This window comes from Anser anser (genome assembly GCF_964211835.1).
Source record: "Anser anser genome assembly, chromosome: 2".
In the NCBI taxonomy this organism is placed as follows: Eukaryota; Metazoa; Chordata; class Aves; order Anseriformes; family Anatidae; genus Anser; species Anser anser.
In genome coordinates this window covers 92,963,228-93,251,585 of record NC_139721.1, presented here as the reverse complement: position 1 = coordinate 93,251,585, position 288,358 = coordinate 92,963,228, and the positions used below count along the sequence as shown (strand labels likewise).

The 288,358-nt window shown below is 40.5% G+C and overlaps 1 protein-coding gene and 1 long non-coding RNA gene across 25 annotated transcripts; one reads left to right on the top strand and one right to left on the bottom strand.

Annotated features, from left to right (window-relative positions):
- Window positions 1–54,632: 54,632 nt before the first annotated feature.
- On the top strand, window positions 54,633–66,272 carry LOC310895849. Its single transcript, XR_014580994.1, has 3 exons — window positions 54,633–54,923; window positions 55,838–55,900; window positions 56,054–66,272. It is a non-coding gene; the product is annotated as an uncharacterized lncRNA (long non-coding RNA).
- An 8,346-nt stretch (window positions 66,273–74,618) lies between these two features.
- ARPP21 (cAMP regulated phosphoprotein 21) lies at window positions 74,619–287,682 on the bottom strand. 24 transcript variants are annotated; one of them, XM_083827529.1, is made up of 25 exons: window positions 214,142–217,829; window positions 196,156–196,255; window positions 179,281–179,449; window positions 177,346–177,551; window positions 176,547–176,579; window positions 175,598–175,687; window positions 171,295–171,439; window positions 169,996–170,074; window positions 168,619–168,678; window positions 167,590–167,730; window positions 149,690–149,798; window positions 147,787–147,888; window positions 141,209–141,246; window positions 139,141–139,200; window positions 136,390–136,622; window positions 128,947–129,177; window positions 124,455–124,624; window positions 122,194–122,298; window positions 119,502–119,765; window positions 111,911–112,037; window positions 82,652–82,699; window positions 81,825–81,902; window positions 77,999–78,166; window positions 76,631–76,782; window positions 74,619–75,429 (listed from the first exon to the last, which is right to left on the bottom strand). In XM_083827529.1, the coding sequence occupies exons 4-25, from the start codon at window positions 177,511–177,513 to the stop codon at window positions 75,172–75,174; spliced, it is 2,859 nt and encodes a 952-aa protein (XP_083683655.1). In that variant the 5' UTR covers window positions 177,514–177,551; window positions 179,281–179,449; window positions 196,156–196,255; window positions 214,142–217,829; the 3' UTR covers window positions 74,619–75,171. The 24 variants fall into 24 exon arrangements, with proteins under 24 accessions (XP_083683655.1, XP_083683637.1, XP_083683656.1 ...); XM_083827511.1 differs by lacking the exons at window positions 196,156–196,255; window positions 214,142–217,829 and adding exons at window positions 213,013–213,063; window positions 213,757–214,129; XM_083827530.1 differs by lacking the exon at window positions 214,142–217,829 and adding an exon at window positions 213,757–214,129.
- Window positions 287,683–288,358: the final 676 nt, after the last annotated feature.

Sequence of the window (288,358 nt, the reverse complement as noted above, 5' to 3'; positions counted from 1 at the left end):
CCACAATTTCTTTTTGTTATTATTATTAGTGTCACTTATCGAATGTAGGTTTTGATAGTTTTGTTTTCTGGGCTTAAAAAAGCCACACCTACCGAAGCAGACAAAAGGTCCCTCAGAGCAGAGAAAAGAACAGCAGGAAAGAAATTGTTGCTGACTGTTCTAGAAATATCCTTCACTCAACTTACTAATTACACACACTGTTGATCACCTATAATTATGATCTGAAAGGAAATTCTACACCCTAGCAATTTAGCTGGTGTTTCTTTCTTAAAGTCAACCATTTTCACTGTAATGAACCTCAGTATGAAGCAGCAAAACGTTGGAGGGAAAGGCTACAGACACGAAAATTAGTGCTTGCTGTCTCATTAACATTTTACTTGCTTGGCTAGCAGTCCTTTTTTTTACAGGAAGCTAAGTGTTTTTATGGCTAACTCTCCTAAGTCTGTAATAATATCCAATATGAATGTGATTTCTGCTTTTAAGCTTAAAACCTCTAAATAATCTCCACTAAAGCTAACGTATCCACAGTCAGTGTGCAGCACTAGCTAAAATACAAGTAATTGCTGACTTGGCCAGCTCAACAGCGCAACACTAAGCTTGACATTTGGCAGCTGTTAGTATTTATATCCGGATGGATCCAACCTGTCAGATACAGACTTCCCAAATGCAAGAGGATGTCTGGAGCTAGTTTTCATTCCAGTCAGTATAAAGTTATCACCAAGCTGAGATGCCCCAACACAGAATAAGCTCCCAGAAGCCATGGCAGAGTTTCCCTGCAGAGGCAGAGCTGAACATACCCATAACTTGCAGGTATTCCTCAAAGAAACCTAAAGCCTTTAAGGTTGTTTAACCCAACCTTGAAAAGAGCCTTAGGGAACCACAAGGAATAGAAGGCAGTAACACCTATGCTTAAGACAATTCTGAGAAATTAATATAGAAGTTATTTAAGTGAAATTTAACAGTGAATAAGTCACTGTTAAGACTCCTGGTGTAGTGGGATCCTTCGTGACTGTAACCAGATAGAACAGCTGCCTCACAGCACCAAAAATAATTCATCATATAAAAACACGTCAGATATGAAAATGAGAATAGAGCTGCCTTGCAATGAATAACTTTGTATGAGAAACACAACTCTCCTGAGCCCTGCTCTCACCTTCTCAGTGGGCAGCAGGTTCCAAACAAAAGTCAGTCAGGTGAGAAAGGCACAAAGTAGGTGAGAAGATAGAGCTGCCAATCAAATTCCACCAACAGCTCCATGGAGCAAAAATGGTCCAGACCTGCTCCTTTCAGCTACTTTCTCATTACAGTCATGAAGGGTGAAAGAAGAGACAGAAGTAAAAGAATAGAAATCAGCAGCAAGGTAAAAGTGGAGAGAACTAAGAAACAAAGATGAGAAGATGAGACTATTCAAACTAGCAATTAACATTTCTAAATAGAACTCCCAATTGCTCTCTTCACCTTCTACAGAAATTGAGGCCATCTTGGCTTTTAAAGGCTCTCTCAGACCTGTGTTATCTACATTCAAAGACAAAAGCAACACGTAACCCAGGCCATCTGATGCAAGAAGCCAGTAATCTAACACTGGTGAGGCATCAGTGCTCTTCAAACACCTGAGGACCAAGGAAATAACCTTCCACTACTCAGGGGAGAGTCCCCTCTGCACAGAAAGCTGCTCTCAGGGAAACTGCCTCCTACTAAGGCCTTGATTTAACCCATCTCTACAGTGGATGCCTTTAGGCCACCTCCTCAGAGGGCAGGGCCAGTCACCTCCCCAGACCTCCTAACCGGGTTGGTGCTCTTCGCTACAGGAACTTCCTAGAAAATTCCATTGCCTTCTGTGATACTGGAAATCAGCTTAGATTAGTTCATTTCTGTACGCTTATTCCCAAGAAAGGAGAAAAAAATGAATTGCAATAGAGATGATTTTCTGTATTAGTTTCTCTCACATTCACCATTTCTTGTATTGCTATCCCTCTGAGATCTTACCTTCTCTTCAGCTCTGTTTGTACTGTGTGGTCTTGAGTCTCTTCTGTTTGAAGATGTGTGGTAGTTTTACCATGCTAGGCAGCTGAACTCCACCACAACTGCACTCTCACTCCCCCTCCTTAGAAGAGAAGGGGAAGAAGTAAAGGAAAGAACAACTCATGCGTTGAGATAAGGATAATTTAATTAAAGGGAAAGAAAAAAATAATTATTAAGGAAATATTATTATTAATTAAACAATTTAATTAAAGGGAAAAAGGGAAAGGGGAAAAGGGAGGGGGAAAGGGAAAGAAAGAAAAAAAAAAAACAAGTGAAGGCTTTGTGGAAGTACAGAGGAAAAAAATTACTCTCTACTTCCCATAAATGAGCGATGCTTGACCACGTCCTTGAAGCAGGGCCTCAACCCACGTAGCCATTGTTAGGGAGGACAGACATTTTCACAACAAGAGCCCACACCCCCAATCTTCTTCCTTTTTCCACCTTTTATTGATGAGTGTGACATCATATGGTATGGAATATCCCTTTGGTTGATTTAGGTCAGCTGCCTCAGTGATGTTCCTTTCTCACTTTTTGCCCACCCCCCAGAAGGGTTAGAGAAAGTCCTGATGCTGTGCCAGCACTGCTCAGCAGCAGACACAACACTGGTGTCATACCACTGCTCTTCTAGCTACAAGTGCAGAGCACAGCACTGTATGGGCTGCTGCAGGGAAAGTTACCATCCCAGCCAGACCCAGCACAAGATGTGAAGTTTTGTGGGGAAAACAAACAACCAAGAACAAAAAAAAAAACCACACACAGAAGACTGCCTGTCATCATGAATTCTTAGCAGCTCAACTCAAACTTTTCTGATGAGCTTCAGGTTGAAGGACACTAAGCACAAAAAAATGTCACTGGAAACTTGTTTTACTTAGTAATTCATTATTCAAAGAACAGAGGTTAGGTGCCAGTTTGGTCCCAGTGTTATCTTTGTATCAATGACACAAGTCAGGCATTTGAAACACTGAGAAACCTGGCATGCATTGGTTCCAACAACAGCTCAGAAAACAAATGGTCTCAGAGGGACCAAAGAGAAGTTTAGCTTGTAGCCTGCTGTTCTGTTTCCAGCCATGGCAAGTTAACAGAGGCTGGGAGAAAGGTTAGAAGACTGGCATGCTTCTTTCTCAAATCAGCTCTATATATGCATTCTGTGGTAGGATTTCTTGAGGCTATAAAGCTCAAAACGGGTGGAAGCTTTAGTATGGAAAGCAAATTTAATTCAGATTTGAATTACTGTCATGGTTTGTTTTGTTTTGTTGGTTGGTTTGTTTTTTGTTAATTTTCAGTTTGCACTTTATAAAAACAGAAAATGAATGAAAGAGATTTTTCAAAATGTGGATTTCATATATGTACGGGATCTTTGGCATCATGCACAAAGTCATGCTGACTCAAAGCTAAAAGTGACTCAAACATCAGCTACTGAGCAGAAACTTTTCTTAAATGAACATCAGCACCTTTTTGCTTGACTAACCTGATCTATGACAAAGTGGCGCGCTTAGTGGATAAGGGAAAGGCTGTGACTGTGGTCTACCTTGACTTCAGTAAGGCTATTGACACCATTTCCCACAGCATTCTCCTCAAGAAACTGGTTGCTCTTGGCTTGGACTGGCACACGCTTCGTTGGGTTAGAAACTGGCTGGGTAGCCAGGCCCAAAGAGTCGTGGTGAATGAAGTTAAATCCAGTTGGAGGCCGGACACTAGTGGAGTCCCCCAGGGCTCAGTACTAGGGCCAGTTCTCTTTAATATCTTTATCAATGATCTGGATGAGGGGATCGAGTGCACCCTCAGTAAGTTTGCAGATGACACCAAGTTAGGTACGTGTGTCGATCTGCTTGAGGGTAGGAAGGCTCTGCAGGAGGATCTGGATAGGCTGGACCGATGGGCTGAGGCCAACTGTATGAAGTTCAACAAGGCCAAGTGCCGGGTCCTGCATCTGGGGTACAACAACCCCAAGCAGCGCTACAGGCTGGGAGATGAGTGGTTGGAAAGCTGCCTGGCCGAGAAGGACCTGGGAGTATTGGTTGATAGTCGGCTGAATATGAGCCAGCAGTGTGCCCAGGTGGCCAAGAAGGCCAACAGCGTCCTGGCCTGTATAAGAAACAGTGTGGCCAGCAGGGCTAGGAAAGTGATTGTGCCCCTGTACTTGGCTCTGGTGAGGCCGCAACTTGAGTACTGTGTTCAGTTTTGGGCCCGTCGCTACAAGGACATGGAGGTGCTCAAGCGAGTCCAGAGAAGGGCAACGAAGCTGGTGAGGGGTCTGGAGAACAAGTCTTACGAGGATCGGCTGGGGGAGCTGGGCTTGTTCAGCCTGGAGAAGAGGAGGCTCAGGGGCGACCTTATCACACTCTACAGGTACCTTAAAGGAGGCTGTAGAGAGGTGGGGGTTGATCTATTCTCCCATGTGCCTGGTGACAGGACGAGGGGGAATGGGCTAAAGTTATGCCAGGGGAGGTTTAGGTTGGATATTAGGAAGAACTTCCTTACTGAAAGGGCTGTTAGGCATTGGAGTAGGCTGCCCAGGGAATTGGTTGAGTCACCATCCCTCGAGGTCTTTAAAAGACGTTTAGATGTAGCCCTTAGTGATATGGTTTAGTGGAGATCTTGTTCGTGTTAGGACAGAGGTTGGACTAGGTGATCTTGGAGGTCTCTTCCAACCTAGATGATTCTGTGATTCTGTGAAATCAGCTTATTGTCAGAGCACTCACAAGGAAAGCTGAAAACTCTAGTTTAAATCCATCCCCAGATTGCAGAGGATTGATAAAGTTAACATGTGCATCGTGATTTTTTTCTCCAAAAACTTGGCCAGTGCTGGTTGGGAAACGTATATTCTGTTTTCTTTTCTCACTGACTGGCCTCTCAACTCTTGAACCATTTTCTGCACCATGGCACAACTTCAGGAACTGGGTAAAGTGTGCTACCCACCACCAGCAACCTCTCAAAGGAGCACTGCAGTTATGGCATTGTCATAGGAAACAATGATCACACTGAACCTCAGTCCTGCACTTCCCTGGCAGATGCACAACCTAGTTGCACACAACACCAACACAAGCTTCCCTGTGATTAACATAGGACACAAAGCTAGGGACTTCCAGCAAACACTCTTAGAGCTTTCACCAGTGACATCCTTGGGACACAGATACGGAGAAGACCACATGCTGTGGATGTTAGTCACACCAAGATATGGGCCAGGCACTCTCCTCCTGCCAAGAGTGAGGCAATTCTAGTCTGCAGTCCTGTGGGGAGCTCTGAAGCCCAGCAGGAAAATAATCTATAGCAGGCTAAGATTAAAGGAGCTAAAGGAGGGTGTTGTGTTCGTTTTTTTGTTTGCCTTTTTTGTTGTTTTTGCTGTTTTTTACTTGCTTTTTGGTTTTAATATGAGATTGCGGTTTCAGATTGAGCGATCTGAATTCTACACACATCTCATATCAGACATTTTAGTAACTGGAGACTTCGTAAGCTGCATGATAAAGTCATTCCTTAACTTTCCTCCTGGATAACTTATATAGACCAATCAAGTTTAATCTGCTTTCCTGTGCTTCATTCTTGCAGCTGTCTGAAAATATTTAAATATACAGATTTATTTATTTTTGAAAACAGGCACGATGTGCCCTGTAAAATACATAGCAACAACATCCTTAGTGGACAGATCAGTGCCCTGAAACTTTTCTTTATATTGAGATATCATAAATACATATTTTTTAATGATAGTTTTCAGAAGGCTGGATGGGGAGATTTTATACATTTTTGGTTGCTTTTTTCTTCCTTCATAGGTGCCTTTTTGTCATATACATAGAAACTATGAAGGAATAGACATCACTTCCTCTAAAAGTATGTGAAAGGAAGAATCTGGTATTTCCCAGCTAAAAAACAAAGGGAAGTCCTTAAATACATCTAGTGGTGAGATTCATTAAGTGCAGTAAGTCCTCTGAAGTATTCTAGCATTAACTTTGTGAAGCTTTGCTGCTTCTATCCTTCTTGTGGCATATGCAAATAAAATGTGATGATCCACAAGAGAAGTTGTGAGAAACTAAGTTGTGTAGAGAACTGATTTTCTGTATGCCAAGGTAGTTGTGTAGTTATAATAAGGAGAAATGCTATGTAGATAAGTGGACAGTAGAAGGTCTCACTGTTCCAAAATATGGTGGAAGCTTGAGAAAACAGGATGAGAAGTGTGGGAACAGTAAAACAAAGACCACAGGTTCTCAGAACATAAGAAAGGGGAAAAAAAAGGGCAGAGGGAGAATTGGCTGCAGTACTCAGCCAGTGAGGAAACAGGGGAGGTGATCAGGTGTCGGGTAATAAGGAATAAAAGGTTATGATTTGTTTACTGTAATGCGCTCCTAATTGGCAGGACGCCCGCCATTGCAATCGCGAATAAAATAACTTCACAGAAGGTCCTGTCTGAAGAAAATTATTTGAGATTCTTCTCACAATCTGGGGGCTCGTCTGGGATCTTGTTGCCTACCGAAGAGTTCTTGCCACCACAGACAGGAAGGTGCACCCTGCTTTCAGCGGTTCCGTCAGGGGTGGTGGGTTTTCTCGGTACGGCCAGCAAAGGACTGAGACTGTTAAGCTGAAGACAAGCTCTGCGAAGCTCTGGGGAGAAGGGAGGCCAGTACTGACATACCACAGACATAGCCCAGACACAGAGACACAGCCCAGACCAGGAACAGGCATGGGGATTATTACTGATAAGCTGGGCCGGGAAGCCGTGCACAGACCGAGGTAAGGGAAACTTTACTGTATACTGCCTTGGGTTGGATTCGGGGAGACTTTTGTGTGGTGTGAATGAGACGCATTTTTAGTGTGAAGCGAGTGTGGAGTCCCAATCCGTGAGGTTCTGTAGTCCTGCGAGGGGACAAACGAAGTCCCCACAGCTGGAGAGGACCAAAGTGAAAGTTAGATGAGTGAAAGAGAGTCTCAGGGGTTTGGGCCCTTAGGTGTACAGTACCCCGAGCATGCTGAAGTGAGGTGCTCGGCAGTACACCCCACCTCTGTCCTAATCCTAGGTGAAGGTGTGTGGTACCCTGTGGGTGGTAAAGTCCACAGCAGCACGTCAGGAAGAGATGGGGATTAAGGGTTCCACGAGTCAGCAGGGTGGAGGTGGAGACCCCGGGATGGTGCCTAAAGATAGTCCTTTGGAGAGAATGATAAGGATTTGGAAAAACAACCCAAAAACTAGGGAAAAAGATTTAAAAAATAAAATTTTAAATGGTTAGATATTGTGTAATTGTCTGGCCTGAAAAGCCAATAAAAGGAACTTCAGTATTTTGGCCAAAATATGGGTCTGATGAAAATTCAGGCTTTAAATTTATATGTAAAAAATAAGACTCCTTTTTCAGAGGAGGAATCAAGTTATGCTCCCTATAGTCCTAGTATTGCACCTAACGTTGAGGCAGCGGCAGCTGCTCCAGGAGGGGAGACAGGGACTGCAATTGATGCTGCCCCTGGAGAAGTCACACTGGGGAGCGGTGGGAGCGGGGGGGGGGGGGGGGGGGGGAGGCCGGTGGAGCCTCAGGGTCGTGCAGAGGCACCGCGGGCCAGTGCTCCCCCCCTTACCAGCAAAGAGGTTAGCAGTTTTAATAAGGAAATAAAGTCTTTAATTGAGGGCCTAGCAGAACAGTCAAATCCGTTTCTAAGGCCTAATTTGTATTTGGGGGGGGGGGGGGAATGTCAATCTTGAGTATGTCATTCACTGGAGAAGAATGTTTAGGGGGGGAATGATTCAGCAGGCAGCTATGCAAGAATGGGAAAGAACTAACTCCCCCCCCCCCCAGACCAAGAGTAATTCCGATAGAGCAGAAATATATGCTCATCTAACTGCAATAACGACTACCAACAACCTAGAAATCATATGAGAGACTCGGGGTCAGAATGAGAAAGTACTTGGGGATGAATCCTGAGGACCCAGTAGCCCAAAGGCTCTTTAAAGTTCATATTTTAATTAAAGCCTGGCCAGATATGCAGATAAAGCTCCAGAAGATGGGAGGATGGAGTGAACAGCGTAGGTAGTATGAAGGTGTATTCTGGGAGGGGAGATGAGAAGGAAAAGCAGAGAGCGAAACTAATGGTATTCACAGAATACTGGGTAGTAAGGTAGAGGGTTGGAGAAAGAGGAAGAAAATCTTCAGGGGGAGGCAGGGCCAGGATGGAAAGGAGAGGAAGAGAGACGAAGGAATGGCAGGCAAGGAAAGCTACCTGTGTTGCAGCCTAAATCCTATCAGGGACAGGCTTTGAGAAGATGTTTTAAGTGTGGCCAGGCCGGCCATTTCAAATAGGAATATCTGGAGCAGAAGAAAGAAGAGAGATTACTGTTACAAATTTAGAACAGGGGAGTCAGGGCTTCTCAGAAAGCCAGTTCCCTGATAAATGAAAAAGTGTACCTCAATGGGGATTACTCTACAATTATCGTTGTGGGCAAAACAGACTTAGCATAGGAAGATTAATAAAATTTATTACCTATTGCTGACAGGCTGGAGCAGTGAGAAACAGAGAAACAAGTAGGGAGCACCTTCCCCCATTCACTCTTTTCCACCTCTACCCTGCCCTGAGTGGCACGGGGGGGCTGGGAGTGGGGGCTACCATCAGTTCCTGGTGCTTCATTTCCCCCGCTCCTTCACAGTTGCTCTCACCCCTGCTCTGGTGTTGGGTCCCTCTCGTGGGGTGCCAACCTTCCTGGGCTGGTCCTGTGTGGGTTTCTCCACAGGCAGTGAAAAACAGGTTCTTTGGTGTGGGTCTGTGCTGCAGGGTCTATTTGTCAGGAGCAGGTTGGTCTGGCTTTGAGACTTGCTGTGGTCCACACCCCCCGATCACCTGCTCCTGAATGGGCTCCTCTCCACAGGCTGCAGCACAGAGATCTGCTCTGCTGTGGTACACCATGGGCTGTGGGGGTCTGCCTTCCCCACCTGTGGGAAAGGAATTTGCAGGTGGCTTTATGCTGTTTCACACGTTGCTGAATTAGAGATAATAAGGAAATAAGTGGTAGAAACAAAAACTTGAGCAAGGTTGAGATAAATTAACTTGGCTACAGTGTTAAAGATGAGCTTTGGGCAGTGGCGAATTGCTGGCTGGCTCAAGGTGCATCTGAGGGTCTCTAACCAGTTGTATGACCGATTTGGGTGCGTGGACAGCGCATGGGGTTACGAGAAAAGTATATGTAGTGGAGAAAAACAGCAATAAAGGTCTTCTGTTCAAGAGCCATCAGGAGTCCGTGTCTTTCATCCCTTCACCCACCAGGGGCCTCTCTGTGGGCCGCGGAGGGGCTTCGGCTCCAGCACCTGGAGCACCTCTGCACTGCACTCCCCCGCCTTTGCACTGACCTTGGTGCCTGCAGGGAGATTTCTCACTCCTCGCTCTCCCAGTTGCTGTTGTGCAGAAATTTTCTTTTCCTTTTCTTGGATGTGCTCTCACAGAGGCACAAACTGCATTGCTCATGGCTTGGCTCTGGGCAGCAGTGGGCCCCTTTGGAGCCAGCTGAAACTGGCTCTGAACTGCCATGGGGTAGCTGCTGGATTCTTCTCACAGGGGCTACCACTGCAGCCCCCCCACCCCCCAGAAACTTGCCATGTGAACCCAATACACTGGAGGCAGCTAGGTCATTACTGGCCTGTAAAGTATCAGGGCTTAAATTAACTAATGAAACCCTAAATGTGATGGGGGTAGAAGGGGCTGGGATAACAGTGCCACTTTTTGGGGACACCAAGCTGAGACTAGGGATAGAATGATCACTGGGCAATTACTGTATGTACCCAAGGCAGGGACTAACTTGTTGGGAAAGGATTCGATAATGAAATTAGGCATTCAAATAGTAAATTATTAGGCTGGAATAACAGTGCTATTAATGGGATGCTCTCAGACCCTGGGAGTAAAGATCGAGATTGCCTTTGAGTGGAAAGACCCTGAAATGGAGCAGAAGCAGCAATACAGATGGACAATTTTACCTCAGGGTTTCACAGAGCCACCGATTTATTTGGGCAAGTTCTAGAAGAAATTTTGGATCAGTTCCAACCTCCTGAGGAGGTGTTACTGTTACAATGTGTGAATGATCTTTCATTGTCAGGACAGGAGAAAACAGTTGTGAAAGAAGCCACTAACAAGCTATTCGATTTTCTGGGAAAACAGGGCTTGAAAGTATTGGAAAATAAAGTAAAATTCGTAGAAAGAGAAGTCAAGTATTTAGGGCATCTAGTGTCTGAGGGGAAATGAAGCATAAATCCAGAGAGGATTCAAGGCTACCTGAGTTGAGCTACCCCTAACCAAAACTAAAAAGAAGTAAAAAGTTTTAAGAGAAAGAGGTTGTTAAGGAATTATGAGTCACAAAGTCCAAAGGAAAATAGATACTCCCTGATGGGAGAGAAATGCTGAATAGCACCAATGAGGCAAATATTAACTGTTTTGCATCAAGAGGGTCATTGGGGAATTCAAGCAATGTGTGATGCTGTGCTATGGAAATATATATGTGTAGGAATATATATACTCTGGCTAAACAAGTATGCAGGAGTTGTGTAGTATGTCAAAAGGTAAACAGAAAAATTATCCGCAGTCAGCCCAAAGGGGGTGAGAACCAGGAATTCAACACTTCCAAAATGTACAGGTAGATTTTATAGAACTCCTTAGAGTAGGTAGATTTAAATACCTATTAGTCTTCGTAGATCATTTGTCAGGGTGGGTGTAGGCTTTCCCTTCAGTATCTGCTACTGTGAACATAGTAACTAAAGTAATTCTAGAACAAATAACTCCCGGGTATGGAATTGTTGAAAATATTAACTCTGATCAAGGAAATAACTTTATGTCAGAAATATTGCAAGGGCTAATGTGGACTCTAGAAATCGAGTGGAAATTTCACACTCCTTGGCATCCTTCCTCTTCTGGAAGGGTGGAGCGGATCAGGCAGTAAAGAAGCAATTGACTAAGTTCTGGAAACTCAGCTTCCCCAAACGAAGTGCTTACCTTTGGCACTTCTCCGAATTCAAACTGCACCAAGAAAAGATGTGGGAGTTTCACCATATCAAATACTATTTGGATTGCTGTACATGGACAAAGGGAATGAATTACCTCAATTTGAGAAAAAAGATGTTTTTCTTAAGAACTATATACTCGGGCTGCCATCCTCTTTGTCATCTCTCAGGACCTGTGGATCATTAGCTCAAACCCCACCCTTGGAAGTCCTGATCCATCCATTCCGAGCAGGAGACTGTGTTTTGATGTGAACGTGGAGAGAAATGAAATTGCAACATGAGTGGGACAGACTGTTCCAAGTGCTCCTGACTACTGAGATGGCACTAAGAACAGCTGAGAAAGGGTGGACTCATTATACTTGGGTAAAAGCATCAGTTAACCCTGATACATGAGAGACTGTTTTAACAAGGACTTTTAAGATCTAGACTGTGTGGAAAAAAAAAAAAAGAAAAAAACACTATTGTAAACCTTTAATTTCTCCTTAGAATTAATAGGTGAAAGGTATTAGGTTACATAGAATTAAAAGTTGTCTGGGGAACAAGAAAAAAAAAGAAAATGGGGGGAGGTATTTTAATCCTCTTTAGAAACTTTAGTGTGTGATCTTTTATTATCTATCTTAATTATTTTTCCTTTTAATAAGGCATATGTAGAAATGATGTATTTTAAGTTTATTTTAGTAATACCTGTTCCTAATAGATTAGTGATAGGATGGGGGGGAAATCAACATTTCCAATTAATTCAGAATCTCTTGAGTTCTCTATCAGAATAATTGTTGGATTTGCTCCCAAATGCCTAAAAACACTGAGAAGGCCTTGTCCCTAATTGCTATTCCATTACCAGCAACAACTGTATCTGGATTCTCCAGTTTTCCAAACACAGTGAATTATACTCAGTCCCGAGAAGGAATAGATTTTGAGGTTGAGCTCCCTTCGCATAGTCCTGGCTACAATATTACGTGTTAAAAACAATTATTACAATAATTACAACATTACGTGTTATCAAAGATGCTTCTTAGACAACATTGGTATAAACTCAGGGGGCAATAGTACTGACCCTGGATGCAGAGGTATTATCCACAAAGTAAGGAATTATCCATACTGTACTGAATATGGTAGCTATGGGAATGCGAACCTTTATAATGCACACCAGTTATATCGTGAGAATCCTGTAACTGGATGGCCTGCCCCGAATGGCAAGGGTTGGTACTGGCTATGTGGTAATAAAGCTAGGAAAGTGTTGCTCCTGGGATGGAAGGGAGCTTGCACCCTGGGGGCAATAATTCCAAATGTAACTATTGTTGAAGATCCACAGAGCCAAAGCCCTCCTGACATCCCACGCAGAGTTAAAAGATATCCAGAAAAATCCTCTAGTAAAAAGAAACAAGGGATTTCACCGTTTTGTGAGGTGGTTTCTACCATGGTTAGGGGTGAGTGAAATAGAAAAAGCTATTGTAAATATTTCAGCTATAATTGAAGAACTAGAAAACCACACTCTGGATGCTGTCCAAGCATTACAAGAAGAGATAACAAGCTTTTCAAAGGTAGTACTCCAAAATCGAATGGCATTAGATTTATTACTAACTTCACAAGGAGGAGTGTGCACCATAATTAATACTAGTTGCTGCATGTACGTAGACCAAAGGGGGACAAATTGACTGATCTCAAAAATATTGGGAAAAAAACTAAAATCCTACATAAGATTTCTGAAGAAGACACTTCCCGGGGAGTTAAGAGACATTTGGGAGAAACTAACTTTGTGATTACCTAACTGGAATTGGCTTAAGCAACTGCTTGTTGGTATAATAATAATAATAATGGTATTGTGTGTTTTATTTTTTTTGCTTATTCCTTGTATTAATTCCTGCATAGCATCTTTTGCAAATTGGAGCTTTGAATGGAAACAATTATCCCCCAATGCATTTGAAGAGAAGTATTGCACCCTAGTGCTAAAGAGACTCAAAAGCTAAGAATATGAGGAAGTGCAAAAACAACAATAGAAGTAAGAAAAGAAGAGGGGGGGAATTGTGAGAAACTAAGTTGTGTTTTTGCAGTAGAGAACTAATTTTCTGTATGCCAAGGTAGTTGTGTAGTCATAATAAGGAGAAATGCTATGCAGATAAGTGGACAGTAGAAGGCCTCACTGTTCCAAAATAAGGTGGAAGCTTGAGAAAAACAGGATGAGCAGTGTGGGAACAGTAAAACAAAGACCACAGGTTCTCAGAACATAAGAAAGGGGAAAAAAAAGGGCAGAGGGAGAATTGGCTGCAGTACTCAGCCAGTGAGGAAACAGGGGAGGTGATCAGGTGTCGGGTAATATGGAATAAAAGGTTATGATTTGTTTACTATAATGTGCTCCTAATTGGCGGGATGCCTGCCATTGCAATCGGGAATAAAACAACTTCACAGAAGGTCCTGTCTGAAGAAAATTGAGATTTTTCTCACAAAGTCAAGCCTACTTTCTGCTAAGAAAATGAACTTAATGAATAATTAGTATGAGTATTAGTAACATTAATGCTTAATGAGTTGAATATTCTTTGCATATCCTCTAGTTACCACAGCTTCCTAAATAAAAGTTTATTTATTGTCTTAAATTAAAGGACGTTTCTGAAATGAGATATAACAAAATTGCAAAGAATGAAAAGCTAATCAAGATAATTAAAATGAAAAATTGTTAGAATAATTCACATTCACCTGCAGTTGCAGTATAGTTGAACCAAGAGTTTCCAATTAAACAAGAAAGTATGCGAAGTGCAGTTCAGCTGATGTGCATTTATGGAACTGGAAGAAAATATTACCTTATTAAAGTAAGTTTCAGAGGAAATGTCACAGCACAGAGGTTGGCCTGACTTGACTTTCTAGTAGATTATGCAGTCATTTATAAATTTGACTGCTTCAGAGAGCCAGCTCCTCTGCAGCTCTAAATCAGCATGGTCTCACTAAAGTTAATGAAGCCACATAAGTTTATACCAGGTAAGCATCTGCCCACTAACTATTTCAATGTATATATTGCTGCACAGAGCAAAATTCAACCACACCTGCCATTATGCACGCCTTAGAAGATGCCTATGAAAGACAACATAATGCTGCTGTGCCCAGATAATCAATTTATCCCTATTCCACTGTCAGAACAAGAGCTGTAGTAGTGTCTGCCTCTGTTGATTCATTCCTGCAGCTATGTACAAGAAAGTGGCCCGGGTGATATTTGCAGGCCTTATTTTTGTGAAGTCCAGCATACAAATATCCTTATTGTTAGCCCTGTACACAGTACTTGTTAAAACTGCTACATTTACCCCAATCCACAGAAGATCCGACTCTGAGTTGACCTTGTACATTCAGAGCTTGGAAAAGGAGAGGGCACTGCCTGGTGTGATACACAATCTCCCTTCTTGGTTGAGCCTTTTCTTTCTCACCTGTACTCCCATCAATGAGAGTAACACAATGTGGTTATAGTAAAAGCAGGCAAACCAAGCCCTCTGTCACTGATGGGAAACAGCCTATAACTGTATAAACACAGAGTAGCTGATGGCTGGTCCTGCACTATTCATTCTAGATACAATATAATTATGAGGGTATTCAAGGTACTTTATTCAGATTAATCTAAGATGACTCCTGAATCTTAAACTCCTGAGGCAGGAAGAAAAGGGTCTTCTGAGATGCAAAAAATGTATTTCATCTCACAAATGTAGTAAAAGAGATCTTTAACTATGGGTATGTTCTGCAACATCACAATTATGTCTAGATTATACACTTGTAATATTTGGCATTGGCTGTTTACTGTTTCTTGAATAGAAAACTGGAATTCAGTCTACTGAAGAAGCAAGTGTTATTACAGCTCTTTTATCCTTATATTTTGTGCAAAAGAAGTTATCCATTTCTACCATGTTCTTAAAGCTTTTTCTAGGCAAACCACTGAAGAATTCTGTGGTCAAGGACCCAGCTGACAAATCTGTGTTACATCAGAGATGATGACCTGCTGGTGGACATAATGACACTGCAGCAGAAGAGAAGCTTCAGCAAGAGAAGGCTTATTTCCAGCACTGCTTCATTTATTCAAGCTACAGGCCTAAATTAACCTTGCAAAACCATCATGAAGACGTATCAGGCCAAGCATAAAATTTACACTACAACTCTCTACCATAACAGTGGTGACAAAAAAAATTAATGACATTCAGTTCACCTGTCAAGTTGATTGCTCAGCCCAGATAAAGAGCAACAGTTTTGTGAAGCAGTTTCAACTGACAAGCTCCAAATCACAGCCATATTACAATATCCAGGCGGTGCAGTCACACTAATTAGGGACTGCTCAGCCTGCTCTTCTCAGCTGCCATGGGTAAGTAGATAGCTAAAAGGCCCAGATTGGCCTTGCTGTTAAATACAGATTGTGTCCTTAGGTCAAAGAGCCTTCTGGCCCTGTTTCATTTAAAGTGCATTAGGCTGTTTTGTTTAATTTGTATTTTAAATCATTTCAGTTTAACATTAACTATGGAATTATATATGCGTTTGAGAAACCCATTTTATAGTGATAAGGCAACTTAGTTTCTGCGCATGCAAGAGCCTATATTTATGTTGATTTTCTGTGCTACATACCAGAGGAACTCTTCTAAATACTTTGGGCAACTTTTGTCAAGATTAAAAATATTCAACAGCAGCAAACGACTGAGTTGCAAGTAACCTATAGCCATTATCACAGCAATGGTATATTAAAGAGAGGAAGGCTGTTAAACTCTTGAGACAGGACAGAAAAAACACCCCCAAAAATATGAGTATGAAGCACATGTATGTCTTCTATCTGGCCAGCTATGTCATTATCATTTGACAGCACTGTCAGAGCATGAAGAAGAGAAAAGGTGGACAAACAAGGAGAAGTGAGGAAAGGGAAAAGACGACTTTGTAACTGGGCTCCTGTATAGCTTTTGACTTTTTTTCAGGCTCTCATGGCACTACACAGGTTGCAGCTGATGCAGGCCAGCACATCAGAACATGGAAATCATTACAGGATCAGTACAGGACAGTTGTTGAGTCCTTTTTGGTGTGATAATGCCCAGGTGCTGGCAGGGGGCTGCAGAGGAAACCTCTGTGAAATGCGGCCAGGGTTGCCCCATGCCAGCCACAGCCTGTCCCCAGCCAGCTCCAATGGCCCCACCACAGGGCACAGCTGGGCCTAGTAGCTAAGATGAGGACACCTGAGGGAAACTTAGCTGAGAAAGGACAAAATGCTGTATGGTAAAGTGAGGAAAAGTGGGTGGGAAACATCCCTGTGAGCACCAGGGTCAGGAAGAGGAGGTGCTTCAGGCACCCCAGCAGAGAGTCCCCTGCAGCTTGTGGCCAGACCAGGCCATGGCAGGCCCCTGACAGGAACAGAGGCCCGTGGAGGGCCCAGGGTGGAGCAGGTTTATCCTGAAGGACTGCAAGCCTGTGGAAAGGCCCATGATGGAGCAGGGGAAAAGTGTGAGGAGGAAGGAATAGCAGAGACTAGCTGTTAGGGACAGTCCACAGCCCCACCCATTTAGCATGGGCCATATGAAAAAATGCCCAAAACATCTACCACAGCAGAAAGGAAGGAGTTGGGCTGTTATTTGGTTTTCAAGTTTGTTTCATCTAACACTGGCTTGCTGTGGTTCTCTAAAGAGCCTTCTGATGGCTTGTCACCTATTACAGCCAATACAGGCGTGAACACACAGAAGTCACAACAAGAAGTCTCCAGGGACTGCAATGTGTGCCTGAAGATAAAGGGCATGCAAAATACTTGTGGCCTAGTCCATGACAAAATTCTTAATCAAGCACGCATAATCATCATCATTAATATTATTATTTTAAAAGTTCATCGATTTTCAGAGGTAGCCACTAATTTGTGGTGCTAAGTATTTGGACAGCATCTTTATATTCATCATCATCATCTACCAAAGTCAGATGGATTCATTGATATTGCCATCTCAGATAAATAATATAGTAAATAAAAGGAAAACCAGCACACCTGAGGTACATGAACTTCTTGGTACTCTTAAAAAAATCAGATACTATCCCAAAATGAGAACCTTTTAAACCTAGAAAGCTCACTAGTTGCTATTACTATAAATTGGGATGTATACAGTGAAATAAAACCATAAGAACAGGAAGATACTGAAGAAGATGCCTGCAAGAAAAAGAGAGGGTAAATAACGAAGTCTTATATACAGAAAAGCAGGTACAGCTTGAAAGAGGAAAGCTTCTAAAAAACAATGCATCATCCTTCTTCGCTCTCAAATAAGATATAGGAAGGACCTTGAGGTCCTTTCTAGCATCATTCACTATGAAGCAAAGTATGATTCCATGAAAATCTACATTACTTGGTGGGATGCTTATTCAGGCTTTCTTATGTTGATTATGTGTGGCCTTGGAGAGTAGGAAGGCATACAGAAAAGTCAAGATTTCCTGATTCAGCCCATACCTTTTCATCACACAACCTTCCAGAGTTATCCTTTTTTTTTTTTTTTGTAATTAGCACGCTGCAACAAGATTTCCAAGTTTGTCCTATGCATCTTTTATTTTATTTTTGAACAGAGGAGGAACCAGACATTACTTGATGTTTTGACACCTTTCTAGATCCTAGAATGTTCTGTAAGCCTGTAAACTCTGCAGCTTAAGGAAGCCTCCAGGATCTAACAACCCCTAAAGCATACAAGAGCCCCTAATGACAGCAACAATGTTAGTGCTGAAGCCACAGCTGACACATTTATTACTTAAGTGATAAATTCATAGAACCTTTGCTTCAGTAACCTTTTATGTCTGGATGATGCACATACTTCCAATTTGAAGATACTAGTATTCAAGGTTATTTAATGAATTATGTGAGCATATTTCAGCGTGTTAGGTGTTTCTGCCACTGCATTTGCGATGAGATTTTAATTGCTGAAGAGGTCAAAAGGTTGCATTGTACTGATTCAATTTCCTGATTAAAGCACTCAAGCCAACAGGGCCAGCATAATACTGCTGCTTCAATATCATGTCCCATTGGCCTAGACGGTTGTGATACTTTACCCACAGACATTACTGATGACAAAATTCACTATGGAGAAACAGAAATCAAATACATGAAGAGGAAAGTTATAGAGAGTACTTTTTCCGCCAGTATATGATCACAGACAGACTTTTCAGAGTTTCCCAGAAGTGTTGATAGATTTGATATATAGGAAGAACAAAATTTTTAAAATAGCTGGAAATTAAAAGAAAAATTTAAAAATCACAAGTCTACACCAATTAAAATGTCAGATGAAGACGATTTTGACTTTTTCTACCTCTCTTGTTGCAATATTTTGCCCTGGCATCATGTCTGTATCACTGCTCTAAGAGCTGGACAACCAGAGTGATGTGTAAAAGATGTAGATTTTCATTCTTCCCTCCCTGCTCCCCAGATAGTCCAGTTTTGTAGCTGTATTTACAATAAGACCCCAGTGCAGATAAGAGAGCAGAGAACCGTCATGTAAGGGCTTAGATTTTGCAATAGCCCACATTATGCCACACCCTGAGTTTTGCAACACCTACCCCCACCCTCCCCCACCAAATCTTTCCGTCTGACACCCTTATTCACATGGAATACACCTTACTGCAGGCTGTAATATTGTTTTTAGTATAAACAGAGTACAAAAGCTTTTAAATAAATGCTAGGAATATGTAACCTATCTACCTCAACATTCCAGACAGCCAGACCAATACAGCATTATCCCTGATAAGGAAATTACAAACACGTTATCAAAGTCAAGTTTTATCTAGACATTGTCATGATGTTTTTTAAACCACATCTCTATTTTATAACCACATCTCTTTCTGACAGGAAGCTATTTCTAATGTACAGTCTGGAAGTTCTCTTAATAGCATCCCCCTGTGTTTGTAATTAATGCACATTACTTGCTTTCTCATTCCTTCGTAGATTTAAAATCACATCTGTTCTTTTTTTTTTTCCTGCTGAAACTAAACGTGAGTAGCCAATGCACAAAAGAGCAGAGATACCACACTGTCAACAAAACCTGTCCCTAGCTGAAAGGTGCATGTAAGAGTAGAACCTTCAAAGGCATTATATTGAAACTTTAGAAGTTGGAAGAAGAGTAAGATATTTTTCCTATTTAAATTCAAATATTGCCTTCATTGCTATTGTGCTTAGAAGACAGGACAAAAAAAAAATCAATGGGTGCATAATGCTGAACAACTAAAATGAGAATCTGATTCCTCTGGAACAGAAAGGAAATTCAGTGTACTCCATTCATATTTGTATACACCGCATGGAAAAAAAAAAAGAACGTGGTTAGGAGAACAACATAAGAGAACAGCCAAGTGCAGGTATTTAATTGCTGCAGTATTCTATTGATTTATGTAGTCCTGACACTAAGTAATTCACTGCAGATTGCCTTAAACTTGCATTTAGGATTAAACTATATCCAACACAGAATTAGAAGTTAACTAAATCTGAAAAAGTAACTTACAGTTCTAGAATACAGCTTGCTTCATGCTTTAGGAGAATTAAAAAAAACAAACAAACAAAAAAATACCACGAGCTTCACAGCTGTAAATTCAGCCCCCATTTTAACATGATGGGCTTTCAGTAGAGTGATTAAGAGATTGCTATAATATGTTGTGATCATCATTTATTATAGAAGCACCCAAAAGGCCAAGGGGATATACGTTGATGTGCATACCTCATCCCTCTTCCATCTCCTCCATTTCACAGCAGGCCACACAGAAGTGCAATATAGGTTTTAAAAGAGCCCTGCTGCTCTGTGAAACCAGTGCAACTTCCTGGAAACCAGTAGAATCACGGATAGATGAATAAGTAGATATGATCAAATGGTTGAAGCAGTACACCTTGTCAAGTGCTGACAAACCTTTTAATCATTGTCCAGCTTTAACCATTGGAAGTCCAGCTTCAGTTTAAAGCACCAGGCTTCAAATAACTTCTTAAAACATTTTGTTTCACTTTGCACCTCCTTCAGGCTTTCAAGGGTCTTTGTCCTTGGAAAGGAGAGCAGTTCTCACCGAAGACTAGGTTAGGCATATCTAAGTGTTGGGGAGATGTATCACAATTGGAGTTACATGTTCAAGGACAAATAGCTATATGAGTTATTTTTCTCCCTGCGATATGTATTCCAGCTGCATCAGCTCATTTCCTAAGCTCATAATCCTATTGAAAAATCTCACCAATTATTTAAAGCATGCATTTAAAGCATGCAATCATTTAAAAGTTTATATTTTAACAACATATCCAGCAACAGACTAGCACAAAAGCAAGGAAATAAAGTTTTACTCCCAAGAGGAAGAGAAGAGGAAAGTCATCATAATCACTCTATGAAGTCAATACAACAATACTGCCACTGGATGAAAGTACAAGAACGCAGATAAATTAGCAAACAAAGAAAACAAAGTGAGTTGTCTTGAAAAAAAAAGTGTGGAATTCAGAAGGTTTCTGCTCTGATTAGCCAGGGGTGCTAGATATTCCCTTGTTTTTGGGTTGACTTCTGGGAAGTATCAGCCGGATGGCAGCTAAGAGTAGACTAGCTTAACAGGTTAATTATTTCTTCAGGACCCCAAGTGAAAAAAATTAAGATGCTGGCAACACCAAGAGAAAACCTGTTAGCTACTGTTATAGAATATTAAAAAAATATATTAGTTCTTACATAACTTGGTCACCAGCTCTGTACTCAGGAGTACATTAGCTTTAAAAAAAAAAAAAAAAGTACTGTTCTCAAGAACCACAGGAGTTTAGTTAAAACAGCCTGATACTTCTCCAGAGATAAGAAACCTGTAGAAACAATATGGAGGTACAATGCAAGTTAAAGGTGAGTTGGAAAAGGTCAGGAATTAAGACACATATCTTGCTAAGCTGCAGATTTGTAGGGACGTTTTATGCTGCAAATACCAAGTTCTGAGGAAAAGTCCTTTGCAGACCCAAGCTGGGAGGGAGCAGGCAGCTTAGAGGCAGTTCATCACTACCCCAGTACCTAATGCTATCATATTGCTCTGGGTGTGGAAAGAAACCCACCAGTTCAAGTTACGCTGCAAACATTTAAAATAAAAGATCATCTGTCCTCAAACCAAACGTTATTACTCATATGATGTCTAAGATCACAGGTAGTGATGCATTATGGAGGCCTGACAGTAGAGCTAGTGATTCACCTTCTTAAATAAAAAGTTTGTCCAGTTGAACAAGATCATTTACATTCACCTAAGGGAACCACTTCTATATTGGATTATACTCCATGTGACAGCAGACCTACCAGACAAATAATGTGAGCCCTACATGACCTTATAACCTAGTAAATTCCATAGACTTCAGTAAAGTAATTTTGGCAAGGGAGATGAAGTCAAATATCTATTGAGGTGGTATTATCAACTGAAAGTGCAGGGAAACATAATTAGCCAGGCTTTTCATGGCAGTGTTTTATTGCCTTTATAGATAATGTTTCATTTTAATTCTGACTACCAACACAACAAATCTTATGGGACAACCCTGTTTTGGTTACTGTCTGAGCACACTGATTTCATACCAGCAATATTGCTTAAATGTTATAGTTCTGAAGGACACTAAGCAACGACAAAACAAATCAAGACAGTTATTACAGTGGCAGTGGAATTTATTTATTTCCGCCTGCTCCAATAAAGATAACAGATCCTTATTGTTTCAGACCAGTTTAACTGCAGATGTTAAGTCATTATATATGCACATGTATTAATTCCCTTTCTTTACACCAATGTAAATGCAGAATAAAAGCCTTTTGTTATAAATTCAGACCGCAAACAAAACGTGTTCATGGCATAAGAAGGGTCATATGTGACAAGAAATGCTAGATAACTGATGTTTGACTTAAGTTCCAATTTTCTGAACAAGCAAAAAGCTGTTACCATACGCCATGATATGCAGCAAGCAAAAGTACAGGACAACTGAATAGAACAAGGGTCAATCTTGAGGGAAAAGAACTTGGTTAATTCTCAGGTTTTTAAATATCCAGATGGATCCTATAAAGTCATCCTATTTAATAATTCAGTTGGCTTCAAGGCGCCTACAACACATACACGTGCACACCAGCTCTAGTATACATCTCTAAATATATATATAGTAAATTACTCCAAAAAACATTTCTGGGAATGAGTGCATTTCTTCATCACTGGAGTTGATGAAAATACATTGGGGAAGTCTTAAATGTTTCATAATCTGTAAATTTTCCAAATGAAAGAGTTCTTCAGCAGTCTCTCAGGGATGTGGAGATGTACCATCAGATGAACCATATAAATCAATGAAAGTTTAAGGTCTAAAACCATGGAAATAAAATACAGTTCAAGCTGTAAGAAGTGGCAGGACATTTTTCAAATACCAATACATTGTGTCTCAATTGTACTGAAGAACGATAATAAATAATGGGGCAGAAGTAACGTAATTCATTAGCACCAATGCACAGTAGTAGGTAATAAAATTATTCAGAACTGCAGAATCATTGATCTATTGATCTATGCCAAGTGACACAAATGAAACGGAACGTCTGAAGACAATATTGCAGGAAAAAACTAAATGGAGAGCACATCAAGGAATCTGAGCTGCTTGTGAAGAACATTGTTTGTCTCAAATAGGTAGCATCATGGTTTTAATCATGGCATATTGTAGGTTTCTGGAGCCCATTTTAGCAAGTCAGGTGATTTCCCCCTCTAGCTTCTTTCCACTTGAATTCCCTGCAAGGACGGAAGGTACAACAATGGTCAGATGACTGGGGAAGAAAAGGCCACCTCTCTCAGGTGTACTGATACAATATTTGGAGCTACAGTGGGTTGCGAGCAAAATGTACTGCTGGTGTCAGCTGGTAGCAAGTACTGAACAAGAGCTTAGAGGGGGGGCAGGGTGGGAGAGCAGGGGTCTAGATTTTGCCATAGAAAAATAGGACCATATAGAAATTTGGGCATATGTAAGGAGACACCAAAACAAGCTGGAAACTGAGAGAAGGTAAGCTGAGGTGGATCCACAGCAATTTACCACAAGAAAAATATATCAGAGGACCAAAAGTGGCAGAAAAACAGCACTGAAAGCAAAAGAACCAGTAAGGTTCAGCTTAAGGTATCCACGGAGGGAAAAGAGCAAGCACAACCTATAATCCGATTGTACAGTGTTGGGACCCAAAAGGGTGAACAAAACTTTTATTTCAACATATTGAAAACTAATCTGCTGGTAGAAGGGATTAGCAGCACAAAAGATAAACATTAGACTGTCATTAGACTTTCGGAATTCATTGCATACATTCAGGCTGTCATACTTAAGCATCCCATTAGAAATCACTGGCATTAAAGGCCATTTCAAAGTGGGACCTTCCTGAAAGTGTTTTAGAGCAGCACTGATCTTTCATGATGATGGGAAAAAAAACTAAATTTGCTTACGAGACTGTTCCTGCTTCAGTTTCTAAATTAATCTGGGACCAAATGCCCAAAGACAGATACATGGTGCTAATGACAGAAGCCTCTTGCTTGTAAGAAACAGCATGTTTTTCTGATTAAAAAGAAACCCAGCACATGATAATAAGCAAGTGGCTGATTACCTAAGAGAGTGGCTCAGTAGCTGGAGTTGTTTTTGTAGTAGCAGCCATGGGATTCCCAGAAGTGGTGCTGCAAAGAACACCAGTTCAGCATTGATTACTGTACACAGAAATGCTGTATTCCATCATCCCTCCCACAAATGGAGGCCTGATTTTATAACCAAGGAGATCTCAGAACAATGATCAGCATTCCTATTTTTACTAAAAGGTGAGAAGCTGAATCCTGTCTTCAAAGAGAGGAGTTTGCTTTAACAGAAGAAAAAAGGATAATTAAAGGCTTCTTCCATCTTGATTCAAAAATGATTGCCCAAAAACACAAACTCAGTGATGGTACAAAACTTACATGTTTTAGGCTTTTCTTCAGTGTTTTAAATACAACAGTACAACACTATTGCGCTGGAAGTTGGAAGACAGCTTTGCTTTGGCACAGAGTATGATCTAGTGGCTTGATGAGTCCATGTGCTTGGATCTTCTGGACCTGGCTGTCCAAAGCTCCTGCCCCCTAAGTGACAGTAGGTCAGTCTTTTGGTAGTGTTTATTCCATAGCAAACAATAAAGTGAGGTAGAGTAAAGGAGCCCTGAATTATGACAAATGTATCAACCTCAGTGCGATTCCATGGAAATACAGAAATCTGGCAAGCATGGAGCTTGCCATAAAGAACAAGATAATTTGAGTCCATACTTGTGTCCAGACACATTAAAAGTGTTGTTTCTTTTACTGTGCTCCAAGTGACAATATCCTTCAGATATCCTTTTAATTGCTCTGCGGTAATCCCAGTTTCACGTTCCTATAACTCTTTCCATTGTGAGGAGGGGGAAAAAAAATCAGACATCGAGACAGAGAGACTCCTCAAAATGTTGATTCAGAGCTGGAGCCTAGTTTAGCTAAACTATGGTGCCTAATTTTGTTAGTTTTGTTAGATGGGATCCCATTAAACCTTTTATTTTATTTTCAAGAAAATGTCATTGCTCACTCCCACATGCTTTATGTGCCTCCTTAGGCACTGCTATTGGTAGGAATTTCACACAGTTCATGAAACTCCAGCCTGTGTACAGAGCCAGAACCCAGACTATGTGTGGCATGAGTTTTGCTTTATGGGCACAAGGAGACTTGCTTGCAGGAAGCCCTCTCTACCTCCCAAGTTGAATTGTTCTCTTCCTCTTCAGCAGCATGAAGATGTTTCCATGTTTTCCACATTCACTTAAACCTTTTAAGTCTATTCACTGAGGCACTGGAGAAGTTGCTGTGAAAGCACACTGGCCTCAGTCCTACATGAAAGGCTTTATTCTCATATTTAACAACACAATCAGTCTTTTAAAATAAAAACTAACATATTAAATACTGTTTCTGCTGAAGTACACTAGGTTAGTTCTCCTGGTAATTATTTGATTGTAATGTCAATAAATAAGTCACCAGGTTAAAATAACAGTTAATATGTTCGAGTATAGGAATTCTGTAGTGGGGACAGAAGAAACACCATCAAAACACCTGTAAGTGTTGGGTCTTGTTTAGTAATGATTGAATTCTTACCTTTGCTTGCTGACCAGCCTCTCCCACTACCAATCAAGATATAAACACGTGGGAGCAAGGATTCCCTCCCTGGGAATAACTGCATGACAGAATACCAAAGAGTTTCAGCTGGTGTAAAATTGGAAGTGACATCTACCACTTTGCAGACAGTCGTGGCCAAGAAAGAGACAGCCCTTCCCCCTCCCCCCCATGTCAGGAACTTGCTGACCTGCAGTTACTGTCTTGATGTAGTGTGGTGAAGACAGAGGAGATACAGCCTTTGAAAAGCAAACAATGTTTTAAGGATGTTACCCTTTTAAACAGGAAACAGTTAACCATCTTACATTTCACAGCAGAACAATGAATTAAGCAGACAACTGCAGACTTTCTTGGTGAAGGAACAAGTGAGTTACAAGAAAATCTCGGGCTCCAGTCAGTACTGAAAGAAAGAACTCAGCTATCCCAAGCTTGCAGCAGAACTCCCTTCTTTTTTTCCCTCCCACATCTGGAGTGCAGTAGGAAATCCTTACCTTGTAATTATAGTCAACACAAAACAAAAGTGCTGATAATGAGATAAAGATGACAGCTACCATCTTTCTAATAAGGGGGAAAAAAAGTAAACACAGACATGGGGTAATCTACCCTGTCCTTTTTTTTTGTAGCTACATCTGGTTTGAAGAAAACCTCAAAAAAAAACAAACACCAACAAGGAGTGGAGGAAAGTCCCTTCACAGAATCCAAGTATCGTTCAGTTCATCTTCAAATGGAGACTTGTAGCTTTTCTTTTAAGAATTATTCACTATACTTTAAATAAGCTGCAAAGAAAGACTTTTCACACATACCCACTTTTATAAAGTGAGCTAGTAGTTCATATTACTAGACTACAGTAGATGCCTCTGCAGTAGCATGCCTCTAGTCCCTTTCTGTGCAGAGCTACACATACAGAGCTTCATTTGACATATGAATATCACGCAGTGAAAGTTCTCCTGCCCAAAACTCCTTGTGGAGATAGGGTCTAAGAGCATCCATCAGACCCCACAAGCCTCTTCTTTTGCCTCAGGAAGTTTGTATAGTTATTTAACTACATCCATAAGTGTGTGCTTTTACAGGTTCACTGATGTCAATCAGATACAAGATGCTCTAAGACCTATGAGGGGTACAGAACAATCTCAAGATTCATTTTCCATTCTGTGCACTAAGAACTTCCTGGGTAATTCTTATGAAGAGAAAAAAAAATCTGTTTCTTACTAGCAACTCTGAGGTTACCTTAACTCTATGAGCCTTGGAAACTGAACAGGCAAAGTGATACAACTCATCTATATACTTTTCCACTGTAAGTCAAACAACAGTAAATTACCTCATATTTACTGCTGATCAGAAGTGCAGCAAATATGAAAGCTGCAGCCCAGTTCTGCCTCATGCTGTACTCACTGAATCTTTAGTTGAATCTTTAGTCCAGCATCCTGCAGTGCTGATGTTATGGACAGTGCAGGGGTGCCCTTGAGCAAGGCCAGTCCCACCTCACAGAGGGTGGCTCCTTTGTCCCTTAGAACTTAATCCATCTCCATGCAATTAAGCTTAAGAAAACCAAGCAACTAGCTTTCTGTCCACAGGAACACATCTGATGTCTTGTTCAGCATTATAAACCATAACTAAATCCTTCGCAAGCAGGAAATAAAATTTTTAAGCCAGTTACATTCATGCTAACAGTAATATTGGCCAACAAGTACATCATCACAAGCCAGCTTAAACTATAGCTGCATTCAGATACTTAAGCATGTTGATTCATTAAAAAGGTATTTATACATTTGAATTTTGTATGGAAGAGCATGCTAGTATATTTCTAAATTTCAGGAAAAAAAACAGGGTGTCGTGTCTTTCAGTGCTTTCAAGGAAAAAATCTCTTCCTTCAACATTCTTATGATGAGCCTTATGAGATTTTTGTCTAGGAATTAGATTTTGTTGTAAACTACCTCTAATTTTATTTATGTAAGTGTGGAATAAGTGAGGATTTCTATCTTATGAACACTCAAGGTAAACATATTATATCAATTCATCATGTTGTAACGTGTTCCATAAACTCCAGGAAATACCATTATCTTAAGTGCATGTTTCATTCAGGCTCCCTGTTCATTTCCAACATAACAAAAAAGACAGAATCATAAAAACTAATAATCAAAGATACTTTTATGAGTCCCAGTGCTCCACACTCTCCAAGTTCTGTAACAACAACAGAAACGCACTTAGAGAATAATGATGTTCTTCATATATTTTTTTCCTGTTTCTGCCACTTACATAGTCCTAAGGGTGCTGTCTGGGAAAATAACAAGACCTGCTACGGAACAGCTTGTTGTCAGCAATGAACATCAGTGTAAGTGAAACAGAGATCAACATGAAGTGCGCTTTACAAAGCCTATCTTTAGACCTCAGTTATATGCTTGATGGCATATCCAACTTCAGACAGCTGGAGATATTGCCACCTTCCTGTTCCTGGGTGCTCATCCCAGCTCCCACACCACTCCTCTGCAAACTGGATTGAGGCAGCAACTATTTAAGCAGGTGCTGTTTCTGAGCAGTTAACACTTTCTCTACCTCTTCCTTTCTGAAATATGGAAGATCCAGAAGTATTTTTAGGGATACCAGGGCTAGAGGAACAAGTGGGCAGTGTGTCTTCTCTGCTAAAGTGCTTCCCAGGTGAATGGCAGATGATCATTATCTTTACACCAAATGAGTCAGACAACTTCAAGTTGCATGAAATATATACAGCATAGAAAGAGCTATTTTGTTAGGTAAGTCATTAAATATCCACCATGTGGCACATGCCATTAGTGGCATGGCATGCTACACTTACTCAGGGGAACCATTCAAGTATCCGCAAGTAGTGGAATTGCACTACTGTAAAAAAATGATACAGCTGAGAGGAGAAAGATTCATTGTAGGCTACAGTATTTGTTAACTACATGTAGTTAACAGTCACTATTTTACATGTGGTATGCTTTTCTCTTCCATGTTCACTGAATGATGTATTTCCTTGTAATGAGCATTACTCCTCAGGTTTCAGGTTTGCAGCTCTTTTGAGAATAGGTGAGAGAAACTGCTTACTATCACCAGGGGTATACTGTGGTGCACAAGCTATTTTGGAATTCAGGAAGTGTTGGAAAAACTGAAGTCATCCCACTGAATCCCACCCCACAGCTATCTCTGCACAGAGGCAGTAAGCTGATGCACGTGCCATAGCCTCTCTGATATTGCCTTCCCTTTTTCATTGCTCTGACACTTCCAGAAACTCTACACTAACCCTCAGAGGTCAGTTCAATTAATTAATGAGTTGGGTAAAACATTTCAGTTTGCTTCCAATTGATGAAATTACAAAAATAATCTTTGTGAATTCATGAGTCCTTCTGTGCTCCTTGTGTGAAATAGGTCATTTATGCTGCACTTACAAATTACAGACTTGTTTAGGTATCTGATTCCTAAAAACCTAAAATAAGCATGGAGGAATAGAGGTGAGTTTATGGACATGAAACAACATTTTTCAGGTCTTCCACTGCCTGTTAAAATACAGCAGTAAGTCAGGAGCCAATATATATATATTTTTTCCATTTGCAGCTTCATACAGAAAAGCAATTAATCCAAGCAAGGTTATGTATGCCAATAATTGGATACTAACTTCAAAGCTCTTCAGTCTGAACAGGAAATCATTTCTAGTCATCATTAGCTTCCAGGGTTCCCCCTACACCACACGCCTCATTGACATGCCTCCAGCAGTGGACTGGGCTGCCCTTTCTGCCTCTGCTCCATGAGGTGAACTCCTTCCCTTCATGGCTGTATATTAAATTCCCATGTAGCTGTCTTATACCACATAGCTTTTCTGGAGTTCGAATAAGTGAAATTAAAACAAGAAGCCAGACCTGAATGGTCCAACAGGGTTTAAACAGCACATTTCTAGAGAATTGTCTTGTTAAAAGGGTCACAGTTGGACATCTGACTTTCAGACAGTGCATTTTCCACAAGATGGAATAAAAAGACAACCTCTCTGAAGGGCAAGACATAACTCCTACTGATTTGTCTCCAGGGGAACTGATACCTCTATTGACTGCAATATTTCCTTCTAAAATTGGTGATTTCACTTTTCATTATCCAAGTGTTAGTTGTTTCCTCAGAGCGGTAAACAATTTTTGTTTGCATCTTCTCTCTTCAAATCTGTCTTTAACTGCTCTTTCTAGTTTAACAGCACATCACTGAAATGCTCTGCTTGTGTGCCAAGCATACACACAGACTTCAGATCAGCTAAAACCCTAAACAGGTACATATCAGATCAACTTCTTCAGCATTTCTACTTGACCAGAGCCAGTCAGCATTTTTTTTTTCCCCTCTGGCACTCAGTATTGTGTAAATTCAGATAAATCTATTTATATTTCCTCCAAGCCTGCTGTGCTTAACTATATCAAGTAGGCTGAATAAATTGTAGCCAACTGCTCCCAGTACACATGGTTCATGATTTTATCAGAAAGTTGGAATGAAAATGCATGTATAGAAATGCAACCCTGGATCTCACTTAAATTATATAAGAGGAGGATCTTAAGAAAAGAGTAACACTTAAAATATATATATATATATATATACACACACAACAAACTGAACAGAATACAACCTCAGTAAACATTGGTTTAAAATTACGTGTTCTAACAGCCTATCAAGTATCTGAGACTCATGCAGCATGAAAATAAGTTTTTCCTAGTGCTGAGGTTATTTTATAAGGCTTGGTATGATTTCCAGACAGATCTGCCTCCAATATGCCAGAACTCCTGCATGCCTAAATTACCAGACCCCCATAGAGAATTCTGTTATGCAGAACCTGCTACCTCAAAGTTGTTGGACCACCATCATACCTACCTTCTATCAAGGAGCATGCCCTTCTCTCATTTTATCTGTACCATACATTCTGTTTACTGCCATGTTACTGCCCAGCCAGTCATAAGGCTGCATTAACAATCACTAAAGAGGTTTTATTTATTTTTTATTGCCTGACCAGAAGATGGCTCTATCCAGCCATGCCGGGAGGACATCAGCATTCTTCTCTTCTCAAAATTAAAAAGGGACAATAAGCATACCTGGGGACAAAGAGTGCAAGACAAAGCAAGTTCCCACACTTACCTTTCCCAGTGCTTTAATTAAATGCAGTCTTCATGAATTACTGACTCTGAAGGCCTCTCCAAGGAGAAGGCAGAGACTTCTCCCCAAACCTGGTTGATGAGAACATCTAAAACAATAATTGAAGTTTTACAAGAGGTATGTATCTTTGCAGGAGACAAGTTTTTAGATGGGTGAAGCTAAAGATAACTTGAAGAATGTTGCTATAAAGCTTACTTTTGTCTCACTTTTTTTTTCCCCTTGTAAACCCAGAAGTTTTGCTGATTTTGCCTTATAGTAAATTAAATCTTGTCTTCATTAGAATCACAATCTATTAAGGTCTTTCAAATGGGCTGTACCAACCACAGGACTTAGACTTCCCTGTTTTTAGGAAGGGCAGTCCATACAGAGACTGAAATTACCATTCTCATGTGGTAGAATCCCCAGAGAAATCCAGGGCACCCCATGACTGATCACTTTCTTTCACCCCACACTGATCAGTTTCTGACCATGTAGCATAAATCTGTGCACTAAGCTGTCTGGAAATTTATGTGGGAGAATGGTGTTAGCCATGTCACTGTTAGTAGCTGCAGGTTATGGCAAGAGTCCTTTAAGCAGCTACACTGAGTTTAGGACCCTTTGAAAATCTTGGCTTCAGACATCAGCTCTGCAAAGTCAGGAAGCTCTAAGGGAGGCACACCTGCAATGTGATCTGGCTAGCACTGTTTTATTTTTTATTTCTTGAAAGTCTGTCAGTTACCATTATGTATACACAGTATTTGAGTAGAGCAAAGCTCAAATCTATGGCACAGGTGCTACACAACACCTAGATGGACTCATTCGCTCCAGCCTTGACACGGTTTCTTCCTTTGGGCTTTCTTATGCATCTGTGGCCCTAAATCAGAATTTCTTATCCCTCCCATTGGGATTTCAGGGTGATAATGTCATGTGTATGGCTTCGTTTCTGAGATGCTTTCAAGAAGTGAATGATGACAAGTATTGCACGTTCATGGGTCTCAGACAAGTACAGCCCACATAACACATCCTTTGCTCTGTACAGGGTGAAATAAATAATTAGCCCATTTGTATTTTGGCAAAAGACAAAATAGGAAGGACATTGCTAGCAGTCTTTAGGATGAGTATCTTTAGCATCCTTGCCCAGATTCCTCTATGGAACTCAGCAAGCACCAGAATGCCCTCAGCCAAAGCACACAAGCACATCTGAACCCTTAACCAATTCCCCTCAAAATTCTGAATTGAAGTTTTCTAGGCAGAAAGCTTGGAAGATTTTGGGAAAGGTGAGTTTAAATGTGAGCTGAACTAAAAAATTGAATGGCAAGATCAGAAGTGTTTTGTTTTTTTTAATATATATATATAATATTGTCCGATAATGCTGTATTCCCTTGTGTCAGACTAGCTTAACAGGATAGTCACTAGCAGTTTCTGAAAAAAAGTTTATATTGAGTAACATCATGCCTCTGCTTTTTATACATAAGAAGTAATACTGATGAAGCTAGAGTTTCCAATGACTTCCTAATATTTAGATTTAGGAAATCTACAGGAACACATTGCCTAGAAGCATTCTGGTTCCAGTTTCCATCATTTTCCTATTCTTTACAAGTTGCTAAAAATTGTATTTTCCAAACTTTTAAAGGCAACATTGATTAAAACAACCAGAAATAGATACAAGGCAGGAATATTCACATATTCTTAAAAGACTGTAAAAAGGGGGAATAAAAAAAACAACCCTTCACCTATATTAAATATGCAGCATATAAAAATTACCAAAGTTGGAAATGTCTGCCAATTACATGGCCAAATTAAATACATGGATAATTGGTACTAAGCTAAACTGCCAGCTAAAGAACTATGAAATTGCAGATGGCAAAAGTGAAATAAGGAGGAGGTGTAAAGTTAGCCCTGATTGTCTTGTTTGACTTGACCATTTAAACAGCTTATCCTTTTCTAACATATCTGTTCTCAGGGATCTCATTTTTTATAAGGCTGAATCAGTTTTTGCCTAATGTTATACGCAGGATGGTTTTGATCTGATCTCCAGCTTGCAGAGTGGCAGAAGGTTGTTTTACTCTTTGCTTCAGATTAATGAATCTTTAGTCACATTGAAGGGGAAAGTTAATAGAAAAAATAATGAAAACACAACATCACTGGCTCCGATGAGTAATGAATAACAATAAGAACAACAGATGCAGTCCGTTTGATGGCCCAGTTTAAAATACTTCATGTCCAATTACAGGCACACTCATTTTCTATAAGGCGGACAGTTGGATAAGGAATAGATTATCATTTTCTGCTTTATGAGTATTGTAGAGAATACCTAAGGTCATAGTATGGAAGATTTAAAGAAAACAATAGTTGTCATAGGACAAACATATGACAAGGAGCCTCATTTTTCACCTGGGAATACTGATTTTATAACCCTGTGTGCAAGTAGTCTTTCTCAGGAAAAACGCCAGAGGTGAGTCTTGTTTTAAGATTTACCACAGCCAGAAAAGTTTGTCCTTGAATTGCATCACCCAGATGCAGTTTTCCAGGCTATGAAGGGAGGTTGGGGTACAGTCATGTCCTGCACAGCTACACATTGCCTCTTCTCCACTCTCTATTCCTTCCTGCAATATCTGTCGCTACTTCACCTTCACTGCTTCTCTTGCACAAGGGAAGTGTCCCCTTAGAGACGGGCCAGGTGAAGGCCCACTGTCCTTCATTTTGGTGACATCCTCTTTTGTATGTTCTAGATGGCTATTCCTCTTTTAACAGGGCAGAAATAACCCTACTTGACACAAGTTATCTCCAGGATCTCCATATTGCTTCTACTACACATCTCCTCTGATTTAAATTATAAAAGAGAAAAAAGCCCAACATAAGGGGAAGAGGTGAACAGGAACAACACCCCTCCCTCATAAATGGTCCAGACCAAACTATGCCAAACTATTCAGTTTAAAATAACAAAGTATTTATTTGTGATTTTAACTTCCTCCACTATAACCCAGAATTTGAAAATCCTGGGATGAATATACATGAAGACAATATTCAAACTGAGTTCTTTACTCTCCTGTTTTCACAGGGTTCTGTTCAGGTTTTGGGAGCTTTTCAGAGTTACACAGTATCACAGATTTCTAGGTTGGAAGAGACCTCAAGATCATCGAGTCCAACCTCCGACCTAACACTAAGTACTCCACTAAACCATATCGCTAAGCTCTACATCTAAATGTCTTTTAAAGACCTCCAGGGATGGTGACTCCACCACCTCCCTGGGCAGCCCGTTCCAATGCTTAATAACCCTTTCGGTAAAGAAGTACTTCCTAACATCCAACCTAAAACTCCCCTGTCGCAACTTTCACCCATTCCCCCTCTTCCTGTCACCAGGCACGTGGGAGAATAGACCAACCCCCACCTCTCTACAGCCTCCTTTAAGGTAACTGTAGAGAGCGATAAGGTCGCCCCTGAGCCTCCTCTTCTCCAGGCTGAACAAGCCCAGCTCCCCCAGCCGATCCTCGTAAGACTTGTTCTCCAGACCCCTCACAAGCTTGGTCGCCCTTCTCTGGACTCGCTCGAGCACCTCCATGTCCTTCCTGTAGCGAGGGGCCCAAAACTGAACACAGTACTCGAGGTGCGGCCTCACCAGAGCCGAGTACAGGGGCACAATCACTTCCCTACACCTGCTGGCCACACTGCTTCTTATACAAGCCAGGATGCTGTTGGCCTTCTTGACCACCTGAGCACACTGCTGGCTCATATTCAGCCGACTATCAACCAATACTCCCAGGTCCTTCTCGGCCAGGCAGCTTTCCAGCCACTCATCTCCCAGCCTGTAGCTCTGCTTGGGGTTGTTGCAGCCCAGGTGCAGGACCCGGCACTTGGCCTTGTTGAACTTCATACAGTTGGCCTCAGCCCATCAGTCCAGCCTATCCAGATCCTCCTGCAGAGCCTTCCTGCCCTCGAGCAGATCGACACACGCACTTAGCTTGGTATCATCTGCAAACTTACTGAGGGTGCACTGGACGCCCTCATCCAGATCATCGATAAAGATATTAAAGAGGACCGGCCCCAGTACCGAGCCCTGGCGGACACCACTAGTGACCGGCCTCCAACCAGATTTGACTCCATTCACCACAACTCTCTGAGCCCGGCTATCCAGCCAGTTTCTAACCCAGCAAAGCGTACGCCAGTCCAAGCCCCGAGCAGCCAGTTTCTTGAGGAGAATGTTGTGGGGAACAGTGTCAAAAGCCTTACTGAGGTCAAGGTAAACCACACCCACAGCCTTTCCCTCATCCACCAAGCACGTCACTTTGTCATAGAAGGAGATCAGGTTCGTCAAGCAGGACCTGCCTTTCATAAACCCATGCTGACTGGGCCTGATCGCCTGCTTGCCCTGCAAGTGCCGCGTGATGACCCTCAAGATAATCTGCTCCATGAGCTTCCCTGGCACTGAGGTCAAACTGACAGGCCTATAGTTCCCCGGGTCTGCCCTGTGGCCCTTCTTATAGATGGGCGTCACATTGGCTAGCCGCCAGTCAACTGGGACCTCCCCCAGTAGCCAGGACTGCTGATAAATGATGGAAAGCGGCTCGGCCAGCTCCTCCGCCAGTTCTTTCAGTACCCTTGGGTGCATCCCATCCGGCCCCATCGACTTGTGCACATCCAAGCTCCGTAGCAGGTCGCCAACCATTTCCTCATGGATAGCGAAGGCCACATCCTGCTCCCCATCCCCTTCCACCAGCTCAGGGTACTGGGTATCCAGAGAACAACCGGTATTGCCGCTAAAGACTGAGGCAAAGGCGGCATTAAGCACCTCAGCCTTTTCCTCATCCTTAGTAACTAGGTTTCCCCTCGCATCCAGTAAAGGATGGAGATTCTCCTTAGTCCTCCGTTTCACGTTGATATATTTGTAAAAGGATTTTTTGTTGTCTTTAACGGCAGTAGCCAGGTTGAGCTCCAGATGAGCTTTGGCCTTTCTAATTTTCTCCCTGCACAGCCTCGCTACATCCTTGTAGTCCTCCTGAGTGGCCCGCCCTTTTTTCCAAAGATTATAAACCCTCTTTTTTCTGCTAAGCACAAGCCGCAACTCTCTGTTAAGCCAGGCCGGTCTTCTTCCACGCCGGCTCGTCTTTGGGCATGTGGGGACGGACCGCTCCTGTGCCATCACTATTTCCTTCTTGAGGAGCGCCCAGCCTTCCTGGACTCCTCTGCCCTTCAGAACCGCCTCCCAAGGGACTCGGCCAACCAGCGTCCTGAGCAGCTCAAAGTCAGCCCTCCGGAAGTCCAATACAGCAGTTTTACTGGTCCCCTTCCTGGCCTCGCCAAGAATAGAGAACTCTACCATTTCGTGGTCACTCTGCCCAAGACAGCTTCCGATCACCACATCTCCCATCAGTCCTTCTCTGTTTGTGAAGAGAAGGTCTAGCGGGGCACCACCCCTGGTAGGTTCGCTGACCAGCTGCGTCAGGAAGCTATCTCCCACGCTCTCCAGAAACCTCCTAGACTGCTTTCTCTGTGCCGTGTTGTGTTTCCAGGATATGTCCGGGAAGTTGAAGTCCCCCACGAGGACAAGCGCCGACGATTTTGCAACTTCTGTCAGTTGCCTATAAAACTCCTCATCCATCTCCTCATCCTGGTTCGGCGGTCTATAACAGACCCCGACCAGGATGCTAGCCTTGCCGGCCTTCCCACGGATCTTAACCCACAGGGATTCAACCTTATCATTCTCAGCCTGGAGTTCCACAACATCAAAAGATTCTCTAATGTAGAGAGCCACGCCACCACCCCCTCTGTGCTGCCTGTCCCTCCTGAAGAGCCGATAGCCAGGCATTGCAGTACTCCAGTCGTGGGAGCGGTCCCACCATGTCTCCATGATGGCAACCAAGTCATAGCCTGCCTGCTGCACAATGGCTTCCAGCTCCTCCTGTTTGTTACCCATGCTGCGTGCATTAGTGTAGATGCACTTCAGCTGGGCCATCACCTTCTTCCCCGGCCTAGCCATTGTTTCCCCCAGCACAGCTCCAACAAGCCTTGTTTGAGCCCCGTCCCCTTCTTACCTAGTTTAAAGCGCTCTCTATGAGCCCCGCCAGCTCCTGGCCTAGGATCCGTTTTCCCCTTGGAGATAGGGACCTGTCTGGGGCCATCAGGCCGGGTGCCGAGTAAAGCTCCCCATGGTGAAAAAACCCAAAATTTCTGTGCTGTCAGTTTATTCACTGTTGGGTTTTGTTTTGGGATTTTTTAGTTTTGTTTCTTTTCAATCTAAAACTTTGTTCAACCTCTGACAAATTGATATTTTTAAATGAGAAAATAGTCTGTTGGGAATTCTCCAACTAGCTGTACTGCAGGCCCTCACATGGCAGAAGCTCAATATTACTTCAGATAACTGGACAAGAACACTGAGAGCTTTAAAGTAAGTCTGCAAAATGACAAAGTTCCCACATATTAGTTTCATCCACTACAAATTTGCGTAAAGGTAACTCCTCAGATTGCTACCGGTAACCATGAGAAAAGTCTTTGAACCCATTGTTAACTGCATCTGCCTGTTCTGTGCACAGGGGCAGAACACCTCAGAGAAACAATTGTTTGAATTATTAAACCCACCTGAATAACACTGAACTGTAAGGTCACTGTTTTAATAGGATCTTGTTTAGACACTCTCCCTTTTATTGATTTGGTTAGAACACAAGGACTAGAAGTGAGGTAGGAAAAAAAGAAAAAGCAATGATTTAAACTAAATTATTTTTGCTTGCTACCCAGGGCAAAAATACAATGAGGTCTGAAATAGGTCAAGTCCTGTTTTATCAGCTGTCACATTAATCAGTCTGGATGCATGAAGCTATTAACCATTCATATGGCTATTTCATCTAAACAAGATATTCTATAATACTGGGAGAATCTTTTTCAGTCATGAGCTCATAAATAATCATTTTTGAAAGTGCCTAGTCAGAAGTAGGGTTTCATATATTTATCACTACGTGACTTACACACAGAAGCAAACACAAATGAAGTCCTGAAATTATATATTAGCAAGAAGGGGTACACATCAAGATTCACATTGCATTATCTCACCTACAACAAAGACCTTACTGCCAGTGAAGCAACAACCTGTTACCTGCAGACACCTAATGAGAAAAAAAGACTGCATTGAATCAGAGCAAAGTCAATCCAGCACCTAATTCTGTCTCTGACTGTGCCCAACAAGAAAAGCTTTAAGAAGAGTATAGGACTGGGAAAACATATCCTCTTCCTTCCCCAGGGTACTCTTCCAGCCTCTCAGCTAAGGCTCAGGGCACTTCTCACACCAGACACAATGTCTTTGTCTAAATATTCCTAAATGGATTTTTCTTCCAGAAATTTGTTTATAAATTCTTGTCATTAACAGCAGCATGTGGAAAAGAATATTACAGTTCTGTTTCACTCTGTATGATTTTTAAAAACTTTCTGAACTACAACAGAAATAAACAAAGAAGGAGCTGTCAAGAATTTTTCCAAGGCATGAAATGGCATACTATACACTATTAGCTTCTCCCTGGAGCTACAAAAGTTCCTGCTATATAAAGAAATTATTAGCTGCAATATTAGAAAGAAAAGATAACACTAACTGAAACATTGCCAGAATACCTCCTGTATATGGTTCTTGATAGTTCAGGTTGCCTGCAAGATATAGCTTGGAGCATGCAGAACTTGCACGATCCATAAATGCATGGCAGCAGAATGGTACAGACCCATGCCACAACAGTATATGCGCAAGAATTAAGTGAATATAGATTTGCAGTCTCAACACTAATCATTTTTGCCATCCAACATACACTGGATAGCAACCAGTTGCCTCAAGCAACATTGTTTCTACTGTTTCTGGATGAGTTGTCATCTCTGAAATCAGTTTTGCACAGCTGTAGTAAAGAGGTTTTTACCTATTAGAAAAATCTGAAATTCTCCAACAAGCAAGGGCACATGAGCTAGCAGAGCTTAGGTGCCAGGATCATACTCAATACACCAAAGAGCACAATTCTTGCAGGGTACTTATCAGTGACAGAAGAAAATGGGACTGGTGACAGGTCCTACCTTCCAGTGAAAGCGAAGTGTTTGGTCATAGGCAATTAAAAACTCAAGACCGAAGACAAGCCAAGAGGATGAGACTAATTTGACCCTGATATACTTTCCAACATTCTCCTATCAGACTTCCCATCACGCGTAGGTCAGACCACTCTGACAGAGCCACTGTGGCACCCATGAAGCACATTAAGCACAACACACATCCCATAATTATCACAACACTCTTCAAGGCAAATGTTCACCATTCTAGCAAGCCCAGTTGTGCATCTCTAGCAAAAGAACAAAAGCCACACACAAAAAAGCACCACAGCAGCACTTTCCCACATTTGAAGGCTTCATTCCCACACTGTTCTCAAGAGAAGCAATGCAACTTCTTAGAAGCCTCACATCCACCTTTTCATTTCTAAAAAACAAGCAATCTACAATATTCCCACCATCAGCTCCAACACGTCAATTAGCTCTAGTCATCCTGAACCATGGAACTTGTTCCTTTTTGATAGGATAGCTGGGATCCTACCAATACTCGTATGATATGGACATGGGATACTGCACCTTCTTCAGTCTATGAAAGGAGCAAGTTTGGAAAATATCACCTTAATCTTAGAACCTGGAGGACAGTTCTGCTACTAGATAGCAGCACTTCTGAGCCTCTTTTCTTTTCAGTAGCATGATGCATCCTAATGAAGAACAAAAATCATGCAGCTTTAGCAAAGCATAGTCATATCTACTATTACTGGTTTAAAAAAGTCAGATTTACAGTTATTTTTATGTCCTTTGCTTATCTCCTCTCTGCTAGCAGCAAGTAAAAATCACAGGAGGAGTCAAAGTTATATACGCATGAAAGTAAAAACTGTGCTTCTACTTTAGCCATTCCTTACAGTCAGTAGCTTAAGATACGCAGCATTCAGAAGGTTTAAAAAATAATAATAATTAAAGTCTTCCATAGCTGTAATAAGAGGACTAAGGAACAAGGAGGCAAAGGCAGGGCATCTACAACTTTGCATAAATGCAGGAAACAGCTCTGGGTTATACAAGAACTTTACTACTGCTTACAGTTTGATCTCTCCAGCATGCATATTACCCCTTTCACAGAATTAACCACATCAATGCTGTACTCCTGCTTACTATGGTAGGAAAAGCCTAGCTCTGTCACACCAACACAGAAACTGGTCTAAAACAATCACAATTTCTCAGACACCAGATGTATAGAAAACAACAGCAACTAGAATTGGCACTTACCAGAAGGTGGCCCTAGCCCTCTGCTCTACTCTGCTCCCCCCTTTTTCTTCCTTCCTTAGAAAGGGCTCCAAGCCCTTAGGAAGATTAATTACACAACTGCCCCATCCCCACCACCTGTGGCTGTAATTCGTCCACAGCTGCTGCCAAACTGATGCGAGTTAACCCCAACTGACAGCTGAGCCCCACTGAGCCACTTGCTCACCCCTCCCCCACAGCACAATGGGGAAGAAAATTGGAGAGGTAAAAGATCTTGGGTTGAGATAAAGGCTGTTTAATAGGTATTGCAAAAGCTGCATGCACAAGCAAAGCAAAGAATCCATTCACTGCCTCCCATCAGTGGGCAGACTGTCAGCCATTTCTAGGAAAGCAGGGCTTCATTGCATGTAACTGTTACTTCGGAAGACAAATGCCAAAACTCTGAACAACCTCCCCTTTTCTCTTTACCTTGGCTTAAATTGCTGAGCTTGACATTATATGGGATGGGATGTCCCTTTGGTCAGTTGGGGTCCTGTTGTGTCCCCTCACAGCTTCTTACTGGTGGGGCAGTGTGAGAAATGGAAAAGGCCTTGGCACTGTGTTAGCACTGCTCAGCAACAACTACATCATCAGTGAGTTACCAGCACTGCTTTGGTCACAGGCCAAAGCATTGCACCATACAGGCTGCTGTGAAGGAAATTAACTCCATCCCAGCCAAAACTAGTACTATAATGAAAGCAGAACTTAATCAGAGAGGATCAAGTCCAAGCCCCTTGAAATAATGGTAAAATTCTTCAGAATGTTGGTGGAATAGAGACTTTGTGCCTAGAGTTCATCTAGGAAGTATGTCTGATCCAAGATTTAGTTCATGAGCAAAAGCATGACAGTAGAATAAGACATCTGCCAAGCTCTTTCTTGTTTTAGAGCATTCCTGGAAGACTGCAGCAGCAGTGCATAGGGATACTGATACATTTGCTGCTAGTTGTTTGCCACTAGAAAAGTCTTTGTTCCCGTCCTCATCCCATAGCAGAAATGCTTGTGGAGCAGGAAATGCTCAGGGAACAGCAGGGTGCTGCTCACAGATTGATCCTCAGCTTAGCAAAGTGGTTGTGGACAAACAAAAATCCATAGCATAAGTACAGACTCTTGGCTTAGCTTTTCTAGCCTGAAAATCCTCAGCTCTGTTACTTAAACAGTGTCCTGGAGATGTCTGAACATCAGGTATGAAACACAGTCAGGAAAAGGGAGATTTGGATTAACACCTGTTGCTGAAGAGGCCTCACCATCCATGTTTAATACCAGCTCAAATCTCTCTGTGCTACAGCAACTTCAGAAAGTCTTGCCAGATGGTTTGCTATCAGGAGGTCTCCAGGCGCTGAATAGGCATGGCTCCAAACTATGCACACAGGGGCAGAGGGACAAAACGTCCATATAGTTTTATAGTCATCCATGGATAAGCACAGCAGGGTGACACAGTGCCTCGGATAGGTTTCAGTGACGCAGAAGGTCTCTTTGAAGATGTTTCTCTATTCTCATGCTTAGGCTCATATTTACATAAAAAACAATAACCTCCATGATGCTTTTGCTTCTGCTTAGCTGCTCCATGTGCTTAAAAGGTGCCCACAAAGGCATTGGCTTTGGTCACAAGCCCCACAGCAACCCTTGATGTGCATGTCTATGCAGGATCATCCTGGAAAGGTGAGACAAATGAGCTATCAACGGGTGCCGTTAGCATACAGGAAATCCTGGTAAGGCCATGCTTACGCTGTGGAGCTACAACAAACTGAGGACACAATTTTCAAATACAGCCTCTGCAGGAGACTTCATGTGCTTTATGTTCTTCAAACCTCGCTTCATCAGGGAAATTTAATTTCACAGTGGGCCTCCTGATACAGGGGTGGGGAGGGAACCTGATTGTTTTCAGCCCTTCTTCAGGTGTGTATGTTCATATCACAGCTTTGTTGGCCCTTCCTTTCCAGAGGACATTCCAGCTGGGCTCACAACATAGAGCCTTATTTTGCTCTGTCTTGCAAGAACCAGTCCAGAAAATGCCCCGTCTTATGGTATACTTATTACAATCTCAGATTATAGGATGGCATAGGTAAAGCAAAAATCCACAACTCAGTTTTCATCTTGTGACTGTCTGCTTTTTTGACACAACTCTAGGAAACCAGGCTGCTGGTGCTGAGATAAGCACTGGGGCACACAGTGAGACGGTTATTGCATGATGGTCTTAGTTCCACCAGCCTTTCTGCTCTCATTCCCCTGCAGCAATGCAAGGGGCATCAAGCCCAGCTTTGGAAATCCATCAGCCGTCTGCCTTCTGTCCATGCTCACCCTTTTTATTTGCCAGGTGAAGGCTGGATCTGACCTTGCTTCCATCCCACATCTTGGCTTACTCTGCAAGGGAGGTTTTCTCAGAGCCTGAGTAAAGTTTAGCCTTTGAGTAGATGAGGCAGCTGCACTGGCTTGAAATGCAGCCACACATCCATCTAGGCAGGGTTTGCTCCTCTGCCAGCGTCAGTATCTACTGCCTCATTGCCCAACATCTGCTGTGCTCTGGCCATACCTGGCCAAAACGCCCAATCTTGCCACTCCAAAGAAATTATCACCAACTGATTTGTAACATAGTTACATTTCCCTACAGGAACATATCTTTCTCTGGCTCTCTTCTGTTCTATGCAAAGGGAGAGGAAATGAGACCACAGTATGTATCAGACAGCATTTAAGCAGAAGCACAAGTCCTCAGGAGGAGAGTCCCTTTCCAATTAAAGACATTTCTGCTCTGCTTCCTGCATTCTGTGTCTCAATTTACTTATTAAACCATATGCAACCCTAATGTATTTGGAATTAGGCATGATTTCATGGGAATCAGGAGACCTGAAATCTCTACCATCAAGCTGTAGCCTTGGTTAAGTCACTTCCCTTCTTTCCTATAATCTTTTTTTTTTTTTTTTTTTAGATTAAAATCCTTTCAGGTTATATACACACCAACTCTGCTGCTGATTTTTTTTTTGTTTTGTTTTGTTTTGTTCAGGGTTGGGGGGAGGGTGTACTGTTTTAGGACTGCTAAAGGCTTGCAAAGGCAAAAGCCTTTGGGAGGAAGGATGAGGGCAGGGGGCAAAGGCAAAAAGTTTGTCCTGCTCCTTGTCCAGCAGCAGCTTGTTAAATGACTGCTCTATCTCACAAGTGGTTTGCAGTGAGAAGCAACCTCCTTCTCTGAGCTGCTCTCAAGATGGAGCACACTGCTAACACGCCTGAACTCTGCTGGGCTTTGAGTTTTCTGCTTTATGCTAACCCTCTGAGAATTAGTCAGAAATATTCCCAAACTAGACACTGTATTGCCTGAAAGAAAAAGCTAAAAATCTGGACATCCAGGAAGTAAGTGCTGTCATAGATGCCTCCATGATGTACTCTTGAAAGAATAAGAGCAAGGAGACTAAGCTGGGTTCAAAGAGCCATGTTCACTAGCACCCTGCAAACACACCTGGACCTGGTACTTTGGTGGTTTACAAAACACAGTCAGCACCTGGAGAAGGCTCATAAGCTGGTGAGGAGCATAACACCCACCCCACCCTCTCTGTTCACTAAAGCACTGTTGAAGAGGGAAGAAAAGGAACAAGTAGAGGGGAAACATGCTTAAAATTGGACAAACCCAGGATGTACCTCAAAGGCTTCACAGTACTGCACTGTTCATATGTATTTAACATCATGTTAATACTCAGACTTACACCCTAATGAGAAGCAGCGTGACATTATTTATTCATTCTAAAGTAATTTACTTCTGTGATGGCAAGACTGAATTACGGCTCCAGAGGAATCTTATTTTTCTCACCAGCTGTAATGAAGTTGGTTTCACAGGAGCACTCTCCCAGTTGTAATGAGCTGCCTGCCTCCTGCCACTACAATCCAGTGAGAGAAATAAGACCAACTGAGAAATACTTTATACTTTGATCTGTCTCAACAAATCAGTTCAAGAGCTCTAAAACAGAAACCCCAGGGAGAGGGAAGGGGAAGAGGAGCAGTTCAGGCAGGGAAGTTTTAAAGCTGTATTTGAGTATTTGATTTGTTTCACCAGAGCTGTAGTAGTTAAAGTGTAAAAAACAAAAACAACAACAAAAAACTGTCCATCTTTTTTTGAGCTTTATCAGCTCTCTTAGGCCCTACTGAACTCCAGACTTCGGACAACTTTATTTCAGTGACAACAAAAAGAACAAGTGTATATATATATATATATAATATATATATATAAACCCATGATATCTTGAAAAGTCAGGTTCTATAAGCTGGCTGAGTTGGATTTCTTTTGTTGCCAATATATCAACAGCCCTTTTAACTACCTCTTAAGAAAAAGAAAACTGAATTGAACTAGAAAGTACAGTAAGGAAAGGCAGAGGTGGAACCACACAAATCTTGCTCCTTTCCTTTGAAGTTAAGCTGCTCTGAATGAACAAGTCATGAATCCTACCTCTGGGATTCATCCTGCACCTTCCTTTGCAACATTGGGGATGCGGAATTCAGTACAGCCTTGAGCATTGCCATGCTGATGTCTCCTGGTTTTAACATCAGCTACATGGAGAAACCTTGTATTTCTCTTTCCCTTCATCTTTTTGTTCTCTTTCTCTCTCTCTCTCCTTTTTTTTAATTTTTTTTTAATTTTTATTTTATTTTATTTTTTTTTATTGGTTGTTGGTTGCTGCCTACTAACTTGCTGCATGATCTTGGTCAAACTCTTTCACCCAAGTCATTCCATCTGCCATCCTAAAGGATGATGAAGCTGACCTCCTTACACAAGGAGTATACTATGAAATACCTGGGGAAAATTATTAGCAAGAATTCGATGCTGTTGAAGAGCATTTTCCTACATGATTTGCAGTTCCCCAGAAAGAAGGTAGAAATGTTAATACTCTCAGATGCAGAAAAGAGGAATTCACAGGAAAAAGATTTCAGTCACGAAACTCCACGTTATCAACTCCCTAAACTATCCTCATTTTCTTGTATATCAATGACACTACTGCTATTTCTAGATACCAGCACACACTAGAAGGTTAATCTGTGCACGTAGAGGGCCACAGGTTTGCAAAGCATTGATGCCTCATGTTCACAGCTCTAGTTCACTTGTATTACATTCCGTGAAACAAGGAATTGCAAGGACTTTGTGAATCTGATCCCCGAGATGGCAGCACTGCTGCTCACCCATGTTTTATAACAGACTGCTCTACTGCACACACTCAACCAGAACACTATTTCAAAGGGACATGCCAATTAAAATCACATTTTGTATCTAGTGTATTTTAACCAAAAGAATATTAGCTAACCCAAGTGTCCAAAACATGTAAGATAACTTAAGAGGAAAATATATTTTCCAATTTATTGGCTATTTTTATACTTTTAATACCACATTCCACTTCCAAGAACATTTTATAGCTGTGAAGATTGTTTTAAAGAACAACAACAACAACAAAGTTTAGGAAATTGTGATTTTAAAGTCTACAAAATTCAGGGGAAAATACAGAGATAGTGACAGTGCTTGAAGAACAACTCTTCCCCTTTCTCCTAATTTGAGTGGTGTTCCATGGGCATTTTAAGAAAAATGCACAGCTGAGAAAGCATATCTGAGAAGAAGAAAATAAGTAAAAATGAATGAATAAATAAAAAGCATTCTCAAGCAAAACTCACTTAGCTAATCATTCCCACTGCCTCTATCTTACATGCATGGATAGCAGAGACATTAGAAAACTGGAACATAACATGATTTTAACTAGCTAGGTTTTCAGGACTTGATGTCAGTCTAATGCAACTTCCATATGTGACCTACCTATTTCTATAGCAGCATGATGGAAATGAAAAGAATGCTGCTACCCTATACAGCAGCATCCAATGCATGACACACGGGTATGACCCAGGGCTGCTCACCCCTCTAGCTTGCAATCTAACATTTCTGAGGAGAGTTACAGTCAGTGCTGCAAGCAGGGGAGCAAGTTGATGTTTCACAGAAAGGCGAGGTGTGACTGGAACCCAGCACCATGCCTGTGAGGAGCCTCTCAAGCTTTCCTGCCACCACTGATCTGGACCCATTGGGACACAGCTCCAGTTGCCAGCAGAGCACACATCATTGGGGAGAAGGCATCTAGCCTGACAAAGACAGGAAAAATAACACTGGCAAAGTTGTTTTGGCCATTCCCTAGAGGGACCTGCTTGTCTACAAGCCAAGCATGTGCGATGCCTATAGGGGTCATGGCAGCTTACTTCTGCCCTGCGCTGTGCCAAGCTGCCATGGGCACAGGCTGGGAGGAGAGCTGCTGCCTGCGCAGTCCAGCTCCAATTCCAGCACTGCAGGCACAGGGCTCTCAATGCCCTGAAGGGCTGCTGCCAGTAAGCAAGGCACAAATGCAGGATTAAGTGTCACAGCAGATTGCAGCAGGACACCTGCTTTATCAGGACCGGGATCTTCGCAGATGCCAGAATGGCTTGGTCCGCATGAGAGACCAGAAGGTCACATCGCTGTGTGTCCAGGGCCATCAGCATGAGGTGCTATGAAGCGTAGATGTGAACCAAAGCTGACTGACAGGAATGTGCATCTGTCGAGGCAGTTGGGCCTGCAGATGACATTCATGGCTAGCTGAAAGCCACTGACAATGTGGGGTCTGCTGTCAGGGTCTCAGCTCCTGCGTAGGCTGGCACGGGACCCAGATTCTCTTGCAAGCTGCCAGCCACTGTTTCACTCAGAAACAGACCCACTGAGATGCCAGGCAAGGACAAATGCCTGCTGAGGAGAAATACAGCAGGCTGCAAAGCAGAATGGGCCCAATCCTTGGTTTTCTGCTGTCCATAATAGGCACAGAGGACAGGCAGCCAGGCTATGACTCTGCTTGCAAGACACATTGCTCTCAGGTCCCTCACTGCATGCACATGCACAGGCTCCTGGCTTACCCAGTGGCTGCAGAGACTTTGCCACACTCTTCTCTGGGGGCTCAGCACACCCGCCCTGAGCACAGAGCAGCATGTTGCCTTCTCCAGACTGCCTCACAGGCTCCCAAAAAGCAGGCACCATCACATCCTTCTCGCTGAGTCTGCAAGCCATTCATCTTGTGTGCACGACCTCTCTGAGACCTTTTAACTGCAGCTGTCAGGTTACTTTCATGGAACAAAGCTGGGCAACACAAAGAGGAAAGCAGGGAAATTTCTCTTTTAGCCACTCATTCCTGTCTTACAGCATACAGACATCATCACAGCAGAGCTGAACTGAAAGACCTTGCCACTGCAGCTTGCTCTCAAATATTTCTACTACTTTTGAATGCTGAAGAAATTCTCAGTTTCTCACAAAAAGATGTATTCCCTTGCATATGGTTTAAAACAGCCACTGAAATATTCTTAGTTAAATCCCACCTGCTGGTTTTTTGTTTTTTTAAAAAAAAAATTCATGCTTTATTGATGACGAGGGTGGTCATAAATTACAGTTATACCAGAGGTGTCCTGTGCTGGGTGAATGGTTTGAAAAAATTGCAGCTTCCTTTTATGTACTTGTCCTTGGGCAGCGTTAGTTACTCTCACCCACACACATTTATTCTAAAGAGATCTGTTCAGGCAATTAGCTTTCCACTCCATAAATAAATAAATAAATAAATATTATAATTTAATCGAAAAACCAATTATTTCTTAAGCAAGGAGAGGCAATGCTTATCTGTAACACAAAACATTTGCTGTAGCGCAAAGCAGCCTTCTAAAAAATACAGCCCCTGTCCAGGGCAGCACAGAAGCATATGAATAAATGATAGCACAACTCTTAGATCAAGATTTTTCCAGTGCTGTATGAATGCTTCATGTCCAGGGTTCATTCTACTGTTGTGTGATAGCTCTGATGTTTGCAACATCTTTATTTGCACATTGGCAGTAACTCCTTCCACCACATGCCAGCTACATATAATCTTCCAGCGGACTAGGGAGATAAAAATGTTTTCAAGAAATACTTAAAACAGACCATTTTTTTTTCCCTTCTCCCCATCCCTAGACCCAGGAAGCCTCCAGATGTATCCAAATGTCCAGATATACCCCGGTGTCTTCCATATAATTTGGACCACTTCGTGGTTTCGGAAGCATGCACTGATAATTTCAGCCTAGCAGAAGAGGGCAGCAAGCCCTGCAGCATGTGGTTTTCCGATATCCATGCCAATAAAGGAGGCATCAAGCTGTGCATAGCCTGTAGCCACAGGGATGTGTTGCCCAACAGGCTTACGCGACTGGTAGGAAGAAGGACAGTGGACGCCTGAGGCAGTGCTGAGTTACAGCACACTGTGTGGCTCCAGTTTTCATCTGTGCAGATGAAAAAAAATGAAAGTGACCATTAACATGCATAGGAGCTTTGTTCATGTGCCACATGTGAGCTTTGTGCGAACACATTCCTGCTTGCTCTGCAGAAGAGAAACCTCAGCTCGAGCCTAAGTGCAGGCAGCAGCTGAACCTGGATGGAGGTTTGGGGCAAGGAGGTACTGAACTCCAGATCTGGGGTGCTATCTGGGCTCCACTTATTGTTACTGCAGTTAACTGAGCTGGTATGTGTGAATTGCTCTAAACTCTGTTATTTATAAGTTTACAGATATGCAGCACCTCGCTTTAAGGTCTGATCTCCTGGTCTTTTCAATGTGTGGCATAGTCTGCAGTGCTGAAATTTATTTTTGATTCCTATAGAAATCTTCACTAATGTATTTGAGAATTTTTTATCTCAGAAGCAGAATTTGTCAAAATTTACCAATTAAGATTTGATCTCAATGTCGATTTTTCCCCTCCCTGATTCTTATATGAGATAATTTGATGTCCAAGTAACTGCATGGAATTTTGCACATCACAAGGTTATATTGTGACCACAGATCTCCTGACACCATGTCCCATTACTAAATCATGCCCTCAGTGGATCAGCAATGTTGAGCTTAGACAACAGAAGCACAGTTCACAAAGGATTTTGTAAAAGCCTTGGCTTTTATTTGAAAGGTGTTAGGGAAAGAAAAAAAAATCCTTTTTCTACTTAGTGAAAATTTTTACTCACAAACACACTGTCCTGGTTCCAGTTAGGACAGAGTTAATTTTTCCTCGTAGTAGCTGGTAGGGTGCTATGTTTTGGATTAGGATGAGAAGAGCGCTGATAACATGCTGATGTTTTAATTGTTGCAGAGCAGTGTTTACACCAGGCCAAGGACTTTTCAGCTTCTCGCTCTGTCCTGCCAGCGAGCAGGCTGGGGGTGCAGCAGGAGCTGGGAGGGGACAGACCCAGGACAGCTGACCCAAACTGGCCAAAGGGGTATTCCATACCATCTGGCGTCATGCTAAACAATATATAGGGGTGGCTAGCCGGGGTGGGGGGGCCGGCTGCTCGGGAATAGGCTGGGCATCGGTCAGCGGGTGGTGAGCAATTGCATTGTTCATCACTTGTTTCTTACACATTATTATTATTAATACTATTATCATTATCACTATTACTATTATTATTGTTATTATTATATTCCTGTCTTAATAAACTGTCTTTATCTCAACTCACCGGCTTCACTTTCCCGTTTCTCTCCCCCATCCCAGAGAGGGAGGGGGGAGGGTGAGCGAACGGCTGTGTGGTGTTTAGCTGCCAGCCGGGTTAAACCACAACAGTCCTTTTGGCGCCCAATGTGGGGCTCGAAGGGTTGAGATATCGACAAATTTGACCAGAGTGTGTTAAACTAAAATTGGTATAAGTATTGGACCTGCTTAATAGTTGCTAGTCACGATGTTGATTGCCTTAATCTCCAGTCTGCTGTGCCTGTTTTCCAAATTGAGTTTTATAGCGCGTTCTGTATGTGCTCCCTGTTGCACTGTTTATCCTTTCCGGGCCCTGGTTTAAGATTGTTATGCTACTGTGCGGTGTAACAATGGCTTATGAAATGATGAAATATCTGGTCACGACTCTAACCTGGTATTTGTACTCAGCACTGACGTCGACTCTATACTTTGGAAACCATATCTCGGAAACTATTAGCAATTACACCTATTGCCTGTTTTCGTTAGGGAGCCAATCTGTGAAGGGGACAGGGGAAGACATGTTTCCCTACCTGTTCACTCTCCCTTTCTCCTTCACCACCCTCTTATCCCCCGAGCTAGTTACGGTGGTTCTCTGAGATGTTGAATATCCTTGGGATACTCAGACCAGCTTGCTCTTGTTGTTATGTCTCCTGAATGCGCTTCAGGTTTTGTTGAGGGTTAAACAACTACTTAGGAATCTCATCCGGAGATCTGTCTTGAGGCGGGATAGTTGCGAGTGGCAGGGAGTGTGGGAGGATATGGGCAGGTTTCTAGAGCAGTGGTCACCTCCAGTGTTTTGGACATTCACCTCTGAACAACTGCAAAATCCTAAAAAGCTGGCAGAATGCTTGAAAAAAAGGTGTCATGACTCTGGCAGTTCCAAAGTGACACAAATCACTGTAGCGTGCTGGGGTCTGGCTTGTGCCTATCGAGCTGCAATTGATGCTACTATCAACCTAGCTCCAGCTCCTGCAGCCGCTCCAGCTCCTGCAGCTGCTCCAGCTCCTGCAGCCGCTCCAGCTCCAGCTCCCGCAGCCACTCCAGCCCCTGCAGCAGCTCCGGCTCCTGCAGCTGCTCCCACTCCTGTGTCTAGGTCAGAGAAATGAGCTGTAGCAGTGCAAGTTGACCCCGCAGAGGGTATTCCAACCCCTGTGGCAGACCCTGTGGCTGGGTCAGAGAAACGAGCTGTAGCAGTGCAAGTTGCCCCTGTAGACAAGGTGAAAAAATGGTATAGAGACTCAGGTCGTTTAGAACGCAGACAGTCTTCTGCTAAGTCTGGGCATAGTGAAGACGAGGCTGGGCCATCAAAGGTGCAGGAGACTGAAGATGAGGATGGGGATGTTGAAAAATCAACAGTAACTACCCGGACTCTATACCAGCGTGAGCTACGAGATGTGCGAAAAGATTTTGGTCGCTGTATAGGTGAGCAGCTTGTCACCTGGCTGCTCCGGTGCTGGGACACCGGAGCCAATTGTGTGGAATTAGAGGGCAAGGAAGCCAGGCGGCTGGGATCCCTTGCTAGGGACGCATGTATTGACAAAGCAATTGGAGATGGAACACGATCTCGCAGCCTCTGGAGGCGTCTCCTGTCAGCTGTGCAGGAAAGGTATCCCTTCAAGGAAGAACTTGGATGTCTACCAGGCAAATGGACCACCATGGAGAAGGGAATTCAGTACCTGAGGGAATTGGCCGTATGGGAAGTAATTTATAAGGACCTAGATGACGCACAAACATCCACAGATCCAGATGAAGTCCGGTGTACACAACCCATGTGGCGGAAGTTTGTACGGAGTGCACCATCATCATATGCCAGCTCATTGGCAATACTAACCTGGAAAGAGGAGGAGAATCCCACAGTGAATGAAGTGATTAAAATACTCCGGCAGTACGAAGGAAATCTCTCCTCTTCCCTACAGGCCTGTGTCTCGGCTGTGGAGAAACTCTCTGAAGAGGTCCACCAACTTAAAGAGAATTTATCTTCCCCTCCACCTGAATGAACCAGTGTCCACCAGCTAAAAGAGAATACTTTGGAGAAACTTTCTGAAAAGATCCACCAACTTGAAGAGAGATTATTTTCCTCCCCACCTGTACAAACCAGTGTCTCAGCTATTAGGGGTAAACGTTCATCTATGCAAGGAAGACAATATGGTGGGCACACACACCGCGCCACCCTGTGGTTTTACCTACGTGACCACGGAGAGGACATGAGAAAATGGGATGGAAAATCTACTGCGACCCTAGAGGCACGGGTACGTGAATTGCAAAAGAAAACAATTGGGAAAAAGGGGTTCTCTGAAAAGTTTGCTGCTCCAACTTCCAGCAGGCAGTCCTTTAAACACAGAAACGAAGACTTTGACCAGGACTAGAGGGGCCCTGCCTCCAGCCAGGGGGAGGAAAGGGACAATCGAGTTTATTGGACTGTGTGGATTCGATGGCCTGGCACGTCAGACGCACAGAAGTATAAGGCTTTAGTAGACACCGGTGCACAATGTACTCTAATGCCATCAAGCTATAAAGGGCCAGAGCCCATCTGTATTTACGGTGTGATGGGGGGATCCCAGCAGTTAACTGTATTGGAGGCTGAAGTGAGTCTAACCGGTAATGAGTGGCAAAAGCACCGTATTGTGACTGGCCCGGATGCTCTGTGCATCCTTGGCATAGACTATCTTAGAAGAGGATATTTCAAGGACCTAAAAGGGTTCCGCTGGGCTTTTGGCATAGCTGCCTTGGAGACAGAGGACATTAAACAGTTGTCTACCTTGCCTGGTCTCTCAGAGGACCCTTCTGTTGTGGGGTTACTGAGGGTTGAAGAACAGCAAGTGCCGATCGCTACCACAACTGTGCACCGGCGGCAATATCGCACCAACCGAGACTCCCTGATTCCCATCCATAAGCTAATTTGTCAACTGGAGAGCCAAGGAGTGATCAGCAAGACTCATTCACCTTTTAATAGTCCCATACGGCCAGTGCGAAAGTCTAATGGTGAGTGGAGACTAACAGTGGACTATCGTGGCCTGAACGAAGTCACGCCACCACTGAGTGCTGCAGTGCCGGACATGCTAGAATTCCAGTATGAACTGGAATCAAAGGCAGCCAAGTGGTATGCCACAATTGATATCGCTAATGCATTTTTCTCCATCCCTCTAGCAGCACAGTGCAGGCCACAGTTTGCTTTCACTTGGAGGGGAGTCCAATATACTTGGAATCGGCTGCCCCAGGGGTGGAAACACAGCCCTACCATTTGCCATGGACTGATCCAGTCTGCACTGGAGCAGGGGGAAGCTCCTGAACACCTGCAGTACATCGATGACATCATTGTGTGGGGTGACACTGCAGAAGAAGTTTTTGAGAAAGGGAAGAAAATAGTCTAAATCCTTCTGAAGGCCAGTTTTGCCATAAAACAGAATAAAGTTAAAGGACCTGCACGAGAGATCCAGTTTTTAGGAATAAAATGGCAAGATGGACGTCGTCAAATCCCAATGGATGTGATCAACAAAATAACAGCTATGTCTCCACCAACTAGCAAAAAAGAAACACAAACTTTCCTAGGTGTCGTGGGGTTTTGGAGAATGCATATTCCAAATTACAGTCTGATTGTAAACCCGCTCTACCAAGTAACCCGTAAGAAGAATGCTTTTGAATGGGGCCCTGAGCAACGGCAAGCCTTTGAACAAATTAAGCAGGAAATAGTTCATGCAGTAGCCCTTGGGCCAGTCCGAATAGGACCAGATGTAAAGAATGTGCTCTACACCGCAGCCAGGGAGAATGGTCCCACCTGGAGCCTCTGGCAGAAAGAACCTGGGGAAACTCGAGGTCGACCCCTGGGGTTTTGGAGTCGGGGATACAGAGGATCTGAGGCCCGCTATACTCCAACTGAAAAGGAGATATTGGCAGCATATGAAGGAGTTCGATCTGCTTCGGAAGTGGTCGGTACTGAAGCGCAGCTCCTCCTGGCACCCCAACTGCCGGTACTAGGCTGGATGTTCAAAGGAAGGGTCCCCTCTACACATCATGCAACTGATGCTACACGGAGCAAGTGGGTTGCACTGATTACTCAGCGGGCTCGAATAGGAAACACCAGTCGCCCAGGAATCTTGGAGGTGATTATGGACTGGCCAGAAGGCAAATACTTTGGGATATCATCAGAGGAGGAGGTGGTCCATGCTGAAGAAGCCCCACTGTACAACAAGCTACCGGAAAATGAGAAGAAATATGCCTCGTTCACTGATGGGTTCTGTGGTAATTTGGGAAAGCATCGGAGATGGAAAGCTGCTGTATGGAGTCCTACACGACGAGTTGCAGAAGCTGCTGAGGGAGAAGGTGAATTGAGTCAGTTTGCAGAAGTGAAAGCCATTCAGCTGGCTTTAGATATTGCTGAACGAGAAAAGTGGCCAGTTCTCTATCTCTATACTGATTCATGGATGGTAGCAAATGCCCTGTGGGGGTGGTTACAGCAATGGAAGCAGAACAACTGGCAGCGCAGGGGCAAGCTCATCTGGGCTGCGGCATTGTGGCAAGATATTGCTGCCCGGGTAGAGAACCTGGTTGTAAAGGTATGCCATGTAGATGCTCATGTGCCCAAGAATCGGGCTACTGAAGAACATCAAAACAACCAGCAGGTGGATCAGGCTGCTAAGATTGAAGTGGCTCAGGTGGACCTGGACTGGCAACATAAAGGTGAATTATTTATAGCCCGATGGGCCCATGACACCTCAGGCCATCAAGGTAGAGATGCAACATACAGATGGGCTCGTGATCGAGGGGTGGACCTGACCATGGACACTATTATGGCACAGGTTATTCATGATTGTGAAACATGTGCTGCAATCAAGCAAGCCAAACGGTCAAAGCCTCTTTGGTATGGAGGACGATGGCTGAAATATAAATATGGAGAGGCCTGGCAGATTGATTACATCACACTCCCTCAAACCCGCAACAGCAAGCACCACGTACTTACAATGGTGGAAGCAACCACCGGATGGCTGGAAACATATCCTGTGCCCCATGCCACCGCCCGGAACACTATCCTGGGCCTTGAAAAGCAAGTCCTATGGCAACATGGCACCCCAGAGAGAATTGAGTCAGACAACGGGACTCATTTCCGAAACAACCTTATAGACACTTGGGCCAAAGAACATGGTATTGAGTGGGTGTATCACATCCCCTATCATGCACCAGCCTCTGGAAAAGTTGAACGATACAATGGACTGTTGAAGACTACACTGAAAGCAATGGGTGCTGGGACATTCAAAAACTGGGATACACATTTGGCAAAGGCCACCTGGTTAGTCAATACTAGGGGATCTGCCAACCGAGCTGGACCTGCCCACTCAAACCTGTTACGCACTGTAGAAGGGGATAAAGTTCCTGTAGTGCACGTAAGAAACATGCTGGGTAAAACAGTCTGGGCTACTCCTGCCTCAGGAAAAGGCAAACCCATTCGTGGAATTGCTTTTGCTCAGGGACCTGGATGCACTTGGTGGGTAATGCAAAAGAATGGGGAGGTCCGGTGTGTACCTCAAGGGGATTTGATACTGGGTGAGAATAGCCCATGAGTTGAATTGTAGTATGTTAATTATTATATAATACTGTATGTCATCACTACCATGATTGCTATATATCATAGATGAAAATGGTGATTAATTACAAGGTATTGGAAAGAGTGTAACCTGAGCATGACATAAATGGTATGGAATAAGGGGTGGATATCTGTCCTGGTTCCAGTTAGGACAGAGTTAAGTAGCTCATAGTAGCTGGTAGGGTGCTATGTTTTGGATTAGGATGAGAAGAGCGCTGATAACATGCTGATGTTTTAATTGTTGCAGAGCAGTGCTTACACCAGGCCAAGGACTTTTCGGCTTCTCACTCTGTCCTGCCAGCGAGCAGGCTAGGGGTGCAGCAGGAGCTGGGAGGGGACAGACCCAGGACAGCTGACCCAAACTGGCCAAAGGGGTATTCCATACCATCTGACGTCATGCTAAACAATATATAGGGGTGGCTAGCCGGGGTGGGGGGGCCGGCTGCTCGGGGATAGGCTGGGCATCGGTCAGCGGGTGGTGAGCAATTGCATTGTGCATCACTTGTTTCTTACACATTATTATTATTAATACTATTATCATTATCACTATTACTATTATTATTGTTATTATTATATTCCTGTCTTAATAAACTGTCTTTATCTCAACTCACCGGCTTCACTTTCCCGTTTCTCTCCCCCATCCCAGAGAGGGAGGGGAGAGGGTGAGCGAATGGCTGTGTGGTGTTTAGCTGCCAGCCGGGTTAAACCACAACACACACACACGGAAGCTCTTTTCTCCCACCAGCTCTAATCCCAGTGGGATCAAAATTAATGGGAGCGAAGTACAAAATTTCCAGTCTCCTCTACTATCAATACACTTGGTCTTGCTATCATACTGAGTGGCCCCATGGCCACTACCTACAGGAAAACTGCCAAAGATTTCATGTCCACCTGTTTTCCATGCAGATAAAAGTAGTTTTTCATGATGGTGGAGGTTATCTAGTGTAGATTTGCAAGCTAAACCTGGCTACTGAAAGTGCCTTGATTCATACCCATATGATTCACCCTTACAGTTCAAAAAAAAAACACACGCCTATATAGGCTTGGGAACTGTGAAGTCTGCTTTTTATCTCAAAATACACAGTGCTCTTTGAGGGCATTCTTTTAAAGCATTCCTCTAGAGATTTGTTTAGTAGAGTTCAATGGAGATAATTTCTCCACTGGGTAGCATTTATCTTTGCTGTAGCATTGTCCTCCACTTACATTTCCGTTTTATAACTCTCTTTTATAAAACTGCACCCATAACATGAAAGGCAAAGTTTTTTGACTTTCTTTCTTAAATCTGCAGCCCCCAAAACTATTCCTCAGAAACACAAGGATGAGCTGAGATGGAGTGCTTCATTAAACACAGGTAGGTTTGCACCTGATCTCTTCCAATGAAAACCAGGTGTCCTGGTTTCAGTTAGGACAGAGTCAGTTTTCCTCATAGTAGCTGGTAGGGTGCTATGTTTTGGATTAGGATGAGAAGAGCGCTGATAACATGCTGATGTTTTAATTGTTGCAGAGCAGTGCTTACACCAAGCCAAGGACTTTTCAGCTTCTCACTCTGTCCTGCCAACAAGCAGGCTAGGGGTGCAGCAGGAGCTGGGAGGGGACAGACCCAGGACAGCTGACCCAAACTGGCCAAAGGGGTATTCCATACCATCTGATGTCATGTTAAACAATATATAGGGGTGGCTAGCCAGGGTGGAGGGGCCGGCTGCTTCGGGATAGGCTGGGCATTGGTCAGTGAGTGGTGAGCAATTGTATTGTGCATCACTTGTTTCGTACACATTATTGTTAGTAATACTATTATTATTATTATTATTATTATTGTTATTATTATTTTCCTGTCTTAATAAACTGTATCTCAACTCACAGGCTTCACTTTCCCGTTTCTCTCCCCCATCCCAGAGAGGGAGGGGGGAGGGTGAGCGAACGGCTGTGTGGTGTTTAGCTGCTGGCCGGGTTAAACCACAACAAGCTGAAATCGAAGAGAAAAATCTCATAGCGGACTCTGAGCGGGATAAAAGCTTACAATTGTAAACTAACCTTTTATTTTCACAGGTAACTAATGAGCATGCCTTGTGATTGAGAGAAAGGACAGACCTATAGCAAATTGAAGTGCTCCCAAGGGGTTTTTGTTATAGTAGTAGTGTACCTCTTATTCTTTGTATTGATAATTATTTGGAAACCTAAGGTTTAAAAATAATGACAAGGAAAAATCAGTCATTAATTTTGTTTTTAGTGATTGTAGGCCTCAGAGGAGGCCCTGGTCAATTGGCAACTTGGAAAAGGCATGACCAGATAATAGTAAGATGGGATACCCCGGAGAAATATGGGTGAATGTGACAGAGGGTTATGTACCACAATCTGTCATGTTTGATTCTTGTTAGATGTTAGCTTGTGGAGATTTAAATGCCCAACGACAATCGAGCAGAGAGAACAAATAACTGGGAGAGGCCCAACAGCCAGATTGAGAATAGCTGTATGGAAACGATCCTCTATTGCCATCAGAGAAAGGGAGAAACTCAAGGAGAAAACAGGAGAGAAAACAGGAGACCCACTTTGAAATGCGGCAGTTCAAACATTTGAGATTGAAACAGGGTATGGGGATGTGAATGCCTGGATAGAATGGGTCAAATATACTATCCAGAGTCTCAACCATATCAGTTGCTATGCTTGTGCCTCGGGATGCCCGATTGCCCAGATAGTGCCCTTCCCATTGGGGTGGACCAAGGATTCCCAGGGGATGCGATGTATGATTGCATTGTACCAAGAAAAGACTGCCTGGGGAAATGAGGCTTCTAAGTCTCTCTCTTTGCTGTTCCCTTCCTTGCGTGATAGCAATATCAGGGTTCCCCCTGTATTCTCCACAGCTATAGGTAACCATACAGCTTGCCTCTCACAGCAGGGTGTGAGTGCTACCCGGCATCTGGGAGAATTTGCCTTGTGCACGAGGACCTTGAATGCTACCGAGGACTTGATGGGAAACTGCTCAAGACCTGAGATCCCCAGGGCAGATCTCTGGTGGTACTGTGGAGGGAAGATCTTATGGTCCACCCTGCCTTCTAACTGGGGAGGCACTTGTGCACTTGTTCAATTAGCTATACCCTTCACCCTGGCATTTGAAAGAGAAACATCACAAATACCCAGAAGAAGTAAAAGAAGCTTAGGAGTATCATTTGATGATAGAGCGTACATAGATTCTATTGGGGTGCCTAGAGGAGTTCCCGATGAACAGGAAGCCAGGATTCAAATTGCTGCAGGGTTTGAGTCACTGTTCTGGTGGGTAACAATCAATAAGAATGTGGATTGGATTAATTATTTTTATTATTATCAGCAGAGATTCATAAACTATACAAGAGATGCGATAAGAGGAATCGCTGAACAACTAGATGCCACCAGCAAAATGGCTTGGGAAAACAGAATAGCATTAGATATGATGTTTGCGGAGAAAGGAGGTGTGTGTGTGTGATACTGAGCAACCATTGTTGCACTTTTATACCCAACAATACTACCCCGGATGGCACAGTAACTAGAGCATTGCAAGGGTTTACCACCCTTGCCAGTGAACTGGCAGAAAAATTAGGCATATTTACATCCTTGATCGCAGTAGCAGGAGTTTTGACAGCCGTTGGTTGTTGCATTATCCCCTGTGTAAAAGGACAAGTACAGTGGTTAACTGAAACTGCACTATTGAAACAAATGACCACGAAGCCACCACCTTACTCAGATAAGGTGATGATATTAGAGGAGATGGAAAGCAAAGAAGGTGAAGAAGAAGAAGATATCCACCAAATGACACCTTAGAGAAAAGTTTTGCAAAAATCAACAATTTATAAAGAAAGAAAAGGGGGGAATTGTGGGAATAGAAATGTTGTTTTTGCAGAGTTACATTGTTTAAAGGTAAGGAATGTGGTATTGAGATATGCTTGCAGTGATAAGAAAACTTAGCAGGCGACCTTGTAAAATGCAGACAACCAGACTCCTTAGAGCAATTAGGTGAAAATCACGGTGTCAAGTCAGATAAGTGAAGAAACATTACCACTTCAAACAATAAAAAAAGTCAAAAGAAATTTGAAATTTAACAGGCCAGCAACTGAAGGCCATGCATTGTCTGTGAAGCATCAGATAGATTGTGAACCTGGATTACCCACTCAGTGGGGAAACATGGGAGGGTCCTGTCATCAAAAAGTATATAAACTGTGTTTTGGAACCAGTAGGTGTACTCCTGCTTGTGGGACGCCCGCCATTGCAATCGCAAATAAATTACTACTTCACTGAGATCCTTGCCTGAGCCTAAGTTATTGGCTACGGAGTGTTTCTCACAGGCCTAACCCATTTGGGCTGTAATTTGCTGAATCTGTAGATCCTAACAGAAGCCAGATGCTATTTGCTATTATTTTGCCCTTTGTACTGCCCAACAATTTCCTTCTGAAACTGTATTCCCTTATGTTTCCTTGTAACTCCATTTGAGCAGCTTCTTGTACTGACAGCAGAGTGCATAAATTGCCCTGGCAGCTAGGAATGGAAATGCACCGGGAGGCTGTGGTGTGCCACAAGCATCTCGCTCTGCCCCATTAGCTGCTCTGTAGCATGGTGACCCATCTTGGTATGGCCGCTATGTACTTGAACGCGTTTCTTCCACTGGTGTTCCTGAAAGCAATGCAAAATACTTGCTAATCGGTATCATTTCAGCCCTCGTGTTCATGAGGCTGTTGAGCATGTGTTGCCCCCTGGGGCTAACCACAAGAAACCAGTATCCTCCCTTGATACTCACTGGAAAGCCCCATGGGAAGGGTGATGTCCAGCCAGGGCTGGGAGCTTTCAGCTGCTGTCTACCAGGGCTCCCCTCTGGGCTGGCAAGGAGGAGGGAGACTCATTTTCTCCGCCATCAAGTGTACTCCGCTCATGCTTAGCTCAGAGACTACGCTTTATAAACACTCCCAGCTTCAACCCCTGTTTGGCTCATATCAAAACCCATGTCTCTGGTGTGGGCTGTCACCATGTAGTATCAGGCAGTGGCAATTGTGGTAGGATTTCGATGGAATACTGCTAAAAATACTGCTTTTCAACACATGGCAGTACAGGGAAATCAAACCCCACCTCTCTGGCTCTTTTTACAATATCCCACTGATTGTGGAAGGGGGTGACTCCTCGTTACCTCTCCTGATAGAATGACAAGCAAACAAATAGAATGCTTATTAAAACAGCAATTTCAAAAACAAAAACAAACAAAAGCACATTTTTTTTCCCTCCCTCTTAGAGTATATAGACAACCTATGGCATTGCTGGCTGCAGGATGTTAGGTGTGTTTTCAAATGCAGGTGGACAAGGTCAGAGAAGAAAGCTGTACTGAAGGCTGCTAAATACAGAGAGCCAGTGTCCAACTCACAGAGGCAGAGAACAGCCTAAGGAAATGTTGCCATATACGTGCCCTATGCTCAAACCCTTCTCCAGACACCATTAAAGGTGACTGGCAATGAGCCTCTGGCCTAGATACAATTCTCTAAAGTGATATTCATCACTCAATGTTTAATAAACAAATTAAAGAACATTGGTATCCTCTGACAGAGAGCATCCTGTAGCAAAACCTGTAAGAATCAGAAGGAGGAGGTGAGTCTAACCTCGGGTTAATTTTGTTCAGTGTGCTTAGTGTCGGATGCCCCTGACTGCATGAATAGCTATTCCCAGCCTTACACAGCTGCTGGATCTGCTGCTCAGAGTCAGATGTAGTGCAATGCTGACGATGTAATAAACCTTCATGTGGGAAGTGCCTCATGATAGCTTTTCATCATCTTTAACTTCTTCTTTGTAGCATATAATTGTTCGTTAGTGTTGTAAAGAGTAATTATGCTTGAGCAATGCCTTTGTGCTAAGAATTTTTAACTCTTCAGCAGATAATAATTGAAATACTTTTGAGTGGTGAATTTTTTATATATGTAATCTGTTATTTTATGTCAAAAGTCTTCGCTTTTCTGAGCATCAGCTGTAGTTGCCATTAAGGATGTGTTTTATTCACATTATTTTTTAATTGACTTAACAGAGCTTAATTGATGTACGCATTATATGAATAAACGGCAAGGGAGCACCTGAGATTAGCTTTCAAGCTGAACAATAACAGGTGCTCTGGGTAAACTTATGGAGGATTACTGAAAAGCAGTACTGAATTCTTCTTCCCTGGTGTTGTGGTTTAACCCGGCTGGCAGCTAAACACCACACAGCCATTCGCTCACCCTTCCCCCTCCCTCTCTGGGATGGGGGAGAGAAACAGGAAAGTGAAGCCGGTGAGTTGAGATGAAGACAGTTCATTAAGGCAGGAAAATAATAATAATAATAATAATAATAATAATAATAATAATAGTATTACTAACAATAATGTGTACGAAACAAGTGATGCACAACGCAATTGCTCACCACTCGCTGACCGATGCCCAGCCTATCCCGAAGCAGCCGGCCCCTCCACCCCGGCTAGCCACCCCTATATATTGTTTAGCATGACGTCAGATGGTATGGAATACCCCTTTGGCCAGTTTGGGTCAGCTGTCCTGGGTCTGTCCCCTCCCAGCTCCTGCTGCACCCCTAGCCTGCTCGCTGGCAGGACAGAGTGAGAAGCTGAAAAGTCCTTGGCCTGGTGTAAGCACTGCTCTGCAACAATTAAAACATCAGCATGTTATCAGCGCTCTTCTCATCCTAATCCAAAACATAGCACCCTACCAGCTACTATGAGGAAAATTGACTCTGTCCTAACTGAAACCAGGACACAGCTTCCAACAAGTCTTCTGTAGGAACAGCTTCCCAGGTACTAGGGTTGACGGATGCCTTCACTCGAGTATAGTGAGTCCAAGCTTTTTCTGCAGTCCTTACGGCTGTTTCAGTGGTTAGTAGTACTTGGAAGTATCCTTCCAATTCAGGCCAGAGTTGATTCTTTCCAAGTCTGAATCAGGACCCAATTTCCTGGGTGATGGTGGTGAATGGGAAATTCCAAAGGTGGGGTTTGAGCCAGCAACCCATGGGTCCGTAGAGATGGCAAAGAAGAGGACAACCCCAGAATACAGTTCTTAAGAAAACTCTCGTTTCGAATTGTGGTATCTCATCCCTTCTGCCCAGATAGGGTAATCCGAACAGCATCTCATATGGTGAAATTCCTATATCATTTCTTGGTGCTGCTTGAACCTGTAGGAGTGCTAAAGGTAAGCATTTTACCCAAGGAAGTCGGGTTTCTAACACTAAGTTAGATTCTTTAATGTCTGGTTCATTCGCTTTACCTTCCCAGAAGAGGAGGGGTGCCAGGGGGTATGAAAATGCGACTCAATCCCTAAGGCCTGCATTAACCCTTGCAGTACTTGTGAAGTGAAATGACTTCCTTGATCTGAATCAACGTTTTCAGCTATCCCATATCTAGGGACTATTTGCTCCAGTGATACCTTAGCCACCGTGTTCGCAGTGGCAGATACTGAGGGGAAAGCTTACACACACCCAGTCACGTGTTTGTCATTAGGACAAACAAGTACTTAAGTCTCCCTGCTTTAGGTAACTCAGTAAAGTCTACCTGTATACTTTGGAAAGGTCGAATCCCTGGCTCCCGTCCCCCTCTAGGTGAGTTACGGATGACCTTTTTATTTGCCTTTTGACATATGGTACATCCTCTGCATATTTCCTTCACTAAAGTGTATATTCCTACACAGACATACTTTTTTTAGCAGAACATCACACATTGTTTGCACCTCCGAATGACTCTCTTGATGTAAAACATCATATTTGCCTCATTGGTGCTTTATTCAGCATTTCTCTCCCATCAGGGAGTATCCATTTTCCCTCTGACTTCGTGGCTCCTGATTCCTTAAAGAAATCTCTCTTAAAACTTTTTAGTTCTTTCTTAGTTTTCAACAATTCCCTGAATCCTCTCTGGATTTATTCTCAGTTTTCCCTCAGACATTAGATGCCTTAAATACCTGACTTCTCTTTCTACGTATTGTAATTTATTTTTCAATACTCCCAAGCCCTGCTTTCCCAGAAAGTTGAATAGCTTGTTAGTAGCTTCCTTCACAACTGTTTTCTCCTGTCCTGACAATAAACGATCATCCACATTTTGTAACAGTAATTCCTCCTTGGGAGGTTGGAATTGCTCCAAAATCTGTTCTAGAACTTGCCCAAATAAATTGGTGGCCCTGTAAACCCCTGAGGTAAAACTGTCCATATGTATTGTTGCTTCCGCCCCCACTTCAGAGTCTTTCCAGTCAGAGGTGAATATATCTTTGCTCTCAGGGCCTGAGAGCACTCCATTAATACCACTGTTATTCCAGTCTAACAATTTACTATTTGAATGCCCAGTTTCATCATCAAATCCCTTCCCAACAAGTTAGTCCCTGCCTTGGGTACATACAATAATTGCCCAGTGATCATTTCATCCCCTAGTCTCAGCTTGGTATCCCCCAAAGGTGGCACTGTTATCCCAGCCCCTTCTACCCCCATCACTTTTTAGGGTTTCATTAGTTAATTTAATCCCTGATACTTTACAGGCCAGTAATGACCTAGCTGCCCCAGTGTATTGGGTTCGATGGCAAGGTTCAGGGGGGAGCTGCAGTGGGAGCCCCCACGAGGAGAATCCAGAAACCGCCCCGTGGCAGATGAGGGACAATTTCATCCGGCCCCAAAGGGGCCCACCGCTGCCCAGAGCCAAGCCACGAGCAACACAGTCCGTGCCTCTGTGAGAGCACATCCACGAAAACAAACAAACAAGCAAACAAAAACCTGCTGTTTAACAGCAGCTGGGAGAGCGAGGAGCGAGAAACCTCCCCGCAGACACCAAAGTCAGCTCAGAAGGAGGGGGAGGAGGCGCTCCAGGTGCCGGAGCTGAAGCCCCCCTGCGGCCTATGGAGAGGCCCCTGGTGGAGCAGGCTGCCCCCCCCGTCCCCCCGCCCCCCTATCGATACTTGGGAAACTGACCAAACACCACAGCAAATATACCAAAACTTCTAGACTGTTACTTAGATAATGCCTACATCCTCTTTCCCTGCTCATTCAACTTTCCCAACTCATTCAAAAAACAGCTCTGTCAAACATTACATACCGCACCTTTAACACCTTCAATAACCCTTTTTAACACTTCTTTTTATCTTTCTCCAGCCTGTACTTTCCCATTTTCCTTCTCTCCTCCTATTCCTATTTGAAGTGGCCAGCCTGGCCACACTTCAAAGCCTGTCCCTGAGCTTTCCTTGCCTGCCATTCCTTCATCTCTCTTCCTCTCTTTTCCATCCTGGCCCTGACTCCTCCTGAAAAGTTTCTTCCTCTTTCTCCAGCCCTCTGCCTGACTACCTGCTACACTGTCAATACCATTAGTTTCACTCTCTGCTTTTCCTTCTCATCTCCCCTCCTGACATACACCTCCAGGGCCTCCTGCAAGGGGGTCCCCCCCAGTGACTGTTCACTACATCCCCCCACCTTCTGGAGCTTTTTCTGTGTATCTTGCCAGGCTTTAATCACAAAATGAACTTTCAAGAGCCCCCGGGACACCGGGTCCCCGGGACTCACCGCCGAGCACTCCCCCACCCCGACCCCAAGTCTCCCACATGACCCCTGTGCTGCGCACTATCACCACTCCAGCCAGGATCGGCAAGTGGGCACCCCTGCTCTGCCGGTATTACCCCCAGTCCCGGAGGATGAGCTCCTTCCCATTCTTGTGTAGCAGCTCTCCTCCTGATCATTCTCATTTCTTCCCCTGTAAAAAACATACTTAGTATAGACATCATTTCCCCCCAAGAGTGTACGTGAGGTCTTAGGAACCGGTCTAATTGTTCAGGTAGCCTGATGGGGTCCTCAATTAAAGACTTCATCTCCTCCTTAAAACCCCTAACACCCCTGTGCTGGTAAGGGAGGGAGGGGAGGAGTTCGCCTAAGAGGATACACAGTTAGTGTTAGTACTGTCAGTATCAGGGAAGGCAAAATTCTCAGAATCTCTTCTACCTTGTTCTAATTCTTGCCAGAGCCTAGAGTACGCTCTTCTCTAGGGACAGTGTTAATTGCAGTCCCTGTCTCCCTTCCTGGAGCGACTGCTGCTGCCACCGGTGCAATATTAGGATTATAGGGAGCATAACTTGGCTCCTTCTCCAAAAAAGGATTCTTATTGTTTACATATAAATTTAAAGCCTGAATTTTCATCAGGCCCGTATTTTGGCCACAATACTGCTGTTTCCTTAGTTGGTTCTTTTGTCCAGACTGATACGCAATATTTAACTTTTTTTTTTCTTTTATCATCTCTTCTAATTTTGAGGTTATTTGTCCGATTTCTTATCATTCTTCAGGAAGAACTGTCAGTAGGTACTCCCCCAGGGACATCTCCCTGTCCCCTGGAACTCATATTTCCCATTTTTCCTAGCCCTTGTCAGTGTGCTGCTACAGAAATTTCCCTCCTGAAGGACACCACACACTAACGTTACGATTCTGGAAAATGGGGGTGTACTGCCAAGCACTTCCCCATGCAAGGGGTACCGCACACCTATGAGTTTACCAGATTCCCTGGTGTACTGCCAAGCACTTCCCCGTGCAAGGGTTACCGTATACCAAATTTCCCTGGTGTACTGCCAAGCACTTCCCCGTGCAAGGGTTACCGTACACCAAATTTCCCTGGTGTACTGCCAAGCACTTCCCTGTGCAAGGGCTTACCATACACCAAATTTCCCGAGACTCTTCCTTTCTCTCCCTTATCTCACGCTTCGTCCGTCTCCGGCTGCACCCCTCGCAGAGCTACGGAACCGCGGATCAGGACTCCACACTCGCTCCGTACAAAAGTACGTCTCAATCACACGGCACACAGAGTCTCACCCGACCCCCAAGGCAATACTTAATATTTCTTACCTTGGTCTGTGCACAGGGTTACCGGATCAATTTTTAAACCCGGAGTGCCTACCTTCTTCCCTTCCCCACTACTTCATGGATCCTGCCTCTTTAATCAGTGTCGGGCCCTCTGTCAGCTCTCTGCAGAACCGGCACCGTCGATGCACAAGACCACTGAAATCAACAGGGCATGCCTTCCTGCTGCTGCGGCGGTGGGGCTCCCCAGTAGGTGACTGGATCCCAGACGAGCCCCCAAATTGTGAGAAACACTCCGTAGCCAATAACTTAGGCTCAGGCAAGGATCTCAGTGAAGTAGTAATTTATTTGCGATTGCAGTGGCGGGTGTCCCACAAGCAGGAGCACACCTACTGGTTCCAAAACACAGTTTATATACTTTTTGATGACAGGACCCTCCCCTGTTTCCCCACTGAGTGGGTAATCCAGGTTCACAATCTATCTGATGCTTCACAGACAATGCATGGCCTTCAGTTGCTGGCCTGTTAAATTTCAAATTTCTTTTGACTTTTTTACTGTTTGAAGTGGTAATGTTTCCTCACTTATCTGACTTGAGTTAACACCGTGATTTTCACCTAATTGTTCTAAGGGGTCTGGTTGTCTGCATTTTACAAGGTCGCCTGCTAAGTTTTCTTATCACTGCAAGCATATCTCAATACCCCATTCCTTACCTTTAAACAATGTAACTCTGCAAAAACAACATTTTTATTCCCACAGAGAGAAAGACTTAAAAAGGAATATTATGACATAAAAATAGAGATTAAATTTTGTGGTTAAATTGATATGGAAACAGAATTACTTCATTGTCTTCAGACATGAATTCTTTCAGAGTAGAGCAACTGTGTGCACCACCACATGAGATGTCACTCCCATGTATGTGATATGTGATAAATTAGCGGGTGTTTGTTCATTGTCTTTAAAAGGAATTCAGAGGATCTGCTGAGAAGATAAGGTTTTGCAATTTACGACCTTGTTAAGGGGGAAGACTAAGCAAGTAGATAGTGGGGAGGGGGTGTTGGATAAACATCCTTGGTAAAACAAAGACTCTGTGAAATACTGTTTCCCGCTTCACTACCCTCCCCCTTGAACACGAGCACAACGCATGATCATTGAAAGAAAAACAACGACCCCCAACAACGAACTGCGCAGCTTCAGAAGGTCCAACAAGTCCTGACAAACCGAAACTTGGATGCTATAAAACGGCGACACTGAAAAGGGAAAGTTGCGTGCTGTGGTGGAGCGGAGACTCCCCAGCCGCCCAGCGCTGTTTTGCTTGTGCCTGCTTACTTAATTAATAAAATATTTCTGATAGACCAAGAAATTTGTATGGTCTCACTTATAACAAATTTGGTGCCGTGACTCGGATGAAGGCGGATTGACTGGGAATCCCTCTAGGGGAGGCGCCCCGCCGATTCTGGCGGCCCCGGGAACGGGAAATCCCGCTCGAGCCCTTCACCGACGAACCCCAAATTAGGCACAAGCAAATAAACCCGGTAACCCCAAGCAATCTTTGTGCACGAAGACCGAACGAAGACCCACGGGGTGGGTAAGTATAGGCCGGTGATCCGTTCGGTTGGGGTTGGTGATCCCGGAGTGCGTCTGTGTGAGACGTCCAATTGCGGACGAAGTGAGTGCGGACCCCTCAGTAGTGCGGTTCCCACATCCCGCGAGGGACTGGGCCACGACCAGGGGGAAGCGGCTCTGTGTGTGTGTGAAGGCACTCCGGAAGATGGGACAGAAGAAGAGTAAGCCTTCTGGTCCCATGGGTGGGGTAATGCCTAGTGCTAGGTTACCCCCTATTCCCCCAGATAGTCCACTGGGGTTAATGATTAAGAATTGGAGTGATTCCCCTTTTAGGCGGGGAAAGGATAAAGTAAAAATGATTCATTATTGTGTTGAAGTTTGGGGAGGTAGGCAAATTATTGGCCCATATTCGGGTCGTTTGAAGACTGGGTTTGCCAAGCCTTAAACATTTATGTAAGTGCAAAGGAACCTTTTTGTTTAGAGGAGAGCGAATATGCGAGCCTTTGGATTGGCTCAGAGAATCGAATTAATCTGTACCCTCTGTACCCTTTAAAAGAAAAAGGAGGGGCAAAATTACAAATTGTGGAGCAAGAGATAAAGTACCTGGGTCACCAGTTAAGTAATGGGACTAAGAAGTTAGACCCAGGCAGAATCAGTGGAATATTGGCTTTAGCATCCCCGCGAACTAAAAAGCAGGTACGGCAACTGTTAGGGTTGACCGGATACTGTAGACAATGGATAGAAGATTATAGTGGAAAGGTTAAATTTTTATATAACAAGCTGAATAAGGATGGATTACTCAAATGGACAAAAGAAGATGAGGAACGACTGAACAAGTTAAAGGAGGAACTAGTACGCCCCCCCCAGTGTTAAGCTTACCAGATTTAAGGAGGCTGTTTTGTTTTTTTTTTTTGTGAACAGCGCAGAAGGCACAGCATACGGAGTGCTGGCCCAAGAATGGGCAGGGAGTAAAAAAAAAAAAAAAAAAAAAAAAAAACCTGTGGCCTATTTGTCTAAATTATTGGATCCGGTTAGCCGGGGTTGGCCAAACTGTTTGCAGGTAGTGGTAGCTGCTGCCTTGTTAGTGGAAGAAGCACAGAAGATCACTTTTGGGGGGGAAATCAAAGTAATATCTCTACACAATATATGCGGGGTACTGCAACAGAAGGCAGAGAAATGGATCACTGACGCCAGATTATTAAAATATGAAGGAATTTTGATTTCCTCTCCAAAATTAACCTTAGGAACAACCTCCCTACAGAACCCTGCTCAATTTCTTTATGGGGAACCAAATGAGTCCTTAGGACATGATTGCCTCCGAAATATAGAAGAGCAAACGAAATTGAGACCTGATCTAGAGGAGGTGGAATTACCCATCAGTGAACAGATATATGTGGATGGTTCCTCGAGAGTAGTCGAGGGAAAGCAAAAATCAGGATACGCGTTAGTAAACGAGAAAACATTTGAGATAGTGGAATCTGGACCTTTGAGCCCTAGCCGGTCTGCCCAAGCTTGCGAGCTATATGCCATATTGCAGGCCCTAAAATTGTTGAAAAATAAAAGCGGTACAATATATACAGATTCAAAATATGCTTATGGGGTAGTACATACATTTGGTAAAATATGGAAAGAAAGGGGGCTCATCAATTCACAAGGAAAGGGTTTAATACATCAGGAATTGATTACCCAGGTTTTACAAGCTATCAGAGAGCCCAAAGAAATTGCTGTAGTACATATAAAAGGGCATCAAAAAGGCCTCACCCCTCAGGTTAGGGGTAATAATCTAGCAGATCAGGAGGCAAAAAGGGCAGCATTAATGAGTATAAGAATTATAAGAACGAGGGAAGATTGCCCAGACTGTGGGAAATACTTAATACTTATACTTAATATATAATAATTAATATAATAATAATATAATAATATATAATAATGCTTAATATAATACTTAATACTGTGGGAAAGGCTTAAAGGAATTTCCATGTTATGATTGCTGGAGTGAATGGGGAGTTGATGGGATTGAATGCAATTGTTCAGAGGAAGAAAGCCCGCCTTATAAAAACTGCTACAAGTGCGGGCCGACTAACTCCCTGTGGTCGAATGGACCCATTCCCCTCCCCTTACTCTGTTTCACTAATACAGAAGAAGACAAGATGACACAAATGGGGGTTCAAAAAAAAAAAAAAAAAAAACCGATAAAGGGAAATGGGTACTGCCTGATGGACGGGAAGTGTTACCAAAATCAGTAGCTATGAGGGTGCTACGGAGATTTCATGAACAGACGCACTGGGGTACTCAGGCGTTGGTGGATCAATTTGCCACATATTATATGTGTATAGGGATTTATAATATAGCAAAGAGGATCGTAAATGATTGCATAACTTGTCGGAGGGTAAATGCTCAACACATGAGAAAAAGGGTCCCGGGAGGAGGACGAGAATTGGCACATCGACCTTTTGCAAAGATTCAATTAGATTTTACTGAACTTCCAAAAACGGGGCGATATAGATACTTACTAGTTATTGTAGACCACCTCACAAACTTTGTTGAAGCATTCCCTACGGCAAGGGCCACAGCTCAAACCGTGGTAAAGATATTATTAGAAAGCATCATACCCAGATACGGGGTAATAGAAGCAATTGACTCTGATCGAGGCCCACACTTTGTGTCAAAGGTATCCCGAGACACGATGAAGGCTCTGGGAATTAAATGGGAATATCACACTCCCTGGCATCCTCAGAGTTCGGGAAAGGTAGAACGAATGAATGGTGAAATTAAAAGCAACTAACAAAGCTTATGATAGAGACTAAAACCTCCTGGGTGAAATGTTTACCGCTTGAACTATTGAATATCCGGACATAGCCCCGAGCCGATGTCGGAATCTCACCTTTTGAAAGGCTGTATGGTATGCCTTATGATTTAGAGATGCCATCTGATCACCCCCAGGTACAGGATATCCAATTAAAACCTTATTTAATACAGCTTATGAACCAACGGAGGGAGTTGCAAGCGAAAGGCTTGGTGGCTAGATATAGCAATCCATAGGATACAACCTGGAGATAGGGTTCTAATTAAGACATGGAAAGAAACGTCTTTAACACCACGGTGGGGAGGCCCCTATGTTGTTTTACTTATCACAGAGACGGCTATCCGGACGGCTGAGAAGGGGTGAACGCATGCCAGTCGCGTGAAAGGACCGATCCAGAAAAGCAAATGGGAAGCGGTCACAGGCCCTGATGACTTAAAGCTCACGTTGAAACGAACTCGATAAGTATGGTCTAACTGTCTATGTATCGTAAAAAAAAAAAAGGAGGAAAGGGGACCCTGTTTGATCAGAAAAAGGTCGCAGTTACCTGAGAAACTCCCCTGAAGAACACTGCTGCTGCCAAGAAGAACTTGCACCTTGTAGTTCGCTGCAACCGAACTGACAAGCGAGGCAGAGAGTGAAACGGTGGGGAATTACGTGGCCAGGTAAAGAACTCTGGAAAATGGGCCCTAGCCATTTTTTTTGCGATACATAGTAATGGGTACGATTGTTTACACTGTTCCTGGGTCTGCGCACCCTCACAAACCTTTTAAATGGAGCCTGATTAGATGGGAAGATCACCATGTTGTTCAGCAGATAACTACTGCTGGGGGACTGATAGGGAAGGCATCATCTATATAAAGAAGGAAGAGACTAAGAGTCCCCAACGGGTGGGACCAAATCAGAAACTGTCGGGGAGTGTTTTGAGGATTCAGCCTACACAAGCTTTTAGAATGCTAACTCCTAATAGCCCTAAACCACTGGAGGTTGCTAATAAATCAGTAAACCCGGAGTATGGGATTAGAAATGAAGGGGTGGCCGGGAATAACATATGGAGAATCATGAATGCTAGTTATCAGTTGTTGAATCAACCAAATCCAGACGTGCCTAGACCTTGCTGGTTATGTCTTGATATAAGGCCCTCATATTACGACGCCATTGGGGATCTGGGAGAAACCACCCGTTCAAACGAAACCGATCCCCCACAATGCAATTGGGGAAGGGATGTAGGAATAACGTTAACGGAAGTAACTGGGAATGGCAGGTGCGTAGGCACGGTCCCTGGTGAGAAGTTCCATCTATGCAATATTACAGAAAATGTTACACAATTAGACAAAGAAAAATGGTTAATACCAGCAGATAACACCAGATGGGTATGTTTGTCTCTGGGGGTAACTCCATGCTTATCTTTGAAATTGTTCAACTCGTCTCATGATTTTTGTGTACAGGTAGTAATTATACCTAGGATTCTTTACCATTCTGAGGAGTATATGTACATCCAACATGCTATGGCAAAAAAAAAAAAACACTTAAGGAAGAGAGAGCCTATTACGGCTGTCACTTTAGCCACTCTGATGATTCTGGGGGCTGCAGGAGCCGGAACTGAAATTAACTCTCTGGTAAAACAAAGCCAAGAATTTACCTCTCTACGCATTGCTGTAGATGAGGATTTGGCCCGTATCGAGCAATCTATATCAGCTTTAGAGAAATCTGTGCGACAAAATCGTAGGGGATTAGATCTGATTTTTCTACAACAAGGAGGATTGTGTGCAGCCCTACGAGAGGAGTGTTGCGTATATGCAGATCATACTGGAGTAGTAAGGGATACAATGACTAAATTGAGAGAAGGGCTAGAAAAACAAAAAATAGAAAATGAAGCCCACCAGAATTGGTATGAATCCTGGTTTAATTACTCACTTTGGCTCACTACACTGCTATCAACTATAGCAGGACCTTTGTTGCTGCTCATATTAACACTAACTTTTGTACCATGTATATTCAATCGAATAATCGCGATTGTAAAAAAAAACCGATTAGAGGCAGCTCACCTTATGCTTGTGCGTGCGAAATATGAATCTCTTGAACAGGAGGAGGATGACGCAGAAACTTTAATATTGAGCAAACAAGTGCTTCAAAAATTCATCAATGAACAAAATATGTTAGAAAAAGAAAAAGGAGGGATTGTGATAAATTAGCGGGTGTTTGTTCATTGTCTTTAAAAGGAATTCAGAGGATCTGCTGAGAAGATAAGGTTTTGCAATTTACGACCTTGTTAAGGGGGAAGACTAAGCAAGTAGATAGTGGGGAGGGGGTGTTGGATAAACATCCTTGGTAAAACAAAGACTCTGTGAAATACTGTTTCCCGCTTCACTACCCTCCCCCTTGAACACGAGCACAACGCATGATCATTGAAAGAAAAACAACGACCCCCAACAACGAACTGCGCAGCTTCAGAAGGTCCAACAAGTCCTGACAAACCGAAACTTGGATGCTATAAAACGGCGACACTGAAAAGGGAAAGTTGCGTGCTGTGGTGGAGCGGAGACTCCCCAGCCGCCCAGCGCTGTTTTGCTTGTGCCTGCTTACTTAATTAATAAAATATTTCTGATAGACCAAGAAATTTGTATGGTCTCACTTATAACATGATACCTTCATAATTAGGGCATTCTTTATAGCTGAGGGAGATTATATTTGGTTTTCTTGTATGCCTGAGGAGATTCAAACTCTTTAGAGAGTGAGACAATCAGAGGATGTAGGCCATGTTGGAGCAGGTGGCTGTGACCTCCTCCTGAAACTGCTCGATTTTTCATAGCAAGTTAAAAACTCATTTCAGCAGAAACGTTCATAACGCTGCAAGTAGGTGCTCCTACCACAAGGCTGGGAGAATTCAAACAGTAGGATCCTTGCTGTCCACAGCTATTCACAGGTTTTATGTGAGCTGCTCATTGAACGAGCAGAGACAGGTAAACAATGGGAATTCACAGCCATATTCAATCACGGGACATGCTGTTTGCCAAGGGGACAAGACCAACAGAGTGGCATAAGAGCATGAGGAAATTGTATTTTAAGGGAAGTAAGATTCACAGACTTTGCTTTTTGACTCCCTTGCCTATTGCTACTGAGAGCATCTACAACCCATTGATCTATGATGCTGAGGGGGGGATTTTTTTTATTTTTAACCAGGCAAGTCACCCACAGTTCTCTTGATGAGAATGAAGATCGATCAGGTAAGAGTAACGCTTCAGAAAAGAGAAGAAACAAGACTTGAATGCAGTGATTTACTACAGGGTCTCTTTGCTCCAGACACCACATACACCTCAGTTTGCCCACCCTCCCTGCTACTTCAGTCTGTCCTGCCCAAAGTCACAAGTGGGTCCCTCTGCGGGACCCTGGAGCCCTGACTGGGAAGGACAGCCATTCATTCCAGGTCACTCATTCAGCAGCAGAAAATCCAATTAAGTATAACTATATTAATGCTAAGCGAGAACCCTCAGTAGTATATAAAACATTAAAAAGCAAGTACGCCATATGATGCAGGGTGTCTGAAATGAGAGCTCAGGGTCACAGGCAAAATCCAAATATTGTATATAGATTTAAAAAAGGAAAAAAAACTAATCAATCAGCATGTTCTCCCTAGGCATTTCACCTCTAATTGAAGAGTGAATTATGTTTACTTTCCTGCTCATGTTCTTGATTGTCTCTCAGCAAATGAATTGTGATTACATTACATAAAATAATGTGTAATGTGTAAAGTGTTTGGTTTTCTTTCTATCTCATAGGTCTGGATTCAGTAGAAATTCCACACTTTAACACACATGGAAAAACCACATTGAACATTGAAAAATATGTTTACTGTATAGAAAAGAAAAATATTTGTTTGAAATACAGATTGTAGCATGTGTGATTCCTGCTTCTGCAGCTGAGGCATGTAAAAGAAATACTGTCCTTAAAGGGAAAACCAAAGCCATTTCACATGCAAACTAGCAATGGCCAAGGGCATTGCTGACTACTATCATCTTGAGTATACCTAAAATCATACTAAAACACATGCAGATTTCACACACAAAAGGATCTCAGGCTTTCTCATGATTCTGGGGTGCTCAGCACCTATCTTAAAGGTATTCAAAACTGATCAAAAAGCAGTTTAAGTGAAAGAACAAATTTTTGTCCGGTAAATATATTTGCAACTCAAATGTTGTCAGCACTGAAGCAGAATGAGGAACTTCATACAGCATTTATAAATGAAGAATAATTTATCAAAACAAACTGGGAATTTGAGTGAACATGGATGTAATAATGAGAAACACCACAGGAAAAAAAGGGGTTGGGTTCTAAAACCTATAGATAAACCACTGTTCTGCATGTTTTAAGAGCTAATAAACCCTAATATATCATTCATCCCCACTACTTGAACTTGCTGGACTGTCTTGGGCTGTCACCCTTTTGTTTCAAAATGTCTTTATAGCTGCAGTAGCAATAACTGGGGAGAGCATCTCTCTCCACAGAGCAAAAGAATTACTGGGCACTGTGGCTGCCGCACCAGAAGGAACTGAGCTTCCAGCCAACGGACGAGATTTCACCAGACATGAAGGGGTGTATGACCTCTGAACAAATATAAGTTAGTAGCTGTAGCAAATGATGTTTGTGACATTAGTGGACTTGGGGACTGGAAATGCACAAACTTAGTTTAAGATAATCTGGCACCTCATTCACTGAACTCTTTCTGGGTGTCTATGCTAATATTTCTAAATGGCCTTAGCTATTATGGTATTGCTTGTTAGACATCCAGCCTTTTCCCCAAACACCCACAAGCTCATTGAGCATCATCTCTCCCTTAGCTTCTTCTGAAACAAGACAAGAACCAAAGGGAAGTTCACTCAGAAACAGAGAGGAGGCCAAGCAGGTGGTAGAAACATGACCTTTCTCCATGAGGTCAAATAGCTTTATTGTGATTAAACACTACAATACAGTATATATCCATAAAAAACTCTATAGTGTATATAAATTATTCCTTCCATTCAGTATTTTTTTTTCATTTTATTTTAGTTTTTTTTTTTCATTTCCATTACAGCTTTGGTACAATGTGATTTTATTATATTTTTAAATACTTTTAGCTTCACAAACTCAACACAAAGTACAAAACTATTCCGAATCAAGGATATTACAATCTACACAGTGGTGTTCAGTGGTAGGAAAAAATCTTACCTCAATGAATTCATGTCACTAGCTAAGCTATAAAGGCATACCTAGCAGACATGACAAGAATATGCACCATTAACCAGCAAACATTTTTTTTTCAAAATTTATTTTTTTACAGATTTTTTCCAGCAGCAAATCACTTGGGCATAGTCAGTACTTATGTCCTCAACTGATTATTCTGTTGTGTTCCTCTTCATTTGAAGGCCATGAGTTATTTGTCAAATAACGCACCACTATCCTTGTATATCCACTCTAAGCCAGTGTCAGTACTTTACCTGCCACCCTGCATTGTTAATGCTCGCACAGTTTGTCCTGCAGCTGGCAGAAATAACTGGAACGTTATTGGAGGGGCAGTGTGGGGCAATCAACCGTAGATTGTTCTGTGGGGCAGGAGGTATGACATTACAGTAAACAGGCATTCCAGTGGCTGTAAGTGTTCCTTGACCTGATTGATTAGGTAGCATGACTGGTTGTTGATATGATTGTTGTGGCAATCCTTGAGAACCCTGGGTCATTGGCACCTAGACAGACGTAGAGAAATATGTAGAAAAAATAATTAGTAAATAAATTAAAATAAGTTCAGAGTATTCCTATTTTCCTTCTATCTGAATTCAGGTATATGACATGCTCAGAAAAAAATTGTTATTTTCTGCTGCTCAGAACTATTCTAATGGCTGAGGATCTTTTTTTTGACTAGAGATGTGTTAAAAATAAGTCACTGTGCTCCAGGGACTAGTAAGTGGTTCTGTCATGATCTAGCTGAATGTGAATTTCTAAGATCATATTCTTACATTAATAATAACGCAAAACAAATATTCTTATTATACAGAAGACTCAACCCTGGTATATCTAAGGCCATCTAAAAGGTCTAAGCCTTTAACCTGATCGTTAACTTTAAAACACATTTTCCATATAGTAAATCTGAAGACATGAGGAGAAAATCATGGCCGCAAGCAATTCACCAATTTCCATCCGGGTTACTGTGGTGTTTTCAAAGAAGGCGATGGAAAGGAGGAATGGCTGCTCAATCAGTGTAATCTATTGAAAGGAGTTAATATCACTGTTTCTTAACTTTCCAGAGGGACCACACCAGAAACATAAGCACAGACCACCTCATAGGTGGCCTCAAGCTTTTGTCATATTTCACAGAATCCATGTATCAAGTTGGGAAAATACAGACTTTTGGGTAATTTACAGATCCGGTAAAACACAAGCCACTTCCTTCGCTCTCCCCTAACTCCAGTAAAACAAGTATCCCTCTAGCTACAGTTTGTTTTAGGAGACATGGTGAGATCCTCTCTCTTAGGGCACTGGCAAGAAACTTCATGCATGAGTAATTTTTAACTGGAACAGGAAAAGCCTTCAACTTAATTACAGAAAACGGTATCGAACTGTGAAAAAAAAAGTATCGTTTTTTATTTCTTTAATTCATTTTCTTCACAAGAAGTATAATTCCTTCATGCTTTCTGAAGTTTCTCCTGTACTGTAGGCTGCAATAAGTAGTTCATTTAATGTATTCCCAATTCAGAATGAAAATCGGGAGTAGTAAGAATACATAAACAGGAAGCAGAGAAACCAATTTGACTTAGAATGGTATTTATCAGGAGACCTCCTGTCACATGCTGCCCTAATGAAGTAATAAAGACCATTCTGTGATATGAAAACTTAATTCAATTAAGCACTCTCCAAAGAAGAAAAGCAGTCTTTACAGCTTCTAAGTACCTGATAAGACGACATGGCTGGATACTGCACCATCATGCCTTGCACCTGATTTCCCTGTTGATTATTCATCAGGCTCTGGCTTTGGGGAGGCTGCTGCATTCCCACGAGACCCTGGAATCCTTGCTGCTGGTTCGGCAGGACAGGCTGGTAACCTGCAAGAAGAAAGCCACCTTCAAATATGCTGCCCCTTTTACAGCCAAAATTAAAACTGTTCTCACTAATGGCGAATGATCCCAGTGTTTCTCCCCACATTGGTCAAAAAGGTGTTCTATTTCTATGGAAGCACTGATAGAAATAAAAATCTAAGGGGAACAACCGTGTCGTAGGTTGGCAGCCCTGGCAGGCTGATATGAGCAGGCAGCACACCTTCCTCGTGTCCTTCAACCCTGCAGGAAATACCACCTTGAGGGACATTTGACTTCAGTCCATGATTTAAGGCCCTGAACAAAGGCTTCAAGGTATTTCCAGAGGCAAAACCCCCACCAACTTCAAGGACATCAGTATTTGGCCTCACAATTTAACCCATCACTTTTCTTATCTTCAGAGTTGTGCCTCAGAAAGCACCTCCCTCCCTCTTACCTTTCTTGCAACACACCCCCCTAGCATGATGTAAACAAAGATGGCTTGATTTAATCAAGAACAGTATCTATATACACACTGGCTCCTCCTTGCCAGTTTTTATTTATCTATATATGATTAGAACATATTAAGAGTCACATTCTACCCTACTGTTTCACATTTGGCACAAGAGGAACTTGCAAGTGGCTGCACAAGGATGAAAAGCTGATGCTTTGGCTTCAACCTGTTGTTGGCTCTGTGTTCAAAGTCACCACAACATTGCTGGTTTTCTGGCTCCTCTGGGACTAACTGAGAAATGGGCAAAGTCTGTATTATCTGGAGGGCTAAGCCACTAAAGAAGCAGAAAAGTAGATGGGAAACAAAGTGCTGCTCAGCAGCAACGTGATCTGGCCTGAGAAACAGCCTTACAAGATGGAAGTGGGCTGGCTGGGTGAAGCTAATATTTAGAGATGAAGGATTTTGCAGAAAAAAGTTGAAAAGGAAAGGAAGATGTAGAAAGATCCTGTCCTTGAAAAATGCAGCCAGCCACAGTCATTGCAAATACGTGAATAATTCCTCCTTAAGACATTCTCTGTCCTCTAGCATTCGTATATTTCATATGTAGTTATGCAGTGCACTATTAACTTTGTAGTGATGTTCTCAGAATAAGCATATTTCAGGCAAAGGAGAATTATCAGAAGCAACAATGCTGTGTTATTTTTATATAAAAAACGTATGTCACGTCTGCTCAATTTATATTCATTAATACAGTACAAGGTTCAATATACTTCACGAATTGGAAAACATCACCTGCGTATTTCTTCATTATATAAGTAACCAATGTCTCTGTTTCTGCCAGTCTATCCTGAACTGATAGCTCTCCTTCAAAATCTTTTCTGATGCTAGAGAATAGTTGGGTATATCTGAACACTTTTGACATTAAAGATGCCTTTTCCACAGATATGAGATTAACGTCTCCTGTCAACAGAGCAAAACAAAAAAAAAAATCCATGAGTGATTAACTTGGCTGGGATATAGCAACAAACATCTCCCAAATGCACCAGATTATTATACATTCAAATTTGTTCTTTTCCTATGCACAAACACAGAGTCAGCATATTTTTTAGTCACAAAAATTACCAACATCAGAGTGCTGTAACTGAGTTTACAGAAGGCTTATACAGCAGTAGTAAAATTGCAAGTCCTCTTCTGCTCCTGTATACCAATTATAGGGAGGGTGGGGGGGGAGAAAGGAAGAAGTAAAGAAATGTAACACTACTATTCTGGTATTCACAAGACTGGAAATTTAAGCAGAAAAGAGTCAACTGACAGTGGAAGCTGCAGAAAATAATTCATTTCATATCACTTATGTTTGTCAACTTAAGTCCAGATATAGCAATGAATGAGGGATTGATGGTGGACTGTGGGATCTTCAGTGATGTGAAGCTGGGGAATGCTACCAAATTTTGGATCTGTGCTCACTGTGCTAGATTGTGATGCACTGGCACAGGGCAGCAAATGGTGCTATGCAGAAGCAGACAGTTGACACCATCAGGGTAAACAAGAGAGAAGCCCGGCTGTCATTGCTCAATGTAATTGCATCACCATTATTTTAATCAGGCTACTGCTGATACTCTGCTGTATGTTCAAACGTACAGCTGTCTCTTCGCCTCAGCTTTCTGTTCCATATTCACCAATATGATACATTTATTGTTCAGGGCAGACATAACTATCAAACAGAAACGAGTTATGAAAATGACTGGGTGTCTACCCTTATGCTGAACATGTAGGCATCACCTCATGGGGGCATTACATTGACTTGCACCTCTGCCCTGTCAAAACGTATGGGTGAAATCTTTCTCTGTATCAGCAGGCAAACACTGCTTAGCAGATAGTACAATCATACTGCATTTCAGGTGCAGGACAGCAAAAAGTGTCAAAAAGGTTTAAGTGCTGAGGTTCACTAGGCTATGGATTATTATTTTAACAATCCCATTACTCTTCAAGGACTTTCTTCTGCCCATAAGGCATGTGCACCCCTCACCCCTGTCCTAACATGCAGAGTCCTGCTTACTCCCTGGGCAATTTGAAGACTTCTTTCCCACTCCCTTTGCAAGAACTTTGCAATGCTTTGACCACACAGTGGGACCTCAATACAAGCAGAGAAAGTGCTTCAGATGTATTCTAACACACTTCCAATATGATTAAATAGGAGCAGAGAGATACTAGTGTAAGAATCTGGCTGCATTGTCTCCTGACTCTTCTTTGCCTTTAGGGGAAGTTGTCACGTCTGTGATTCAGAAGAGGCTACTGTAGTCTCTTGACCATTAGCTCCCTTGAACTGTGGGTGGAAACAGGTAAGTTTAAGGTTACTGCTCTCTTGCAAAGATGGTGGCTGTCATCTGTCCCTCATTTAATACCCTCAGACATTTTTTACAATTAGTACCCTATTAGTACCCTAATACAAAGAATTTATGGATGTCAGACCTTGCTGGAGAACCCCAGATGCAGTTGCTCAAAATCCACTTTCCCCTTCAAGGCTCTACAACTCAAATGAAGCCACTTCTCTGACAGCAAAGTCTGACCCTTTATGATGTTAAATATATGAAGAAAGATGCAAGTTCATGTACTGACCATAACCCAATAATGTACAAAGATACACTCCAATAGTGCAGAGTGGTACAGAATAAGAAAAGGTGAATGAATTCCTTTATCCGCAACAAGCTCTACAAGAAGCAAGAGGAAAAAGCTGTCGAAAAAACAACAACAAAAAAAGTTGCCCAAGTCTTTTACGCTAGATGGCTTCTGTTTCAGCACAAAAGCAAGCAGCAAGAACTGGCAGTCTATGTGGCAATCCATTTGTACAAGAATTTGTTAATATCAGAAACCATCTGCTTTGAATTTTCCACCTCCACAGCCAAAACTATGCAACTTTGACTCTGCATGCCACATAACATTTGAAACAGATCCTTCAGTGTTTACTGTATGTTGATGTCTTCATGTTTTTGCACACTGTCCAGGGAAAGAATGAAGATGGGTGAACTGAGACTCCTCATAACTGATAGCCTTGATATATCAAGCTTTCAGCAATGCTTATGAAACTGTATCATTCTAGCAAACTTTTTTTTTCCCTCCAAGGGCACAGACTATCAGAGAGTGCTATTTTCCCAACACTATTTTGTACACACAGCAGTTTCAATCCTGAACTCAGCTCTGCCATGCTTTTGACATGCTATTTATTTTTCAATGAAATGAAAATAATAGTGTTCTCAAAAGGCTTGGGAATTGACTGCAGTGCATACAAAGCCATCCATCACTGGGCAGAGATGGATATTTTGGAGCTACACAGGTGTCAGGAAACAAGTGAAAACAGGAAGTGGCACCATTCTGCAGCAATAGTTTTCTTCATAGTTGCTCTTTGGTTATTAGCTTTCTTACTACATAAAGTGTAATCCTTAAAAGTTTCTTTGTTGTCCCCTGAGAACATACATATTTTCTAATGGCAGTAACACATCAGATGAACCATCCTATTACTGCAAGCTCCAGGGCCTCTTTACTGCAATTATATCATCCTGCTCTATGTTATCTCTGCTACAAAGGAAGATTTTTTTTTTAAATCAGGGCAAACATAAGAGACATTGTTAAACAAGCAGAGGAACAAATTGTGCACAGAATTTCAATGAATGCCTCAGAGGAAAAATGAGCCTTGGATCGCAATCTAAATGGAAGAGGCTGTCATAACATCAAGGTAATTCTCTGAACCTTTATAGTTTGCATTACCATGCTGACAGTCAGCTACCTTAAACATCCCAGAGGGAAAAACACTACATGAAACACCCACAAATGTTTTAATTTCTTAATGAGGCTGTGGAGCTTAAAAGATAAAACACAGTGGTCTTGGGTCCAGTAACGTCACTCAGAGCTGTAACTAAGGCAGGCGCATTGATCTGCTGGCCTCAGCACATGCCCTTCATGAACAGCACATCCATGCTTGCAGGGACTGTTCCATTGCTCATTTTAGATTTGAAGCATATATTAGCAAGATAGCTTTGTAGTAGGCTTTTTACCTGGAGTGCTGACACACAATCAGCACTTGGGATGATGAGAATTTGGTCTGGCACGACTTCCTGAACCACAAATATTACTCTGCCCTCAGCACTTGCATCTAACAGGTTCTTTGCATCTAAGCTCATCCGATGCAATCACATAAATTTACAGAGGTTTTAATGTGAAGTGATTTGAAGGCTAATATTCTCCCTTTAGTGTAGTTCTATGAGAAGCCAAACTGTGGTCACCTGCAAACTTGGGACACGACCAAAATGCACATTTTCACAACACACTGCAGCAGCATGGCAACCTGAGACCAAAAGAAATTCAAAAGACAGACCTCAGCAGGGCTAACGGGGCTGGATGCAATGCTGCACAAATCTGGCTGTACTCCTGCCCGCTCCACAAGTACTGCAGTGCCTTTCTCAACCCAGCACCTCTGCCCTATGTCTCCTACTGTGGCACAGATCCTGCAGAAGGGTAACCCAGTCCCAAGTGCTGCACTTGCCACAGGTGCTCACATCCACAAAAGACTCCCCAAAACTGGGAGAAGAGAGTGAGAAAACTGATCTGAGATCAGAAAGTGCACCTCTTCCTGTGAGACCTGATGAACTCATTCCACTCCATTCATTCAAAAGATGAAAAGGTAGCTGCTGGTAGGTGGTTCCTGAACAGAGTGAAGAAAAAGTTACATAGTTGGAAGATAAACTTAGAATCATCCAGATTAGAAATAAAGTGTAAAGTTTCACCAGAGTCTATAATTAGCAAGGGGGCATTTTACCTAGAGATGAAGAAGCACACTTGCTATCACCTGAAATCTCCAAAATGAGGTTAGACAGCTTGCTAGAAGATATTCATCAGCTTAATAAGAACTTCTGGGAATAAAGGTGTGATCAGAGCGTGCTCTGTGTCCAGTATTATTCAGAACAGTGAATTACATGATCCAGGCTTGAAATACTTATGAAAAATGTTAGACAGTTAGCTCTTAGTAATTTTCTAGTCTTCCAGTGAAAAGCACTAAGTATCCATGTGTGAGAGTGGTTCCTCTTCCCAGTCTCTCCTTCCTTTGATCACGTACTGGCATTGACACCAGGTTGACTCCACCTGCAGAGAACTCAGCTGGTGGCTACCTAAGGGCTATTTCTGGGGTATTTTAGGTTGTTTCACCCCACTGGAGAAACAATCACTAAGTTTTGCAAGCTGCAGAATCTGATTGATATCAACTTCCACAATTTTGCCAGTCTGTTTTCCCTTACTTTTTAAAATAAGGTATGGGTGGGATGTAGTTTTTGCCTTATAATCACAGAAGCTTAGAATACCTGTGAGAAGTTACCTGTCAAAGAAAAAATGTCTTCATAAAACTACAATTCCATCATGCACGCATCAGTAAATTTGGTAAAGTTTTTGGCAACTCACTTATTTGCCAAAAGTTCTGAGTTGGTCCATCCCAAAGTACTTGCAAAGCTGAAAGGAAGAAAAAAATGAAGCAAGCAGTTCGGCAAGATCAAACACTCTGTCTTGGCACAAAGAACCCTTTGATTCTCAAACAGTCCCTAAGAGTTACCTGTAAAATATGAGGGAAGAAGGTCAGGCTGGGGAAGCAGGCTCAGTTCTGCACAGACTTACATTCAGACCAGTTGGCCAAGCCGTGGGAGGTGGATGCTCAAATCCTTTCCCAGCACAAGTGAAAGCTGGAATTTGAGGCAAGGGATTTCTATCAGTCAGAACAAAGCCCCCTGTGCTATGGGGGGGTCTGTCAGTACCTCCTGCTGACACTCTTTGTCTCACATCTGGATTGCAACCAGATGTTTCACCTCCCACACGAACATTGTAATGACCAGCTACAAAATCTCCCCATATGCCGCTGGCTCTAGAGAAGCATTGAGCTCAGGCTGGCTTTTCATGTCTGCACGTTATACATTAGATTTGGGTGGCTGCTGAGGAAGTCTTCCCCCCACCCCAAATTATTCAGTTTGTCATCAGTTGACCAGTTTCACACACACAGTAGACTGGAAGTCTCACTGAAAACACTGCTATAAAATTAAGCTGAATTTGTTTTCAGCCTCACCACCCCTAAGTGTCTGCAGTTTGGAAGACTCCCACAGAAGACATGTTAATTAATTTCTCCCTGCTGGTGTGTTATTTTCTATACAAGTCTGAAGATTTAAACTGCTTCTTGTGCAGCTGGAATCCAAAACACTTTGTAAGCAATTTTGTCGCTCAAGCTTGGATCTGAAACATGCTGTAAACCAAATCTGCTGCAGTTGATCAATCCACCCCTACTGTGTCTGCTTTCTCTCTGCACTACACATAAAAATGTCTTAACTTAGTAAGATATTTGGGCTTTGCTCCCCCTGAAGACATCTCAAATAATTTATGGGTATAAACTGGATACCACATGAGCTGAAAGAACAAATACATAGTAGCTTAATGCTAAAAATCTGTCCTCTTCCCCTGAAAACTTAAGACCATACAATTATTTCATTTTCACACATACACAAAGGAAAAACAAGAACACCTATGCCTGAAATAAAGGAGTCTTAAGCTAACTTGGAGGTGCAAGTTGGCTTAAAACACACAAAAAAGCACCTGTACCAATAACTACAGCAGCACATGCTCCTCTCCCCACACCACCCGCTGCACTCTGCAGGCACAGAGCTTCTGCACCAGCAGAAGCCTTCTCAAGTGAGTGACTTACAGTTTTGGCTGCTCTTGTTTAAGGCAAAAGCACTTCCCACTCCAGCAGCATAGCTTGCAAGGGAAAGCACATGGTATTATGCTAGTTTTGTTTTCAAAATTGAAAACTAATCACATTGATTCTTTCAAGTTGTGCAAGATCAAAACAATTTTTAGCTAATGGCACTCCAGTTACATTCATCGAAAACACAACAGGATAAATATTCCTAATCTGATTAGAATGACAGTGACTTGTATAATTCTCTACAGAGCTAGGGTTATAAAACTGCAGGATTTTGAATTTACTTTCTTAGAATATAATTGCTGCCAGAATTGTAGCTCCCTTGTTCCTAAATTAGCCGTAGCTTTGCTAAGAGTACATTCATGCTTCCTGAAGCTGGTACCAGATTAACACCCACATTGTTGGCAGACCCACAGAGAAAGGACCATATCTAGCTGCATTAGGGAGATTAAAAAGATGTATGCATCAGAGATATAAGACAGCAAGACTTTATTATCACAAGAGAAGGAAGAAAAATAGTGGTGCTAAGACAGCTTGTTCCCCCTGCTCTTCCTCTCTCTGGCTTAAAAAGTTCTCTGTTCTACAAAATCAACAGTGCAAAACAAGATATTTAAACTGTTCCATCTTCAGAAAAAGAAATCAAATTTAGAAATCGGCTGCAATTTTGCATTATTTCAGAACAACCCATTTGTTGGACTTGGTTAAAACTGCAGATGAAAATACCCAGCCACAAAAGAAAATATTTTGTGTGTAATGGCTCTGAAAATCCCCCCTATGCCTAGTCACATCCCACTGCTAGAGCAAGGACTGCCTTATCTAGCTGAACTGTCCATCCTTGAAGAGGATACTCTTCATGTATTCTTCTTCAAAGTCTATTTGAAATCCTGGTTCTACTTGCTTTGGAACCTCAGAACCTGTAAGAAACCCAAAGCACAGAGCATCCAAAGCATGGTTTCATGTGCTACTCTGGACACCACTGCCAAACAGGGGAACTTCCCAGCTGCTAACAAAACCCCAAAATCAGGGGAATAATGCATCCCATAGTTAAGCAAACACTCCCAGTTCAAGCAATTTGCAAGATCAGGGCCTCACAAGTCTATTTTTAACTCTGCTTGACCCATGTAAACTCGAATGTGCTACATTTATACCAAAACTAGGAGAGATTGCTTTGTGCAGAGATTTTTCATCAAGAATAGTAAGGGTATAAAATCAATAGGCCCATCTTAGTGGCAGAAAGCCTCCTGTTATTGCCGTCTGGGTTATATCAATGTGAGATGATGAAAGTTAGCACTGCACATCACATGATATTTAGAGCTTCTTATATGTCAGTACAAAAGAAACGTCCACAACATTTTCTTTTACCCTTTTTCTATGAAACCAAATTCTAACTGCTGGAGACAAGGGAAAGCATCAACTTTTAAAACCTATTTATATGCATGCTCACTGTCCCATGGAGGAAAAAGTGTTTTCACAAAGATCACTGAACTGTTATTTAGACCCTTCTCCTCTCATCATCCAAGCAACTAACGTCAGGGCTAACTTGCAAATCACGGATATAATGAAAGGAGTTTTATGAATCACTTGGAGATGCACAGTTGCCCATCAGTTACTTTTCCACGTCTAAAAAATTTAAAACCCCGTGACCTTGCTACCATGTCATAAAGCCCAGACAAATAAGAGAGAGGATTAAATACTGTCATTATATACCTAATGCAATCACAGACTGTAACATCTTCTGAGACTAAAATTTTAATTAAGGCAGGCTGGCATTTCCACACCCCCACGACCCCCAAATCAGTGTTCCAGGGGAACAGCAGGTAAGGTCAAACAAAAAGCTTATGTGATAAAATTGCTTGAGAGCACTCCTAGGAGACCTGGCATTATTAACAAGAACATCAAGAAGGGCACAGTTGAACAGTTCAAATATAAATGGCTGTATTCATTTTGCTTTTCACGATCAACTGAAGAACCTGAGAGAGCTGTTTTTTGACTAGAAATATATATTAATAGGCATCAAAATGAGCTTGAATAGATATAAATATAGATTTAAGGTTGGGGAAACATGTTAATTCTGTTTAAAATCTGGATCTATTCTTTTGATTCTCTACACAAAGGATTTCTAAATTATAGATCTTTAAGCACAACATGCTACTGCTAAGTGGCTTGATGCGGAAAATAAACCTGTTCTTGCTGAGAACCTAACATCATGTTATTACATGACCCTTTAATCACTTATTTTATTCTCTTTTCAATGTACTTTTCTTTCATGTTTGAAACCCTTTAGCACTGCTCCTGTTTTTTTTTTCAAAAATTATTAAAAAAATATTTTCTCTTCTCCTTGAAGATAAATGAATGTACACCTCTATCAGACATGGTATGTACCTCAAAGCTTCTGTAAGACTCAGAAATTCTATTTTTAAGACAAAATCCTTTTATCTCACTTCAGTAAAAATATAGAGGGAACAGCCAGCTGCAAGCCAAAATAATTGCAACACAATAATGCAGGGCTCCATTACAGCAGCATAATTCCGGTTAATCAGCTGATCCAGGATCTTGGCACTTACCCAGAGCCTGGAGCCTGACCTAAATGCATTAACCCAGACAAAGCATGTGCAGCTGTTTTGGTAATCTGAGGCTTCTGAATTTTATAGGAGACCAAAAAAAAAAAAAAAAAAGTCACTTATCCAGCAAATGACACAGGTGATATATAGAGAGGAGGAAAACATTTTATGCTGTTTAACTAAGCTAATCCACTGAGTCGCATGAACAGACTCAACAGCCTTTGGGAGATGGGCTTTGGAAAGAGCTTTCCTTTGGCCAGCACAATGAGCAAGGGTTTACCCTGGAGCAGCGTAGATGCCCAAAGCCTGCAGGGAGGGAGGTTACTGCAGGACCAGGAAAACATCATTTTGAGAGGTGTGAAGCCAAGCCATTGAAGGAATGTGCTATGGTCTGCTACTCAGTGCTAGTGACATCAAGGAGGTCCTGGAGGGCCCTATGGAAAAGCCAGGTTCAATTCCTCTGCCCTCAGCCCCTGCATGCCAATCCTGCTGACATTAATGAGAGCTAACAGGCTCACGGGCAGGCCAATACATCTTTGTAGAGACTTCCTGGGTTTCTCTTAAGAGCTTTGATGCTTAAAAAACATGCAAGTTTAGTCACAGCCATTACTGTGGCCATAAGTTGCTATACAGATGCAGTCTGTTGCACTTCCTCCTTACAGGATTTTTCAATAGCTAATTTACAACATAAGCGCAATTAAGAGCTAATATACAACTAACACCAATGTAAAAGCCCATTAACATTTAATAGCCACATTTCTTTAATATATGACATGCTGTAAGTCTTAACTCACACTAGAAAGTGTCACCTAGAGAGATGGCCTTGCCAGCAATGCATTACAGAGGGTCTTCATGTAAAATAACTACAGAACACTGTATTCAGGATTTTGCTGAATTCAGAGACACTGATTATAACATTATTAATATAAGTGTTCATATATTCTTGCAGAAAAGCTAAACTTACCTTGAAGCTAAGATTTAAAGTGAACTAGAAGGAAATTAAGTATATAATTAACTATTTTACCATTATTATTTTCTGAAAAAAGAACCAGTACAATAGCTGTGACTAAAAACTGCAAGAAAAAAACTGATCTTTTCTCAACTCTCTACCCAGAAATCTGTATCCTGCAGACTTGCAAAATGTAACCTTTGTTATAAATTTTTCAATTACAATTTTCACATGTGGGTATTTTTCATGTGAAATGGTAACTTCCTTTAGTTCAGGGCAGGAATATAAACACTGTATCTGGTACGACCTTACACTTGGCCCTTATAAAAACATTCAAGCCCTTATAAAAAAACAAACAAACAAAAAAAAACACTGGCACCAACTTAACTCTTGGTATATACATACACATATCTACATACACACATATATTTATCTATTTCCAGCCAAAACCATCTACAGATGTGATTGACAGTGTTCAAGATATAGGAAGATAACAATAAATGTCCGAGTCACAAACCATCAGCTGGGTGAGGGGAATTGCTGCTCTCTGTGCTGTTGCAAACCAAAGCAGGAGGTGTTTAAGCCTCTGCATATACAGCGGGGCTGCAGGCACTATATACAGTCAGTGCAGCTCATGAGATTAACAGTACCCTGTGTAACAAACCCTTTATATATGCGTCTGTCTTTGCCTTCTGATATATAAAGCAGTTCCTGGCCATATTCTAACTACTATTTGCAAATGCCTACCCATTGCTTTTGTTAGTAAACATTAAGAACTTTGTGCAATGGGACATCTAGCCACCCAAACAATGTGAGGTGAGTTCCCAAATACAAAAGCAGCAGGATCAGATTTGAAAAAAGGTCTAATGCATCCATGCAAGCTGTGAGCCCACAGATTCACTGAATTTCAGCAGGTTTATCCCTGCATTACATCAGTTTGATTTTCTGGATTGCCCCCAAATAAGTATCAGTTGGCCTAATCAAACTGTTGATTTTCCATGATCTATAACTTAGCTCTCAGTATTGCTGGAATATCTACACGTATAAGCCCATGGTGAACCTCCACCATGCCAGCCATTGTGCAAACTTCAAGGTATAGCTGTAGTCCCTGCACTGAAGATTGTGCGTTTCTGAATAGACACGACAGATGGAGACTGAAAAATGAATGCCCAGGAGAATAAATTTGCCCAGAGAAAAACTGCAAGCCTCAGGCAGAACTGCATAAAACTCTCCAGGAAAATGCGCAAAAACTAAAAATATCTGTGTGCACTGCATTAGAAAGCATAGCTGCTTAAAGCCGCATCCCAAGCCTGGGCAGGATGCCACTCACCAGTGGTCATGGAGATGAATGTCCATGTCATCGTGTTGCTTCTGCCACTTTGCTTTCACATAGCTTCAGGTACAGACTCCTGCCTACAGCCTGTGTGCTGGAGAAAGTCTGCAGCATACTGGTGATGCACAGCTTACCATACTGTGCTGTGTTTTATTGAGGTCTGACCTGGATGAGGCACTGCTAACACCCTAAATGCTCCCTAAGAGTCTATGCTTTCACCCTCACAAGCTGGGCATTGCAGCTCAACTTCAAGGGAAGCTTTCATAAACCTTTCATATTAGGAGCACTCACCTGTAATATGGTGATTACACTGGCCCCTATACAGCAGAGCCCTTAAACATTTGCTTAACTTGTAAGCATGTGAGCGGATTTCTTGATTTCAGAGCCATGATTTACAGGCTTAAGAACACTTCTGGACTGAGGCCAGGGAACTCAGCTCCTTGAAGGAGGAAACTTCCAATGAGAGAGATACCAAAGTGTTTATTAACATTGTATTAGTAGCATCTTTTAAAAGGCTGCTGAGAAACTTGACCAGGTGGGTAACAATCAAAGGAAAAAGAAGTCCCATTCCAAAAAAATCCGGTTCTACAAGATAAGAAATCAAATAATTTCTCAACTCTCCCTTTGCACAGCCACTACTTAATCCAGAAGCTAAAAGGCAGGGGAAGATGAGACTGAGCCTGTATCCATGTGGCCCTGTGAACATATATGCACATATATGAAAGTGCCATTAGAATAAGCATTAGCTATGTACTAAGAGATATCGGCAAAAAATAAAATAAATTGCATCTAGGGAGGAGTCTACCAGGCATATAGGAACATGCACAGTGATCCCAGTCGTCCATACCTTGCAAGCAAACCCCTCTAGTTTACTAGTAGATCTAAGTCCATTTTTCCTGTTTTTCCTGCTTAATTCAAAAGAGCTCATAAGCAGATTGGGTCAGGGATTTTCTAATAAAGCAAGTGTTATCATTAAGACCCTCCATTTCCATTGTCCTCTTTACCCCTTGAAGTACAAGATAAAGTACATGTGCGTGTCTTCTATCACTCTTCTATGCATCAAGTCAATTCTGTATCACTGTGTAAATGTAAACACCTATTCCAATTCTGCCATATGTACGAAAGCAATACATCGGACATCTGCACTAAAACCAGGCTGTATCTCCCAAATAAACCCTTGTCTTGGAAGGAAACGAACAGCAAAATCTACAGATGTAGTCACCCCAATGCCTAGTTAGCTTCAGCCATGGCCATATTATTCATTTGATGAAGGAGGAGGGAGTAAGTGAATTAAAGCCAAACATGTCTGAAAAAGTAAAAACATTTCTTTTTGACATTCCTAATACAACACTAACAATTTCCAAGACTTCAAAAACTGAGTTTAAAAAAAAAAAAGGAAAAGAAATGAAACAGTTTAATTGTCCACAAGCAATTTAAAGCTGGTCAGGCAGCTAAATCTGCAGAGCATGCTTATCGCCATATCACAGGAAAACATATTGTCAATTTTTGTGTTGGGTGGTCAGAACAACATGAACAATGTTAATAGAAAAAAAGGAGAGAATGCATGGTGTATGTAGACTTGCACCTTTTTCTTCTCTAAAATGGGTTTAGTGGCATTTCTGAAAATGTAAGGATTAACACCTGAAGACAACTTCTATGAATAACTAGGAAAAGAATAGATATGACATTTGTCTCCACCTTTCACTGCAGAGCTCGTTAGTCAGTTGGATAACTCCTGCTATAGGCGGTCCAGCATTACCATTGCAAAAGAATATTTTGGTTAACCCAACAAATGCAACTGCTTGAGAAGGCCAATCTGCCAAGCAAAAATGTTGTGAAACCCACAGGATCAGCTCTGAGCCCATATCTCTCCTCAAGATATCTCCACTTGTGCAATTCTAAAGTATGCAAAATTTACTTTCATTACCAAAAGAAAGCAAGCATAACAGAGTTTAAATGTAGAAAAGTCTCTGGAATATTTCTCCTTTGTCTGCTGTAGACCAATCTGGGGAGATGTCTGCTGTCAAAAATCACTGGGGCAGAGCTGCCATGGAGCATTGGTGAGTTATTTGCAAGGTCTGCAATTGTGATTGATGCTAGATGCTCAGAGCTATGGAAAAAGCGCAAAGACCATAAACATACAGAGCGTTCAGCTCAGCATAAATACTGAAGATAACCTAGCTGTGTGGTCAAGGTGGGCTTCTGAGGCAGTAACAGCACTTTTTCTTGCATATATCATAAATATTGATAGCTTTTTGCTTGTTTAGGATATAATACAACCTGAGTGCATTACTTCTTTCTGTGTATTATCTGTAGAATAAGGTTTTAAGGGAAGAATTCTTCATGAGACATTCTGATGTCCAACAGTGCTGAAAAGTGGTATATACATATTAGATAAAGTCAGTGGAAAAATAACTGATCTCTGATATAACATAATATGGAAAGACCTTTGAGTACTAAATTTGCTAGGAGTTGCATGCAGAACTTTGCAAAATTTTTAGTTGGCTGAAGAACCCTACTTTGGTCCAAAAAAGCGTGTCCCCCAGGAGCACCTGCAAGGGCAGGGATGAATTCCCAGAGCCCAAAGACTGCCAATACTGGCAAGAAGGCAAGGAAGAGTCTACAGTAAGATTCATCTGTCTGAGCACTAGTCTTAGAATAAAGGCCTCTGCAAAATGTTGGGGCCAGCAAACCGATACAAATGTGCATTTTGAAATTAACCTGGAAAGGTTTTTGCAAAGGCTTTCCAATGTTTGCCAAGAGGCAACTGCCAGCTCCTGAGATTTAGCGGACATGGGAGAGAGGTATTCTATGGGAATAGCAGGTATATTAGTACTTTTTAACCAGAATTATTGTTGTACTCCACCCTCAGCTGCCCTGATCCTATGAAATGATCTACAAATATGGGTAGAGATACATATGCGTTCCTGTACATGCAATGACTAAAGTTAATGCAGCACCATCATCGAGGTCTACTTTAGGCTAAAATATTTGTCTCCTGCTTATGTGATCTGAATGGCGTAACTGGTTTCATATACTTCTCACATGGCTGCTCAGTCAAACCACAAAGCAGCTGACAGAAATGTTTCTCCAGCTTAGATTTACAGTATGTATTTCTGAAGTGATAGTTGATGTGCCTAGCCAATCTGCAGAAAATGTCTGTGTAGCAAAAATTTTTGAAAAGAGAAAATCACAGAATCTGTAAACACATCTGCAGAATGTTAAGTAACTAGCTCTCATTCTGAGTGTAAACCTGGAGAATAAACACTAAAGTCTGTAATTGGAAAAGGACAAATGTAAGTCATACTCAGACTACTCCTCACGAGGTATTCAATCTACAGCTACAAAGTTTCCTTACAGTAGCACCACTGTTCAACTTTAAACAATTAGCATAACTTCTTCACACTAAAAAGCAGATTAATATTCACAATTTTCACTAATATATCTGCAGCCAATAAATAACTTTTTAAATTATAAACACTGACTACTTTATAGATCGTGTTTTCATATTCTGAAATGAGCTACCACATCAATTATGAGAAAGCAGAAAGCAACACCCCCCCACCTCCATAGGAGCCACCATGGCAAATTGTTTCATAAAGCTTCACTGGCATTTTAGGCATGTCCATAAAAAGAAGATGTTTGGTTGCTTGTCCTGGAAACATCATACTTAATGCCAGAACATCCTGAGAAAAAAAGAGCTATGGAGATCTTCTTGCTGCAAGGAGCTTCCGAAGAGCAGCAAGGTCCTGCACCAGACACAGGTGACGCTCATATCTACCACTTTGGCAGGAGAAGAAAATGCCAGATGAGCTTGTATCTGTCCAGAGCTTACACTGACATTACCAGAACCTGTGTTGTAGGGAGGCCAAGCAGCTGGATCGGAGCATCCCATCTATCAGCCTGGGACTGGGAGAGCAGGCAGATGGCACAAACACACCTGGTCTTGCCCAGGAGAGCATGTCTGGATGCTGAGGCACAATGTTCCCTCTCTCCAGCCCATGCCTGAGCCAGGGCACCACATCGCAGCTCCAGCAATCCTTCTGCCGCTCACACTCCCTGATGCTTTCTGATTCAAAAAGTTTCCCAGATGAAGGAATTAATGATGCTTTTGGCATAATTAACTACCTGCGACTTCCCCATTTCACTATTCTACAGGGCTCAGGTAGGAAAGCTTATCTGCAACCACTTTCTGGATTCGAGGAAGTTCTTTTTTATTATTTTTAAATCCCAGACAATTGACTAGTATGGTGGGTATTCTGCACAGATAGCAAATAAGCTCCATGAAGCAGGAAGGTTCCTGCACTTCCCCGCTGTTCTACTCACTGCGGAGACCACATCCCTGGATCTCTATGTGGATGTTCTTCCTGCTACATGGCCAAGTGGGAGGAGAAATGTACACAAGCCAAAAAATAAAGCTCTCCCTGCTGCACTGAACTGCATAAAAGAATGAAAATGAACTGAATTAAAAACTGAATTAAAAAGTCTACAAGTGTTCTTAAAGCTAATTAATAATAAAGAGATAATGATCGTAATTAAAAAACTTCCCATAAAAATGCTGTTTTCTTTATAAGGCAATGCAAAGTTTCCATTAAAAAAAAAAAAAAGGAAAGAATTCAGGGCCACTCAAATTCATTTGATAAAATAAGTTATGATGCATTATGCATTACAATTTACACAAAAGTCCAGCATAGTATCAAGACTATGAACTATGAAGATATCATATTGTGCTGGCAAGTGATAGAACTGCTCATAGTGACAGTTGTGATTTATTGAAGCAATTCAAATACACTTTGAAAGTACATTAGCTTCGCCTCTGCCCACAAAGGGTGCATTTTAGCAGGGTAGGCCACACCAGTGATAAATTACATACCAGCAAGAAGTGAAGGCAATTGGCAACATCGGATGCCCAAAGGCCCCTGAATTACTGCGATAACATGGTTTTCATGATAATACCTCACATGCAATGGCATCTAAGCGCCTAGAGAAACATATCAAAGCTGTATTTTTGTTGGCTTTTTGGAAGATAACATTACAACAGTGAGAAAGGCTAGGGCTTCCCAGCTAAAGTTAACATTTACAAATTGGCTCTGGAAAAACATTTGGCACAGTAAGTCACAGTTTAGATGCTACCTTTTACACAGAAGCTGGAAAATAATGTCTTTTGCTTCCAGGCTGTAGACACTGAAACAAGCCACCAGCTCCAGGCCCACAGGCTGCAGTTACCATACCTGCTGCAAGGCTTTGGTAAAGTGTCCCAACTGCTGCCATGATTTAGCTGTGCTGATATCAAGAACAGAATGGGGAACATACAAGATTGTGGTCACCACATACGCGCTGGCACCTGCATCACCATTTCTGTGAAGGAATAAAGTTACTGGGCATACATGTTCCCTGCTCACATAAGTTCAAACCTGCAGCAAGAGCCAGGCTCTCCCCGTGGCTCAGAGTAGCACTGAAAAAGGAGCATGGAGACAGCACAGCGCCAAAGTGTCCTCCCACAGCAAGGTCTTACTACTGTAAAAATGTCAAAAAATATTTTAGTGTGAGACATTCTGGGCTAAATTCTACTTTAGAATTCATTAGAATTCATTAGCATAGGCCAGACCGAGACTGACTTCACAGTCAACCTGGACTTCAGAAGTTATCCTTTCAAAAGTATTATGTTCCTAGATCATGCCATACATAGCCACCCGGCAGACTCTTCTTGTAATATCAGGAAAAGTTTAATTACTTATAGCTGCATCCAGTTGGTACAGTACCCCCATTTTGAAACACTAGGAAACAGACCTCTGTGTATTTACAGCTCCTAAATTAACAGCAACAAAAGAAAATAATGACTTGCTCAAAGTAGTTACATCTTGCTGTAGACCAAAATAAGTTTATCAGCAATTATACAGTGTCGGCTTTTCTCCAAAAGATAAAGCCCATTTAACAAAATTAGTTTCTGCTGGAGGTTTTTTTTTTTGTTGTTGTTGTTTTTTTTAATCTATTCAATCTAAAACATTCCCTTGGTAAATGATAATCAATATTTATTTCTATAATACCCGTTACTGTATAACCTGAGGACCTCAGACATACTGCATATTTATAGAATCAGTTCATGTAACTTAGAGAGTTGGTCATTTCTTGAATTTATACCAGTAAATGCTTGAGAAAATTGTGTTTCTGCACGTAGTCTCCATACGAAAAATGCTCCAGTGACCCTGTTACTGAAATGGTATTAAATGCCTATATACAGATTGATACTTTAAAAGTAAGCTGGGTAAACACTTTCGCTAAAGATGGAGAATGGAAGAAGATGCAAAAGTGGCAGAACCTAGTAGTATTTTCCTATTTTTCCTATATTATATGGGAAAGTTTCCTATATTATATGGGAAAGAAGATCTCAAAACCTTTTTGAACCTGTCCCCTTATCTATTTTTGTAGCTCTGATTTAATGATTAGAGGAAAGAACATTAACATTTTTTCCTTGAATTTAAATTCTTGGTAGTACAGAAATTACAGCACAGTGCAGGTTATTGTTTCCATTTATTTATGGCTCTGAAGCACCATCATTCTTTAGAAACATTTGTAGGAATTGAATTGATTGTATGTTAAGTGTTATTCTTAATAGTTTTTTCATTGCTAGCTAATAGAAATATGGATTCAACATTATTTTAAGCTCAACACAGTGTAAAAGAGTTTACTACACTGTAATTATGATTTTTTTTACACCAGTTTATAGAAGTATAAGGCAGAAATAGAATTCTTCATGCAAGGGAAAAGAAGAGGAGCATTTCTGTTTCTTCAGTAACAGCAGTTTGAATATCAGAAGTTGTAACAAGTCCTTCCTCCTCTTTTTCTTTTCTAAAGACTTCAGATATACATTTGCTAAATAAATAATGGAACCAGTTTGCAGCATCCCTTACCAACAGACCACAAACGTTGTGCCAAGTTTTTACCTCTGAGCAGTGGAAGGATTCTCCCCTCTGTACTGTAAATTGGGCAGGAAGAAGCAGTAACCACCACAGCCTGACTTGGTTGTCAATTACAGAAGAATCAAGAATACACTTCCCTACCCCACAACTTACAGATGCTTGCCATTCTGAAGCAATGAAACAACCCTCAAAGTACTGTAGTAATCTGGGTGGCAAAAGTGACCAGAAAATGTTTATTTTTATGCCTCCCACACCATCTAACAGAGACAGTTTCTGAGGCCTCCAAGACCTCATGGTTACAGAATGCACAGTTCAATATGCAGAAATCAGAAATGGCAATGCAAAAGTAGCCCCTGCAATCTTAATTCCAGCAATATAGGCATACATGAATTAGATGTAGTATTTAATTACATAATCACCATATATACTGCAACAGAATTTGCCCTGCAAATTGCTGAAGTGCTCTCCAGCAGAATTTCTCATCTTCATATTTCCTACATTATGAAAAGCAGGAGGACTTCAAAATGGATTTGAGCTTGACAGCTTACTTCACCTCAGCCCTTACATAATGCTAGACATTCACATGCACAGATAAATCGGTATACATTGCTGGCAACTTTCTCCAGATGGATCCGTTGTGAGCTGGGGGGAAAATCCCATGAGAACTACACTGCGTAGGCAAAGTGTGAATTTCAAAAGATTAAGACTCAATAAAATCTGCATCTGCTTTTGCTGGGACACTTAAAACAGTAGTCTTCACTGAGAGCTATCTTCTTGTCAAATGTTAGCCTACTTTGAGGAGTGCTGGCTCTTGAAGCTGCAAGTTTTCTTTCCTCCTTTTTTAATTATACAAGGAAGAACATACCTGCCCACATGTTCTCATACTCAGAAGTATTTCTTTTGTGGGTCTTTTATTAATCTTATAAAGGATGCTCATCTTAAGAAAGAAATAGGTTGACACAAATCACACTGAAAAACAATAGAACAAAAAAGCTCCACACAAATTTATCTGGTCATGGGGTCATCCCAAAGAACAGATGTTGAAGATTTTAAGAAATTAGCCACTGATTAGTTGGGATCAGAATACATTCTGCTGTCTCTTATGAAGCAGCTGTTGCTCTTCTCTGTTCATGCTCCTGCATCAGATTAGAAAAAACAAACAAACAAACAAACAAAAACTTCTACAGGCAAGCATTTTTAAAAACACGTAAGCGAGTCCTACTGAGCAAGATGGGGCTAACATTCCTGAAATGATTACCTGAACAGGAATGGAGGAATGAATACGAGTATGTACTTCACTGCAGACGAAGAAGGGACAAGTCAATGGAGACAGCTGGCTTTCATGTGAAAGCAGCTGTACTAGGAGGACTATTTCAACAAACCTTGCCTAGTTCACCTTTCTTTCTATTATACAGTGACTGTTTTAAACCTCACAAAATTGTTTTCGGAAAAAAAAATATCTGAAGAACTTTTGAGCTACTGGAAATTAGAAGTTCCCCATGTTCATGCAACAAGGGGCAACTCTTGGGGCCAACAGGATTCTTCTCACAGATGGCAGCAGCCCATGGGCTGCATTTCTAGTATGACAGATACAGTGAGTTGTATAAGAAGCCAGTATTTAGCAAAAAAAGGTTTTAAAAAGGACAGATTCAGTATCTTCTTTCTCATACCATCCTTCTTTAGACACTAGAAAGCAATAGATAATACTGGGATAGCCACCCATTGAGCAAAGGTAAAAATTCAGCTGACAAATTCCCTCCAAATGCTTTTAATATCTTCATTTGCAGGAAGACTAAGGCAGTTCCTTAAGGTGCACTCACACCTGATGAGTGAAACCTCACTCCTTAAGGCACCTCACAGGTGTACTTGACTTGTTTCTCTTTTCAGCATCCAGGAAATCCTACCCTCTCTAACCTGCAAGCTGTATGGACTTTGGACTAAACAATGGATAGCTGGGAGTCCTCCTTTAATTTCCATAAATAACTAAATAAAAATCCCAGATCCAAATTGCTGAACACAAAGATGAATGAGGTACTATTGAATTTACTGAAGTTGAGTCAGAAATTAACCGCTAGCATATCTTCCAGCATCCCTCCTGTTCCACCACCAGCATAGTGTGTATGGTGAAGTCCTACCTCTCAGTGCAACTGGTCTGTCACCAACACAATACATATGAAAACCAGGCTAGATCACATTTTTAATGACAAAACCTTACTGAGATTTTCAAATTACTACAGTGTTATAAAAACAGGGTTATCACTTCTTTTACCTCCAGATTAAATATCTCCAGACCAAACATCTCCAGAGCTAAAGATTTTGAAAACATTAACAAAAAAGTTAATGCTCCTGTAAAATGGATATCCAACATAAGGTTCCGACTTTCACTTTTGTGCTTTGTAAACTAACACCACATCACTACTGAAAGGAAGAAAAGAGAGAGAATATGCAAAATCATTTAAAGTGCTATCAGAACTGTTTTGGTTTTCCGGTCCATTTTTTGTGCCATTTTTTATTCTTCCTTCATCTCAGCCTTCTTTTATGGCACTCAATAGCTACCACTGGTGTATTAAAACTTCAACAATCCTACAAAAAATATGAAATATGGGATTTCTTTTCAAAGCCCATGACACTCTCACTCAGTAAAGCATCCCAATGGGATTGCTACACAGCAATACAACCACTTGCCTCACTGGAGACTCAGACCTTTTCTCTCTCATTTTCTATTTGACGGATGTACTGGGTCTGTTCATTTACAGGAGAAAACTCAGGAAAAGAGTTCTTGCTGATTAATTATGGCCTGCTCAGAAATGGCATTTTGCTAGTCAATTAGAAACAACCCTGTAAGGCAAATCATTTCCATGTGCCCACACCTGTTTCTCCAATAAATCATATCACTCTATATTTACACAATAGGCCATATTATTGCACAAATGAGCTGTCTAATGCATTCCAAATGCCACTGCAAACTCATATAACATTAATCAGGACTGAGCAGAAGGAGCAGACAAATCATCAGACTAATTGTGCCCTCCTCCAGGCTTCAAATTGGACAGAAAACTGATTTTGTTTTGAGGACTGAAAAGACTCAGCCCTACCACACACTGCTAACCTGACTACAACTCTTAATAGAAATGAATAGCTCTGTACTTCCATTTTCTCCCTTATAACATGGCAAGTAAATACTCCAAGAAGGGGGAAAAAAGGGGTGAGGGGGAAATACCATTTGTACAAGCTACAGTTTGTTTTATTAAGTTCTGTCAAATTGATGCATACCCTGTCAGCTTTTTTAGCAATTTGATTAGCCTCAAATTTGCAGAGAGGAAACAAGGAGTGTATGTGCAATTATGCATTACATTTATATTTTACATTTTATGAAACTAAAAAATCTCCTCAGTTTAGTTTGTAATAGATCTATAGCTTGCTCTGAGCACCTGGACATAATGCATAAAAGCAGTTGAGCTTTTATCACTGCAAAGTTTCTACCATGGAAGTATAAATGATTTACTGCAGACACATGGTGTCTCCATGAAGTTAGTGGAACCAGTATGCAGACTCAACAGGAGTTTGGGCAATGCCCTACAAACCCACAGCTAGTTATGTTTCCCAGGAACATCTGTTGCTCTTTATAATGCAAGACCATATTTCTAGAGACAGAGAAGGGTGATTCAGAGAAAAGCAGAATATTTGTATTATTGCACTTAGGAATCTTTTCTTCCTTGCTGTAACCCTTACAGACTCAAAAAAAAAAAAAAAAAAAGCTGCAAAATTTCACTCTCAGGAAAAATTACTGGCTTATTTGTGGAGTCAGAGAGAAACACGCATATATGCATTTATAAACACAGTGTATTAAGACTGAAAATTGTTAACCTCACTGCTCTCCCAGAACTGTAAGCCGAGAGGTTTGGCTTTTGGTTTAGGCTCTAAGCCTAAAGATGTGAAGAATCCTATTGTGGTAGCACTTTTCTTTAAACAATGATAAGTATATATCCTGAAGCATCTCACATGAAGCACATCTGTGTGCTATGGAAACAAGAAGTATTGTTATTACCGCTGACTGAAGGTCAGTAAGATCATAGCAGGCACAAAAATGGCAACTACAGCATGAGGGTTCAGTTTTTCTTTTTCAACACAAGAATTAAGGGACTGCAAATGAAGTCTATCAGAGAGTAGCTCCAAGGAAAATAACCCTAAAGGATGGAATTCTTTAGACAGAATGCAGCTAAGCTATAAAATGTCTTCCCATGAAGTACTGTGGATACTAGAAAACGTACAAAGGCTCAAAAAAGCAACTGGGCAAATTCACAGGAAAATATCTACTGAGGGCTACTAAGTATGGAGACAAGAAGTACTTCAGCAGCAAACTGCTCATAACTGGGAAGGTTTCTAAAGAAATGTGACCATGTGCTTGATAGTTCTGCTATTCTGCAAAACTGCTGCTATTTCTGTCACTGTTGAAGAAAAAAGTATTAGGCCTTTTCCCCTCATCTGTTATGGCTGTTCTTGTTTTTCATTCAACAACAGTTGCTTTTCCTTCCTTCATATTATTTAGGAAGTAGTCACAGCAAGTCAAAAACTACACCTGGCATCCACTAACAAGCTACACGAGGCACTGTGACGTGGACACACTCAGTATCTGCTAGCAGCAGAGCCCTCCCAATAGCATGCACAAGTGCTGCTCCACTTGGTATTGAGGTTATCCAGTTCCCGGCTTGGAACTCGTGGGCGTGAGATATGAGCATCTACTGAGGAGTGCAACGCTAAAGATGCTGCAGAGTGCAATGCTGGGATGTCTATCAATGCTACCTTAACATCAGTGAAAGACAGAAACAAACACTAAAGACTGCAATCTGGGGGCTTGGGGTGGGGGTGGAGGATGCTTAGGGATTTTTTGTAAACAAAGCACTTTGCAGGGTGTTTTCTTGAGCAAGGACAACAGACAAGCACTATTTTTGATAACGATCAAACAGAAACAGTACAGCCTGTGGAAGAAACTGTTAGGAAGTTTCTTGTGGCTTCACATTTTTATGGAGCTAACCAAGAGCTTGAACAGATCTTGTCCAGTGTGCCAGTAAGTAGAAACACAGTTGGAGTAGAAAAGAGATCTTTTACTTCCTTTTCCATTTTTTTCCCCCCACATCCTTTGCCTCTACTTATCAAAGCACCCTTGACATAGCTCCATGACAAACTGGTGACCTATGGCATATATGCTTCATCGATACTTTTGTTGCCCAACTTTCATTGAGTTGGTAGAAAAGCCCCAAGGTGAAGCAAGATTAGCAGTGCTACTTTGAGATGCATAAGGGAGCTGTAAGGAACAGCAGTGTGGTAGCTGCACGGGCAGGAGAGAGGCTGCAAAAAAAAGTATCTCTGACTTGTAATGACAAACCTTCAGTCTCCTTAGCAGCTCACCAGAACAGAGTAAAAACTTCATATAACATGGTATCACTGAAAATTTAATGGAATGCAGCACAGATGATATGGTGCCCTGCGTCAAGAGCAGAAGATTATTTGAAAGGCGTTAGACATGCATACACCTTAGACATCACTTTCTCTCTCCATAACACAAACCCTATCATCACAGGCTCTACATGAGCTATAGTTGAGAGAGCACAATAGCATTTCCCTATGCCAGCACTGCAATACAAATAACATAGTTCACGATTTGGTGATAGGTTGGGTACAGAAGGTGCTTTGTAAAACCCAGTTCCACTCTTTTACACACAAATCAGAGACAAATTCACATTTTGTAGAAAAAAGGACAGCAGGAAACCTAATTCAGATTTCTAATTCCTCTATTACATGATATAATTCTATTTCACCAAATTACTTTTGCTTTGCAATGTAGATGCTTTTATAATTATTTATTGCCCAGCTCAAGGTTAAGTGAAGGAACAGTCTCAACTGAGATCCTGTTTAAGCCCTTATTTTTCACAATGTGCTACAAAAGATTAATTGCTTTGTATTTCTCCAATGAAGACAGAATTAAAATTGCCATTTGATCCAAACTATTAACACAGCAGTCATTTTGAAGTAGCACATTGCTGTTTATAATTTATATATTTCCCCTCTTTCATGTATTCTTTATACTTGGCAACTTTAAAAATTGAATTTGGGGAGGTTCCTTTGTAGGATCTGTAAAAATCCAGTCTTTTGCATTTCTACAGACTCAGTACCTGATGAAAGGTAGCGCCCAACAATAAGCTAACTGGAAATTCAACAATGTTGTGCATATGTTATTGAAGATGTTCTGCTTTTATCAGCAAGCTACTTGGAAGCCCCAAGGACAGTGCTGAAGCATATAAATTGTTTTGATAATACAGGCTGACAAAAAGAGCAAGGATACATAAATATAGCCTAAATATCTGCTTGCTCAGAACAGGTTGCTTTTTTTTTTTTTTTTGAAGTAATGCCACAGGACCAAGATCTTTCAGAGATGCTTTATGTTAACATATTTTGTGTTGTCTGAGTCACTTATAATTGGACATGGGATGAAGATAAATATATATATAGCCTAAATAATTGCTTGCTCAGAAATGGCTGCATTTTTGAAGTAACTTCTTCAGGCTAAGATGTTTCAGTGAGGGACTTAATTTTAACATAATGTGTGTTGCCTAAGTCATGTAAAATTGGATGGGACCAACAGTAAATAATATATTCTTGTGCTTTCTTTACTTAGATTTCTATCACATTTGTGTTATCCAGACATATGGACCATTAAGACTCAGTCCTGCCACACTGATGTGAAAGCTCAGCCTCTTTTTTTTTTTTTTCTTTTCACTAAATAGTCACAGCAAACTGATACAGAAATGACCAGCAACACACAGAAGACCACTGTTATATGCAGGGCAAGTTCACTCACTTACTATGGTTGTGGGTTTCCTACATACATGGAAGGCCATGACTAAAGATGATGAAAAAATTCAAAGACTTGCGAAAAAAAATCTCTTCACATTGATATACATGGTTCTGTGCACAAAAGGCTCTCAACACTAGCTGTAGCCTTGAGTATGATAATTGTTATTGCACAGATTGGCCTCTTTTCCTTTCCTTAAGCACTAGTGTGATGGTAGACAAAAGATTATATTTTATGGAGACAGTAGGATCCTTGGCACTGCACTGAAAATAAAATTTAAATTAAACACAAAAATGGAGAAGGAGAGTCAGGGATAAAATATTTATAATCTTAGCCCCTTTAGATAAACCAGGATAAAAGCTCATTTAACTTCTCATTATTCAGGTAAGGTTGGCTTAGAGATTCGAACTTCTACACTATAGAAATTTCTAGGTTAAAAAGAGCATTTTGTAAAAATGAATTTCATTTCAGCATATTAAGTAATGTACTATTTGTCTCTCCATCCTGAAAATAACGTTTCTGATGAGGATATAGTCACGTCTCACTACCAGCACATAAGCAGAAACAGAGACAGAAGGTCTGAGCAGTATCAACCAACTTCTACTTCGCAAAGGCTGTGTTAGTTCTGGAGTGAATTAACATAAAATGACTTGTATTCATAGCTAGGTCTCAAGACTGGCAGCAAAGGCTGAGTAAAGAATCACCACTTTCCTTTCTCAATCTACATCCTATTAGCCAAGAGGGAATCATCAACAGAGTCTGCAGCAAGAAAATATGAGTTTATCCTTATTGTTCATAATGATAAATGCCAGAGATACCCACTGGAAGTGAAACCTCAGCAGGGACCATGTATCACTAGTAATAACAGAAATAATTAAGCTGTTGTTAGAACCAGACACTCAGACAGCAAATTCAATTTTTTTATTTTGTGTCCAATAACAATGACAGCTACCAGCCATCATGCATTACAATTAGCTCATGCTGCAAGAATGCTCTCTGCTCTGGTGTGTAATGAGCAAACTGCAGAGGAGAACAGGACCTGAGGAAGAGGTGAAGAACTGCTGGGAGAGGCAGCACATATCTTCGCCTGTTGCTAAGGAAACTGGCTCCTGCCTTTGGGAATACTCTGAAGGGCTGCCTCATTCACACAGCCACGGTATGAACCTTATTTCCCATCACTTGCAATTACCACAATCATTTAACAATGCATGCAGTCTATGTATCTAATGGTGGCAAATCAAAATGAACAAGTCCTTACGATCGCAGAGGGCCAATGTTCTTGCAGCCAGCTTATGCAAACAGTAACTGACTGTAACAAAGGTAGAACAAAATTCAGGTAAAGGCACTTTTTATATATCAAGGCTGGTCAGCAAAACACTGCTTCAGTTTCTGGGATATCATTCTTGAGTTCCTCTGGTCCATGACCTTTCTTCCAGGCAGCTCACACTCACACACATCTCCCTCCTCAGTTCTCCCATCTAAAAAAGTATCCTGTTCTGTTAAATTTTACAGCTATAAAATGTTTCAATTTTTTTACAACCTCAATCAATAGCAACCATAAGTCTCCCCTCTCCTCTGCAGTGCAGACCTCTGCTGTACACCTGGAGTATTCCTTCAGTCATTACCTTATACCCCAAAGCCCTGCTACATTTCTCCATCCTGTTGCATGCTTTCATCTGTGGGAAAGTTGCAGAAAATTTGAGCCCCACAGCCTAGAGACCTACCATGGGCAGCATGCCTGAAGCAGAGCTAGAGCTGTCCTCTGCTACCCCAGACAGCCCTTCTAGCATTTCTGTCAGTGGTGGGGCTCCACTTGTTCTAGCAATGGCAAGAGGGTTTCAGAAAATAAAAAAATATATGAAAAGATGAAATTTTCTTTGCACTACAGGGCTACAATATAAACCTCTCAATTACTTGCTGCTGGAAATTTCCATTGCAAGAAGTGGGAGCACTGTGCACTGATCAAACACAGAATTAGAAATAGAGATTATACATGACTTTCCGGCAAAGGAAAGACAGAAATACAAAGATTCTTTGTACACATTGTTGAATACCTCAGAGCATTCCCTACATCTTAACATGGCATCTACAATTTTTACAAGGGATATTTCAATGTCCTATCCACTGCACAATACTACCAGAAATCTTTTCTCTCTGATTGCTCCTGTACATTAACAAGTATGACATTAATACATATTAATTCACTAAAAACTATGTATATCTTAGTCTGAAACTCTAGCAATGTTGTTAGAAATTACTTGGATTTTAATTAGAGCTAAAGAAGTTGAACAAAAGTTGAGAAGCTTTGAAAGAAAACCCCCAAAATGCCTGTCTTAAAATTCTTATGGCTCAAGTCTAACAGAGTTCTCTTCCCTCAGTATTTGCCCTCTTTTGGTGTGAATGCTGAATAAATGAGTCCTTTGAAAAGAAACAAAGTTTTTCAAAAAAAATTATTCTGCCTTTTAATTTCAAAAATCTCATACACTAGAGGGAGTGTAGGTAGTAGTATTAATTCTGCTACTAATTTCAATTATAGTTACTCTGCAAGGCTAAATGTTTCTTGATTATTGGACCAGCATTATTGCTTAATGTCAGAAGGGCAACATGACTTTGTGTTTCTAAGACTAGAAATTTAAACATTTGTAAGCTTCAGTCCTGGTTAAGCCAGTCACCTTATGAAAAAAAAAATGAAATATTTCTTCACAGTCTCCTTCACCTACCTAAAGAAAGTACTGTAAGAAGGACAGAGAATGCCCCTGAATTACAGAGATCCTGGTGATAATTTCCCCATCAGTGAACAATGTGGGTTAAGACCCTCTTGGGCCAACCAAAGCATGTAGGTTTCTCCTGCCAAGGGAATGCCTAAATTTTAAGGTTTGGTTCCAGTTTAAGTTAAAGGAGGAGGTCTCCTTCTTCTCCAGATGTGATTTAAGTGCTCCCTTTCCCTCTTCCCCCTACCCCCCCAAAAACAAACAAACAAACAAAAAAACCCCCACAACAACAGCCAACAACAATAACAAAAACCATAACACAAGCCTGAGCCCCAAGGTTTGCTACAGACACTTTCCACAACACACCTGCCTGAAATAAGTCCTTGTGGCAGCTGGCAGGAGGAGTGCTTAGCTCTGCATCGCAGATGGTCATAGTCTGAGATGCTCACTGGTGTCAACATGTCAACATGGAAGCACTTGTAGGTACAGGCAGAAAGGCAACTCTAACTTAACCATAAAATACTTAGACAAAAACTATCTGTATGGATCACTTCAAGATCACAAGCTTGAGCCTTGTCCTCCTAGAGCAATTGCTGCAAACTCTTCCTTGATCTGGCCCTACCATTTAATAAAATGCTGTGCAATTTCAAAGCCTTACGCCAATGTTACTGGCACAACACTTAAGTGTCTAAAACTGTAGGGCTACGTCCATCCTGTTCCTGTCATGACCCTTAATATGAGAGAGACAACCCCTGGAATGCTTTTCAGGATAAGCAGTATCTGCTGAAAAACAGAGCATTTGCATTTCTGGTTATTAAACACAGATGGACACCTTCAGTACAAATTTGTTTCAATAGTGCAATAAACAATTACTGCTGGAAAAACAATTTCTTTAGATAATTAGATACTTAAATTTGAAGTTGTTTATGTTTATATAAGCACAGAAATTATAGATGGAATTATGCAAACAAATCTATCGTGGACCATGAGCTCCTATCAGGCTGCTAATGAAGGTAGAAAGCTGCAATCCTTCTTTATAAGGTTCTGTAATGACCATGATAACAAACCAATCTTTCTTTTAGTGCTGCGTATTACCCTTCCCCATTTTTTTTTCCTTCTCATTATCGGTTTAGAGTGACATATGCTTTCAGAAGACGAAGAGGATGAAAGAGACTTGAAGATAACACTCTTCAATTACACTGACACCTAAATTATTAAATTAAGCAAAAATTCAGTATTTCATTGTCAATTTGACTCTGATTTGTAGTTAAGCAAATTTATGCATTCTGTTAAGGTACATTTTGTCTTTGCTTAAAATTTGTTTTGGAGATGCATTAGAGAGACAATTACCTCTTTTTCCTTTCTGAAAGCTGTAAAAGCTAGTAATAGAGTCTTCCATCAGAAATATTACTTTTCCTCCATGACAAACGTTTGCTGTTTACATGATATTTATGGCACTTACTAAGAAGGGACTCGGTATCTGGGCAGTATTCAGACACATACTTTCCTCACACATTATCTTCCTTTTGTCAAAGGTGAAATTGAATGAACACAACAAACTACTCTGCTTTTAGGAAAGAGCAGAGATTTCCTGTGCAATCTGAACGTGCCAGTGCTATCTGGACAATGAAACAAGTTATAATGTAAACATTCATTGATTCTCAAACATATGAGAAATCCTAAAACCACTATATTGATTGCAGGAATTATAGACCAGCCAATTATGGTGAAAACAAACTAATTTTCTCTGGATATATGAGTGTAAACCTTTGGCTGGACGATATTTCAACCAAATACTACAGATCTTAGCTTTAATTTCCTCAGAAGATGATCTTCACTACTGATGGAAAACACATGCCACACATTTTTGCCTTACAACTATGCAATAAATCAAGGAAACTGCCTTTTAGAACTATAGTCCAAACAAGAATCTAAACATGATTTTTCCACAAAATTTCTATTGCACTCAGAAATTATCTGGAATGCATGAGACAGGCCTACAATAATGAAGTAGAGTGGGAAAAAATCATGTAATTTGTTGCAGCTTGCTCATTTCTGAACAGCAATAACAGTTATATATCCCAAAGTAATACTCATGTACTTATGCAGCTCATCTTTATGAAGCACTTAAAAGATGAAAAATCCTGTAAGTGCAGAGCACTTACTACAATGAGAGTAAATAGACACACAGACATAAAATAGCCCATTACTGATTTCTTCTACCATAGTAAAATGTAAATCAATACTGTCTTATCAATATCTCTTTAAAAAAAGAAAAAAGAAAAACAGCCATAAAAACTAGGATTGAAAGCTTTCAAAACTACCAACATAGAAATAACTGCTGAAAATGGAAATACTTACTCATGATGTTAGAGGTGTGATTTATAGAGTACAGCGACATGAGAATACAGAGATAGTATATAATTCTGAGTGGTTATAGTACTGTGCATTGCTCAGTATGTTAAGTATCACCTGTTATAACAGGCAGAAATGAGTAACGGCAACATACCCAAATACTCTGAGAAAGGAGCACAATGCTTTTGAGAACAGTCATCTGAGAAAAGCCTAAGAATCCACCTAATGTGTCCTATGCATGCCATGGTGTGACAGATACTGTCTAGAACCCAACCCCAGCTCAGTAACAACACCTGGAAAAACTGTGCAGTGCACAAGACTGGACACAAGAATGGTACAGAAGCAGCACAATGAAGAAGAGCTACAATGGTATGTCTCCAAGTGAAATAAAAGCATTTCTGTTTACAGGCTATGCCACCACATCAAACACCCCATTTTTGTCTGGGTCCTGAAAAGAAACAAATGTAATTCAAATGGAAAAGGTTTCTATAAAATCTTCATGGACAACAGATTTTGTTCCAAGCTTCTGCCAGAAATGTGTCAACTATGTTCTTATACAAACCCCTGCTTGAAAAAGAAAAAAAAAAAGTAAATACACAGAAAAGTTCTCATCCTTCTCTCCAAATGATTTATTGCTGTCAGAGCTCTAAACTAATTTTAGGTGAGCTCATCTTTTTTTCTGCCCTGGAGCCATTTTAACTTAATATTGCTCTCCTTCCAGAACCATGAGAGAATACAGACTCCCTTAGCCACTACAGATGCTGTACTGACATTTTACTTCATCTGCTTGCTGTAAAAGTCATCAATATCACTCTGCTCCTGCAGAGACCTTTTCTAAGAAAAATGAAAACAAATTGCTTGGCATTAGATCAAACTTTGACCTCTGCAACCCAAAGTGGGAAAACCAAAATCTGAACTCCTTGCTGATGCAAGGAGTTGAAAGCTTGCAAGAGCTCCTCTGAGCAGGCAAACTTTATTTTACTAAAATCATTGTCTAAGCTTTTCCAGGCTGATGCTGCCTCCCTGTTCACACCTCCATGGGAGCCGCTGGGCAGGTATGGGCAGCCAGCATGGGCTCCTGTGGGCTTGCCTGCGCTGCAGCTGTCTTCTCTCCACAGCAGCAGCGAGCAGCACCAGGTCTTCAGGGAAACCATTTCTGCACTCATCTTTTCCATCTGCCTCATTCCCAGCTGTTGCCCCTTTCCATCCTCAATATTCTTGACCTGCACTCTCTTTTACAGGCTCTATTCTCCTTAACGTCTCCATTCTCCTGCCCCTAGTTATCTCTGGCACAAGCACAGCCTGCTTTGTGCCATCCTGGAGCACGGTTGGGAAAAAACAGTCTCAAAAACTCTGTGATTGCTGTTTTCCAGTCAAGTACAAGTTTCTAGGAAGGTCTAGAAGTGTTTCTCTTTACTTTTTTTTTTTTCTGTCCTGGTTTCTGAAGGAAAAAATATTTGTGTTTACCCTGCCAGACTTCCTTGAATAACCCTCATAGTAACTGCTGCAGTGCCAAAACACCATCTCCTGCCCAGCAAGAAGTTAGTGGGTGTGAGTGGGAGCTGAGAGTGTGGCATCAAAGGGGTACTGAAAGAGATGAGGATTTTTGCAGGTTGGACTGAGGCCACAAGGCACATGGAGCAAAACGTGTGGGGAGGCTGACAGGATGTGTAATGGGAAGAAAAGTAGATTCTGTGACACTGGGCAGAAAACTACCTGAAATCATCACCAAATCACTCCTTTGGTGTCTCAGTGTTCACAGTGAACATCCTGCAGCAAGTCTGTAGCATAAATAATATGCTTTCCTATAATTTCTTTATTTTTATATAAGTTATACAATGCTTTGGAAAGCTAATTATTTTCCAAATGCCAAGGTATGTAGTGGTACATAAATTCAAAATGATCATTCCACATTCTTCCAAGTGACTGACTATGACCATGAACATTACAACCTAAACAGTCCACAGACCCAAGGTGCTCCTGACATTCTCCAATTCCTGTCCCAGCAACAGTTTTTGACATTGCAATGTTGTATTGGTTCAGCTAAAACATTATTTATACTCAATAACTTCATTGACTCTGGTCAAAATTGCAAGTTAAGTGCTTGCAAACAGAAGGGGGGGGGCAGGGGGAGGGGGAATGGGACTGAACAAAACACCAGAAATGAAGGATGAAATTCACTTTGCTGTAGAAGGTGTAGTTCCTCTTCTTGGAGGTATGGGGCTGTGTTGGGCCCCATCAGCAGCCACAACCTGATGGGACATGGAGAATAACATCTCCATTCTGGTACACCTACTACAAGGTGATCCAACTCAGGAGTCTATCCTCATGACTTCACCCTTGCACCATACCTCAAGAAAGACAACCTGCAGGAACCTCCAAACTGCTTCCTGGCATGCCTATCACATGCTCAGACAAGGGTTATTTGAAAGGATTTATCTGAGTCCAAAGGAATAAAGCAGCTTGAGGAATTTGTTCCCAGTCAAGTCTCAAGATCTGAGAACAGCTAAATGCTTACAATGGCCACAGCAGGGAGTCTAAATCATAGTCACAATGTTTTCATTTTGAAACTAGATAAGAATAATGTTTCCAACCGAGCAGGTAACTGAAAGAACAAATTGCAGGAAAACACCGATGCTCTAGAGATTTTGCAGTCTCCTTGACTAATATTTTCCAAACATATGTGGAAAATGATGCAGTAAACACAGAAACAAAATTAGTATTTGCATCTTTGCACTGTCTGCACTCAAACATAATGGCTACCGTGCTATGTATCTTTAAAATTATGACTTCCTCAAGATTAAATAGCTGAATTGTCTCCAGAACATCACTTAAGTATTTCAGACCATCTTTTTTGCACTTCATTTACCATAATCCCCACTATGCTATCGATGTAGCATTAAACTGATAAATATGCTTTTATAATAACACAGCAGAGCCAAATGTCTTATAAATTGATTTGCACTTAGGTTCAAAGATCCAGTATACCGAGGTAATAAATATGGTGCCAGACTGCAAGGCAGAAGAAGCTAGAAGAGACAGATGACCTTTGTGCAATATCTCACCTCCTTCTCTCTCAGGAATGTAGAAATACAAAGTTATGAAAGCAGATGCTTTTAGCCACCACTGACACTGACCAGACCAACATCAATTTTATTAAAGCACAGATCAGCATTTTTATTTTTTTTAAGTAATCAATTGCTTAGTTATAGCTGTTTGTTGTGTCTTTGCTTTCCTGCCCACCTGAGAGAACATGAACAAAATTGCCAGCAGTTACATTACAAAGACAGGGTGACAGGCTGCATGACCCCATAAGTCTTGTTCCCTTCTTCTGTCTGGGCTCTTGATTTGCATCTTAAAAGGTTTTCCTATCAATGCCTTTGCAGGGAACCTGCTTTGCCATTCAGAAGACTTTCTGTCAAACCCAGACAGAAAGATGAATGCTTTATCCTACCCAGCATGTCTGTAATTGCAAGCCCTACTGGTAAACAACACCCCCTCCTTGGGGTTACTGTTTGAGACACTGTATGATGGAAGGTGTGCTCTAAAGGAATACCCAACCAACGACTTAAACAAAACCCTCCAAAACCAAATGAGCTGTTTATTCACCAGAAATGCAAGGATCCTTTCACAAGCACAGCCCTTACCCTCCCCAACATGCAGCCGCACAACTCTATGCCCCTCTTACTCTGGTGTCATCAGGAGTGGCATGCCACAGCAGGAAAAGAGACCGGTTCACTGTGAGACCTGCTACTCACTCTCTTACAGTGTAACGGCCCCCCTTCCAGCCGCACATCCCTGCGGGTACTGGTCCCTCCAGCCGCCAACCACATGGGCCACCGCACGGCTCCCCAGGCTCAGGTAAAGCAGAAGGGGGTGGAGCACAACAATGACAAAACACAGCACCAGCCCGGTCTACAGTGCTGCAAACCTCTGGCACAGAGCTGAAACATGTCTTGTTTTACAAATGACTGTGGAGTTTGCATGATGAAGGACAAAACTGAATGTAGTTGGCTTGACTGCTCATGTTCTCTGTGTGCCTGTTATGTGGAGCACTGACACTGAGGACATGGCACTGCATGCAGGACAGCAGTGGTGGAGAATGCAATCTCCATTCTTCCACTGCTTGGTACCTCCAAGCAGTTTCCAATCTTCAATTTTCACCGTATTTTCAAAGAAAACAATAACCAGCTTTCTCCTATATCGTTCAAATTCAAAATTAAAACACAACCAATAGGTTTCACCAGTAAAATGTACTGTGAGTAGCTGAAGAAATGAGTAGCAGATATAAATACCTGCTTGCTGTGCAGTCTGCGGGATTTGTTGACTCCGCTGTGCATTGTACTGAACTGAGGCAATGGGTCTGTACTGCTGAGTTGTTGAGGTAGGGTACTGACCAGATGGGTAATAATACACTGGCATCTGCAAAGAGAGAGAGAACAGCAGCTAACTACATACTCAAAAACTCGAAAACTTACAAAACCAAAATGGAAGAGGAGCAAGAGTTAAGGTAAAGCATATTGGTAACAGTAATCAAGAGGAGAGACTTGCTTCATGTCTCCTCAAGCACTGCTGCTTGTTTTCAGCTTTGCTAGGAAAAGGGTTGTTACCAAATTCACTCTCAGATGCTTTGAGAAACAGATAGAAAAAAGTTTTAATTAGAAGAGAAACATACAGAATGCATAAAAAACCCCTACACCCTTATACTAAAGAAATCATAGCAAAGTATCAAATGCTGCAGAAAAATGGATGCAAACAACACCTTCCATTATCAACATAATACGCATAGACAGCATACTGAACCACTAAGTGAACTCTGGAGGAAATGATTAGTACGAAGCAAAGAATGGCCTGGAGTAAAAAATATAGATAGGTGAGAGAGAGAGGGAAAGATAGAATCCATATGGCTGTAATACTTGTATGAAACTATTATTAAATTCCCACTTTTAATAGCTACATCCTTCCTTACGTGAACGTTTCCCCATAAAGCTCCTTTTGCATTTAGTGTGCAAAAACAATCATAGTTTTTTTTCTTGCAGGAGCTAAAGGAAGGCATTGATTCAGCAAGTTCTGCAAGGTGGACTTCTTTTTTCTATTATTATTACTATAGAACAATGCATTCTACATCACCTTATCACGTAGCTGGACGTGAAGTTTGAGGGCAAATGAAGCTAAGGATTTTTTCTGTACGTGCTCTATCACCATTACTGAGAAATCTGTGCTAAACAGTTTTCAACTGACCCTTAGCAAGTTCAGAGCACTCAAAGTTTTTCATTTTCATCCGCAGTTGATTCTGCAGCTAATTTACAAAGTTCAGAAGCTTACGTTACCAACAAACTGCAGAGGAACACAGGCTTGATTGATATTTCTCTCATGACTTCTGCCAAGTCTGTCAACATTTCTTTAAAAATCATTCAATATCTTTCCTTGCACGTATCATTTATCCTACTCAGACACATCCATGAAGTAATACAAAATGCTTTTGTTTTTTTCTTACAAAACTTAGAACTATTTTTTATTTATACATAGAGAATGCTTCTGGAAGAGTTCATTCATTCTGATTACCCATCAAGGAAAGAATTAATTGAATAAAGGTAACTGCATTATTTTGTATACAGAGAGAACATTGTAAAAGAGATCAGAAATTTTCCTAGAGACTTTGTCAGATGAAAAAGAACAAGCACAGATTAAAAAAAAATAGAGAAGAGGGTATGCATGGCTAATTGGGCAAGCAAATGATTAATGAATATGCTTGGTAGAAAAAATATCTGAATCAACATAACTGGACTAGTTGATACTGGTGAAGAGAACACCCCCAAACAGGCTGAAAATCAATATCACCTGTCAGTCAAGAGGTCGAATACCCATTCATTTTGCAAGGTTTATTAATTTTCTCTTGAATCAATGGAAATCACATAGCTCACATAGCTCCCCTCACCCCCACCCCCACCCAATAGTATCAGATAGGTTCAAACCAATATGAAAAAGACAAAAATGTTTCGATTGGAAAATGTTGTTAGCTATCTTCCCTCATGAGGACACCAGGTGAGACCTAATGGCTGTAACCTGTCTTTGAGTCATTGGTTTTCTTAGAGACTAAAGTAAAATCAAAATGCCTTGTAAAATGGACAAAAAAACAAAGCAAAACAAAACAAAACACAATGAATTTGTGTCTGTGCAAAGGAAAGCCAGGAAAGTAGATACAGACATTTAGGGTGCAAATCTACTCTTTAAACATCATAGCAGTGTAAATAATGGATCAGGACAGTTTAGTGCCATAAACTCATCATGTGGAAACCTGACTGCTCTCAGCAAGACTCTACAATAGTAGACTTGACGGAGGTGAGAGGACTCAAGCTAAGTCAAGTCAAGAAATATAGTTGATCCCGCCTTGGAGCAGAGGAACAGATTAGATATCATCTCTTTTATTATTATTATTATTGTTATTGTTATTATTATCTTAATCTCCCTTAAAGAATTTAAATTTATTTGATTTACCCTCCACTTCCTCATTTTCCTTGTGCAGACAAAACTCTAGATATTTGAAAACACACAAGTGTGTGTGAATTCTCTCTTGTGAGAGGAGTCTATAACTATAAACTTTAAAACATAGCCTAAAGAGCAGATTTTGAAGTAGAGTTTTGAGGTTTAGTAGTTGAACATGCTCAGCATCAAAACATGCACTTACACTGAAACATTACAGGTGTATTTGGATTTTACTATTTGTTTCATCACATATTAACTTTTCAGAATTAGTCAAAGGGTTTTCTCTCATCTTCTGAATTCACTGTAATGTAATACATTTGTTATACACCCCATTTAGAAGCTTATCAGAGTGCAATCTATCACCCTGAAAAATGTTAGTAGTAGGAATATTGGGTAAAAAATCATTCAATTTTAAAAGATTAATGGATGAACTTGCTAGTAAATACACACACATCTTGCAAAGAAGAGATCAGACGTTAAAAGAATGGCTTGGTGTAAAATATAGACATGGATAAAATAGGTCTTTGGTGATCGGGGTCTGGAAGGATCCATTTTCATTTATCTTGAGTACATCTATATTTCAGTAGGCGAGACGTTATTTGTCCTTTTTGATATTACTTAGTGAACAGTGAAATTAGAGGGACTGCAAGTAACAAGTACTGCTCACATTGTCCCCTCTGACCCTCCTGAATTTTTCAGTTTCTCATTACATCAGCATTACTAATATCTTGCTTATGTGCTCTCTAACAAAAAACACTATTTCTGTTGAAGCCTACAGAAATACCAAATTACATTTGAACTGCTTTCCTATGTGAATGCACAGTCTAATCCTGGACCTTTAGATGGTATAACATTTACAGAACTGAGAAGTTTTCACTACACTAACAAGCATGCCAACACAACTATTTGATTATCCTAAAAAAACCTGCCCGTCTGAGACCATAACCTAGATGCCACCTTCTTTAGCCTAAAGACATTACTTTATGATTTTAATCACTGACATGATGAAAAATCCCCCCTCTGCACTAATTACCCTGAAAATATTTGACAGATGATCCTTTCTGTCTGGGATATTCTTATTTTGTAGGTGAATCTCCTCTTCGTTTGGAGGCTGACCATTCTAACGTATCTCTATTTTATCTATATTTTTTAATAAATTAAGTTAAACTGCAACAGAACTGGGTACATCACTTTCACTTCAAAGACACTCATTGCATGTACTGCCATTACTTTTTCCTCCTTTTACCGTGCTTTGTCTCTAAGTGATGGGCAAAGAGTCAACGTTGCACTGGCTTTCTACTTTTTTTCTGTCCACATACAGTGAAAATGCATCATCAGCCCAGGTGTCTCTCAGATGCTCTCTAACAGCTTTCATTAAGTTTACACTATTTATTTCTTCATTGTAGGAATACAATTCCACACGTCTTTCAGACTCATTTTTATTTTCCTAGCTTATCTCTCTACTGACTCACAGCTTGATTCTGTCATCACACAGGTATTCTACCTTCTCTTAATAATGCTGACATCTAGTTATGTTTGGATTAACACCTTCATCCAGATGATTAATGATTCTGACTCTATTGCTAATGGCAGCTACAGTTACATAAAATGGTAGCGAAGACAACAGAAACCACAATAATGTACTGAAACGCGAAGGTACATTTCTTCCCGATATCATTACTGACTGTGCTGAGTCTTTCATCAAGGATTTCTCTCTTCCCCTTAACCTTCATGACAATTATAATAGCAGTAACAAAACAACAACGACCTGTGTACGACACCTGCAGGCATATCCTCCAATACCATTGCATCAGATCATCAAGAAAAGACCACCCACATACAGGACTTCTGCCTCCAAATTGACACCCCAACCTTTTTTCATGTCTTCTACAGGAGACATGCTATGAATAAGGATTTTGTCTTATGATACCTATGGATTCTCTAGGAGGGGAGTTCTGCAAAGAGCCATCTCAAAGTAATGACACAGTTAATTCAGGTGAAAAATCCCTCACCATGTATTACTTCTCCCAACCTCTCCAAGAATTCATGCCACCTCATTTCTGGACATCATTTTGCCCTTTCATAAACTTTCATAAAGAGTGAGTCAGAGGCGGAGATAAGTTTTAAATGCCGCCTCCTCATTGTCATAGTACTTGCCGTTTTCCCATTTCTTCATTTGCAGAGGCAGAAACTATAAGCACCAAATGCTGAGCAGTGACAAGCACCAATGAGAGAATGTTGTCAAAAACTGTTGTGGACCTTTACTGACGTGCTTGAGCCCGTAAGTGCTACTGAAGAAATATCAAAAAGAGAAGAAAACTGAGAAAGTGAAGATGTTCCCTATCTATGATACAGAAAGCAAACAAGGGAATTTGCTGCTCAAAGTCCCTTTCAGAAAACCCAAGCAAAGGTGTTTTGTCCTTTTTTCTTCCCAATTAGCTGAACAAAGACAGAACACTATTTTCAGGTTATTAAATCATGACTGTTGTTAAGCTGTGGAATAGCTAAAGTGGCAAAAGAAGCGTAAGAGGTCCTCTCACCACTTCTTAGGCATGCCCTTCCAAACTCAGTCTGTTGCTACTTTGATACATCAACTTGGAGAGCAGCTGTAGAGACATATTTAACTGAATTTTAATACAAAAGCTAATAATTTAATGTAGTACCTTTGGGTTTGAAGGCTTGGAGAGCTTCTCTTACTCCATTTTTCAGCTCCCAAAGGAAAAGTTCATACTGTGTACAGGACTTCTACACAAATTTTCATTGCTCTCCTATCTTCCAACAGCATAGATGGCCCCACAGCCAATCTACTAGAACCTTATCAGCAATGCATTTACGGGAACTAATTAGCCATTAGAGTCTAGCCTCTCTTTCACTGGTGTAAATTCAATAGGAACATTTAAGATATAAAAGTTCTTTTACATTGATTACTTTGCATTGATTAATGCATCACAGTGTTTTGCGGGCATTGCTATCTTTATTGCTTTTCTGGTTTTAAGCCTTCCTCAGACTACCTGCTTTGGCATCTGAAACCAGCCTAGTATCACATCTAAATCCAGAAGAGTAACAGGGGATTCAGATTGGCAGTAACCAGTACCACAGAGAAGTTTTGCCATGGGCAGGGGAGGGCATTTTGGTCTAGCTGCCTTGCCCAGTAAGTTGAACTGGTAAAGCTGGTAGAGGCAGTCAGAACAGAGGAACTACTATTTCCCAAGTCTTCAGTTAGCTTCCTGTAAGAGACATCCCCTATTTGTGCTATGAGAAGCACCAAAACCACCATCCCATATTCTAGATCATAATTTTCCATCTGTGTATGCTGATGCCAAAAAGCTGCTGCCCCATTTCCCTCTCCAGCAGACCAAGGCCACCGTACTTTCACAGTATGTGAACATGGCCAGCGGGGACTGACCCCCCCACACCCTCTTCCACAGACATATTTGAACAAGACAAGGACAAGATTTTTGGGGGAGTGACAACTCGGAAATGAAAGGTGTGAACAGCAGAGGAAGCTGACAGCTCTGAATTTTGCATCTTTCTACCCCTCCCCGAAGAAAAACTGTTCCCTGAGGAAGTAACTAAAGTTGCTGCAAACCCAGAAGATTCTTTTTTTCCACCCCTCAGTAACTCTCCAGTTTATTATGTTGTAAGAGGAAAGCCCCTGTACGTAGCACATTAGTGATATGGACAGAGACACAGCAGCAATTAAGACATACCAGTAGAATATTACTGGTCCTACAGCAACCTATATATGAGAAGTCACCTCCTCTTCACTTGTCCTCTGAAGAAGTTTCTCTGTCTCACCAGGAACAACAGAACAAGTTTAATAACAGAAAACAGCTTCACAAAGTGACGCTAAGCTAGTCGGAGTAAAAAACCCTGCTCCGAGCTACAGATCACAAAGGGGAAGCCCCACCACTCAACCCCCAGATGACCACTGCACAGCCAGCAACTCTGTGACGTAAGCTCAGAAAAGCACCAAAGTCAACTGAAGGGGGTCTAGGTAGACACCCCAGAGTGTCCTACATTTTTGGTCTCGCCTGAGATGGGAGAGGTGGAGGCATGCAGCCCCATAGCAGGGTCCTCAACACACCAGGCAGTGTGATGGTTGCCATCCCCTCAGCTCCTACAGCAAAGCCCCCAGCTTACAGGGCTGTGAAGCGTACCGCTTTGCCCCTGTTGCAGTGGCAGCTTGTAAAATGGAGGTGCTCGCATTGATCTGGTTCACTAGAAGTGTTGTGAGGCTTGCTTAAATGACACTTGAAAACACTGAGGGCAGCAGGGGTTAGATGTGAGGAAAGAATGCTGGACAGCCACTAGCCACAGTCACTTAGAAAACACAATCTGAACAGGGAGAGGGATGCATCATGGGATTCTGCTCAAGTCATTTTTTCCTCCCAAAATTAAAACAAACAAACAGAAAACCCCTACATTTGGTCAACACTGAAACCTTTTATTAGCATTATTTTCCATTTAAAAAATCATAACATTATTTTGAATTTCAGCTCCTTAATATTATTTTTCCATAATCCTTCTCTCAGAAAAAGGGGTGTATAATTTCTAACTTCAGAAACAATGGATGCCACAGTCCTCTATGGGATGTGAGCATCCAGTATTCCTCTGATTTCTTCTATTGTTAATTACCAAGGTGCTGGATCTCCAGCCCACTTAAAACATTATAACAGCATGAATTCTTCATTACTTTGACATTAAAAGAAATGTTGACCTTTTATACTTTATTTTTTAAATACCTTCTTCAAAGGGATAAAATGAAAATAGGATACATAGTATTAGTAGCATTTTAAAATAAAGTTTAAATGAAGTTATCCATAATTGGATAAGAAATTTAGCTTTTTAAAGTGTATGCCCTGAAAATGGGCCAGAAATTCATCTGTGCATTTTACTTCTTGATAGCAATCACTTTCAATATTCTGTAAAGGTACCCAGGAGACAAGTAGAGATGTTTGGTAGTGAACAGTAAAACATAATCAGTCTTCAGGAAGACAGTAAAAATTATTGATCTGTGACATCTCACATGTTCAAGTCAATTAAATATGATTAACTACCTGGGCTGATGCGTATGTTGCTCTTTTGGTATACATACAGGAAAAAGGGACTACGGATATTTACTCACTCTCCTCCTCCATATTCATATGCAGATGTGTCCTGGAGTGTAAACATATGTTCAGAAACTTGTTTGGGGATAGGGAATGAATTGCTGAAAACCCAGGAAATGATAGAAGCTTTGCAAGTTTCCTGTTGCCTAAAAATCTGCTAAACTTTTACCAAGAAAAAAAAAATAAAAAAAAATCAAGAACTTGGAGAATATATTTTATATTCTTTTTCTGATGTTACAAAGAGCATCATGCCAAACTGGCAACAGAGGGAAGCAAAGGTTTTGCCTACCTGAGCAGGTGGTGGTGGCTGTTGCACAAAGCCTTGGGGTGGCGGTGGTGGCTGCAGCACTTGCTGAGACACTGGTGGACCTGAACCTGTAAAGCCTCCTGGGGGAAGCTGTTGAGTTGGGGAAGCCATAATGTAACCTGTCTGCTGCGCAGGCTGCTGTAAGATAGGTGACGGGTAGACAGGGCCAGAAGGTGATTCAGGGTTGTCTCCTGATGATTGACGACTCAAGCTCATCTGGTTAAACTGTGTTGTCATGTCATCTCTCTGCAGGGCAAAAGCCAGTAGAAAATGGTGTAGACATGATATCTGTGGTAGACACTTATGCAAATTAGCAAAACAAAATAGATTCAAACAGAGCATGAAGGGAAAACGAATTGCTCAGCTCAAGTAAGTGCCAAACTTTGCATGAATATCTACAAAAAATGAAGGCAATTAAAATGAAAATGACTATAAATGCTTTGACAAAGACTTCTGGGCTGCAAGGTGATTAGCACAAAAGCCAATTATTTTGGCTTTTACCCTTCCTGCTCCCTTTTTTTCCCCCTAAATGACAGTGAACTTTACAGCATTCAGAAGACGACATTTTCTGTATAAAGGGCACAAGAATAACTTTATGATGAATACCACTTCCCCACAGAATTCCTCAGCCAAAGACATGCTCGTAATTTCACCTGTGTTTCAAAATGATCCCAAGAGGAATTCAGTAGGATTCAGGTGCAGACCTTTTCCTTTTTGGACTGTTTTGAAAAAATCCAAGGTTGCAAACACAGAGAAGGTAAAAAAAAAGCTAAGTCTTCAGTTACTATTTCAAGACTTTTTATTCAGCGTTGAAAAGAAACAAGTATTTTATTTGACTGGAGAGGGGGAAAAATCTATGGTAGGATGAACATACCAATTTAAGTCAATGGACCTAAGTCTCATTACATGCTGGTAATGACACAAGGATTCTAGACAGCATATGTTCAGTCTTGCAAAAATATCCATACAAAATCAACTCTCAAGTTTATTTTATGAAGGTCATAGAATTACAAACGTGGCTCTATGCATCTTCATTTGTGCCCATACTACAAGACTTAAATATCCAACATTAAAATGTATTCTATATAGTAATAAATCCATCATAAAACTAGTGTGTGCTAATATGCAGACTATGGTCCCTTCTTTATTTCCTCCTCAGGAACAGGGAATTAGCAATACAAATATTATTTTTACTTAAAACGCCCAATCTATTTTTAAACGGAGCCTCTTTGATTGTGTTGACATCCTTATGGTGTTTCACTCTCCAAAACCATTCCACACAATATACTTAGGACGGAAAACTTCAAAATAGAAAAAAGGGTCTCTGCGGAGAGTACTGCAACAAGCACTTGCTACACAGAGACTCACCCTTCCAGTCTGCAAGCAGATAACGTGCAAACATTTTAAACGCTCTTAGCCAGAACTTCAGGTGACAAAAGAAAGGATCGCTATTAAATTTAGCGTCACCTTACATTCATGTTCAGGCACATAAGTTGTCTGTTTGAAGTTGTTTCTTTAAAAACTTAGTACACTGACTACCTGGATGGCAAATGATTGCAAACAAATTCAATGAGAAACTTTACTGCACCTGGAATGCCTCTGGATTTGCACAACAGAGACCAAGAGCTTCAAAACTCTACAATTTAACACACTGTATGTACAATGTAATGGATATTAAGGACACTAATTCAGCATTTATGAAAACAATTTCAGAAAGAAGGTGAAATTTCTCTATTAAGTTAGCTGCTAAAACTATCGGCCGAGGTACTACTACCACTTAGAACAAACTGAGATGCCTGCAGGATGCCTGCAGTTTTCACGGGAACTAGCACTGAGATATCCAACTTCCATTCAGCAGTGGTCTTTTTTTTCTTGTCTTTTACTGTTCATCTACCAGGAATTAATAATGCTATTCCAGCTGCAGGGATCTGTTCGGCTTTGTTTCCATCTTATATTATAACTAGGTGACAACTCTGCCTTGGAAAAAATCAGCCTTAAACAATATTACCAGCATGAGAGAGAATAACAGAAAAGAAAAACAAAACAAAAACTTGTAGCACCTCTTAAAATATCAGCTTAATTTTACAACCATGTAAACTTAGTCTTATAAGCACCAAGCCAGATTCAGACTCCAAAAGTGTATTTATTTTTATTATATGTGAGCCATTAGTGCTTTGTCATGATACATGATAGTATCACACCTTTTACAGCTGGCTCACCAATACCCTATTTTCCAAGTGCTCTGGTATGATCAGGGAATAAATCTAGGCAGCAGTTTTAGTATACTGATGTCCTAGAGGTCTCTTCTCCTGTCTTTGTGGACATAAAATATCCAAATCTCAAATACTCAAGTTAGCAATTTAAGCTCCCTTGACAAAGTGGTGAAAGACAGGCTCCTAACACAGGCACAACAGAATATTTTCTGGAGGTTCCACTAACCAGGTAGAGAACCCTTCTCCTAACTTCATTGCCCAGGCTGGATAACGAGAATCAGTGGGTACACTCTTACAAAATGCTTGTCAGTATCAAAAGTGTTAAGGCTAAAAGGGATTGAGATGGGGGTCTCATTTTGGGAAGCCCCTTGCAGTATCAAGCCCTCGAGGCTCTCAAGCACACTCATGCACACACACACACACACAACTTCAAGTAAAGGAAAATACAAAGTCTTTAGTACCACAGAAAACTGCTGCGTTGGAGAGATTGGCAGGAGATGCTGGGGAGGATAAGAAACTGCTGGATATTGGACTGACTGAGAAGATGGCTGCATTGCCTGAACAGGCTGCAAAATAAACACAGCAAAAGACAATAAATACAACCCACTTAGAGAACGGCAACAACAAACTCTGTTACTGATTACAAAGGTCTTTCTCAAACATAGCTCTGAAAATGCAGGTGACTAATCACCAGTACAGTACAAGAGGTCAGGTACTGGGATTTTAGTCCTCGATTTAGCTTTTCACAAACAATTCTTTATTACGAATTTCTGCTTATTTTCTTATATTTGATGGCTGTTAGAGTAAATAAAGCCACAGCTACACTCTCTTATTACTGATGTGAAGCAAAGCCAAAATTATGATTCTACATTTAATTTACTGAGATAAAATAGAAGAGCAACACAGTGTAAGTATACACGTGGATTTTGCCGATAATGACTGATTTAACTCTGAGTGTCCTATAGGCAAAGGAATACTGATTGGAAAGCTGCTTTGGCAGAACACAGTAGCTAGAAAGAGAAAAAACAGGTTGTGAATTAACAAGAGGGAGGTCTGTCAGCTCAAATCACATTTTATCTAAGTAAAAGAACAATTTTCTACAGCATTATTGCCTTGGAATAGCTTTACTATTCCTTTTATTTTAATCTATCATTTAACTTGAATCTTACACAGGTTTGCTACCACCTCCTTCTAAAACCGCTGAGACCAAATCAAGACAAAAACCACAAGCATTAGTCCAAACCCAGTAAAATCGGAGCACTTCACTGAATTTAAACATTGTCTCACAGGATAAGCTGGGATGAAACTGTGCCAAATTATAACACAAAAAGCCCTGTAGGTTTTGGTTGCTCTGGGAGCAAGTAGAATATAGGATTCTTGCTGGAATAGTTCCCTCTTGCAGTTCATGCTGAGGGAGTAGGCACACAATCCACAAAATTAAGTTTGAATCAGACTGAAAGGCTGCTGCCCATGCTTGGCTATGGCTGGCCATGTGCCACAGCCATCCAGGGGCCAAGGAGTTGAAGCACAATGGCACTGTGCCTAAACTATGCTGCTGTTCCCCACTACTGCTGTAGCTCCAGAGTTCCAGCTAGGAGTGGGTTTGTAGCCAGAGAATGGTGCACAGACAGAAGATAGTGGGTCTTCCTGTTGGGGCAGGGGTGCTTGGAGAAAAGGCTACCTACAGCCTAGCCCTGATATAACTTCAAAAGGAAGAGTTTGTAGGGCCCCAAGTTGTTCCTGAATTTTTTAACTCAACCCTACTGCTGCTGAAAGGGACAGGGAAAAGTTTGTGGCAGTTCACATCACATCAGGAGAAATCTGTAGAAGTGTGAATGGCCAGAGCCGCCAAGCATGCACAGAGCTCTCAAGGATCCTTAAAGATCCACAAAGTGGTAAACTTTGAAAAGTTGCTGTTCAAATTCTCCTCCTTCCCCTCTCACGCTATCACTAATGGATTCTAGTTCTGCCCTCAGCTTGACAGACATTGCAGCTAAGAAACAGTGGTCAATACCCTACTTCAGGCATGGTGGTGATGAAAATCTTCATGCCTGTTTGGTCTGTGTAAATATTCTTGTAACCGCTACCTATGTTGCATGCCACAACTCTCTTATCGAGATAGCAGAAATGAATAATGAGAATAGTACTGTAAAATTTTACGCAGTACTGCTAATGGTCTACTAGCATTAGGGAGCAAATTTACCAAGAGTTTTACTATTAATATAGTATAAACCTACACACCAGTAAAAATAGAGAAAATGGGGAGAGTAATTAAACATTACAAAGGAGAAACCATTAATACACACTTTTATTTTCCAAGCCATGGAAAGTTGTCCGGCAAAGAGTCAATATAGATCTGAGCTCCCATAACTTCACTCAATTTCACAATTTGTACAGAACTACAGATTGAACTAGTCTGAAATCGAATGCTTCAACTTTCACGTACATGGCAATTTTTCCAAAATAAATTTAAAGACTATGTAGACATATTCCAACTAGCTTAATGGTCCTTTTCAAAATGAAACCATCCTTTAGATGGAATTTTTAAAGGAATTCTCCTACTCCAGCTGTTTCATCCATGTCGAATACATATATCAAGGGCCCCATTTATCTCAAAAGAAAAGTTATTTTTTCTAGCTGCATCCTTCCCTACCCTAATCTTTCTGTCATTCTTCATATCCTTGAGAGCTTCACTTCTTTTTCCAATGGCCTCCACACCTACCTGTGTGACAAGGTGACTTGCCATTTGCTGCTGTGGCTGTTGAACCTGCTGAGGCTGCTGGGATGAAGGCTGCTGCTGAGACTGTCCCACCATCTGGCTTCTCATTGTCTGCTGGCTGCTGGGAGGATTGTATATTGCAGGCGTCCCATCAGGATTTACAAATGGTTGACCTGAAACAAAACAACACCAAAAAGTGCTGAACACTTTTTAAAATGTTCTATTTTCTGTGTGAAAGTCCAGAAGCTTGTCTAAGTGATTACTAACTGACCTACTACAACAGTAAAGTTCTAGTTACTCTTAATGCCTCATTACAGTATTGGCCATCTTTTTATTTTTATTTTTTTTCAGGCAAGGATAACAGATAACAGATTTTTGTTCAGATAACAGATTTTTGTTTTGGCAGTACTAATTTCCAAAGAGTGAGTAAAAGGTTGCCATGACTATAAGATGATTCAGGTGCTATGATTACTTGAAGTCATTCAATGATGAATCAGTTAATATTAAAACTTAACTCTGGAACAAACACTGGAGCCAGAGGATATTCATGTACATTTTATTGCTGCACAACAGTAGCTAAATGTATACAGCTACTCTTGACACACTGTACTTCATATACATAGAAGTAAAAAAAAGACGTTGTTACTAATTTATTTACACACTGTTATAGCACTGACAACACTGTAACAGTGCTATTCTCTTGAGAGTGGTATCCTAAGTAATTACGGGAGACAGCCCTGGAAGTTATCAGGGAAGAAATACTTAAGATGTCTGTGAAAATCTTTTTACATACATTTCCACTAAGGGCAGAAGTTGGTACATACGTAACGTATAAGTTGCTGAACTCTGCTTCAGATATTTTAGCTGGGGAAAGCAATCCTGCAAAATTAATATCTATAAAAAAAAATTATCAAAGTCATTGCCTTACAGAGGAAAAACATTTCTTTTTGGTTTTCCTCTGTAGGCAACATGTATTTGTGACCTTAGTTTGTCTTCACTTTATAGAAGTGAAGACAAATATATAAATTATAAATTCATAAATCAAAGGAATTATATGTTTACATTAGAAATGATAAATTTAAACCACAAAGCGATTACAATGTAGCTACCTGAAGCAGGAATATTTCAGATAAAATGGGAGGTCTGGAGGAATCTGGTGACTCAGTAATAGTGAAATGACAAACTTCTGGTTTTTATACCACCTCTGGTAGAATTAGTGCCTCTGCCTATTCTGTCTATTCATCAGCCTGTCTTTCGGTTCCTTCCTCTTATTGTGGTCAGAACCATATGAGAAGAACCAGCTAAAGAAACCTTGCCTTCTCTCTCCACATTTGCTGGTTTAAGTCACGCTCACAGTGAGAAAGGTAATGATCAAAGCAAGTAGAAGGTAAGCAGAGGTCAGTTTTGTGCATTAGATGGTTTCTTGCTTGTTGGTATGAAGACCCTGGGTGAAAACAGCATGGAGAGAAACGTCCTGTCCTGTTTTCCTCCCTCTCAGCTTGGAAGTCTCAGGTGGCAGAAGTACTTTAGGAGACCGGGGAAGGCTGCAACGATACTTACGAATAGCATAGATACCTGAAAGGAGGCTGTGGCGAGGTGGGGGTTGGTTTATTCTCCCACGTGCTTGGTGACAGGATGAGGGGGAATGGGCTAACGTTGCGCCAGGGGAGGTTTAGGTTGGATATTAGGAAGAACTTCCTTACTGAAAGGGCTGTTAGGCATTGGAATGGGCTGCCCAGGGAAGTGGTTGAGTCACCATCCCTGGAGGTCTTTAAAAGACGTTTAGATGTAGAGTTTAGTGGTATGGTTTAGTGGAGGACTTGTTAGTGTTAGGTCAGAGGTTGGACTAGATGATCTTGGAGGTCTCTTCCAAACCTAGATGATTCTGTGATTCTGCAACAACACATATTTACTTCCAATTGGTGTCTTCTCATGGGTTTGGGATATTCAAGTCCCACAAAACGAGATAGTGGAAGTTTAGTTAAAGGTTATCTTCTCCTTAAGAATCAGCTGTGACCCTGCTGGTCACATGGTGCAAAGCTGCAAAGAATAAATACCTGTAACCAAAATGCCACAGACTGCTGTCTAAAGGGAAAAACACTGTGGCAGAGGCTCACGGAGAAAATGAGTCCAAAAAGCACTAAGTGGCCTGCTGGAAGCCAGACTAGGTTTGCAGGGTAACAGGCTCCTGAAGCCTGTGCCAGATGCTGAAGGGAAACCATAAAGAACGTTTCACGTGGATCAGCAAATGATGACAGGACTATAAGAGAAAAAGTCCAGCAATCTTTCACAGATGAGAAAAAGACCTTTTAAAAAGAATTTTTGTAACAGAAAATGAAGAGGAGAGATCAGATGGTAACAGGGAAGACATATTTAAGTTATGAACTGTGGCCCTGATAGGACAAAGATTGTTATGTCAATTTGAAGGAGTAAGAATGAAACATAAATGCTCTTAGACTGTCAAAGAGGTCAAGTCAGAGAACATGTCAAGGGGAATCCTTTAAAGAGTAAAACAGACTAGTGAGGCAGGTGAAATGCAAAGTATAAGAACATAGCTGCATTAATGGTCTCTTTCCAAAGCAAGCCAGAACCTTCTCTATCTTGGGAAGAAGAGGGCTAAACTCAAGGAGAGGAGTCGAAGGAAACTGGATATGGAAAAGAAAGCATGGTTGCTAACACCTGACAAGGAGCTGAGCAGTATAATGAGAGAAGGGAGTCTGACAGCATTTCTGGGTGCCATTAGGGGCTTGCACGGTCGGTGTCTATGTAGTGTGAAAGGAAGCAAAGATCTTTAAAGGACACAATGTTAGGATCAAAAGAGAAGATAGGAAGTAACCACTCTCCAAGAGGAGAATAAAGAACTAAAGAATAATATTACATAAAGAAAGAAAATCTGTTCATTACAGGAAACAAAGCTCTTTTTTTCCCTTTTCTTTAAACTGTCTTCTCTTCATCTATGTTTCTGACAGCATCCATCACTTTGATAGTCGAGCACAGCATCCAGCAATCTCTACGTCTCCTCCCTACAGAGCTTCTTTTGTAATGTTACTGTAATAAGATGCAAAGATTTTGAGCCCAAGGAGTGGCAAATTTGCAGCATGTATTTTGCTGCATTTTAAAAACACAGTAGACACTACATTATAGACTGACTTCCAGCACATGTAACAGCATGAAAGCTATACATTGAAGTTGAGAATTTCAGTCCTTAGATGGATTTGTTCCCTCCATTTTCTTCAGTATGCATATATTTACAAATTAACTACAGAAACAAAAGTTACGGTTTGGAAAAAAAAAGACACAAAACACAACAACACACTACTATGTGTGCACAAAACCCACTTACTCTCTGAATATTAAACGTACAACACACGTGGAGCTCTTGGTTATGCCTCTGCAGACAATGAGGCAAACTAAGAGGAAAGACCGGGTACTCTGGTCTAGTGACAGTACTGATGGGTATTATGCAACACCAGATGCTTCTATCTGTCTACGCCTAAGGAAAGCTTGGTTTAACAGTTTTTTGAGAGCGTGTTTTTCTTAAATACTGCAACTTTCAGTTTTTCTTGACTCCACTCTAACTAAAAGAATATTTTTAGTAGTGGACTCACAGATCAGCTTTACACATTTGCATTAAGATCTCATAACAGAGAGGTGTAATATATATAAAATACTGGTTTTAAGTAATAATCCTCAAATAAAAAGCTCCTGAATGCTCTATTAAAGACTTTGAAAAAAAATATTTTGGAGTTGAAATCTCAATTCCCAGCATAATGGAAAATTCAGTGCACTGTATGCTTTGTTATTTTAAACCCAGCATAACTCAGCTAAGGATGACAGCACAGCTAGTCATGGTCACTGAAATAGTGCAAAAACACCGAAGAAGCATCACAGTCTCAACCTCTGTGAACCTTTTTAAGGTTCATCTGGACCAAGAAGGTAACAAATTGCCTTAAACTTTCAACAAGCACTCAGGTTCAAGCTGAGTGGTTTCTAAAGTGCTTAGATGACAGTGAGCATCTTGCTTATGCACTGCAGTTCTGCTAACTACCAGACCAATGCAGAACTGAGGAGAATACAACTTTCTCTTATCACAAAACTTCCAGTTTAAATACAATTGCTAATCACATAGCTTACATAAGAAAATCAACTCCAAAGTGCTAATTCAAAAGCAGCATCTAAGCCTTTTGAAATTCTTCTACTGCTAAATGCAATTTCTAAAACTTTGAGCATCAGACTTCATTCAGTTGCACCATATCTCAGCATGTTCGATATGGAAGAGCATCAACCTCTACTACAGTTAATGGGATCTCAGAGAATTCATAGCCAAGGAGCGCCAGGACTTTACAAGATGAAAATCCTGCCTGGGTCTGCATGAGTATTATGTTTCTATCACTTCTGACCAGAAAATCTCTCTAGAAACACGGAATTTGCTGAGTCCCTAGATGCCATCAGAACCACTGAAGGCCAGTACAAGGCAGGAGAGCATCGGACTGACCTGTGTGTGGGTTGAGCAGGATACTGCCAGGCGGTATCCCTGCAGCTTCAAGTGGAAGAATGATATAGCTGGTGTTGTTGGGTGCCACCTGGCCACTCATCCCATTCTCAGGGTAGGACATGGTGCCTGAAGAGCTGGCCGTCACCCCGGGGACAAGAGGTGCACTTTGGAGAGGCTGATGTGTTCGTGACAGGGATCCTGAGGAGCCAGCGCTGCTGGAAGACTCTGAGCCTAACAGAGAGACACAACCACAGTTATGAGGGACCCAAGTCTCCATCAGACACATCGCATACACAGGTGTAAGGCTTCACATATTGCAAAGGCAAGCACTAGTCTATGCCCAGCTGGTAGAAGTGGAGTTTTCCCTCGCCACTGAGCTCAGTATTCAGATGAACTTAATTCAAAAGATCCCTTTTTCCTCCAGCAAAGCCTGTTCCTCCGTATCTAGTAAACAGTTTTATCAAGCAGAACACAGACTGCTCAGTATGTATTTAGAATGCAAAGGCACTGGTTCATAAAGTATAAAAGCTAAACACAGGGACAGAAATTAAAAATGTTTTCTGCAAGGAAAAAAAACAGCAACTGCTTTCTCAGTCAGAAAACATGGTAGCTGTGCTACATGTGGCATTAACTCACAGCTACCTAACATTTCTGCAACTTTGATTTTTCAGCACCTAGATTATTTAAGCTGATCGATGAAGCTAAATCAAATGTGCTAAAACATATCTGTGCCTGGGAGGATAGGGAGCTGCATTCTTTTAAAACAATGTAATTTCCAAATTTCAGAGATTTTACTTGATCAGATTGCAATTTCTGTCCTGTAAAAATGATAAGAATCTCTGAGAACATAAGGCTCAGATGAATAGCTCCTTCAGATGAATAGCAGGATGTTAAGGCAAATACATAGGAGGTGTGAAAGTAAATGTCTTATACAGATGCTTCTTTCCAGATGGAAAAAAAAATGCAACTTTTTTGTATTTTACTTCTGTGCAACTTAAATTTTTTATAACCTTCTTAGGGTCTTCCTGCAGGTATAAACTAAAAGGAAAGACAGAATTCAGACTTCAGTTTCATCAAACTTCTTACTTCGAGGCTAAAATACAGCATTCATAATGGGGATGCTACAGAAGGACCCAGCAGTCAACTACTTGGATTCAGTTCTCAATCAAATCCATATTGGAATTCATTTCTTTCCTCATAATTAGAGCAAAACAGGTTTCCCCTGAAGAAATCACACCGGCATCCCGTTATCTAAAACATACAGTGTCTTTCCACAGATCATTATTGACTGTTGTTTAAAAGCTAATGTACATTTCAAACTTCACCTCTGTATTGCAGCTATGACAGAGATAATCCTCTTTATGAGCTGTGCACTTCTTGCCATTGGTAGGACACTGAATCTGTTTCTCCAATATCTAATCAAGAAACTCATAGTGATTTCAGATTTTTTTTTATTTCTACAAATACGATTTTTTCAAAAAACATCTTTACAGAAGAAGTTGGTTTAATGTTTTAGTTAATTTTTGCTCTCTGTGTAGACTGAGGCTGGAAACGGAGAGATTATTCCTCCAGGGACAGTCCTATTTATTGGATGATTAAAGATTTCAGCATTTGTACTAATTGCAGAGATACTCTTGGAGGTCATCCCCTCAGCAAGCTACAAGTGATATTTGGCATCTTTCTCCCAGATGTAAATGCAGCTGCTGGAATTTTATTTCCCTCCTATGGCACTTACCAGGTCCTTTCCTGGACCCCTCTGGCAATTCTACATTCATTTCACGTTGCTGGAGTTTTTGCTTTACTTTCTCCTTTTCTCTGTCATCTATTGAATTCCATTGGCTACAAAGCCACCTGGAAATTCAGGATGAGATTCCATAGCCCCCATCACTACCACATCCCTGTTATTATTTCTACACCTATAAGTAGTATCAAACCTAAGTTAAGATTCTTCTCTCCCCATTTTGTGCTATTTGAAGAAATGCTGTTAGGTTAAAAAAAAAAAAAAAAAAAAAAAAACATGAAGCTCTGACATCCAATTTTTTCCCTTCCTTTCAGCTGGTTTTATGGCAGAATCACAGATTGATCTTTACCAGCTTCTGAATGTTAAAAGCCAAAGGACTGTAATGAATTCAGATGTACTCATCAAATGGCAGCCAGGAACAGTAGAACAATCTCTGGAGCTATCACCACACGTTGCCTAAGATGATAGCTTTGAAATGTCTGCCTTAAAAGATCAGAAATCTGCTCTATCATGTAGCAGTAGATCAAGTTGGCAATTTTGAAAGAATGAAAACAAGGCACAAAATTATTTTAGCAATTACCTGAATATTTTTTAAAAATCCCAGATCTTATTACTTCATCACTCTTGCCACCATTTATCCAGTATTACTACAATTTACGTTAAATTTTCCCAACACTACAACTTACTTCTTATCATTTTAAGTCTAGACATATTAAGCCAAATAAATTCCAACATTAATGTTTGGAAATTACCACCAATTAATCTTGTCTTTGTAGCTCTGATTAGCTGTTTTCACAGTTTCTAAACTTGGAATAAGAAATCACCACTTAATGCATTCAGTAGTGTAGCAAATGAAAATGTCAACTATCTAACTTTATTCAGATTCACATTACGAAAGGTCTTACTAAATACTTCTGCAAGAAGTTTCGAGTAATTGAGATTTTTGCCCCCGTTACACAACCCAACCTCTTTTTCCAGTATGCAATGATGGCTACTTCTATTTCTTACTGCTTCACAGCTGACAATCACCTTCATATTCTCATCATTTCCAATTAATATAAATATATTTAAGTGTTCTGACAGATATAGCAGTTCAAAGAGCAGTGAAAGAGAATGAGATAGAAAAATCACCACAAAGTCTTAATAGCTTAATTTTTAGGGGGAAAGAAAGAAGGTTGCATTCATTTTCCAGTATTCAAGCTCTAGTGAGCAATGTGGCATGGCTTGCTCTATTTTCTTTTGGTTAGTATTCAGTATCTGATGAATTTCAGCCTCTTTGCTCAGCCCATCTTGTGAGTCCATGATAAGTTTTTCCTTTCTTATCAACTGGACACAAGTTGTACCCAATATTTGCTCCAGTTGGTCAATTTTTCAGGAGCAGTACAGTGCTGTTTAGAAATATTTGTTTGCTACTTTCATAAGTCACTTGCATTTCTGTATATTATAATATATTTAGGGGGTTTTCCTTTTTTTTTTTTTAAATGATAATCATACGTGCTCACATGAACACAATTTTCTGCAAGCTGTGCTTCTAAAATTAAGATTGATGTTTTAACACAGTCAGTTGGTGGGAAGTGTATGACTGAAACAGTTGGCTCAAGATTTATTGCCCACACAGCAGCACTCCTACAACTTCTCTTGGAGTTATGAGATCTATCAGGCTAATACCTGATTAAAGGAAATCATAAGGAAGCGGAAATAAATTTCCCAAAACCCATATACAAAGTTATAATTTATAGGATATCTCATTAAAAAAAAAAGTTAATGTAATGAAACGCCTGCAGTATAATCGCCTTCGCCTGACAGGAGTAGCAACGAACACCTAACAGGAGAGATTAGACTGGGGCTTCAATTACTTGGAGTCACTCCAAGGAAGTTAATGATTCCTACAGATATCTATCAACACAGCTGATATCCGAAGACAGCCAGCTTTTCATAAAGGGGGGTAAAGAAATATACTCCAACAGATGTGCATTCCACTTAATGGAAAATAATGCATTAAGAGAAGCTAAATAATGCAGTATTGAAAGTAAAGATTGCAGTATGTCTTCCAATAATTAAGTAGATATAAAGATGCACACATTTCTTTTGAACACATCTTGTCTTCCCTCCTAATAATGTGCATTAAAAGCTATTGTAATGTGCCAGAAAACAGCATGGTGGTTTATGAGCTAGATTTTCCCTTCATGGGTGTGGTTAGAGACTGCAGAGATATATCTTTGTTAGCCATAGGGACGTCTATTTCACTTGCACCTACACACATTTAGTCAACCCTGGGAAGTCCACTACTCCTATGGGAAATCTAAACTAACCAAGGTTTTGTAGGATGTCCCTACACTGTAGGAACACGATTCAGTAGTGATTTGTTAAGTTATTAAGTCCCCATTTCAGCACTGAATTGTGACTTAAATAAAACATCTATGTATCTACTAAGCTGCAAAATAATGAAGTAGAAAACTTTATTTCAAATATAAGAACTGTGTTTTTAAGTGGAACAGTGCCTTCTAAACAATCAACAGGTGCATGAAAATAGTACTCAGAACCAGTATAATAGCCACACAATGGATTTCAAACAGACCCTTTTGTGAAGTCTGCAAGAATGAAGTAGCATAATTCCTTTGTTAAACACTTTTATTACCATACAGCTGAATGCAATTAAAATATAAGACTAATAGACACTGCTACACTCTACTGTGGAGAACAGCATGTTCTCTGATCTGTCTTTGCCTAAGAGGAGGCAAACATCCTTCTGTGCTCAGTTCCTCTATTTCTGCTATGTAAAATCAATTACTGATTTGTCAAAGTTAAGGTTAAGGGCAGAACACTTAATTCTGGTGACAATATTAGAAATGATCTGGAAAGACTACACTGCTAATATTGCATCGCAATATATATTCTCAAAGGCTGCTGTTAGCCATCAATGAAAATCCCTTAAAGTCCATGCTCGAGAAACATAATTGACAGTGTTTCTGGATGACTGTCATTGATGTAGAATAACTTTCACATTCAAAATTGTCATTTTCCATCATTTGGCCAATGAAGAACATTCTGAGCCACTGCAGACTTCAGACAGATTTCATGTTTACTATGCTTAAGACAGAAAAGCTTTAAATCCATTACTATGAATCATAAAGCACTTCAAAGAATATACCAGTACTTTCTGTAGATGAAAACTAGGACAGAATTAGCATCTATTTGGCTCTGCCTTACCACAGCAGCGTGCCTTGTGTTTGTAATGATACCTGGGAAATTCCATTTCAATCACTATTGTAAATAAACAAAACCCCCAAACCATGATAAAGCTTTAACTGTGTAATTGTGGACCACTGTTGCCTATCACTGTTGCATATGTCCAGTGTTGCCTATGACTGGATTACAGAGTAATGAAGATCTAATACAGAAACATGCAAAATGAAATGTTGCTTAGTACCTCAAGTACCTCTTGCAAAACATACGCAAATAGCACATGGAGGCTCTGACAGCTGTATGAATGCACTAAGCATCTTTTTTTTCTTTTTAAGTGAAGAGAGAACACTAACAAGACATATTTCCATTATTTTTTGAAAAGTCTTTTGCTTCTGTTTTAATGTCATTTAAAAACATTTCAGAGAGAAGGACAGAAATAGCAGTTCAGATATTATTTCCTCTGACTTTCCACAGGCTGACTGACAGTTTCACTTTGTGTCCTGGCTTCGAAGATGCGTCTTTGTTTTGACATCCAGCCTTGCTCTCCCCCAGGCCCTTTTATTTAATTTCTTTTTTACTCTTTCTATGCCTCATCTAGCTTTCACACTGATCTTTGCTTTAAAAAAGTCAAACTACTTACAATATGTAATTTCTCTGCAAAGAACATGGAATTTTAATATCATTTATGTTTTAAAAATTTATTGTAAGAGCTTTCATTTGAAAGCAATTTTGGGTTTGGTGCCTATAGAGTGCAGATGCATTTACAATTATTGGAATGTTTCAGAGATGTCTCCTTTAATATATCTTCCTAAGTGCACCCTTTAATATGTTTGTTTTTAACACTAAAATGGTTATTTAAAAGTATTAGTCTTTTGCAACTAGATGTCTCAACAATTCAAACTGGATTTCCCTGACACTGTGGTAAATGCTCTGAACTTCTGCAATACTATGCTTCAGAGAAGTACTTTTAACTGCTCTCTGCTGAAGGTGAACTACATGAAAAAGCATACTAGCAACCTCTGCCTCCTCCCTAATTCATGCATAACAAATTAAATTCTGATGCAACGAAAGTTTCATGGGAGGCAAAGAAACCTGGAAGTATAAACATGGTCTACTGCATACTTCAGACTACACTGTGTAGCCTATTCATCCTTTATATGACTAAAAACAAAAACACAGGAGCACATTTTCAAAGCTACGTACACAGTGGTTGTGCTATGTTACATATGCTTATGCTCAGAAACAATCTGGAGGTGTAAAACAAAACAAAACAAAACTATACTGTACCATATTCAAAGACAAATTCATGTCTTAATTCCACAGAATTACACATATACAGAAGTGGAGTAAAACTGAAGGAGAATTTTAAGATCAAAAAAAAAAAAAACATTGTCTAAGGTCTCAAAAAGAAAGGTAAAATAAAAGCATTAAGAAACAAGCAGGCTATTCTGAAAGCTCCCAGCATCTTTATGAGCAGCAGGTTTTGAAAGAGAAGGTTCCTGACTAGTTGGTGACTTTCCATCTGTGAAATGCACCAAAATCCATGACTACGTTTGAGATCTTGAGATCCAGAATGTAGTTACCAAGTCAAAGGTTTGCTTGATTTATTCTGAAAACACCATTCCTGGGCATCCTGAAGCAGAGAAAAGGTATCATACCATTTGGAGAACAGGAGTGAAATCCGACTAATCTAGGTTTGATAAACTGGGTTTAAATTAAGTACCATCCATAAAACACTCTCAAGCTGAAAAAGCACTAAGTGCTAAGTATTGATTACCACTTTCCCTGTACAATATTTATCAAGTGAATCAAATTGATGGAATTATCTGATGGACTCATTATTTATTATGCACTTTTACACTAAAATAAAATAGAATAAAATAAATAAAAATAAAATAAATAAATAAAAATAAAATAAAATAAAGTGGCTTAATGGCATGGCTTAAAATTACTTAGATCCAGACCCTGTGACTCACTCATATGTTAATGCAGCCATGAAGTTAATGCAAATAAATGCAGAATTCCCACCAGGTTCATAGTCCCCTTAAATACGGCTTTCATTTAATTGGAAACAAACGAGAAAATGGAGAGGCTGCAGGACCTCTATGAATCAAGAGCTTCCACCACAGCACATTGGCTCATCGGCCAACAGATAGGGAGAGGCTGTACAGATGGTCTACATTTTAGCACCGACAACAAAATTTTCTTGGATTTCTCATCGGATATACAACATTCTTCCCTATTCACAAAGAGTAAGATTAATAAAAAAGTAAAATATGTGCTGTTAATTTGTTCTGTTCAAAAGGACTACTACCTTTTGAGGCTACAGGAATTGCAGATAGTGTTTGAATAGGTTGTGCAAATGCTCTAATCCAGGAAAAGCCTACTTCACCTAGGGTTTGTAGACCTACTATTGCTACTAGAATATATATAGATAGACACACATATCTGGTATCCTCAGTACAGTCACTTATCACCCATGACAAAGTGTATTGTGAACCCAATACAGTACTAGCTACCTGTTTTAGACAGTTTGCCGGTACTTTTGTTACTCGATGAGCTATCTCCTCTTGTCAGGACGGTTATGCCACCAAAACTTGCTGTCTTTGTTATGGCTGGCTTCAAATTTCGATTTGAACTGTCTGAGTCTGTGCTGCTCCACGGCCTCTGGTGATCTGTCCATTTCAATTCATTCTCCGTACTGCTCTGCCGACTGCCAGATGCCTTCCCCGAGTTATCTCTGTTACCCCTGCAGACATCAAAAAAAGATTTATGCACCAAAAAAAAAAAAAAAGACAACAGGTTAGAGCCTATCTCTGGGTACTCTGCAGTGAGCCTACTGAAGAAAAATAAATACTCTGTATTTACAGAAGCATGCCTGGAAGGGGGAATTTGACCCCAATACTCATCCACCTTCAGCAAATTAACACTGTTGTAGCTCCTGTTGTAGTAGTGTAAGCAGCACTTACTGCTTCTTCCCTTTTGCATATATCCCAAGAGCATTTCACTAGACAGGACTGATGAAGCAATATTACATAGGACTGACATAGCACTTCTATTGCCTGTTGATCATCTCCTCCTGCAGAAAATCCCTCACTCCTTCTCTCTTTGCTGTCCATCAACTGTACAGTTTTCCTCAACAAATTCACCTGCCCTCTGGCCTTGTCTTCACATCCACTCTCTTCAATTTTATTGCAGCTTATTGCCACTCACTGCCTCTTCATCTGCTCTGCAAAGTGATCCAATCCCTTTCCCTAAATGTGTCCTTCTAGCTCCTAGCATGACCCCAAACTCTTCAATGCTAATGATCCATTTAGAGATCCCACCAGTTTTGGCACCACATTCCTCCTCTGTATCCCAACGTTAAATTGCAAAAAGCTCTAGGTAGGGACTACTTGTACTTGAACAGCTGTAAAGCAGCCAGTGCACCGTGCATGGCAATGCAGCAAAGGGAGCAGAGAGCAGAAACCAGAGGAGAATTTGACTTACTTATGATGAATAGCTTACATTGTGCTGCTAAAATGACAAAACCAGCATGCCTACTACAGCTTAGAGCACCACAGCCATTATCCCAAGTGAGGCTAATAACACTGACTTTTGGAAAGCTTTGAGAAGACATTTCCCAACCCTCTGTCTTATTTCACACTCTAATATCTTGCAGGCTCAAGGCACTTTCTACAAATCAAAAGGATGAGACTGTATCTATTCTCCGCCTCCCCAGTCGCCTTCTCCTTGCAAACGTGGCTCTTGCTCTCTACTTGGAGAACCTGCCAAGCTGTGCCCTTGAGGACGTGAAGGAGCAGGGTGTCAAAGACCAGATCAGGTTGACGCGTTCCTTGCCTGTGACCAGAGCCTCACACCAATGTGATTGGCAGTATTTACCTGTTGACCTTTGCTATACCCAGACAATGGGAAAGCACAAAGAGAAACAGCACAGAAGCAACAACATTAAAAAAAAAAAGGAAAAAGGAAAAAGATTTTAAAAAGAAACTATCCTGCAGATTTAATTGGAAATAAAAAGAGGTATATTATTTACAAACTCTTTTGCATTCTTCTGCTTAAAACTTAGTATAAAAAAATCTTATATTTATATTCTAGTGAAAAAGCAGGGAGAGAAAATGAATGCTTCTATATCCCAGTTCTCTATTTCTTATTTGCTCCCCAAACCTGAATACATATTAGTTATTAAAAGCCTCTGCGTGGATATTTTCGATGCCTCCTTACTCCTGCATGCCCAGTCCAAGACCCTCAGATCATCAAGGCTAGCCTAAAGCATGGAGAAGTTTTTCTGCCTGTGGCCATGGGACGCAGCTCCAGCTCTTTTCCTCCTTCAGTGGTCTTCTCATCTCTGCAGCTGCTGTGCAGACATACACAGTTGGCAAACACAAGTACACATCAAATAATCCTGCATCCTTGCACCTCATTGTGAAAAATTATGTGATACAAATGATTCAGACTTAAAGTGACAGACTATCACTGCTACATATGCAAACAACAATGTGTAGATGAGCATAGTGATCACTCTACTTCTACCTAGCTATCCCCATGTTTGGTGAAGGACATGCTTCTGAAAGCATTTGTTACTTCTGCCTGTTCTGATTAAGATTTATCATGGTTTATTGGTTGATTGTGGTGAACTCTGGTTGATTTAAAACTGTGGGTGCTCCTGCTGTGGGAAGAGAGTCTGCCTAAGCCCCTCAGAGATACTCAGGTTGGGTCTTCCACTGCTCCAGCATTCTCCATGAAAATTTGGACTGATTCCTTGGATCATGGGATGTCGTTTGGGATATGGGATACACCTGACTGTTCTCCAGGCAGAGGGAACAAGGGTTTGGATGGGAGGGGGCACAAAACTTTTCAAAACACTTCTGCTCTAAATTAAAAACTTCAATGAGTTTTACGTCAGTATATTTTTATTTGAGCTTTTAATAAAACAATGAAAAGAAAAAAAAGTCGGGCTGGGCACTAGTCTGTGAAACATGCCTGAACCAAAGCAGAATGAACTTCCACCAGTCACAGTCACCACCAAATTGTGTCAGTCCAAGCAGCTGACTGAGCTGATGATCAGTAAAGCCAAAGGAAGTTTTGTTGTGACCTCCCCACTCAGAGAGCACAGGATTGGCAGAGTAATAACTTTGATCTCTGTGCTCCCTTCCAGACAGAAAAATGACATACCCAGACCCGTCAAGGTATCCCTTGGTGAGGACACAGGTAGAATCAGAAGTGAGAGTTACTGGGAAACATTAAATATAGTAAGCCATACAAACCTAAACAGCTGTCTTTTCTTATGGGTATCATTGCATATACTACTGTCTTCCAAGAGCCTACTGAAAAATGAAAAGAAAGATTATGGTAGCACATACAGCAATACAAATTTCTCTTATCTGTAAAATTACATTTAGTTTCGAGCATCTTCCCATTTGCCAGATTAAAAGTTAAAGAACCAAGGCTAAAGTTGCCCCCCCACCCCACCCGCACACTGTCAACAGAACATAAGAAATGTCATCCAGGGAGGCTGAAGGTCATTTATTTCCCATTACCAAGCAAGGTAATTCTCAGAAGCCAAGGAACTATATTTCTATCTCCAAAAGAAAATTAATAAAAATATCACCTAATAAGATAAAAATGCAAGCCAGCAAAATACCACATATAATTTTATGTACTTGCTAAGTCCCTTGGAAGTCTCTGCAGCTCAGATAAATGCTCAAGTTCTCTGATGAAAAGAGGCAAAGCACTTAAACCTATTCATACTTTCAACACAGCAAATCAACAAGATTGCTCATATGCAGAGAGCTAAGTATGAGTTTAAGTGTTTAACCTAGCCAAAGGCTGTAAGGCATGCAGCAAGAAAAAGCAGTGTTCTGATGGATGCAGCAGAGGTCTCTCTCCGGATAATAGTGCTGATGGTAACACAAGTCCAAATTTCACCCTGGCCTTTTACTGATCTCCACCCGAGTGTGTATTCTCACACCAGGAAAGCTGGTAATCCAGCTCACAGGTTCAAACGAAGTGAACCACATGCAGACATCAGAACTGGCCATGTTCACCTGCACACAAGTGTGTGACTTGATGCACAACCAAATGGAGGCCTGGCTATGAAATTCGTCATTTATTCCTCAGAGGTTCCCATCTTACACCTCACAGCACAGGAGCTGAGCTTACTGACTTGGGAACATCTTCTTTTGGCTTTTCAGGGTTCCTTTGTTACAATTTAGATTTATTTTAACAAAACATTATCTCCACAGTCATGATAAAGAAGCAGCAGCTGAGGTAATATACTTGGCTCTCAGAACACAAAGTGGTTAGGTGGCTGTGGCCATTCTTTAAGGGACATCCCTCCTTCCACTTTAAGGACTATTCCATCAGAAAGGCTGGTTTCTACCGTTACTGTGGAGTCATTTACCATGGGAACAGCCTTACCCACAAATGACAAAAATAATGATGGACAAAGATAGAAATATTGTAAAAGATATCTTCCCTTCCTCAAGCCAGTGATGATCAGTTTTAACATCTGCACAGGACAGAGTTGGGCTAGCACTGCTCCAGCACTTGCCAGTGAAATCCCAGCATTTTGATTGAAAGCCTTATTTGCCTTAAAGGCACACAGTTTCTACAATCTTCAACACAGTTATGCTTATTTATGGCTGCTACAAAGCTAACACTTAGTATTCTGTACATCTTCATAATTAACACATAGTTTCTTCTTCCCTTTGCTTTAAGTGGATTTATTATAATGAACATCCATAAGAACCATCACACAGTAATGGCAAAGTAACATTTGGCTCAGATACTATCATTTCATTATTACACTGCAGGAGTAAGGCAGGTGGAATCTGGGGGACTCCTCAGCCATCACAAGCAACAAGTGAAGTCAGTGCTGCCACTCGGCCCCACAGGAAAGCAGGCTGAACACCAGAAGCAGAAATGTGGTGCATAAATACAGTCATCCAGCTGCTGCTAGAGTGGTGTTTAAAGATAAATTAAATTCTGAAGGCATTCCAGAGAGAGATTAGTCACCTGAAATAAAACATTAGAGGGGCTTTTTCCTACACCACCACAGCAACTACTTTTTAAACTGAAAGGCAAAGTGTTGGAAAAGCAGCACTAATACCTTACTTATCTGTTCAAATACAGTTTTGAAAGGCAAACTCTTCCTTACCCATACCCCCGTGCCCCACACCCCTCTTAAAACAGAAAAACACTTCAGATAATATGGATTATGAATCTGCTCAATGCTCTTTGCATTAAGATAAGCAGCTATGGATACACAAAATAAGAGAGAGCAACAGCTAAGCATTATTCTGTTTTTTAAAAAGCAAGCTATTTTTTTTTTACCTGTTTTCCACAAAAAGGTTTTCCTGGGAGCAAACTGACTGAAAAATAAAAAAGGCATTGTATCAGACGTTCTAGATATGCTCTGCTGTTCCAATTCCTTCCTTGATTTTAGAATTTTCTCCCCTGTTCAGGCTTAAGGGGATTTCAATTCATGCACCATTTGCATTTGCAGAAGACAAGAGGGGAAAAAAGGTCAAGAATAAGGTCAGACCAGTAAAATAAATTTCATGCATTACAACACATTGCCAATAAGGGGTCTCAGTTTGGAAACAAACTGAAACTTCTCAGTCCTGGGATCAGAAGAAGGCAGTATGTGCAAAATACTGGAGATTCAAAGGGAAAACACATTTTTCCTACATAATATAAGGTTCCACCAGTCTGCCCTACCACCTAGACATAAGGCTACAGAATAGCACAGAGCTGCAGGTAGGGAGGACAAACAGGAGGAGAGCATGCAAAGTCGACAAAGTTCTTCAAAGAGAGAGAGAATAGTCTGTAGTACCTAGAAATACTAAGTGATTTCACTTGGAGAGGAAACAGCCATACCCACATTGAGATATAAAATGATGATAATAATATTCACAATAATATTAACATCAATAACAAAATCTATTGTAAAAAGGTTCCCTGATGGAAGACATAGATCCCAAGACAGGTGAAGGGCTCAGAAGAAATAAATGCTATTGGCAAGTGTGTAATTCTTTTGGTGCTACTTATTTTTTTTCCTGCAGAGAAATGAAGCTGTGCTCAATTTCCCATGAATAATTCTCCCTCTTTGATTTTTTCGTTTCCCCCCCTATTTCATGTTCTCTACATAAAGTGCCTCATAGCTGTCACATGGATTATATCTCCATGAGGTACAGAAGAAAGGACAGTCAGTACCTGCACAGAATTTAAACAAATGGAAAGCAAAGGGTGGAGGGCACCAGAGATTACGCCCATCCCTTCCACAACAGTGGGACTCAGCTCAAAGAATAATGGAATGGCATCATTAGACATCTCAAATTTTAATTCTATAGGAAACGCATGGATTTGGGATGTTCCTGTTTTGAGACTGGTCAGCTAATTACCTACTCAAAGAGCCCTGGCTAATGCCAGAACCAACACCATACTTGCTCCCAAGGCCTCAGCAAATAGATGGGCAAAGTTTTCCCTTATTATAAACCAGCACCACTGCCAGTGCCATTGTATCAATACACTCAAGGAAAGAATTCAGCCCTGAGAAAGCAGCACAGTTTCTTGTTAGCACTGTAATTTGTCCACCCATCACCCGTGTGGGGGATGCTATCTGCAGCAGACAGCTCTGTGGTGTAGGCTTCCCAGGTAAGCTCCTACCACTCGCTCCAGCTGAAGGTGAGGAATTCCAGAGGAAACATCAACACACAGGGCTCTAGGCTACATTGGTGGCAAATGCATCTCTCATTAGCACAAAACCTCAGCACACCAGGGTCAGTCTCCATTGCCAGGGACCAATTTCCAGCTGCTTACAGCAGACCTGGGGTTTCACCCCAAGCTGAGAGGGGAGACAAACTGTTCCACCCGGTATCTTTTTGCACAACTATAACACAGCATCTTCTCCCATTTTGTGTACCTTACTCACAAGGTTTCATCAACAATGTGACTATGCAGACTTCTGCACAAACTACATACGAGCCTACTGAAATTACCCTATGGGCTTGTACAACCTCAGCTGTGGGACTGTGTCTTCTCTTTGAGGTTCATGACGGGCATTTGTGCAGTAACTTCAGTGCAGTCACACACCCAAAGCAGCCGTACAGCTGCTCTTCCAGATCGAGTGAGTAAAAACCTCAGCTTCAACCAGAGTACTGGTCAGCATCCCCACTAAGTTACAGAAGCAAAGGGGCATGTACCTGCCTGCAAAAGTGCTTATGAGTATTTTTTTATTATTATTATTATCATTTTATCTTTTAGGTTTTTTAATACATGGGCAGAATTCATATGAGATTTTTACACTTCATCAAGCAAGCGGAGAGGTTTGCTCCCTTTACAGTGTCTTGATGGGAACCACTACAAATTACATTATAGACCTAAGGACAGATCCTGTAATTACTTCATTTGTCTTCCTGGCTGAAGATGCTGGCACAGGGCCACCGACCCTTGGAAACTATTTTTCAGTACAGGCATGGGGCTAAGAAGACAGGCTTTTTTTGTTTGTTTGTTTGGTTTTTTTATTATTATGTTATTCTTAGTGTTAAAAAATCACATGGTTAAGCTGCTCTTGATAGCAATTTAGCTACTACAAGGTCAGGACTGGCTTTCCTGATATACAGCATCAATAAGCCTTCCTAGTGCTTTAAACTGAACATTAAGTACACAGCACAGCTGTTGTCAAAAACATTTTTAACATTTGGTTCTCATACACTGATCAAAGATACTGACAACAAATCTACAAAAGGAAAAAAAAAGGATATGCAAGATTATCTACAAATTCACCTCCTTGGGAACCTCTACATGTCAGATTTCCATTGGGGTTCTTATTACGACTAATTGTCATTTATGAAACTAGTCTTTTACTCTTCAATTTCCCAGAACCTTTCCAAGTCTCAACGTGCATCAGCCTTGCCAGTGCACTAGGTATACTGGGGGTTGCTGTTCTTAATTGCATTAGCCAACAAAGATAACTATTAACATGCAGCAATATCCTGCAGTGGATACCATCAGATAATCATCTGCATGTCAGTTAACAAGATGTGATAGGTCTCAGGCTTCCAACTAATGCTTATTGCCTGATCTGCAACAACAAAGGCAGGCTCTGTACAGCAGTCTTAATACCTATTGGCTTATGGTAGCCAACTCAAGGCATGTCTTTGTTTTGGCTTTATTTTAAAAGCTCTTCTTCCTATTAGAAGGATAGGACAGGGTGTAGCCAGCTTTTCATGCTTTATTCTGTGACTCTTGAATCAGAGAGCAAAAATACCCTCAATGTTTTCTTAAGCAAAGGAATCGTGACAATTTATCTAAAGGATCTGGCTCTTCATAATACACTGCTTAGTCAAAAATAGCCATTACAACTAACAAACAAAAATAAAAAGTGTGATTTATTTCCTTTAATAAGTTCCATGTGTACCATGGGCAATTCTAGCATTTGTGTAATTAATAAAGCATCTAAGTTTTTCAGTGAATAAACAATAATTACTAGAGAATGCATTTATGAACAATGGATGGCCCTTATATGATTCTGGCTCATGAAGTTATATATTGCATTAACCTCAAAGAATTAAATTTCTCCTAAGTAATTTGATTGCTAGTCTTTAGAATCAATTTTCTGCATGCTTAAAAGCCAAATGTACTATACCATTTACACACACATTTGAGAGTCTCAGTTAAATCTACAATTTGGATTGATGCATACAGAAAGAACAACATATACTTTTTTATTCTTTTAGATTGTTCAGGGGCGGGGGAGACAATTAGCTTTTCAATGTACTAATAACAACTGAAACAGTTCAGATGAGAAACTTCTTTTCAAGACCCAGATGCTCCAGGTTCTCTGTTCCAGTGTACTTTGTTGTAAAATTCACGAGGTGTTGTAAAGCTAGGTTTCCAATAAAGTAAGTTTTACAAAAGGATGGTTGTAGGCTTTACAATAGAATGACAGAGCTCACACAGTGCTGCTTTGTTGTTAGCAGCCTGAAAAGTTTAGGAGGTACATGTTTTGCAGTTCTTATTTCAGTGAGCTTAAGTGATCAAATGCATTAAATATTTCTTCATCGACCCTTACATTTTGATTTTCATTAATCCTTTATTTACCAATCCTTTCATTAAAATACTTCATTAACATGCTTCTCTCTCAGTCCCTGCCACCTGCTATGACTCTACATGACAGGAGTCATTAAAACCTCCAGCTCTCCTTATCAAAATTTATGATAGCCAACACAGCAGATGGAAAACTTGACAGAGAGTATAATTTAAACTGGCTAATATCAGACTAATCATCATAAGGGCTATCTATCATAATGATGGCATTATTCATGAACGTATTTATTTTGTTAAAACTTCCACTTGGAGATGAAGATATCTGGTGCACTAGAGTGCTGCAAAAATAAAATAATCAAAAGAAGGGCAAGCAAGCTTTCTGTTAACCAACATGTGAGGGCCAGGTTAAAACATTTTTCACAGCACTAGAAACATGCACAGAATTTTTTTCCCCTGTAACTGGGCTGCCTTTTCCTCCTAAATTTTGTTCTAAGTTCTGATTCTTGGGCTGATATGTTGCCCACAGAGTTTGGGACACTTGAGGCATATTTAGAGTAATGCTAGGTGCAAGAAGTTACGGCAGTATTCTTGACCTTCATTGCTGCCCTTTGGAGACTTCTCATGCAAACCTTTTTCATGCATACTCTAATTAGAAGTGAAATATCTGTAAACCATTTTCTGAGGTTCATAAGCAAGGCACTGATAAAGGCTTGACTACAGGAGTGTAAACAGCACACAGATAATAAAAATACTGTATGATTAATCCTTCCCTGTCTCTCTTTCTGTGTCTGTAATTTGCAAGATGACAAGACTTATGTGCTTAGGTACCTACCTCAGAGAAACGTGGGGAAATAACAAATGATCACAAAATGCTTTAAAACTATGAAGTCCTACATGCAGCAAGTGGCTACCTACAATATGAAGCCCCTCTTAAAATTGACCAAAAAATATTGTTCACTACTACAACACTTTGCCATCATCCTAGAAACACCTCATCTGTGAGGAGTGCTCCACACAAAAAAAAGTTCAGCTAAGAAACAAATTCCTGTTCATATTATTAGCACAACTTGCTGAAATTCACTGCAACATGGCTCATTCCTCATTCCTGGCTCACTAGCACCTGCAACAGCAGAGAGAGAGAGAGAAAATGAATGGATATAAGAGAGAGAGGGAGAGATATCTACATTGCTGATCTTTAAAAAAGCTCACTCCCAATCCATTTAAGATGCCTACCACAAACCACACTGTCACTTGCTACTTGGAGATGCTAACCCAAAAGATCACACCAACCTCCAGCTGTGGGCAACTACAAGCTCACCACTTGCCTGCCCTCAAAGTTCACAAGTCTAAAGACAAAAACAGCAGCACATTGGGGAATGAGTTTCAGCACACTTCTCCAGCCACTTCAGTTTCCCAGCCTGGCATTTCTAGCTGCTGCTCATGATATAAATGACATTTTTTTGGCCACAACTTTCCATGTGGTATTTTTCATGATGTTTTGCCTCATTTGCAGTCTGCTTCAACACCCCCCCCCTTTTTTTTTTTTAAATTTATTTTTGGTTTTGCCCAAGCTCCTTTGTTATAAGCCATAAACAGCAACTTTCATATAGGAGACAGGTTGCAAAAAGAGGATCTTGAACGACTCAGCAACTCTACTATATATATTGTGACAATATTTACATCAGACCCACATGCTGAAAGCATAATGTGAACTGAAGGACTTCTGCTTTTACTGGGACTGTCACAGTTAAGAAAGAAAAAGCCAGCCTAAAAAAATTCAGCAAACTACTTATAAACAAGCAAAATTACTTATGACAAATGAGACAACACACCTTAAAACTATAGAATGTATTCTGCTACAGCAAAAATAATTTGGATGTATGAAACTCCAAAACCAGAGCAATATAAAAGGATACCTTAAAGAATAGTATTAGTCCTGCAACATATAAACAGTTTTAATTTAAAAGGACACTGCCAAATAAGATTCAGTAAGTTTTAATTGGTTTTTTTCCCACCTTCCTCTAAGTGAAAGAGCTTCCACTGAGATGAGATAAAACAATAAAATGTTAACTTCCCCCACTTCTTTCTTCTCTCCCCTTTTAGGATCCTTTCATTACTGTAGTACAGCAAATTATGTTTTTCTTTTTTCAGAAACATGAGGTAGAGCTCACAGATGTTTCTAATTTAAATGTTTTCGTGTAGCTTTTTTGTGAAAGTTCTCATTTTTTGGTAAGGCAGGAATTACAATGCCATTTCCTTTTTATTTCTTTCACAGTAAAATCATCAACAACATGACTATTTCTGGTGGCAGAAATAATTGGTCATTAACCAAAAAAAAAGTGCAACTTCACGTTTAACCTCTGTTTTTGCTTTGTTCTTAATGTCCTCAGTCCTACAGCAGTGGTCTAAAGCACATAACCATCGGGAGGCTCTGCAGAATGCTGCTTGAAAAAAAATGATCTAGCTTGAGGCGTATGTGATCCTACTACTTGAAATCGTTGAGAGTGTCCATTTAAATCACTGCTTTTTGGTTGGCAAAAGAGAAGGAAAAAGAAAACCTTGACCACACAAACACAAACATTCAAGGAAACAGGATAAACACTCCTCGGACAACATGCTGGGCCTCATCTCTTGTCTATCCATCTCTCAGCAACTCTTATCATCATCATCTCCTCCTCCTCCAGAAAGCAAGCTCAGCACTTCTCGCGCTCCTCTAAGAGCCTCTTCTCCAGGTGCCTTTCCCTGTCATCTCCAGCTCCACAGTGCAAATCCAGCTGCAGCGTTCACATCGGAGGGGGAGAATACTGTCTGACTACCAGGAAAGGTATGGCACTAAAGGGGCAATGAAAACAACTACTCACATCTTGTGCAAATATTCTCTCCCTCACTCTCTGATACTCCTCTTCTCTCTCTTCAATTGATTTACTTCGTCTGTCATCTCTAAATGGAAGAATTCTGTTTTGCTGAGCAGAAAAAAAACCAGGAGGGTTATATAAGTTGAGCTGTTAAAAACTGCCATTAAGAAACTGTCAGCTGAGAATAATCAATGTTCACTCAAACAAATGAAGCATGAAAACGATAGCTTTCATTCCTACAGTGGTGCACAAAGCACTGTGTGTTGGGCTGGGCACCCGAAGCTTTCCAGGTAGATGCTGCCCGCAGAGTCAAGGGGCTGAAAGGAGGCTTTCTGCCCGACACCTGCGAACCTGTAGTCCTAAATTCAGGTGTTCTCACCCCAAGCCTAAGTGCCATTGCTTTTGACTGCTACCATTTCTCAGCTCTTCTAGTGGCATGAGGAGCAGGGGGGCAGGCAGCGCTGTGCTACCTATGAAATCAAGGAAGAAAAGGCAGAAACCAGGCAATAAGAACTAAGCTACAAGCCCTAAAAGAAACCTACCAAGAGCTGTCTTGACAAGGAGAAGTCCCAAATATTTGGCATAAGACTTTTAACCATTTCCACACCATAAGGAACATTTAACTTCAGTTTTACTGGGAAAATTGTGGCCCCTTTAGCCCCTAAATAAACCACAGTGCAGGAAATGGCTGTGTCCTGAGGGAGGCAGGGAACAGAGGAGGACCCCCAGCAAGAAAGGCTTCGTTTGCAATTAGGTTTCAAGCATTGCTCTTTCTCCACCCACCCAGCACCTTGTGAGATTGGTCATGCTGCTTTCCTTAGGTTGATCCCCATGTTCACCACACCGTGAAAATGTCTGGGTTTTGTTTTTGAAGCCAACTGATATGCAGCATAACTGGCAAAGCTGCTATATACAATGTAAAGACAAGGGAAAAAAAAAAAAGGAAAATCAGTCGTTTACTGAAAACATGAAGGAGAGTGGCAATGAGAGACTCATTGGCAGGTACCTCCAACAAATACAACCTAAGCAAAGAAAACACACACAGTCTACTTACCTGTGAGAATTTTCTCAGAACAGCAATTCACATCAAAACCTGTTTTGATTTTTATTTTTCTCTTTTGTTAATATATTCCACACACACAGCTTGCACGAGATCGAAACAGCACAACACTCACTTGTGAAGGCAGCAAAAATGCACGCGCATCCCTGGCACTCCCCTAGGCACCTGACACACCTACAGCAATGTAGTGTTATGGGACAAGCAACACAGGGGGACACTTCTGCCACGGTACATGCACAACAAGCAAGTAAGTCACACAGACAAGTAAAACATGGTGAGGGCAAAGGAGAAGGGAGGGAACTAAAAGATGAAACTGACTCATTTTTGGTCAAAACTTATTTTAGGATGGTTTAAAAAGCAACCTGGCCTCACCATCACATGTTTGTTTGGGGCTTTTTTTTTCTCCTTTTTGGGCTACACCAGTTTATCATCGGTCCATACTGAAATCCAACTCTGAATGGGTACAACTGAAGGAGAAAGCTGTAGGGAGTGGAACAACTGCCATAGTTACGCAAGACATTTAGAAATACAACTGACACAGCCTTTCCACACAGCCCGGAGCCTCGGCATTCCCCCCCATGGGCATGCAGCAAGTCCTGCGCCAAGCAAACCACCCATGCAGACCCACACACTGCCATGGCTGAAGCTGCCGCGCCAGGGCTCGATGATACCCACAGTATGTACACCAGAGGAGGCTGGGGTGGACGGGATGGGAGTGCAAAAGGAGGAGGAGGAGGAGAAGAAGGAGGAGGAGGAAGAGAGCAACAACAAAAGAACAACAATAACATCAGTCAGCCCACCTTAAAAAAAAAAAAAAAAATTTCAGCAACTCTCGAACCGAGAACCAACCTGATTGTCTTCTTTATCAATACTAGAGTTATCTCGCTTCAAGATAAATCGCTTCTGGGATTCTTCACCTTTTTCATCTTTTAAATGTTCAGAAAACCTTTGCTCTGGTCTGCCAGCAAAGTAAAACATAGCAATAAAAAATCTTTCTTTTGGTTTTGGTTTGATCTTTATTTTCTCAGTGCTCTTTGTTTTCACAGACGCATTCAGTGCAAAACCAGTTAACATTCATGTTCTTGGTGAGATGCTGCCTATAAGCTGTCTGGGGCTGTTGCCTCGGTGTTCAGTGTTATTGCTATGAATAGCTTTTATTGTTGTTGTTACTTAGCAAGGAGCAGGAATTTCAAAGTCTCGGTCGCTGAAATATTTAGACTCCTGTGACTGAAGGACGGGAAAACAAATTAGCGTACTGTATGTTAATTTGTTCCTTCAGTAGCTAGGATCCCTGGCAATGCTGCAGCTTCATGAAGACTGCCCACCTTTACAAGTAAGGAAAAACTGATGGAAATCTTAAGAGTAAAGCCTGGTTTCTCACTCCTAGCAAACAAAAACGTTAACTGGAGGGACTGATGGTATTTTGCTTAAAGTAATTTCTCATCACTGTTAAGTGGGGAAAATTCTCCAGAAGTGTCAGGGAGTATCAATTAGTTCACTGATTGAAACCCATCCAGACATTTATTTTTTAAGAGCTGCCAAACGATACATGTTTAAAGCTTCAAGTTTTCAAGTTCAAAAGCCAGGAGGAGCTGTTTCACATTCTCCCATGTTCACACCTTACATAAAAAGCAAATATTAAGAAGCATCAAATGTCACTGAGCTGGTCACTGCAACCCATTGTAGCTGCTAACAGTGCTCAAGGCTGTGCCATTCCTGGACCCAAACCCTTGACCTGTTAAGTCCAACTGATTTCAATAGGGCAACCAACAGCCTCAAGAAATGAAGAGCTGAAATTCATACACTATCACCCACAGATAAATCACAAACTGGTTTTAAAAAGCAGCAGTACTGCACGTTGTGTCAGAAGGTTTCTACCAGGGAACACAAACATTGCACTCTGCTGAAGGAGCACTTCTGCTTCTAGCAGCAGCACTCAAAGGAGATGCTTGTACCTGAGAGATCTCCACAAACCAGACAAAACTGTTACTGACATTAACAAGCCTGAAGAAATCAAATGTAAAATTTACAGAATTCAGTGACTTCATAAATAACTTCTAAAACTCCTCTACAAACTTTAAAATAAAAATCTCAGCTTTGTTTTATTCCAGAATGAAAAATTAAATCTGATGCCTAAGTCAGCCATCATTTTGTTGTTCTATCACTCAGATTTGCACTTAACTAATTAGCAACGTATTTCTAATCAAAAAACAGCATGTATTCATGCCATAATTACAGTCCGTTACAATTCATTCTCAGATGCACAGGAAGCATTTGTAATGTACTGTTAAAAATTTAGTATTAAGAGACAGCAGCTCTCCTGCCTTGTTTCCTGTACGAATTTGAAGGACTCCCACATCTTTTCACAATTAGCATTTTGGTGACAAAGTGACAAAACATAATGGCCTCATTTCCACATATTTTGAGAATTCAACAACCCTTCATCCATCAGCTGGAGGTGTTAGCACTTTAAGATAATCAGCCCAAGCGTGAAAGCTAGCAGGCTCTCTGAATGCCCTACTGGCCTTAGAATCACAGAACCATCTAGGTTGGAAAGAGCCTTCAAGATCACCAGGTCCAACCATCAACCTGACCTACTGAGTCCCTTTTTTGGCAAACCCAGAGAGGCTTGGCACTCTGCACAGTCGTTATGTCACTAAAGGCAGTGGTGATTGCTCATACCAGAAATACTACAAATCCCAATTAATGGACTGCTTGGTAGCTTTTCTGCCTTTGTTCCCATGAATAAACACTGTACCTGTACAACCAGAAAAGATGTGTTACCTCAGATATTCTGCTTTGAGATCACCAGCAGAAGACTGCTATTTTTCTGGCTTTGTGGCTTAGAACACAAACAAAAATTCTGCAACTGTACCATCAGTGTAAAACTTATAGTTGCAAACTATCTGCTAGGCATCTAACCAATTATAAATCAAGCATAATAAATACTTGGGGTTTTAAAATGTAAAAAAAAAGTTTCAAACTCATCAAAAATTAGAAAAAAGTATGAGAAAACAAATTGAGTGTCTCCTCTGACTACTAGCATCTAAATAACAAGTTTTCATATCTCATATATTACTTTCATGTTTTAATCCAATTTTCATTTCATTAACTGTTTATAAAATGTTTTCACCTGTCAGAAGATGATTAGAAGCATGAGATCAAGCCGTAATCTAATGATCTGGTAATGTTCCTGTTAGTAAAATTGATCTATAAGCCCAGTATGTGATTGATCCCCGGTTGTGAAAAGACATTTGTCTGGGCAGAGAGAGCCTGTGTATGTACAGAGCATTATGGAACACAGCAGGGCTACGTGAGCCCCATAAGATGACCCACCCCTCTCAGTCATCACTGCAAGTCCGGGTCACGGTTACCAATTAGGCTGCAAACAGCATAACTAGCTCGATAAAAAGGGATGCAAAAGCTGAGGGAAGACTATCAAGTGAGAACTAGGACACCACAGCAACAAGCATCTTAGGGCAAACCAACCTGCAGGCCTCCCCGCATAAGTGCTCAATTTCAGAAAAGGACAATCAGTTGAGACAAGCATAAACTAAGGACTATTTCAAATATATCACAGCCCAGCGATATTTACATATAGTTTCTTTGGTCAATACTGTTTACTGCATTTTTTTTTTAAACATCTATTGCAAAATTATAAAACCAGCAGGATATAGACAGCAAAGTTTAAAAACAGTAAGTGGAACCAAATTCTCTAATCACTTGGGCACAGAAGAGGCTGACTTTGCAAAGATGGGGATCTGGTCATCTGATGGAAGCTGGTGCAAGTGCCACATTCAAAGCTTTTAAAATCCCATATAATCATATAATTCATTTGCTAAAAGGAAATAGAGTTATTGTATTTTATTTGGAGAAATCTGCTGCATTAGTTTATGAACTTGCAGGTGAATCAACTGTTGGAAAAAAAAGAATACTTAATTTTGCATAAGGTGCAGCATACTGTCAATATACTAATATAATAAATACAGTATACAGTTACAGTAATACAGCAGATACAGTGAACTCGTCTCATACAAGTCCTAACTGATAAAATATCACATCTACTTTTCTTCTAAGCTTTTTTAGCCCTGACAGTGTCATTAGTAGAGTCTGTACAATACACTAGGTTGTGTTCATGCAGGGAAGGGAGTGAATTTTGGGGAGTGAAGGGAGTACAGGTCTAAATTAAGATCTTACGCCAAAGCATGGCTTACACTCATAATCAAAATATCATGTAGAATCAGGAGTTTGTTCACTATTACTACCATAGCAGTTGCCTTCAAATCCTAAATACACCTCAATTTAAGTGGTAAAAACGGGATTTGCATAGACTTTTGGAGGAGACATTGAATTATCAGTAACTTGAATACTTTAGTTTCCTAGGCATCTTCCACAAAAACAAAACAAACAAAAAAAAACCACCAACCTATATTATCTATCCCATTTTGAGGAGTTGACCCCAGGCAAACCCCATATACTCATTTATTTACAGGCTAATGAAAGTGTGCAAGAAAACAGACTTGCAAATATATGCTTGCAAAGACTGCTGCCCACATGCATGACATTCAGTGTTTCATTTAGTCCCTATACCTGGGATCAGTGGATCACTCGAAAACCTCAAATTCCACTGCTCCAAAAAAGCCTAAGGAGATACCAATTCCCTTAATATCAATGGGATTTTTGTGATATGGAATTGTACTGAGAAAATCTGAATGTATGACAATTATACCTTACAGGCTCAGAAACCAACACACAGGGGAGGAAAAAAATGAACAGGGAATGAAGTTTTTCTTTGGTACAACCTTTTGATCACCCAAATTTATTATTGCTTGACATTATTGGTGGAATAAACTATCTGTGCCCTAAAGCACAACTTCACAAAAACATAAATCACATTAAGAATTCACTTAGCATTTCCTAGAAGTTGTCAGCTAACCCTCAGTATCAGTTAGATACTTGTTTTCCTGGCAACAAGTTTCAGAGCAGAACACTGTGTATTTCTTCCTTCCCAGCAAAGTTTTCACTCAGATAAATTGGTTCTCAGAGGAAATCACTGCTCTTTGCCTTGCATCCTCAGACAGATGCAGAACCCCTTTATCACCCCCCTCAGATCTTCCAAAAAAAAAAAAAAGGTAGGCCTTTTCAGCAGGCAAGACCACCTCTCTTCTCTATCCTGCCTAGCAAATTATTCAGGTCAGTATCAGCAGAATACTTACAGAGAGACAACTTCGGTAGGTTCTGCAGCACCCAAACCTTTTGCCATGCTAAGATTCCCTAAATTTCCCAAGCATCTGCAGACCTCTGCATAGTCTCCTCATGTTGCTCAAAATCTCAGGAAACCTTTTATATTCCATTTCCTTTCACAATGAAGAAAGAATTGATTACAAAATAACTTTTTGGTGAGTGATCAGCTTACCCAATTCCCAGACACAGTATGGAAAAAAGGTCTTGCTACACCTTGGATCAAGTACATTTTTCCCCTGGTTCAGAAGCACTTCTATATATTTTACTGAACTGTCAGGTCCAGGCTTGGGGAAAACCTTCAGGTAAAATCTCAGAGCAATATTGCTCCCCATTTCTAGTGGCTGTGCTCCTTTTCTCATGCAGTCATTTCAACTCTTTAAGGCTCATTTTTGTGTTGGGAGAACATTACAATGGTCACTTCAAGGTATGGGTCAAGTTTCATATTTTTGTGCCCAGAATAATTTCACTGTAGGGATGACCAAGCACTGGCATAGTTTACCCAGAGAGGTTGTGGAGCCTCCCACCGAGAAGATCTTAAAAAGCCATCTGGATAAACAACCAGCTCCAGGCAACCCTGCCTAAGCAGGGGAGTTGCACCAAATGACCTCCAGAAGTCTCTTCCAACCTCAGCCACGCTGTGAAACCCAAGTCTGATATACAGTAACAAATCCTTAGCAGAAACAATCTCCATCACTACCTTTTGTTTGCTTTTTGTCTTGCAAGTTTGCTATTATAATTTTCTATTGGCATTTTATAGTTACTTAAAACACATCTGCAGTCCCTACTTAAACAAGGTCCCAACAATTTTTCTGGATTCATTCCTTACAATGAAGCCTGTACTTTGGAAAGGTTAGAGCTGGAATAAGTAACTAAACATTTCTGTGTATCAAATTAAAAAAAAAAAAAAGTTAAGGTTTGATAGCAACATCCATTATATAACTTTTCCACTATCATTATGGTGATTTTAATGTGACGTAGCCTCATTCTTCCATTGACTTCAGAGTTACTCTCAATTTATGTCAGTATGACAGAAGAGAGTTCTCGGGCATACTTTTTAATGGAATATTTAAGGAAAATTCCCCATTACGTACTCATTTAATGCTTTTCATTCCAAGTCAACCATTGTAAGAAGTAACGTTAAAAAAAAAAAAAGGGCAAAAAATACACACAAAAAAAACCCTACTACCTAAGTGTCTTAACCAGGTATTCAGTACTTAATCAAACAACACATTCTAAAAACATTTTGCCAAGTGGTAACAGACATCAGGATACACACACTAAGTAAGTCATGGGGCATTTTCTTGCATGCATTATGTTTAGAAACATCCTAATGAACTTTCATAAACGTTTATATGGAAGATAATGTGATATATGGAGTAATAATTCGTGTCAAGAAGATGGTTGATGTTAATAAAGAAGGGGGAGATGTGGGAGTGTGGCCATGGGGGTTGACAAGCCCCTAGGTTGGTGATAACATCTTAACAATGAGGCCAGTAGGAATGTAAAGAGTTTAGAGGGAAAAAAGAAGGGTGATTAAGGAGACACCTTGCCTTCTCGGGTTGCTTGTTCTCCCGTCGTTAAAGCATGGAAGTTGCTGGGGGTTTGCTGGTTGAAACTGTTAAAATTTGTTGTTTAACGTTATATGATAATCATATAATTAGTGTGGTTTCAAGGGTTAACGAAACGCGGGAAAAGACGGCCTTGCATGGGTTGGTGTCGAGCACGTTTTGTTGCTTTCGGGAACCTTGTGGAGGGCAGAGTATGCGCAGAAGAAGAGGGAGCTGGTCAAAGCCGCTCCTGCGGTCTGGACGAGATCCAGGTACCCACAGGGTCTGTGCAGGAACAAAAGGTTGCTAGCGGTGATGGGGTGGAACTGTGAGCCTTCATCCCCACGACCCCCAACGACCACCACCAAGAGACACTGCACAGGTGCCAAAAGGAGGAGTTTGTGAAAATATTAATTATAATACGAAGCGGGGATAGGTCATACATATGTATAGGTGTACTCAGGTTTCTTATGAATATGTAAAAGAAATGTTCTATATATTTAGAAAGTTCGACGGTTGTGTGTGGATGTTGGTAGAGTGCAGACTCCCTGCTGCACCCAGCGCTGTTTACTTGCCTTTTATAAATATTACTAAATTCAGATTGAGTTGTATCTCCATTTGTAACAATAAGAAATGGAACTGGGAAAAAAAATCTGCATTCATTTAAAATAAGTTAATTAGTTCTGAAATAACTGGCTAGGAAACAGGAAACACAGATACCACACCAAAAGGACAAATGAAAAAAGACAAGCACAAGCTTTGAATGCTATGCCTCTCAAGACTTAGTCACTGTATTAGCAGAGCACACAAGCAGTCCGGGATTGTCAGGGCTGACTTACACAGTGCATCAATCTTTATTATGTGGCATATGTTTCTGACAGCACCACAGTGCACAGGCTGTTGCAAGATGTCTTTCAAAAGAAGCAACAACCTCACCATGTGTGGAAAAGACAGTTTACCAGTACAGCGCCTGATAAAGTTTAAAATCTAGCAAGTGCTGTAGCGCTTATCATCTGCAAAAACCTCACAGGTAATAGTGAGGCAGCTGTCTGAAGGAATGCAATATTGGAAAGCAAGTTCAAAAGTGAAGATCGCTGTGGTATGCACAAGTCAAAAAAAAAAAAGTGCAGCTTTGCATTTGAATGCAATGCTCATTTAATGCACTTAACGGGGGACAGGATGCTAATAATCCTCTCCCGAATAAGTGGCAACAGAGGGACAGACAGGTAGGGTAATGGGGCTAGGAATGGGCAAAACAGCACCCCTGGGTACCCGCAGGATCATCATCTGGCAAACGAAATGAATAACTGACTCTGTGTTCTTCCATAAGCAGACCATCAGGAGAGTAATGGGACGGCAAGAACAAGCAAGAAGTGCATCTGATGACAGGATGTGGAGAAGTTGTGAAGATTTAGGGCACTGTTATACAGGTGTTTTGATGGTTTAACCGTGTTCTCTTGTTATTTGCACTTGCCTTTAATTAAACCGACTGCTCAGACCAACACCACATTGGCCTCCATTTTGCAGGCATGCTGTGACACGGTATGGTATCCTTTCTTGCTTTGCTAGTTTGTGAATAGCTGTGCTTTTTTTTTTTTTTTTTTTTTATGCTGGAGGCTCTCCTAGGGCTCTACATTACAGCCACAATAAAACTACATAAGCATTACTGTTTCTTTGCTTTACCTTTTGGACCAAAAAGGTCTACTATCTGCAGTAAAATTGACTGCTTTGACCTTGAAGGCATGTGGATTTGTAAATTCTTGAACTTGCAGAACAGAAGTTGGAAGCAAATACCATCATTGTCAAAAGGCACCAACTAAATGATGTAAGGCAGAATTACAGCCCTAGTGCTTAAATTATTTGATTAAATTCTCTCAGAACAATAGTTTCGAGAACGAGGACCCTGTATTCAGGGGCTGATGGATGCTCAAACACACTTTCTAAAAGTCAGAGTGGGAATTTAAATACAGATAATTGTTAAAGTATAGTGCAGTTATATTATCACAACTTAATACTTAAAACCACTCAAGATGGCATTTCAAGCATTTGAAGGTAAATGCCTCATTAACAGATTGCTGCTTTTATAGTATGAGTCACTAAGAACTTCTGTTATGATGATAAAAGCACACTGAAAGCAATCAAAAAAATCTATCCTGTACAAAGTGCTGCCTTCTCTGTAGCGTATGAAAAAAAATAAATACCAAATGCTACATTTTTCCTGGTTAAAGACTGTACATTCTAACATTTTTCAGAACAGCATCTGCATGCTAAACATGTTCTGTATTTATTACTAAACAACAAGGATATTAAAAGTCACAAAAAATTCTGATAGGTATTCTCCTTCTCTATTAGAAATGATCAGAGTTCAGATAAATCTTACAGGATTGAAAAGAACAGAGCTTGTAAAACTACATGGAAGCTAAGACTTTGTTTTTTTCTTGCTGTTGTTCAAGAGGTGTGTGGCATAAGGACCACACAGACACCAGGGTTCTTTTAAGATCAGTGACTGCTACTTCTTTATTGATGACATAACTTCAACTCTTACTTCAACTCCTTTACTGAGGACAGGCTCCCTTCTTATACCATTCGCTCTACAGCAGTACTTTTCCACTAACTATTCATTGGTCAAACAACTTTGCCCATCAACAGCAAACACACAGCAAGTTCCATGTCTTAACGGCCAGAGAACAAGCAGTCCCAGACAGCAAGGCGTCTCTTTAATCACCCTTCCTTGTTCCTTCTAAACGCTTCACATTCCTTTTGGCCTCATCGTTAAGAGTCCGATGTTATCACCAACCATGGGGCTTGTCGACCCCCATGGCCACACTCCCACAGAGGTGAGGTCTGTTTTGTCACCTTCTCCCATTCCTTAGAGCAGGCAGGTAGACTGCCATGTATTAAAAAACAAAAACCCTCACCACTTCAAAATTTTCTGACCTAGTACCCTAGCAGCATGATTTCTGTGGGGCTGTCACTGGTAGCATTTCTCATTATGAAGATAATGGTGAAACTGAAAGCTGCAGGAGAGATAATGTACACTGAATCTCCTCTATGCCAAGTTATTCTGCATGAGGACCAAGCAGAGGGCCAGATACTGGAGTTTTTCAGACTACACAGTATTTAAAGAATTTGATCCAATTTATCATAACACAGCTCATGACACTCACACACCTTCCCAACACTTAATTCCACACTTAATTTCCGTTTTAACCTACAGATTGTGGGAATAAAAATGTTGTTTTTGCAGAGTTACATTGTTTAAAGGTAAGGAATGGGGTATTGAGATATGCTTGCAGTGATAAGAAAACTTAGCAGGCGACCTTGTAAAATGCAGACAACCAGACCCCTTAGAACAATTAGGTGAAAATCACGGTGTTAAGTCAAGTCAGATAAGTGAAGAAACATTACCACTTCAAACAGTAAAAAAGTCAAAAGAAATTTGAAATTTAACAGGCCGGCAACTAAAGGCCATGCATTGTCTGTGAAACATCAGATAGATTGTGAACCTGGATTACCCACTCAGTGGGGAAACAGGGGAGGGTCCTGTCATCAAAAAGTATATAAACTGTGTTTTGGAACTAGTAGGTGAGCTCCTGCTTGTGGGACGCCCGCCATTGCAATCGCGAAAAAATTACTACTTCACTGAGATCCTCGCTTGAGCCTAAGTTATTGGCTACGGAGTGTTTCTCACAAGATGGAAAAACACAGTACATCTTGACTCCCTGAGTACTGAGTTCGCCTGAGTAGACTTCGATATTCTGCCCAGTATTTTGTGTCCAGAATATGGAAACCTGCTCCGAAAGAACCCAGCAGGCCAAGGGTGCACTCAAATACCAGCTCTTCTGCTGCACAGGGCTGAAATGCAAAGCCTTCTCTCAGCCAGGGACTGAGAGCTTCAAAATACTCTCTTGTCCTCCTGTGCTCAAACTAGGATTATTTCTGTACCTCAGGAACCTGCTTCTCCTGCTCCCAATCCCCTGGATTGGATTTAGTTCTTGATATTCAAGATTTCTAGCTAGACTGAACATTTTCCAGAGTGTCAATTTATTTCCCGCTAGTAGAGGCTCTGGAGTGGTAGCATAGCATATTGCGGAATTCATTAATGTTTGATTTTAAGGATGTGGCATACTCTCCAAGTAGCTGAAAACTAGTGTTGCATAACTGCAGAGATCTATTTAAAATTACATTTTCACACCTCAGAAGTTCAAAAATTAACAAGGAAGAGATAAACAAAAGAAAAGCGAGTCAAAGATTTGAAGACTTCCAGTGAAGGCAAGGTGGTTCCCCAAAAGCTGACAAGCTAATGAAGAAACTGCTAGTCCTCTTCAAATACACCATGTATATGAGTAATGCTCTGCTACATCATAAACTCTTCTGCTTACTTCCACTTCAAGCCATAGGCATTTTCTCCTTCTTGAGCAGGAAGACTCATGAATCAGAAGTCATCCCGTGAATGATCACTGGCCTGAAGAAAAGCGTGTTTTTAATAACATGTCCGAGACAGCCTAACAAGTCTATCTTTGGAGAGCAGAAGCAACTGACTTTGCTTGTAAAGACACAAAAATTCTCAAAAATCATGATATTTTTTCATTTCTACTGATCATGTCATGCTTCCTACATTAAACAGGAGGCATGCAACAGAATTGTAAAAGGCAATTACAAAGAACAATTTTGACCACATAAAAAAAAACAAAACACTTACTTGCACATCAGCAGCTCATTTCTGAAAACTACAGCCCAGATTTGAAAACATTATTTCCACTACTTATGGAGTTCACTCTGAGTAAATCACAGATGCCATTTCAGATTTCCAGATCTACCTCAAGTAATTTCAAAGTATAAAAACTGGACAAAAGCAGCTTGATTAACAGGCACTTCTCTGCTACAGTTTGGATGGGCACATAAAGACACTGGTTAATAGTGATAAAATATGCATGGAAGAGCTCTCAATTGAATTACCTCATTGCTGTTCCATAGCACTCTTTTTCTAGGTAAACTCCTCTTTCCCCAATGCAGTCCAGGTGACCATATCCTTCTGCATTTACGAAAACTTAAAACTGCAATCTTGTAGTTGCAAGAATTAAAAAACAAGAAAATACCACAGAAGTCCTCCAATTAATGCCTAACTAATATTTCATTATGCTATACAACAGCTGTAAAGTACATGTCCACCTTAATTATAAACAATTTAGTTTTGATAAATTACATTAGATGAAAATTTAATATTGGAGCTATTAGAACTGGCTCATTTACCCTAACATCTCATTTACAGAGCAAGTCATTTGCATGGGGTCCGGTATACATCTTGCAAAGACAGACATATAAATGAAGACAATATTTAAGAGTCAAATTCAGCTCAACCTCAAGTATACCAACCTTTTTTTTTTTCTTACATGTAAGACAGGCATGTGACTAAAAGGAGAGATTGCTTGTTGAGCAAAAAAAGGCTGTCTAAATTCAAGTATTGTTAAGCTAAAGAAAACAAACAAATTTCAAAAAGAAATAAGAGATATTAAAAAAGCTCACTTTCTTCCAGATGAGCATCAAGTACTGACATGATGAAAGCACAATCTCAGATAAAGCATTCAGAGAAACACTGCAACTTTATGCCTGAAACAAATGCCTGTAGCATAATATTAATATATTGCTAAACCCCTGACACTTAGTTACATACATAGGTAGTTCAGGCCACTTCTGGAGGTGGACATATCCTGAATCTCAATGCGAAATGTGTAAACCCCCTTAATGTTCTTCTGAATTCTTTCTCAGGAAGTTCCCCACTTGTTTTGGGATGTGAAAGCTTTCCCCTGCTTGGTGTGCAGAGATACACTGCCCAGCTCCAGGCTGCAGTGTGAAAGGCCGGCAATAAGCTAAAGACTAAAACCTAAACATCACAGCAATGACTGATGGGAAACAGAGCTCTTGCATCCTAAACACAATTACCACTGCATTGATTTTTTTTTAATCCCTAATACATTCTTAATCTGATCCCAGTTAAAAAAACATTGTATGAAAAGTTGTCCAAGAAATAAAATCTGTGAAAACCATTTGTTACTTCAAACCTGCACGTGTTACTATGTAGCTACAGAATCTTTATAGTTACTAATGTGTGTTTTAATTGTTTTTAAATTTTTACTAAATTCTTGGTTGCTTAATGTTCGTCTTAAACTGGAACAAAATGTCAGCCAATTAAAGTGCTGTTTCTCATTTGTATAGCTTTTCCATATAAGTTGCATGCATCTCCTACACATCCTTACATTCCTCTGTACATTCATAAAACACAACACTGGTATACTGATTAGGCAACACCAATTATAAGCCAGAGAGAAAGTGCAGCTACCCCCAATTCTCGCTTATTTCTTAGTAGTCAAGGAAGACCTATGCTGTAGTGAGCATGTGAAAGAGGTAACTACAATAGGAAACTAAGTAATAGAGCTGGATTAATACTCCCCTGAAAAAAAGGTAACCTCAACGGAAAAAAATAATAAATAAATATAATGGTGTTGACATGCTTTTCTATATCATGTGGCTCATAAAAGCGATTCTGTTCTCATAAGACAATTACCCTGTGCGCATATACGATAATCAAGGGCACCATAAGGTGCTTTAGTGGAGGTGCAACACCATACAGCAAGCCATTTGCCAGAGAACTACTCTGTATTATCCGAGTGTGTGTGGGGAGACAAAACTAAAAAACACTAGAAAACAAAACTGTCTCAAACTCTGGCAAATATTGATTGCTTTGACTGAGACTTAACAATACATATATGCATTCAGATACACAGCTGTAACTACTGTCATATACCTGACTAAAAACAAACTGTTACCAAATGTGTGTAGAAAATGTTCTATATTTCCCATCAGCAAACAACTATTTAAATGAATTAGTCATTTACACTGAGCAACCATGAATACCTTATTCACTCAAGGGGAAAGGCATACTTTCTTGCATGCTCTGTAGGCTGTTACATTTGGCATCTCAAGGAAGTGATCTTGTAACATCAGCCTAGGGGAAAAAAATCTCCTAGGAACTAGTCCTCGTTGAAATTGTCAATATACAGCAAATGCCATTTTACTGACATGTCTGCAGGATCCTGTACCAAAGTCCAGATTCTTATCGTAAAATGGTGAAATTAGCACAGTGCATCTCTACTAGCACAGATGTTATCGACAGAAAGATCACTGTGTATATACAAAAGAAAGCTAATGAGAACTTTTCTTCTGCACTGGTGATTCAAATCACCCTTACATAGAGAAGACAGAACAGTACAGACTGAATAATGTGCAAGACTTCTGTAGTTCTGACATACAAAGTGTGTGTCTCCTGCTTATACAGTTCAGCTCTGAACTATAAGGAACTGCTTAAAACATCTTAGTACTGCCCAGAACTTTTAGATGTATCTATAAGGCAGAAAAAACCTTCCGACTGGGCTAGTGTTATATAAACATTTACATACTAACAGAGCAAGACAGAAAAGAACCAGATATTACAAGGATTATAACTCATGATGATCTTGGAAAAAAAATTAGTCATAACCGAAGATGTGAGTATTGATATAAAGTTCATAATAGGTGTGTTCACCTCAGAATGCATGGAAGTGTATAAATACAACCATTATATATCATAAGCACTCCACCTTCTGAATTCTAATTAACCTTGCCACTCACGCATATATAGAAATGTACATGAACGCGTGGGGGCTGTGGTACAGACATACTTGTCAGATGTGTGATGATCTCAACCAAATGAAAAGCCTTTCCCTTTACCAAGCACGTGAAACGTACTTCCCCTATGTTTCTCCACCTATCACAGATAACGTAATGAATGAATTTGGTTGCACTAATACATATTATAATATGAACAATTTCTGTAAAATGCTCTGAGGTACTTCCAGTTGTCTGATAGGAATTACGAGGAATACACAGAAGGTGACACACATTTTTTGTCTCCAGTTTGGGATGCCCTAACATATTGCCTCTATTCCAAACCTCTGTTTAGATCGTATTTCACTTTCTTAAGTTCCCTATACATCTTAGTATATCTTTAGATAGGTGACAGGTGGACACAGAAGACAGACAAATATACATTACAATGGTCACACAAGAGCAACTTCATATTGAATAAAGTAGACTTCCCATTTTAAGTAGTACTTGGAGCTCTCTGGGTCTAAAAACAATACTAAAAGTCCTCCATTTTCTGTGCAATTTTTAGCATGTATATGGCTGAGAATGAAATTTTTGTTTATTTATTTATTTATTAAGGTTGACAGTTTTGTTTAGGCAGAACTTTTTAAGATGTTACACCAGGAAAAAAAGATATTTCTTTTTTTGAAGTTGTCCTAATTTCAGAAGACATACTGAAATATAATTTGTTTTGAAGACCCACTATTCCATAATGAGAGCTGGAGTACAGGTTTATCTTTTGCAGGTTAACAAGCATTTGGCTAGTTGAGGTCACCTCTGTGCTTTAGAGTTTAATTTCATATAAAAAAAATATCAAACAATATGACTTGTTCACATTTCAATAAAAAATAAAAAAAACACCTTAGACTAAACCCCTCATTATAAGTAGTCCTCAGACTGCAAAAGTGCTCATTAGGGTCTGACTGCATTCTTTAGAGGTTCCATTGAGAGGTGACTAAAGCTCCAAGATTGCAATCCTGGAGAGAATCAAATCATAATGCATTTTTACCACCAATTTCCCCTCTCTATAAAACAGCCTGGTTGACCAGACAAAGTTACAGCCCTCCTTCCAGCCACAGCCTCCTCAATAAGCACATTCTCCAATTCCAACCCCCCTAAAAGGAGGTACTTTTAAATTGGCACAGGTACCCAAAAGCGGACATATGTTGCTCTATCAGATTGCCAACTGAAGAAGGAAATGAAATGCCCTCATCCACTCCATTCATATCCTCCATTTGACAGACCCTACTCCATACTGTGGTGCCTCTAATATAGCCCCATCCACCCAATCTTCCCAACCAGCCCATTCATCTCAAAGCCATTAACTCTTCTGACACTTGTGCTTCCAGGAACCTGTGGACAGTGAGAACAGGAAGTCTCTGGTGAGCAAAGTGAATCCACCTCTTTTCCTGGAGTGAGGAAACAACTCATCGCCTGCAAGTGGGAGCCAAAATGTGACACGAGCCCTCGCCCAACCGCAGAAATAAACCACATGGTGCTTATTCAAGCCCACGCAGTGACTCCGCAGTCATACGCTCTTCTCCAACAGGTGCGCACTCACAGAAGTAACAGGCAGCGCAGAATTTCTAAATTGAAGAACTCAAGCCTCATCAGAGTATGCAGCTTAAGTATTTTGGAAACTATATGGCATAAGGAAATAATTTATTGACAGAACACAAATCTTCAAAATATCTACGGAGCCCCTTGGTAAAGTTGCATTAAACAATCAAGACTCAGGCTTACAGCACAGCATAACCACACTGAACTGCCTTTTGATTGTTCTCCAGATACTCCAGTATCCTGGATATTTTCCAAGTAGTAATTAATAGAGTCAACACATTCCCAGTATTTGGTGCTGACTCTGAACTACATAAAATTGTTTCTCCTGAGAATACTGAAATGAAACACACATGAAATCACACTGGACACTTTCAGATGTGGAAATTGTAGACTATTTGCTATGGATAATAAAATCTCATCAACCCTTATTCATACTGGATAACAATGTCTATTTTCTGTCAGAGCCAGGTACATTTAAAAAGCACGCCGTTTCCTCCAATTATGAAAAAAGAGAGGACCTTTACAAAGCTTTACATTAGAGCAGTACCAAAGTATTGTAGATAACACACTGGAAGCACCATGATGCAATATGAGCTGTATATGATTCAGTTATCTACCCTCAAACACTGCAGAAGGAGTAAAAACCTGCAGTTTATATGGTGCTTACAGAATGGTTGTACTCACAGAAAAAATGAGGGCCAAACCCTGTGTTCATTTCTGGAAGATCTGCACACGAATGGTGTCAGAACCAATTTGTCTGGCTGCATGACTTGCCTCCAGCCTGCATCACCACCTCCAAAGCTGAAAGGGTCATCGGAGCCAGCACGCTCCTGCAGCATCCTGCCCTCAGAATTTGCCCACAGAGATATCAGTTAATGCCTGGTAACCAGACTTGCTTTCTCATTCCCACCACGCAAGAAGCCACAGCTTCACCAGAGTACTCAGTTTCAGCTGTTGAAGAGGTCTAGGACTTTGGTGTCCTCTCCAGAAGCACTGTGAAAGCATTTACATCAGCGCTTCCAATGCTATCAATACGAGATGCACAGCCACGCAGCCATGCAAGGCGTTACCAAATATTAATGTGATGATATCACATTACCAAGTCAGCCAGGAGAAGGCAATGCTGCAAGGGAAGGTCTGCAGCAGTTGTTGCACTACGGAGGTGACAAACACAAATGGAAAAGGGACAACTGTAAAGAGAGGAATGCCTAAAAAGCTTTCAAATATGATTGTGTTTTGTTTAAGAGAGAATTAAGCTTTTTTTTCCTCATTTACAGCTTAGAAATGAACACTAGTTTGCTGTATACACAGCTTTTTCTTATTCATACCAAACATAGCTCTTGCACATGGGCAGGTATTATCAGATCCTAAGTGTCAGCAGTTTGAGTGTCACATTTATCGAGTTGTTGTAATTCTCTCAGCTTTCAAAATCAGACCTCTGGAGCACAATTTATTTAAACCTTTAAAAACATTGATGTCTAAGTGTTATTTTTCAGGTGCCTGAGTATCTCAGGGATAGCCCATGAAAAGAATCTACAAGAAATTTTCCATGATCTTAAATTTACTTCACACATATGGAAGGTTTTTAGAGTTCAGAGAAATAATACCATTGTGCTAGGCTAGAGAGACTACCTGCTTCTGCAAGATCAAAATCTGAGCCTTCTACAATAGAAGACAATAGCATTTAAAAATATACATACATACACACATCCTCAGCAGTTTGAGTCAAAGTAAATCATCTGGATGTGTAAAAGAAATAAAGGATATGGATATCATCTGGATATGTAAAAGAAATAAAGGTTTTTATTTCTCCTACTAATTGAATACAGGAAGTACACAATTTTCAAATGGGGCTTTCCTGTTTCAATACCAGATATCAAAACTGCATTATGCAGTTGTAATTATTTCCTCTTCATTATGTAGTTTATAGGTAAAGAGGGAGAGTAAGACCATTTTTTCCATGATGGTTAAAGAATAAGGACACTCGGCAGAAGAAGTGATGCTGGTAGGCACAGACGTGACTGCATCTTTGTTGAATTAGCCAAAAAGCTTTGTATTGAGCTTTTGCTAGCTTTATACAAGTTCACAGAGGAAAGCATAAAGCATGCCAGCACACATTTAACTTGCCAGAAATTTGAACCAGAATGCATTTGAACCATCAGACGGAGTTTATAACCCATAAGGACTCTGTGGTCTCTATGAGATCTGAAAATGAAATAAACTAGAAACAGGAGGAGAAGGGGGGAATGAACAGTGGCAGGTGGTGGAGGGGAACCAAATGTTAAATAATCAGGTTGGGCAGACAATTAATCTTGAAGCAAGGAGAGCCAGAACAAGGGAAGAGGCAACCTTCCAAGTAAATTTAGATTATTTAGGAGTATACATGTAAAGTAATAAACTCATTTCTGCGCTAAGTGGCACTGGTGGCACTAAGGTGTCTGGAAACATAACATTCCAAGGTACTGGACAAAATTCTTGCAAAGAACGGATTGGGTTGATTTCTCCTTAACTACCTTTAAATCCTTAAACAAGCTGACAATGTTAGCTGTGGAGACATCCCTGTCCTCCTCTCCCACCCTAGAAAGTGATAAACAGTATTCACTCAAAACAAAACGTATATTTATTACATATATAAACTGAAAAAATTACATGTAGTCATGGTACCAACCAGGTCTTGTGAAAGGGAACGAGGAAAACAAAACAGACGCTACTTACATTCTGGTATTGCTGGTCTTGTTGATGATTACAGATTTTCCAGTTTGATCCACATTGTGATCCATTCCAAAGTAAGCTGCCACTCTGTGTACTAGCATCCTCTGATATGATGACATCTGAGGGAACTTTTTATAGTGATTACTGGTAAAAAGAAAGCAAATTGCATTGATAATTACATCTCCCTCTGAGCTATAATTAAATGACAATAGCAACACATTTCATAATTCAGTGGACAATAATCTAACTGAAAATTTCTCCTTTGTGTGTTCGCACATAGATGTTTGCTACAAGAAGGCAGACAAGAGAAAGCAATTGCATTTACAGTTTCTAACAAGCACATTTCTACATGCTACAAAGCTCACACATTATGCTATTGACTGGACATGTTGTACATGGGGAAGAACTCGCTCCCCACATACACACACACCCTGCACAAACAATCCCTCAACAGATTTCTGCTCTTGTCCCAGAGATCAGGCAGAGCGATGCTGGAAGGCACATACTCATTTTTCCTCTCTTTCTGTCAAAACGTTTATTTCCCAAGAGTGTAATTTCTTCCTCTTCTTCTATTCTGACTCTCTACTTTTTAAAGCTGCAGAAACAGTTTATTAAAAAGAGCAGGTGGTAGTAACCCTCCCTCCCTGCCTCCCCAAAGTTTAGTTGTTTTCCAACATGCTAGAATAACATAGCACACACGGAAACCTGCATGATAGCATATTTGATTGAGTATGTCTACTTAGAAATACCTGAGTGGTATCCTCTGCACTCAGAGCTTGACTAGTATTTTTGGACCCAGAAGAGTAGAGTGCCAGTAGAAGCAACTGAAAGATTATGACACGAGGAAAAGCAAAAGGTTCTCATTTACATCCACCGTATTTTAAGCAGACCAAATGTGTCAGGAAATAAAAGCCTGATCTTGCAACGTAACAGGGCTCAAGAGTGCTGGGGTCTATATGAGTATATCACTCACTCAGCTTGCACTTCTACACACACACACGACTTCGTAACCGAGCGTGGAGCTCTACTTACTTGTTGTCACTAATAAAGTCAATAATTTCCTGTTCCATTTTCAAGAGTATCATTCTGTCCCTGTCAAAAATAAATGCAAGGAACTGTAGCATCAACTACCAATAGCCATTTTAGTTGAAAAAAATGAGTATATCAATAATTGTAAGGCAATTCTATGAGCGTGGTCAGCCACCCTGATTAAAAATGAAATGTGCTTTGCCTTGGCACATCTGGAGAAGATTCCAGTCTGCATTGCTGCAACTTCCCTGACACGAGCAACAGAGTTAGCCCTTCCTTGCTCTTAGCATAGTCTGAGAGTGCTTCTAGCCACACAGGGCTGTGATCAGTAGGTTGCAGTCCCTGCAAAGAATAACCCTGACTGCTATGGATAGCTCTGGTGCTTTATCACCATTTTTGATGGAAAATTAGATTTTCGACTAACCTAGTTCTTGCAAGAACAGAGATGCCGTCCACAGAAATTTTCAGCATTTTGTCAGACACATCTTTCCCTAGGCATTGACCATTAAGTGAGAAGAGTGGGCAAGCTAATCTAGTTAGAGGATACAATGGAGAACAATGCCTTTGAACTATGACTCCCAGGAGGCAATGTTGCTCTCACTCCAAATACTGTTTTCAACTGGAAGTTCTCAGATGTTCCTTCTTTTCCTCCTTCTCCTGAAGAAAACACGTAAAATTTTCCCCTGCATAGTCCCACACATACAATTAAGCTTGACAGAGTCCAACACTCCTTAGCGCTTTTGAAGTTTTTAATGTTGTGCAGATAAAACAATTCAAGGACTTTGTTATCTATACAAAAGGTTACACAACCTATTAGGTAACTAATTATTCATAGCTTTCCTTAATTTCAGTATTATATAGTATCTACTTAACAGATGCCATTGAACTAAACATTTAAAGCACAAAGTATAAAAATGTAACAGATTCTTCCTTAGACATTTAGAGGTAAATTTAATTTTGATATGAACTAACTGCTCCAAATAAAAATTGGAAATACCAAAAGCAGAATTCAGCACTATGCACACAATATTAATTGTGTACAGCATTGCCAGAAGAAAGCTACTTTATACTCACATACAAGTCTCCAATTGTAATCACTACACTACTGCTAAAATCATGTAGAGGCTTTATGCAAGAAGCTAAGGACAAATACCAAACGTCAAAAAGTGAAATTAGAAGTGAACTAGAAGGGGAGTATGAATCAGTGACTTCTTATAGCTTTTTGCTCAGCTGAAAACCTACCTCCTTTACATTTTCCCTCATAACCATCTCCAGAACTAATAAAACATGGTGTACAGTTTATGGGATTCAGCTTATGGGATTTCTGAGAATGCCAGCTACAATTTCAAGAGTACCAGCTGTAATGTAGAAAATACCTACCTGGGGTTATTCTTTAATGTATTTATGAGAAACTCATGCAAATCTATGCCTGTTGAGTCTGTATACTCTTGACTGCAATCTGAAAAATAAAAACAAACACCTCACATTCATTTATTTTATTTCAACAGTTATGATTAAGCTATACTGTAAACCAAATTTCATTTTCCAGTGACAATCTGTGAGCATATGTTCTGAAATAATATATTCGTTTGGAGTTCAGGTGAAAAAAAATCTACTCTTGGAAGCATAGGGTGGATGTGCATGATTCCTCTATAGTGTTTCACAGAGAATGCAGAACCAAAACTAGACACTGAAGGAAAGCGTTGGTTATTTGAAAATCATGAGGTATCTTCAATGCCAATCAAGATCCTTCCGTGTTCTTCCTTTAAACTACGAAGTATAAAAATAGTTTTATCCACTGATACGTCTTTGCATCACTTAATATACACTCTACACACAGAAAATGAAGCATCGTGCCAGTGGGAATTTTATTAGCATTAACAGACTGAAAACCCAGTGATGCCTAAGAGTGGGCAGGTAACGGTGATGTGTGACAGCAGTTAGAATTAATTTTTCAGTACTGTCGTACTGCCTGAGTCAAAGGCGTGTGCAGATCCTCAAGCTGATGTGAACTGTGAGTGCTCCATTGAAGCCAACTGACAATTCACACCAGCTGCAGATCCGCATCCAGGTAGGCAACGATTCTTTTTAAGAGATTACATTGCAACTCGGTACCACTGACAAATAAAAATATATATTTTTTAACACTATATTTAGATACAAAAACCAAACAAGTCATAGAAGGTGGTAATAGATGACAGATAACTAATAGTAGATGGCAATACAGGTTAAAGGTCACGGGTGGATTTCCTTACGCTATTTAAGAGAAATTCTCCAAGATAGAGGAGCAATACTGAAGAGGATTACTCTGCTGCCTATATTGTACAAATGACTTGTCAGTGTATTATCATCAACAGGGAAAAGTATTAGTCTTACACTTATATAATCACACCTTTACGTATATATGTTCACGCTACCATGATTACATGTTCAGAAGAACTAATTTTACACACACACACACACAAAAAAATATATATATATATAACATCCACATCAAAACAGTTTGGAAGGTTTCTCACTTTCAAAGCCCAGCATTTGTATGAAAAACACTCATGCATACACATTACATGTTCTGAATTTTCTCAATGCATGAGAATACATTAATATTGTGTATTTACGCACATAAAGAAATACATGCTTGTTAAAGTAATTATATCAATTTAAATATTTCAAGTTCACCTTTTGATAACATTCTGGTCTTGTTTTTTTCACTGTTTTTATCTTTATTTTTATCCTTTTCTTTTTCTTTCTCGGTGTCATCTTTACTAGTTTTGTCTTCTTCTTGCAAACCAGGAAAACTTGAAAGTTGTAGTTGTATTGATTCCTGTTGGGAGGAAGAAAAAAAAAGATAAATTCAGGGCCAGATTCAATACAGTTCCCATGACTTTTAACCTGTAGATATGCAGATATGCATTAAACTGTGCATGGCTAGAAAAGCTAAAGCCAGATACATTTCTTTCCTTTTTTTTTTTTTTTTTCCCCTCCTCTCTCTCCAGGAGAATAATGACATCTTAGAGGCCAAATTCTTATACTAGGTGAATTTCTTTCCTATTGTTTGCAATCTATAAGCTTTTATTCTACCTACGTACGTTAAAGGTACGTTATTCTACACTTTAATAACTCTCCTCCAAGAATTGCTAGAACAGTGAAATGCATTTCATATGAGCTTTAAGTAATTCTAAAATTTAACCTATATTAAATATGTGATATAATGATTTATGGATAGATGCAACTCCCCCCCCCCCCCCCCCCCCCCCCCCCCCCCCAAAAAAAAGAACATTGCAAGTTCACGTGAACTGCTTTGTACAAGAAAATGTAGCATCAGCCAGCCTGAGCTTTTCAGCTCTGACAGAAGAAGCATGCCAGCAAGTGATGAAATCAGCTGTACTCAAGAGGGCTTACTAAGTTATTGGGTACTTTATATTTAAAGACATATGCAAACAGGCCTTTAGCTTAAGGGGTGAATTGTGCACCACCATTTTCTAACAAGTTGTGGTAAGTGAAATTTTCCAAGGCATCACAAATTTTATCCTCAAACTTCAGTATTTCAGAGTCTGAGTCCTTTTGAAAGCATGCCTCAGCTTTAAAAATTAATTAAAACCAAGAATTCAAGCTGTTTCACCTTTTCTGATTTGCTTTAAGAAACTTGTTATTTCCCACTTAACAACATTACTTTACATTGGTTTTGTTTGGACAAAACACAAATTGATACATCTTGAAAAATATAAATAATGCCATGATAACCTCCAAAGAAAACAAGCTGATTGTACAAAACTTAAGGGAGCATACTTCTGTGTTCACATTTTTTGAAGAAAAAATTGGCCAACTATATGCTTTGGTGTAAAAATGCACACTTGCATTAAGCTGTGACAAAACTCCCTGATAATGCAGTATTTAATACATGAGAATCCTGCATGCCCAATAAATTTCTGGTATCACATTAATGAAATCCAAATTTACCCTTAATAGAGAAAATCTGAAATTGTTGAATGCTAGTAAACTCCCTTATGTCACAATTTTTCAAAGAATACCAGCATTCCAAAAATATCAATATGAAACTTTAAAGTAAGGGCTTTTTTTGGGTGGTTTTTATTTTTATTTATTTATTTCTAAAGTAACCAGGTCATTATGAATCCAAGTGATATTTTCAACATATTTTTTAAAAATAAACCTTAGGTTTCTGGATGTGGTTGTTTGGGATTATTTTTTGTCTTTTGTGTGTGTGCGTTTTGTTTGTTTTTAAATGAGAACTAAAATCAGTCACCATAACACATGTAAGACAAAATCCTTACAGAACAAGATATCAGCATAAACATGCCACGGTAAGACAGGAATTGGATAGTTTCTCAGCTTAATCAAATGTGGCACGGAAGACTCAAGATGTAAGGTACCGTAAAAGAGAAACATAGCCCTAGAGCCCAAATTTAACCTGAAATACCATCTTTAATCCCTGCTTCTGTTAGTTCTGGATGACAATATTAGCCAAAATCTGAGTGTACAAAGGGAACAAGGGGGAACTCCTGGCCTTTTGAGATAAGGATAGATAGAAAAATGTTTGCTAACCTGCTCAGTTGCTCTCAGGGGGCTAACGTTATGCCTGCTTTCTTTCACTTCAAATGGCAGTTCAATTTCTCGTTCAAATCACGTTTGGATCAACCACTGCCAAAAGACCCTGAAGGACAGCTCTGATTCCCTGCACTGCCTAGAGCAGAGTGAGTGTGCCATTAGCTTTTCCCAACAGAGGAGAAAAATGTAACTGGCTGTGCCATTCTCAGGACATTAATCTTAAGCTTCACAGTGGCTGTTAAAATGCACTTATTTCATTGGAAAGAAAAAGGACAGACTTTACACATAAGCACACATATGAACACACAATAAATACTGTTTTACATGTAACGTAATACTTACATATTTGATTGCATTAGAAGAAATACACAAAAGAGCTGTAGAGTCGTGAAAGCAAACTACTGTATATTTTGTTATATTTTTATTGATTTTTCTCAATAATAAAATACAATGTTAATAAATACATTGATACAAGGTAAGTATAGTGAACAACAAAATAAATGTTCAAATTGCAATAATACACTTACTGGTCAATAGTATAACATTAAAGGCAACATTCCTTGTAAGTAAGGAAATAGTGAACCATCAGGTAAGCGTTCAAGATCAAGTAATACAGGTAAACAAGTTTTTTTTTCCCTGCACAGGGGAATAAAGGCAAGTATTCAAATATAAATACAAACATCAAGTCTGCAGTATAATCCATACTCTGTAGTTCTGGCAATGTACCATACATTCTCTGGTAATTAATTTCCTGTGCTTTGTAAACCATTAAGATAAAATAATTAAAAAAATAAATAAATCCAAACTGAAAATAAGCTTTTCCTCCTCTAAAGTGAAAGCAAAGCAATTAGGTTGGCACAAAACTTTCTGTACCCTTCAGCCAGTCCAAGGAGGAGACTGTAGGTCCAGCTTTCCATGGCAAAGCTGAGCTGCTTTCATTAGCAAGAGGTCAGCAAGAGCAAAAATGCAATTCCTCCCTCATTAATTACACCCAGCCAACTGCATCTTTACAAAACATATGCTGGGGTCCTGGGAGTCACTTTATCTTCCGTTATTGTGTCAATATGGTCCAGGAAATCCTTGCCATACCTGGTCAGATCAGGTAAGACCAGAGGCTGTGTGGCAGGAACCCCTCCTCTGCCTGGTGTTGGGGCATGACCTGTACAGGAGTTTTACCTCAACGCCTGCCAGTCTCTTGGAGATGTGGTACAGGACCTGTGCAGTACATTATCAGCTACGGCGCCATGCTTCGTACAACTTCTTTATATTTATATTACTCTCCTTTTCATTCTCCGTTAAACAATAGAAAATACAAATGAAAGAACAAAAGCCACGCATCTTGAGCAACACATGTTAAGCTAGAAGCATATAACTACAACAGAACAACTGATAAAATAACCTATCAACTGCATAAGCGTCATTGTAGAGCAGTAGAACATGTAGAAGTCCCCCTGCTAAACAACCTGGTTTTTGGTCTTTCAAGAAAAAAAAAAAAAAGAAAAACCTCTCCATACTTATGAGCTAAGAGGAGAGCTGAATTTGTTTTATTTCAAGTCAGAAGAAACTGTGATAAAGTACACTTAAATGTGATTTTTGTTTTTGTGCTAAGCTCACAAGAAGTTATTTCCTCAAACTCTTTCTATAGCTGATCTCATTTGCACATACAAATTATATGCAGTGCTTGTGATTTTATTTTTTTTCCTTCTCAAGTCTTATTCTTAACAAGCAAACAAATATTTGATTTTTTTTTTTTTTTTTACTTTTGCTTTTGGGGGCGGAGGGGGGTGGTTTGCAGCGAATCTACAAAGACTACCACCAGCATTAGACTCCAAGGTGAAGGGACAGAACTCTACCAGCCGCTGGGAATACAACACTACCAGTACAGATAAACTCAAATATAAGCTTTTTGATACTGGAAACTCTACACCAAGAGTTTAGTAAGCAAATGCCACTCAGTAGGAGGCACCTTTGACTCTATTAAAGTATTTCAGAGAGTGAAGGACCTGTAAATTTGATGTGACTGATATGAACTGGGGTCTCAGAGGAACCAAAAACCAGAGCATAATCATAATTGTAACTGGTGCAGCCTTGAAGGAGATAGCCTTAGAAAAAAGAACATATTTTTTGATTGTTACTTTTTTTTTTCTAAATCTAAATTCTTTTGAATTCTTTTCCATTTGCTGAAATTTTCAGGGGGTCTGGAAAAAAAAGCAAACAACACCCTGTGACATAATGTAAAACTAGTATTTCAAAATAAAGTTCACGCTAAACCAGATAACTTCATAAAAATGTGTTTGTTGTTGGATGTAATCTTTCCCCCAAGAAAGACATTGGTAAATGCCCAGTTAAGTAACATAACCATGCAACAGCACATGGAGTTTAACCATGCAGCTAACAGCAATGATGGTAAATGTACCTGATTATCATGAAGACTTTCTGCTCCTGGGCGAGGGGATGTCTCTTCGCACACAGCAAGACTCCGGACAAGTTTTCCTTTAGCTCCTGACTGAATAAAAGAGAAAGAACACAAGACAGAGAAAACTCCTGCTGACCTCAAGTCGCATAAGCTGCACACATCAGCTATCCCTAAACATCCCAAATAACTGTTACATACCCACCCAGAAAAACCTTATCTGCCTTAGATGTGACAGATTGTAAGCAATGAGCCACTTGCCACATACGGAAGGTGGTAGTTTTCTTTTTGCTTTTAATAATTTCCGCTGCAGTTCACTTACTTCATCTAAGTCCACTAAAAAATTGAAATAGTTATTCCAATCCAAAGCTAATTCAACATAAAGTATAACTCAAAGGTTCTCTGTTTTTTTTCCTTCCAGTAACATTATACCAAAGGAATACAAACAATAAAACCTGCAAGTTTCACAGACTCAGCACTTGAAAAATTGAAAGAAGCTTCCCTCCCACACTCCAGGAAGATTCTTTCCCCATCCCACATCTCCCCAGAGAGATGGTCAGTCTCTGCTCCTTTACAACGAGATTACACCATTAAAATCAAATTCAAACAAAAACGTTAACTTCTAAAGCAAAATCAATGATTTTTTTTCCTTCTCTACTGGTGCACTCAAACACACATGCTGCCTAACACAAGCATACATAAACTCAGCAGCACGAAAGCACGATGGATAAATAAAGGGGAAACTGACATAGTTTAATCTAGAGGAACTCCTCTGCCTTTGTGCAGCAAGATTATGGGGTAAAAGGAAAGACAAAATGAAAAAAGCAAGGAAAAAAAAATACAACCAATTGATGAAAGGCCAACATTTCAACTGCAGACAGACATTTGATTGAATTTCTTTATCCTACCACGACACCTCATCATGCAATTCCAAACAGAGATGGACCATTACCTTGGATCTCTTTTTCTGGTTTGCACCTCGTTTCTGGTTATAGAAAAAAAAAAGTGCAGTAGTTATCATTTCAGGGGAAAATGTGCATGACAAGAGCATTACCAATAAATAAAGAGATCAAACCACTCCTAGAATTCTATTTTAATGAGGTGCTGATTGCAAAAACAACTTCCCCAAACCCAGTCTGGAACAAATGTACAAGTAAAACAAATGTTGCACAGTGATTTGCAATTTTTGCATATAATAAAAGTACAAGAAAAGGCATACTTAAGTAAATGCTCTCCCTCTCCAAATTCCTCTTAAATTATAGTCTCCCCCTTTATTCTATATTCCATTGAGCAAAAAGGATTTAGACCCCCTCATCCCATAGTCTTCTTATTAAATTATCTTCTTAGGCTTTGCATAACAACTTTTTGTTGGCAGTAACACCTACAAACCAAACCACACATTAAGTAATTATTTATTAGTATTACCTGTAAATTCATGAGATCAAGGTAGTTTTCTAAATCCCCAAAGAGGGAAAACAGTCAAATATTTCACCAAGCTTTAACACAGATGTGTAGGAATTAACTTCTCAGAAAAATTAGTAACATGGACAGCAGCCTAAAGAGCTTGAAAGGTATAACAATAATATTTATTTTATAGGGAGATAAAAGGACCAAAATTAAAAATAAAAAAGAGACAGTCTAAAATTATGAGAGAAAAAATAGAAGTATAGGCAATGGAAGAGATCACAGAAGTGGAAAGGCAAGCATAACACATTAATACTTAACACACATATTCACTTTTCGTGTCTTACCTGCAGCTCTGTCTTGGCATCGCTCAGCTTTTCCTCCTTTTCCTCTACTTCTGAGCTTTCAGATTTATTAAGGATACAGTTGTCTGGGGTCGCTTCGGAGAGGGCAGACTCCTGCTCTTTCACAGCTTCCTCTGCTGTCTCCTGGTTCAATTTACCTTGTTCAGACATTCTTCCAGACAGAAATTAAAATAACAAGATTTGGTGACCTGAAAGGTCAAGATACCACAACACAAAAACACATAAAACAAAACACCAGGAGTGAATTTTTATTTTACTTTTTTTTTTTTTCTCTTCCCAAGCAAGTCATTTTATTCCCCTCAATACACAAGCCAAACCAAGCAGCTTGGGATCTGAAAGCTACATATGCCCCAGGTGAAGTGATGTAGTGAATCAGCAATATTGGGTAACAGCAGAATTGAGTTGGGATAAACAAGCAGAACTCCAACCTAAACAGTCTTGGTGGAAAACAGATTTAAGGTATGTCACTGGGACTCCCTGCCCAGCCCCTGGCTGCAGAGGTGCAGGCAGGGATGGTAAGGGACCCTCTGCAATGGAGTTCAGTGACACCAGGCAGGGAAGGACCCATTCTGCCTTCCAGGTCACTAGCATGCTAGTGCTCCCCTCCTCTAGACCTTTCTTTCTTTTAAGAAAAAGAGAACAGTCAAAAATAAAACAAAAAGCAAGCACCAACAATACCGCAGCTTTTCAACATTCAACCATGGCTTTTGCATATGGCAGAAGCCCGTAGCACTCACTATTGGTTAAAAAAAAAATATATATATATAAAAAGTCAGTTGGAGAGGTAATAACTCAACATAAATAAGAAATCTAAATTTGGCAATAAAGCTCTCATGGTCAGCATTTTCAGGCATCAAACTGACAGCTCCATTATTAAAAGTCATAAGCCTCTTCTCAAACCCCATGTCACTCTCGAGCACTGTGAAAATCGTACAGGAAGCCATTGGCAGGTTATTTCTAATGAAGATATCTCAACTGAACTGCATTTACTCTCAGCTCACAATAGGTTGTTGTACAGAAGCTTTAAAGGCTTTTTAAAGTTAAAGCCTGTTATTATTCTCTCTCTCTCTCTCTCTTTTTCCCTCTAGCTCCCTCTCCAAGCCTCCCCCACTTATCAACTGTCAAATGAGACTCATGAATAATTTAATCCCCCCCCAATCCATGTGGCTTAAGATGCATTTTAAGAAAAAAAAAAACTGCAGTAGAGAAGAAGAGTTATTTCAGAAAGTCTTCTGCAATATCTTGCCACTTCGCAACAATGATACAGTGGCAATTAAGCAAAACCACACTTTGCCAAGTTTCTTTTTATGGCTTGTAATCAACACTCAACAGATCCATCATCACTTACCTCCAATTTTTTAGGCTTCTTTAAAGTGAAAAAATCAAACATACTAGTGTTTTAAAACCTTACTGGTTCAAGTTTTTGCTCATTTTTGACATGGTAAGCAAATAAAATCCTTCCTACATGATACATTAAAACACTATTTTATTTTGAGAAGAAATACGGATTTTGCAAGATAGGAAACTACTGGTTCATAAACAAGGCAACTGGAATATTAAGCTTATAAATTAGATCACAGTAAGCCAATTCAAGCCTTGAGTTGGTCTCATTCTCCCCACCCTCCTACCCAGGAAGTGTAATGGCATTGGTTATTCTGCTGCTACATCTGAAACCTGAAGCACTTTGCTAACATTTCAAACCATGATGAACTGCGAGACCAGGAATTGGTCTGTTAAAAGATCTTTGATTTGTTAAGGATTTACAGTCAAGAAATGCGTACAAACAAGTTCTTCATGGGCACGTTATCCTGGTAGCTCATCTGCATACTTACACAACATGGAAAAAAAAACACAACAGCAACAACAAAAAAACAAGTACAGTCATAGTTTATCAGCCACACCAAAGAAACCATTTACCTGAAAAACTGCTATAATTCCCACCGTCTTGCTAGCGTCTTCTGTTGCTCTTCGCTAGTTAAGTCCACACAAATGATCAATGACAACTTGAGTCCCATGTCCCCATTAACAGTTCAGCATGCCAACCTCCATGCTGGTTCTTCAGGGAGTTTGACGGATCATCGTCAACCTGGAAAAGATGAAAATTAAAAAGTAATAACGGTAATGATCATTGTACGGTTAAGGATGCAATAGATAGGACCAGTTTTCAAACACTAATGACCGGCTTAAAGCAAATCACTTTCACAGCTTGATCCAGCTGCACCTGTCTCAAAACTGCCTGCTTCTTCTCTAATGAAGGCTAGAGCCGGCTGTTCAAGTCATAACAGCTCCTACGCAAAGAGATAAAATTAACAATTGCATTATGCACTGAAGATTACTCACTTCAATTTTAACCTTTTTTAGTGAATTCCAGCACTTTTCATTATAAAAAGCATATATACATATTTATATATAAGCTCATCTGTTTGCTTCAACAGAAATCAATGAGGGAATGAGCAAGAAAGACTCGACTGTTTTTAACTACAGCTTGTGCTACAATTAAAATCTCAATATTCAAACAGAATTGAAAAAGCAGCTAGATGCTTTTAGAAAGTGACCCTCTGCCAGGGCGGTAAATTGAGGTACTTGTTTTAATACGCTGAATAAAAGTTGAAATGGTCAAGAATAGGAGGAGGAAGAGAAGAGAAACCCTATCCCTCCAAACACTGCCAAAAATAACTTCCTTTTCAGGCTACGTGTAGGGTACATAGGAGATCTCCAGGTTATCATCGGGGAAATAAACCTGAGGAAAGAGTTGCCTCAGCGGTGTAATATATGCTGCGCATCAGGCCCGTGTTGGCCAGCTGAAGAACTGGTCTGACAAAAAAGGAGCATTTTGGGACAAATCTGATTTACAAGCCATGGCTGCATGCACAAAAACTACAGTAGGAAGAAACCCACAGCACTCTGCTTGGGAAGAAAAAAAAAAAACTGAAGACTGTTTCAAGTCTAATATTAGACGCCTTGTTTCTGAGACACTTGAAATTGCACCTTGTTGCAATTGCCTTGCAGTATGTTACCGTGCACAGGGGCTCACAACATTAAGGTAGCTGAATTTCATGAGACAGAAACAGAATTTACCACTTCACAAAAATCAAGTCCTGCTGCCTCCAGAATCTCAGGTGCACCCAGGAAAAGAGCACACAGCTCTATACACTTCTATAAGCCTACAAACTAACATATACAAAAGTATTTCCTTTCTTCAACATGCTTAATTTGTGCAGAATAATACAGAGTATGTCTTCCCACTTACTTTCTAGTATTTCCAACAGGCTATTTTCAGTAAATTTATCTTACTGAGAAATATACTTTAAGGATCACTATGAGAGTGCCAAAGTAACAATATAGAAAATCATGCCTAAGCAATCAAGCACATGTAAAAACAGACTTCATGGAGCCAATATCCCCCCAAATCAAAACAGACACACAAACAAACAAAAACAGGGAAAAAAAAAGAAACCCAAGGAAATACAGTGCATTACAGTTTCACCTGTAAAACAGCCAACCAGAGGAGATAACATGCAATCAAAAGCTTTCAAAACTAACCCTAGAAATAAGTAATCTGTACCAAAATCAGAAAACAAAAGATTATTTCAGGATCCTTCAGCGTTACAAATTAACTGTTCATAAAGCAAACAGAGCAAAACAAAAACAGGCTACAAACCGAGCAAACAAAGGGTATCAGATCCAGCAAGTGATCTGCCAAGACTTCAATAAATGGCATTTCTGGTCCTGTGCTACAGATGCTCAACATAATCTTATCATGCTTTACCAAAGACACATTTCTTCATAAACTGAATTCCCCGTATTGTTACACTTAAGATCTCTGATGCCAACATAATTTTTCATTGTCAATCTATGAGAAAACCACAGAATCTTAAGTTAAAACAACAACAACAAAAAATCCCATATATTTTCCCAAGAAAAAGTGGGAAAATAAGCTTACAGCATGCAGCTACCATTTTTCAAACCTGCAATGCCCATGTTTGTTCAGATGATTTTAAAAATTCCTTCAGAATTATCTTCTGATTGGGGGGGGGCGGGAAGGCAGGAAGAATTGAGACATATACCAGTCAGAGTCAAGCCTTTGCCTTCCCTTAATATAAATTTCCTCCTCCTTCATTAGGTAACTTACAAGTGATGACTAACCCTTTACATACTACAATACGTAAAATACATTTCTGGTTGTTTGGGTGGGTTTCCAAAGAGACTCAGATTTCTACAAAATGCTTCAGGGAGTATATAAATAGCAAAAAGGCATCAGTCAGGAAATAGCCATTAAGAGTGAGAGGTTTTGATGGAAAATACATTTCTATTTTTCGCATGTTTCCAGGATATCTAGTTATTCAGCGATGAATGCACTTTTTGCTATTATCAGTCCTGCAGTGACAGCACTGCCATGGAGAAACATATTGGATTATTCTCTTTCCTGCACATCAACAGAAATGTCAGTGCTGATTTGACTGTCAAACCTTCAGCACCCAAGTGACGCAAGAGGCTGAGCACATGCACTTGGGGTTTTGATCCTCAGGTAAAAACAGCAAAGCTTGTTGCTAGGCAAAAAGCACCTTCCTCATTTGCAAGTGAGCCAAATGTTATAGGGGTCTTGGGATCTTTGAAGTAGTCTACAGGAGCTTGCGACAAAATTTGAGCCTCTAGTTCCTTAAAGCAATCTGAGCACTACACGCAGCACTGAAAGAGAAAACGCAGGTGCACACCAAGCTTTTTTGTAGACCCTCTTGAACACAAATGATATGATCAGTTAGCAAAGAATTTATGAACACCAGCTGATCAGAATATGCTGCAGGATGAAAATGTTGTTTCTTTTCAAATGGTTTTCTTTATCAATAGGATTTTCACTTCAGAAGCTGAGGACGCTACCAAGCTGGAGCAGATACTGCCAAAGCTCAAAGACAAAAGGACAGAAGAAGGAGCATACGGCCACATATGTTTGTACAACGCATGCCATGCAGATTCCAAAAAAAAAAAAAAAGTCCGTAGGAAGAAATACACTTCATTTCATGCAGGAGTTTAGAAACTATACCCAGAAGATGAGCTGTCATAAAAAGCACAGAATAGAACAATGAGCAAAAGCATTAGAAAGCCCTTCTCAATGAGCATCTGATAGCTGATCATCAACTGAAATTAAACAGAGGCTTCTAACAAAACCCTAAAAGCCCACCATAGGAGAGCAAGCCATTCTTGTATTAAGCACCAGGAAATATTTTCATGGTCTCGAAGGTATTGCATGCTTCAGTTACCAAAAGAGGAATTTTGAGATCCTTATGCTCCGAATAAGTATTGTCATGTCCTAGTTCAGAAGAGAAGATGAGCAGGTTTTAAGCCCAAAGAGTTTACCTAGGAGCAGGCAGCAGCTGCACACTGCCTGAGTGACAGCCAAGTTTCTTCTCCAAATAAAGCTGCTGAGCAGAGTGGTGAAGTCCTTTTCAGCTCCTGCGGCTGAGGTAGGCAGTACCTACATGTCAGGATCCTCCTCATCTCATGGTGGTTCTCCATTCACATGGATGGCTCAGAGGTACAAGCCCATACACTGAAATTATTGGGATGGGAGGATTCAGAGTGCACTTCTGACCTCTGAATCTACAGAGAGAATCCTCTCTGCCACTGGAGACAGATGTCAGATGATTTCCACTACACAACACAGTGACTACAAACTGACTACAGCATTACCTTAAAATCATCTGTACACACAGCCTTCGATGTTGCCAAACTTTTGTGGTTTAAAGCATAAACTTGCTGCTATTTGACCTTTACTTAAAAGTTGCAGTTTCCAGCATCAAGCAATTCTAAGGCAATCTCAGGTTTAAAACTGAAAACAAAAGCTTCAAGTCTTTGTGGTAGCTTCAAAGAAAAGCTTTAGAAAATAAACCCTATTAAAAAAAAAGCAAATAAAACAAATCCTATATTTTTTAATTTTGTACACACTACTACTCAGTTATCAGTCCTAGTCCTCTGAATCTACATCATTAGACCTGCAGTACAGAGTGCTCCTTCCTGTTTTCTCACATGTATGGATTTGTAAGCTGTCTGTTTAACCTTAAAAAAACAAGGACAGAGTATTTATAGTGGAAATGCTTGAAGCCTGATTTCCCACCTCCTCGTTTTCACTTTGTCCCCTCTCCGTCATCACCACAAAAACTGATGTAGTGATTGCCTACATTTTCTGTTCCCACATGCTACAGACCTTTGTGGATAAAAGGTTATTTAGACTTATTTATTGTTGGCATTTTAACACAAACTGTCAGATAGTACAGCTCTTTTTTTTTTTTTTTTTCCAGGACTGGCTGAAACACAAGCATCTCTGTAACAGTGCTGAGGCCACTGACCCACACTAGCCCTCAGTGGCAACAATGGTCAAACTTAACGTAAATGGGATGAACTGAGCTATTTTGGATCAGACTTCAGATCCTGAGACACCCAATTCTCTTTTAGAAAGAAAACAGGAGAAGAGCAGATATGAGGAACAGCATCCCAGCTGAAGCCTCTGTCTTCAGATGAATAAAGACTAGCATTAACTTTCCTCCCAACCTGCACATGAAATCCAGTATTTACAAGTTACAGCAGGATGAGAACAGTCTAATAATCAAAAAAAGAAAGTGATTTTTTTGTGATTTCTACCTGATTCTGTATTTCAAAGAGATCCTCTTGCTCCTAATGGATTTTCACCAATATTTTCCACTTCAATCTCCTGTCAGAAGACCTCACGTCAATCTCACCATCTTCAGCCAAGTAATAAACGACCATGTTCCCCCTAGCTTGTTATATTTCTACAAAGCTAGAAGGTCTGACCAGGAAAATAAATATGGATGGCCTACAGGGAAAACCTGTTTTCATGCATAATAAAAGGCTTCAAAAAAGAAAAAAAATACCCACACTCTTTTTTCTGTCATGATGACCATTTGAAGTTTTCCAGGATCAGCATGAAAAGATGCTTTGATTGAACTGGCTCATAAATGTCAATCACATACGTTTGTCAGAAGCTGAGTAACACAAACTTTTAACAAGATAATCAAATGTATCAATCAGCACCCTTGGAACGAGTTGTATGCTTTAGTCCAGCATTCAACAGAGTCACGCATGTCAAACACATGCCAATTTGTATCTCATTCCCAGACATAATCCTGACAAATTTCCCTAAAACCAAAATCATTCAACTAACTGGTCAGGCTCTCAGTTGGCAGAAAGCAGCACAGCTCTCGTGACTCCAAACACACCTCACTGACTTAGCAGGACACCCTTCTCCACTACCCAGCTGTATACAAATCTTTTGTACGTTTTTCTTCTTGTGCCAATACAGGTTCTTCATTTTAAATTGCTTTTCTGATTTCTTGATATTTTTCTTGTGCTGTGGGAAATAACTGTACATCACCTCATTCACCGCTGTTAGGCTTAAAAAAGCCAACTCCTTTTAATTGACATATAAACAGGTATACACCACTTCCATTATTACCTACACCTAGTGTGACTTCTATCAACTGATAGTCTGCTTCAGCCATTCCTTACACCTCTCTCCTACTCCTCCTCCACCAGGACTGCATTCTGCATTGTGCAGGCAGAACTCCTTCACGCCCTGCAGCATAGCACTGAACGCACTAGAGGAGCTCCTTTTCCACAAACACTAAAAACAGTTTCAGACAGCGATTATCATAAGCAATTGCAGACACGGAATGAATACTTATGGTTTCAATACGAAATGCTGATCAACAGCACAGCAGAAGTTACTGACTTCAGTCAGAGCTACTGCAGAGTCCATGAGTTGTAACAGAGAGACTACAGGTATCCAGCATGTTCTAGGGGAGAAAATTCAAGCTGTTTGTGGTAAACTGGGATTGCTGTTATAATAAAATCTGAAAGAATATATAGCTTAGTTTTATTTTTTTTAAATATATACATTTTAATTTAATGCAGAAGTTCTTAAAACTTGTTTTGGTTCTGCAAGTCAAGCTGTGCTTCTCGTACCTTCAATACTTTATTTTTTTAATCCACGCATTAAATACATTTTGCCTTACACACAGTAACTAAAAGCTCAGCTTTACTTATTCCTTTATTCAATTCTTCCTAAAGCCTAAAGCCAAATGCCTCATTAAGCAAGTTCATTTTGTTAGACACCACTATCCTATCCAAAATCTTGCAAGAGGCATATATTTTAGCAATATTCAATCCAATCTGGAGCTGCACTTCATTTAGAGTTTTGAATCTCCCAATAATTATTGCTTTTCCTTGTCAGATCTGCTCCCCCAAGTTTTATCATTGTTTGAGGTGCTTCTGAAGAAAAAGGAAATTAAGGCAAAACCAACATTAGTTAGCTTACTGTTCCAATAGTACAGGGAAATTATAAACATTTATAATTATATAAAAATACGTGTACATTTTACATAGTTAAAATTTATGTTTTAGTATATGGATATTTATACTTTATACAACTATATTAATCCCACTTTGTTAGTCCCATTTTGGATGGTCTTTGGCAATGCAGTCAAGAAACACCACACATTACAAAAAGAATGTTAAAACATGCCACAGTTTGAATTCAATGCAAACTATACTACCATCGTTTGGGAAAAAAAAAAAAAGGAAAACACCAATTAATACTATAACTTAGAATTTAAACTGGCTAATGATACAATGCATGTTACAAAAGCCAATGAAATAATTGCATTTGCTTCAGCTTATGCTCACTTGTGGAAATAACAAAGATATCAACATTCAGATCTTCTGTTAATTCCACTGTCTCTAAAACAAATGTTCTCAGAGATCCCCAATCTATGTTAGCACACATCTTAAGACAGGTACTGATATACATCACATTTTGTTATTAGCAACACCAGTACAATTAAAAAAAAATTCAACCAAAGCTACAAAAATGAAGCAGAGACAGGTTCAGGTATGCTCTACTGGCACGGGAAGGGTTAGCAAGAGGAAGAAATCCTCTCCAAAAGCAATTATTACAATTGTAACAAGAGAAAAGGCAAAAGCCCTGGTTTACAAAAGCAGCAGTGCCAGTTCCTAGAGTGGATTTGTAGCTTTGGCTGCTGAAAACATCTTGCCAGAAATCCTGTGGTTTCTGCATTATGTTTGACTTTTCCAGTGGGTAATTCCAAACTCCATGTGATACTGTGAACAAAAGAAGAGGCAGAAAAAGCATTTGGATGTCTATTTGTGTTTTTTTTTTCTGGGAAGAAATTATGACATATGTATGACAAAGAGAGCTAATTAGTTTTGTTGAAAATGTATCTGGCCACCCCAAATATACCCAGCCAGAAAGCTTCATGACACATAAACTAGTAAAAGAGCAATGAATACACAGCAGAAATCAAACTTTCAAGCCAACGTCTCCAAGGAATATGTCCTATTAAATTTCAAGTAGAAAAGCATATATTTTATCAAAAAGTACATTCAAAACAAAAATCAGAAAAAGTGAGATTTTTTGAGTACTTTAAATCTTGTTATACAGATTGAAGTCTCCACAAGTTTGAATACAATAATAAAAAAAACTCTATAATATCCAAAATTGTGTTTACCTGCTGTGAGACAATCTATCTTACTTGGCACTAGAAACCACTAACTACATCAGTAATCTAAAAATACTGAGATTTAAGTTACAGAATAGAAGTACAGGACAGAAATTCTACAGTCCATAATATATTCTATTTCCATGGCAGAATGGCTACATCGTCTCTCTACACCCCCCCATGCCCCCCCAGCCCATTGCTGTGCTACGTATCAGAGAGGAACAGCAATCTGATTATAAAGCAGAACACTGAAATGGTAGAGTGGAATATATATTAGTAAAGGTTGAGGAACAAAAACAGAGGTACTGGCTCTGCAACTGATATCTTTCAAAGATAGCTCTGTGCTAGAGGTTCCTTAAGATTTTATTTCCAGGTTTGGGTCTCCGCTAAATGGAACTGTTAAATGGGACCTTCACTTATACGTCTTTGGAAAAACAAAAGACCTTAATAAAAGTTCAAGAAAGTACCCATAAGATTTCTGAATTTAATGAGTACTCTGTAGCTTCAGATGTTCTTAATTCTTTACATAAAATCTCATACTGGCCAGTTATGAACATTTTAGCATGTAAATTGCTTTTCAGAAGCATCTTACAGTCTGTCTTTTATTGGTTAAGCCAAAGGATTTTTGTGACATTTAGGCAAGCTAAGCATGATCTTAAGTGCCTCTGATGCAGACCACTATCATTGGTACAGTTCTGCTGCCCGTTTAATTCAAGGACATATTTCATTCTGAGAGTTTTGAGGTACACATTTTATTCTCTATTTGCAAACAATCCTTTTAATGAACAAAATATGTTTCTTTAAATACCAAGTCGTGCAAGTACTTGGAAGATATGAGACAGAGCAGGTAAAAATTTGGCCCTGGAATTCTCATAAGGAAGGGAAAAATATTGATTCACAGTCTTCTAAATGAGGCAAGCTTGAGATCCTTTCTCTCACTGAAATTTTGAAACTGCTCATAAAATTAGTTAATTTCAATATATAACAATCAGGTGATGCTTTATAAATTTAATTAGTACAGCACCCAATGCCAGATAGAAATCAAAATGCATTACATGCATCCTTCATATACCAACGCAATTAGTAATATTTGTGTTTTCTTTTTCAAAGAAGAAAATGCCAAAGAGAATGTTCCACAAACTAAGTCAATTTGCTGTATGGGAGAGGGATTAAAAATTTGCTGAAGCACTCAACCACGTAATCCAGTGATTTTTTTTCTCCTCTCAACATTAAAAAAAAAAAACAAACACACAACTGTGAATGGAATACTGTTTGCCAATTTAATTGTATTTTGAGTCTAGCCTGACCCTCCCCCTTGCAAGAACTGAAGCCAGAAGACAAGAACTTTTGCAGAAGACAAAAACTGTTTGGCCAATATTTCTTAATATATTATGCTATTCTTTTGAGCCTCAGGATTTATTCTGATATCTTCAAGATATCCAAAGACTGATGAAACATGACACAACTATGAGAAAGGGCAAGTCAGTAACCACTCTGCTGCTGTAAGCCTGGTTCTGAGGAACTGTGATCCTTCTTGCAAATCAGCCTCCTTAATGAAAAAGGCCTTACCCTAAGCATGTTTTATCATCTAAGTGCAATGGCCAGAATTTATGCCCTTGTCTTTTCTCCTGGCATTAAAAATTATCTGCCTGAGAACTTTCTGCAAAAGACAACAAAAGAAGTAAAACTATCATCCTACATGTTTGGCTTTATTTATGACACAGTTTGTAGCAAAACCAATCTTCTGATCGAATATTGCTTTAAAACATGTATCTACTGTACTAGTTCAAACTGTGAAGAGGGAAAGAGGGAAAAATCGCAGTTTCTTACAACAGAATAAAACAAGCAACTATTTCAAATACAGTGTTGTAAGTGCCACAGTATCTCCAAATTCACAAAATATTCTTGAAATTTGGTTTATAACTATTAAACAAAAACAAACAAATAAAATAGTAAATAGGTTCCATTCCAGTATGTGGTTAAAACACCCAGGGAACTGTTAAAGATAGGTGCTGACTATAAGCATGCTTACAGATATTCCACTTTAAGCATATATCTACAGGAGCAAGTGTAAATAATCACAAAGAAGCAACTGTTCTGAAGATTCACTGGACTTACAATAATGCACGACTTTCAGATAAATCTGTATGATTGAATGAAACCTTTCACCCTATTATAGAAATGAAAAAATTGCAGTATAAAACACCAAGCATTTTCTTACTGCAAGAAATATGTCAATAAAATGAGCAACTACCCAACAGTATGAAAATTATGGTAATATCTGAAAACAAACCTAAGGGAGGACTTGAAAAAATAATTTAACAACAAATAGATTTGAAATTAGCTTCAGCTTCCTCTAAAACTTACTTATTTTCCAAAATATTTCCAATAGAAAGAGGTTTAATTATTGAGCAATGTTCTCTAAATTCTCCTTAAAATAGAAAAAAAAAATCAAGCTGACATTTCAAGAATTCTTTTTTGCTGAAAAGGAATGGCAGAGCTGCAATTTTTTTCCTTTTGCTATCACCTAATTTTCTATGTTGTGTATCTGATCAGTCACAGGCTTTAAAAACCAGCATTGACTTTTAAACACATGTGCAATATATACAGAACAACCAGACAAGTGTCTTATTCTTCCCTTAAAGTGCAACAGAAAAAAGAAAAAAAGTTACTTAATAAAACTATTGAATAGCTCAAAAAAAAAAAGGAATATAGCAGCAAGCTCAGTGCTTTAATTTACTTTCAAGTAGGACCATTGCTGCCATGAGTCAGAACACCTGAAGGCACAGTCTAGGATGCCTTCTAAAATAGTTAAGTGACTTACATTTAGGAAACCTCCATGATTTAAGAAGGACCAAGAACAAGCCCACCAGCAACTCATGTAACTGCACCACATAGGCCAACGTACCACAGGCTCAAACAAATACCACAAGCGAAATTTATTTCAAGTTGAGAATCATGCCAGAAAAGCCCTGATCCTCAGAAAGTCGTCCATGAATGGAGATCTGAAGCCACTTCACACCTATGATCTTGGCAAGTGTTATACCTAAGGGATATTTTTGTTGTTGTTGTTTTTGTTCGTTTGTTTTTTTTACATCAGTGGACAACTAAAGAGACAACACGCCAAGGACCAGCCATCTCTCTTCTTTCTACCCGCCTTTTGAATTTTGGTTCTCATGAAGAGAGCTGTTGAATTGCACAACCAGCTCATAGAAATTAAGCATGCAACCTGAGATCTCCCTGCAAGTATATGACCATAAAAACATTTGCTTTTATTGATGACTTTACCTTGGACTATAAGCAAGGAGTCTTGAAGTTGTGGCTGTCATAGCCACTATATCATGATACATTCTTCCAACACCAATTCAAGATTATCAGCAGTTGCAAATACAGCACCTCTAAAACGAAAGGCTGCAGCTGCTTTTCAAGTATTCCAGGCATGATCTTGAAGTCTAATTTGTGATTTTAACATTACAAAATTAAATGGATTGCATCCTTTTTGATGAGGGGAATATTTTTAATCCATGTTTACACAGCATCCTCCATAGCAAATTTTGAAAGGAGCTGCCTAGAGCTACCATAATACAGTAAACAAATCCACCAGCCAGTATGAGACAATAATGCAATACATATGTCTAGGGACAAAACCAAATCTCTTAAAACAGTAACAGTTATATCAACATCCTGTTATCAATGTTAAACATGCATTTCTCAAAATGTAGGATAACAAAGGCTCTTAAGCATTCATTAGTGTCCAAGAAAATTTGGACACCTTAGACCCTTATGAAAATCCCAGCTTCTAGTCAAAGATACAACAAAACAAAATTTCCGCACCTCAATTTCAATTACAGCAAATAGAACAAAATCATTTCAAATAGAATACCCTGCTGATGATTACAAATTGCCATGCTGCTCCATGCAAATTTCTCCCAATTTCAACAGGAGTCCTAGAAAGAGGATGACAGCAGAAAGCATGATGAACAAAGTAACACTGACTGTGTAGCTATCTTCTTCAACTGAGCAGAAATAATCAGACCCTCACAGGACCAGTTTCAGGTCAATCTTCCAGTATGTGTAAGTTACTTCATATGGCTAACTAAAACACTCAAACATCGGAGAGCCAAACTGAACAGGATAAAGGAAAGATGAGAGTGGAAGCAGGCTAAAAGCTGACAGCCTAGGAATCCCACCACTGGACTAGAGGGACCAAGGCTCGCTATGCCGCCAGGGCAAGTTGGTGATGTTAGCTTCAGCAGACACTGTGGGTTTACTTCCTCACTGTTCTAAGTTTCAATAATCTCCTGACATCTACATGGTGAAATCTTGACACAGGAACTGTTAACTGTACTGCAGGACAAGGACCAAAGGTTGACTAGATTGCAAAATGGTCCCATACCTTCTGGTCAACAAAATAAAAATATTATTTAAGTATTCCTTTGCTTATATCCGTAATCCAAGTAAGCAGTATTTCAATCTGGTTTTTCAAAAAAAATAAATATCAGAGATCATTTGGAACTTACTGAGACATAACAGGGTCATAATGGGAGCTTAGAGTTTTAATCTCATTGTATGCATAAATAACTATTTCTTCTTGTATCAGTTTCTATTGCAAAAATGGTAAATGAAGGAGAAGAACTGGTTTCTATGCAGAGTTCACAGGGAGGTCACATCTTAGTAGATGGCATTCGTGACCTGATTTTTATCACCATCAGGCACAAATAAATTTATATGCAAAAAATACAATAATGTTAGATTTCAAGAGAGATTTTAAGCACACAGAAGTCAAGATTTTCAAAGTGATGATCCCCACAGCATGCACAATGTGTTATAAGAAACATTATGCATTGGTATATTCTATGTTTTATGTCTTAATACATATGTGCAGCTTAGCTTAGTTATGATTGTTGGAGGAACCATAAGCAGCCATCCCAAGAATTTCATTCTCAACTAGTACTAATGGAGTTTTGGTACATAATCTCCTTGTCTGTTTCAAAACTACGGGAAGAGAAGAAAGGAAAACTTACAATAGGGCAAGAAAAGGAAGGGCGAATGTTATCACTTCCACGTGTTCTAATTATCTAGGTATACAGTACACTTGATATTTAAAAAAAAAAAGCTAAAAGCACCAAGTATTAGGAATGCCAGTACTTACACTAATACACTTTTAAAATACCTTGCAGGTAAATCTACTATCCCTTTTATACCCTACTTTGCTACTGCAAGTTTAATGTGCTACACCTACACAGTTGTATCCCCTTTGTGTTCTCAGTATGGATGCAGCCAGCCAAGAACAGACCTTGGAATTTAAGTCAACTTAAAGGCCTTCCATTTTCCACTAACAGGTCATAATAAGATCTTCTGTGGCAGAAGAGAAACTTTTCAGTGTGCAATAATATGATACCAGAAATAACACTAAGGGCCAATGAGTTTTGAAGATGGACAAATTCAAGCTAAAGAGAAAAAACATTCCCTCTTTCCTTATCCCCAGGAGTCAGACATGAGGTCTATATCCTAACCCATTCTCACAAACCATATGAAAATGCATTATCATACAAGTCTTACAGCATTCGCTGCTATATGTTGTTTATTCAGTGTGCATGTTTATTACTTTCCCAGCTCCTTTTCATCTTCTCAATATAGACAAAGCCTGTGAGACTGCACAATCAGTTAAATCAGTGGGACCTGACCAACCCTTTAAGTACCATGACAAATGTGAATACGAATTATTATGATTTCCAGCTTTGGAGATTATTCTGTGGGTTGGGGAGAGAAGGAGAGGTGAGGGAGGAATAAAAGACCATCTCTCACTCAAAGAGCTTGGCCTTCATATTTACATTTTGCAGATTTTTTCCCCCCTCATTTCTAACACATTTTCACATACAGAAATTGTGAAAGAGGAAAATTCTAGCCTTCCTTTGACTGTTTTCTCCTCAAAAAAAAAAATAAAATCCAGACACACTATTGCTTTCTGAATCTTCACATTTCAAAACCTCAAACAGCTAGGAAACACCCGATTATTGCCAAGAAGCGTCTTTGAAGAACAAGGGATAGATAAGCAGTTCACTGCACTTTTTCATGTCTTTTCTTCATCTGACTTTTCCTAATCCTTATCCACATTATTCCCATTTTAAATCCAGACAAGTTTTATGATACTTCTAGTCTAATAGGAGATTTAAAAGTGAAGGGTCTGAGACTCATTACATTTGTATATGACTGTGCCCAATGACAGGTGCAAAGGCTGGCAAACAACCACTGGCATGTTCAATTATGCCTAATGTTACATTTTCTGTTACTCAATCAAAGGTTAGAATTTGAAAGGCTAATAGCCTCCTAAAAGGTATCATCTGATAGGACTGTCAGGTTCAACAATGGGTCTTTCGACTGTCTTGTAAACCTTCATTCTGGGAAACATTTACAGACCTCACAAAATCAAAATATCAAGACACTGACAGAGTAGAAAAAACACAAACTAACCAGCCTTCAGCATCCATACTAGTGGCTTGACATCTCAGAAGAAAACGAGGCTGGACATGGGAGTGCCAACTGAATGAAACCTCTTCTCACCATAATAGTATACTAAAACCAGCATCTCTCTCAAATATACTTGCTTTGACCAATAAAACTTCTATTTTCAGAAAACCAATATAAACCCAGAATGTTTACATACCTATTCACAAACATTTACAGAATCAAGTTTCTTTCACTGAAAAGAGCATGTCACCAATTTAAAGAAAAACAAACAAACAAACAAAAAAACCAACAGAGAAACGATAAACATGGCAGAAGGTGGGCACCTGCTTCCTTCCAATGGTGGTTTTAGAAGCAACAGTGAAGGAAAGCCTAGCACTTGCAAGCACGCTGTCTACCGCACATGATCCCAGTCCATGCAGTTTGAAGCTGGTGAGACCAGGGTGCCACAATGAAAAGATTTCAAGCTTATCAGGAGAAGAAAACCTGAAGATTGCCTGTCTACACAACAATCCTGATTCAGTCCATATTACACCTATAATTCATATCACCAACTACTGCCTGGTTCTCGACTATTTCATCTTCTACCAAAACATTGCATCTCTCATGTATTGATTGTGATCAGAGCATGACACAAACATAATTATTCTGGAGGCTCTGCTAATTTTTAATACTTGGCACATCCTAAACAATGAAGCATATAGCATTTCAGTACATTACACATGCTTAAATAGGACACGTTTGTTTACAGCTTAAACAGCTGCATAAATATTATCGTGTTCTAGGATAGATAGAGCTAAGATTATCAGCAATATTGGGCAGCAAGTATACTACGCAAAACTTAAATAATTATTTCAGACTGATTACACTACAAGCTGTAATTTTTTTCGTATTATCCTTTGCTTCAGAGAGGAAAAAGTACAAAAGGAAAGAAAAAGTAAAATAATTTTCAAAAGGTGTCCTTATTCCTGTAACTTTCCCCAAATCACTACTAACTACTTTAGGTTCAACACTATCGTAATAAAGGCATCAGTTTGAAGACATGCAGTCGCTTTCCTGCTCACTGTTCAGAAGAATGTGACTTACCTTAATAAAAATAAAATGCTACAAATGCATCTGCCTCCCATGCTGTTTGGCTACATGAATGTGAATTTCTGCTGCTCTTTCTTCATCTGCCTCCCACCTATGTTTGTTCAATGCAATGGACCCTTTTTTCCAGTGTATGGGACTGAAAAAGGAAGAGTTTAATAGATCTTTGATCTTGGCTGCAAAGTCTAGGCACAACTGTAAAATATAACTCTTTCACATAGTCAATTAGAGAGGCTAGAATCAGTCTTCTAAAACAGTTTAAGGCTTTCCCGCTCCTCAAAGGACTTGTCTACAAAAACTACTGAAGGATAAAGCCTCAGACTGAGCAGACATAATGAAAGCAGGCAGTTTTCATATTTTTGGTGGAAACCACTACTGGCAATATAACAACTAACAGGCTACTGGAGAAGGACAAAACACTTGGCCATTCAAGCATCACTCATGCAGCATTGTGAGATGGGTTGCAAACCACTGGCGATGCACCTACCACTGCTCTAAAAGACCTCCTCTAGAGGCTATCCCTTCCTTTCTTCTCATCATCGGATGCCTTCCTGTTATCCTCTGTGCTATACGAAAGGTCTCTCAAGCCTTTAACTTCTGGATAGTCATTTTCTTTGGGTTGCCAGAGGTTCAGATACAATAGGATTGGAGGAAACTTTTTGAATTTCAGCGGAAGTAATTTTCTCAGTATGTGAACATTTAATATCTTGTAACAATTGATTCAGATATCAGACTGCACTGACTCCTTGCCACAGCAGAATTAGCAGTATTGCAACTGAACTGAAGTTGGGATTGGCAACGCTACTGCTCCAACCTTCCAACACCATAATCACATGTGGCTTCTAGCTGTAATTCCATCCAAGTACTATACTCCCTATTAGGGGCCTCTAGATCAGCTTACCGTCTTCTATACTGAAAATACTCTTTCTTCTACAGAACTCAAAGCTCTTCTCATTTACGTCCAAAGATTAAGAAATCTGTGTGAGCAACCTGACAAACTGTGGATATAACCTAACTAAAAACATGGCAAAGCATTTAAATGACTTTTTCAAATTTTCCAGAAGTAAAAACATTCACATAATTTTCTTTTAAAATCACTTCTTCACTTTTTATAATCTCTTATGAAAAATGTTTGTTGACATAATTTGTTAAATATTTGTATTAATCCAGGTATGTGAACCGGTATCATACAAGAAAGAACTTTGCATACCTAGCTGGAATCTCTGGCAACTCAGACAAGGGTGGTGGGAGAACAAAGAAAAAAAAACACAAAAGAATTACATACTAATATAGAGCCCGAGGTCTGAAGGGATAATTTAAGTACATTAAATTTATTTCTGTTTCAAGAGACACAACATAAAACTTATTTCAATGGTCTTTAGTTTCTCTGCCAAACACTTTGAGAATGGTCCAAACTCAAAATTACCTCCCAGGAGAATACCTCAGGTTGGAGCTTTTTTGCATTGATTCTGGGCTTGCTCCTATACTATAGATTATTGGTTCCAGATGTGAACCAGAGATAGTAAAAAGCTTTACAACTACTACATTTTTGTTTTCTTGGTACCTTCAGTTCCTATAGAATCCCCTGGAGGAATCAGCTGTCTTTTCATCTGTGGACTGTCTCTTGGGAAACATGTTTTTGAAAAAGTCTGATCCCAAGGATGTACCATAAGACTTGCTCTTGTAAGAGCAGTAAGACTCTCACCTGAAATGCTTTCTTGAAAGATTTCATTCTCTTCTTAGTGTCTGTGCTTGGTTAAATCACTGAATATTTATGTGATACTTCAGAGCCTTTGACTGGCCATCTTTAAAAAAAAAAAAAAGAAAAAGAAAATAACCCAAATGGTATTTTTTTTTTTTTTAAGAATAGAATATTAGAGTAACGAAACATTTTTCCCCCGTCACCACATTATACATATATGTAATTGGTTGACGCACGTGATTTTAAGAACCAAAGAGGCCATTAGTTTACTTGCTTAAATTTAGCCTGATCGTTTTTATGCTTTCCCTCTACCTTAGCTCTATTTTACAGCTCACAGCCACAATGAATGCAAAAATTTAGTTGCAGCCTATGATGTATGTTTATATGAAAATAAAACCTGGGCATGAGTAAAACAAGGTGTCACCAAACACTGACTGCAGAGTTATCTGCAATTAAAGGGTTCTGGGGAAACCATAGTCAGCTGAGTGTCAACCTGCTGGGGACAAAAGAGTAGTGACACCCTGTAACCACTGACACACTCCCGTAATTAACACTAGAAGATTCACAGCTGCTTTAGCAGACCATAGGTAAGTTTTCTGCAACATTAAGTCCTAACAAAATATACATGCAAACTAAATAGCGACATACATGAAAGACAATTTAGGCTTCTGCCTCACTCTACATACAAAGTTACCGAATGCAAGTGCCCTACTTGTTCATACAGCGGATATACATTCTCATCAGACACTCAAAAACACAAGGCAACAGTCCGTAACTCAATCCATGCCTCACCACAGTAGGGAAACACCGTCTTTTGGCTCTACCGGCTGATATAAAAGGTTTCCATCTGACCTTTCAAAAAGCTAGTTAATGCTAAATACATTAATGTTTTACTGTTACCCCAGGCTTATTTTATTACTAAATCTGGACTTCACGCCACTAGCCACCTGTTTCGTGCAACATTTAAAATACATTACACATTTTCAGCCATATAAGGAACCATTACAAAACCAAACCAAGGACTCTGCACCAGGGAAGCCACTCTTGTGTGTGGAGGGAAGACAACAGGCATTGGAGTGCTGCTGCCTGATTCACAGCAGTGCGGCACATGGGTAATGCCAGGTATCAAAAAAATCATAAAATTCAAAAGGAATTCAGAGAAACAGGATGTTACTAAAAAAAAAAAAAAGAGAAGACTGGCTGGAGCTAGCTGCAGCAAGTGGGAAACTGTAAGATTTCCAATCATAAGAGAAAACTTGGAGATCAGGAAAGGCACCAGAGCAGCTGGAAAAGAAAAAAGATAACTCCTGTTTCAAATTAAACTCTGCGTTTATGTGAAGAACAAGATGGGAAAAGCAATTAGAACACTTCTCCCACATCCATGGCTGGTACCACCTTGCATAAACAAGAAAACAGGAAAGGTGCAAACAGCCACGATGGAGGGTACCTGGTGCTGCACAGCAGTCAGAACAACTACCCAAGATGAATTTACAGCAGTAATTAAAGATGTTTAAAAAAAAAAAAAGCCCATACCATGCTTAAAATTAGAATCATAGAATATCCCAAGTTGGAAGGGACCCATAAGGATCATCAAGTCCAACTCCTGGCACCGCACAGGTCTACCCAAAATTTTAGACCATGTGACTAAGTGCACAGTCCAATCGCTTCTTAAATTCAGACAGGCTTGGTGCAGTGACTACCTCACTGGGGAGCCTGTTTGAGTGCGCGACCACCCTCTCGGTGAAGAACCTCTTCCTGATGTCCAGCCTAAACTTCCCCTGCCTCAGTTTAACACTGTTCCCATGGATCCTGTCACTGGTGATAACAGAGAATAGGTCACCTGCCTCTCCACTCCCTCTTGCGAGGAAGTTGTAGACTGCAATGAGGTCCCCTGTCAGCCTCCTCTTCTCCAGACTGAACAGGCCCAGTGACCTCAGCCGCTCCTCATACGTCTTCCCCTCTAGGCCTTTCACCACCTTCGTCGCCCTCCTCTGGACATGCTCCAACAGTTTAACATCCTTTTTGTACTGTGGTGCCCAGAACTGCACACAGTACTCGAGGTGAGGCCGCACCAGTGCAGAATAGAGAGGGACAATCACTTCCCTCGACCGACTAGCGATGCCGTGCTTGATGCATCCCAGGATACGGTTGGCCCTCCTGGCTGCCAGGGCACACTGCTGGCTCATATTCAACTTGCTGTCAACCACAACTCCCAGATCCCTCTCTGCAGGGCTGCTCTCCAACGCCTCGTCGCCTAGTCTATACGTACAGCCAGGGTTGCCCCGTCCCACGTAAAGGACCCGGCACTTGCTTTTGTTAAACTTCATGTGGTTGGTGATCACCCAGGTCTCCAATCTGTCCAGATCTCTCTGCAAGGCCCTTCCACCCTCAACAGAGTCCACAACTCCTCCAAGTTTAGTGTCATCAGAAAATTTGCTCAAAACATCTTCTAGTCCTACATCCAAATCATTTATAAAAACATTGAAGAAGACTGGTTCTAAAATGGAGCCTTGGGGGACCCCACTAGTGACCATCAGCTAGCCAGATGTGGCCCCATTTACCACAACCTTTTGAGCCCTGCCCGTCAGCCAATTGCTCACCTATTGTATGATGTTTTTGTTTAGTTGTATGGTGGACATTTTGTCCAGTAGGATCCTATGGGAAACCGTGTCAAAAGCTTTATTGAAGTCCAAAAAGATCACATCAGCTGGTTTCCCTTGATCGACTAGATGGGTGATCTTATCATAAAAGGAAATCAAACTTGTTCAGCAGGACCTACTCCTCATGAACCCATGTTGGCTGGGACCAATGACTGCATTGTCCCCCAGGTGCGCTTCAGTAACTTCAAGGATCATCATCTCCATTATTTTACCAGGCACTGACGTGAGACTGACAGGCCTGTAATTGTTAGGGTCTTCTTTCTTACCCTTCTTGAAAAGTGGCACAACATTTGCCAGCTTCCAGTCTACTGGCATAGAACGGTAATATGAAAATTACTAAGAACTTTAATTAGGACAAAGCAGAAATACATTTTTATCCAGAACCACTGAAAGCTATTTCAGAAGCTGCTGAAATCAGCAGCAAGTCACTAACACAGCAAAGCACTTAAGGTAGCTTAAGGAATCACTTAGGGAAGCTGCAGCAAGTTCCAGGCCATGTCCAAGGACGAAACCGTGATGCCACAAAAGTTGGTGGAAGCTTTCAAGGCAAAAGCCAGAACTTCACGCATATACCGAGCACAGAAAACCAGACAATGTTAAAATGTTTTAAGTTGCCTCTATTTGTCAACCTCTGAGAAAACCCCATTGAATTAGAACTTCGTTTCTCACTCAAAATAAGAGGCTTGATATAGAAATTACAAACCCAAGCAGAGATGTAAGAGGCAACTGAGTTCTTATGTATACCTGCACAATCACTGCAATATCATACATTTTCATGATACAGATTGAAAAGCTGTCTGGTAAAATATTTACACTCTAATAATTAAAAGGATACATAAACAAAGGAGACATTTTAAATAACAGTTATTTTAGAATCACAGCTTTCTAAGGAAAATTAGTATTTTTGAGACACTGAATGGAAACTAGCACAGGGAATTAAAAACAATTATTTTTGTTGTTCTTTTAAATTAAAAGGGGAATGACCTTGCATAAACTCTCTATACAAACTGAAGATTAAAAGGCATGTAAGAGGGGAACTCAAACCTATAATAAAACCGGTGATATCTACTTTGCAACCTTATCAAAAGCTTCCTCCTCAAACCATTTTGTCCATTAAATGCTGTCCTGCAAAACAAAAATCTACCTACTTCAGTGAAAGCTGTGCAACACTTAAAATTGGCATTTGTGAATGCGTTCTATTTATTTGCACGAATCATCAGATTAAAATATACTGTTTAAAAAACTATCCACTATCCTGACCAGGTCTAACGAACTCCTGTTATACATAACCATGTATTTCTAGATATAAAGTATAAAATAAACCAGTTGAAAGAAACCTATCACTTTTAAGCTTTGCTTCAGGTGCTAGAATTCTTAAGTTTTAACATGGCTATGACTGTATTTTTTAAACATATGTAAACTTTGCTTTTCAAATTCTGTACATCTTGCTCAAGTTCTCTGACATTATCCTCCTCTAAAACTACCAGAAACACATTGTAGCTTGCACCGTGGGGAAAAAAAAAAAAAGAGAGAAAGAAAAAACTGACTAAATAAAGGCAATAATACCTGACACCGACAGCAAAGATAACAGCAGCAACTACTTAGCGAACATCTTCACATTTGATTGAAGGACTACACACAAATAGCAACTGTGACCAAGCTAACTTGTGAAAGATACCGTTAACTTGATTGTACCTAATATTAACACAAGAGTGGTCACGCTTATATTCCCGTAGTGCCCCTTTATTATAAAACACTCAAAAATGCCATAGTCTCTAATTAAGAGGGGAAAATACATTCAGGGAACGAGTACCAAAAATGGGCATTTCCTTCAGGATGAGGACACTGAAGAATACAGAGGTTAAATTAGCAGTGAAGTTGGTCAAAACAAGAATTGAAAGGTTAGCAAAATCCCCTTCCCCAGGTACACAGCCTTAATTCTCCAGTAATTTCCATTCTCCAGTGCCCACTTTACACACAGAAATGTTGGTGGAAGAAGTTTATGCACGAACATGTGCATAAAGCTGAAAAGCAGCCACTGACAAAGCTAAGTAAACTTAGAAATATTTTTATGACTGTTCATCAGGAGATAAGGCATATACGAAACCTAAAAGTTCAGCAGTTTTAACAATAGTGATAAGAATCAGAAAACAAATTTACATGCTTCTTTTGTATGACCCTCTGAAGCACACTGCAATTAACTGTAACCTCTGTATCAAACCATTTTAGAAACAAGTAGTACAAGATCATAGGTAAAAGAGTGAAAGACCAATAAAGACATTTATTCATGTAAAATTCTGTCTACAAGATCTGTTTCATTATAAATTTAATTAGACTGAAAGAACACTTACAAGCAATTTATAGTAACGGCTCAGATTTACTTTCTGAGAAAGAGAAATGAACTGAGAAAAAGGCATTATGCAAGACTGCACTGTAGTACTGACAACAAATACAGGGAAAAACAAGTAGTCACATCAGCATCTAAATAGTACTGTGATGATATTTTAGTTATTTACAACAACTGTAGGATTGAAAGCAGAATGGTACTCTTCATATTTCTACTCCCCTGATTAGCAGCACCTACACTTCTGAAAGCAGCCTCTCATCTTTCAGTTTCACAGTAGGACTGCTTCTCTAGGGTATCCTGAAGAGGCATGGGCACAGCAGCTGAATGCTTTATTAAAGGATGCTGTAGAGCACCAGTGCAAACCAAACAAGGCAATCAATCAGTAAGGATGATCAGTTCAATTTCAGTCTATGACTGCTTTCATTACCTGAGTTAGAATTCACTCCCAGCATGTTCCAAAGTCTGAGAATATTCATTTTTACCATAGGTATAAATACCATAGGTTTTATCCTCACTGCCTACCACATAGTACAAACACCTGCGTAACATACGGACATACCTATGGCATACTTTTCATTGTGGAGCGCAAATGATGGTGGAAGTGCATTTTTGTTTGAAAACAATTCCTTTTTTTTTTTTCCTTCCTTTCCTTGCTCCCCAATTTAATTCTTGTTTGAAAAATTTCAGTGATCAAAGATGGTTGGTTGCCTATCTTCCTTCCATGAAGACACCACACTTCTTGAAGCTGAGTGTGAGGAAGGGAAATTCTGCGCAGGAGAATGTTAAGAAGAAAAATATAAAATAAAAATTGATTATGGATTTCTATTGCTAGGGTATCTTTCTCCAAGTTACTGTCTCATGGTAGACCCATTCCCCTCTTGAAACTGTTTCACATTGCTCACTCACAATACACCCAAGAAACATACTCTGCTTTTTGGAAAAATGCTTTTTTCTGGAAAAGCTGTTTTTTTGTTTGTGTATATGACAATATTGATATGGTATATATACAGGTCTCCAACTGGCACTATTCGTAGCTATCCCCACCCTTCGCCGAGCCCCTTGTTAAGACACAAGTATTTAAAAAGCTTCCACAGGAGAAGAATAACCCTGCACGATCCAAATAGCAACCTCAGACAGGCATTTGGAAGCACTGAAGATCTGTCCCTTTCCAGGATAAAAACGTTATGGTGCATCATTGTCTGTACCATAGGATATTTTTTAAAAGGCAGCAGCCCTCTTTTACTGCTATGGACTCAGGGAACATACACTCTCAGTGGAATAGGTAGCCAATTTTAAAAAGGGTCTTCTTCTGTTTCTTGAAGCAAACATGCATTTTATGACTGTAGCTCATGCAGGGCAAAGAAGAACAGGCCTCCACTGACCCATTACCACTGGCAGCCTTCCCCCTGCACTTTACAGCCAGGCATCATTGGAAGCAGCTCTCCTAGAGAGCTACATACTTATTCACAGTATCGGTATTAGCCCAGCATCATCCTCCTCATGTTAAGTTGCTTTGCATCTTGTCAGCCATCTTCTCAACAATTTTCATTCAGGGAACACTAATGAGCCAGAGAATGGGGATAATGAAGACTACATTTTGCATCTGCAGCCATCCTGGTGGGCTGCAATACACAAAGCAATCTTATTTTCATAGCAGCTTCCCTTATCACAAGACAGGGGCTCACCTATTCCATTTTCCAAATTTTCCACAAAGCTGAAAACAAGTGTTTCACCTTTCTCTTTCCAGATGTAGCCTAGTTGTTCTATGTAAATAACACACTCCAATACACTGGCTTGGAAAGGCAATTTAGCAGCAGACTGGTAATCCAGTCATTTGGGAAACATCCCTACTTTAGTTTTACTCAGAAATACAAGTGTTGCATTTTTAACTTGAGAGACCACAAAATACATGGATGCACATTTTGGAAGGAACTTATAGCCATACCTGCTCCCTCCTGCAGAAATACATTTAAGTTGCACATTTCTCCGAGTTGTAGCAACATGGACTAGCATTTGCACACCTTTATTTGCAAGGATTAAAGCTACAGAATTACGTCAGCAAAAGTGAGAGCTTTTCTTCAGCCAACTTAATTGTAGGCTATGTTAAAAAAAATAAATTGTTCCATGTCTTCTGTGCAACAATAGCCGTTTACACATGTGCTTTAAAAAAAAATATCACAAATTATCTCCTCAGGAAACAGCTAAAGTCAATAGTTCAGTTATCATTCAGTACTTTGGCACCATTACCTATGGAATAAACAATTTGTTAATATGACACCCCACTAAAACACAGAGTGACTCCACGGCACAGAATTTCAGGTTTAACTGGTGAGAAAATTCTTCAATTCAATGGTACTGGAGAGATGACTGAATTGACTGGCCCCCAGTCTGAAAATTAACCCACAAAAGAAAATCAGTTCATAACTACTATACATCATCTTTGCATATTACTTGATTACATTTTGGAATACTCCAATTGTTGCTTTCAGAATAAACTCACAGAGTACAGCGGGCAATTAGTGAACTAGACACTAATGTCAGTTACTGAAAAAAAAACAATTAAATCAGTAATTAGCAACTGAATGCAGGCATTTCTCCTGATATATCTCACCAACAACATAGAGAGGTTAAAATGAGAAACAAAATGTATAAAAAAAAGACTGTTTCCAGGAAAAATAATCCTCAACATTCAGATACCAGTAGCAAGTTACATCATTTTTATTTCCCTGTCTTTACAAGGAAAATCTATAAATGCATTAGGTATTTAGCACAGGTCCTCAAATGCAGATAGTTAGATGTCTTACTCTATAACTATCTTTATAGTCAGTCTCCTCTACTTTAAATGTGATACATGGCTACACAATTATAATTAAAATTACAAGAATATAGAGCCTTCAGGCTTTGGTGCAGTTTCCAAGCTTATTCAACAAGTGTACAGATTACATACAAATAAAACTACATCCATTTTTCTTTTTTCATTGCATAATACACTAATACAGTAAACTGCATCCAATGCAACACACGAGGTGCTGTGCTACGTGTGGGGTCTTCTGCCCACACCCCAGACAGCAGTCCATCTGAAAGGTCAAAGAGCCAACACATAAGAAGTCTTTGACAATAAACACAGTCAGAAGCATTTAATTCTGTGTCTTTTCCATTACATTTTATTTTCTGAGCAACTGAAAAACCATGATATTTATTGCAATATTATTAATACAAAAATGATCTCTACATAAATAGATGGCGAGCTCAGGACACAACATTTTCCAGCAGCAAACACACGATCCTACAGAGCTACGGAATTTGAACACAGACCCAAAGGGCCCTAGATACACTGATATGAACTAATACATGAAGAGGTTCAAAAGCATAAGGTCTTCTAGAACCCACCACAAAACCTTGTTTTACAGATGCAGTCAGGACTGTTTTGGTGCTCTTTCCTTAGGAGATACCAGAACAGAGTCCAAGAGACCTGGGAACCACCATAGCTTGAATAATGATAACATACTTTAAAGAACAGGTTTGAGTATAAACTGCCTAAATTCCTACAGAATCATTTTAAAAAGCACACAACTATGCTGAAAAAATCAAAGTTTTCGGTCATTTCAAATACAGGCATGCAACTGATGTGGACAGATGCAAGAAACAAAACCTAAGACATGTAAGCAAACATGGCAAAACAAAGAAAGTCCAGGCAGTTTAACAATGGAAAGCACACACACGGCACTTACAAAAGTGAAGACCCAGTAGGAAGAATGGTCAGATGATATAAGGAACAGAACAATTGTTTCACACATGAAAGGGACCAGGAAAAAGGCAGAGACATAAATGCTAGCGTCGGCTTGAAATAGGAATGTAAAGAAAAAGAAGTTTATATTAGGATAGCAGCGACTTCCTCTAACATTTAACTTCCCTTTCAGTAATTTTTAAGTCAGGGCTGCAGGCTGGTTTTAATGAAGATCCCATGTTTGTGTGTTATACCTAAGGATGCAGTAAGTCATAACTTCAGTGTGCTTTATTTCCCGCTCTACTGTTGCCAGAGGAATATAACATTGGATGCTCTCTGTATTTTTTTTCCCTCCTCCACTTGGGTTGTAAGGCTACTTGAAATTATCTCAATTTTACAACATTTAACTATAGTACCTTAAATTACTGGCCCAGAAATAAACCAGCAGATGTCAAAAACAGAACACTGGAATTCCTTTTATTGAAATCACCTGTCCATCAAATGTCTGCATGTGAGGACCTGTGCTAATTCCTTTTATTGAAATCACCTGTCTGGACAGACATTGAAACCACTTGCATAACACAGCTGATATTCTGAAGAGCACTTGTGCGTTAGGCCACCACATGCCAGCCTCATTCTAACTACTGTATGTAGATAGCAAAGGCTACATTGCAAGGGAACACTTAACTGCACATCAGAAGTACCTGGGTTAGTTGTGCTCTTCCTTTGTTATGATCTTCAGCCAATGTGAATCTAAAAAAACATATTCCCATGCCACAAAATCTGTTCTTAGTACACCATGCAATTTGAATTGTGTAGTCCGTTGTGATTTTACATGCAAGTCAAACAATCAGGTGTTACTGTAATTTCTCTCAAAGGACTGAAGTAACTGGCACTGATTTCGTTTTCCATAGTTTGAAATTGTGCTATTTAATCAATAAAATGTTTTATTAAGGTACCACTGATATTTTCCCCATTTTGTTTTGTGAAACTCTTATATTGAAGCAGTTTTATTATACAAGGATTTAAAATACTTAACAGCATTAATAAAAGATGTGACAGAGGTATATGTTATTAAACAAACTGAAAGAGATGCCAAAGAAGTTTACATTTTGACTTTCATGATCTGGACATGACTGCAATATTACTGCAATAAAGGAAAGAATTAGCAGCAATTCTTTGAACATAGAGCTCTCTAAGAAATCATCTGTAGAGGAAAAATCATAATTAGCCTTAGTGAGTACAAATTATGTTCTCTGTTCTCCTTCAAGGAAAAAAAAAACCCTCAGGAGTAACAAAAACATCAAAGAAATGCATAGGCTTTGAAAGAGGTAGGTGCTTGCCGCATCTTCCTCCGCACTGCAGAAATGATCACAACAAATGAATGAGTGGACAAGGTGTCTGCAGAAACTGCAGCCCAGTGATTACGGCTGTACGGTTACTGGTAGCAAAACCACATACGGCCAAAATGCTGCACCACCATCTGCATCTCACAATCCACTCTTTGCTACCAGTCCTGCTGCCATGAACATAAAAGCCCTTTGACATAAAAGCCCTTTGCAAAAAAAAAAAAAAAAAAAAACATGAATTTATGTAGTCACAGGGCCTTTATGCTATTTCAGTAAATACTAATTTATGAGGCTACTGGCACGTGGGGGCAAGCACTATTAAGGATATACACCAATTTGTTTTCGCAGGCTGCTTGGCTACATGTCAGAGAACCCACCTCCCCAGCACCACCAGGACTTGCCCACCAGCTGTGTGCACTGACATTAAGCCAGGCCAAGAAGCATTGTCCTAGCACACGTTGTTGTGTAGCTGCCCTGCCTCCTCCTTGGTAACAATTTAGTGATCTTCCTTTCTCTTCTGCCAGGTGGCAGAGAGGAGCGATTCAGCAGCAACAAAATACAGAAGAGAGAGAGCATTTACAGTTCTGCAATCTCAGATTTGAAGAGATAAAATGGGATTGCAGTGTAGTACCCACTGTGTCCTGACACCCCATGCAAAGACAGGGCATGGACATCACATGCATAAGGAGATAGATTTATCTTTTATGTATATACACACCCAAAAATCAAGAAAAAAGTCATACTGAAAAGAGGCTACAGCTGTATGTATTTTTCCTCTCCAAATTTCCAGGTACTTAATCTTCAGGGAATATCTCCTGAAAATTCTCCTGCCCTTTGCTGTCCTTCTATTTCTGATGCCCCAATACCCGCTTTCACATTTCAAACAGTACTGCTGCTGCTAATCCTCTGTTAGGTCTCTTACCCCACCACACCCCTATATCAGCCTTCAGTTCTGAGGTAGTTACTTCAAGAAGCAGGTCATTCAAGGACTTCTTTCCGGTGCTGTCATTTTCATCAGTGCACAGGTTAAATAAATAAAAACTACATTATCCATCAGTAATAATTCATTGTCTTTTCAGTATCTAACAGGACTCTTGTGCTGCTTGCTACAGTTCTTGTCACTAGAAACTGCTCCATTTTGCTGCTTACATGCAGAACAGATTGCTGTATTGTAGTAGAAAAGCATATTCAGATACATAAAGCTGGTAGATATAGAGCACTTTCCAAATTAGTTAAACTTGTATGAATTAAAGCTTCCCTATAATCATACCTGAATCAGAAATGGTTATCACTTTCCTTGTGTTAGTGTGTTATGAAATAAGGCACTTAAAGACCCCCTAAGTCACTCGTTATGCTTTTCTTTCAGATCTGTGCTCACAATTTCCTTTTTCATTAGTAGGGGAAAGTTCTGAATTTTCCTTAACAGAACAAAACCCAAAAGCACAGAAGTCAGACCTCCTCGATTCCAATTTCATGGCTTATAAAGTACACAAATTATAGAGCTATCAGACATTTCCCTGGCTTACATTAAAATCTGCAGTGAGCCTCTAGAGTGGACCAATTTATTTGATGCCTTTCTCCTAAAGATTTTATGACATCATAAACATTTCTGACTCCATGACAAATACTTTATAATACATTAAACAAGCTCGTTCAAATGATTCTAAATGTTATGCCTATGGCAATGTACTTAGAAATGGAACGCTTGCTTGCACACAGAGAAACCTTAAAGTTTAGCTTTGACCACCACAATTTATGTTTGTGCAACTGAAGACAAATGCTTTCAGATCACATTCAATAACACAAAAGCCCAAAAAGCACAGAGCAGGCATATTCTCCAGAAGTGCATCGTGCTGTACCTATCACATCACAGCATCAACACTGAAGGCTGCTCCCCAGTAAAACTTCCCACTGAATTCAATCTTAATTAGCATGGAACATTAAACTATACAACAATTTAATTGTATTTATAATATGCTTCTAATCGGTTCAGTTGAATTAAGCTAATATTGTTAAACTGCAAAGCCTTGCCATCCCATCCCTCTTTGCTCAGGAAGACTGTGATAACTTTCTTCAGAGTCAATAAAGCACTGTATCCAAAGAGGCACTGCAGGCACTGTAAGTCACCAAAACTGAGATGCCTGTACTTCCTGCAAAGAAAAGCACCACAAACTGATTCTCTCATTCAAGAGCATAAAGAAAATTTAAAAAATGCTTTCTGGACTGGAGACACAGGGAGACTTCCAGTCACAAGGCAATAAAAATACTGCAACATTATTAATTAATGACAAAATTATTAGCTGTTCAGGAATGTTTTTGATAACTAAATTCAATCCCTAGAATATAAAACTGGCTCAGATGATTTTATGAACCCTGTAAAAATCACTGCTGTGCAACCATCAAAATTGGGATGATACAGAAGCCTGAAAGCATCTGATCAGTATATATTCATGTTTTACTGTAGACTGCAAACAGAAGACAGACTGAAAAATAAAACCTGTATTTAGCAGTGGGGGAATAGGTTTTGTTTTTTTTATTGGCAATTATTCTTGAACTTTCTTCTGCTGACCATTTAAGCCAACTTTTGACTCAACAACTTTAAGGTATCTATTTAGGAACAGACAGCTTGCTCAATTGGAAGATGTTCTAACACAGGTGCTGTGTAAACAGCTCATAAATAAATCATAGTATTGCCTAAGAGTAAATGGGAAATACACTAGAAAGCATTAAAATACAAGAATACTTTTCATATGACTTTTCTTATGGTACCCTTCTTTTTAACTAAGGCTCCTGGCCTGAAAAGATCAAAAGCAGACATCAGATTTGGAGAAAAATAGCAGAAAAGCATCCCAATTTCTCTGTGGATAACATTTTCTTTCAGTTATAGAAATGCACTTCTTACCTTACATACTTCAACAAATGCTACATGAACAAGCTGGCTGCATCCACATAATACCAGTGACCAGAAAATACTCTACACCCCCTGCTTCAGAAAGTCATTGGATATCCAAATCATAAGTTTCAAATTCCCAGCTGTCACTGCCTAGCTGAAATCCAGAATGCATAGTTATGTCATACTGTATGACATTATCACTCTCTCGCACTTCATAGCTTCTTCAGCATTAACAGAAAAACCCACAGCTACTGGACTGTCTAGAATTTTTCATGTTTACCACAACCGCAATTAAATCTAAATAACCCTTATGAACTCACCTCTGTAAAACAGGTTATTTTGTTTATTCCTGGTTTCTCTGTATTTCTCGCCATATTTAGTATGTTTCCTCCCCTCGGTAAAATAGAATTTAGGAGTAAGGGGGGGGAAAATATCATGTGATGTTTGCATATACTAGCTTTTTACTTGGTAATCCAGAACGGTCTAATGTAGTTTAGAAGTTTTACCACAACTGAAGAAGTTATGTATTTTAATGCAAGGACACTTACTCAGCAAGTCCTTTACCCAAGGAACCTTAAAAAAAAAGGTATAACTATAATGAATTACCTGAAACCTAGTTCACCTATTGTATAACCACCATATGTGATAACGTAGAGTTTTAAACTGAAGTTACTTCAGAAATGCAAGAAAACGATGAGCAGTTTAGCTCTGAAGTCCTGTAACCAAGTGGTTTGGGACTTCATTGACAAATGAGAACTTACTTGGCATGAACCCACCACAGATATTATGATTTGTTTCTCGATGAATAACAAGTTCTGTAGTTTTATAATGCTCTTTATTTTTTTTCTAATGAACTGTGTGTATACACACTGGCATACTCACACAAGCTACAGTGGCTATTATTATGGTGGAGTCTAAGTCTCCTTAAATAAGAGCCCCCCAAAAATGTATCTGGTCCATTAACAGTACGCAGTATGTCCACCTGAATTTATAGGCATGCTCAGTAATTCAAAAAGAAACCACAACCAAGCATGAGACAGTCCTTTCACTTGTCCTAAAGGTATTTCCTTGCTAAAAGGGCTTATCACTGAATTATGTAAAAATGTAGTATTTGTATTAAACATAAGCATTTAAATTTATTTACATCTACATGTTTCCTGAAAGTCACCGTTTCATGTACGAGATCCAAAAATTCCCAAGTAAACCCATCAATTAAACAGGAACTCTTATCCACCAGAGATAAGACTGGCATAAGACTAGGGACTGGAAAGGGTCTCATTTACAGGCACTGTAAAAAACTAGATGTGTGACCTCACATGGTCTGCATAATCTCTCTGCAATTCCATTTACCCAGCCTTAAAATGGGCAGAAGTCTACTTACCTGGACTGCAGTTTGTCATCAAAACAGAATGTGCCCTAAAAACGCATGTTTCCATAGAAGTACAAAGACATACACAGCACTTTTAAGTCTTCAGAATCAAATCTTTTCCATTGGAACGTACACAGTCTTTGCCATGTACTCCTTAACTACTCACTTGATGAAGGTTTCAATCTTCTAGAAGAAAAAGTGACCCATTTGCGTGACTTACTACCTGCTGAGAACATTAATACAGAACTTCAAATCTTATAAATGAATGAGCAGGGGACAAATTGATTTTGCAAGTTTATTGCACTGTAGTTACATTACTTCTCAACTGACCAATCTTTAATGATGTTTTTGAAAAAGATATTACTTAACACAAATAGCATTCCCTTTAAATAATCATGTAGGTTACCAATTCTCTTTACAACTAAGCAAATAAATTGAGCTGGAAGCACTCACTGGATCAAGACATTCATTTGTGAGTAGTCCCTGTGAACAAGGATTTGCCAGTCCGCCAAAATCATTTTCCTACTCTCAAATTAACGCCATCAAAATTGATGATACTACTCAATGCCTGTTATGGATCCTGTATGTTATAAGCAGAGAGACATATCATCAGCTGGTGTAAATCTATACTGTTCTTAAATCCAACGGAACTACATCAATTTACAGCTGCTGAAGATTTGTCCCTAGGTCTTTCTTCAGCACTGATAAAACCATTGAACCAAACTCTGGACACACTTCCATATATAAAGCTCCCACCAACTATAGCGAGAGTGATACCTAAAGGAAGAAGAAAAGACTGTAAGCAAGCCGTCCTAGAAATAGCATACTTCCCACCCCATGTTTATTCTAAGTTTAAAGTTAGTTGTTAAAATCATAACCTGTGAGGAAGTCACGGGCACAGTGGATTTTAAGATTTGATTTCTTTTACCTACTCCCAGAAATTCTACTTGGTAACAGTGATCTATTAGGCCAAGCCCAGTTCGCTGTAATCATGGAAAAAACTCCAATAAAGCACACAGGAAATGCGGCACCATCAGGAAAACATTATTTGGCCCAAAGTGTTACCCCAGCTGGATAAAGTTTCAAAGTAGCTGTCCTTACATCTCTCCATGAGCTATCATTACACCTACATTAAAATTCTCACTGTTTCTTGTATCCCTCTCATGCAATTTTTCCTCCAAGGATATGATGTAGTGAACACTCATTTGAACAACCTTCACTTGCACACTTAGCCCCAAGACAGTCAGAAGGGCTGGCAAGCAGTAAGAAGAAATGATTGCCTGAAGAAGGATTTTGCAGGAGGCACAGACCACCATCCTGCAAAACCATAGGCAGTAGAGAGAAAATACAGTTCTTTTGTAGACAGTATCTTTAATCAAGGCAAGTTTCTATATACGATTTCGCAGGCAAGGATTATTGCTAACGGCCAGTAAACATATTTCTGACTACAGATTTGTGAAACTAAACCAGGCAGTTTTTGAGAGCTATCTAAACACATCTTGTGTAATGGCATACACTGTAGTTATCTAGAGGTATTTGCTTTTACACATCTATCACAAGTGGTTTACAGCTGCTTGCATTCAGTGAGCATTACATGCAACAATGAAAACTCTGAACACCTGCTTCAGGAAGCTACCAATAAGAACATACATAGTAACCATTAAAACGGGTTAGCACTGTAATCACAAGAAAAGGAAAAAAAAAATCTTGCAAATGTTCCTTAATGCTACTCTATTGTAAGACATTTCAACATCAAAAAGGAAGTTAAACAGAATTCAACTTATATATACCCCAATACAATCAGATTTATCAACAGCACAAAACAGCAGTCATTTTCTACCTACAGTTTGTTCCATACAGCTTCTTAAAGATGCTAAGATCATTTTAGGCACCACAAAACAGTTTGACTTAAGAGCTAATCGCTTAGCTTTCCACACAACAACATTTTCTTTCATTAAATTTCCATTTTTACCTTCGCATTTTTCCTTTTCCAGTATCCATAACCAATCATCGCTCTGTCCTTCCATTATGCTTGGCATATTGCAGAGTGAGAAGCACCTTCATTAAATAGTATTAAGAATAGAACACACCCGATCTCCCTGCTATAGCATGCTCCAACAGTGCTGATACCTCAGCTCTCAAGGTAACCATGCCCAGCTGGGAACTGAGAGGCAAAGCCCATGCAAGATTAGCAATTTGCAAGCCTAATTGTGCACACAAACTTGCCTCGATCCATGAGGAAGACTGTTAAAACAAAAAGTCAGTGTGCAGTTAAGATTATGTGACTGAAAAGTTACAGGTCACTTTACAGGAATTTTCCCCTCCCTGTAACTCTCAGTTTCAATGCTCTGTACTTGCCTAGAACTTACATATGCCATTTTGGAGAAGGTTAGGAAGGAAACACACCAGACATACATACATCTACCTAATTGCTGTGGTAGAGAAGTCAAACAGGTGAGCCATGAACACCTGTGCTGCTCGCTAATTCCTTTGTTTCATTTCTCAGCACATTTACCTGAATGTCACACAACAGCAGTGGGATGAACTGAAACAAAACTGCACACACCTGGAAGCACAAAGACGGGAGGGTGAGCAGTGGTGCAAAGACACACCTAGCACACAAAAATGATCCCCGAATCTGAGTACGTTTCCCCCCAGGTGGCTGAGACGGTAAATGAATGCAGGAAAATAACAATAATTAAACAAGACTGCGCAATGGCTGTGCTGGATAAGCATGTCTTTAGCTCCACAAGCGATACTGCTGAAATGCACATACAAAGATGTAAAATCACACTAGGCAGAGTAGCGTTATATTTAATGAATACAGACCACTAGGCTGTCTAACAACACGACTGAACCTCTCCTTCACTGCATGCAAGAACAAAAAGATAGATGCCACCGAAGCACCAAGTAAACCCTTTACCCTCAAATCACGACCCGCAAGAACAATGCAAGTTGCTAGTCTCCTTCCTTCCTTCTCGCAAAGGTCTCGGAGCCGATTCCTCGGCGTCGTTCGCAAACCGGCGTGGGAAAGTTTGCCTTTTGTTGCCTTCCCTTTGACGCTTAGACTCGCTTCGACCAAAATACCCCTCTGGAGGCCGGCGATCCCCCTCCTACGGCCGTGTCCCCCCCTTTCACCACTACCCGTCCCCAGCCAGAGGGCGACGGCACCGGCCGAGGCCTGCGTGCCCAAAGCCCGGGAGCAACAGGGGGTCTCCCCTTGACCCCCCTTAGCCCCCCGGGCACCCGCACCACCTACCCCGGCTGAGAAATCCGGCTCCAGATTCGGCCCCGAGTTCATCTTCCCCCGCTATATCACTGAGATGCAGGGTTTTTTAATTAGCGGGGTTTTTCCCCTCCTTCCTCCTCCAGACGCCGCAACTCGGAGCTGGGATGCTGCCCCCCATGCACGCCCGCCCAACTTCCCTGACCTCCACAATTAAAAAAGAGCACGGGGGGGAGGGGGGGGGGGGAACGACTACGACACGGAAGACGAAATGACACGAAACACATGCTACAAGGAAAAATAATAATAAAAATATAATATAAAATCGCAACAACAAAGAACAGCACGCCACACAAATGTCTACAGATTGCTTTGTTTTTTTTTTTTTTTTTTCCTTTTTTTTTTTTCCTTTTGTTACCTTGCCTGAAAACGGACTGTGACCCCAGCGTCTTGGCGGCTCGGGTTATTTGTTTGTTTGTTTGGTATATGGGGCAGCTGCTGGCCGGTTTGTTTATGTGGCGGCGGGCACGCTGCTGCTACAGCACAGCGCCTGTCTTCCTGCAAGACATGGTCTCTGCCTCCGCCTCCGCCGCGGGAGGAGATCCGCCGTGATGCTCCCGCTGGTACTACTGCTGCTGCTGTCCGAGCCAGGCCGACCCGTGCCGGGCTGGCTTGCCTCGCCCTGCCTATCCCTGTCCCCGTCCCGGCTCCCTCCGTGCCTGACTGGAGTCCCTACCGCTCACCCGCTGCTTTGCCTGTCCCCCGTCCTTTATGCGCCGCGCTGCCCCGCCGCACTGCCTGCCTGCGAGTCTCTCCCTCTCCCTTTCTGTCTTTCTCTCTCTCTCTTTCTCTCTCTCCCCGCCCACGCAGCGTGGTGCGCCCCGGCCCGCAGACGGCGGCGCCTCTCGTGTCGCTCCTCGCCGGCTCCTCTCAGCGCTACCACCGCCGCTCCGGCTCGCCCTGGTTCGGCCGCGCCAACGGCCACCTCAGAGCGACCCCGCGCCCCACCGCCATTGCGCCCGCCCGACCTGCCTCGTCCTCTCCCCTCCCTTCCCGCCCCTCTCCTCAGAGGCACCGCGGCCGTCTGTCTGTCCCTGTCTGTTGGGCTGTGCGGCATCCTGCTCCTCCGTCGCACCGCCGCCTGTACCCAGCCCCCATCCCCAGCCGGGAGCAGAGAGACAAAGCAGCCGGCCGACGCTAATGAGGAGGAGGCTCGTTCATATCCTCCGACTCCTCGTTACGCGCTCCCCATCTCCCCCCAACCCAAAAACACGGGGGAAAAAAGGGGTCCCCGATCCCCCGAGAACAGCTTTGGTGAAGGTGTTGGGAGGGTGTTTTTAATTACTATTTTTGCTGGTGAAAGCTGACAGCGTCCGCACTGATGAGCCGAGCTGCTGAAAGGAGGCGGCGGGGGGGGGGGGGGGGGAGGGGAGGAGGGGGTGAAGACTGCAGCAGATTTTGGGTGGGAGCAGATTAGCCACTTAAAATGGGGCACATGAGCCCCCTCTTCCTCCCTTCCCAGCGTGTCTCCATCTAGGACCTGACTTGCTATTTTTCCAAGAGCCTCGCTGCATACCATCGAGGCAGAGGGAAACAGACATTTCACCAGCACACGCATTTCCAACACACAAAACCTCTGCTATCCGTTGTGGAAAAAAAAAAAAAAAAAGCCTCGTTTTACCCAATTGAATACATCCAGGCATTCATCCTGCTCCCAGCCGACAAAAGGGCATTTACCTTTTTGCTAGGTGGCTATTAATACACAGTAAAATTATAGCTGTACAACGCCAAATGTAATTGCCATAGATCATTTAGAGCAGATCCAGCAATTCAGCTGCTGGAAACGCATGCTCTGTGAATAGCCATGCATCTGGTACAATGCCCTCTACTACAATAACCTGAAAGGAGACAAGCGTCTGGTACTAGCTGCAATTAGTAATCCTATAGATGAAAAATAAACAGTCAATAAATATAAAGCAGCAAGGTACTACGAAACATAGTGATTGTTTCTGTCTACAGTGTTACAAATAGCCCAACTCCCACAGACAGACAATTCTTATTTAAAATATACAGTGAAAAATGCACTCTTTTCATTATGTACTTTCAAAAAGTCCTTGTTTCAAAATAGTTTTCCGCAATTAGCGACTGTAGAAGAACTCATATACCAGTCGAATGCAGACATATATACAGAGGGTGGAGGGTTTCCCCTTGTTTGCTTTAGTAGGCATTATCCCGGCACCCCTGGAATCCCTCTTTCCCCTTAGCAGTAAACACCTGCTTTTACTGGGGACCGCTGAATGGAGTCAGACTGGAAGAATACAGCAAGCAATGAACCACACCAGGGTGAGCATTAGCAGAGTCCTGGTGCATGCCTCAAGTGATCAGAGGCATTCAGCCACACACACCAAAACCTGTGCTGCTAATGCACCTCCTGATGTGGCTTCCTCCTATGAGGGTTGCGTGTGGTTCCATCTACTTTTGATTTCGTTATTTAACATATCCCCATGGTATCCACTACAAGTTGCTCCTGAAAGGAAGAAGAGTGGCAGAAAGGCTATATATGGCACTGCACTGAAGTGTGCAAGAGCTGGTGACTGGGGTAGGGTCCATTCTTTGCTTTTGAAGTGGGTTGTGGTTTTTTTTTCTTTTTTTTTTTTTTTCCTGTTTTTGTTTTCCAGCCATCTCCACTGCAGACCTAAGTTTATGGATATCAAAACTGCTTTGAGCATGCATTGAAATGCAGAAGACTTTGCCTGGCTACTGCGCATCATCCCTTACCTCCTAAGCAGGCTACCCAGCTAAGGGGAGGGAGGGACCTCAGGCTGCATCAAGACGGGAAAGGGGTACTCACTCAGTGACTTCACTAGATGGCTCACAACTCACCTGCCTGTAAAGTAGGTGAGTAGGTGTGAGGGGGCTGCTTCAAAACCTTGCCCCGGTCACTAGGTACAATGAACATGTAAAACAGCAACGTGTCAACAGCTTCTCTCTCACAGTTTGGATACTGGGGTGTCCTCAGTGGGAAGCACTGAAGCTGTACGTCAGATCTGGAAGTAGATAAAAATGCATCCAAGCTGTAGTCCTCACAGTTCACTCCACTCTCTCCTGTGTGGCAGGATGTGTTTGGGGTAAGTTACCAAATGCTAAAAGTTGCCAGCTACAGCAACAACAAAGGAAATACGCAAAATAAATAAAAATCCTCATCCTAGCTACTGTTTCAGCTCAGAATGGTGAACAGCATCAAACACAGCATGTGCAAGGAGGTGACATTACCTCCTTTTGTGTAGAAGTCATGTCAGACCATCCAAGAGTTAGATATGAATCTAATGGAGTATGCACCTTGCTTTTTCTGGACTTTTCTTTGCAGAAAAAATAAACACAAAATCACAATCACTGCACAGTCACAATCACAGTATCTGAGAGGTGGGAAACCATGGCAATGGTTTGCTGCTGTCTGTACTGATCTGTAGGCATGCACAGGGATAATTGTCCATTTAAGCCTCGTGGAAGTCAGCAGGAGTTCTGTGTTTAAGCAGAGGCAGAATTTGATAAACTCTTAAGATCCCTGATAACTTCTCCTGTCTGTTACGTAGCCAGATTTGAGGGATAATTGGAAGAAAAAGAAAAAAAAAAAAAAGAAAAAAAAAAGAGACACGAGACCTGGTTCTCCAAGTACTTTTTGCAATAAGCAGACAGTTAACCTGCAGCACATGCTTTCAAGAACTCTGGTCTTGCCAAGTGCCTTTGTGCAACAGGACCCCCATATGACAGTGAGGCATACACACACCATACACGCACAAAATTCCAACAGGCAGCATCAACTTGAGATGTTTTTGAAGCATGACGACAGATTGTATTACTTTTTCAGTGTGGGCACGCTTTGCAACTATGCTCACTCAATTTCACTAAGAAATCAAGAAAACATTAGTGGGCTTATGAAAACAGAATCAGATTGGAAGTATATGATGTTGGGCAAATATACAGAGATTTGTGCAGTTCTACAACCACAGGAGACTCTTGTAATAGAAGGCATGCAGTGTTTCTTAATAAAAGCTTGCACGACTGGTTGCACATTTCTTCCGCCTCTAGTCATTTTTCAGTGAAACAAAGCTAGTATATAGTCTGTTTAGGAGTTACGGAATGATTCAGATTAAGGCATTGCAGTATAATAACCTAACTGTTGATGTATTTTGTCCTCTGCAAAAGAGATCAGTATTAGTAGCTTATATAAATGTTTTTTTTCCCATTTTTGTACTACGTGTTACAAACAAATTAATCATGCATAATTTGCAGATGGACTTAAAAATACTGCACTTATATTTAAAATGGCTCTTTACAATATGTAAATATAGCTAAACTGCTCTAGTCTCAGACACTTTTCAGGAAGAGCTGAAATATTTATTTCAGCTACAACATCACAAGTAAAGGAAAATTAACCAAGTGATTTGTGTACAGCTTGTATAGTAGTTCAGACTGAAGAAGGAGGAGGAAGGAGGGAGGGAGAAAAGAAAAAAGAAAAAAGAAAAAAGAAAAAAGAAAAAAGAAAAAAGAAAAAAGAAAAAAGAAAAAAGAAAAAAGAAAAAAGAAAAAAGAAAAAAGAAAAAAGAAAAAAGAAAAAAGAAAAAAGAAAAAAGAAAAAAGAAAAAAGAAAAAAAGAAAAAAAGAAAAAAAGAAAAAAAGAAAAAAAGAAAAAAAGAAAAAAAGAAAAAAAGAAAAAAGCTTTATGCTCAATGAAGTCAGTGAGAATTTTGCAATGGACTTCATTAGGATTAAGATCAAGTACCTAAATCTAAGACTCTCTCTTTGGAGGAAGATCAATGAACAGCCCTTTAAAAATATAATCTGTTGCTACAGGGGCTGAGGAAGATATTTTTTCCCCCACTAGAAGGAACACACCATTTCTTTGTGTTTGACATTTCAAATCCTCTCCTAGTTTCTTTTAGAAATTGCAAAGTGTTTGATGTACCGTATCTATATATCTTGAAAATGTTATTCCAATGTGGAGTTCCTCACCCCACCAAATAAATAAATAAACAAATGCTGGTCTTCTGATCCCTCCTAAGACCAGAAACTGCAGTCCCTGTTCAGCTGTGACTTGCAAAAGAAAATGAGCAGGAATTTGAACTCTAGCCTCGAGAGCTAGCATTGGTGCAAATGGTCTCTCCTGTATAAGCTTCTTGCTTAATTTATGCTTATAGGCAGAAGGACAGAGGACTTTCAGGTCACAGTGTTGGAGAGACAGTGGATTAAATGGATTTTATGGATTAAAGGGGGGCTGGCAGTTTACAAAGGATATTCAACAGTAATTCAAAGGCCGCACTTTAAGCCAAAGGGCTCAGCCTGGTATCCTTCATACATTCAAAGAGCTTTGACAGGTTAAACAATTCAGGCAGTGGGTAGTTCTCAGTTGCTCTGGGCATAAGCCCATCTCTGATGACTTAGCATCACAGTATTTGTGGGGGTTTGTTTTATTATATGTACATGCGACATGCATGTTAGAGCAAAGAGATGAGATGTGCAGTGGTGAGTGGGCAAAAGCAGTAAGAGGAGAGAGTCAGCCAATGAACGCTTTGGTGTTAGGATGGGCCAGAGAGAAAATGGTGAGAAAAAGAAGAGGAGGAGGAGAGACCCAGGCAGGGAATGCAGTGAGTTGGTTATCTTGCGATCTGTGACTCACTGCAGGGAATGCACACTACCCACGTACATTAGAGTATTGTAGGGTAGAAATCAAGCTGAGGAAATTCCTAAGTCTTTCAATACAATTTATGAGCTTTAATAATCCAATGGCTCAGGGTCACCTAAGAGCCCAGGAACAGTTTGGATCACAAATATGAGTGGATCAAAGGAGACATGACAAACACAGCATCTCCAGGGGAGTACTTACAGTCCTCAGCATAAGAGCCATAAGTATCCCAACTTCTCTAGCACAAAGCAGTTTCCCTTCAAGATTTCACTAAGAAAAGTTGTTATTGCAGCCCTTTGTCTAAAGCTAAGAATAAAAGGAAAGCTTTCCTTCCAGCACACCTAGAAAGCAGACAAGCTTTTTTTTTTTTTTTTTTTTGGTAACGATTTTCAGCTACTATAACAACACATGGACAATAAAAACTTTCAAAAGTACACGGTCTATCTCTCTCTCTGCTGAACCATCATAAAACCTACATCATCTGTCCTTAAACTATCCTGGCAGAAGCCAAGGGACTAGGGGACTTCCTGGGTGAGTAAGTAGATACAGAAACAATAAAGAGGGGGAAAAAAGCAATTTTGAAAAGAATAGCCATTTACCCTCTAGAAATCCTGCCACAGCAATATTAAGTACAGCAGTAAAACACGGTTATGGGATTGTAGGTCTGGTTTAACATTCAAAAGCAACACCAGTATGTTTTAGAGATAAACTTAACAGCCCTAAGTAGACAAAGAACAATCATACAGACTGTGAGGTATTTCTGTTCAGCTATTTATTTCATGTTGTGAGGAGTATGGGTTTTGGTAACATTTACCAGTTTTCTGTTCTGTGTTTTGGTCAGGGCACACAGATGCAACTCAATGTGCTGTCTGTTAAATAAGCAGTAGTAGATAGCGTAGATCAGATACAACAGGAAAACTTGGAGACTGAAGCTAGCAAATTATCTGGAGGTGAAGAAAAGAAGAATCGCTGTGCTGATTGGCCCCTGGAGCCCAGAGTATTCACCAACTACCAATTTCTCAATTTGAAATCCCCGTGAACATGTTGTCCTCTTAACTTCTGCTTCTAGAAACATCTAGTCTTCTCTGAAATGCAACAACTTAAGAAAAGGCTCCCACTGACACTAGGCCCAGGCCTATCTTGCAGAGATTTTCACACATGATTTAATACTAAACCGGCACGTTGATACTCTTCAACTAGATACCATTTTGGGGATTTCCTTTACAATGTTTTATTCTAAGAATAATGTTTAACTTCTCCCATCAGAAACGCTAGAAAGGATCCCATCCCATCTTTGTAAGCTGGATGTGTGTTTTCCTGCAGCCCACTGTACCTCACTGCTGTATTCTCTGAGGCACACACTGGCCAGAAAGCCACATTACAGGCCTCCAATGAGCAGAATATGTATGCATAGTAATCCTGGGACTTCAGGTTTTCCTGCTGACCACAATGCCTCAATGTTGATTTGTATTTGAACTATTATATAGAGCAAGTCAACTGGGAGAGTGCCACTGGTTTTGACTATCATGCACCTGCTCCCACCTCAGACCTCCTTTGGCTGCAGCTGCAAGGTTGGGTTGCTGACTCAAGACCATAAATATGAAATGAAGGAGTCCAGTACTCTTTAAAGAGATGAAAATTGTTGCTCTTATAGGATCCCCAGTTTGAAATCTACTTGTGGAAGAAGGTTCAGCTTTATCTTTGCTAAGGTAACTTCAATTCAAGTTAGTAAAGATATTATTTGGAAAAAAAAAAAAGCATAATGACTTCAAGATGCGGCCACTGGTATTGTGGGTAGTCACATCTTAAACATTATTGTACCAGTAATAATTAAAAGAGAAGTCTACGAGCAATACATCTTATCTAAACAGGGATGAACCTGCTAGATCACAAACTAATTCTCAGAATCCGTACACAAATTAATATAAAGGTTGGAATTGCACATAACATAAGGGGAAAAAGGGCTAGTTCTGCAAAATTATGACTGTCTGCATTTACCCCTCCCTCTCACAGCTTTATTAACCTGCTCAGTTAGAGAAGCAGCAAACAACAGGCAAGGGAGTTCAAATTTTGGTCATGAACTCTGCACAAGAGGAGATGAAGAGACCCTCCACAACAGAGGGAGTTAAGAGTGTGTGCCAAACAACAGAAACGACCTGACATTTAGAAAACAACAAGCAAACAAGTAAAAAGCCCACTCTGTTCTAAATCATGCTTTCCAAAATTAGCACTTCACAAAATATTGGAAACAATGTGAGACAGCTTATTTTTTTATACCTTATGTACCACTACGTTAGTTTTGTTTATGCTTGATAAAAATGACCAAGAAAGGCTCAGATGAAACTATAATGTTCATAGTCGGCAATGACTCTACTTTGGATTGTCATATCCAAAATCTCCAACAGAAGCAGAAGCCCTACAGTAAACAGAAGAATTCCCACTATGTGTCATTTTAACACCCTCTCGAGTTCTGCCAGTGGTGATAAAACCAGCAAAAATGGGGCCTTTTTCACACAACTGGGGACTCTCAGAGGCTTTTCAAGGAGCTCTGGGTTAAAACTGTACTGAGGATTTTTTGAATCCATTTGATAAGGTATGGGAATTGCTACATTGCACTTGCCCAGTGGGCTCTTTATTCCTCGGGCTGACTGCCGTTGCAGCCTTAGCATGAGTCCTGTCCCTGGGAGCAGAGCTTATTGCTTTCCAGCACACCCTCACCTCTCTCTCCAGCTTTGCTCATCCAGGACCACTGCTCATTTCCAAAGAATCTTATAGAATGAGTTTGATTATCATCAATTTAGCAATTTGCAGTGTTTCTCTTGAACACTTTGGAATCAACTTTTACATCAGAAAGCCTGCTGCAGAAAAGAGACAGTAAGGAATGGATGGCTGCTGATGTAAAACTTAGGTCCATTCATTACAAAGCGAGCAGGGGCATTATGAAACCCCATCATGATACACGTCACAGATTGAATGCTAAGACAGACACTTAAGCTTCCACTACTTTGAGGTCTTGGACTGGTGTCTTAAGCATAGTTATTTCTCAGTCATTGAGACTTAAATTAATACAGTTCCCCCAGATTTTCTCCAGCTGCCTTCTCTTTGTTTCGCCTTGCCTTATCCACTAGACATATTTAAATTTTCCATTGTTTGGAACCTACATTTTTTTATACCCTGAAATTATAGCCTTTGCAATGTGCAATACTGTAGAAAGTCCCTTCATTGAAAGAGCAGAACATGGTAAAATTTTAGCATCATATAATTTCCCTTGTAATTGTTAAATCATTTTCTTTCTTTCTTTTCTCTCTTCTTCTTCCTTTTTTTTTTTTTTCTTAACCAAAAGGAAAGAAAGATTCAAAGTGCACATCCAGAGGGAGAGAGGGAGATGGACAGAAAACTTAACAGCATTGTAATACCACGCTACATTGCGCCTTACATTTATTGCAACAACAATCTTGCATCAATGACAGAACTCCCTGTCTATTGCTTCAGTCACTCAGCATTGGGCTCTGTACTCTGCAAGGCACTATTGGTTCACAAACACAAACCTCCTCATGTGTTTGTGACATTGTATTCCCAAATATCACATCATAAAAAATATTAAAATAAAGCTGTTCATAACATTTTCCTGTGCACCATCTGGGCCTTGCAAAAAAGCTGACATTATCTGTCAAACTAAAGATAACCACATTTTCTCTCTTTTGTATCGTTAATGTTTGTCATCACAAATTTCACTTTAATGCTCCAATTACATTATGACATTCTTACAAACTGAATGACACTAATGACTTTCATTATTATTTACACACTTCCTTAATTATAAGGCTCTCCCTCTCATTCACATGTTCTCCCTCATAACACTCACTCTGATATAAAGCTAATGAATTTTAAACTTTCTATTACATAAAAGCTCATGATTAATTACCCAGCTTCCCAGTCTTTTTACGATGCACAATACAGGCCTCTCCTGCAGTGATGTAGTAAAGTGGGAGAAGTATGGAACTTTTATTCTCTCCTCAGTGAAAGAAAAGAGAGAGATAAATAGAGTTGCTTTCTCTTTAAAGTAGCATATGCAAATTTAATTGAAAACAAATATACATCAAACCATTCCTCAGGAGAAATCTAAATCTCTCTATATTAGCGGCATGTAGTAAACAGGATAATAATGCCTATTATTATCATCTTTAATTTTTCATGAGAACAGTTTTTTAATCTACTTCAAGCAAATGAGACGGTAGAAGTAAAAACATATGGCTTTTACATAAGACATCTCAGTGTTATATGCTGTATCATCCAGATCAACTATTTATGTGTTTTTAATTATTCAAAATACCAGACTCCTTCACTGATAAAAAAGCCAAAAAAAAAACAAACAAAAAAAAAAAGGTTGCTCCACACCAGATGAAGGGTAGTTGTGACAAATATAAATTACTTCACTTCAGACTGACAAAAGTAATACAATAAGCCAGAGCCTACAGAAGACACTGTGTGGGCACTGAGTAGGCTAGCAATGAAATTCAGAACTCGATATTTAGACTGAAGCCTGTACCAGAGGCTGCAGAAGCTGTACAAGTCTCAATGCCTGCACTGCCAACAGCAATTGGATTCTTGCAGCCAAATTTAAATTTATTGACAACCATGGGGGAAAGAATGGGTTAAGTAAAGTGTGGCTTCTCTTACTCTATTTGCTACCTAGTAACCTTGATGTTAAGATTATGGGGAACCACATAAGAAAGTTATTTATTGCCAACCCAAGGGGAGTTGCTTTTTATGCCTCTCCCTGTTAGTAAAGCAGGAAGTCAATATCTATGCAAATATACACATAATCCAAATAGGGGTATTATCCCAAAAAGGACTGAAGCACATACAGTCACAACTGAATCTGTCTAGCCAGGTATGAGCGGCATATCATTGAAACCATGCGTGGAAACACCTAGAAACAAGAAGATCAATTTGCCAGAGCCACTTACTTATGCGTTACCTTTATATTTACTTCTACTGCTGACGTAACAGATAAGAAAGCTGCCTTTTTTTTTTCTGAGAAAAGCCAGTTCTCTTTCAGATTCACTTCATTTTCTTTTTAATATTATATGCTTCAATTTTCTAATCACTTTCCAGTTTCATGAAAAAGCCTGGAAGCATATTAAATAATTCCCTGAAAGTTCAGTATAACATAATGAGATAGCATAGCTCTGGCCTTGTAAAGATCCTAACAGATGATACCCTACTTTGGTCTGCTTTCGAACATCCCTTGATGCATATGGCAACTATGTTGGTCCTACAGAGCAAACAACTTAAAAAGAAAATTTCTCAGGGCCTGATCCAAGACCCACAGAGTAAACTGTATGATCATCCTACTGTCTTAAGATCTCATTCCAAGGCTGCTACTCATCAACATTTCAGTTATGTGAATTATGAAACTCCCTAGCATCAGGGAATGTCCTACAGTTTAAAAAATACATAAATAAAAAATTAAAAGAATCAAAGATCCATCCATTTTCTTTAATGTTGTCTTCCATGCTGTTTATTTTACCAAAAGCTATTATGAGTACATTATGAAGTAAAAAGTACAAAATACTTGCATTCTTTTTCTAAATCTGTCTACAAGGCAAGCTTTAGAGGGCAGGCAGGCTCTTGGCAGAAATTTAACAAATAGCAGAGGTGGCAGAAAGAGAGGCAGATGCAGGAAGAGAGTAGTTCTCAGAATAACATTAGTTTCCTGAGTCTAATAAAGTTCTTTTGCTCAGCACTCAAAAAAACTGGCAACTTCTGTGCTATTCCAACTTCAATCAACAGGGGGGAATCTCCGTTTGCCCTTAGATATTGTATAACTGCTCTGTGCACACAGAGAGCTCCCCAAATCTGTTTTTCCTCAAGATTCACCTGCTTTCTGTGGTTGGTGCAATTGTTCAACACTGGACTAACGTATTTAAAAGACACGTCTGTTTGCATTCAAACACTCGCAGCATTTTGGGCAGAGCCTGTCTGTCTTTCATAAGGGGCCAGATTATATTCTGCAGTCACATTTCTGTGCCCATCAAGAAATTTCATATCAATCATGTTTAGAGTCAATTGAATGCACATACACAAAAAACTCATTTGAACAGGGTAAGAGAAATCCTACATACTCTTGAAAGGTTGGACTACCCTTAATTCTGTTTTATTTGTTGATAGTTTATGTGACAGATGATCTTAATTGAAATACATTTGGATAATGAACCACAATTGCCGTTAATCTTGATTGTCTTCATGTAAAATCATTTTTATGCTTAGACACATTAATCTGGAAAGCCTATGCATTTTCCGATATTATCTAGGAATAATTGTAATCTAAAGAAAACTATGGAGTCCTTGGACTTCTTCATGTACTTGACTATTAGTAACAGCACTTACACAGAAGAAATGAGACATCACAGAGCAAGATACAAATGTACTAAAACAGTTGAGCTGATCTTTATACAAAGATATCAAAATGACTAGAGAAGGCCGATAATAATGTCAGAATAGGGAAAATTAGTCACAGATTAGCAAGTGGTACCAGGGTTTGAGGTTACAATTCTATGGCTTACTCCTAATGCAGAGAAAACTTGTGAAATGTCCATATAAAATGACAACTAAAAAAAAACGAATCTTACATGGCATTATCGTAATGCTATGTAGCTTTCAACAATAATTTTGTTTATTGTAATATTTGTGATTGAAAATTCTAGTTGTTTAAGATAATTAAATGTGTTTATATCACAACATTCTCCTGAAAATAAAGTCAGTACAAGACCTCTGAGATTCCTTGTGAAGAAGAAGAAATTTATTAAGCTATTTGAAAGTAAGATAGGCATGGTGAACAGCAGCCTTGTTTCATATCTGTGACTGTATTACAGGGCCACAAGGATAGGGCAGAGAGAAAGGTGAGATGCCATTATGCAAGCAATTAGTGGCAGTGGGGAGTAATCTGCTGAAGCTTGTTCTTACAATTTATTTTGGTATTACATGCTACAAGATCTCCACAGCCCAAGAAAGATGAGCTATGCATCACCTGAGAAAGCTGCATGTGAAGCAATATCATTAAGCAGGAGTCAGGTCTTGACTTCAAGCCTCAAGGCTCTGATCCTCTTTCTACTTTTTATTTAATGGCTAATTTTGAGCTATTCAGTCCACCACCTGATGCCACTGTTTATCTTTCACACCTGTTTCTTCTGATCTTTCCTATGGCTGTTGTAATTCCGGGTAAAGGACTATCCATCAATGTGAGTTTACATAATGGCAGTCTGCAAAAATGTGACATCCTACATCCTACTCTGAAAACAGTCTCATTGAAGATGATGAGATTTTTACATTGATCTCCGCAGCAATCTTGTTTGCCAATAATATCATCTGTATGTATTCTTCTGAAATGTTGGTATTGATTAACACAATTTTTAAAAGCACAAACAATAAATTATTCATTTTGATTTATAAAGTAGTTATAGTGTTTATCACAGGTGGAGCACTTCTACACAAATCAGAATACTTCAGAAAATAAGCCAAAATAAACCAGATCAGATTTTCCCTGCATTATAACTGTAATCACTTTCCTACACACACAAACCAAACTGGGAATCTCTTTCCTGAAATGCCTAAGAAAAGAGATGAGCCTTGCAGATTAAGAAAGCCAGTGAATCCCATTAAAGAAAGTACCTTCAAGGAAAGCATCTTAGTAATAGCTTCCTTGCAATAAAGGCAGTAGTGTCCCTGACTGTTTCTAATACAAGTACATTGGACAAGTGGTACTAAATCCGCAGGAGTAAAATTACAAAGCTCACCAATTTTTGATAGAACTGCGCATCACTTGAGGACCTAGCTGAATTTGATTCAGGACAAATCAAGATAGACACGGATACTTGGAAATACTGCAAATAAGGTGCTTAAGCCACTATACCCTGCTATAGAGAAAAGCGCGCATTAAAGAGATGAATTTTGGGAAAAAAAAAAAAAAAAAAGGTGCTGCACTAAAATCTTAGCTGTACAAGTGATTTCTTCTTGTGTGTACCATTCTTACTACTAGTACAATACTTATATTTTCCATGTCCTGCCTTTCTCCTACCAGGAGCTGGCAGCTTTTAAGATTGACTGCAGGGATGGGGCAGGCACGCAGCCTTGCATACCTGAGCATCACAGCCAAAATCAGTGTGCTCATTTCCAAAACAGCAGCAGGGGAGTCATAACTTGCCCACCAATAAAAGCACCACAAACCCCTAAATAGCTGACCTCTTTCCTTTTAACTGCTGTGCCCAGCAATATTTTTCAAAGGTGAGCATTTCTCCGGTGTCCCCTGTAGGCCTTCTGTGCCCTCCCAGTCATTTTGGTGATGCTCCTCTGCAAACATGATGATAGCTGTTAAAGCCATAGATATCCACATAGCCATTTGAGAAAATGAGCAAAATTAAACAATGTTTCAATGCAAGTCTTTTCTGTGACTTTTATATAACACCTGTAAGGAAGCCAACATCTGCCACGTGTCCATGTCTCTAGAAGATGACCTGCTTAAAAAGCAAGAAAAGTTAGATTTTCCAGTGATGTTGCACTCATGATGGATGAGGGCAGCATACATTGTAGGTCCTCAAGATTCATGTTTTACACTGTCTGCTTCTTCTCCATCATCACCCCCATTACACTTTACATCTCACAAAAAAAAAAAGGAAAGAAGGAAAGAAATTTTTAAAAGCAGCTCTTTCAGATTTTGTTTACCCTTCTGTTCCTCCATGTTCCTGTCCTATGTCCCATACACTCTTTCTCCTTTTCCTTCCTCTCTCTATATTCATGACGGAGGATATATCATGATGAAGTTCTCTCATCAATTGCCTGACTCATTGCCTTATGGCAGAATATTGCCATGGCTAATGACTAATATGACTGCAGGATTTCCAAATGTCATCTTATCAGATCTTACAGATTGCCTATTAACTATTTTTCAGTCTTACCAGGATTAGCAGAGTAGCAAAATAAAACAGTTTAGTTTAGCACAATAAACTCATTTCAGGCAGCTGATTTCTATTTATAGGCATAGGCTAAATAAAACGATATAGGTCATCTTATTTCCAAACTGAAAAATGCTCCATTTGTGAGCAGCTTTTCCTTATGATACTCAAAATGTTCATCTGCACAACGAATAACAAACAAACAAAAAAAAAAACAAGTGGATGAACCTTCCTAATTCTTGAGAGATGGCAATTGATATTTACATCCATACTATGATTCATTATAAAGAAATGTGTGAAACTGCCAAGACAAACAAATACTGTTAGATACATTTTGTTTGTTGATTTTTGTTTATGCATACCAAACATTTTTTTCTTCCACATTACAATTTTTTGTTGACAAAAGGAGTAACACAGCATATTTCCTCTGCAAATCCTCTGTCCCTGTAACTGAAGCTAATATTTGTCCTTTTGGTTAAGTGCAGTTATTTTATGATAACAACCTAGTTTTCTCTTAGGTTGACCTGAAAACGACATACAGATTTTGAATGCTAAGATTTTTTTTGACACTGATAAGGAATTATTACAAAAAGTACTACCAGTGATCGCAAAGAGACCTGTAGATGATTTTAAAATCTGACAGTGTACAGACAATGCTTTGCTGTAATCCTAATGATGTCTAAATATGGCCAGCATTATTGACAGACAGATACATGAGTTCTGTTATGGTTTTCTTGCCATGCTGTGGTGGTTTTACTCGGGTGGACAGCTGAGTTCCACCAAAGCTGCTCTCTCACTCCCCCTCCTCCAAGGGAAGGGGGGAGAAAATACCTTGAAAAAGGCTCAAGGGCTGAGATAAGGACAGGGAGATCGCTCAACAATTATCGTGATGGGCAAAACAGACTCAGAGTAGGGAGACAGTATGATTTATTGCCTATTACTAACAAGCTAGAGAAGTGAGGAACAAAGGAAAGAAACCAAAAACGCCTTCCCCCCTCCTGCCCTCTTCCACCTCCTCCTCCCGGGGGGCACAGGGGAACAGGGGAATGGAGGTTGTGGTGAGTCTATAGCGCTTTGTCTCTGCTGCTCCTTCTCGGTCACTCTCTTCCCCTGTGCCATGGGGCCCATCCCACAGGACACAGTCCTTCCCAAACTGATCTTGCTTGGGCTTCCCATAAGCAGCAGCTCTTCAAGAACTGCTACAAATATGGGTTCGTACCACGAGGTCAATCCCTCAGGAGTAAACTGCTCCAGCACGGGTCCCACACGGGCAGCAGCTCCTGCCAGGTCACCTGCTCCTGCATGGTCTCCTCTCCATGGGCTACAGGTCCAGCCCGGAATCTGCTCCGGCAGGGGTCCTCCACAGGCTGCAGCCTCCTTCAGTGCAGGTCCACCTGCTCCACCATGGTCTCCTCCATGGGCTGCAGCGTGGAACCCTGCTCCACCATGGTACACCACGGGCTGCAGGGGGACAGCCTGCTTCACCATGGTCCTCACCACAGGCCACAGGGGACTTCTGCTCCAGCACCTGGAGCACCACTCCCCCTCCTTCTTCACTGACCTTGGTGCCTGCAAGGCTGTTTCTCACTCCTCTCTCTCTCCCAGCTGTTGTGTGGCAGTGTTTGTTTTTTTTTTTCTTTTTTTTTTCTTCCCTTTCTTAAATATGCTCTCACAGTGGTGCAAACGACATCGCTTATTGGCTCAGCTCTGGTCAGCAGCAGGGCCCTTATCTAATATGGGGCAGCTTCTAGATTCTTCTTGCAGGAGCCACACCTATGGCCCCCTGCTACCAAAACTTTGCCACGTAAACCCACTACACACACTCATTCGTATTGTGTGAAACTGTAGACATTCTGACTCTTGCCTTTTTCCAATTCCTGCACTGTCATGAACAAAGAACTTGCTAATCACAGAATGCTGATACTTCCTCTGGCAATCAACTGTTACATTCCTGCACTTTGACCATTCCTGAAAATGCAATTATATTCTACCAGTTCTCTTGCTCAAAACTAATTCCTGCACTGACAAATTTCCCAGATATCAATTTATAACTACTTACTGATGCCCTCTTGATCAACTCATCCCCCTGCCACTAAAGACAAAATGACATCAATGTGAAACAAACATCCTCAGAGCTGTTGTGAGAGGGGTGAAGTGCTAGGGAGTGTCAGTTTTTTTTACTGCTGAGTGTCAATGAATTAATAAGCAGCATTATCTTGTGTATAAAAGAACAGAGCTTATAGCTAGAGAAGGAGGTATAACATCAAATTGGGAAGTGTACTGTAAAGATTAGTGTGTTAGAAAACTAATGAATAATGTCACAAGACCTTCAACTTGCTAATCTTATTGAGACAGCTTGTTAGATCATCAGATTGCCCAGCTGAGAAATCTGCTTCCATTACTGCTGTGCTTGTGGTGTCAAACCCAATTATTATTTCTGCAGATGAGTTTTCATTCATTGGAGTTGGAAATGCAACTAGCAGGAAAAAAAAAATGCACTGCAACTGGATTTGTTTCCCTTTGACTAGCAGAGTTTTCTCTGTGTTTGGGTATCACAAATAGACAGAACACACACCAAGACCAGTGCTAGTAAATGCCACAGCTCTGCTCCTTCCCCACAGTCCTGCAGCGTTTAGATTCTCTAGTACCTAGCCCCCAGCACAGGAGCAGTAAGGAGCTCCACCATATTAAACTGAAAAATCCAACACAGCAGGAAAATTTCCACCTGTCTACCGAACCAGTGAGAATTTGCTGTCAGCCCTTATCTCAGCCACAATAGGGTATTGCCTCCTTCCATCTGCCAGTTTTTCTAGTTCATTCTGTATTTTTTTTTTTCCCCAAAGCTGGGTACGCAAAGGTTACCATCCTGACTCCATCCTGTTGTTCCATCCTAGCATGTTCTCATCAGCTTGTCTTACCTTACAATAAAGTAGAAATCACTTCATCATCAGTATTTGCTCCAAAGCCAGCAACTTGTAGAAGGCGGCAGAATTTTAGCAGCTGGGGGTGAAATCAGAGCACTGGTGAATTCATGTCACTGATTTCAGCTGAGCCTTAATTTTTAATGGCCATCTTTACAAGGGTGTTATACAACAATGGTTAAGGTTTAAAAATTGCTCATTTCATGGTATGTAATGAAAAACTTCTATCTTAGCCTCATGCAGCGCACCTAATAAACTGCTGTAGAAAACTGCTGAAATATTAAGGTTATTAAGTTGTCTCCATTTTTAAGAGTAAACACTATAGTCATTTTATATTACTTTTTCCTTAACTCAAATGCAAAACTTTCCAGGTGTTGAGTTTGTAGTGAAATTTCCAATATTCCCAAAACATTATGAGAAGAACCTGCGAATTTTAAGTAGCAGCAATCAATAAGAGTTGAGAAATATTATATTAAAACATAAATCTCAAGCCCATGATCCTGACAGAGCTGACACTTAGCACGTACTCAGACATCATCTTATTTATCATTTTTCCTACTATGTGAAAGCACAACTCATCTTGGTTTGACTGTGGACTATCCAAGCATATTATTAAACTCCTCAGTAAGATAAGCAGTTTCTAATGGGATTTAGAACTCTAGGTGCAATGCAGTCAACATCAAACACTGGCATAAATCTCTCGCAGTAAAATTCCTGTCTGCCATCAGAAGGGGGGAAAGGGTTGTTTGTTTGTCTTTAAAGCATCCATAGCTCATGATAGCAAAGGTTCTACATTCAGGAACATGCTGTAAATTAACTTGGGATGCTGTTAAAGAAGCTTACTCCCTCCAGCTGAACTGAAATTCGGTTGATTTCTTCCAGGTTTTTAGCAGCCAGATAATCTGAATGTTCAGTTTCACATCTGTTATACAATCGCTTCTTTATTCTAAGTCATTTGGTAACCTCTAAAAATAGTTCACTCAACTTGAATTAGAAGCACAGTGTTATAGATCATGTAGACAGAAAAGCCTATCTCCTTCCTACTGCATAGCCAATGTGCTACAGGGCTCCAGCATCAGAAAAGTCATTGCAGTGTATCGTAACTTTAACAGATGTTACTGCTGGCCTCTTTGAGAGCTGGAAGGAAAAATAAAAGAAAGAAAGCAATGGATTACAGGCTAAAACAATTGTTCGATTCCAACAGTAAAACACTGTGTGTATGAAGGTGGGCTATGAGGTAAAAACTATTTTTATAGCAGCACACTGCTGGGGCGCAATAACCATTTTTTCAGTTCAGTACTCAGCTGCTTTTATTGCAGCTGGAACAGAAGGTGATGTTGTTTTGAGCAATGGAGGAACTATATGTTTAAAAAAAAAAAAACTAAACTAAAAAACAAACCAAACAGTTACTGATGGAATCAAAAACTTCAATTTCCAGATCTCCCAGTGATGTCCAGCAGACTGAAGTCCCAAGACCAAAGGAATACACTCATTTGTTGTTCTGGAGTACTACTAAACTATTATTTGATACTCAGCAGTAGATGTTTTTCTAGGATTATTCTCTCAGGTAAATTAGCTTCTCTTTTGTTTTGCTTTTTTAGTTATGTGATATGTCTCAAGAGAATTATTTTCCAGTAAAACCATTTGAAATCAGCTCAGCAAGCTGGTGAAATGAGAAACAGCAGCTGGAAAAATTACAAGTCCAAGTGAAAGTATGTTTTAAAACATAATTTAATCAAAGGCAGACAAGATCAGTCATACCGTTAGAAAAGACTTTCAGATGAATGACAAGTCACTGTTAACTAGCCAAGTTTTGCTGAGAAAACAAACCAACTCATGTGATAACAAAGAAGAACAACAACATACTGGAATGTCATGCATACAGTATAAATGCAATCACTGCAATTAATACACCAAAGAAGAAAACAAATTGATATTTTTTCTGTTGTTGCAGTTTGTGGGAAATTCTAGGGTTTTCTATGTAATTCCTTATAAAAAGAAACATTTAGCTACTCTTGTCCCAAGTCTTCCCTTCTCTTATTCTAAGAGGGTCATAATATTCATGAGATGTAATACAGACTGTAACTTATCACTGAGAAGGCAAATGGGTTTATTTTCCTCATCCATCTCAGGCCTTTCTGTAAGTGTTTGTTGCTATTATTTGATAATCTGTTGCCATAGAAATGTTCCCTGACCTTTCATATGCTCATTTTTGCAAACTGACTGCTATGAACTTTCATCTCTTTTTTTTTCTTTTCTTTTCTTTTTTTTTTTTTCTTCTTGTCGAAAGGGACTTCAATAGAAGGAAACATACTCCATTTCTACCAGTAAACTAGGAGAGCCTTTTCTGCTGGGCTGGAAGAAAGGATGACTTTATCCAGACATTCCTCCTTGAGAATGATAAAAAATGGTCAAACCTCTCCTGGCCATTCTGGAATGAGAGAAGCAAAAGCAAGCCTTGCCTGGCTGAAGCAATTCTGGAATGAGTTGCCTTTTCCTACAGGCTGAACAGCAGCAGAGAAGGAGAAAGAGTTGCCCAGACTGAAGCATTGTAAGTCATTACTCACGTTATAATGACAGCTCGGTATGTGAAGCTAAGTTCATTTTTTTACCTATGACTCTATCACACGAGCCAAGCCACAGGGACAGAATTAACACATTATCGGAGGGAAGGCTCACTATCCATTTGCTGCAACCACTGCACTTTCCATAATTTTCCTGACCCTGTTTTCCGAGTAAGTGCACCTGGTGTTTGCTGTTGGCTTTGACAGGACACGTCTGAGCCTATGCCTGCTCCACAGTACATGAACCTATAGTGCACTGAATCTGGGTGGTGAAAGGCTCCACAATTGTCTCAGCAGTTCTTGTGCTCTAGACTCCTTGTGCCATCATGCCACACGCCAGGGCTCACTTCACATACACAGAATCAAGCCATAAGATCATCTCTGGTTAGTTGTAATTTAGCCAAATCATTATTTTAGGTATTTGATGTGATCCCTTCTACCTAAAATAAAAAAAATAAAATAAAATAAAATAAAATAAAATAAAATAAAATAAATAGTACATTCTGCAACAGAGGTGCCATAGAAAGTCTGTAAGGATTTGGACCAAGTTCTGGGTTATATAGATGCCATCAGTTACGCTCACAAGGTCTACCAGCTCAAGAAGATTAAAGGACTGCATAAGTGGAAGAAATTACACTGGTCTTCTTGTTCAGCCTCTTCTATGGCCAGCAAATAACTTCAGTTCCTACAGCATGACTAACTATCTCCTAGTTCCTATAGCATAGCCTAACTACATCCTAGTTTCATGAAAAATTCCAGCTGAGAAATTTCTTCTCCCTTTAGGTAAAATCTTACAAATATTAAAGTGTCTCCTGGGGCGTACTGTGCCAGGGTTAGGGATTTTCCTTTCTTGCTTTTACTGCAGTTATATTTACTGTAAAAGAAGGGACATTTGTGAGTTGCGCACACATACACAGATGTAGAAATCACCATAGTGGATCTGATCCTACCAGAATCTTACCTCTGATCTTGATGTGAACTAAAGTAAATACTCAAATAACTCTTCCCAAGCTCTTTTCTAGCACTAACTTACAATATTTTTCCTATGAATGAAAAAGATCCATGTGCATGAATTTTGCTAATAGTCCATAGCATTTCTTTTCTAATTCTAAGCACCCTCAATTGTATATTCCACCAGCGCTGCTAAACAGAAATTCCTTTACTGTTTGCAACTTTTTATTGCTTTATATACTTCTATATCTCCTCTGAGCCTTATTATTTCTAAAGTAAAGAAGTTTTTCACTTCCTACTAGAGATTTCCTACGCCTTTATTCATTGTTGTCATTCCTTCCCAAAACATCCGCTACTCCCACAGAATCCTCTCTAAAACAGTGACCTGTTCTATACAGGTTATTCCAGGTGAAAGTGTATTTCTGAGCCTATAATGTCATGTCAACATTTACTTTTACTGTTCTCAGTCACACTCCTAATGAACCCTAATTCATCACTTTCCTAATTGATAACCACAAATGCACATTGCCAATATGCCTGCATTTAGATGTCCGTTTTCCCATCTTAATAGTGGTAATAAAAAAATCCTATAAGGGCTGCCTAGTAAGCAAAATACCTTTTTTAAAAGATTGCCAAGATTTCAACAATCCACTTCAAAACAAGGCTCTGAAATATTTCAGGAAGAACTATGAGAGAAAGGGTGCATAAGCCACACACAAACAAAAGCTTGAATGCTCTCTCTACACTCTTCCCAGTCTCCCAGTGACTGTGAAGCCACCAGCAGCTCAGATGTAGATCACAGCCTGAATGAAGGCAAGCCATCGTACTTCCTTCTCTCTCTTCTGTGATAAAGACTAATAGATAGTTGAGATGCAATTTTCTTTTCTCAAGAACAGTTTTAAGACCCTCAGACTTTCTACTACTTCATTATGTGGCTTATATTATAATTTCAGCCCAAATATTTGGAGCCAATGCTTTATTTGTTCATATATCCATATATATGTGTTAATACTGAACATAGGGAAGTTGATAATGCAGTAGGATTTGAATTTAACCTCCATACAAAACAGTTTTAAGAGAAACATTCAAAATGGCCTTTTGTTGAGACAGTTTATTTTGGGCAATTAGAAATCAGTGAAATTCTTAACGTAAAGCCAATACCCTTTCATATAATCTGATTGTATGCTGTGTTCTTCACTTTGTTACTTTTTCACATTACAGTTTTTTATAGTTTTCAATTTTTTTGTTTCATTCTGTGAGACAAAAGATGAAAGGAAAATGAACTCACAGTAAAGACTGAGCTTTAGTGAAGCAGTTGATTAGCTCCTGAGAGAGTTATTGAGAAAACTCTGCTAGCTTTCAATTGTTTCATGAAAACTAATTATTGCTAAATGATATTTTAAAATCTTGTGTGTATAATCATGGTACATGTATTATGCAACCTTCATTTAAGGTGGGAGGAACATGTGAAACAGCTTAGGAAAAAATATTACATGAATCTACACTCATTTATTTTATACCTTTTATGATTTACTAAAACATTTTCTTCACCAAAGGCAGTTAGTAATAATAGTAGCAACTCAGTGGAATGCTTATGGATATATCTGAAGGTTGCAGTCCCCCCTAAAGAGATGTGCAGAGAGTATTTCAAAAAACGTCATGATGTTTTAGATAAAGAAGGCATCTTGTTTACTTTGGGATTGTCAAACCTTTTGGCACAGGGGAGCATTTAAAGGCTTGTGTATACATTCGCATGTGAATATATATACACAAACATATGCAAGCTAGAAATGCCCTCCCCCCCACACACACTTTTCTCACTTAATCATATCATTCCAAGCCTCATGAAATTGTTTAGCATTGTGGCACCGCTGCCTCACTACGTTATCTTTTCCACCCAGAAAGAAGCCCCGGTTCTGTGGGTCCCCGAGCACAGGGAGCGCAGAACGGGGATTACCGTTCATGCCTAGTGCTTCTCGCACATGGCTGTGCAATGTGGTCTCAAAGACAAGAAACGCACCGTGCCTAGTGGGGCTAGCGGGCCGGCAGCAGTCCTCCTAAACTCTTGGTAAATTTTTGCTAATGCTATCAGCTGGAGGTCTCACCACACACATCGCAGAAGTCTGCTCTCCCGGCTCCTGCTGTAAAATTCGTATTTCCTCTTTCAACAGAAAGAAAGCTACAGGCTTAGGCAAGGGAGCAAATGTTGATGTATCAGGCACAAGAAAGAGCATTAGGAGCATGAGTCACTGTTGGGATGCATGCCTCCACCTGATTTTAAATAGCCACCTCTTTTATTATTATTATCTTTCAAAGAAAAAAATTGCCATTTGTCAAAGCTTTACAAGAGCTTTAGCTCTCATCAGTCTAAAGAACTTCAACACATCAGAAATTTTAAAGATAATTATAACAAAATTTCACAGCTTTTACTGTTTTGTCTTTAAACAACCCTTGCTGAAATACATTTCTTGTACTTTTCAGAAATAAAACGTGCTCAGGTATCTGAATTCAAAACATGCAATCTGACTTGAAACTTCTGTTTTTCATGTAATCTGAGATGCATAATAGATAGCTGTATGCATATGTTTGCATTAAATTAAAAGTATATTTTTCTTCTTTATCAAAATTGCGAGAAGCTATAAAATTCACTTTCTACCTAAATCTGCCACAAACAATGGTAGAGCTAAGCGTGTGAGTTGATGAGATTTTCTATCATTTAACTTTCTAACACACTTCACTGGGATATTTCCTGAAAAATGCAGAGAAGCTGGAACTGTGCATCTCAGCTGGGCCTTCTGCCTTCCATTTTGCTTCATGAGAGCAAAACAATATAAAGAAGCTATATTCAAGGAGGCTGCTGAGTTATTGAATTGTTGGTTAACTTCTATAACACACAACCTTAGAAAATAAATCATATCAATGATTTGGCCTGCAGTAGTCAGAATGTAAAGCCAAAGTACATCCAGCATCATACCATAATGACTGATTGATGATTTCTTTAACAACAGAACTGTAGACATCAATACACAGCTAGCCACAGAGATTCACGAAGGATAGACTTTACAAAAACCTGCTGCTGTGTTCTTCAGTTTCTGGTATTGACTGGTTTTAAAATGATATCAGATAACGGCTTAATTATAAATATATAATCGGACACCTGCCCTAATCATCCTCATTATCTTATAAATGACATATTAGAATGTGTAATTGCTGCTGATATCAAGATTTCTCTTAAGGCATTTTATTTAGTGTTGATTTTGTCCACTATTTAGTTCTACTATTTACCTAAGTCCCCTTGAAAAGTTAGCTTTTTTTTTTCTTTTTCCAGCAAGGAAGATTTCTTTCCTGGTGTTTACAATCAACTGCTTTTAGCTGCTCTTTGTTACTATGTATTCTTAGTCACAGAATACATTTTTTTCAATTAACTCCAAATCCCCTTTATATGCCTAAGCGGGATCATTACAATGGTCAAATGCTAAAATATCAACACCCTCCACTGTGAACTCCTACAAAAAATATACAGTTTTTGTAAATCACTATACTGGCATAGTGAAACACAGGTTCAGGGCCCAAAAGTGCACACACACACACACACAAAGATACACACAAACATGAGCAGCAAGACAGTAACTGTACACGAGACAGTAGTCAAGTATTTTGAAGATTTCATGGTATTTTTCAATCACTGATATGCACATTCATCTACCTGCCACCTTTCTAGAAAAAAGATGTTGCATCTAGAAGAGACTATGAAGCAAGATACCAGGAAGAGTTAGGAGCAGAGAGGGGAGCAGTCCCATGAACCCTGCTTTTTGGTAGGTGCTATGTGACGGGGGAGACACTGGAAAGACGATGCTCAGCATTAAGAGGCTGAGGTTGGCATCCTAGGCCATGCAGATGGGATGGGAGGGGGCAATGCATGAAGAACGGGGTGAAATGCTCTGAACAGGGCAATAAGGATCTGCATGGTCAGGAAGGCTTCCGGGCATATCCTAAAGTTGCTGTACCAAAAGAGGAACCCCTCTGTGGGCTTCAGTGTTTGTACCTATGGAGTGAGGAGGAAAGGACTGTGCCACTTTTCTTGGTGTCTTCATTACATGTGAAATGGAGGAGGGACAGCTTGGTTGCCAGAGACAAGGACAGGCAATTAATAGCAGAAACAGGGAGTGACATGCATGTACACCTCAAGTTCTTCCTCAAACTATTTTACTGACTCACTTTCCTAATGCCATTTGCCAAAATACCCAAACTCTTCATCTGATAGTAAAAACATGCTTTTCACCTTTTTGTTGTACCATGAGTAAAAACTGACTTTTCAGAAAATGATCGCTTTTTATTTATTTCTGCTGTGAAATGACACCTCCCACGCACACATACACACACAAAACACAGTCTCTTGCTATTTAGATATAGCATGCCCTAAAACGTTAATTAATAATGTAAAACTGTTTTACCACCCTGAACAACTGAAAAGCATCTTAAGCTGTGCTCCATTTTTTCCTTTTTTGTTTTTACTTTTGAGCATGTGTCTCTACATTTGTGGTTAACTTAAGCCTTCTGCTCTATTACACGATCCTTCCAATTCCAATTAAACTCCTAACTGATGGAGGTGGACCTCAATGCATGACATGCAGGATAAATAAAGTAGAGAGAATACTGTGAACAGCAGTAGTAGTATACAACTGCAGCATTTCACTTCCAGCTTACCTTCTGAGAATATCCAAATATCTCGATTTCCCACCATGGTCTCTTCACTTCCTTTTATTACTATTATTATTTTTTAATTTACTGATTACTACTACACACCATACTGTAGTACAATGACAACAGGAAATTGCACCTGCTACATGAATTATGTATGCTGTTTGCAAAACCCCAAAGAAAAAGACAGGAACAGCAAATGATGTGCCTTGAATGGTGATCTGAAGGTTACTTGATGTGGCTCATGATTCTTGCCAACAGAAGTAAGCTCCAAGGGAAAGGAGCATTGATACCTGATGACAGGAAGCCCTAGTGATGCTCTCTGACAGAACAGCCTCCTTGAACACTGTTCCAGAAGAAAAGAAGACGAAAAAAAGGTCCACTATGCATGAATTTCATTGCCAAATGTCAGAGGGTGCCCAAGATATTTACAGATTATCTAAAATGTGACAAAATAAAGAATGAAAGGTGATTTTGCATACATTCTGGATCTAAAATGGCCCCATGCATTGTGGACCACCACTGACTGCCTAAATAAAATCTGGAACTTCCAAGGAAGCCATACAGAAACTCAATAACATGTATCACAATATTTCTTGTAAACTGGTCACTTCTACTTTTCTCTATGCATTCTTCTTCGGTCTCAAGGTAATTGTATAGTACAGTGAATTCCTAAAACAAAGTTAAATGCAACCATATTAATGAACAATTGTATGGTGGAAAATACTAGACCGTCAGAGAGCACATCAGATAATAAATGACCTTTCATCAGGTCTTATGCAAGATAATAATTTGACGGAATAGGAACTAATGGAATATAAACCAACTTTTTTCAGAAAAATAAAGGTACTTTTTGTTCTACATTCCATGTCAGACCTTTTTTTTCCTCCTAGTTGTTTCTGTTTGTCACCAAATTTCATCGTAAAACTCCAGCTCCTCGTTTCTTCAACTTTGCTTCTCAAACATTCTTCACAGGACCAAAGATGACTTTCTGCATCACCACAAAAGATAGTTATTAGGGGAAAATAAACAAACATCTAGAGGAAACTTTGGTGTAGCAATGATACCCATATACTACCTGCTCTTTCTTGTTGCTTAATTTATTTCTCCCTGTCATCATGAGACCCAGTGGAAGAAAATACCCAGGTGATTCTGACTGGGCATTAACACCAATGCATATCTCACAGTATTACTCAAGGCTAATTATTTTGACTAAAAGGCGTATACCATTATTATTCCTGACATATCAACTGCTTTGCTCGTTTCCCTAAATCACAGATACCACTGTGGTGCTCTTAGCCTTTTTATTAAGTTATCACACAAGCTCACAAAATAAATCAGAGCTGTGTTAAAGAAAGTGAAGGTTCAGAAGCTATGAAAAATGCTGAATATTTCTGTTTGCTGTTTTATATCGTATTTGAATTATTGTCTCCTTGAAAACCAAAAGCTTTAGATTACTTAGTAAATTGAGTAATCTTGACACGTGGTTATAAGAACCCAATATTCTGAGTACCACTATGTTTTCTGTTGCTTAATAGAAGTGGAAGGTTCTTCATAGTTCAAAGGAGCTAAACAAGTTTTGAACTTAGATTGGGAAGCAAGCTTAAGCACTTCATAAATTTATGAATCTTTTCTGCTGTGTTCCAACCAGTAACAAACCATTCAAGACCTTCTTCTTAACTCTGACTTGACACAGGAGGTAAGGGAGAACATCCACATTTGCACTTCTGCTCCTTTTTATACTTTTACTTGATGTCATGAGATTTTCTTTCCCCTAGGGTAACTCAGATTTCTTTTTGTTACCCCACAAACTGAACTCCGAAATCACATGAGCAAACCTGGACAAAACACTTAACTATTTCTAATGATTAGTGCCAGCTGCTCAGCACATCTAAATGACTAAATGTAAGTATATGATGTTTGCAAAAAGTGTGGTTCAGGGAATGAAGAAGTCAGGGAAACAAAAAGATAGGGGTATCAACTGAAGCTTGCAATGCAGCATAAGTATGAAATTGTCTCCTGGCCAGCACTACTTGTAATTAAAAACAGTTTATTACAAATAAGCCTATGGCAGACATGGAGCAGGTCCTTAGAATAAAGGTTAAATTTGGACTACTATTAAAGAAAAAACAAAAACAAACAAATAAAAAAAACAACAGTGAATTTCATTTAGGAAAAAATATTTTGAGTGATGTTGAGAGGAGGCACCTATTAAAAGCTTTTCATAGAGTTGCAATTAGCAACAAACAATAAATGACAGCTCATGGCCATTCTTAGAAAGAAACTTGATCTTACAGAAAAGTTTTCTACAATTACACACAAGTCTGCATGTGCAATGATGACAATCACATGATAAACTGCAGAGAATTATTATTAATAGCATACTCACCTGCACCTTACTGATGTTGTCACTCTCAAGACTCCTCCTAACCTCCTGTTTTCTTAAGCAGCTTCAAAAACCTGTGTAACTCCCTTTGTGAGAATGCACTGGAGTTGTTAATCATATGGCCACATACTACTGTTCTGCAGATTCCTTGCACCATACAACACACTGGATGGATGGTACTCACCTTGTGTGAACCTATTCAATATTTTGTTTCTCATCAATGAGTGTTAATGGTTTGGCTTCATACTTTAACTCCTTGCTCTGAATAAAATGATTTTCTTACAAACTTTTCTTTGGCATGTTATAGCATTCAAGCAATTTTGGAAATATTTATTTTTCTTTTCAAACTCTGTGGGACTAGAAGGTGATTCTAACAATTTTAAATAATGGGAATTGAGCCTCAGAAGCTCAACTTTTTTGTTTTGTTATTTAAAATAAAAAGATGCTAAAAAGGCATTCAACTTTCTTAGAGAGTTGATGTGTACTTAGTATTCAATGGCATCTTTTATATCCAAAGCACATCTCCCACTGATTTCATTTGCTGCTGTGAGTCCTCAAATGCTCATAGAGATGAGCCCCTCGTGTTTCTGTAAAAATGAAGACATTTCACTGCCATCTGATGGGTTTCAGTGAAGTGCTGTTGCTGTTGAATTTGAAAGTCTTTCTGATGTGCCTCTCAACTCCCAGTTACAGGAGTTTACTTGAAAGTTACTATGGGTTCATCTGAGAAAGAGTGGGTGGCTACAGAGGCACTGTGGCTCCTATTCAGTGTCATGTAAAAGACTCACTGGATCCATTTACCAACCAGTGAATCAATAGCACAACTTTCACATGGTCAGTGACTGAATCTCAGTTAAGGGGACATTTTCTGTTCAAAGTGGAACTACTAGAATGGGACTTGTAAAAGCTTCTTTGCCTTTGTCTTATTTTAATTAATATTGCATCAGAAATCAGAAGCAGCAAGAAGAAAAAAAAAGAAAGAAAGAAAGCGTTCAGGAAAGCCTTCAGGAAAGCATTTCACTATGATAATTTTCTTTCTCCATTTTCACTATACAATCCCTAATTTCTGCAACAGATGGGACAGGAGCTCTTTAGATAAAGAGCACCCTTTGCTGCACAGTTTATATTTGTTGCTGTATCAGATCTGTTATTTGAAATGAATGAGGCATGAGTCCAGAGGGAAAAAATTGATCAAGCAGTTAAAGTCTATTTTGCACAGAGTAAATTATTTATGTGCAGTGCAGGGAGGGGCTAATTAAAGTGACACAGGAAAAGCTAATTCTGTAATTTCCTAGTAGAGGTCTAGTAGGTTAGTGTTATTCAGGTGTAACAACACTAAAAAGTAGCACATGCTTTGCCAGGGAATGGGCTTCACAGAAATTTCTACAAGCAAAGCTTCTCTTCAAGGTCCTTGAAGAACCACTTCAGGTTCTAGAAATAGTGCATCTGTATGGATTCTAGTGTGATGCTTTGTTCAAAACCCCTGATTGTGACCTTGACTTGCTTCTCCTCCAGCTTGACTCCTTGTCCCACAATCATTCTCCCTCCATAGCAATCACAGCCTCTAAACCTAAGACTTTTAGCACAGATCCATTCCTCTTCCCTAATAACTTACTCTTCATCAATACCAAATGTAGGGAGTTTATCCTGAAACTCCTTATAGTACACAGACCAGTGTTATTTGTATAGTTATTCCTAGTCTTTTCTGTTTCTCTCCAGATTTCATTTTCAGCTTTTCCTGCAGCCTGCTTTCTAGCACCCAGACTCTACCCCGTTGACTCCCCTTCTTTCACTGCTGGCAATCCAGCAAGTCCCATTCAGCTCCCCTAACACCCTTTTCAGTGGGATGGGGACTGAGCTCCACCTTCCTCATCATCTGAAAAATGCATGCAGGGCAGAGCTCTAGTTAGGACACAGGCCTGTATACACCAAACTCAGTTTTTCTGAGCCAAAAAGAGAATCAAAATGGCTTTTTCTTTGTTAGAGGGATCAAAACAAATGGGTCAAACAAAGTACCAACAGAAGTAAACACAGCTGTTCAGTTGTCAGTGCCTTGACTGATCAACCATTTCAAGTAACTGAAGACCAACAGAAAATCTGTGCACCTAATTAAACATGTTATAGGCAGCAACACATGCTATGGAACTGATAAAACACACATATCATACTTCCTTGAGAAAGCCAGAACTTGTGAAAGACCTTTATGAGAAATGTGGCATATCTGATATGTGCATGTCAGACAGTTTCAAATATTAACCATGTCAGCCAAAACCTCTGTGCAGTGTAGTATGACCCAAAGACTGAAAGGGGCAGAAAATCAATAGTCCACTGTTACTTCTTTAACAGATCCCCAGCAGTGCCAAGACTGGCTGCTTACACTCACTCTATTGCTGCAGCCTTGGACAGTTAAATTATTTAGAGAATTTAGCTTATAAAATGTTGCAGAAGCATGAGGAAAATTAGCTACTAGGGTTTTTTTGTTTTTGTTTTTGTTTCTTTGTTTTTAAATCTCTACTGCACATGTCTGAGCACTAGTTATAAAAGTTGTAATTTTAGTGGATGCTCATGGGAAGAGCAAAAATGCACATCTCCAAAACAACTGCTCTTTTCAAAGGTCTGATTCAGGTCTTTCGGGAAATACGGCTTTTCAGGAAAGTTTTTCAGAGTGGTTCTTTCATTTGCTTGGTTTTAGTAATGGAAAAACATCCAGCTTTTTGCATAGCTTTGCTCTCAGAAGTAGCTAGATGGCAATGCATGAAATTACAATGAAATTTAGCACGAAGCATACGCTTTGGAAAGTACCTATCCAGCGAGTGGAATTAGACATAACTACTGATAAACAAAGAGAAGGTTTTGTTTGTTTGTTCTTAAAAATGGAAGTGTCTGGCTGTGCTACCTACTCCACCAACAGCAGTACCTGAGTGGATATGAGTGGATATGGCAGTGGGTTTCTCATCAGCTTTCAGAATAGTCTTCCTCCTGGTACAAGAAATACAGTTTCTGAAGAAATGCTGTGACTGTTTTAGGCGAGTTTTGAGAGTTGTACTAGAGAAAGTGTTGCAGATGTCACAAGTTTGCTCTCTGCTTTCTTTGCCTGCTAGCCAACAGAGAAAGCTGATGGAGATACAAGGATATGCGTCCTTCCTATTCCATGAATACATGCGTAGACAATCTAGTGTTGGGGCCCAGGGGTACAAACCTTGTTTCCACCCTGCTGTATTCATGATCTGCATCTATATACAGATCCATATCAACCACTGTCTAAAGATAGATTTGTCACCAGAAGTCAGTTAGGTCTGAAGCCTCATATCTCTGCAAACTTCCTGAATTTGCTGAATTAGGAAGTCATTGATCCTTAATACTATATTTAATACCTAATAAACTAGTCTTGCTTTTCAACCTTGAAGGTGTAAGCAGGTGCTTTTAATTTCAGCAGAATGAAGGAATAGCAGCAACCTCCACAACCATTCATTTCCCCTGCCTCCTCAGGGTTGGTGGCTTCTGCATCAGTGGTCACTGCACCAGGGCATGATGTTGGCTCCAGTCAAACTAGGTTCCTCCCCAAAATAATCACTGGATCTAGATACTCTCCTGCAGTTTTGCTAACTGAAATGCAGAACTGGGTACTGGTTCATTTGAGAACTTAGCCTGAATGTCACCTTTTGAAAATTTGGCTCACAATGAATTAGCTCTGTAATATGTCAGAACTGGATAATTATGGTGCTCTTAAATCCCTTATTTTTGTTCCTGCTTGGAGAAACGATAGTAAAATATACAAGATCTGACCATTACATATTAATGAATAAGAACTGCAAAATAATTGCTAAGACCTATCAGGAGCTCCATTTCACTTAAGATGCTGTAACAATGCTGGGTTAACACTTTAGGATGAATGGTGCAGTGATGGCATAAAATCTCCCCAACCAGTTACCTAGGGTCAGCCTTAATGGTACCATAAAATCGCTATATGATTTCTTCAACGTGAGGCAATTTTTGCTTCCTGAGAGCTATGCTGGTTTTCTGTAAGTGCATTTCTACATTAGATTATCTAATAGTAATAAATTAGCAAGAAGTACGTATTTGCCCAAATATAATACAAAGTCTTAAATTACTTTCTAGGCTGATAAAACCCTCTTATTTCAAAGAAACATTTTTGAATAGAGGAATGACTACAAATACAGCACCAGAAAACCCATTTGTATATATTCTTCAAATATATACATATATACATCTCCCCTTGAGAAGTTTGAAGTAGCTTTTGCATTTCAAGCTGGATTTAACTACATTGCCATGTAGGAAGAACACTGCTCAGGCTCCTAATATTGATGCACTTACAGTTTCAGAACATAATCAATATTTCCATGTGTTTACAAGCAAATTGCTTAATCAGTTTTTAAATTAGGATATAATTTAAAATGGACCCTTCAGTAAATTTAGCATGTCACAATAGCCTGCTGCCTCATCCCAAGTGATTTTGATAACATAACAATGAATTGACTTCGTATTTCCTATATAATTAATATTCAGATGCCTTCTGCTATGTCTACCTGGCTAGGATGAAATGATCATTTTCTTTCAATTACTCTTCATTTCTGGAGGTTTATTTTTCAGTATGAGACTACTAAACACCAGACTAACAGTAATTTCACTCTCTCTACTTTGACACAGAAAGCAGGTCATTTTACAATGGGTGTCTTAAGTGAGGATAATGACTGCTTGTTCACAGAGGCCAGTCTGAATAAAAACAGTGGAAGAAAGATGCTGTTATGAGAACATCAGCTTCTCTCAAGCTTCCAGAGGGGGGGAAAAAAAAAAATTAGCCTCTGTGGGAAGATAGATATTCAACCATATATTCAAATGGTTATTATATATTTTGCTGTTAATTCTTAATATTTGTCCTAAAAATAAAACTTATTTACAACAAGATTTTGTGTAGAATTTAGTTACAAAGCCATTAGAGCACTGCACAGCAGTTTAGTGTCCATGAATTAGGACACTAATAGGAGACTTGAATTTCTTACCTATCTCCCTTTTAGCATATCCTTAAATGAACGTCTTTTACCATACACACAGATGGTGCAACAAGGGCATGACTAGAGTTCTGCTTTGATAGAATTGCTTACAGTCACGATTAAAAAAGTAATTGATGTATCAAGTGATCCTAAAGTCTGTAAAAGCTTTTTTTTTTTTTCTCTCTCTCTCTAGGGGTTGCAACAAGAAAAGATCTCAGGAGGAAGAATGGTAGGATTTCACTTTTTAAAACTGTACTGGGTCTGAAACATACACTGAAAACCAGATTAAATGATTACAGCCAACTCTGTAAACAAATGGGTATTAAGACGTTGATTAACCCTTAATGGCTGAACACTGAAGAGATGAGAATGGCCTAAGCTGTAAAAGGCAAGAGGCACCTTCCCAACAGCAGGATGCTTTTATTTGTCACCAAGATGGAGGTATTTCAGCCACCCTGTGTCTTATTGAAGATATTTTCTCACATTCCTATGAAGCTGGGATGTAGCAAAAGCAGGAATTACTGGTATCAGTTTAGGAATCTGTGGTGGAAGGAGACTTTGTATTTACACAGAGAATACTGGAGATGCTAACAAGGTCACACCTGTAGGATTTTCCAGATTTTTAACTATTAGCTCAGTTTCTTTCTTTCTTTCTTTCTTAAAAAAAAAAAAAAAAAAAAAAAAAAAAAAAAAGTTAGGTTCCTCCATTTCTCCCTCCACTGAAAACAAAATTAATAAATTAAATGCCAATTCCCATCACTCATAATTCAGTCACTCATAATTCAGAAAAGGAAGGTTGAGATGAACAGAAGTAGAGTTACAAGCTTACATGAGCAGTTAGGACTTGTGGGCTTTCCAGCTGACATGTAATCCACCTAAATGCCCCAAATACTAAATAGATCTGTTCAGGCTTTGAAGGAGTCAGGCTTGAGCTGAGAGCTCACAACATTTAAACCACAAAGCTGTCTCTGAGACCACAGGTCTGCTGACTCTCCAGCATGCCATAAATTCCATCAAATGAAGTTTCCAACTAGAATTTCTAAGGTTGGATTCTAATAATTCAGAGAGGCCAAGTTCGCCATTCTGGGGATTCTCTTTGTAGCCCTAATCCCTCCAAACCAATCTGAGCTCATTTTCAATTTCATGGGTCCAATTGGCTCATGCAGCTGAGCTTTAGGAAAGCCTGTGAAGTTGAAAATTGCCATTCTGCTGAATGCCTGTAAGTATAATGATGTATGTATATTTCTATCTTTCTATCTTTCTGCAGAGAGATGTTATTCACACATATTCTTTGCATATCAGCCAACCTGTAAACCATAAACAATGAATTTTTTGTGCCAAGGAATTCATACTACTGTTTTTTTTTTTTTAAATACACATTTTATATTGAAATATAACTCCAGCACTTAGGCACAACAATAAATAGAAGCCAATATTCAGTAAGCATAAAATCAAATATGATGCTGAAAACAATACAATTAAATTTTTTATTGCCTATTCATACCCTTCTAGCCCTCAGTTACTACATCTAATAACTTATCCTTATCAGCTGAAGAAAAGTGAAAGATGCTTTCTGCACCTGGTCTTGTTAACATCCTGTCTCCAGAAGCCACCAAACTGCAGGAATTAGGGTTTCTCAATCTAATCCGCCCATGATGACATGTCAGAAAAGTATGGTTGTCAGGCTACATCTCGGTCTCAAAGCAACCTCAAAGGTTCCTGAAAAATAAGCAACCTGCCTTAAAGTATGCATTGGTCTCACCTCAGCATCTCCTACTGCTTTGTGATAGCCCAGGCAAACCTATAGGAGTTGTATCAAGATCACAGTTCTAGCCCAGTCTCAGAAATACCAGTTCTTGAGACAACCCCTGACATAAGCCTGCTAGGATTGCTTTATTATTTATGAACGTGGCAGTCTTATTTTAATTTTCAAACTAGTTCACCTGCAGACAGGCAGTAGACACTTCAAAGCTAACAATTTGGATGCTATCTCCATGTTTACTGAGGAACTACTTATCCTTAGACATATTCCACCACACATTTTATTTTGCTTGACAGTTCCAAAATTAAACTAAATATTCTGGGAACCGGGTCAACATACAATTCATGAGCTAGGATACAACAACTCCAAATTGGTTGAAAAAAATGGGAGCTTAAAATTTAGTTGCAATGGCAATATCTGCAAAAATTAGTCTGAGTAGATGCAAGGCAAAAACAGTGCCCACCATTAAAACAAAACAAAACGAAACAAAACAAAAAAAACTTTTCTTTAAAGTTTTTTTTTTAATCCCAACCAACTAAGACAAAACATAGAAGTGAATTCATTTTAATATTCTTCTTAAATTTCAAAGAAGGGACTCCCTTCCAAATTAGGTCAGAACAGAAGAGAAGGCTGATGCTATACAATTATATTTCCAGTACTTTTTGTGGACCTTTGTGACCTAGGCTAATATAATTGTTTTTCAAAAAAAAGCCTTTTCACCTGACAGTCAAGTTGTTGAAGTTTGAAGGGAAGCCATAAGCTTCCCAGGCTCTGACATCAGCTTCTTATCGTAGGAATATTTCTCATATCACAATGTCAATATTATTATTTTATACAAACTGTCACACAATTGGAAGGAAAAGGTGTTATAAGAGAAGAATCTGAGTTTAAATACTGATGAATAAACTCTAGTAATAGTAAAAAGTTTGAATAAAGGAATGCTGAAGCAGATCTTGAGTATGCTGGCTGCAAGATCAAACTTTCTGATAGACAAGTACAGCTTCTTTATGGTCATCACCTAGAAAGGTCCTACTCTGAAAAGCCAGTGGATTGTTGCATTTTTTCAAGCTTACACCCAGTTTTCAGACATCCCAAGCAGACACCTCAACACCTGGATTCTTTTACTGATAAGAAATACTCTCTCTCTTTGCTTAAGAGAGTTTTATGTTAAAAGAAAATTCTAGGGAATAGGAGCTCAATGATTTTCCTTTTTGAAATTCTGATTTTTTTTACAAGATCCCATGGTTTTGTTCAGAGATGAATTCTAATTATTACCGTGCTGTAATATTACATTATGAGATGATAACAGAAAACTTCGATGTTTATATTTTTAAAGCCCACCACTACTTAGTGCTAATCATAATACTTTATACTCTTTTTCTGTTTCAAAGTATTTTCTGACTGTATAGTAATGAAGCATATTAAAATAAGACAAGGCAACCAATTTGGAACTGCAAAGCAAATTGCTTAAAAATCTTAAAGTAGATTTAATCATGCCACCAGGCTTGGGCATATCAGTAATAAAAATATTATCATAAAATAATGAAAAAAATATCAAATTATGTTTGAAATAACAGTATTATGTGGTAGTAGCACTAAGATGCAAAAATATCAACAATTGCTAACCTTTTCAAATGCTGCTAAGTGGTTGGCTGGATAGAATTCACTAAAAATCAAAACAGGGTGTAATAATCTATAAATTACCACTGTAGCTGTTGTCCTGCATTTGCTGTTAGACATTGATCCATTTATTCTGGATTTGCTGCCCAAACCTCAGACACTTCCCTGTGACAGCCCCAGGTTTGCTGCTCATAAGGAGACGCTAACGTCAAGACATTGCAATCAATATGGGCAAGCTGAATTTTGCTTGTCCCAGCTGCACAATACAGTCGGTAGGAGCTCCATGCTGGACTGTGCTGACTTTATTGTACAGTCAGGCAATAGCCAAACACAGCTAACACCTAAAGTACAACTGGAGTTTCATGGATCTCACTAGATTTTGTGCTCATTTCAGCGTGGTTTGACAAATGTTTTTCTCAGTGGCAATACTCTCACTGCAATGTAGAGCCAGGCTGCTCTCTCCCAATTCACTGCTGATGGCGGGAAGTCAAGGTACCACCATCATAAAGCACCTAGTAACAGTAATTTGCTAACAGCTGGTCAGATCTCCTCTTCCTGTGCTCCACCTCTAAAACATAAACTCTCTTGATGGATTTTATTACATGCTGTAAACTTGCCCAATTTTTATTTTTTCCCCTGTGTTCAGGGTTCTGCAGCATTTCACCTTTCCAGGCGAGGGAGGAAAAGGCAACACAGTATAATGCAGTTTGATTTAAATTATTACCCTGGCGCACTGTTTCTTTGAGATGCTATTTTCCCTGCCTGTTCTAACTGCTGAGCACAATCGCTACAACTCAATTATTAAAGAGATTCTAAAAATAGGGCCGTGCAAAGCTGTCTACAAGGAAAAATCATTTGAACGCTGCAAGAGACATAGCCTGGGCAGTGAGCTTTCTCTGTTATTAGCTTCTTAATTCTTAATTCTTTTTTTTTTTCTTCCTATCTTTTGCTCTCTTCTTTCTGCCTTTCCATTCTTCCCTTCAGCAACAATAAGTGAGAGGGACCTCCAGGACTTTCCCTCCCATACCTTAGAAATCTGTATTACCTTATAAACACATTGAAGCAATAATTATTTCCTGCTTGGTAAACACTAATGTTCACTAACCTCATTTTGAGAGAATGACAAACCTGCAGGCACAGGAGGATTGCCAAAATAAAATAAATAAATAAATACATAAAGGCAAGAACTAGTATTTCTAGCTGTGAATCTTGCCATGCACTCTTCAGTAAAGCTCTAAACAAGGGCATGGTTAACCATCTGGAAGTCCCAGAACCCATGTTTCCCTGCCAGGGATTTTCACAAAGCTGTGATTCACTTGATGGTTCCTATTTGTAAAAGCATTTAAGGCTATCATTAAATCTCTAATTAAGCACAGGTAAGCACTCCCCTCAAGGAAGCCTCTTTTTTTTTTGAATCACTGGGTAGGAGGGGAGGTAGGAGGGAAGGTGATGAGGATATCTGAGAAGGTTTTGCTTATAGTCCGAGGGGTGCATCCTAAAACTTGGCTACTCTTTTAAATGGTATCTTTACAGATAAATGGAGAAATTGAGAGTGATATGAGTGATATGTTAACCTTTTATTGTTTTATTGTTTCCCAAATGACTTCAAAATAAACAATAGTGGTTACATCCAGATGTAGGTTTATAGGTGGGAGGTAAGGAAGTAGAAGAGGGAGAGGCAGAAGAAAAAGGCTAAAGGCTTTCTGGCCCCCACAGCAAAGCCTGGCTGGATACACAGCATGCACACATGTGCCCCTTGGTCCAAGACAGAGGCCACATCACTGTTTCTACCAGCTCCAGCAGAAGTCTTTCAACAAGTATATGAAGTATACTTGTATACTTCATATATAGTATTCAGTATACAAGTATATTGAATATGAGCCAGCAGTGTGCCCTGGCGGCCAGGAGGGCCAACCGTGTCCTGGGGTGCATCAAGCACGGCATCGCTAGTAGGTCAAGGGAGGTGATTGTCCCGCTCTACTCTGCGCTGGTGCGGCCTCACCTCGAGTACTGTGTGCAGTTCTGGGCACCACAGTATAAAAAGGACATGAAACTGTTGGAGAGTGTACAGAGGAGGGCTACGAAGATGGTGAAAGGCCTGGAGGGGAAGACGTACGAGGAACGGCTGAGGTCACTGGGCCTGTTCAGCCTGGAGAAGAGGAGGCTGAGGGGAGACCTCATCACAGTCTACAACTTCCTCGTAAGGGGGTGTCGAGAGGCAGGAGACCTTTTCTCCATTAACACCAGTGACAGGACCCGTGGGAACGGGGTTAAGCTGAGGCAGGGGAAATTTAGGCTCGACATCAGGAGGGGGTTCTTCACAGAGAGGGTGGTTGCACACTGGAACAGGCTCCCCAGGGAAGTGGTCACTGCACCGAGCCTGTCTGAATTTAAGAAGAGATTGGACTGTGCACTTAGTCACATGGTCTGAACTTTTGGGTAGACCTGTGCGGTATCAAGAGTTGGACTTGATGATCCTTAAGGGTCCCTTCCAACTCAGGATATTCTATGATTCTATGATTCTAAGTAGAAGACTGGTGGGCTCACGCCAATTTCACTGGCTAGAGGCATCTCTGGTTGGAAAGAAAAATCTCCTCCCCCTTCCTATCTATACCAATTCCATGTCCCATTAACATTCAGACTAACTCTGCAGCTATAGCCTCTCCATCAGGCTATGCTTTGCAGGAACAGTTCTACCAGTGACGTGAGGGCGCTGAAAGCATCAAGGGACTTAGCCTCAAAATTAAAATCCGGGTGCCAACAGCTAAGAGTTTGCAGAGTATGTGCAGGACATAACAGCAAGGAACAAATATAATTCTTGTAGTACTGACAGCTCTGTACTATTTTCCTCTGCTTTTTGCAGTGAGCTTAGGTGGCCATGTGCCTTTTTCACATGCGCTGTCACATACAAGAAGAGTGTTAACTGCTAACGCCAACAGTGCGAAGCTGTTCAGGATTTTTTCTGCCAGCTTTTGCAGCAATGCAACCTATTTAAGGAGGATATGATCCTCAAGACTGGCTCTTGCTGTCTTTAAAAGTATACAGAAACAGATGAATGGTCATTCACATCTTGTAGGAAATTAATGTCCATGGCCATCTTCAGCTAGATTCTTGCAAACATACATCTCTACAGGACAATACAGAAAAATATAGGCTCTTTGAAAATTGTCCTGCTGTCATCACTGGTCCTTACTAGGTTTTAATACCAATTTCAGCTATCCAGCCTAACAAAAACCATGTGAAGAAAAACCACTTGCTAAAATAAAATATGCCTCACATTCAAACTGGGATATATCATTGTCTTTGCAACAAGTGTCTTAGTTCATCAGGTTTACAAAATCAAGTTTTAAGTGAAACTTTTTTTCTCAGAAATGAAATAAAAAGAACAACTAAAAAATATTTTGTTCAATAATCAATTGCATGTAAGCTGTTTTGATCAGATTATCGCATGACAGTGTCTAAACAGCCAGCTAATAGAAACAGCCACCTATTAGAGGAGAAGTGGATTTAAGCTAAGTTTCTATATAGCTTATATGCTTAACATTCAGCAAGTCACTTACACCACAGAAGAAGCAAAGCATTCAACAAACAAAGCCCAACAACTGAAATTTACTTTCTCTCAGGAGCATTCAAAGTAACTTGACAGGCCCCTGTATGCCTAGATGTGCATCTCCTCACGCGCCATTGGGCTCTGTAGAGCTGACCAGTCTGGTGTCTTATCCTGCCAAGTCTCTTATGAGCTTGATCCTGATGATATGCTTGGAGGATTCCCTGTTTAAGTCCCCACGTAACATGCAGGGAAGACGTTATATGTATCAGCTGTGTATCTCTATTTCCTGTGAGATCACCACTTGCCTGGGACCCTACTTGGAGGATATGTGCAGGGTAGGACTTACTGTGGTTGGAGAAGAGGTGCCCAAGTCAAGGAGAGAGCAGAATTTCAGTTATGTTGCACCCAAACTTTATCTAAATGGTAAATGCACATGGGTAGAGCTAAGTGCTTACTCCAGAGATCAAATGATGTTTCATTTCTCCTGGATTCACGCAATTATTGCAGAGAGATCTGGACAGATAGGAGAGCTGGGCGATCACCAACCACATGAAGTTTAACAAAAGCAAGTGTCAGGTCCTGCACCTGGGACGGGGCAACCCTGGCTATACGTACAGACTGGGCGATGAGACGCTGGAGAGCAGCCCTGCAGAGAGGGATCTGGGGGTTGTGGTTGACAGCAAGTTGAATATGAGCCAGCAGTGTGCCCTGGCAGCCAGGAGGGCCAACCGTATCCTGGGATGCATCAAGCACGGCATCGCTAGTCGGTCGAGGGAAGTGATTGTCCCTCTCTATTCTGCACTGGTGCGGCCTCACCTCGAGTACTGTGTGCGGTTCTGGGCACCACAGTACAAAAAGGATGTTAAACTGTTGGAGCATGTCCAGAGGAGGGCGACGAAGGTGGTGAAAGGCCTGGAGGGGAAGACGTATGAGGAGCGGCTGAGGTCACTGGGCCTGTTCAGCCTGGAGAAGAGGAGGCTGACAGGGGACCTCATTGCAGTCTACAATTTCCTCACGAGACAGAGTGGAGAGGCAGGTGACCTATTCTCTGTTATCACCAGTGACAGGATCCATGGGAACAGTGTTAAACTGAGGCAGGGGAAGTTTAGGCTGGACATCAGGAAGAGGTTCTTCACCGAGAGGGTGGTCACACACTGGAACAGGCTCCCCAGTGAAGTAGTCACTGCACCAAGCCTGTCTGAATTTAAGAAGCAATTGGACTGTGCACTTAGTCACACGGTCTAAAATTTTGGGTAGACCTGTGCGGTGCCAGGAGTTGGACTTGATGATCCTTATGGGTCCCTTCCAACTCGGGATATTCTATGATATTCTATGATTCTATGATTCTAACTTGTACTACACTGCCACAAGCACTGACATTAACAGAGCCTCCCCATAAGGTTGACCATGTCTTAAGATACAGCAAAAATATTTCACCCAAATACTCCACCTTGAAGTGGAAAAATATGCAAAAAAGCACTATGAGTAATTGAAAATTTAACATCTGTCAGGTACCGCTGATTAACAAAAATAATAAAAATCACATATAAAATACAGGATCCCTTTGTTAATTACAGATTGCTCTCTTTAATTAAAACACCATAACAAGTTATGGGTACTTCCTTCAAGAACACAGAGTTTGCCAGGGGCAGAATAAATACTAATAATTCCCTCCACAAACACCAATAATTCATTGCTATTGAGGTTTTCATCCATGAGATCCAACCACAAAGGAAAGTGAGCATTGGGAGCTCCCCTTGGTAAAGCTGACAGCAGGCAGGGGGAGATGACTTTACCAAGGCTGCAAAGAGAGCTGGTGGCAGATCTGGCAGAGAACACAGGCAGGAATGGACAGCTGGGTGGCTGCTAGTCAGCTGCTAATGCTGAGATGACAAGACATTTATACTGGTTGTCACACTGATACACAAAGAGCAAAACACATTTTCAGCCTGAATGGCTTCAATGAGATCAGGCACATGAAAAATACTCAACATGTCTCCACAAAGAGACCACAATGTGCCACAGCCGCAGCCAGTCCGCTCCAGCACTGGCTGCCAATCTCCTTGGAGACGCAGCGAAGCCCCCTTACATCTCAAAGGTGCAGGGCGTGCAGCAGAAGAATGGGGTTCGTGACACCTCCCCTGTATTTACATAGCTAATAAAAGGCTGAATACTACCAGCTTCCCTCTTCTTGCCTGCCACTCACGGAAGCGCAGAATGAACTAAGAGTAGCTAATCTGCAATACTTTTCACATGCCATAATTTAGTATGATTTGTTGAAAGTGGCCTTTTTTGACAGCCTCATTTACTGGGGAGCTGTAATGCCTTTCAAATGTTTATTGTGAGCGATGTATCCACACAGTAACATTGGCCTTTGCTGATTTTATTATTGTGCTGCCAGAGGAAAAGAGATGCATCCTTCAGGTTTTATGAAACTCCCAACATCCTTGTCAATTTAAGGATGAAAGACCTAAAGCAGCGACACTCCACCTGGGTATTTTATACGTGATCTGTTCTTATTTCTTGTACTTCCTTTGGAGACCAAGTCAGAAAATTAGAAAACAAAGCCAGGAATCACTTTCATGGGGAAAAGCTGTCCTATCACCTCCATGCACGTGACATGCAGCCTGATACTCTGCTCCTCTCCCTGCCCTCAGCCATGCCAAACTCCATGTCAAATTCCCAGGGGTGGTCAGATTTTATTTTGGCATTTTGGCTTTTTTACAACTGCCATTAATTCTAAGAGAAAATGAGCTACGGAAAATGGACAGCTTTTTCTTTTTTTTTTTTTTGTTATTATTTGGCAGTGTTGTCACAGCTGCAGCAGGCTGCTTTTGGGAACGTGGAACTTTAGGAGCCAAGTGCAGAGCTCGACGCCTGCACCTGGAAACAGTTTTGCCAAAAAGAAATGGATTCTTGTTCTTCAAGAGAGATCTCAAGCAAGGCACACCTGTGTGGGACCCTGATGGTGGGGCGGATAAACTGTTCCAGCAAGAAACTTCAGGCTGCTGGGACACACGCTTCTCCTGCCAGATATTCAGGAGATTTGTGCCTGCTCTCCAGGCAGCTAGAAGGTGGGAGCATCAGCCTCCAATCCCGCCTCTACTCCGGCTTCACTGCGGTTCTTCTTCATTTGCAGGCTGCTTTGCATACAGGTTGAGTGACACTGCAACATTCCTTCACTAAGCCATAGAGAGAATGATTTCTGGTTTTGTAGCTCAGCTTCCTATTGCAGAGCAATACCCCATTCTCACAGCATGGTTAGCAGAGGAATATCATGGTGTGGGATCACAGACAAAGGAAGTTCAAAAAAAATTATATATTATATATATGTATTTATGTCTGAAAACGTGTCACCATTAGCTAATTGCAATGATAGTATAGACTGAATGAACCACATTGACTGCTCTTGCATACAATACCATAGAAAATACTTCACAACAATGAGGTCACTGAGGACATTTTAGGAAAAAAGAAACACAGCCTATGATGCCTGGCAGTACAATACAACCTGTCTTTTTGCCGGCCTTTGTCAGACCAGGGAATTAAAGGATTTTGTATAGATCTTGGAATAAATACATCCTGGCTGCAACATCGGGGATGAATTACACCTGGATTTTGCACATATTTAGTAAATTGGTGCTTCAAAGTCTCTACTTCTATATAGTATAATGTGGATGTTTTCAATTTCCCAGGCTCTTGATTTTAAAAGGAAAAATAAAATTTTAAAAGCATTCAGGCACTTTGCTGTGTGAATTTGCTGTGCTTTTCCCATTTTCTTTCTTAATAGATAACATCTATTTAAAAATAGTCAGGCCAGAACTATGATCAGCAAATACAATTAAACATTGACTCAGACTGAGGCTCGTGCCAAATGGCAGATTGCCCCATATAAAGGTACTTTTAGTCTCTTTCTATTTCTCTTTCTCTGCTGCAAAGTCTTCGATATTAAAGAGCAATGAGACTTTGGGACAGATGGGTAGCATGCTGGGAAAAAGGAGCAAAAGGTCTGTTGTATTTTCTTGGCACATCCTAGCTACCAACAGGTTTCCTAAAACAGAAGAACAAATGAGCAACTTCAGAAGAAAATAGACAGCTAAAGTCTTATGTAAGGGCCTATTTATGTCTGAAAAAAAAATCAAACTGATGTAAAAACAGCATCTGAAATAAAAAAAAAAAAAGTGAGGGAAATTTAAGACAGAAAATGATTTCCCAATGTTAATACTTATCATGTCAGTCAGAGCAAGTCACTTTTTGGTGGTATTTTACTGCAATATTCCAAGCTATGGAAAAACTGAAGTTTCATTACAATGATTGCCAATTCTTTTCTTTATTACACTACACCTGCCGACCGAGTGCTGGGTAAGCTCAGGTGAGGGCTCTGTGCTTATGAAACAAAATGAGCTTTTAACAAGAAAACTTTTTCCATGAGGTAGTAACTGCCTTATACCTGCTGACCATGGGCACGCAGGCTGTCCTCCTCTCCTATCCCACCACACACATCCTTTCCTCCAAGTTCCAGGGACTACCTCGTTCTGCAGGTGTGGGTGCTTGGTCTCACATGAAGGCATTGGCTGACCTGTACAGATTTCCAGAACGTTACATGCCTTAGGAAAGTAGTTTATATCACTGTCAGGTCATTTGATGCCTCCTTTTTACTGTGGCCTGCAGGCCTTCACATGGGTTTCGCATCTCCTCCATCCTGCAGGTCATCATCAGCTGGACTCCCATGTTGCTTGTGCACCTGCCCTCCTGAGTCAGGTCAACCGATGGAGACTACTGTAAATCTGCTAAAAGCAGAGCTTTTGGTACCATATCCTTTGCTGTCCCTGAAACCAGGGCGTTTGCAAACAACCAGTATTGCACTGCAACTGCAGCTCTTGCATCTTACCGCCAAGCTTCAGCAGATGTGGTGACAGCTCACAACCGCAACACTGCCTCCCGCAGGGCTCTAAATGCCACGTTCGTTACAGTCTGATAAACCACATACGGCTCTTTTTTCTAACCATAGTTTCAACACTGCACAGAAACAACCCTGTGTTCTGTTATGCTGAGAAGAATCCCAACTATTCGTCTCTTTACTCCTCTGTCAGAGAGATTTTGGGTTTTATGCTGTGTTTATTCCCATTGCTATCCAGCAGTGAACACTACTCTTGCCTTTCAGCTGTGATAATCTCCAAATAATCCAAACTATCCTGCAGTTTTATCATCCATCTGCACATGCATGCTAACCCCAGAACGATTCCTTTGCCCATTACAAGATTCTTGTAGCCCAAGCTCTTCCACATTACCTAGTGCTGCTCCAGGCAGCGTCTTGTGTGCCTGTCATTCTCACTCCCCTTTCATCCTTGGGGTCTCACCTGCCAGCCCGCAATACTCATGTACCCCATGATGGATCCCAACATGACTGGACTCAGCATCTCTACTACTTAAAGGAGAAAATGCTTTCTAAGGCTTCTAAACCACAGGTTGCACTTCATCCAGACGGTTCCCCAGGGCCTCCTTCAGACTCTTGAGATCCTTTTACCAAGATCTGCACATGCTGTCCTCACCTCCCCAGCTGTAAATGTGTCTTTGGGGAACCTGTCAAGCTCTTAACACTTCGCCAGTCTCCAGGCTGGTAGATGCCGATGCTCCCAGCTTAGCAGAAAAAGATCAGAAACCTGGAGGCTGGAAGGTAATCCTCAGTTTTCATTCTGACATGCAGTCCCTCTAATTGGGGAAATACTGCACCAGGATATTGAGCAAATGTATTCTTCCTTGCATAGCATGTGCTACCTAAATAAAACAAATAGATAACAACTGCCGTATTGCACACCAACGACATGGTATAGGATGGTGACTCAGGGAGCCAAATGTTTAGAGTAAATATGCCAGTAAACGAGAATATCAATCTGAGCGGAAGGGTAGCTGCTGGCTGCATGATAAAAACAGGCACAGCCCGCTTCTTCAAACTCAGCCTAGTACTTAGTACTTGAATGTTGTGGTGAACTCTCGCCTTCACACAATCAAATCCTAAGCCTGGGTCAGCAAGAAGGGGGCAAGGAGCTGCTGAAGCCTGGGAGGGAGAGAGAGGAAGCGCAGTGCCTTTGAGTACTGCTGGAGTATAAAGACATTAAAGGACCATCAGCAGCTCACCAGCAGAACCCTGCATTTATTACAGCATAGCAAATTTCCAGAGATGAGTTCCTTTCATTTAGGTCTGCAGCTGCTTCTGACACCTCCCAGCTGAAAAGGGCTGAGCATTCTCGCAATATTAAATACTCAGCTTCTTTTCCTCTTGAAACTGCAGAGAAAGGAAGAGCAATAAAAGAGTGAAATAAAATAAATAGTCTGCTGTGTCCTACATGTTTACTCTCAGGCCTAGGAGGACTGTATGAAATCTAACACAGTAAAAAAAAAATGGAGTCAAAAGATTTGTTTTTAGAATTTGTGCTCTCACCCAGTGTATGTAAGCCTTGTAACACTGAATATTTGACTCTGATCTTTATGGCAATGCTGTGAGTCATCCACTAATGGTCAGTCTCCCCCAGCTGGAACTCATTATGTGGCAAGACTCGTTACAAATAAATCCTTTTATCAGAAGAATTTATATTCCCACTGCTTGTTCCAGGTGCCTAAAAAGCCAGGGTCTAATTAACTAATGATGCTGGACAAACTGCAAGAACAATTTGTTTATCAGTTGATGATATCATACATATATGCGACATCCTCTGGCTGCAAGCTGGGCAATATATATAAAAGATCACGGCTTTAAAAGCTCATTTTCCATAGGCAGAGGTCAGAAATGACACAGGCACTACATTTGTCATATAGCCATCTAGTAAATGAGACTGCACTTTAGAGCAACCTATACGTACACACAAAGCATTATTAATGGATCAAAAGATGACTCCTGTTTCTACATCAGGCCACTCTGTTTTCACTGATGTGGGTTTGCTGCTTGGCTCTGCAAGCGCCTCGTTCATCAACACTTGTTGCGTTCACAATCTCAGTGCCACAGAAAGATGAAACTGAAGAAAACAGTAGCACTTTATCACATAGGAACATTAATATTTCTCGACTGGAAACAAATTGCCCAAGGGGTCTGCCTGATGCCTCCAAGCAGAGGAATGCTTTAAATGAAACTACGCAAGGCATATGTCTAAAGAAATGTTTGATGCTGGACTATATGGTCTAACAGAATAATGCCGCGCAAATTGAAATAGAGGCCCTACTTCATTTTTTTTCATACATCCAAATGAATGGTACCTAAATAGACACCTATAGAAAAGATTAAGCTAAGTAGAAAACACTTTCAGCTATAATGTAAAAAAGAAACTCTGTGATCTACAAGCAATGTTAAAATGTGCTAGTCAACACCAAGTAACAGCTGCTCCCAAGGTTTAAAAAAAGAATTTATTAAAATAAGTATTTCAGCTATTGAAAAAATAAAAAAAGAGCAAAACTAGTACTGTGTGTTATTGACATACCAGAGAAGAATACAGAAAATAAATTCAGAACTGAAAAGCCAGTAAAATAGGATGCTAAGTGAATTTTTAGAATTCTGTGCCTTGAGAAAGTCAAGAGCACTTTTGTTCACAATTCAGAATGAAAACAGCACTTCAGCTTTTTTTCTCTGAAAAAAATGCGGAGCTTTTTTCCCCTCAAATTTGATATCTGTGTTAACAAAGGCAAGAAAAACAGAAAGGACCTGCAGAACCAAAGCACTGTCTCTCTTCTCTCCCGCAGCCAGTGGTAGCAGAGTGGGGAAACCTGAAACATTGTGGTCCCTGATTCATCTGAGCTGTGTCTGGGTGACTCCAGACTGGTACCATATCCCCAGTCCTGCCAGTTCCCAGTGGTGGGAAAGGGAAGAAGCTCTGCTGGTGCTTGGCTACTCCCCACGCTGTCTGCGTTTCTTCCCACCACCCCGCTGGCACATGCTGGTCCTAAACTCATCTCTTGCCTCAGCTAGGTGGCATTTGCAGACAGTTTAGTTAGCTCAAGAGCTGCCTGCGCTTTCTGTGAAAGCGGCGTTCGACTACAGTGAAATGGAAGGAAACACTTCTGGTGCTGTTCCCCATGAGCTGGTGTCAGACAGAGCTCGATTCAAGCTTGAGAAATGAGCCTCCTGCAAAGCATGCCCTGAACCAGCAGGCCAGGCACACAAGTGCTGCACTCCCGTTTCCCTGAGGATGAGCAACTGCTTATGGAAACCACTGCAGCTGCATGCCCTTTCACAGTCCTATTTTCATCTGCTCCAGCCATAAACTCATTGTAAGGAGTTCTGCAGATGAAGAGAAAGAGCATCTCAGTCTTTGATGTTGCCCTCTCCTTCAGAGTGAAACCCACTTGGTGTGGAGGTACAAGGGAGGGCAGATGGGCATCCTAAAGGCTGCCTGCCTTCTAGAGGTCAATTCAAATTGTGTTTTATATATACGGATGAAGTGGTTGGGAGGGACATATGGCAAGCGGTAAAACATGCCATAATCTTCCTTGCCCAGCTCCCACCAAAAGGAGACTCTTGATTCACAGAGGCAGATGTACAGACCCATCTCTCTAGTGCTACACTGCAGATACACATTTTTGTTGCAATGAAGCAACAGAAGGCTTGGTTATTTTTGGCCACCTTCATATACTGCTGTTGAGGAGTAGTTTACATTTTTTGAAGAAATGAAAGAGCTTTTTAATTTGTTTTTTAATGAAACTGTCAAACTTTGCAATGGCAGCTTTTCCCTCTCCTCCTTCTCTTAATTGATTAAAGGGAAAATCAGGAAGAAAATCCAAAACTGTTCTCCGGAAAAAAAAAAAAAGGAAAAAAAAACCAACACGTTTTTGTAAAAACATATACAAACAAGAACTTGGTGTGGAGCTTTTTTCTTTGAATAAAGTTGGGGAAAAGACATTTCATTCTAGGTGGAACCTACAGTGCTTGCTTTTGATTTATTTTATTTTATTCTCAGAAAAGAAAACCTAAATTCACCCATCTTTACTGGCATATTATTCAATGTCTAAAATGTTAAAAACAAACAAACAAACAAAAAACAGAACAAAACATAATTTCTCTTGTTAAAAACAATGACTATAAGAATTCTTACTGCCAAAGGCTTTGGAAACTTAGTATACTCACAGCTGCCATTTTTACTCTCCTACCACATAGTAATTTTCAGTATCATTTGTCATGTCAAACAACTATCCTTAATATTTATGAATTATCTGAATGAAATGACAGTTTTTCATGATATGCACTTTGTGTTTTAAGGGCAGAACTCCTACTACTGTAGATAATGTCATGCAGTGAGAAGAGCTAGCTGAAAGCACTCAATGAAGCAATTCTTGAGAGGATTTGGCATTGGTTTTAGGTCATTTTCAGTGAACAGCCCGCATCATTTAAAATGTCTTACAGAAATTCTCTTTTAATTACAAAGGTTCATTTTTCAAATCAAAATGGTTTTCATTTCAAAATGGATGCTAGAGGACAGCAAAAAGGCATGTTACTAGAGTAAAATGAAAAGAAAAAGAATTCCTGACTTGACCTCATGCCTTCCCTCCCCTCTCTCCCCAACCCCCCCCCCACCCCCCGCCAGCTTTTCTAGATTTTACACCCACAAGAACATTCTAGTTGCTCAATCTCAGTAACAAATCAGAGTGGAAATATTTTAATTATAAATATCCATACTGCTTGAATTAATTCACAATTCTTGCAAGCATGGAAACTGTTCTCCTCCCTACTCCACAGACCAGCACTGCCACCCTCTCCCTGGCAGAAGAGGGTGTGCTCGGACATTTGGAAATGTCTTGCTTGTTTGTACCACCCAAGAGCATCCAAGCCCCAGCACTCCTACTTCTGTTTTCGTTTCAGTGACAGATCAAAAACATTCAGTTTTCTCAAACAGATGGCTTAGTTTTAAATTGTGTCCATGTTGTCCACATGTATCCCATACAGCATACAGATTATTCCATACAAGTTCCTGCTGGCAGTGAGCAGCACGTTGTGCCTTTGTTCTGCTCCTTGGCGCTGTCATAAACATCTCCCTTTTGGAGGAGCATGGGTTTTCTGTAGCATCTATGTCCCTGACATGTGTGAAGCCCTGCCATATTTTATATATGCCATATTTATATATGATATAAATATTAAGAAAAGGCAAAGAAAATAGAATAATAAATAAGGACATGCTCTCCCCCTGTTGCTGCTGTTAAGATACTATTTACTTGAAAGTAGGAGCTAGAAAGTTGATCTAAGGGACATAGGTTATAAAATCCTGTTTGTTTTTTGTTTGTTTGTTTGTTTTTTAAGTTTCGCTCAGAACTGGCATCTGTTCTACCAGGTTTGCCAAGCAGATGCACCTGCACCATGGGACACCTGCCCAACCCCTGGGATATCCAGCTGGATTTCCCATCAAGATGCCACCACGAACCAGGTTCTCCACAGTGTCTGAATGGGCACAGTCTTGAGTAGATAAACTGAATGCTTTGTCCAAAGTAATGCTCTTGGTGAGTTATTTTTTGAGCTCTAAACTTGATTTGGGCTAATTGCAAATAGCAGCTCTGGTTCAACTGCAATCTGTTTTCTATTTATCCTTCTGCAGACACTCATGCAATTTAAGCATATTCTGGGGACTCTGTCCAACAAAGGTACTCACCTGCAGGCAGGAATTTGTCCTACGTCTTGAGGAATGTTCCTGCTTGTAGGGTTACAGTCACCAGTTAGGCAACAAAGACAACATCACATCTTAAGTAGACAAGTTTACCTACCTATCTGATAACCCACTGGCAAGAAATTAAGAATGAGCACATTACAAATCAAAAACTTTTGAGGTGATTATTTTGCAAGATGAAAACACAAAGCAGGAATTGTGAGATAAATTGAGTAGTTCAGCCAGCTCCTTTCCCTGGCTCCATAACTATCTTTGGATGAAAATGCTAAGAGTAAGCTATTGGGTGCAGATTGCCACCAGTGTGTCTCAGCCATTTGACCGTGTCCAAATCATATGATCATCCACACAGTATTAAAGCAACTCACCAACCACATGAAGTTTAACAAAAGCAAGTGTCAGGTCCTGCACCTGGGACGGGGCAACCCTGGCTATACGTACAGACTGGGCGATGAGACGCTGGAGAGCAGCCCTGCAGAGAGGGATCTGGGGGTTGTGGTTGACAGCAAGTTGAATATGAGCCAGCAGTGTGCCCTGGCAGCCAGGAGGGCCAACCGTATCCTGGGATGCATCAAGCACAGCATCACTAGTCGGTCGAGGGAAGTGATTGTCCCTCTCTATTCTGCACTGGTGCGGCCTCACCTCGAGTACTGTGTGCAGTTCTGGGCACCACAGTACAAAAAGGATGTTAAACTGTTGGAGCATGTCCAGAGGAGGGCGACGAAGGTGGTGAAAGGCCTAGAGGGGAAGACGTATGAGGAGCGGCTGAGGTCACTGGGCCTGTTCAGTCTGGAAAAGAGGAGGCTGACAGGGGACCTCATTGCAGTCTACAATTTCCTCGCGAGACAGAGTGGAGAGGCAGGTGACCTATTCTCTGTTATCACCAGTGACAGGATCCATGGGAACAGTGTTAAACTGAGGCAGGGGAAGTTTAGGCTGGACATCAGGAAGAGGTTCTTCACCGAGAGGGTGGTCGCGCACTCAAACAGGCTCCCCAGTGAAGTAGTCACTGCACCAAGCCTGTCTGAATTTAAGAAGCAATTGGACTGTGCACTTAGTCACATGGTCTAAACTTTTGGGCAGACCTGTGCGGTGCCAGGAGTTGGACTTGATGATCCTTATGGGTCCCTTCCAACTTGGGATATTCTATGATTCTATGATTTGACCGTGTCCAAATCATATGATCATCCACACAGTACTAAAGCAACTCGGTGCACCAAAATCAGTGAAAGTAGGCTGTTTTACACCAGAGAAAAGTCTTCTTATGCACGCACCAATAATAACTGCTTAAAAACCTTAAGTGGGTTTACTCAGGGGCGAGGGGATAGGGGTGGAAACACTTTCTCAGTAAATCCAAAATCCTGGCCAAGGATCCAGAGGGGGATTACTTACAGTAACCTTCTTACTAGCTGTGCTGAGCTTGTTAGAAAGGTGTTGAACTTTCCACAGCCAAGAGCACTTTGCAATAATCAATTTATGAAAAATTCAGTTTGGCAGCAAATTCTTGGCAGTCTCAAATCAACTGTACCTATTACACCCCAGTCATAAAGAGGATGGGCAAAGGTGGCTCAGCACATCAGTCTATCCTCCCCCTCTTCCATGGCCTTGAAATTTGTTCAGCAGTGCTGGAGGAGGGAGAAAACAGTGTTGTGTAACTAGTTTCCAAAACCCAGACAGCCATTTAGGACAAGGAGGAGGAAATAAAGAAAAAACAGAAGTCAGACAGCTGCAAAGCTTCTGGCAGGAGCTTTCAGGTACAGACTATGTTTGTATGGGCTTCCCAGGGCGAAAGAAACAGCCTGCGCCCTGTCACGACAAAATATTCACCCCAACTGGGAAAAATGTAAATGATGCTGAAGTGATAATGAGCACTCAAGTGGATTTCTTCCTGAAATGAGTCACAGCTGCTGTCAAAGCTCCATCAGTTTGATTGCTATAGCAGGGCGAGGGGAAAGCTCAGGAAGGCCACATGAAAGCCTTTGCTGTGGCAGAGGTGTCCCACCAAGCCCAGGCAGAAGCCCAGCACTGCAGTGGGAGCATCCTCCCCATCCAGCTGGGACCAGGACTTCCACCTGCCTCCTCGAGGGAGGAGAAGCAAAGCAGACCCTCCGAACACACACAGGCCATTACATTAGAGTGCATTGCTCTTGGCCATGTTTGTGTCTTCATGACTAACTTGACTGTTTTTCCACTAGAAGGCATTACAGGGACCAGGGCGAGTAGGCTGGAGAGGAGACAGATGGTATTTTCTCTCTAATTTTGGTGTTTGAGAAACAGAATTTGCACAGTTTGTTCCTCAGTCAACCCTTACTTTCAGGATAAAAACTGTTACCTGCCAGAACGTGAATGGTTCTGAAACATGCGAAAAAAAAAAAAAAGAAAAAAAAAGGAGGGTGGGGGTGAGGAGGGGAGCTTTCATCTTAAAGAGCTACCAAATTTGCATTCCTGAGGTCTGATGCTATGGTTATTAATCAAATGCTTTGGGGATATTAAAGGCTCTCTCTCTCACTAATACTGAATGCAATCGTCCTTTTTTTTTCCTGAAGATTTCCCAACAGATCTTTAAAGTCTTGGAGCTCCTTTCATTCTTAATATGCACCTTGATTATCTTGTATCTGCAGAGTTCTTTATACCTAGACTTTAATATCTTCCTCTTTCCAGCAGATCTCTTCTTCCTTCAGCTGGGGCTCCCTTTCAGGTAACTGTCATTACCTAATTTGCCCCTTTTTATTAATACTTGCCCTCAGAAGATCAGTTATGTTCTCTACTGGCCTGGGGAAGGCCAGGAATTTCAAAAGCCAGCCTGACATCTGCTTTGCCCATGCTCTGATAACTTACAGAGTGTTACCCTGCCATGGGAACCTGCAGTGTAAGTAAAAGCCCGAGCTGCAATTAAATGAAATCTCCTGCTCTAATCAGTGTGACCAAATGACTTTATGTTGCACATTCCCATCTTCCTGCCTGTACTGAGAGATGAACAAGGAGCATGTGAGAGTCATGAGGTGTGTGGGCAACTCATGTGCAGGATGAGACTTTTCAGTTCCTTCCTGGACAGAACAAGCTAATTTCTACATTAGGAACATTTTTAGGAATGAATGCTGCAGGGCAAACATGAAGTAGTACATTGTGTCAAAGTGACAGAAGGATGAATTCCCATAAGACCTGAGAAAGTCACCAACAAACCTTTGGAAATGGTGGACGAGAAGATAAATGTTGCTTTACATATGCAGAACACAGGCTCCTGGCAAATCATTTTTGCTCAAGGAGTGCCTGAAGCTGCAGCTGAATGGAGACAGGAACCCGTGGCCTGCTCGGACCATTTTCCTCTTGCTGTCCCTCATGAGCACACATGCACATACATTGTCTTAATTAAACATCTCCAAAATCAAAACTCAAAGCATTCTTTTCTTTCCCACCCTGCTTCCAGCAACTGCCACTCACTCCGCTTAAGGTGTAAATAGGTCAGGTGTTTCCATGGCCACAGTGAACCAGATAAGCAGTTAGGGTTCAGCAAGCGATGTGGATTTTTTAATTGTTCCAGTGCCAGGTAGCACAAAGTGAGCGGCACCACGCTGACAGTGCCTAACTATCTACTCTTGCTGCAGTGCTGCTCGTCAGCAACTTGATAGCTGGCACTGCCCCTTCCCCCTCAAAACTGTTATCTTCTACAAGCTTCAACAGGCAGCTCCCCTCATGGAGTAGCGCTGATGAAAAGTACTTTTCGCACGGGAAATGTCTCTTCGCATCGCCACTGCAAGTACTAATTGCTGGTTCCAGTGAGGCATTGAACCTATTCGCACAAGGTGTAATTAAATTGTGACTCACTGCCACAGGGTGTTGTAGAGGCCAAAAGTGTAAAATAAACCTAAAAGCATAGGCAAATTCAAGAGGGGCACGTCTAACAAACACGATGGTTGGGATGCCACACCTCTCAGGAAGCTCCTAAACTCCTCAATGCCCAAAGGTGAGGAACTGTAGCATGGAGAGGACTTTTTTGTACATGCCCCATCTCTTTCCCTGAGTCCCGACTGTTTGTCAAGAACCTAAGCTAGATGAATCTCCTCACTCTGCAATAAAAAAAAAAAAAAACGAAAATTTGGGATGAACAGTGGAGCTGATGGCTCTGAATCTGAACTGTGCAGAGATTCTTTTGACCTCAGTTGATGACCTGGAGCAAAACAGGCAGGACCTGTGCTGCACTTGACCAGTTGTAACAAGGCATTTTCTGATTTCTGTTTTTTTGCCACTTGGTGAACCACCTGGTTACTATGGCACCGATCAGTTTTGACTCAGTGAAAAGCACAAGATCTTTCACACATCACAGACTGAGTTATCTGTCAATAAAGTTGGTTATTTAAGACTGATTTTTCTTCCTTTCCAGGGGCCAGATGTGAGGATGTTTACTCTGGCTAGTGTTGCTCATTGAAAGCTCTGGCTGGAAAATTTTGTCTCATAACCTGCCACCAAAACCATCCCTGTCTCTGCTGTGACATTCTGTGAAGCCTCCTTGTAATGCAGAAGATTTTATGAGGAGACAGGGCAAGTCAGAGAGGGAGGGCCCATGTCGAGAGCTCCTCTCTCCTGTAACCAGACACAGCTAGGGAACCAGCCCAAACCCCCACAGAATAAGCCCAAGCTTTCCTGACAGACTTCTGCTATAATCTTCTCCAGATACAAACTCTAAACAAATCACCTTCACTACAATTCCCTGCTTTTGGCAGTCAGGCTCACTGAAGACCATCAGGACACTGACTGTACCACTCGAGCTGTGCTGAAGCCAACAAAACTCTTCATATCTGCTCATTTGCCTTACCAAGCTGGGGCCCGAAACTCTTGGCGCTGTGTGCTGCTGACACCATCATCACAAACAACTGGTGCTAGCCAAAGCAACCGCTCTTGCTCCTACTCACGTCTTCTTCTCCTCACACAGCCAATGGGGCCTTAAATTCAGGGTGTTGGTGAGGGCCTGACACACCGCTGGGAGAGTAATAACCAGCTCTGCCCAATCCCAACTTTCCCCAACTACTTGGCTTGACACTGTTCTTATATCTCTGGTGCCTAGAAGTGTGAAAATGGAAAAAAGATTTTAATTTCATGGCAAAATTATTCAAGCTGAATCGTTACATGAGGCTTTGTATTTAGCCAATCTCTCTCAGAAATCTGATAAATATACGTTCCCAGTTTGAAAATATTGATTTTTTTCCCTCCTTTATAATTTTTTCTTGAGTGAAATTAGAATCGGGAGAGATTTTCTTATTTAACAGCATCAGACCTGGTATATATACAAGTATATGAATAACATACAAGTATACCATGTCACAACAAGTAAGCTTTACTTATTCACTGGCCTTAGCAATGTCTACGCAGCTCTGGGAATAGTGTGGTGTTGTTTCAGCTCATTACTGCGCTGTCAGCAAAAGCAGAGCAGTAGGGTTGAAATTCTACGCCAGATATGTGCGTGCTGTTTGGAGCCTGCAGTGGGGAGCAATATTTTCCTAGTCCCTCCATAATGACCTCCCTTTTGCAGTCACTGATGGGTGGCTGTAAACACAGTTCTTCGAAAAGTCAAAGAGGACGCAGTGTGAGTGACAGCATATCTAATGCTCCCCTCTAAGTTTTTCTCTGATCTCCAACAAAATGCTTCACTGAGGATTACTCATCTATAAAGTAGGAATAACCATATTCACAACCACTTTGTAAAGCATGTAAAATCTACAAATAAAAAGAACAATAGCAGAACAGATCAAACTACTGCTATTAGTTAGCTGTCTTCTAGGGAAAGTTTCTTTACCTCTTAACAGATTCTCAAATTAAGATAAACATGATGTTGGAACTGACATATTACATATGTAATTATCTACTTCTCCAACATACATTTCTTCCAGCCCCTTTTATTCTCCTAAGTAAAAGTTGGTAGGCTTGCTTACCAACCAGACTTAACCCTATTAGAGTTATCTGTAACAAACCAGCTAACTGATCATTAAAAATATGGGGCTTAGGGGCCAACAGATTAATGAAGAAGGAACATAATGCAATAGTATGGAAACTACATTACAGGATTTAACATCATATATGCCAGTAGTTGGAAAATCCTGTATTTTCCAAAATAGGGCTTCCAAAAGCCCTCGCTTTCTAAATGCTGGAACTCAGTAGGTCTGTATAGCAACTGCTGGGCCTTTGCCTAATATCATAAATCAAATCATAGGTCACTACATGCCTATTTCAAAATAATCCTCTGTGCATGCCAAGTCCCAGAAACCCTTAGCATGGCTAAGAAAATAGGATAAATAAAATCAGGAGCACAAGAAAGCAGTGAAATTACAAAGTTTCTAAAATCACAGCTTCTAAAACTCTGATACAAATGTACGATAGCACATGAACTATGTCATTTAACTTCAGTGGTGATTTTATAAATGCTAACTCTCTCAGACAGTCCTATTAGTCCCATTGCACACACTAGCACCCCATCTGGCAGTGGACATGAAATACTCCCCTGGCCCCTCCTTTATGCATTAATACTGGACAGCTGTCATTTCATGGAGTGAGTTAAAAACCCTGCAGAAAATATTTTAAAACACATTGTACTTAAACATTCAAGCTATGCAGATAATTTTAGCAATCTCATTTCCTGACTGCTCACTAACCCTCAGATGTATTTTTTTTAATCACTATGAAATTTCTAAAGCATTGCTTAGGTGTTTATAATGAAAACACAAAGTGGATATTTTTTTCACTTATTTCAGGAGTCTGTTGGTAAGACTTAGCTTCTTTGAAGCTACCTCAAAATGTTAGAAACATAGCCAGTGTATTCTCCCCACTCCTTTTTTTTCTTCTTTTTAAACCAAGAGTTGCTAATTTATTTCTTGAGAAATCTCTTTTAAATTACCAAATCAATTAATAGATTTCTTAATCAAAGTCTTTATTAATTTTGTAACGATGCATCCAGATAATATTTATTTATCTACCAAAAACTAATTTGGAAAGCCTACCCAACTAGCCATTACAGCAATAGCAATAGAGGTCTGTTTACTTGTATTCAAATAAAAATGAGCAGATGAGAAAAAATCATACAAAAATGAAAAAAATATATGGAAAATGATAAACAGGAACACTTGGAAACTTAAGGGCAAAAGTCGAGTCTGTGGCCCTTGATTTATTACCATGTATCATATATAATGAGCCTATGCCTAGGGCAAACTGTCTGATTGTCCCCATCTTCCTGGCAGCTCTGACAGTAACTGCAAGAAAAGAAGGTGTTATAACCACAAATACAACAGAGGGGCCTCAGCCCTAGACGGTGACATTAGACAAGCCGCAAGGGAAGTTGTTTTGTAATCTTAGCTATGACAACTGAGAACGTACAGCTGAAGGAATACTTGACTTGGGTCTGGATCAGCCTTAGATTACACCAACTGCATGCAGCAAACAGTTTTATTCATGCCTGGTTATTACGAGCCTCTGACTCCCTACCTTTTTTCCCTCAGAGAAAGAAAATCAGAAAGCATTTTTGCTGCAGCACTGCCTGGAGAATCTGTAGCAACATGAGCTTATTTATTACCCATCACTTCTAACCAAACATTTTCTACTGTGTCACAGAATCACAGAATCACAGATTCGTCTAGGTTGGAAGAGACCTCCAAGATTATCTAGTCCAACCTCTGACCTAACACTAACAAGTCCTCCACTAAACCATATCACTAAGGGCTACATCTAAACGTCTTTTAAAGACCTCCAGGGATGGTGACTCAACCACTTCCCTGGGCAGCCCATTCCAATGCCTAACAACCCTTTCAGTAACGAAGTTCTTCCTAACATCCAACCTAAACCTCCCCTGGCGCAACTTTAGCCCATTCCCCCTCGTCCTGTCACCAGGCACGTGGGAGAATAGACCAACCCCCACCTCTCTACAGCCTCCTTTAAGGTACCTGTAGAGAGCAATGAGGTCTCCCCTGAGCCTCCTCTTCTCCAGGCTGAACAACCCCAGCTCCCTCAGCCGCTCCTCGTAAGACTTGTTCTCCAGACCCCTCACCAGCTTCGTTGCCCTTCTCTGGACTCTCTCGAGCACCTCCATGTTCTTCTTGTAGCGACGGGCCCAAGACTGAACACAGTACTCAAGATGCAGCCTCACCAGAGCCGAGTACAGGGGGACAATCACTTCCCTAAACCTGATGGCCACACTGCTTCTTATACAGTCCAGGATGCTGTTGGCCTTCTTGGCCACCTGAGCACACTGCTGGCTCATATTCAGCCGACTATCAACCAGTACTCCCAGGTCCTTCTCTGCCAGGCAGCTTTCCAACCACTCATCTCCCAGGCTGTAGCACTGCCTGGGGTTGTTACACCCCAGATGCAGGACCCGGCACTTGGCCTTGTTGAACTTCATGCAGTTGACCTCAGCCCATCGGTCCAGCCTATCCAGATCCTCCCGCAGAGCCTTCCTTCCCTCGAGCAGATCGACACACATACCTAACTTGGTGTCCTCTGCAAACTTACTGAGGGTGCACTCGATCCCCTCATCCAGGTCATCGATAAAGATATTAAAGATATTAAAGATATTAAAGATATTAAAGATATTAAAGAGGACTGGCCCCAGCACTGAGTCAGACCAACCATTTATTATATCATTTCTCTGTGAGCTCTCAACTTCATCCATCACTGGTATTCACCTACCCTGCTCAAGCTCTAGGCTTTTGTACTGCGCGGCGATCTGCAAGCGTGATTGCCAGGGGCCTGCTGCTGTTTTCCATCTCGTCACTCTGCTGTTACCACTTGGCCTGCCTGGAGGTGCATGAGTGTGGTTAAAAGGTTCAAAGGGGCACCTTCCTTATGAGCCTTGCCACCAACATCCCTTTAAGGTAGGAAACATGAACCTGCCTGCTTTGTAAACAAATCACTTTCTCCTTCCTTTAAGAAGAAACGTATGTAACGGATTTTTCCTTCTCTGGTAAGAGCCATGCTACCTTCACGACCTCCTCTCCACACATACCTACTAACACCTTTGGCCTGAGGGGCGGGTTGCATAGATTTTTATCTAACCTTTCTTAACTGCTGTGGGGAAGAGTTGGGAGTGTAAGAAAAGGTGCAGTTGCTACTGTAGCAGCAAGGGAGAGATGTCTGGATTAGCTAGGAAAATAACAAGGAAAGTCCAGCATTAGGTAGATCTGACTGTATTCAAGACAAGCTATTTAAAGGGATAAAGGGAATCAGTCATAGTGAGAGCACGCTATCATTGTCCTAGTTTGCTAGTGAAAGTTGCTCATAACAAGTGAGACAAGAACAGGAGGCACCTAGACAGCAACGGATTCACCTCCAGGTGGGCTCATCCCCCTCAAACCTCCCCAAAGGATGAATTATGTAATCTACTTGAGTGCCTCTACAGCTTCCATTAAGATTGTTCATGCATTCTTATTCCTACGTTTCCAGTAATTTCCCCTCCCTCTTCTGCTTTTTAGGAGGTGTGAGTTTGTAAACAAAACACAACTGTAGCTGCAAATAAACTTGTCTGAAAATTGCCTTCACTCTGGGGAACACCTGGTGGAAAATTTGTCCCAGTCTTCTCTTCCCAGTCTCTCTGCCAAACAGCCTTTTGCTTTTTATCTCTAGACCCTGGTGAGGAGCAGACATCATCAGATTTTCTGTGACAGAAAGGGAAAGAAGTGCTCCTTTACAAATCCACAGAAGCGCAGGACTGTCAACATATGACCAAGGGATACCTTGCTTGCATGCTTGGCTATCATCAGCCTCATCAGCAGTGGTGTTGATCCTCATCATGATCCTAAGAAGGTTGAAGTTAAGAGTAGCCAGCCCATGCTTTTGTATGTTATGCAAGTCACACTCTTAAATGCACACATGTACATACTCCTATGCCCTAGAATATATATATAGATGTTTCTAACAGTTGATGAAGCAAAACGGATCATCTTCCTCAGTACCTCAATGTGCATATTATTATAGTATGTTCTTCTATTTCCTTATCACCAAGTTAAAATAATTTGACCAGGTGATGTGTTTACAGTACCAGAGGGGATTCCTATGCTGCTTAGAAAAGTAATTGGATTTTCTCATAATGTTGCAGTGATATTACAAGCTAAATACCCAAGAAATTACTAGATTATGATGGCAGGGTAAATTATGAGTGTAATGTACTACATAATGTAATACAGGAGCCCATAAACCCATAATGTCAGTTTCCTATGAAACTGATACATAATTTTAATAAAATAATAAAAAAAGAATTGTGCAGATACAGCAATGACTGCATGACCTGCCTGGTTATGAAAGGTCAATTGTAAAACTTATTTGGATATGCCTTCTAACTTCTATCCAAGATCAGCAATGTTTGTGCAAAACAGGAGAAGCATTTTACTCTTCTCAAACTTCTGCAATTCTGATCATTTTTTGTTGTTGTTTTGTTTTGTTTTTAATCATTATGGGAAAAACATAAACAATTAAATGTGCTGCCCTATATCCTGGATTTTCTGATCTACTGTGTCCCCAGCACCACTGGAGATTCACATTACTTACTTGTTCTTTCCTAGCTGGATGCAAGATACTTTGTAAGGCAATAGAGCTGGCTTTCCAGGGACCTAGACTGCTACTATCTTGCAGAAGTTTACTGGCAGTGAAATACACTTGCATCTAAAAAATGGCATCAAATTTGCAAATCGCCTGTCTTTGAGCTGCTTGGAAAGATGCTTTCAAAGTTGCAAGTAAATGACTTTCAAAGGGAGATGGCCATGTATTCTCTCTGTGCCCTTGACAAGCCTCCCATCAGCAATATGCCAGCACTCAGCACTGGCCCAATCCTGCCTAGCAGCTCCTGCATTTCTGAAGCACTAGTTTGGGGTACAACAAATTCTTCTTTGCATATTAAAATATGGGCAACAGAAACCAGGGTGGGTGGGCAGTGGGAAGCAGAGAGGGAGCTGGCGAAAGTCTTGGCTGGAAGCATGAGCCAAGGCATAAGAGATGTATGGGATTACCGTAGTTTACATAGTGTCCTCGTTGCCATACCACCACGTCAAGTCCCCAGCACAGTGCTGGCTGTGGAGAGGTCACGAGCAGCAGGACAGTAATATTATTACAGTAGCACAGTGTCCTCAGTCAGAGGTCGTGGCCCAGGAAGGATCCCACAGACCCCCAAGAAGTCCTTGTGGTTTCTGCAGCAGAGAGCCTCAGGCGGGCTTTCAGACAGGACCCACCACACAATTGTCACAAGCAGCACTGAGGAAAGGCAGTTTCTCTTTGTCTGGTCAAGACAATGCTAAAATTTTAACAACCTCAGACAGAAACCTGTCCTGGAAATAAATTTCCTAGACTGTGCCTAGAGGCACCTGCCACATGTGGAGTTAGTATCTTCCTCATCAGTTCCACACTGTTTCTTTGGCCCAGATAGCACTTATTTAGTTTTCCACAACTTCCCAGCAAATTGTTTCACCACTACCCGTGTATGGAACTGGTGAGGAGAACACTGAACCAGAGCCTTCCAAGTCAAGGGAGAAATTGCCACTGTTTTCAGTGTGTCTTGCATCAATCTAGCTCTCTAGGAACACCGCTGGAGCTGACCTTCTGCTGTTGGCCATGCACCTATTCAGAGCAGAACTCACTGGTTTTCAGAGGTGACTTTCTTAACGCTTTGTGCTTTAATTTAGAAAAAGCAGCAGTATATGACTTCCAGCATGCAGCAGGCTATCACACTGCACACAGAGCCTGCTCAACTCCACGAGCAAATCTGCATCATGCCACACACGACCATGCATTTAGGTGCCATGCAAGTGCATGCACATGTGCAGGCTCATTGGGGAGAGCCACGCAGCGGCACATCGATCTCTTCTGGTCTGCCTGCTGGCCCTGCTTCGCATCACACAGTCAAGAGGAGAGGGTCACACAGAGGCAACAGGTACCAGAAATGGTCCTGTGAAGCACTACAAGCCTTTTGGCTCCCCCCTCTTCTCTAAGTAAATGCCACCTTGACATTGTGCTGTTTTTACCACAAGAAGCTGATGTTACTCTTTCAAAAAGAAAAGAAAACGCCAGGAGACAGTAGACTTGAGACCCTATCCCTGAGCAGGCAGATCTAATACTTTCAGAGCACAGCAGCAGCGCTTCTCCCCTCCCCGCAAGTGCAGTCAGCACATTCGATTTCTTTTTCTATATCTCTCCCATGTTTATTATTAAAACACGTCAGTGCTATCTAATCGCCATTGGAATTGAAAGTAATTTTGCACAGGAGCATTCTAAACTTAGAGAACACCGATTAAAATTAATGCAAAAAACCACAAAGTGCTCATGTTTTGCTGTGTTGGAAAGAAACCAGGGCCAACACATGAGCAAACTCAGCCCATATCTGCTCATCAGCACTGCTGATAGTTGACTTTTTTTTTTTTTTTCCTGTCTCCCTCCTCTGAGAGCAGTTGGAGCTGTGCTAAGGCCTTCTCCTTACCCTGTCCACTGAGCAGCAGCGGTTGCATCCAGACTCTCTGGGCTTTCCCCACCGCAAGGCTGATGGCTCTGCTGCTTCCAGGGTGCCTGCCGCCCCGCTCCACGTCCTGTGGACAGCTGAGGCAGCCGGGGGGGCCGTGGCATGGCGGCAAGGGGACGCGGCCCTTCCTGATATAATGGGAAGGCCAGTGCCAGCGTCGGCACTGGACTGGGCTGGATTCCAGTGCCGCGGCCCTCCTGCACCTGTTGTGGGGCTCAAACCATGACAATCAGCTGTGCAGCTAATATTAGCCGGGGCAGGAGCGCAATCCAACCACAAAGCAGCTCGTGGGGAAATAACTGTCCCTCTCTGCCTTTAATTAAAGGGAAAACACAAATGAGTGAAGTGTGGGCAGTGCCACCAGCCGGGGAATCTGGGTGGAAGCCCAAGAACCCTGAGTGGTCCTTTCCAGTTCATCACCTCAGCCGAATTTTCCCTCCAGCAGTGGTTTTGGCCCTTCCAAAATTGCCAGCCACAGATAGATTTGGGAGCATTCGCATTTGCTGCCTCTCCTATCTCAGCACTGAGATCTCTGGTCCTCAGGACCTGCGGGCAAACCTGGGCCCCACACCATCTTGTTACCTGATGGCAGGCTCTCACAGGGAAAGCACACAGACACACAGTGCTGTTGCATGCAGTGAGAAGGTACAATAAGCCAGTGCTCTAAGTGGCGCATAAAAGCCAAAATCAAGAAAACTTTCTCACCCCGCATAACCTGCAGTGTTAACATAGCCTGTTAATGTCCTACCTAAAATAAAACACCCACAGTGTTGGGCCACTTCTCTTTTCTAAAGGAATTTTTGCAGCATTCGATTTCCTCTGCTCCCCAGGCATCACAGGGGACTCCGAGCACTGGGGGCAGCAATAACAGCATGTACTGCTGCATCGATAAGCACCAGAGAGCAGCTTAAATACGAACGTGAGCTCCAGCTCCAAATTCTCTGACTGAGCAGCAGATCTTCCACAGTCCTTGCTGTGAGCTTTTCTTGATGCATCCATTTTGCTTGCCTACAATGACTCCATTCAGGATGAAAGAGCTGCAAGACCCCTCTTTCTGCAAAACCTATCAGAAGGGATGAGATCCAATGGTGGCAGCATTTGTGGAGAAATATAGGTGGGGAAACTATCGTACTAGTTTGGGAAAGGTGCAAAGCCTTACTGTGGGGTTCGTGTTGGTTGGATTGTTATTTTAAACTATGTCAGGAAACAGATGGTGCCTCTTCGAAAAATGTGATTGCAAGCTAAAATTAAAAAATATACCAGAAGCACTTGTGAAACTGTAGGAGAATTAAAGGAACGAATACCAAAAGTAAACACTGAGAGACTTCGTCTTCTTCAGAAGAACGCTGCCACAGTCTGAGAAAGATGAAATTAAACTGGATGTTTCCACTTCTGTAAAATGTGGGAGGCTCCCTAGACAGCTAAATTGGAAAACGTGACACAGCTGAATCCCTACGTTCCCCTTGCATCCTCTGAGTAACCCCTTTGATCCCTGGGGAAAAAAAGAACTCGATTAATTTTCACAGCCAAATCTCTTTTTGATAGCAGCATAGAGACCGGGCCAAGATTTGGGCAGGTTCTCTTTTTCCCTTAGAGCTCTGTAGTTTGTTTACCCAGCTGAGTCTAGATGGTCTCACAAGACTGCAATAGCCAAATATTCTCTACCCTGACTAACCATTCAAATCGTTCCATTAAAAAAAAAAAAAAATCATTTTGCCAGAATATCTATCTTTAGACTAAAGACTAAATCGTCACAACATATTTAGCATTTAAAGCTTTCAAATAGCATTAGGTAAATTTGGACAATTCTCTTTGCATTTTACAGCCTTTCAGAGATGAGATGTCAAGTGATGAGAGCTACATAACCCAACTTTCTAGAGAACGAGCATTTCTCTTAAGGAATGTGGATTCAAATCAACTTCTTGCAACCCTTATAGTACATACCAAACTGGAACATGGGAAGACTGGTTTGTCCTGATGTGACAGAAGCTGTTAAGTAACCACAGGCAGCCACCTATATAAACAATTATCTTTGATTTTTCTTTGTTTTGTTCAGTTTCTTTCAAAGGCATTAAGCTGACTGAGGAAGAAAATTATAGCTTTCCTTAAAAGAAGAAAGCATCAGACATCAATTTAATGAAGGATATTTGTTGCTGAGGCACGGGTAGCATATCCATTTCAGGAAATACTTTAGCATGTCTTTAGCTAGGCTTCCCATTGCAAACAGCTTAAGACCAAGTGAAGACGGAAGCTAGTCACAAAGCTTGAGGGATGGTAAGACACTATCTCACCTCTGGGTGCACTGGGATTTAGCTGTCTGCTTTGGGCTTGTACTGTATATGGGGCAATATGCCAATGCATGTCATAAGAAGGTAAACATGTCAGAACAAAAAATTTGACATGCAAAACCGTATTCTCCAAGAGAGGTCTAATAAATAATAGATTCAAGAAACTACTTCTTCCTGTTTCATCTCTGTTTCCAGCCCTCAGCTCTTGGGTCTAGCAGCAAGCCAAACATTCCTGCAGGCACAGCCTGTCCCCTTACAGCCACCATCTCACTGCAATTTGAGAACGTGAGCACAGCTGGTATTATCACTCAATAATGCGCAAGCACTATGAAACAAGCTACTTGGGCTCTGGCATCAGGCTAAAGTTGGACCTGCTCCTGTAGATGTACCTGCATGTAAATCTCCCAAGAGATTTTACTCTATCTTTGAGTTTTCTCACATATATTTTGATTTTTTTTTTAAATTATTATTATTTTTAATGGTATCAAAACTTCTCTAGGGAATGTATGGTCTCCTGTGATGTTGTCAGCCCGGCTTGCTATGCACTATCAATGCAAACAATATTACAATAGTAAGAGGAAAAGCATTTTTCAGTACAGCCTCTCCAATTCCTGTACTGTTCCACTTTGAAACCTATGCCCAAGGATATGAGACAATAAAAATAGATCGGGTCAGATCCACAAGAGTTAGACACTCATAAGCCACACTTGGCTTCTGTCTCATCGTGGAGGTACCCCAGGTTTTTGCTACAAGTGTCCAAATACCTGTAGTTTGGCATACTCAGTTGCACTTTATCCTAGTAGCACTAAACAGGTAGGTAAGTAGTTTATATTGAAGATGAGGCCAATCTACACTACATCTTATGTAGTTATCTCTCTTCTTTCTTTTGCCAAACCACCTGGTGGTTAGTATACGGGGGGTGGGGGGTGCGTGTGTGTGGAAGTTAATTTCCCTTCCCTGTCTGAAGGGAATTGAACCCAACAAAAACCTGCACACACCACACTACAGCAACAGCACACTCTGAGGTAGATGTTTGCAAACTGTTGCTATTTTAGTAGAATAGATAAAATAAATTCTTATGAACAAGACAAAATCAATACTCAAGTTTCCAGCTTGTCTGTATGTACAATGGAATATTAACATATTTTGGCAACTGGACTTTAACTTGGCAGAATGCCTTAATTGTGAGGCATTTCCTAAGCAGTTACTACCTCAGAATCACAATTAATACAACTGCTGATAAGTGAATGCACAGAGATGAAGATACACAGGCAAAGAACAGATATAAAAACTGACATAAAATCTGGGGCCCACTAGACGAGAAAGAGGGTAGGTGTTGAGGAGCTAACACCAGGCTGCAACCCTGTTTGTGAATTGTGATGCAGCATGGGGGAAGAAATGATCCTATGGCCTCGCATCTTTGCTTTTCCAGACCAATTCAGCTTCGCCAATTGCATCTCAGCCACCAGGGACTTGTGCAACTTCTGCTGTTTGACAAGAACCTAGCTGTGCCAATGAGCTGACAAATCCAAAATGCCTCCCGCCCCCAGCCCCTGCTGTGTGCCAAATTGCTATGTGTGCACTTGTGCACCACTTAGGATCCATCTTCAGTAGCTGCCAAGTCCCCCCGTCACTCCAGCAGAAAGAAGCAAGTGGAGAGAGGGAAGGGAGGGGGGGCAGAGAAGCAGAGGGAGAGGGAACACGTGTGCACTTTGAAAGCCAACTTTTATTTTTAGAGACATGAAGTAATGCTTGAGCACAGCTTGTTTTCACCCCAAACAGAAGAGACTGCTCCCCAAAAGAAAAATATATATATATACACTAAGTTTTTAAAACCATCAGATGGCAGATCTGCTTGAGACAGGTGCTTTAAAGTGCCCTTGAATGATGTAAGAGCCTAAGAGAAGCAAGACAGAGAATTAAGAAGTCCTAATGAGCAGAGATGGGGGTGTTAAATTTTGCCAGCTGAGAGAAGAACATATAGCAGAGATGAGCAGAGGGAGCATGGAAGCAGAAGGGTGGTACAAGCTGCATCGACTTGACATGGGGTTGGCCATTGGCCTCAACATGTGACTGATACAAACTGCCAGTAAAGCCAAAGGGCCAAAGGAAGAGAAAAGGCAGAAAAGGGATCAGCCATCCACAGACCCTTTCCCCAGGGCTAATGGGATGTCACCTGGTCCTGTAGACAACTCATGCGGTGATGGAGTTGGCATTTGGAGTTGGCATTTGGTGACTCCAGGGGAGGCTGCACTTCCTTAGAAGTCTCTCATGTCTAGCTTGGACTTGGCTCCATGTGTAATGATTGGAGATTAAACATAAAATGTACATCTGAAATGCACCTAACAGGAAACAGGATTGTATTGCTGTTATAGGAATACATTTATCTAGGTTCTGGTTGCTTTTACATATGCATTGCTGTGCCTCATGCAAGGGAACATATTCAAAAAGAAGTTATTCTGAATGACTAGGAACAAGTTAGTATTTACTGACGTGAAGTATTTATTTCACGTCAAACATAGTTCAATCCTAGTTAATTCTCAGACTCAGAAAAACAAGTTTGAATGATTTCAAGGATGATTTGGGGGAACGTCAAGACTTTTCTGACTCTTCTTAAAAGAATGTGGATTTGAAAACAACACATATATGGAACACATCTCTCTGCAGTTGCTCTTCAGGCATTCATGTACTGCAATAATCTCTGTCTTTGTTCCTCTTTTGGTAACACAGAATGAGTTTCCCTAAGTCACGAGTGGAGAGCTGGTGCCCAGGACTAGCAGGGTAGCACAAATTTGGTTCTGCTGTGGAGACAGGCCCTGTGCAGCTCTACAGCCTGGCAGAGCATGCAGGTGAAATGCAAGTTGTTACGGACCCAGCTTTGAAGGGCAACTTTCATCTCCCATGTTTGTGCTGGGCTGCCGTCTGGCACAAATGGAGCAGAGCATCAGGAGCTTATTAAAGATGCTTGACTGGATGCATCATTATGGCTAGTGCTGCGATTCCTCTATTTATAAGCAAGATGTAGTCTCCTGAAATATAACCACTTCCAATATTTGTTATTATTTTGCTCACTACTAACCAGGAGAACAGAAAGATCTGCATGGAAATGAACAAGTCCATCTTTAGACGGCAGCCTGGGCTAGACCTCCCCAATGTCAGGAACCCTAAAAACACTCGGGGTACATATTCAGAGGAATCTTTTCACATTTTCAACCTCTCATTTGTGAAATGATATTACGCACAAATTTATCACTGTTAGAAGCTATTACCAAGTACAAATATCTTCCAGATGAAGAGCCTTCACATTTTCTCTCTAAAAATGCCAGTGGTTTTATATTCTTAGTGTTCACATTCATGTGTTGGTTAGCAACAGCATTTCTAGCTGCACTGAAACTGTCTTCACAATACAGGAAGGAGAACAACTTCAAGGCAGCATTGCCAGCCAGGCAAGCCATAATTATATTTCACTTACAGCTCCCTTCCACCCCCAAATTATGTATGAGGCTCATCCCATGATGCTGCCAGATCTACCCTTAACATCCCTTACCAGGGCCAACTCACATTTTATCACTGAGTTCTCCTATGAAAAAGCTTCCTACTTGCAAGCAAGAAGCAGAGCAAAAAAGATTATTACTGACTTTGATTCCTGTTTCTGATCTCTCACAATCATCTCACACTCTTTAGCTTGAGTGCCTCCGGTTTTGGGTGGAATAAAACATCCTCATCTCTCTAAAAATAATAATAAAAAAACAATTTCCCCAACTTATGGTGCTAATTCTGTAGCATGTTTATTTATAGACTGATTTGTTATAGCAGATAACAAATCCTCCCTCTGCCCCCATCTGTATCTCTCACTAGACAGCTTAACTAACAAGACTAACATGGAACTGGACAAACACATATTCATCTCCTGATTAGTCTCCATCCTGGAATACATCATTGCAGTCATTCTGGTATTCACATCCCAGGGTCAGTGATTCCTTACATGGAGTCAGAGCATCTATTTAAATAGTTCTTTATTCTCCTGGAAGTTGGCAGCACAAATATAATAAAGTTTATCGTCTTCCTCCTGCTAAAGCTGATTTTATTAGTGACTGTTTCTGTAGAAGTCACTTCTGAAGGCTGTGACTTAACCCCTGAAATCAGAAGAAAAAGGAGGAAGCAAGAAGAGGATCATGCTGTCCAACTGATCATGCTGCCTCTCAGATGTTACTAGTTTGCAGAGCAGAAGCACTGTATTGCAGTTTCTTTCTCAACAGCTCTGTATAATTTTTTGAGATTGGCACTGCACAAAAAGCATGGCATGAAAGATATCCTGAAAGCTTGGCTCAAGTATGTAGAAACGGATTTATTTTTTTTTTGAATTCTCAAGTTAGCTTTTGTGCATATTTATGCACAAATTTTCACTGTCAAAAATAGTTCTAAAGACTTTTTGAAGAATGATAAGGGGAAGCAATTTGACCAATGTCAGGCTACTTTCAGTGATACCACTTATGGTTTCCATCCCTGGAGCTGCAAAAATCAGACACAACAAATGTTGCATTGTCTGCTCCCAACAGTAGAAACCCATCTGGCAAATCAGCCTGGTTTGTTAAGATCATGGACCATATTGTGTCATCACTTTTATGCAAACCACCTCTCTCCATCTGAATTTCAATGGCAATTGGAGGGGTGTGTGGCTCTAAAACTGTTAGCAGGATACAGTCTGTGGGGTCTTGTGTAATGCCTGAAGGTTATCCAAAATGGGAAACAGATAGTTCTACTAGGAAATGGGCAGCATGGTTAAGACGTTTCTGTTGCCTTGTGCATGACTACTCAGTTTAGAACCTCCTAGTCATTAAAAGAAAAACAAAAAATCCACCTACCTGCCAGCACCCACTTCAGTCCCCTTCACCTACAAGCTGGCTTACCCGTGCATTTGGCATACCAGGGAACGTGACTGTTTAGGCCAAACCTGTTTTTGTCTTCTTATACTTATTGAGACTTAAAGATGCCAGTCATATTCTGGACAATGAAAGCGTGGAAAGTTTTCAGACAGGGTAGATGTTGTTCTGTCTCTTTCTTCCAAGAAGGCTGTGAGTTGTTCGCAGAATACATCATTTTCTACACGTTAGGCACAGGTAGGAAGCAGACAAAGTATGCCTTGGCCTTGGGATTTGCACATTTTCAGTGAGTGCAATCATTTAGGTAACTACACTGTGTATGCTGTTCTGTCATTTGACTCCTTGGGCAAAAATAATAATGTTGAAAAAAAATATCACTGAAACAGCAAGGGAGACCGAAAAGACACATTGCAAGCAATATGAGAAGAGACATAAGAATTAAACAGTGTTCTCCCTCATGTAAACTAAACATGGTTTTTTTTTGTATGTTCAGCATTATACAGCTGACAAACGCAGGTCCATATTCCAGGCTGGAACTGAAGTGCAACTTCGCATTTTATAATAAAGGAAAATGAAACTTTGGGTTGATGAGCAATTGAGATTGTCCTTTTTACATGCCTACAGCAGCCTGGAACAGCATGGGAAGCAGTCCCCCAGGAAGTTACACTCACCTTCCAGCCCTGATGCAGGGAATGAGCTGTAGGTACTAGTGTGAGCTCATTTATGCAACTCAAACCTAATCCATGTACATTACATGATAGCAAAGCCATGCTTAAGAAAGTATCTGCAATTTGAAACAGGTTACAGTTCTTACTGCGTCTCTGGAAATACAGCAAAACACCTTACAAGGGGGAATGGAACAGACTAAGGTGGCCTGAAACGCCATGATAAGAAGTGGAGAGTGAGTACAAGCCCAAGAGCAAGACAAGGCTAGCCAAGGATGGAGCCCCTGTCAGACACCCCAGCAGCCTAGCAGTTGCTGTGCCATGCCTTTCTAGCTGAGTACTTTGGAAAAAAAGAGGTCCATATCTCATTGCAATTCCTGCCTGCAACCGAGTCGTAGAACCACCCTGAAGACATAGAACAGATGATATACTGACATTTGAGAAGTAGTGAGCTCTTTATTAGAAGAACACCTACTGTATAAGGGAAATGGAGGGCTAATAGATCATGGGCCACTACAGCAAATGAAACCAGCACTCATCTTTTTAAATGAGACACTATGAATGATAATCGCTCTTCCACATATTATGCTTCACTCCTCTTGGTCTTTAAATGACAGTAACAAAGCACTACTCTCCCGTTAGTATGAGTTTTTTTGAGTTGCTGAGCATTATCAATATATTGGCATATATCTGTATTCTTTAATACTACAATACCAATTTATTCGGCATACCCTTATGGCACAGCCACAAATGGATGAACTTCTAGTTTAAAATGGATGATAATGGGGAAGGAGAACAGAATGCAGAACATGAGGCAATTGTGTAGCCTGACAATTTATAACACTACCTGCTTTCTGCTGCCTGGTTATTTATGGCTGGATGGGGAGATAAAGGAAAGAAGGACAGTTGCAGTGAGGACAGCTTAATTTAAAATACTGTCACCTGCTCCCACTAAAGTCAGGTGTCAGTTTCTCAATATATGCAACAGGTGCACTGCCTCTGAGCAGACCCACTAATAACAAAATCAATTTAAAATAAATTACTCCTAAAAGAAAGGGGAATGAAGAGGGAACAAAAATCAGAATGCTTTTTAGGTGTGGACAGTGACACTTCAGCTTAGTGCTGCTGGCTTCCAAGACAGAAATTAAAAGTGCCCCCAGTTTTTAGTTCCATGGCAGAGCAGGGTTATGTATCTGGGCTCTCACAAGTGTCCTCTCACAGTAAACATGCCTTCCAACTTCCCATGTTAGAAGTCTTTGCCCACCATTATAGGTTTGTATTTCACAGAGCCACAGAATCATTTAGGTTGACCTAAAAGACCCTTAAGAGCATCAAGTCCAACCATCAAACTAACACTACCACCACTAAACCATGCCTCTAAGCGCCACATCCACACAACTCTTAAATACCTCCAGGGATGGAGACCCCACCACTGCCCCAGGCAGCCCCTTCCAAGGCCTGGCTGCCCTCTCTGTGAGGAAATCCTTCCTGACACCCAGCCCAACCCCACCGGTGCAGCCTGGGGCTGCATCCTGTCGCTTGCCACCTGAGCAAGGAGAGCGACATGCTGCTCCTGGGTGCGGCCTCCTGTCAGGCAGCTGTGGAGAGCGGGGAACTCTGCCCTCAGGCTCCTGCTGAGCAGCCCCAGGGCCTCCAGCCCCTCCTCACACCTATTATTTTCCAGTCTCTTCACGAGCTGCATTGCTCTTCTCTGAATGTTCCAGCAACTCAGATCGTTTGTGCAGTGACGGGCCCAAAACTGAACACAGCGCTCGAGGTGTGGCCTCACCAGCACTGAGTACAGGGGGACAATCAATTCCCTGGTTCTGCTGGCCACGCTATTCCTGATGCAGGCCAGGATGCTGTTGGTCTTCTCGGCCACCTGGACTCACCACTGGCTCATGTTCAGCCGGCTGTCAACCAGCACCCCCAGGTCCCTTTCTGCTGGACAACTTTCCAGCCACTCTTCCCCAAGCCTGCATGGGCTTGTTATGACCCAAGTGCAGCACCCAGCACTTAGCCTTGTTGAATTCCATACAACTGAACGCAGCCCATTGATCAAACCTGTCCAGATTCCTCTTCAAAGCCTTTCTGCCCTCAAGAGGATCAGCATTCCTCGACTCAGACCTGGGCTTCAGTCTGCTGGGTCTGCCTCAAAAGCAAGCAGGGATGGCTGGAGGCAGCAGGGTGCTTCTAGGATCAGCCAGCAACCTGGCACCATGTCCAGAGATAGAGCCCACCTCTGCATCAGGTTCACAACATAGCAGGCCAAAATGCCTCCAGTGACAGAAAGCAAATACATCGTAAACCTGGGAGTTAGTGAGAATAAGGATGTACTATTGTATGGATCCAATTATGTGAAATACAGGTTGCCCAGGTTTGCTTTTTAAAATTTTATTTTTAAATAATTTTCTGTCCTTTTCCGTCTCCACACCCATTCACCAATTTTTATGCTATCTTGGTAGGTGTACCTAATGCCCTCAGCTACAGTAGTTTACAAAATGTTTTAATGCTTTAAGTATGAATGTTTAAGTAGTGGCCACCCCCAAATGCACACCAACAGATCAAAACTGACATTCATTATGAATCTAGCATGGGTGAATATCACCACTTCTTTGTGTAGAAAAAACCCTGCAGCATCTTCCCTGGCTATGTGCCTTCTTTTTGGACAGTAAGAATTTATAAATTCTACTTACATTAACATGAGGGGAAAAAAAAAAAGAGGACATAATAGAAATCAGTAAAATATCCACTGCATGCAGCAGATTTTGCTCATTTGTCACTGACATTAAGTATCAGTCAAGTTCATTGGGGCTGAAGTCAGATGAGTTATGTTAATGTAAAAAGAATATCAGTCCCATCGCTTTTAGCTTGGGCCCTGGTTGTGCAGCCATCCATCTGCTGGAGAGAAAAAGGAACAGGCACTCAGTCACAGTCCAGACTGCTGCAAAGGTAATAAAAGTGCTGCAAGCTCAAAACTATAATTCATAAATATACCATGGATGTACATTTGGAGCCTTCAGTTTCACATCACACGTCAACAAAAACTGAAAATGCTGGAGCATCCATACTATTTGCCACAAGAACAGGAAACACCTAAAAATAATAAGTGTTCCTACCAAGCACATTGTCATGACAATGGGCAGTGACAACACAGCAAGAATCCACTATCACCAAAGGCATGCTCAAAAGAAAATGCAGCAACAGATTACTGCGTAGATCACAGACTATCATGAGATCAGTAGTATCACTGCATGACTCTGTCCTGATGACAAGGATTATAACCAGAGTAGAAAATGACGGCAGTGGCACCCACATGAGAAATACATCTATAGCATCAATAGCTGAAGAAAGAAGTATTTCTGCAACAGCTGAAGAGCCAACAAAGATGCAATCTGCTGATTTATTAGTGCAGAGAGATGTTTTTGTTTCCCCTCCAAATAATCATCAAACTCAAAAAAAAAGATAGAACAAATATAACCGAAATTATTTCATTTTTGTCCTCTTTCTTTTTTTGCACTTTGTTTTCATTGCTTATTTAAACACTTGCTTCCCATGTTTTTCCTTAAATTTTGTT

Excerpts from the sequence above, each read along its gene's own strand:
- ARPP21 (XM_083827529.1), bottom strand. The coding sequence starts at position 177,513 with ATGTCTGAACAAGGTAAATTGAACCAGGAGACAGCAGAGGAAGCTGTG. Across the intron at positions 170,075-171,294 it reads GACCAGAATGTTATCAAAAG|ATTGCAGTCAAGAGTATACA; the intron begins GTGAACTTGAAA and ends TTTATTTTTCAG. Across the intron at positions 78,167-81,824 it reads ATCAGGTCTCACAGGAAGAG|GAGACGTTAATCTCATATCT; the intron begins GTGCACTTTCTG and ends CTCTGTTGACAG.